At 45.7% G+C, this 243,793-nt stretch overlaps 2 protein-coding genes across 14 annotated transcripts; one reads left to right on the forward strand and one right to left on the reverse strand.

Annotated features, from left to right (window-relative positions):
- Nucleotides 1-1,863: 1,863 nt before the first annotated feature.
- On the reverse strand, nt 1,864-105,589 carry LOC140425084 (uncharacterized). Of its 5 annotated transcripts, XM_072508952.1 has the most exons (15): nt 105,415-105,584; nt 91,845-91,929; nt 87,860-87,928; nt 78,883-78,910; nt 78,399-78,503; nt 73,137-73,273; nt 54,892-55,014; nt 42,460-42,526; nt 41,656-41,796; nt 34,855-35,341; nt 28,224-28,251; nt 17,567-17,638; nt 14,622-14,723; nt 9,304-9,427; nt 1,864-5,847 (listed from the first exon to the last, which is right to left on the reverse strand). In XM_072508952.1, the coding sequence occupies exons 2-15, from the start codon at nt 91,917-91,919 to the stop codon at nt 5,639-5,641; spliced, it is 1,767 nt and encodes a 588-aa protein (XP_072365053.1). In that variant the 5' UTR covers nt 91,920-91,929; nt 105,415-105,584; the 3' UTR covers nt 1,864-5,638. The 5 variants fall into 5 exon arrangements, with proteins under 5 accessions (XP_072365053.1, XP_072365055.1, XP_072365054.1 ...); XM_072508954.1 differs by lacking the exon at nt 91,845-91,929 and having other exon boundaries at nt 105,415-105,589; XM_072508953.1 differs by lacking the exon at nt 54,892-55,014.
- A 45-nt stretch (nt 105,590-105,634) lies between these two features.
- Nucleotides 105,635-243,384, forward strand: LOC140425083 (uncharacterized). 9 transcript variants are annotated; one of them, XM_072508942.1, is made up of 20 exons: nt 105,635-105,766; nt 106,166-106,262; nt 108,260-108,328; nt 118,468-118,489; nt 119,132-119,164; nt 132,328-132,381; nt 139,061-139,159; nt 141,324-141,460; nt 167,029-167,151; nt 207,253-207,319; nt 213,939-214,046; nt 214,508-214,603; nt 214,724-214,834; nt 222,027-222,162; nt 222,497-222,557; nt 223,541-223,606; nt 233,678-233,785; nt 235,053-235,299; nt 235,942-236,175; nt 242,345-243,384. In XM_072508942.1, exons 2-20 carry the CDS (start codon nt 106,179-106,181, stop codon nt 242,410-242,412), a joined length of 1,923 nt encoding a protein of 640 aa, XP_072365043.1. In that variant the 5' UTR covers nt 105,635-105,766; nt 106,166-106,178; the 3' UTR covers nt 242,413-243,384. The 9 variants fall into 9 exon arrangements, with proteins under 9 accessions (XP_072365043.1, XP_072365046.1, XP_072365042.1 ...); XM_072508941.1 differs by lacking the exon at nt 105,635-105,766 and adding an exon at nt 105,849-105,946; XM_072508945.1 differs by lacking the exon at nt 108,260-108,328.
- The last annotated feature ends 409 nt before the right edge of the window (nt 243,385-243,793 follow it).

Raw genomic sequence — 243,793 nt, forward strand, 5'->3', positions numbered from 1 at the left:
GAGAGACCTGCACAACAATCATGCTTGGGCTGATAACATTTGTACCACTCAAGGACTATCTCCAACAAAAGAGAATCTAACCATTCCCCATATTGAACGGAGGGTTGAATGCTGGACAATTAAGATTGAAAAAAGTATGGTTGTGAATGATTTGGCCCTGGGGAAAAATTATTTATCCAAGGAGGAAGTATGATTATGGTTGATGACGGTTGTGAAGAAACTATGTGGCTAGGTTGAAGGGGGCAGTGTGCTCATTTGGAGGGAAAGATTTAGGAAGGGCACTGTATAACATTACCATGCAAGTAGGAAAAGCAGAGCTTATTAATTTTTAAAAAGCAGGCCAGGGATTATAATCTGCCAAACTTCTCATGCATACTCCCAAAGAATAAATTATACTATTTAGTCTAAGTCATAAAGATGTGGGATTACAAAATGTACATTTCATGACCACAGAAGTTGATTTTCTTTGTCATTAAAATTAGCCGTATTTATGTAACATTCCAGCTGATACTCGACTTTCCAAGCTTTTTACTGGAAACTGTGATGCTTATTCTTTCTTGACTATCAGAGAACATAAGGTTGCATTTGGCTGAAAAAGGAGGGTAGAAAATAGATACGAAGGGGAAAATATCCACTGGTTGGGGTTCTACTTAGCACAAAGCATGATGATTGTAGTAGCAAGGGGTTCAGTCCAATCGCTGGATGAGTTCCTCAGGTTAGTATCCTACCTAACATCCTAGGCACAAGCATTTAATTGCTTAATCAATTACCTTCATAAAGGTCCAAAGTGGGGTGTTTGCTGATGGTTTAACATGTTTCAGTACCATTTGTGACTCAGATACTGAAGCAGTCTCTGTCCATATGCAGCAAGACCTGGACAACATTCAGGCTTGGACTGAGAGGTGGCAGGTAGTATTCTTGCCATACAAGTGCAGGGCAATGACTATTTCCAACAAGAGACAATTAAACCATGTTCCCATGACATTCAATGACATTACCATCACTGAATACCCCCACTATCAACATCATGGAGCTCAGCACCAATGAGAAACTGAATTGGACGAGCCAGATAAATACTGTGCTGGGCAGAGGTTGAGAATTTGATGGAATGTAACTCACCTCTTGACTCTGTAAAATCTGTCCAGCATCTACAAGGCACAAGTCAGAAATGGATGGAATGCTCTCCACTTGCCTGGATGAGTGCAGCTCCAACAACTCAAGCTTGACACCGTCCAGGAAAACGTAGCGCATTTGAGTGGCATCATCTCACACTGCCAATAGTGTCTACCATCTAAAAGCTACATTGTAACTATCCAAGACTCCTTCAATAGCACCTTCCAAATCCATGAACTCTACCACAAAGGCAGCAGATACATGAAAATACCACTGCCACCAAGTTGTTCTCCAAGCCACACCATTCTGATATGGAACTATATTGCCATTCCTTTACTCTTGATCGGTCAAAATATTCAATTTCCTTTCTTACAGCACTGTGGGTGTACCTACACTACATAGACTGCAGTTCAAGAAAACAGTCCATCATCACCGTCAAATGCAATTAGGAATGGGCAGTAATTTTCTTCTAATATTCACTAATGGTATGTGGGTGCCACTGGCTATTCCAACATTTATTGTCCATTCCCAATTGTCCAGAGGAAGATGTGGTGGGCTGCGTTCTTCAAACCAGTACAGTTCATGTATTGTAGGAACTCCACTGTGCTATTAGGAACCAAGAGCCTAGTTAGCGACGTGAAAGAAAACATTTTAAAACAGTCTTTTCAGCCCCCCTGAAAGATGTAAAATACAAAATCTTTACTCAACTGCAGACAGAGTTGCGAAAAAGAAATTGTTCCAAACACAATGTTGAATTTTCAGTTTATTTTGGTTTCTTAGAAGCAAACACCACATTTAAACAGCGATGAAACATGAATGAACTTCACAAAATGTTAGAAATAAGTCAAAACATAGATCACTTTTCCTGCAGCTTTACATTTTGAGCATCACTGTTGCTTAGCATCAAAGAATAATGTACACTTTTCACAGAATGATATTCCTTCTTCTTCACTAAAAAGGGAACTTGACCATTTTCTTCAGCCATGTAACCAAAACTCAAAAGCAAAAATAATGTTTCAGCGACATTTTGATCATAAATTAACCTCCATACCAGTTGAAACAAAATATTTTACAGTTACATATTTTAAAACAAACCTGTTGCACTTCAGGTATTTTCTGTGCAAAGGTCAAATAATTAAAAATAAAGTCAATTACTTCAAAACTGCAAAGAAATGTTCCCAATAAGAGGGTGCAATGGTAGCACTGCAGTCTCACGGAGCCGAGGTCCCAGGTTCGATCCCGGCTCTGGGTCACTGTCCCTGTGGAGTTTGTACATTCTCCCCGTGTTTATGTGGGCTTCGCCCCCACAACCCAAAGACGTGCAAGGTAGGTGGATTGAACACGCTAAATTGCCCCTTAATTGGAAAAAATGAACTGGGTACTCTAAATTCATTTTAAAAAAATGTTCCCAACAAGAAAAGAAAATCCAACTTACTCAGGAACCAGATGTTCTTAAGATCTAATAGCCTCTAAATGAATTTTCCATGCATCAGCATTTACATCTCATGACCTTCAGGTACAGGCACATGACACAGTTGATGCTTGGCAACACAATATAATGTACATTATGTAGAATAATGCTTCACATATTGAAAAATGGCCTAGTTAGAAAACAGATCCACGCAATTTTGAATCTCTAATATTAGTTCTAATATTTTGTCTATCTACCAATGTAGAATACACCTATGAGGAAAGTAATTATGAAGGCGTATTATTTTTTATCATACAAGTATTGTCATTTATTAGCCATTTCAATTTGTAAGGAACTCAGGAGCTTGTACATTTCATACTGGACAAGTTTTCCTGCCCTTCCAACAGGCTACTCCATAACTCATAAAACAGCCAACCTTAATTTAGATCCCTAATATAAGCCATCAGAAGATTCAATGTTATGACCAAAGATATCTAATTTACCAATATTTTGGCTCCTCTGGCAAAGTATGCAGCCTCCATGCTGACCCATTCTCAACTAAGCTACACCACTAGAAATAATTCCCCTCCAACACAGCTCAAATTTAGAGCTGTGGTTAGTACTTAATAGAGATCTAATTGTCTGCATATTAAAGTTGGAAACACTTAAACTTCTCAACCGTATGGACAAATTTCTCCGGTTCTCTCCTTACTATGCATGGATGCTAGTTGCCAACACAACTAGTCATTATGCATGCATGTCCCAAAGTAATCATTAGCAAATACATCAACTGCACAAAGACATTCTCGTTGAGATTAGCATTAAGCTGAGTCAATGCTGACACCTAAACACGTTAGCAAGAATCCCTGAATCGTAATAAAATACAGAAACCCGAATTGATATTTCCCCTCTTCAACTGATGGGTGCTGCAACCAATTATAGCACCCTAATTAAAGACTGGGTAACTCAACACCGACTGGGAATTGAAACTGGAACTCAAAATGATGGAAGAACTGAATGCGTCGTTTCAATGTTGGAAACACTGTTGAATTGTAGTTCACAAGAGCAAGATGATTATTCCTTAAGGACATAATTTGCTTTCACATGTGAATTCACACATATACAACAAATGATTCAAAGTTAAAGTTTCACAGGTTTGAAACCACAGCTGCAAATCTGAGATTTTAACAATCTTTTGAAATACATATTAAAATAACCAAAAATGACAATACCTGTGAACAATCCAAATAAGGAAATTGTCTATGATCATGCATATTTCTCCAATTCTGCTTTCTAATATTAAACATTTTCTACAAAATGAATTTGCAGATATAACCAATGAAAAAGGTGCAATTTAAAAGCTACCAGGAAAATGCAATATTCAAACGATTAGTTAACAATCACTTGCATATAAAAATTGCTATCAGCTTCAGGACATTTCTAATGAGGTGTATAAGAACACCAAGGTTCTTGAAATTAAGAAGTGTTAATCTATAATCAAGACAATCAATGCAACACCAACAAAAACACTCAGGCTTGCACACTTTGGCTCCATGCCTAACAGAGAAACATCTTCAGTCGCCCGGTGTTTCTTCCATGTTATTTACATTACAGCAAAAAGTTCCTTAAGTCACCAAAATGTAGCCTTTAAACATGTCTGTCATTGCTGTTATCTAAATATTGACCAAAATCGTCACGCTACTTGCATCCAGATAAATAAGCATTTCTCCCACCATGTCATTCATATGGATGGTGGAGGGGGGGGGGGGGGGCAGAGAGTGTTCTTAGAATTGTCAACTAAGGCAAGTTGCCTAACTTGGCTACATTTTGCACGGCTTGATGTGAATTAAATTTGATGCCATAACTTGAAATTAACGTTTATTGTTGCATTAAACATATACCAGCCAAATCTCTTTGTGCATCAGTGGCCAGCTTTAGCTCATAACTTGATAGTGTCCATGCCAAAAAACTGTCCAAGTCAACTCTGCCAGGAGGGAATTTAGAAGCTCTTCTTTAAACCAGGTTAATAAACTGGTTTGCTCCTTTTTAGGCTTCCCACTAACAAACTAGTCTTCAGAGAACAGAACTGGGAGACTTTTTCCAATACCAGCTCCAATGGTTGCATCATGAATGTTTGCACCCCTCCACATGGCATTGTCAGTTGGCATCTGATGACAAAATTAATTTAAACTGCAATTGTGAGCTGAATATCCCAGTTAGAATGCCAGTATGGTAAATATCAGTGAACAAAAAATAGCAGATTCTAAAGCTGCCCCACGAAGATATTAAAAAGTTAACACTTTTATTTATGACTATTGTTTCTAAAATGTCTCACCACTTGAACTGAATTAAAGTTTAATTTCCAAATATTCACTTTAATTGGCTTTTATATGGGTATGACAGATCAATTGTTGATTGCATTGTGTGTACAAGCTTATACAGGGCATGAAAAACAACTCAACACGAGCCTTTGGTCTCTGCAGAATGGTTATCCCATTTCAGACAATAGTGGCAACATAAATCAGTATTCCCAAGAAAAAAGTTGTGGGGAAGATAGTGCTGGAAGCCAGAGTTCCTGATTGCAAATGCTTCCTGCTTACAAGTACACTTGTTGATGTTGGGAGGGGACAGGATGGGGCTTGTAATTGATGGCCACCATGGTCTGCCTGCCCATGGATAATATGAAAGTTTGAGTAACGGTAACCGATGCAAGTGCCTGTGGAGATAGAAATAACACTTCACAAATTAAACTAGTTATTTAAGCACATCAGGTTGTGTACATATAATGCTCAATGACAGGAGAAAAAATATAAACTATTTATAGCATTGCTTCTAGACATTACTGCTTGTTTTTCAACTGATGAAAAAAGGGTGGGAGAGAAATATACTATTTCATTGAACTTCAGTTTAATTGAGAGCTTGGGTTAGAGCAGAACTCATATGGAGATGCTAGCTACTTAAGAAACAAATACAAAATAGTACACCAATCGTAAAATGGATGGTCAGAGAGGTTACAGAATAAGAAATCAATTTGCGCTGTGCTGCAGTTGTGCCACATTCACAATGCACAGCCCCAACCATCCATTATTTTATGTATACACCCTTGCAATGAACTTAGCGACCAAAGTAGGCATTGGTCACGCTTTTATTCATGCCCCAGTTTACATCCGGAATACCAGATTTGTAATCTGCCGAATAGCCCCTGCCTGAAGCGGAATACAATGCAGAATCCCTGGCAGGAGTTGCAGAGGATAGGTATGATGAAGAGTCAAGTGATCGTCTCACGTTTGTTGCCAAATTATCCTGTTTCCAATCATAACCACCTAAAAGAAATGGAGCAAAATAGTACATAAATAAGACTTAACAATAAAAATGGACTGTGAAGTTGGGTCTGAAAGATTTTAGCAAGGCACTACCCAAATATCTCATTATACCACAAACAATGCAAGATAGCATTAGGTGCTACAAGTTGCATTTTCAAATCCTTAGGTGAAGTAGGCATTTAAATTTGACGTGGTGAAAATGATAAACCATTTCCAGAAATTCGTAGCCACAAACACCATAATGACATACCAAATCTGAAACATCGACACCAAACAATATTTTTTCAAAACCAGATTAGTAGAAACAAATTCTCAAATACTTTGTCAGAATTGTGTGATGGCTGTTCTCACCAGTTCACTGCCATGCAAAGTATGTCAGTAACAGACGTTCAATTACTGGCAGCGTAGAAATTTAAATATCAGAATCGTGGGTCCATTTATACGGAGGTCTTGAACCTCTGTGCACATCTTGGTTAACCAGTTTCTGAGTTATGTATGGGTATACATTCAACCCATGGAGATCTGAGCAGTGTTCATGTACTGGCAACATTTGTGGGCACTTGACGGCACAAATACTTGGCCATTTTTAGTTAGCATTATAAAGATCTATAACTGCAGACATAATCCCTCAGGATGCAGTGACTATCAGACCAGGGGTTCTCATACACTTTGTTTTAAAATATCTGTTTTGTTCTCCTTTGCTTGAGGATAGGTCTGAGTCTCTGTCCTTGGAAATTACCAGCAGCAGGTACAGGAATAACACTTGTAACTTTCCTGTCCTTGAAGCAGATCTACAGTTAAGGTGAAAGATGTTTCTATCTGTCACCCTTTGCCAACCACTGCCACACCAGAGCACAGAGGTGCAGAATGCTCACTTTATATCAGAGCAAGAAACTTAAATCTGACAAAATTGCAGGCATTTAATCACACCCCAAAAAATAATAGCGGGTCCAGGCTCCCCATTAGATCTTGGAGGCACAAACCATTGCAGAAGTAGTGTCCTGGAACCAATGACATGCATCATGTTCCATTTTTCATGACACAAATATTAGTTAATGTGAGGGTATAAAAAATGTTGGTGAATCTTTGGATCGTCTCTGAAGTCTTCCAGCTAATTACTTACCAAGTCTGACTCATACATTTGATAGATTCATAGGCACAAATGCAAGTGTAGGGGCAGCACGGTAGCACAGTGGTTAGCATTGCTGCCTCACAGCGCCAAGTTCCCAGGTTCGATCCCGGCTCTGGGTCACTGTCCGTGTGGAGTTTGCACATTCTCGGCATGTTTGCATGGGTTTTGCCCCCACAACCCAAAGTTGTGCAGGGTAGGTGGATTGGCCACGCTAAATTGCCCCTTAATTGGAAAAAATGAATTGGCTACATTAAATTTAAAAACAAAAAAACAAATGCAAGTGTAGGGAACCAGCCAAAAATGAGCAACTGAATTTCAATTTCAGTCATTGACTGCTGCCTTCAACTGCATTTTAATCAGTTTCACAAGTTCATGTAGGTGTCTGATGAGCCAGAACGAACAGTATGCACATAGCATTCATTAATTTTCCAGCTGGAAGGAAGAGGCATCAGGGAATATGTTCAGCAGCTGGCGATGCAAGCTTGAAATGGAACAAATTTACCAAGATGCATCAACTGGAAGCTAAAGATATCTGGAATATCCCAGAGTTCTCTCTTCTCAATGTGGATTGTACCTCATATATGAGGGTGAATTCTGCTGAAATAAACACCATTTGCACAGGCTCCCTCTAGCTATTACAGCCAACAATCAATGTCAAAACTCAAGATTGTTTGGAGGGGCTTTTTTTTTGGTTGATTTCATTCAGCGTCAATAGTCAAAGCACAAAGATAAACCTGCCTCAGCAAATAGAGAAGTCACAAGCACCAGTCAATGCAAACTGTCACAGACACAATGACCTTTTGCCAACTTGAATGTCGATATGTTAAAAGGTACTTTTGTGCTTTCATGAGGAGCTCCAAAAGGGTGCAACTCAAATGGATATGTGATCTCTCTGCATTGCTCAATCCTATTAAATTTAGGTGGTGCTAACACTTCTAAGCTGGGCCAGTAGGATAAAGTCCTGTGGTTCCTGTACTTTCAGGGACAGAATTTGACTCCACTCATTTAGGAGTCAAATGGATGAGTAGGGCTGCTCATGAGACCTTCAAACATGTCAGTTTCAGATTCCATTCAGTCCTTGACATTACAGAATGTGATCAACAACTTGACTAGCACAGAATGCTGTTTACAGCACTCTTTTCATGTAAACGTGCTATGAGGTTGAAGCCATTTATTCATTAAAGACAAAGAAATTTGATATGAACAGAGGTGGAGTTCAATTCAATGCTAAGAAAAAATGGTCTCCTTCCTTGATGTAGAAGAAAGCATTCTGCTAGGTTCTCTCATGAGTGGAGGTGAGGAGTTTCTTGGCTATTAGGACCAAGGTGAATTAAATTGCTGAGTGGTGGCAGTGGTGCCTCTCCAAAAGCTGGGACTGCCTGTAACTAAGGCTTAAATGATTCAGCCTTAAAGAACGACAAGGTTGAAATACACTCCAACCCAGTTTTGCAATGGGCAGATTTTGCAGCTGTGAATACAACTCCAAGTGCGCAACAGGAACTACCCAAAGGTACAAAAATGCAGGCATGCATAAAGGTGGACCTTCAGCAGCTGGTAATATACCCAAGGTTAGTTAAGCAAATAGTGCTGTTGATAGTTTCCTTGGATGTTGGAACCAAAGTGACTGCAACTGCCCATTGACTGTGGTGATGTCACGTATCATTGCTTGCAAGTAGGACTTCAATGTTTTAACCTTCAGGCTTTTGAATTAAAAAAAAAAAGGATTCATTCCAACCTGAGGTTGCAAAATACAATTTTGCAGTTGGAAACTCCACTCCAAATCCACTTAGGAGGAGTTATGCCCAAAGTACAATAAAGTTGGCATGGATGAATATGCATCTTGGGTAACTTATTATGCATCCAAGGTCAGCAAATCAACAAAAGCAACTGGCTGTTGTAGTCAATGTCAGCTGACTCTCATGCAATGTGGATCCCAGTGCTGGGTCCTTGACCTCCGAACCCAAACTAATATTGCAGAGGAATACATGTTTGGGTCCAGAATGATGCACTTCAGTCACCATTTCTGAAACTAATCCAAAGACTGGACTAGGCTGGTGTGCCAGATCAAGCCATAGCGGAATCTGAACTTTGGATCCAGAATATAAATTAGGATCTTAAATGGCTTTTGATCATAGCTTCAGGTGCTGAACTATTACAAATGCTGTCATTCCACTTACCTGAAGATTCAAGCTAAATTTCAGACAAAGTCCTCAATTGGTCAATTGAAGCCAATGCAAAGATACCAATGAGGCAAGAGGTAATTTGGTTTGCCTGACGGCACCTGTAAACAGAGATGTTGCTGATAATTTTCAAATCTGAATTACCTCTCGGGCTTTCTGAGCCTCGTACTGCTGAAGTTGGCACATCAGGATTATATCTGGAATAGTCATCTGGTATACCGGTGGATCTTGCGGTTCTTTGATCCAATGTTGGCCTCGTGGCTGGGTCCTTTGAGGTTGGGCAAGGGAAAAAAGTTTTGAAATGGTACACAGCTAGAACTACGAAGACACTGTTTAGTTAAAAAAAAACAACAAAGCATACGAACAAAGTGGGTTTTTTTCAAAGGAAGAAACCCAGTTCTAGTTTATTTACTCCAACTTAAGAAGCATTTTAGGCTGACAGTAAATAAAGATCACTGGGATTTTCTGTCAAGTACCTTTGGTAATCAATACAAGATCAGAGTATGATACTGGAGTTCAGTGAAACAAACAAATGCAGATCCCAAGCAGTATTGATTTTCAAGCTGCTTTATTCAATTTAGCTGTAATTTCATGGTAATAAAGCTATTCTGAAATTAGCAGCGAAGATGGAAAATTCTAGAGTGCAAATTTCAAGATGACGTCTTTAAAAGATCCGTTTTGTGATGTGAAGACAATACATTTGTGGGAGAAGAATAAGAAAATTTATGCAAGTTCCCTATTCCATTCAAAGACCGCCTGCTCTCTGCCTAGTAGAGAGATCAAGGCAGCAAGTAGCAGCAATTCTGCTGAAAAGGATCAACGATAGAGTAGAAGCAGCAATCACAATAAACTATTCTCCATCTGCACAGGTTGAATATATTCCTGAAAAATGATCTGCAAGTCCAATTTAGTTTTCCTGTGGCATGACTCAAGTCAAGTTCAACAACAAATACAAGAACAGAGAGTAGAGTGCATTAGTCTGTTCCAGTAAAATATTAGAGCTAATGCTAACTAACTTCAGCAATATTTTGTGTGGCAAACGTTTCCATGAACAATAAGAACGCTAAATGCATGAAGTTTCAAATAGTCATATGAAACTTTTCAGATTACAGTATTGCACGCAAGGCTTGATAGGCTGTCCCACTGTCAGGAGTGAAGGCTTCACCAGAATACTGAAAGTATCCAACACTCACAAGAGCATGACAGGTATGAGACAACCATTAGGTTATAAATCAAAACTGGAGCAAAAAACCTCACTTGCAAGCTGTGGAAAATATTTTTATTTCATGTCAAAGTTTAATTGGGGAAAAAATGAATTGAATCTGGAATACACGGAAGATCGATATGTTATACCCCAAGTCAGTTTGAAATTAAAAGCTCTGGGTGAACCATATCCCATATTAGCACACGATGGGACGTCTGGCTGTTAAAGTAAAGATGTAACTCTTGAATGCAGGAGATCAAAGTCAGCCAGTCATTTTGATGGAAGGGAAAATATATCAGCCGTCTCTGCAGCCATACAACATATGGGAATTCTATTTGGTAGTGGATAATTTTAACAGCAACATTGCGCATCCTAAACAATGTAAAAATGTAGAAAACGTCTACAAGCATTGACAGACTTGTTGCAGTGAGCATCCTACAGATCTGCTCATGATTTAAGTCAAATAGTTGCACTTCAAATTGCTTAGATGATGGTTCTTGAAATCCTTATTTGTGAAGACAACCTACTTCCAGATCAAGTAAAACTCATCTGACTGTATGGAAACATGTTTATACAAGTTTATATTCCTGAGCACAGGTAACAGTGCCAATCACCCAAAACTTGTTTTTAATGTGAAAAAAGATAACCAAAAGGTACATCAGGAACAATCTGCTTGATGCATTCTGGTTGTAGTAGAGGAAAATAAGTAACTCACATTTAAAGTTAGTGAGAAATAAAGATAGTAAAGGGACTCTGCTGAAGCCCTTAGCAGTAAGTATAGTCTGACAAGTACCACCACTGGAAGTCTCTTGGTGAGCAAAATTAAGTGATCAGAGACAGAAGGAAGTTCCTTCCCCAAAGAGCAGTTAAAAAGAGTTCAGAAACGCATTGGGTAATTTTCTAGCAGTTTCTGAACCAACTGCTGAAACTGGGTGCTAATGTCTGCTTAACATCAAGATTCTCCTCCAAACACCCATTCCAAAGCTCAGAATGATGAACTCCACTGCACACCTTCCAGCTGCCTTCTTATTTGTGAAGTCCTTGGATTAGTTGATGGCACTGTTGGAAGCTGGTCGTTTCAAACTTCACTCAGGAATTGAGCACATAATCCAGGTTGGCACCCCAGTGCACCAAGTAGTACAGGTGCTATTTATATGAACATACTTTAAGATCAATGTTCACGATTACATTGCACTATATGAAAAGCAGAGTTTGCAAAGTGTTCTAATCAATATTCTTTCAACCGACAGTTTGGCAAAATAAAGTGGACCCATCATTCATCTATTTTCCTCTAGTGAAATCTTGTTGCAAAAAAATGGCTGCCACACTTCAATTTGTAATGTCATTGCACTTCAAAATAATTACTTGATGTGAAGCATTTGTGACATTGAGTGTGGCAATATACAATATAAGCAAGCTCTCTTCCTTTACACATGAACAGTTGTCTGAAAATAGAGACTAAAATAGATTACTGTATTTTCCTCATTCACATCAAAGCTTAGCGATTACAATAAATGATGGGTCGGTTTAGCTAAGTTTGCTTGAAAGCTAGATCGTGATGCAGAGCGGGTTCAATTCCCGTACCACCTGAGGTAATTCATTAAGGCCAAGCTTCTCAATCTTGCCCCTCGTTGGAGGTGTGGTGATGCTCAGGTTAAATCACCACTAGTCAGCTCTCTCCCTCAAAGGAGAAAACAGCCTATTGTCATCTGGGACTATGGCGACTTTACTTACTTTAAGATGAAGACTTCGGTAACATCAACAGAAGACCCTCATTTGGAATTTATACATTTCCTGTTTGAACTTAGAACACACAAGTCATTTGTGCAATTCTGAAGAAGTCATGCAGACTTGAAATGTGGACTCTTTCACATTTAAAGTTGCTGCCAGACCTGCTGAGATTTTCCAGTATTCTGTTTTTATTTGCTTTCATTCCTGCAACTGCTGTGCTGAAAGAAAAAACACTACGGTCTACCTAGATTGGAGACCGAGAATGTTCTGAACAATTGTAATATGAAACCTACAAGTAGGCAATACCAAGCAACATTATTCTGCCCACATAGAACTGAACAAAAATCTGCTTCATTTCCATCTCTAAGTTCTCACAAATCACCGTCAGACTACCCTAGGAAAATGGCACAGCTCGAGGTGTCATAAGATAAAACAACCATGAATGGAACCTTAATTTTCCACATCTTAATAAATGTTAATGGCTAAAGCCATGCAAGTTATCTGTGCTGATGATTGTCAGTTGTAAAATAATCCAGTTGTTTGTGAAGGAAGAAGTCTGCTGCAGAAAAAAGAAGCATTTAACATTGTCTTGGTAAGTAATTTCACGGAGGTCAGAACGAGAAACAGAAGTCTGAGGCAGTTGATACCAAAACCTCAGCTGAGGAGAAATAACAGCCAATCACCTCGATGTAGAACTGAAATGTAGTACAAGGTCTTCATCCCAGCCAAAAAGTGAAGTGTTTACAAAACCTCTTCAAATGTTAAGTCCAGTTAGTACAGGACGATTCTTTCCATATGATAGGAGACCTTAATATGGTTTTGACACACTGGACAAGATGCACCTAAGCCCCTGTATCAAGCTGTTTTATAATGTAACTAATTAAAGACAATGTTTCAGTGCTGATAGATTTTGGTGAACACACAATTCTTTGAGTTGCAAATTGTCCTGCGTGCAAAAACTGCAGAGTGAGACCTCTGTTTGATATAGTGGATGCTTGTGTAAATAGTGGTGGCACAGATTATGCTTCTTGATTCACTTCCAATGGATCAAGTTTCGACATGGTTTTTCGTCTGTCAAGAGTGCAAGAGAGTGCAAAACAAACACACAAAACAAGAAAAGACACTGGTCGTTCTGCAAGAATAAACTTTAATGAAGTATCATCTACTCATTACATTGTATTAAGTAGCACAATCTTTTACTATGAATGACTACTTGGCAGATTTTATTCATAAAAGCAGGAAATCAGCTGCCCTGTATGCCTGCATAAGATTAGTAATTGCGTTCACTACTTCGGAGATATGAGTTAGTCATCCTAATTATGATCCAAAGTAGTTGATGACATTGTAACTCACTCTGGAAAGGGCACTGAGGAAACCTACACCGCTCTGGACTTTCCCAGTGCCAGTTCTGCTGTTGTCTCCTTCCAGATTCCAGGTAGTGATGGCAGAAAAAGACAGTACAGGTAAAAGTGAATGGGCATGTTAAAAACAAACTTCCTACCTTCTGGGTGGCAAAAATACCTAATTGAGATTGGAAACTGAACAATGCAAACATAGAACTATTAGTGTGCTTCAAAATTTTACTTTTTTTTTTCAATCCAAAAGGTAAAATAAATTATTGACTAGCAGACATTAACTATAATTCAATAGGCAGCACTGTGGCCTCACTGCGCTGAGATCCCAGGTTCGATCCCGGCTCTGGGTCACTGTCCGTGTGGAGTTTGCACATTCTCCCAGTGTTTGTGTGGGTTTTGCCCCCACAACCTAAAAATGTGCAAGTTAGGTGGATTGGCCATGCTAAATTGCCCCTTAATTGGAAAAAATGAATTGGGTACTCTAAATTTAAAAAAAAAACTATAATTCAATATACTAATAATGCTGGTGGAATTTAAGACAGCTGCTACACCAAATTAGAAAACCACCACGCAATTCCCATTAATCTGTGTAATTTGACTGCAAATGCATTGGCTGAAAATGCTGCATGGTGCAACAACCACCATTCAATGAAACAACCACCATTCAATGAGAAGAATTTAGATTACTGGTCTACAACCAGTGCTATCAATTAATAAAATAGACCTTTTGAGACAAATTGCAGATATAACACTATATTCGACAGCTGCCACACATCAGTGCAGCAATGTTACCTCTAACGTCAGTTTGCTGTGCATGGCCGTCTTGCTGCCACGCAGCTAAACATCTTAAAGGAAATGCTGTGCGTGTGCATGGCATGTTTGTTCCCTACATGGCATATTCAGATTGCTGTGAGGAAACACAGCATTTTGTTTTTGGATAGTGCGGAGCAGTGAACCAAGAGATACTTGCAACAATTGTGTCGAGCAAGAAAACTGAAAACAAAAACCTGAAATGAGAAATACAATCTTCTTAAGCTACAAAGCAGATCATATATTACGAGAACCAAAAAAAGCAATTGTTGTGAAAATGTAGAATTTTAAATGAGAACTCGGAACCATTCTCTACATATAGACACATGGTTCATCCATTGGAAGAATTTTAAAATACTCACAGTTTCTTTCTTTTGATAGTAACTGATCAATGCATCCTTGAAAGCCTTTGTGACCTTCAGAACAAAACTGGCATCGTCTTCACTTTTTATCTGAAAGCGTTGCTGTAAGTAAACACAAAGTTACATTGTCAAACCTCACTATAGAACATCAAATTATTCCAGTCAGAAACAGGTCCTGCATCCAGAACTAGCCACAATAATCTGAATGTGATGTGACCAGGTGACTTACTGCTGCTTGCATACTACATTATTTTTTCAAATATACCAATGTCATGTGTCATAAATCTGCCTAGCATCAGCAGTAAAACAAATCTAACAATACATAATAGGATGCAAGATGTCCAGCAATGGGTGGAAGTCTGTCTGGGCAGCAGTAGCCAGTATTCAAAAAGCCCCAATGAGATAAGTCGCTCTCCAGCAATGAGTTTAGAAGGCAGTTTAGATAGGAGTCAAATGTGATTGGCTTATGAGGAGAAACAGCTCATAGGCATTTGGGAAGATCAATGAGGTTTACATATGTTAATGTATGGTAAAGATTACTTGTGACAATTTCTTATCATGTTTCAGCCATGTATTTTGCACTGATGTGCTGGGCTTTCCCCGTCATTGGGGATGGGAATATTTGTGGAGCCTTCCCCTCCAGTTAGTTGTTTAATTGTCCACCAACATTCATATCTAATATGGCAGGACTTCAGACCTTAGATGTCCACATATCCACTTCATTCTTCTGTTCAGAACATTGGAGAGTAATCATACCATGACAATTTACATTTGCTTTCATCCTTATTCAACAAATGGCTACAAGGATTATAGTTTCCTGTCTGAATATTTCTTAGTTTCCAACATTTTTCTTCAGGCAATAATTTCCTGCTACCATTCTAGACCAGAAAGCCAGCTGATAAAGGATAGGACCGGTGCCAATCTACATTCATTTATATGAACATTTATTTACAGAGTTACACATTACAAACATACGCCGCCTCACTCAACAAGAGTTTAGTCTGTGTCTGAAGGACTACAAGCAAATCCCAGTTGATGCCTACGACTTGCTTGCAATTAGACACAATATACAATTTAAACACCTCTACTCACCATGATATTGACCTGCTCAAAAAGATTAAGTGGATTATTCAGACATGATTCATCACAAATCCAGGTAGACTCTTTGACTCACTCAACCAAGTGCTCAGTCGCTCTGTCTGATTTGCTGTCCGACTATAGATCCAATAATGTTAAATTGATATTGTCATGTGAGAGTACCTTTAAGAAATGGGTGTTTATAAATGGGTGTGTACATAAATATCTGTAATGAGAGTGCCTTTAAGAAATGGGTGTTTACTACTGCAGTGATGTCAGAGAGTGGGTGGAGCTGGGCTGTCTGTCAGCTTTTTACTTTTGTTTTAGGCTGTTTGCTGCAGGGTGTGTTTTAGTTTCATTTTCAGTGTTGAAGCTGAAGCCAGACAGAGCAGGTGTACTGCTGTTCTCTCTGCCATGAAAAGACTAGCTCTTGATCATTTGGTGAATTCAGAATTATAAATGTTCTCAGTAGTGAATGTAAACCTAATGTGCTTCTGTTAAAAGGTGTTTCTTTTGTCTTCTGGATGTTGTTTGGGAAGTTATTAAGGATTACTTCGTGTTGTATTCTTTGGGGGTTGTATTTTAATTGATGGTTGCTAAGATGTTCACTGTATGTTTTACAAGATTAACTTGAGTTCATAGAATAAACATTGTTTTGCTTTAAATAATACTTTTCCATTTCTGCTGTACCACACCTGTAGAGTGGGCCATGTGCTCCCCATACCACAATTTATTAAAAGTTGTGGGTCAGATGAACTCCATGCTACACTTTGGGGTTCTCTAACTCTGGCCCATAACAATATATCTGTAGTTAACTGGTCTTCCCTCTCCCACTTCCTAAATAACAAAAGTGCACTTGCAGTTTTCCAATAAAAAAAAGCAAAACACCTGAAGCAAGGATGCTTTGGAAAATTGTGAGCAATACACTTTTCCTTCAACACTGATGCGGAAATCATTAAATCCTCAAGATTTGACTACCTCGAGTCCCATTATTTTCTCAATCACCATCTCCCCCATTAATATTAAATCCATTAACTTCCACGGATCTCAGCATTCAAAATTTCGGAAGGAAGATTTATGAGTAAGATATATCAATTTTCTTGTTTTATACTGTCAGAGCCAGCAGTGAAGTTGTCTTCTTTAAAAAGGCTAGCCCTAATTTACTCATAGCTTCATCGTTTGAGTTAATGGACCATTATACGAGTCCTTCCAAACAGAACGAACATGAAAGCATAAGTAAGCTAAACATTGCAATTAGTTGTTTTTATTCCATCATGGGTTGCAGGTATCACTGGCAAGACCACAAGAAATAAGAACAGTTGTAGGCTGCTCCGACATTCAATAAGATCAGCCAGGTACATTTTCCTGCCTTCTCTCCGTAACCCTTAATTCCCCTACTGATAAGGTCAGCATTTGTTGCAGATCCTTAATTGCCTTTGAACCCGTTGGCTTGCTTGCCCATTTCAGGGCACATTGAGTCAACTATACTGCTGTGGGTCTGGAGTCACACGCAGGCCCGACCGAATAAGAATGGCAGATTTCCATTCTTAAAACACATTAATGAACAAGTTAGATTTTTCTGACAATGGTGACATGGTCACCCTAACGGGACAAATTTTCAATTTCAGATTTATTAACTGAATTAAAATTCTACTCGCCGCCACAGTGGTCCTTGTTCCCAGAGCCTTAATCTGGGGCTCTGGATTACTCGGCTAGTGACATTGCTACTACCCCACCGTCATTCCTATATACAGTATGGTACTTTGTTACGGCACTATTTAAAAAGTTCAAGTTCAGAATTAACCGGTGAGCTTTAGCTCATTACATTATACCTCTTACTGACCACAGACAAATGAATTTAGACTCACCAAATACTCATAGAGTTTCTTTCTTTTAAGATCAATCGCATCGGGAAAGCCCTGCGGCTTGGAATACTCACTCTAAGATGGAAGGAGAAAATTCATGAGGCAGTTTTGTTCAATGCTATAAATTTAATTTGCAGGTACATTTAAGTTCTATCACAATTTGTAAGATCATATATGAAAGTAAATCTGAAAACAGAGCATGGCTAAACCACAATACGGAAAGAAAAATGGGAATCATGGCTTGTTATCCAATACCATCGCATGTGTGTGTGGGGGAGGGCAGTAGTGGAGGGATTCTACCCGAGGTGGCAACCATTCATTTCCTATTTCAAAGAGTTAATCACCATCAGCTGTTAGTGGGGGGTAGTCATTATTATTGGGGGGTAAGTTGTGTGTGTCTTTTTTCAGGGTGGGATTTAGAACCTCAGTTGGGTGCCTTTCCTTTTCTTTTGTTAAATATTGTACTATATTCAAAGTCCCGATAGACATGCTTGTTAGGTGAATTGGACATTCTGAATTCTCCCTCAGTGTACCCAAACAGGCACCGTAGTGTGATGACGAGGGGATTTTCACAGTAACCTCATTGCAGTGTTAATGTAACCCTACTTGTGACACTAATAAAGATTATTTGATATTAGTTTGCTGGGCTGTTTGATGTTAATGTTGTGTTTATTTTCAATAAAAATATTTTTAAAACAACAAAAAAAATAAATGTATTCCTTTCCAAAATAGCGTAATCCATTTTCAGAAGTGAGCAAGCAGAACAAATAATACATTTTCCACATTTAGAACTACTAGCTTCCTCTCAATGTGGCTGCTACTTTTACAATGCTGCAATAAGTTATTCTAATACAAGATTACAAATGCTTATAAATATATGTATTAGACGTGCTGTCACTACGACAGTGAAAGAATATGAAACAACGGAAACATTGCAAGCAAGGAAGTGCCAAGTCTATCAGAAAGTAATTTCAACCGTGTCTGTGTGGGTCTCACCCCTCACAACCCAAAGTTGTGCAGGGTAGGTGGATTGGCCATGTTAAATTGCCCAAATGTAAAAAGAAATGCAGTTTCAAAGAAGATACATTTTTGAAAAAAATTCTGACTCAAGAGATCTTTTTGTTTTTAAATTTAGAGTACACAATTATTTTCTTTTCCAATTAAGGGGCAATTTAGCGTGGCTGATCCACCTAACCTACACATCTTTGGGTTGTGGGGATGAAACCCATGCAGACACGGGGAAAATGTGCAAATTCCACATGGACAGTGACCCAGGGCCGGGATACAAACCTGGGTCCTCAGCGCTGCAGTCCCAGTGCTATCCACTGCGCCACGTGCCGCTCCTGACCCAAGAGATCTTAATTCAGGCACTAAATAATTAATGAGAAAGTGTCCCACCTCCCAACAGATAAAATAAACAATAAACAGTTGCATGCAGAAATTGTATTTGATTTAGTCAGGTTCTGGCAGCAAATGGAAACAGAACAGAAGATTTTGTTTAATGTCAACATCGCTTAACAGGTCAAATCATTTTGTGAACTGCCTTTGGTTGAAATCAAGATTTCTGAGATGGTAATACCGAATCATGATCATAACAGCATGTCTCTTTGCGACATAGGCAAATAAACTGATACACCTCAGATTTAGGGCTTTCAGGGAGGCATTAAATGTATTTGGAAGGGGGAACCAGGATGAAGCAGAGTGGATAAACATGTTGCAAAGATGTCAGAGAAACAAATAGCATTAGATCAAAGAAATATGGGACAATTAGAACATAGAAAAATACAGCACAGAACAGGCCCTTCGGCCCACGATGTTGTGCCGAACCTTTGTCCTAGATTAATCATAGATTATCATAGAATTTACAGTGCAGAAGGAGGCCACCTGGCCCATCGAGTCTGCACCGGCTCCTGGAAAGAGCACCCTACCCAAGGTCAACACCTCCACCCTATCCCCACAACCCAGCAACCCCACCCAACACTAAGGGCAATTTATCACGGCCAATCCACCTAACCTGCACATCTTTGGACTGTGGGAGGAAACCCACGCACACGGGGAGGACGTGCAGACTCCGCACAGACAGTGACCCAAGCCAGGAATCGAACCTGGGACCCTGGAGCTGTGAAGCAATTGTGCTATCCACAATGCTACCGTGCTGCCCTTAAGAACAACTCAATCTACACTGTATCATTCTACCGTAATCCATGTACCTATCCAATAGCTGCTTGAAGGTCCCTAATGTTTCCGACTCAACTACTTCCACAGGCAGTGCATTCCATGCCCCCACTACTCTCTGGGTAAAGAACCTACCGCTGACATCCCCCTATATCTTCCACCATTCACCTTAAATTTATGTCCCCTTATGGTTTGTTCCACCCGGGGAAAACGTCTCTGACTGTCTACTCTATCTATTCCCCTGATCATCTTATAAACCTCTATCAAGTCGCCCCTCATCCTTCTCCGTTCTAAAGAGAAAAGGCCTAGCACCCTCAACCTTTCCTCGTAAGACCTACTCTCCATTCCAGGCAACTTCCTGGTAAATCTTCTTTGCACCTTTTCCAAAGCTTCCACATCCTTCCTAAAATGAGGCGACCAGAACTGTACACAGTAGTCCAAATGTGGCCGTACCAAAATTTTGTACAGCTGCATCATCACCTCACAGCTCTTAAATTCAATCCCTCTGCTAATGAACGCTAGCACACCATAGGCCTTCTTCACAGCTCTATCCACTTAAGTGGCAACTTTCAAAGATGTATGAACATAGACCCCAAGATCTCCCTGCTCCTCCACATTGCCAAGAACTCTACCGTTAACCCTGTATTCTGCATTCATATTTGTCCTTCCAAAATGGACAACCTCACACTTTTCAGGGTTAAACTCCATCTGCCACTTCCCAGCCCAGCTCTGCATCCTATCTATGTCTCTTTGCAGCCGACAACAGCACTCCTCACTATCTACAACTCCACCAATCTTCGTATCGTCTGCAAATTTACTGACCCATCCTTCAACTCCCTCATCCAAGTCATTAATGAAAATCATAAACAGCAGAGGACCCAGAACTGATCTGCAGTACGCCACTGGTAACTGTGATCCAGGCTGAATATTTGCCATCCACCACCACTCTCTGACTTTGATCGGTTAGCCAGTTCATTATCCAACTGGCCAAATTTCCCACTATCCCATGCCTCCTTACTTTCTGCATAAGCCTGCCATGGGGAATCTTATCAAATGCCTTACTAAAATCCATGTACACTACATCCACTGCTTTACCTTCATCCACATGCTTGGTCACCTCCTCAAAGAATTCAATAAGACTTGTAAGGCAAGTCGTACCCCTCACAAAGCCGTGCTGACTATCCCTAATCAAGCAGTGTCTTTCCAGATGCTCAGAAATCCTATCCGTCAGTACCCTTTCCATTACTTTGCCTACCACCGAAGTAAGATTAACTGGCCTGTAATTCCCAGTGTTATCCCTAGTCCCTTTTTTGAACAGGGGCACGACATTCACCACTCTCCAGTCCCCTGGTACCACCCCTGTTGACAGTAAGGACGAAAAGATCATTGCCAACGGCTCTGCAATTTCATCTCTTGCTTCCCATAGAATCCTTGGATATATCCCGTCAGGCCCGGGGGACTTGTCTATCCTCAAGTTTTTCAAAATGCCCAACACATCTCAAGACCATAAGACATAGGAGCGGAAGGCCATTCGGCCCATCGAGTCCACTCCACCATTCAACCATGGCTGATTTCAACTCCATTTACCCGCTCTCTCCATAGCCCTTAATTCCTCGAGAAATCAAGAATTTATCAACTTCTGTCTTAAAGACACTCAACGTCCCGGCCTCCACCGTCCTCTGTGGCAATGAATTCCACAGACCACCACTCCCTGGCTGAAGAAATTTCTCCTCATCTGTTCTAAAGTGACTCCCTTTTATTCTAAGGCTGTGCCCCCGGGTCCTAGTCTCCCCTGCTAATGGAAACAACTTCCCTACATCCACCCTATCTAAGCCATTCATTATCTTGTAAGTTTCTATTAGATCTCCCCTCAACCTCCTAAACTCCAATGAATATAATCCCAGGATCCTCAGACGTTCATCGTATGTTAGGCCTACCATTCCTGGGATCATCCGTGTGAATCTCCGCTGGACCCGCTCCAGTGCCAGTATGTCCTTCCTGAGGTGTGGGGCCCAAAATTGCTCACAGTATTCTAAATGGGGCCTAACTAATGCTTTATAAAGTTTCAGAAGTACATCCCTGCTTTTATATTCCAAGCCTCTTGAGATGAATGACAACGTTGTATTTGCTTTCTTAATTACGGACTCAACCTGCAAGTTAACCTTTAGAGAATCCTGGACTGGGACTCCCAAGTCCCTTTGCACTTCAGCATTATGAATTTTGTCACTGTTTAGAAAATAGTTCATGCCTCTCTTCTTTTTTCCAAAGTGCAAGACCTCGCACTTGCCCACGTTGAATTTCATCAGCCATTTCTTGGACCACTCTCCTAAACTGTCTAAATCTTTCTGCAGCCTCCCCACCTCCTCCATACTACCTGCCCCATCACCTATCTTTGTATCATCGGCAAACTTAGCCAGAATGCCCCCAGTACCGTCATCTAGATAGTTAATATACAAAGAGAACAGCTGTGGCCCCAACACTGAACCCTGCGGGACACCACTCGTCACCGGTTGCCATTCCGAAAAAGAACCTTTTACCCCAATTCTCTGCCTTCTGCCTGACAGCCAATCGTCAATCCATGTTAGTACCTTGCCTCGAATACCTTGGGCCCTTATTTTACTCAGCAGTCTCCAGTGAGGCACCTTCCTTCCTAACAAGTATTTCCTCGAGCTTACCAATCTGTTTCACTGTCCTCTCCAACAATATGGCCCCTCTCATTTGTAAATACAGAAGAAAAGTACTCAAGACCTCTCCTATATCTTCAGACTCAATACACAATCTCCCTCTACTGTCCTTGATCGGACCTACCCTCGCTCTAGTCATTCTCATATTTCTCACATGTGTAAAAGGCCTTAGGGTTTTCCTTGATCCTACCTGCCAAAGATTGTTCATGCCCTCTCTTAGCTCTCCTAATCCCTTTCTTCAGTTCCCTCTTGGCTATCTTGTATCCCTCCAGCGCCCTGTCTGAACCTCGTGTCCTCAGCCTTACACATGTCTGCTTCTTCCTCTTAACAAGACATTCAACCTCTCTCGTCAACCATGGTTCCCTCACTCGACCATCTCTTCCCTGCCTGACAGGGACATACATATCAAGGACACATAGTACCTGTTCCTTGAACAAGTTCCACATTTCATTTGTGTCCTTCCCTGACAGCCTATGTTCCCAACCTATGCACTTCAATTCTTGTCTGACAACATCTTATTTACCCTTCCCCCAATTGTAAACCTTGCCCTGTTGCACTCACCTATCCCTCTCCATTACTAAAGTGAAAGTCACAGAATTGTGGTCACTATCTCCAAAATGCTCCCCCACTAACAAATCTATCACTTGCCCTGGTTCATTACCAAGTACCAAATCCAATATGGCCTCCCCTCTGGTCAGACAATCTACATACTGTGTTAGAAAAGCTTCCTGGACACACTGCACAAACACCACCCCATCCAATCTCTTTGATCTAAAGAGTTTCCACTCAATGTTTGGGAAGTTGAAGTCACCCATGACTACTACCCTGTGACTTCTGCACCTTTCCAAAATCTGTTCCTCCACATCTCTGCTACTATTGGGGGGCCTATAGAAAACTCCTAACAAGGTGACTGCTCCTTTCCTATTTCTGACTTCAACCCATACTACCTCATTAGGCAGATACTCCTCGAACTGCCTTTCTGCAGCTGTTATACTATCTAATTAACAATGCCACCCCCCCACCTCTTTTACCACCCTCCCTAATTTAATTGAAATATCTATAACCAGGGACCTCCAACAACTATTTCTGCCCCTCTTCTATCCAGGTTTCCGTGATGGCCACCACATCGTAGTCCCAAGTACCGATCCATGCCTTAAGTTCACCCACCTTATTCCTGATGCTTCTTGCGTTGAAGTATACACACTTCAACCCATCTCCGTGCCTGCAAGTACTCTTTGCCAGTGTTCCCTTCCCCACTGCCTCAGTACACACTTTGGCGTCCTGAATATCGGCTACCTTAGTTGCTGGACTACAAATCTGGTTCCCATTCCTCTGCCAAATTAGTTTAAACCCTCCCGAAGAGTACTAGAAAACCTCCCTCCCAGGATATTGGTACCCCTCTGGTTCAGATGCAACCCGTCCTGCTTGTACAGGTCCAACCTTCCCCAGAATGCGCTCCAATTATCCAAATACCTGAAGCCCACCCTCCTACACCATTCCTGCAGCCACTGCACTCTCTCCCTATTCCTAGCCTCGCTATCACGTGGCACCAGCAACAAACCAGAGATGACAACTCTGTCTGTCCTGGCTTTTAACTTCCAGCCGAACTCCCTAAACTCGTTTATTACCTCCACACCCCTTTTCCGACCTACGTCGTTGGTACCAATGCGCACCACGACTTCTGGCTGCTCTCCCTCCCCCTTAAGGATCCTGAAGACACGATCCGAGACATCCCTGGCCCTGGCACCCGGGAGGCAACATACATTCCGAGAGTCTCGCTCGCGACCACAGAATCTCCAATCTATTCCCCATACCATTGAATCTCCTCCTACTATTGCTTTTCTATTCTCCCCCCTTCCCTTCTGAGCCCCAGAGCCAGACTCAGTGCTAGAGACCTGGCCGCTAGGGCCTTCCCCCGGTAGGTCATCCTCCCCAACAGCATCCAAAATGGTATACTTGTTTTGAAGGGGAGCGGCCACAAGGGATCGCTGCACTGTCTGCCTGTTTGTTTTCTTTCTCCTGACTGTAACCCAGCTACTCTTATCCTGTAGCTTGGGTGTGGTATCTCCCTGTAACTCCTCTCTATCACCCCCTCTGCCTCCCGGATGATCTGAAGTTAATCCAGCTGCAGCTCCCTAACACGGTCTCGGAGGAGCTGGAGTTGGGTGCACTTCCCGCAGGTATAGTCAGCGGGGACACCGGTGGTATCCCTCACCACCCACATCCTACAGGAGGAGCATGCAACTGGTCTAGCCTCCAACCCCTCTTGCCTTACGGAATATAACTGCCCTGTGGACCAACTGGACTTCCGCCCTCCGACTCTGCTCCCAGTCAGCTGCACTCTCTGTAAACTCCTGGCTCCCTTCTCGCTCTTTGCGGAAATGTAGGAAACAAAATGAAAGGAGCACCTTACTCCCTCAGTCACCAAACTCTCACTATAGCACTCAAATGCACCCAAATTCAGCACTCAGTGCACACTGCAGCTGGCTCACCTTTATACGGTAGCTCTAGCCTCTGAAAACTGGCCTAATCCAATGAACTAATTAACAAGCTCCAGCTGCAAATAGCACCTCTGTTTAAAGCTGATTGAAAACTCACCGTATCAACCCAAACAGCAACTTTTAAGTTAATTAACTAAATAAAAGACTAGACTTTAGATAAAAATGAACCCTTATACGCCCTCATTCACCAAACTCTCACGATCGCACTCAAATGCACCAAATTCAGCACTCAGTGCAAAACTTCTCTCAATTAGAGAGAAGAAATGCAGCACAGACTCAGGCAGGTCTGAACCACATGAGCACATGGCACGGTAGCACAGTGGTTAGCCCTGTCGCTTTACAGTTTCACGGTCCCAGGTTCGATTCCTGGCTTGAGTCACTGTGTGTGGAATCTGCACGTTCTCCCCATGTCTGTGTGGGTTTCCTCCAGGTGCTCCAGCTCCTCACACAGTCCAAAGATGTGCAGGTTAGTTGGATAGGCCATGCTAAATTGCCCTTATTATTACAAAAATGGTGAGGTGGGGTTCCTGGGATAGGGTGAAGGTGTGGTCTTAAATAGAGTACTCTTTCCAAGGGCTAGTGCATATTCAATGGGAAGAATGGCCTGCTTCTGCACTGGACATTCTATAAATGCACGAGAATGGCAAATCATAGAATCCACAGTGCTGGAGGCCATTCGGTGAGTCAGCACTGATTCTTTAAACAGCCACACTATCTAGGTCCAATCCCCCGTCCTATTACTGCAGCCCCATCCTAAGGGACAATTTATCATGGCCAATCCACCAATCTGCACATTTTTGGACTGTGGTTGGAAAACTGAGCACCTGGAGGAAACCCACGCAGACACGGGGAGAATGTGCAAACTCCACACAGACAGTTACCCGAGGTCGGAATCAAACTTGGGTCCCTGGTGCTGTGATGCAGTAGTGCTAACCACTGTGCCACCCCAATATAAATAAGGCGGAAGAATTCAGACACAGTTTGCCAAATGCAATGATGCTATCATAGCGATAACAAAGAGTTCACTCAACAAGGACTTACATTTTGGAGCTCCAATGTGTTCCATTAGAAATAGGGGTCTCAGTGATCAAAGATACTTGTATAGAAAGGGATAATGCCCTCTAGGATTCAAGAATTCTTTTTATTTGTTAAAGGAGTAAGTGAGGAAATGGGTGTGCAACAGGTCAGACTTTGTTTGGGAGGTGGGGTGACGGCAAACTTCCAGCATTCGCATCATTATCTCTACGAAACTAATCTCAATGCGGGATAATCGGGCATGCGCTGATGAGCACAGAAGTCCTGAAGTTGTGGTCTGTTCCTCAGAATTCTGGCACAGGTGGTGTTGTGGTCCTTCCCAGCTCAAGCCATCAGTGAAATCAGATATTCTTCAACTTTATTCCCCTCACAAAACCATTTGAAATCGCTTCAAAGGCAACACCTTACTCAATCAAAAGTAACTCTGTTTTTAACGGTTATGTGATTAATAAAATTTGAATGACAACAAAAATTCCCCGAAAAAAATGTTTTTGTATCTGGAGTGCTATTAAACAAAATAATTAGCCAATCTAAACAAGTTCTCACCTCTTTTTAAAAATGTGTTCCTTCAGAATAATTCAATGTCTTCCATCCCATGTGTATGTTGCAATCTTTCAATTTACTCTCTGCAACATTGATTTTTGAAGTTTTTTCATTTTAGTGCTTTTAAGGTTTCTGATTCAAAGGTGGGGGTTCTGTGAAATTCCTTTAATCTGAGTGGCTGCCCAGATGGCCTGATGGCATTTCAGTGGCCAGTAAATATTGTGAATGGCCAGCAAACACAGTAATCAGTTACAGTACCACTACAAGGCACTAGAACTGGAATTCTCACCCAAGAGATCGCACGACAAGCCTTACTTCAGGGTCAGTGGCTGTGTTCTTGCTTTACCACGGACCGCAAAATCCAGCCCAATATAAACCAAATAATGGAAAGATGGTTGAATTAATCTGCAAGCAAATTTCACAAAGTTGCCAAGTAGTATAGTGGGGAAATTATTCCAATACAAAACAAACGGAAAAACGTGGGGAGGGAATAAGAATGAAAAGGACAAATAAGTGGAAGAACTGAAATTTGTATGCAAACTTCTTTACCAGTATATTTTCAGCTCAACGAGAATTGGGGAATGAAGTGAGGCAGGTGGTGCATGTTTCAGTTGTAGCACATTTGGGAATAGAGATCACAACATCATTAGGTTTAGAGTAGTTATGGAAACTGACTGTGAACAACTGAAGTTAAGTTACTCAACTGCGAGAGGGATTAGCAGGTACAACAGTAAACAAGCAGAAAGATTCAAGACAACAATTCTGGTAGATTAAACACTGAGTGAAGGGAAAAGGAAGAACATTCTTTCCGGCTTTGAATCATTGATTCCCTGCAGAGCAGGAGGCTATTTGATCCATCAAGTATGCACCAACTCTCTGAAAGGACACCCGACCTAGGGCCACTCTCCCGCCTAATCGCTGTAACCCTACCTAACCGTTGGACACTAAGGTCTAATTTAGCATGGCCAATCCACCTAACCTGTACATCTGTGGACTGTGGGAGGAAATCGGAGCACATGGAGGAATTCCATGCAGACACGGGGAGAACATGCAAACGCCACACAGACAAGTCACCCAAGATCAGAATGGAACCCTGGTCCCTGGCGCGGTGGAGGCAGTTTCAAAAATTTGAAGGCACAAAGTTTAGAAATGTATCCAAGCGAGATGCATAGCAGCAGACTTCCATAAACTAAAGATACACAGGACTTAGGAGCAGGAGTCGGCCATTTTGCCCTTTGAGCCTGCTCTGCCATTCAGTAAAATCATGGCTGATCTGGCTTTAGTGTGTGTAAAGGGCAAGCATGATGCCCGAATAGCATCGTACAGGTGTTTTAATAGTAGTATTCAGAATTAGAAGAGTTTATAAAGAATAGATAATTGGCAAAAGAACCAGAGGGAAATTTCAATGAAGTAAATTACACAGCAAGTTATGATGTCATGCAATGCACTGGCTGAAAGGCTGGTGGAAGCAGATTCACTGGAAGCTTTTCAATAGAACTTCACTACATTTTGAAATGGAAACATTTCAGGGCTATGAGGAAGTGGAGGGAGGTAGCACTAATTTGGAAGCCCCTTAAGAGCCAACACATGCATAATGGGATGAATGGCTTCTTTCTGTGCCGTTTGATTCTATGAAGAGTACGATTTTAAAAAACAACGTAAATGATTCACCCGAATTCCAAAAAGGTGACAACTGTTAGGTCCATTTATACTGTGACTTACTTTTGGCTCCGTCCATTGATCACGCTTCCTGTAACACAAAAATTAAAAGTTTAGCATCCTTAATATATTTGAAACATTTCATTAATTTTGGCACAAAACAAAAGGTCAATATAGGAAGATTATTTGTCCCAACTTTCCAGAATCTTTTACGACTGACTTCACCCCATGTTCTCCCATACTACCAAATTTCTACCTCCAGAAAGGTCAGTTTTCCATTTTTAGAATCTCGAGTATTAAATACACCAGCTAATTGTAAAAAGAAATAGCAATCATTTCAGTTGTCTTCTGAAGAATTTGTTTTGTATAATTTTTGTTAGTCTTACAAACAGAAAACTAACCAATTACCAGCTGTCGGTAGAAATGCTCATTTTGTGTCACTTAATAGTGGAGTATCGGATTGAGGGCGTTAATCAGCTCGAGGACAGGAAATAGTACATGCAGTCAGCACAGCAAAATAATTTGCACATCCCAATGACGAATGTGGTTTGTTGATTTGTGGTATTAGAACCATGGTATTTAACTTTTTCCCCTATAGTTTTGAACGTAGAAAGAGTTAACACAATTCAAAATTTTAAAACAATGTTCACTTTTCTACTGCGTTTTGAACATTTGAATTTTTTGGAGAGCTATGACCTTCTTTGAACTTTAAGATTTTCCAATATTCTATCAGGAAACAAAATATAGAATTGAACGGTGTACAGGTGACATTGCACATCTATTTTAAAATGCCCCACAGCTCTATACTGATCAGTTAATTAAAGAGGAACAGGTTCAATACAGGAGATGTTTACAACATTTTTGGTAATTAGTAAGGTGGCTTCAGTTTCAAAGCACCGTCTTCACCTGGACACCTTCCTTACAATGCAACACAGTATCAGAAAGTTCTAAATTATGTGCCCAATTGAATCCACAAAACTGTCTGAAATTTATCTTACATTGAGAACACAAGTATCATTCTTGTCAACTTCCCAAGAACAGCTACTATATTTAAGGTCCTCTGTGACACCTCCATATGGGTTACAAGAACATTTCCACCAAGATATAATGACAAGCACAAGACACATTGAAATGCAAATCGCTTATTGTCACGAGTAGGCTTCAATGAAGTTACTGTGAAAAGCCCCTAGTCGCCACATTCCGGCACCTGTTCGGGGAGGCTGGAACGGGAATTGAACCGTGCTGCTGGCCTGCCTTGGTCTGCTTTAAAAGCCAGTGATTTAGCCCAGTGAGCTAAACCAGCCCCTTCGACCACGTTGGAACTAAATAGCGTCTTGTTATATCCTCCCACGGTTCATATAATTATACCATTCTTCGACTAACATAAAGCCATAATTTCCACTGTCCTTATGGTATTATAACCTCAATGTAATGGTAGCCAGAGTGAAACATGACAACATTGTACTAAAATGGGAATTTGGTGCAGAAGAAGCTGTTGCTTATTTCTTTAAATCTCCAATATATGAAGCAGAAGCTTGAAGTAGGAAGCATATAACATATTTTGTCTAATGTTCAGTGAAAGTTAGTATGTAGAGCTAAACTTACAAAACACTAATAAGTAGATATAAATAAGTTCGACTAAGATATGGAAGGGCAGAACATGTGCCAAGATTGCAATATGTGGAAGTTTGAAACAAGACCGTCCTGAAACAGACATCTGTCGTAGACATCTCTTGACTTAAATCTCTCCGACTCAGAGTCTTTAAACGAGGAACCACAGAAACTGATCCCATTCTTTTTCTTTTAAAACGTAAAGTACCCAATTAATTTTTTTTCCAATTAAGGGACAATTTTATCGTGACCATCCACCTACACTGCACATCTTTTGGGTTGTGGGGGTGAGACCCACGGGGAGAATGTGCAAACTCCACAAGGACAGTGACCCAGAGTTGGGCTCGAACCCAGGTCCTCGGCGCTGTGAGGCAGCAGTGCTAACCAGTCCGCCACTGTGCCGCCTGTAATGGATCCTGTTCAATAGGCACTATGAGCTTGATACCTAGGATAGAAAATGTTGGAAGGATAGTCAGAATGTGAAATACAGAACCTTGGAGCAGCAAGCTCCAAGAGAGGTGCAAGGAGGCGTAGGGAGGCCTTACAGCGTGGTTGTAGGATGGACAGGCAGCATCCTTTGTAAGCTGGATATGGTTTGTTGCCTATTTGGTGAGAGGATGAAGAACTTTGCAAACTCACTTTGAAGAGCAAGGGTAGGTTTGAGTTGCTGTGGTCCATGTTGAGACCAACAGTACAGGGAGAAAGTCAGCAACAAATCTTGTTCTGAGTACACCAGGATTGAAGAACTGAAGTAACAAGAGCTCAAGGCATCTAACCTCACAACTATTACGGGCAGCATGGTGGCGCAGTGGGTTACCCCTGTTGCCTCACGGCGCCGAGGTCCCAGGTTTGATCCCGCCTCTGGGTCACTGTCCGTGTGGGGCTTGCACATTCTCCCTGTGTTTGCGAGGGTTTCACCCCCACAACCCAAAGATGTGCAGGCTAGATGGTTTGGCCATGCTAAATTGCCTCTTAATTGGAAAAAATGAATTGGGCAGACTAAATTTATTTTAAATAAAAACCTCAACTATTATCAGAACCACATGCAAATTACTGAGGCTTAATCAGATTAATGAAGTGAACAGCTAAAGGCATGGCGTGGGATGGATGGGCTTCATGTTTCTACTTCTATATCAATATTTGGACAAGTATGAACTATAGCTTTGGGATATGCTCCTTCTGAATCGTGCGAGGAATCGAAGTCTACTGAAAAAAATAGGACAGTGAGAACTACGGGGAAGGGCACCAGTGGAAAACATACGATGGTTCAAAAACAAACAAAAAATTAAATTAAATTATACTTGTAGGCACTACAGCTAAAGGGCAAAGTGTTAAGTAATTAAACCAGGAGACAGAAGTGGGAAATATGTGAGGAAGCCCAAATATGCATTCTTGATACAAAGTACAACTGAGTACAAGGAACAAACGGATCAAATTTCAGGCACAAATTCAACTTGAGAGGCTATGACATGGGAGCCATTATTGAGACATGCTTGCAAGATGAGAACTAAACATACCAGATAAGGTTTACAAGAAATATATTGAGAGTGGTCGGGGCAGGGGATAGATTCAAACGATTCAGAATGAAATCATTTTCATGATGAGAGGAGCCATTAAGAAGTGGACAGGGGAGATTTTGCTGCTATGAAGATTAGACAAGCATAAAGCAAAGGCAGAGTGGCATTTTAACTTTCATGCACACTGGGATAAATGAAGTGAATTTATGGAGTCCGGCCTTGATAGTTGCCTGCTACACTGGGCCATAACTTCCTTGGAGTAGCAATCAGCGTTGAATTGTCACTCCATACCCACTTACCTGTGCTAAATTTTTTAAAATGGCTGTCTCTTTTGACCTTCCTCACTCAGGCCTGGTGGGATAGCGCAGCGTGTCCCAAGGTCCAGCCCTGGAGTCCAGAAGATGTGGAGCGAAAAATGATAGCATCTAGCCCATGGGGAGAAGCTATAAAGAAGGCAAATTTAACTGTCCTATTGAAAATAACAGGCCAGGAAGCAGGTCACGTGATGGGATTAGGGGTGGGGTGAGGGGAAAACAGAGCATTGGTGAGTCGAAAAATCTCCCCAACGTCCAGCCTAGTGCAACTGCCCAGGGGAAGGTAGAACAAGGAACGTATCTGGAAGCTTACGAGGAGGATTCCCCAGTGCATCTTTGGGGTACTTCCAATTCGAACACTGGGAAGCCAGGAAGTTACAGGTTATTATGTCCTAGAACCAATAAGTGAGCATGCTGTATTAGATTTAGTAATGAACGTTTATCAGTCATTTTAATATGGTTAGGTTCAATGCAGTGTTTGAAAGGGTGAAATGCAAAACAGCTACGAAGATTCTAGATTTTGGTATGACTGTCTCTAAAGATATACGACACGGTCTACAGCAAAATGTGCAAATCAGTTAATGGGCAAAACTATAATAGATCAATGGAAAAAATGCAACACAAAAAAATTGCACAGATTCTGGGCAAAGGAGAAGATATAAAGAACAGCAAGAGTGAGAACACCAATAGCAAATGATCCAAAAATGAAACAAAAAACGAATATCAGTGATGTTGTGAATGAAAATAGAGATATGGCAGACATGCTGATGTAATTATTCCATGTCAATATTCAGGGTAGAGAAGAGATCATCATTTCAGACATCCTAAGGAATATATTACTAAATCAAGATCAGGAACTAATCGATAGCAGTACTGGAGAAATTAGTGACACTGAAGAACAAAAAATGCCCAAGAATAGATATTTCCATCCCAGGTTTTTAAAAAAGTAGTAGATGAGAACATTGCAAATACCCCATGATAATCTTGTAAAGTTCTCTTGATTTGGGAACCATTCCTTAAGTTTGAAAAATTGCACGTTACTGTGGTATTTAAGAAAAGAGAGAGGGAAACTAAGGAATTAGAGGAGTTTGCCAAACATCTGGGGTGGGATTCTCCGACCTCCCGCCGGGTGGGATAATCACCGTGGCACCGCGCAAATCGCGCCACACCACCCCGACGAGATTCTCCCACCCCTGTGAAAACGGCCACGCGCGAATGACGCCGGGCCACACGGAGAATCACCGCAGACGGCTGTAGCGGCGATCCTCCGGCGGCGCCGCGATTCTCCGGCCCGAACGGCCGTCCTAAAAAATCTGAGTCCCGCTGGCGCCGTTCTAACATGCACTGGGTCGGCAGGATCCCGGGGTTGAAGGGTCCGGGGGCGGCCTGTGGGGGGTCCAACCCCAGGGAGGCCCTCCGTAGTGGCCTGGGCAGCGATCGGGGCCCATATCTGGCTGCGGACCTCTTTTCTTCTGCGCCGGCTCCTGGATCCTTGCGCCATTTGGCGTCGGGACTGGCGTGGGGATGACGGTCAATGCGCATGCGCTAGTTGAAGCCGGACCAACTGTGCATGCGCAGACCCTGCGGCGCCAGGACTGGCAGCTGGAGCGGCAGGGCCACTCTAGCGCCGTGCTGGCCCCCCCAGGACCCGAGAATTGGGTCTTGGAACCGGCGCCGGAGTAAAGTACTCCCATTTTGGCGCTGGGCCAGAGAATCGGGGCCCTGGTGTCAGGAAATTGCCGTAGCCTTTACAGATAGAGTGATCGAACACTTAATAATTTACAAATGGATGCTGACCCTGTAGAGCTGAGAATGTTTTATGATTGATGAACTGTTGGAATATATCAAGAGAAACAACAGAAGTAGTGGCCAGAAAATGTTTGGATGTTATTCACAAGGACTTCCAGAAGTCATTTCATAAAATCTCCCACATGAGACTGTTTGCTAAAGTTGAAGCTCTTGGAATTGAAGGCAAACTATTTGACTGATGAGGCAATTGTCTGAGTGGTAAGAGACAGAGATATTGGACAGATGCTCGAATTGACAATGTCGTGCCCCTCAACAAATGGTGTTGGCGGCCTCAATTATTCACAGTATAAAATAATGACTCAGAAGATAGGATAGAAAGCTGAACATCTACGTTTTCCGATAACAAAGATAGAATCACAGAATTTACACTGCAGAAGGAGGCCATTCGGCCCATCGAGTCTGCATCGGCCCTTGGAAAGAGCACCCTACTTAAGCCCACATCGCCACCCTTAACCGTAACCCAGTAACTCCACCTAACCTTTTTGGACACAAGGGCAATTTAACATGGCCAATCCACCTAACCTGTACATCTTTGGACTATGGGAGGAAACCGGAGCACCCGGAGGAAACCCATGCAGACACGGGGAGAACGTGCAAACTCCGCACAGACCATGACCCAAGCCGGGAATCAAACCTGGGACACTGGAGCTGCGAAGCAACTGTGCTAAGCACTGTGCTACCGTGCTGCCCTGGAAGGGACGGCAACGTAAATTTATTAGAATGATGCTTAGGCTTCAAAGATGAAGCCACAAAGGGAAATTTAACCAACTAACGATGCATTATTTCAAATGTGGACAACTAAGGGTCTAATTTATCAAGTCTAAGCTAGCAAGAGGAATAGATAGGAAGAAACTATTTTTGCAGGTTGGGGAATCTTGAGCCTCAGGGGAATAGTCTAAAAATTAGCAGATCTCTTCAGAGCAAAATTATGAAACATCTCTTTACACAAAGTGCAACAGAAATTTGGAACTCTTTCACAAATGGCAACTGATGCTCGGTTAACTGCTAATTAGTGATATATATTTTTGTGACCAAAGAGATATAGAGTCAAGAAAGGCTGGCATATGGATAAAAGTAGATCAGCCAAGACGTCGATGAATGGCGGAACAGGCTCAAGGAGTTAAGCAGACAACTCTTATTCCCATGATTTCTCATAATAAAGGAGAACATTTGAGCTTTGCAATTTGTCATCAAGATTTGGAGATGCCAATTGCCTTTGTACTTCCAAGGCAACTCAGTGAATGTTTAGGTCTTGCCAAAATTGCCTAGGACTACATAACAAACAAAAGGACACAATACTTAGAAACATCAAATTTGTGTTACGTTGAAATCAGTTCATCTGGTCCTTCAGAAACCAACCCAATCTGCTTTTGTACTACATTCATCTTATATTTTTTTCTGTCATGCCCATTCCAGCCTGCACCTCTATTGGCATTTACTTACTGTAGCAGATCATCTTTTCTTCTATCCGAATACCTATCTGAACTCCTGGTATCATTTTCAGGTTCCTCATGACGGACTTTTCTCCAATCAGCATATCCAGCAGAATCTTGTACACGATCTCCATACGGCCCCCCTCGTTGATCAGAGTATTGTTCATATATTACAGTGGAATCTGCAAATGGCTCTTTGTTATCTCTTTTCCAATCAGTATATCCACTTGAAATATTTTCTCTGTATTGTGTTCTGTTATCTTTCCTCGGGTCTGCAAATCTGTCTCCGGCACTCTCTTCATACTGGTCTTTACCGTCTTTTCTCCAATCAGAATACACGTCAGTGGATCTGTTATCAGCTCTATATTGTCCTTCTTCATTTCTAGGAGCTGAGTACATCATCCCGCTGGTCAGAGGCTGCTCTCGTGTGTTCATTATGCCTTCCATCAAATCCTGTTCCAGTTTAGAGGAATTTCTTCCCCATTCTTGCTGCCAACCTAAGGAAAAACAAGTCGGTCAATGCTGTGAAAACAATGGCAACTCTATAAAGTTATAAATATTAAAATAGGTTAAGTGCGGTAATTTGCAGTATGGCATTTAAACTATTTTTGAGATCTTTATAAATATTTAAACATGTGAAGTTCAGTACATAACCATTAAAAAAATGTTGTTCGTGGCTGAACAAATAGGGTACTCAGGAATTGGATTATCTTAAGACATTTCTGAAATAGGATATGAATTCCACAATTTAAGTTTCTTTTTTTTTTTAAAAGTTCTGATTCCGCTTTGTTTGAGACGAGTGTTTCCCAGTACATCATGAATGCCCAAGAATTTGAAGCACTACAGACTGTCTATTAAAAAGGGCCCAACCCCAGTTAAGAAAAGAAGGGAAGGTCCGGTGGCGGCTATGAAGGACTAAGTCGCACATTTGGTGACTCCCGCTCTAGTTGGACTTTTGGACCTTTCCCCGTTTTTTCTACCGGACTTGAATTGTAAAACGGATGTTAGTGGCAATTGTTTACTGAATTCCCACTTCGGTGCATGGAGAGAGGAACTAGAAGTGTTCATAAGGGCAGAAACAAAAAGATAGAGAAGGCTTGGGCTGTAGCTGCAACCGAAGACAGCATGGCGGAGGTTCGGACTTTTGGCTTGTTGACCCAACAGTCTATGGAGCAGCTGACGCAAGTCATTCAGGAAGGCATTGCTACGCAGAAACAGGACTGCTTGGACCCGATAAAAGAGTAGATTGAGCGATTGGATGCCCAGGATCGGGCGATCCAGAAGGTGGAGAAGGCGCTGGCTGAGCAGGAGAAACATCAGACTGCGGTGGAGCTGGAGGTGGGGATGCTGAGGGACCAGCAGAAGAAGCTCCTGGAGAAGGTGGAGGACCTAGAAAACAGGTCCCGCCGGCAGAACCTAAGAATCGTCAGGCTCCCGGAGGGGTCCGAAGGAACGGACGCTGGGGCATACATCGCAGACATGTTTGTGAAGCTGCTGGGGGATGGGGCATTCTCCCGGCCCTTGCAGGTGGATAGGGCTCACAGAGCACTCGCGAGGTAGCCGCGAATGGGAAAGCCCCCCCCCCCCCCTCCCACAAGGGTGATGGTGGTGAGATTCCACAGGTTCTCGGATAAGGAGCGCATTCTACAGTGAGCCAAGCAGACATAGAGCTGTAAATGGGTTTACCAGGACCCGAGTGTAGAGGTGGCCAGGAGGAGAGCAGGCTTCAACCAGAGATCAGGTCGATCCTTTTTAAGAAAAAGGTGAAGTTTGGACATACCCAGCCCGTCTCTGGGTCACGCAGGAGGATCAGCACTTCTACTTCGAGTTGCCTGAGGACGTGTTGGACTTTGCGAAAAAGAAAGGGCTGTGATGGAGTTTGAACTTTTGAACTTGGCTGCAACGTTCATGTATTTGTTTTTTCTTTCTGTTTTGCTGTTTTTGTAAAAGGTTTCTCATTTTGCATTTCATGGAAGATGTTTGTGATGCCGTCTGCATTGATTTGGAACCAGCGGTAGAGCTGAGTGAGTTAAGGTTATCATTTGCACTGTTGGGAGGATGGAGCTGTGCTTGTTTTGATCTTGGGTGTTTTTCTGTTGGGCAATTGTGTGGGGATTGTTTAATGTTGGAGTTTGTTTGCATGAGGGGGGTGGAGGGAACAATAGGTGGGAGACTATCTGGCACCGGGGATGGGGCCACCAAGCTAGGTGGGCGAGCTAGCTCTCGGAAGCACAGTGGGGGTGTGTGCATATGTTTGGTTTAGTAAAGGGGTTGGGTCTCAGGGTGTTGTTACAAAGGGGGGGGGGGGGGGTGAGTGAATGTTCTGCTGACGAGGGAGGGTCTTGGGCTGAGGGACAGAGAGGAGGTTGGGGGCTGCCTGGGGATGGACCGGTGGAGACGCGGAACACGGGCTGGAGGCTGGCCTAAAAAAGGGGATGGTGGATTGGCTGGAGGGGGGTGGGGTAATGAGCCCCCCAACTGGGCTGATCACCTGGAATGTTCGAGGGTTAAATGGGCTGGTCAAAAGGGCAAGTGCGCTTGCGCATTTTAGGAGATTGAAGGCGGGCGTGGTAATGTTGCAGGAGTCACACCTTCGAGTGACGGATTAGGTTGGACTAAGGAAAGGCTGGGTCAGTCAGGTCTTTCACTCGGGACTAGATTCAAAGACTAGAGGGGTCGCAATCCTGATCAATAAGGGGGTGGTGTTTGAGGCGGGTAGAATAGTCTCGGATGTGGGAGGTCGGTTTATTATGGTCAGTGGGAAGTTAGAGGGGGTGCAGGTGGGATTAGTAAATGTGTATGCGCCAAATTGGGATGATGTGGAGTTTATAAAGAGGATGCTGGGGAAGATACCCGACCTGGACGCGCACAGGTTGGTCATGGGAGGGGACTTCAACACAGTTATGGACCCTGGCTTGGACCGGTCAAGCTCGAAAACGGGCCAGCAATGGCAGAGGAACTAAGAGGGTTCATGGAGCTGATTGGGGGGGTGGGCGGATCCATGGAGATTTGGGCAGCCGAGGGTGGAGGAGTTCTCCTTATACTCACACGTGCATAAAGTGTATTCTCGGATTGATTTCTTTATTTTGAGCAGGGCCTTGCTGGCTGGGGTGGTGGACACGGGGATTACAATCTCAGACCATGCTCCGCACTGGGTTGACCTGCAAGTTAGTAAAGACAGTAACCAGCGCCCGCACTGGAGCTTGGATGTGGGACTTTTGGCAGATGAAGGGGTGTGCGAGCGGCTGAGGAAATGTATTCAGAGCTATCTGCAGGTCAATGACACGGCAGAAGTTTCAGCAGCGGTGGTGTGGGAAGCACTGAAGGCGGTGGTCAGGGGGAGCTGATCTCGATACGGGCCCATAGGGAGAAGGTGGACAGGGCAGAGACGGACCGACTGGTAAAGGAGATGCTACAGATTTATAGGAGGTATGCGGAGACCCCAGAGGAAGGGCTTTTAAGGAAATGGCGGAGGTTACAGGCGGAGTTTAGCTTGCTGACCACAGGGAGGGCAGTGGAGCAGCTGAGAAAGGCGAGGGGGGCAATCTATGAACATGGAGAGAAGGCCAGCAGAATGCTTGCACAGCAGCTTAGGAAGAGGGAGGCAGCTACGGAGATAGGGAAAGTAAAGGACGGAGATTGGAACCTGGTTGGTGATTCGGTCGGGGTGAATAAGGCTTTTAGGATTTCTACAGCAGGCTGTATTGGTCGGAACCCCCTACGGGGCTGGAGGGGATGAGGCACTTCTTGGAGGGGCTCAATTTCCCAAAGGTGGACGGGGAGCGGGTAGAAGGGATTAGTCCCCAATTGGGCAGGAAGACGTTCTCGGGGATGTTCAATGAGGCAAGAGAAAGAGGGGGACAAGAACCCGGAGCTGTGTGGGTCCTACAGGCCGATCTCCCTGTTGAATATAGATGCCAAGTTGCTGGCCAAAATCTTGTCCTCCAGGATCGAGGATTGTGTTTCGGATGTTATTGGGGAGGACCAGACGGGGTTTGTTAAGGGCAAGCAGTTGGTGGCCAATGTAAGAAGGCTGTTAAATGTGATCATGATGCCCCCGGAAGGTAGGGAGGTGAAGGTAGTGATCGCAGAAAAGGTTTTTGATTGGGTAGAATGGGACTATCCGTGGGAGATTCTGGGACGGTTCGGATTCGGGCAGGGCTTTATTGACTGGGTCAGGTTACTGTATCAGGCCCCTGTGGCAAGTGTACGGACGAATAGGACAACATCGGACTATTTTAGACTGCACCGGGGGACGAGACAGGGATGCCCCCTCTCCCCACTGTTGTTTGCGCTGGCTATAGAGCCGTTGGCAATTGCTCGGAGAGCCTCGAGGGGCGGGAGGACTGGTCGTGGGGGGGGGGGATGGAGCACAGGGTTTTGTTCCATGCGGATGGCCTGCTTCTGTACGTTTAGGACCCAATAGAGGGGATGGAAAAAATCATGAGGACTCTAGGGGAATTTGGCCGGTTTTTGGGGTCTGAGCTTAATCTGGGAAAGAGTGAGATGTTTGTGACCCAGGCGAGGGACAGGAGAGGCGACTGGGAGAGCTGCCGTTTAAGGTTAGTAGAGGGAAGCTTGGGATACCTAGGCATTCAAGTGACGCGGGAATGGGACCGGCTGCATAAATTGAATCTGGCCCGGCTGGTGGACCAAATGAAGGACAATATTCGGAGATGGGACGCGCTTCCGTCATCTCTGGCTGGGAGGATGCTAACGATGAAGATGACGGTCCTCACGAGATTCCTATTTGTATTTCAGTGTCTCCCCATCTTTATTCCGCAGTCCTTTTTTAAGCTGGTCAACTGAGTCTTCACGGGCTTCGTCTGGGCGGGCAAGACACCGCGAGTAAGGAAGGTAATGCTTGAGCGGAGTCGGGGAGAGGGCGGGCTGGTGCTGCCAAATTTTAGCAACTATTACTCGGCGGCTAATATAGCCATGATCAGGAAGTGGGTGGTGGGGAAGGGGTCGGCATGGGTGCGTTTGGAGGCACCTTCATGTAAGGGCACCAGTATGGGGGCATTGGTAACTGCGCCTCTGCCGTTCCAGCTGGCACAGTATTCCACCAGTCCAGTGGTGGTGGCGGCCCTGAGAGTTTGGGGCCAGTGGAGGCGGCATGTGGGAGCATTGGTCTGGGCCCCAATCTGTGATAATCACCGGTTTGCCCCGGGGAGTACGGACAGGGGGGTTCCGGTTATGGTGGAGAGCGCGGATTGAGAGGATGGGGGATATGTTGATAGAGGGGAGCTTTCAGAGTATGAGGGCGTTGGAGGAAAAGTTTGGGATGGCGAGGGGAAACAAATTCAGCTATCTGCAGGTGCGGGACTTCCTTCGTAAACGGGTGTTGACCTTCCCACTCCTACCGCTGGGGGGGGGGGGGGGGGGGGGGGGGCGGATTCAGGACAGGGTAGTTTCCAGAGGGTGGGTAGGAGAAAGGAGCATCTTGGACATTTATAAGGAGCGTATGGGGTCGGAGGAGACGCGGACCGAGGAGCTGAGGCGTGGGTGGGAGGAGGGATGGAGGACGGTCTGTGGGCAGGCGAGTTGAGTGGAGTCGGCGTTTCCGTGACATGTGTCAGACTGATGCAATTTAAGGTTGTTCGCCGGGCTCGCATGGCATTGGCCATGGATGAGCGGATTCTTTGGGGTGGAGGACAGGTGCGCAGGGTGTGCGAGGGGACTAGCGGGCCATGTCCACGCGTTTTGGGCATGTCCAGGGCTTGGGGTATTTTGGCAGGGGTTTGCAGACGTCATGTCCACTGTGTTAAAGGCAGGGGTGGCGCTGAGTCGAGAGGTGGCGATTTTCGGTGTGTCAGAAGACCTGGGAATCCAGGAGGAGAAAGAGGCAGACGTTCTGGCCTTTGCTTCCCTGGTAGCACGGAGACGGATACTATTAGCATGGAGGGACTTGGAGCCCCTGGGGTCGAGGACCTGGCTGTCGGACATGGCTTGCTTTCTCTGTTTGAAGAAAATCAAGTTCGCCTTGAGAGGTTCACTGTTAGGGTTCACCCGGAGGTGGCAACCGTTCGGCGACTTCTTTGCGGGAAATTAATCGTCGGCAGATGTTTATTAAAAAAAAAGGGCAGAATAAAAATCAAGTTGATTTCCTATTCCTGACTGTGATGCAAACATGCAGGGAGGTAAACTAGAAGACTATGGGCCAGGGTGGAGTTGGGAGGAGGCCATCAACATCTACGACCAGTATGCCTGTCTAACATCCAGTCTTGGATGAGCTACAATTTCCTGAGATTAAATGTTGAGAAAAATCAAAAGAGTCATCTTCATCTCATCTTCCTTCCCCCTCACCCCAATTTCATCCTCCTACTTTCAATTCCATCCCCTGTCGCATTCATGGTCTTGGTTTGAAGTTAACTTTGCACAACCTTGATGGCCTATTCAACATAAGCTAAGCTTCTGCCCCCAAAGACTACAACATCTACTTCTGTAATAATGCCTACACTTCCTGCCCACGCGTCAGCACAACTACAATGAAACCCTCATCTGTGTTTGTTACTTCTAGACTCAGCAAATACAATGCTCTCCAGGCCCTCCTTGAGATCTACTTTCTTAGTTAACCTCACAAAATGTTTTTCATTTTTGTAATAAATGCTGTATTTTGTACCTAAAAGCCACAATTAACTTAAATTTCAGAAGGGAACCCTTGCTCGACTTAGAACAGCATCAAGTGACTTTGAAAAAAAAAACGTATCCAAATGAAATAAGCATTCCATAAAAACTTGCAGCATATTAAGAACTGAACAAAACAAAGTTTTCTTCTATATTTAAAATGTTGCCAGGGAATAAAATATACCTTTGGATCCATATTCTTGGTAAGAATGGCGTGCATTGCTTTGTGAATTCATTCCCTCTTGCATGCTTCCACCCGGATTCCCTCTAATATCGGAGTTATATTGTGGTAACAGAGGCTGTGGAGTATTTGCAACTTGACCAGCTGAAACAAAATGTGTTAAGTTGGCTTAATATCGCTGCTATCTGTAAAACAACAAGTGTTTTCACAAAGAAATCCAAAAAGTTATAAAATTATTTACATACTGTTAACTACATTTGCATTTGAAACCATTTTTGATAAAATCAGTTCCCATTTAAATAAGAAAGTAATGTTATGAACCAAAGATGGAACTTTGTCCTCGTTTTTTAAAAAACAGTAAGAGGCAATTAAAGAATGGATTAAAAGCTTTAAGTGAAATATTTTTCAGTGCAAAATGGCATCGGTCATAACCCAAATTGTATTTCCAATTCACAGTTTATGATATAGTTAGTTCCTCAATATGTTTTTGCTATCATTAAAGCATCAAATTGATCGCTTCATCCCAAAGGAACAAGAATAAAGTCTGCAGCAGGTTCCTGGAAGTAAACACTGCTCTGTATGCATCTTACTAATTTTGTTCACTGTAAATAAAAAACAAAAATCACAAAATATCCACAGAATTGTGCAGAATTAAATCTGAAAGCATCTATTCAATTGCCTTGGGATATTTCAGCTTCCCAATTAATTAATCAAATTACAAGTGCAGATACACTCAAAATCTTTCATACCACCGGTTTGGTGTTGGATTGGGAACATAACAGAAACAATATGGTAATGCATACGTACGGGTGTTTGGAAGTGGAACCCTTTTGACTACACCAATTGTACTGGGTGGATCCTGCCCTCTGATCACCTATAATTCATAAATAACATTGAATTACAGTCAAACAAAACAGTTAACCTATTACATGTTCCCTTACATGTATTGTTTGTACATGCTGCAAATAAGAAAACTAGATGGTGGAATTTGTTTTTACAAAGTGCTATAAGTAAACGATTCATTCTGCAGTTGCATTCAGTTTGACCTTTAGTAAAATAAATGCACCCATATGCTAGCAAAACTGTTAACTGCTTCAGAATTATATTTATAATTTTTAAAAAGCAGTACCTGACTGATCACAGAAATCCATTTTTGCCAATTGTAATGCCCCTATTGTTTTGTCAAGAATGAGCTCAAAATAATCAAAGACAATGAGGGAAAGGGTAAGGACATTCGATGCGCACAATAGATTTTCAGTCGTGTATCCTCATCCACTACTGAATATTTTCTATATCTAGCATCTCTGTATTTCAAAAAATACAGCAAGATCACTTTTGAGAACGTTAATCATGTTTAAAATGTTAATATGATAGCCAATCAATTCAGTGTGTGAGGTCATCGATTCTTGGAACATGTTGAGGCAAGTATGCTGATTGGCACTCAATATGTGCGCTTTCCTTGTAAACAGGAATTCCCCCCAGAGTAGAGAATGAAATAATTAGAAAATCTAAGTGAAGGCTGGACAAATAACATCCAAGCTTACTGAGCTCATATTAAAAAATCAGGCCCACAACCGCAGATGATTGATCTTCAATTTTAGGCCCCTAGATAAAAATTTACAAAATAAAAACAAAACCGGTTTTTATACTGGACAAATCAATTTACCCAATAACTACACAAGTTGCAAAATTATTTTTTATTAACATAACAATTTTAAACTGATGTTTGAAACTTGACAGCAAATCATTTACCTCCACACAATCTCTTTAATTACTAACTCACTGGCTTGAGGGAGTAAAGAAAGACCGACGCCTCTGAACTGAAGCAAATGCAGACTGTATTATTTCAAATGTAGGGATTTTTATGCAAAAAAAGATTAGACAGAATAATCTTCAGATTAGATTTAGAATGAAGGATAACTTTTGATTTTGCCTGTACCAGAGAAGATTTTGATTTGTATACGAAAGTGGAGGGAGCACATCTTAATTTATGAAACAAATCTCTAACTAAATAGATCACGCACAAGAGGGCTTTAAATAGTGAGATGAGGGATCAAGTGAGGGAAGATGTGCTAAATTAAAGGCAGAGGGTAAGGGAAGACAGCAATAAGGGTAAGGATAATTAGAACATGGAAAGAAAGGACAGAGCAGACAAACTAAGGAGCGCACCAGCAAATAAGGCTAGAGGTTGCAAAAATTGTACAGTTAGAATTAAAAGTTCCCTTTCTTAATGTGCACAGTGTGAAGAAAATATTATTTTCAATGTTTTGGGGGTTTATAGTGTTATTTTATAAAGCAGGTTTATGGGGTATACGTGAACATAATTCAATTAAGCTGGGGGTTGGGGGTTTAAAGAATTGAGGATATTGAAATGCCTAGATGTGAAAGGCAGGCACGTGAAGTAAATATGGCCAAGTTGAATCTTCGATAAGCAAAAAGGACATTGGTATAAATTTGCATGAGGAGATAAAGCGGGTTTGTTGTGTTCAGTTGTTAAATTTCAACAGGAAGAAAAAGGGCTTATAAATAAGGCAGTTATTACATTTTATTATGAAGTGGTGACATTAGGGAAAACAAAATATTTTTATATTCTGGGAATCTAAATTTCCAAGAAAGGCAGGACAATGGAATAAAGACAAAAGAAAATAAAACTACTTAAGGTGAGAAGTGAGAGCAGCTATGTAAGACCTCCTGGAGTGTGTTCTGCGCTGGGACAGAACTGTAGGGCAGCAAACTGAGCTTCAGCCAACGCCAAAAAAGTGTGTTTTTTCAGAAAACAAGGTTTTGTTTTAAGGTTTTTTTGAATTTCAACAACAGAGTGGGAGAAAAAGGGAGTGAGATGCTCTGACACACCTCAGCCACAGAAACAGTGGGGTTGCTTTGTGGTAATATTACTGGAATGTTTAGTGGAGGGGGGTTTATTTGTGAGTCTAACCAAGTTGGACATTATTTTGGGCGAATGTTCTGTAAAACCAATTTTAAATGTGTAAGTGTAATCTTGTGTTTAAGTTTTGTTTTATTAATGCATATTTTAATTTAATGATTCAAACCTCCAAAAGTGTTACTCGGATTTGTAGCTTATGTATTCAGTACACGCATCTTCTTGTGGTGAAAACAAAAGGGAGAGTTGTGATAGCTTGACAAGTTCTCCTTTGGGGTTTGGTTTGCATGGCACTTACCATCTGCCAGTTCATAACAATAGCGTTTGTAACAAAATGGATAAATTGTCAGCTCAAATAGAAATAAATATCCATGATCTGATAGACATGACAGAGATATGGCTGCAAGATGAAAGCTGGTATCTGACATTTCATGTCATGATTACATGACATTTCAGAAAGACAGGAAACTGAAGATGCAGCAGGGTGCCTCTGTTAATCAAGGATGACATTAGTATACCGGTGAGGGTTGGCCATAGGTCTAAACATCAAGATGTAGAGTCAGTTTAAGTAGTGATAAGAAATAGCAATGGTAAGAAGCCACTTGTGGTAAAAGTTCATAGCTCCCCTAATAGTAACCACACTGTTGGATACAGAATGCAGGTACAAATAATGGAGGACTTATGAGAAAGGTACGGTGATAATGACGGGTGATTTTAATCTGCAAATGAATCAGATTTGCAAAGGTAGCGTGGAAGAGTGCTTTCAGTAGTTTCGTAGAGCAGCATGTTCTAGAGCCAACAAAATAGGTTATTGTACACCTTGTGTAATGCACAAAATAGATTATTGTATACCTAATGCAAATAAGCGTGAAGTTATCCACTTGGTAGAAAAACAGAAATTCACAATATTTCTTAAATGGTGAGAGGTCTGAAGTGTTGATGTCCAAAGGGATTTAATGTCCTTGTTAATGAGTCCCAAAAAGCTACCATGCAGATGCAGGAAGCATTTGTACAGAATATACAGAACAGAGAAAACTCTAGCTGGAAATATCAAAATGGATAGTATTGAACAGGTATTTTGCATTGGTCTTCACTATACAGAATACAAGCAAACTAGTTGGTGCATGAGTTGTAATTTTCCAAAGTTCCCTGAATTCAGGGAAGGTTCGATTCCATTGAAAAACAGCAACTGTAACTCTGTTATTCAAAAAGTGAGGGAGACAAAATGCAGGAAACTACAGATCTTAACATCTGTCATAGGGTAAATGATGGAAGCTATTATGCCAGGCACTTACAAAAGTTTCAGGTAATCAAGCAGAGTCAACGTAGTTTTGCGAAAGGGAAATGTAAATCAATTTATTACTAGTTTTTTTATTAAGGTTTTACATTTTGACAAAAAGCGCATCAAAACCACAAGAATGATACAGCACAGCAAACAAAAAAAAAGCTCAGCAAACAAGAATACAGAGGGGGACAGGAGAACAGCAGTACGAGTTTGATACAATCATTAGACATTATTTTGTTTTTCATTTTTAAAAATTTTACTTGTTTTTAAATTTGGAGCACCCAATTAGTTTTTTCCAATTAAGGGGCAATTTAGCGTGGCCAATCCACCTACCCTGCACATCTTTGTGTTGTGGGGGTGGAAACCACACAGACACGGGGAGAATGTGCAAACTCCAGGACAGTGACCCAGGGAACTCCAGGACAGTGACCCAGGGCCGGGATCGACACCGTGAGGCAACAATGCTAACCACTGCGCCACCATGCTGCCTTCTCACCAGACATAATTTGATGTCACTACAAGTCCAGAGAGAAGCAGGATACGGCCATGAAAACATGGTAAAATGGTGCACACCTTCCCACGCAGCAATTGCTCACAATTGCCACGAGAGTTCAGGATAAGTTTTTACGCACTACACGTGGGTGCACACCTATATGTCTCCCTCAGCTCCAGTAGTGCCAGAGATACTAATGACACACTGCAACCTCCTCTTCTTAGATACCAGGCATTGAGGAAGACTAGCACAAATTCTTCAATTCAAAATAACAAAATACAGAGACCCGATATGGTTAGCTCTAACTGGAAAGCTATCCTGGAAGGACTTAAATAACCCTATCACCCAACTCAACACCAATCAACTACCTATCACCCTGCCATGGCTCCACTCACCTTCATTATAAACGAGATAAGGGACAAATCACTAAGTATCTTTAAGAGTGTCTTTAAGACAGAGATAGATAGGTTCTTGATTAATAGGGGGATCAGGGGTTATGAGGAGAAGGCAAGAGAATGGGGATGAGAAACATAACAGCCATGATTGAATGGCAGAGCAGACCCGATGGGCCGAATGACCTAATTCTGCTTCTATGTCTTATGGTCTAAGGGGTGTCGAAAAAGCACTCCCTTGGAGGACTTCCGGTAGCGGCTATGGTGTGAGTGGTTGCGCATTTGGCAGCTCTCGCTCGAGGCTGTTTTTTTGGACCGTTTCCCCGTTTGTAGGGTGGCTGTGTTGCAGAAAAGAGGTGTAGGACCGGCTGGCAAAAAGTTTGACTCCACTGGTGGGGCTACTGGATGGATCCAAGAACCAGAAGTGGGCCGAGAAGAAGGGAGCAGTTGGAGCAAGTAAACCGTTGTGTGCTACAGGTCAAAATGATGGAGGATAAAGGATCTGCCTTGCCTGATGAGTGGGTGACAGATCAACAGGTGGACTTTTTAAAGGTTTGGCGACAGAGGAGGGAGGCTCAGCAGAACCTAGCCAAGGCGGCAGAGCCATTAAAAGCAGGAATTGACCATGTGGAGCAGAGGCTGAAGTCCCAGGGCCAGGCTATTCGGAAAGTGGAGGCAGTGGTGGGGGAGCACGAGTAGCAGCTCGCCTCGTTGGTAGCTGAAGTGGGTCTGATGCCAGACACACAGAATCGGTTAAAGGAGACGATGTAGGTCCTGGAGAACCGCTCCCGGAGCCAGAATTTAAGAATCGTAGGGATGCCTGAAGACATCAAGGGAGCGGAGGCTGGCACGTACATGGCCAAGGTGCTGGAAAAGCAGATAGGGGAGGGGGCATTTCAACGGCCCCTGGAGGTCGACCGAGCACACAGGGCGCTGATGAGAAAGCCGCAGGCGAATGAGCCGAAGGCGATGGTGGTACATCTTCACCGTTTCCTTATCAAGGAGAAGATACGGAGATTGACGAGGATGTGCACCTCGGAAGGGAGTGAGGTTCGGGTGTACCAGGACTTGGGCGCGGACCTGACGAAGAGGAAAGCCGAGTTTAATCGGGTGAAGGTTGCCCTCTTTAAAAAGTGGGTGAATTTTGGAATGTTGTAGCCGGCTCGCCTCTGGGTGATTTTTAATAGCTCAGAGCACTATTTTGGAACACCAGAGGAAGCGATGGAGTTTTTAAGAGACAATGGATTGACAGGAGGAGGAGGACATTGAACTTGAGGGGTTATGAGGAGATGGGTGCTTTCTCGGTCCGTTTTTTGCTGTATCTTTGTTTTTGTAAGTTGTTGGAAAACCTTTCTCCTTCGAGATATTTTGCACCTTTTTCTCTCTCGTTTCATTGTGTGCGAGCGGGTGAGGGGGGAGGAGAAGGATGCTTAGGTGCCTTGGGCGGGGGTGCCAGGCTAGCTGGGTGGGCTAGTTAACGGGAGCACGTTTGGGGGAGGTGATAAGTGGCTGGTGTAGTAGAGGGGGATGGGAAGGTTGCTTTGTTTAAGGGGAGGTGGGGGTTACTGACAAAGGTGTTGTTGCTGTGGCATAGCAGGGGAGGGAGTGGTGACAGTGGACATCTGTGGGTGGGCCTGGAGGGCCGTGTGGCACGGGCCGAGTTAAGAAGGGGTATGGTTGGTTGGCAGGAGAGGGGGAGGGGTGCCCTCCGACCAGCTGGTCACATGGAATGCGAGCGGGCTGAATGTGCCAGATAAACGGTCGCGTGTTTTCACACACCTGAGGAGCTTGAAGGCGATCATGGCCTTTTAACAAGAACACACTTGAAGATTGGGGATCAGACGAGGCTAAGGAAAGGGTGGGTAGAGAAAGTCTTCCATTTAGGATTAGACATGAAGACACGAGAGGGTGCGTGCTGGTGAATAAGCGGCTGCCGTTTGAGGTGGGGAATGTAGTAGTTGATTCCGGGGGGGGGGGGGGGGGGGTTCGTGATGGTGAGTGGGAAGCTGGAGGGGATGCTTGCGGTCTGCAGTGGAGGCTGGATAAAGGGTTGCTAGAGGATGAGAAGGTATGTGAGTGGAAGAGGGTCACCATTCGGGGGTATGTGGAACTCAATAACACTCAATCGATCTGGACGCAAAGGGAGAAGGAAGAGTGAGAAGAGATGGCAAGAATCGTAGGTGAGATTCTGCGGATGGACAGGAGGTATTCGGAGGCAGGTTTGTTGAATCAGAGGCAGAAGCTCCAGATGGAGTTTGGGCTGATGTTCATGGGGAAGGCAGTAGGGCAGTTGCGGAGGGCCAGAGGGCAGTGTATGAGTAGGGGGAGAAGGCTATTAGGATGCTGGCCCACCACCTTAGGAAGCAGGAGGCGGCAAGGGAGATTGGAAGGTGAAGGTCGGTAGGGATAGAGTGGTATTGGACCCGGTGGGGGTAAACGGGGTATTTGAGGAGGGGAGAGGAGAGTATGTGGCGAGTGGTGTTCCGCAGGGTTCAGTGTTGGGGCCACAGCTGTTTTCTTTATATATTAACGATCTAGATGACGGGACTGGGGGCATTCTGGCTAAGTTTGCCGATGATACAAAGATAGGTGGAGGGGCAGGTAGTATTGAGGAGGTGGGGAGGCTGCAGAAAGATTTAGACAGTTTAGGAGAGTGGTCCAAGAAATGGCTGATGAAATTCAACGTGGGCAAGTGCGAGGTCTTGCACTTTGGAAAAAAGGAGAGGCATGAACTATTTTCTAAACGCTGACAAAATTCATAATGCTGAAGTGCAAAGGGACTTGGGAGTCCCAGTCCAAGATTCTCTAAAAGTAAACTTGCAGGTTGAGTCCATAATTAAGAAAGCAAATGCAACGTTGTCATTCATCTCAAGAGGCTTGGAATATAAAAGCAGGGATGTACTTCTGAAACTTTATAAAGCATTAGTTAGGCCCCATTTAGAATACTGTGAGCAATTTTGGGCCCCACACCTCAGGAAGGACATACTGGCACTGGAGCGGGTCCAGCGGAGATTCACACGGATGATCCCAGGAATGGTAGGCCTAACATACGATGAACGTCTGAGGATCCTGGGATTATATTCATTGGAGTTTAGGAGGTTGAGGGGAGATCTAATAGAAACTTACAAGATAATGAATGGCTTAGATAGGGTGGACGTAGGGAAGTTGTTTCCATTAGCAGGGGAGACTAGGACCCGGGGGCACAGCCTTAGAATAAACTTTAGAACAGAGATGAGGAGAAATTTCTTCAGCCAGAGAGTGGTGGTCTGTGGAATTCATTGCCACAGAGGACGGTGGAGGCCGGGACGTTGAGTGTCTTTAAGACAGAAGTTGATAAATTCTTGATTTCTCGAGGAATTAAGGGCTATGGAGAGAGAGCGGGTAAATGGAGTTGAAATCAGCCATGATTGAATGGTGGAGTGGACTCGATGGGCCGAGTGGCCTTACTTCCGCTCCTATGTCTTATGGATTCCTGGACAGGTTGGAGTTCCCCAAGGTGGAGGAGGACCTGGTAGAGGGGTTGGGAGCACCCACTGGAGTGATGGGGGAGATGCAGGCAGGGAAGGCCCCGGGCCCCAATAGTTTTCCAGTAGAATTTTATAAAAGATTTTTGGGTGACCTGGGACCCCTGCTGGTAAGGACATTCAATGAGGCGATGGAGAAGGGAGAACTCCCCCTCATGTTATCACAGGTCTCAATATCTTTAATTTTGAAGAGGGATAAGGATCCAGAGTAGCATGGGTCTTACCGCCCGATATCACTGCTGAATGTGGACGCCAAGTTGTTGGCTAAGATCTTGGCCTTGCAGATTGAGGACTGTGTGCCGGGGGTGATAGAAGACCAGACAAGGTTTGTAAAGGGTAAGCATCCGTCAGCTAACGTTAGGCGTCTGTTGAATGTTAAAATGATGCCCTCGGAGGGACGCAATGTGGAGATGGCGGTCGCAATGGATGCGGAGGCATTTGATTGGGTAGAATGGAAATATTTGAGAGAGACACTGGGACGGTTTGGGTTCGGGCAGGGGTTTGTGGACTGGGTCCGCTTGTTGTATCAGGCGACGGTGATGTGTGTAAGGACAAACCAGGTGAGTTTGGGGTATTTTAGGCTGTATTGTGGGACGAGGCAGGGATGCCCACTCTCCCCAATGCTCTTTGCCTTGGCGATAGAGCCACTGGCAATGGTGGTTAGAGTGTCAAGGGGTTGGCAGAGGATAGTGTGTCATTGGCAAGGCGGGTGCAGTCCGTGAAGATGATGGTAGTCCCGATATTTTTTATTTGTGTTTCAGAACTTTCCGATTTTTATTTCAACGGCTTTTTTGAGGATGGTCAATACATTGACCTTGGGGTTTATGTGGGCGGGGAAAGCTCCTCGGGTGAAGAAGATGCTGCTGGAGTGGGGATGGGCTGGCCTTACCAAACTTAATGAACTATTACTGGCCAGCAAATATAGCCATGGTAAGGGGTAGTGGGGGAGGGGTCAATTGGGGAGTGGATCGAGGCAGCCTCGGGGTGGGGGGGGCAGGTAACAGCAGGGAAGGTGAGACACAGGGGTTTTGGTTATTTATTTGTGGTTACATTCCTGTTCGTTTTGGGTTTGGTTGTGTATATATGCCTCAACAAAAACATGCAATAAAAGAAAAAGCACTCCCATACCATTATCACAAGCATTACAGCACCCCAAAAAAAGTGTTAAACATTTCACATAATGGGCTCAATATGGCTTTTGCTAGAACAGGATAACAGGCAACTCCTGCCCTCGTGTTCACACCTCGCAGGAGAAAAGACAACAAATAATCAACAGCATAATCACAAGGGAGTAACGCCCAGGATTCTAACACTATCCATGTTGCTCAAAAACGGCCAAGCCATGACAGGATTATCAAACACTCCTCAGGATCTCTCGAGCATACCAACAGGGCACTTTCACCATGCCGCCATCCTGACACCCAAAACTGGCAGGGGAACATGACGAGACTCGATCAGCCACCTCCAACTCCTCATGACGAGCAAAGGACAGGATAATAAAAGGCCAGTGGTCGGGGGGCCCTAGAAGCCCGAGGCCTTGAAGACCACCACTGTGCTCCGTAGAACCTGATATCCCCAGCCTCCAGATCAGGATTACTAAAGCATGGCACCCAATTTTTAAACTCAAATCGGGAGCTCGTCTCCCACTTCTTGTCCGGCTCCTACCTCCCGAACCCGTCAGGATAGGCGACATACCATGCAGCAGGAATTCAACAAATCGATTGCTGGCCCTGACCAGGAAACGCGCTCCATCAAATATAAGGATTCTGCCCTGTGCCTCCACTATTCTCCCAAGGATACCTCGCGGTTCCTCAAACGTGAGCTCCAAAAACTTACACCATGGAGCACACATTCTCATCTGGAACAAAATTCAGCAGCAATGACGCCACTGCAAGCTGGGCCCCATCCCAACCAACTCTGATTGACAGTCAAATGAGGATTCAATACGATTTAACTCGGCTCATCGCAAAACTCCAATCAGGATCATCCAGGCACATGTGCAAGACATATATCCCAAAAAAAGATGATGAAATGTGCAATAATATACAAGATGAGCAGAGCCAAAACGCAGCTGCTCCTACGCTTTCATCACATAACCACCCCCACCCCATTCGAATTTTTTTGAAGGAGCTATGGATTAAGGGGAAATCAATGAATGTGTTGTAGTTAGATTTCCAGAAGGCATATAATAAGGTGTCACACCAAAGATTATTGCAGAAAATAAAAGCTCATGGAGTAGAGGGTAGCATATCGGCATGGACAAGATTGGCCAGCTAACAGACGAGAGCCCATAAACGGGCATTCCTCTGGTTGGTTGGATATACAGAGTGGTGCCCCACAGAGATCAGTGCTGGTGCCCCAGTTTTTACAGTTTACATAAATTACTTGAATGAAGGGACTAATGGGTGCTAAATATGCAGACTACTCAAAAGGTAGGTAAGAAAGTAAATTGTGAAGAGGATGGGAAGAGGCTACAAAGTGACACAGGTAGGTTAGGCAGGTGGGCAAATGGCGTATCATGTGGCCAAATGGAAATTGTCCATTTTGGCAGGAAGAATAAAAAAGATGAGTATAAAAATGAGGAGATTATAGACCTCTGAGATTCGGAGGGGTCTGGTTGCCCGAGTGCGTGATTGGCACGCATGTACAGCAAATAATATTGTAAAATTAATGGAATGTTATTGTTTATTGTAAGGGGAATTGATTACAAAAGTAAGGAGGTTATGTTTCAGTTGTACAGGGCACTGGTTAGACCACAGCTGGAGTACTAAATACAGTACCAGTCTCCTTACTTAAACAAGGATGTGAATGCATTAGAAGCAGTTCAGAGAAAGTGCACGAGACACATACTAGGAATGGGCAGGTTATCTCGAGGGACGGTTGGACAGTTCAGGTTTGTGTCCGTAACAGTTAGGGCAGCACGGTGGCGCAGTGGGTTAGCACTGCGGCCTCATGGCGCCGAGGTCCTAGGTTCGATCCCGGCTCTGGGTCACTGTCCGTGTGGCGTTTGCACATTCTCCCCGTGTTTGTGTGGGTTTCGCCCCCACAACCCAAATGATGTGCAGGGTAGGTGGATTGGCCACACTAAATTGCCCCTTAATTGGAAAAAAAATGAATTGGGTATTCGAAATTTATTTTAAAAAAGTATCCACACCAGTTCAGAAAACTAAGAGATTACTTGATTGAAAACTTTACAATCCTGAGGGGTCTTGAATGTGGGGAGGATGTTTTCTCTTGTAGGAGAATCTAGGACTAGGGGTCATGGTTTAAAAATAAGGGACAGCTCATTTAAGAGCAAGGTGAAGAGATTATGTTCCTTTCAGAGAATCATGAGTCTTTGGAACAAAAAGGCAGTGGAAGCAGAGTCCTTGAATACATTTTTAAGGCAGAGCAGTACGTTCTCCCCACGTCTGCGTGGGTTTCCTCCGAGTGCTCCGGTTTCCTCCCACAAGTCCCAAAAGACATTCTGTTAGTTTATTTGGACATTTTGAATTCTCCCTGTGTACCCGAACAGGCGCTGGAATGTGGCGATTAGGGACTTTTCACAGTAACTTCATTGCAGTTATTATTGTCATAAGCTTACTTGTGACAATAATAAAGATTATTATTATTAGATACATTCTTGAATAATAAAAGACGGCAAAAGGTAATCAGAGGTAGGCCCGAACATGGAGTGAGGGTTACAATCAGTTCAGCCACGATCTTATTGAATGGCGCAGCAGGCTTGAAGGACAGAGTAGCCTGCCCTGTTCCGAATTCATATTTTTGAACGTAATTAGGAGGGCAAATGGTATGTTGGCCTTCATCACAAGGGAATTTGAGTACAGGAGTAAAGGGGTCTTGCTGCAATTGTATAAAGCCTTGGTGAGACCATACCAGAGGTATTGTGCACAGTTTTGGTCTCCTCATCGAAGGAAGGGTATGGTTGTTGCGGAGGGAATGCGACAGAGGTTCACCAGACTAATCCCTGGGATGGTGTGCTTGCCTATGAGGAGAGATTGAAGAAACTTGACCTTTATTCTCTAGAGTTTAGAAGAATGAGGTGATCTTACTAAAACAGATAAGATTCCAAGGGATTTGACAGAATAAATGCTGAAATAATGTTTTCCTTTGTGGGAGAGACCAGAACTTGAGGCACTCAAATTAAAAAGGGATCTCCTATTTCAGACAGAAGTTAGGAGAATTTATGTCTCTCAGAGGGTCGTTAATCTATGGAATTTTCTTCACCAGAGAGCAGTGGAAGTAGAGCCATTGAATATTTTTAAGGCAGCGTTAAAAATAGTTTCTTCACTGACAAGGAAGTCAAAAGGTACAGGGGTAAACAGCAAAGTAGAGTTGAACCACAATGAGATTAGCCATGATGTTATCAAATGGTAGACAAGGTGCGCGGAACCGAATGGCCTAGTCCTGTTCCCAATTCATATTTCTATACTCATACAATGCAACCAAAACTGCAGCATTCAGAAGCATTTAAGGGTGCGTAGAAAAATGTACTCAAAATCCATAGATCAACTAGAGGCCAGTTAAGTTAGTTCTGGTATCTTTTGAGTAAACTTTACTTCATAATTCAGACAAAATAAAAGCACGGATGACATGCACTAAGCTAAACAAAATTAAATTCAGTTTGTCTGTCTTTCCCATTGAAATGTCCTGTGGTAAATTACCTTTATGCTCTTCCTTCCTTCCAATTTCTCAATAATAGCAGCTCTTTCTTTAATAATAAGGCACAAGTCCTCTTGCTTTAGTTTATTTGCATCCCATTTCATCATCTCAGGATATTCCCTTGACTAAAAAAAAATGACAGTTGAAGTGATTAATATAATACCGATAAAATTACCCTGGACATACAATTAAAATGTGTTTCAAAATATTCTGGGAACACTCAGCAATTAAGGCTGCAGCAGCAGAGAAAGCAACAATATTTCAGGTTAATGACCCTTCATTTATACATTTCTGACAAAGGGTCATCTAGCTGAAACATTAACTTTTTCTCTCTACAGGTGCTGCCTGATCTGTTGAGTATTTCTAGCATTTTTTTAAATTTACATGCAATTTTCAGCAGAGTATATTGCTTTTGAATTGAAATTTTTAATTAATCTAGACTGGTGATGGCAAACATCATTTTTGTGTGAAAATGTTGCAGTTCAGAAACATAGCAAATTAAATATAATAGTCTATTAAGGAGAGAGCTGACTACCCATTAAGGGCAAAAGATCCAATAATGCTCTCGCACCGGATCTTTCAGGAAAAGCATAGTGTCAGTCACAAATCAAGAATTGGCCAGCACTTCACAACTACTTATTTAGTTGGAAGCAGTCCCTCAATAGAGTTAGCACTCGTTCCTAAACTATTAGAAGTATTTTCTATATATAGAGCTCTATCTCACTATTCCTATGGAGCGGTTTTATGAACTGCCTTGTCAAAAATCAGATAGTAAAATTATGCACGAACAAGCTTACCCAGTTGCAGATTCACACCACAAAAAATGTTTCCACCTTCCCACCCAACTATTTTTTTCCATTCATTTCCTTCAGCAGCCTCCAAGTAACCCAAGGTGCTTCTGAACTTAAAACAACAGCATGATCATAGTAGACCCAACATTCATCGCCATGTCCAAGTACTCCAGCATGTATCACCAGATAGTAATCAGGAGTTGAGAATGTGGCCCAGTGGCTAATTCCAGTATCTCCACTGTTAACTCAAACAAGCTCAGTGTGCAACAGGGATCATAAAACTTTTGTCCAATTGGGAGATTTGATTGAATGGCTATAGAATTTTCCACGGCTATAGGCTTTTCCACAAGGAGTCATCTGTTCTTTAGCAAGTTCTTTCCAGCTTGTTTTTACTTGGCTGTAAAGCCTCAAATGATTCTCAGCGGCAGTTGGGCCAATTGTAATGCTGCTGCTGCTAACAATCCAACAGAAATCATAAAATCAACTCGACCTGGGGAAATAGAAACTTAAAAACATCAAACTCACTCACCAAGTTTGTGAAGATCTAACAAAAATCAGCTTCATTATGCAAAAGCAGCAAAGAAAGAAGTTGCATTTAAATAGCTTTTTCAGTTCCTCCTAGTGCTCCAAAGAACTTCACAACCAATACGTATTGCAGTATGGTCACTACTGTGTAGTCACACAGAAACCAAGGTAGGCCAAATGAAGTCGGAGCAAAACAAACCATCAATCTGTTTTGTACACAAATTAACCAGCAGACAAACCTGCCCCATAAAAACCCCACAATAATTTGCACCTGGTTGGACAGGAGGACATTGCTTTAATGCTTCATTTGAAAAATTCTTGTCAATGCAGCAAGTAGTTTATTTTTTATTTGTTTATAGGAGAGGATCAAGGCTTGGTCAGTATTTACTGCCCCATCCCTATTTGTTCTTATAATGCTTCTTGGAACTGTATTCCACATGCTGTAGGTACGCCCACAGTGCTCTTCAGGAGGGAGTTTCCAGATTTTGACCAGTGACAGTAAAGGAATAGCGTTATATAGTTGTTAGGATGGTTCAAGACTTGGAGAATAACTTTCAGGTAGATGGTGTTCTTCACACATTGCTGTCCTTGTTCTTCACACAATATAGTTTACAGATGGTGCTGTCGAAGGAGCTTTGATGAACTTCCGGGTGCGGCTATGCAGAGCTAGGTCGCATATTCGGCAGCTCCCGCTTGGAACGGACTTTTGGGTTCTTTTACAGGGCCCCCACGGCATTTGTTTGACATTTCCCGGTGTGGGAAGAAGGCTGCAGCATTGCCCTGACAGTGTCCCCCAGGAGTGTTGTGTCCTTTGGCTACCAGACCAGGCAGAAACAGTGAAAGATTTGGCTTGAGCTGCAGCAGTAGACGAGGGTCTCTTCCAGCATGCAGGCGGGGGAAGGGCAAGCTTAAAGCTGCAATCTGGCTTGACTCCATCAAAGGTGAATTCTAGCAGCAGAGGGGACAACTGTGAAAAGATCTACCAGGGCCATTGAAGAAGCAGGGACGAGGCATCTGGTGGCGGCCATGGGGGAGTAGGTCGCGCATTTGGCAGCTCCCGTCTGGAGCCGACTCTCAGACCTTTTTCAGGAGTTTCCATAGACTTTTTGGGGCAGACTGGTGAAGCAAACACTGCCAACTTCTATGAAACGGACCAGAAGTGTAACGGCCAAAGGAGCGGCATTGGAGCAACGGGAGAAGCGAGGGAAAGAAAACAAGATGGCGGCGGCCAGGGACAAAGGGGAGCTGCAGTTCATCAAGCGCTGCTTCGAGGAGCAGCGCGAGGAGATGCGCAAAGAGATGTTGACGCCTATGCTTTCAGCAATTGAAGGACTCGGGATCACGCAGAAGGCCCACGAAGCTAAGATCCAGGAGGTACAGAAAAGAGTCAGTCTGAACGAGGACACGCTCGTGGGCCTGGCGATGAGAGTGGAGCAGAACGAGGCGCTACACAAGAGGTGGGCGGGAAGACTCGAAGACCTGGAGAACAGGTCGAGGAGAAAGAATCTGCGAATTCTGGGTCTCCCTGAGGGAGTGGAGGGGACTGATGCCGGGGCATACGCGAGCACGATGCTCGAGGCGATGATGGGCATGAAGGCCCCTTCGAGGCCGCTGGAGTTGGACGGGGCACATCGGGTGCTGGCGAAGAAGCCCCAGGTAAATGAGCCGCCAAGGGCGATGCTGGTGAGGTTCCACCGCTTCATGGACAGAGAGTGGGTCCTGAGATGGGCCAAGAAGGAGCGGAGCAGTAAGTGGGACAATGCAGAGATCAGAATATACCTGGACTGGAGCACGGAGGTTGCAAAGCGGAGAGCGGGTTTCAACTGGGCCAAAGCGGCATTGTACCGGAAAGAAGTGAAATTCGGAATGCTGCAGCCAGCGCGACTGTGGGTCACATACAAGGGCCAACACTATTACTTCGAAACTCCTGAAGAGGCGTGGACCTTTGTACAAGCCGAAAAGTTGGACTCTAACTGAGGGTTTGTGAGGGTGGGGGTGATGTTTTGGGGTTTGATGTGTGATGGTTGTTGTATATAGGGGGTCAATCACGTGCAGGAAGTGTTACATGGGCTGGGGGAGAGAGACAAGGGCGCGACAGGAGCTGCGCCAGAGGGGGCGGAGCGGGCTTTGGAAAGGCGGGAAGGGGAACGAAGGAATGCATATGGATTGGGAGACTCCCACGCGGGGCGGTCAATGGGACAGCGGGGGAAGCCGGGGTCAGCAGGCGTCAGCTGACTTACGGGAGTGACATGGGGGAGCAAAAAAGCTAGACAGGGGTCTAGCCGGGGGGGGGGGGGTTGCTGCTGCACTGGCCGAAAGGGAATGGGACACAGAAGAGATGGTCGGGACGGGGGTCCCCCCTCTGGGGGACTGGAGGGTAAGGGAGGCGTGGGCACGGGACTGGCCCAGAAAAGGAGATGGCTAGTCGGCGGGGCGCGCGGGGGGGGGAAATTAAGATCCCCTCCAATCCGGCTGATAACGTGGAATGTGAGGGGCCTGAATGGGCCGGTGAAGAGGGCTCGAGTGTTCGCGCACTTAAAGGGACTGAAGGTGGACGTGGCCCTGCTCCAAGAGGCACACCTGAAGGTGGCGGACCAGGTCAGGTTAAGAAAGGGATGGGTGGGACAGGTATTCCACTCGGGACTGGACGCGAAGAAGAGGGGTGGCAATATTGGTGGGAAAGCGGGTGTCATTTGAGGCCAAGACTATTGTAGAGGACAATGGAGGGCGATATGTAATGGTGAGCGGTAGGCTGCAAGGGACGTGGGTGGTGTTGGTAAACGTATACGCCCCGAACTGGGATGATGCAGGATTCATGAAGCGCATGTTGGGGCGCATTCCGGACCTGGAGATAGGAGGCCTGATAATGGGAGGGGACTTCAATACAGTGTTGGATCCAGCACTGCACCGCTCCAAATCAAGGACTGGAAAGAGGCCGGCGGCGGCCAAGGTGCTTAAGGGGTTTATGGATCAGATGGGGGGAGTGGACCCATGGCGGTTTGCAAGGCCGCAGGCCAGGGAATTTTCTTTCTTCTTCCATGTACACAAAGCCTACTCCCAGATAGATTTCTTTGTTCTGGGTAGGGCGCTCATCCCGAGGGTGGAGGGGACAGAGTATTCAGCTATAGCCGTTTCGGACCATGCCCCGCACTGGGTGGAACTGGAGCTGGGAGAGGTGAGGGACCAACGCCCGTCGTGGCGGCTGGATGTGGGACTGCTGGCGGACGAGGTGGTGTGTGGCAAGGTGAGGGGGTGTATCGAAAGGTACTTGGAGGCCAACGACAACAGGGAGATGCGGGTGGGGGTGGTATGGGAGGCGTTGAAGGCGGTGACCAGGGGAGAGGTAATTTCCATTAGGGCTCATAGGGAGAAGACAGAGGGTATGGAAAGGGAAAGGTTAGTGGGGGAGATTTTGAGAGTGGACAGGAGATACGCAGAGGCCCCGGAGGAAAGATTACTTGGGGAAAGACGGCGGCTCCAGGCGGAGTTTGACCTGTTGACCACAGGGAAGGCGGAGGCACAGTGGAGGAAAGCGCAGGGGGCGACCTAAGAGTATGGAGAAAAGGCTAGTCGGATGCTGGCACACCAGCTCCGTAAGAGGATGGCAGCGAGGGAAATAGGGGGAGTCAAAGATGGAAGGGGAGCCACGGTTCGGAGTGCAACGAAAATAAACGAGGTATTCAAGGCCTTTTATGAAGAGCTGTACAGATCCCAGCCCCCAGCGGGGGAAGAGGGGATGAGACGATTCCTAGATCAGCTGAGATTCCCGAGGGTGGAGGAGCAAGAGGTGGCTGTTTTGGGGGCACCAATTGGGTTGGAGGAGCTGAGCAAGGGTTTGGGGAGCATGCAGGCGGGGAAGGCCCCGGGACAGGACAGATTCCCGGTGGAGTTCTACAGGAAGTACGCAGACCTGTTGGCCCCGCTACTGGTGAGGACCTTTAATGAGGCAAGAGAGGAGGGGACCTTGCCCCCGACAATGTCGGAAGCGACAATTTCTTTGATCCTAAAGCGGGACAAGGACCCACTGCAATGTGGATCGTACAGGCCGATCTCGCTCCTCAATGTGGATGCAAAGTTGCTGGCAAAAGTGCTAGCCACGAGGATCGAGGACTGTGTCCCGGGGGTAATCCACGAGGACCAGACGGGATTTGTAAAGGGCAGGCAACTAAACACCAATGTGCGGCGGCTCTTAAACGTGATAATGATGCCATCGGAGGAGGGAGAGGCGGAGATAGTGGCAGCTATGGACGCGGAGAAGGCCTTTGACCGAGTAGAGTGGGAGTACCTCTAGGAGGTGCTGCGTAGGTTTGGGTTCGGGATAGGGTTTATCAATTGGGTTAAGCTCCTTTACAGAGCCCCGATGGCGAGTGTAGTGACGAACCGGCGGAGGTCGGAGTACTTTCGACTGTACCGAGGGACGAGGCAGGGGTGCCCCCTGTCCCCCCTGTTGTTCGCATTGGCGATCGAACCATTGGCCATGTCATTGATGGAGTCTAATAAATGGAGGGGGGTGGTCCGAGGGGGAGAAGAGCATCGGGTGTCGCTATATGCGGATGACCTGTTGCTGTACGTGGCGGATCCAATGGAGGGGATGGTGGAGGTCATGCAGACTCTAAGGGAGTCTGTGGAGTTTTCGGGCTATAAGCTGAATGTAGCGAAGAGTGCGCTCTTTGCATTACAGGCAGGGGACCAAGAAAGAGGGATAGGGGACCTACCGCTGAGGAGGGCGGAGGGGCGCTTTCGGTATCTGGGGATCCAGATAGCCAGGAGTTGGGGGACCCTACATAAACTGAATGTGACAAGGTTGGTGGAGCAAATGGAGGAGGATTTCAAAAGATGGGACATGTACCGCTCTCGCTGGCGGGTAGAGTGCAGTCGGTCAAAATGGTGGTCCTTCCGAGGTTTCTGTTTGTGTTTCAGTGCCTTCCCATCGTGATCACTGAGGCCTTTTTTAAGAGAGTAGGCAGGAGTATTATGGGGTTTGTGTGGGCGAATAAGACCCCGAGAGTAAGGAGGGGGTTCCTGGAACGCAGTAGGAACCGAGGAGGGTTGGCGCTGCCAAACCTGGGGAGCTACTACTGGGCAGCAAATGTGGCGATGATCCGCAAGTGGGTTATGGAGGGAGAGGGGGCGGCATGGAAGAGGATGGAGATGGCGTCCTGTAAAGGAATGAGCCTTGGGGCGTTGGTGAGGGCACCGCTGCCGCTCTCGCCGACAAAGTATACCACGAGCCCGGTGGTGGCGGCAACGCTAAGGATCTGGGGCCAGTGGAGACGGCACCGGGGTGCAATGGGAGCATCAGTGTGGTCCCCGATCAGGGGTAACCACCGGTTTGTCCCGGGGAAGATGGACAGGGGGTTCCAGAGCTGGCATCGGGCGGGGATTGGAAGAATGGGGGACCTGTTCATCGACGTGACGTTTGCGAGCCGAGGGGCACTGGAGGAGAAGTTCGAGTTACCCCCGGGAAATGCCTTTAGATATATGCAGGTGAGAGCTTTTGTGAGGCGACCGGTGAGGGAATTCCCGTTGCTCCCGGCACAAGAAGTTCAAGATAGGGTGATCTCGGGTGTACGGGTCGGGGAGGGCAAGGTGTCGGAAATACACCAGGAGTTGAAAGAAGAGGGGGAAAGCGCTGGTAGAAGAGTTGAAGGGTAAATGGGAGGAGGAGCTAGGGGAGGAGATCGAGGAATGTCTGTGGGCTGATGCCCTAGGTAGGGTTAAGTCCTCCTCCTCGTGTGCCAGGCTCAGCCTGATACAATTTAAGGTGGTCCACAGCACGCACTTGACGGGGGCGAGGTTGAGTAGGTTCTTTGGGGTAGAGGACAGATGTGGAAGATGCTAAGGGAGCCCGGCGAACCATGTCCATATGTTTTGGTCATGCCCGGCACTGGAGGGGTTCTGGAGAGGAGTGGCGGGAGCAATATCTCAGGTGGTGAAAGTCCGGGTCAAGCCAAGCTGGTGGCTAGCAATATTTGGAGTAGTGGACGAACCGGGAGTGCAGGAGGCGAAAGAGGCCGGCATTCTGGCCTTTGCGTCCCTAGTAGCCCGGCGAAGGATCTTGCTAATGTGGAAGGAGGCAAAGCCCCCCAGCCTGGATAAATGATATGGTTGGGTTCATAAAGTTGGAGAGGATTAAGTTCGCCTTGAGAGGGTCTGCGCAGAGGTTCTACAGGCAGTGGCAACCATTCCTAGACTATCTCGCGGAGCGTTAGAGGAAGGTCGGTCAGCAGCAGCAGCAACCTTGGGGGGCGGTGGGGACGTCCTGGTTTGGGGGGGGGGGGGGGGGGAGGGGGTGGATGAGCAAGAGATAACATGAAGGGTTGGGGAAACTGGCACGTACGGGTGAGGGCCAGTGTACAAAGCTGTGTGAATATATCATTTTGCCATGTATATATCTTGCTCTGCGCGATTTCTTGGTTTTTTTTGTTACGAGGGGGTTATTGTTTGTAAGGGAGAAAAATTGTGTTAAAAAACTTTAATAAATATATTTTTTTTTAAAAAGGAGCTTTGATGAGTTATAGCAGTGCATCTTGATGATGGTAAATGTTGGCTCCACTGCACATCACTAGATCATTCTTTATCGTGGTGGACACGGTGCCAATAAAGTGGGCTGCTTTTTCCTGGATGGTATCAAGCTAGAGTGTTGTTAGAACTGCATTCATCCAGGCAAGTAGAGAGCATACAACCATAATCCAGCCTGTGCCTTGTTGATGGTGGACATGCTTTGGCGAGTCAGGTGAGTTACTTTCAAGAATTCCCAGCCTCTGACCTTCTCTTGCAGTCACAGTATTTATATGGCTGGTTTAATAAAATTTATGCTCAATGGTAACCTCCAGAGGATGGTGCGGATTCAGTGATAGTAATGCCATTGTATACTACGGGGAGGTGGTGAGATTCTTTCTTCTTGGAGATGGTCATTGTCTGACACTTGTGTGGCATGAATTTTACTGGAGCTCTTCAGCTTAATCATAAATATTGTCCTGGTCTTGCTTTATGTGAAGACAAACTGGTTAAGTTGCAAATGGGAATGAACACAGTGCAATCACCAGTGAACATCCTCACTTCTAACCTTATGAAGGGTTGATAAAGGAGCTCAAGATAGTGGACTTAGTACACTACCCTGAAGAGCTCCTGCTATGCTGACCCGGGGTTTAGATCATTGACCTGCAACAATCACAACTATTTCCTCTTGTGCTAGATTTGATTCCAATCAACTTTAATTTTTCTGGGCCCCTTTGATGCCACACTTGGTCACAAGAACTTCCCGTCTAAATTATGGGCTCAAACCAGGACTTGAGTCCACAACCATTTGACTCTGAAGTATTGAGTCTGCCACTGAGCTGAGTCAAGTAAATACCAGTGTTTGGATTCACACAATAGGACAGCAGGATCATGTTTGGAATTATAGCACAAAGCTTAGCCAGGGTAGGTGCACCTTAGGGAATACTAAAAGGTTACCAGCGTGTCTTTCCTCATGGTTTCAAAATTTAATGCAACATCCAATTGCAGGACAGACAAATGCTTGCATGTGCATATTAGTCAAGATATATAAATTTGGTTCCAATTTCTAATATCTTAATGGTTAACGCACATTTAAAATCCGTAGATTCTAGTTTTCACCAGTCAACTCTTTACAAGTGGCAAAGCATACAGGTTTACGGACAATCAATTAAATATTAGGCTGTTTAATTATCAAGGGACTTTGTTCGAAGAGAATTTAAAATATACATTGCTTAAAGCATCAAAATGTCCCTGGATAACAGCCAATAGTCAACACTTAGTCATTAATATGGACCGGAAACATCTCCTACAATTGTACATCTGAGCTTTTTATTCCTATGTATTTCATTAGACTTTCCTCAAGTTCTTCCTCCGATGCATTCAGGAAAACGTGTTTTAGCCAACACAAAGCAAACCCAATAAGTGGCAATTCTGTACATAATTTTAGGAAATAAAGCTAGTCAGATGGAAACCGTACTAGCATAAGGATATCAAACAATTTGGTGGTGGTGATGATAACTTACTTTGATTTTGCATAGTTGTGGAAAAAGATAAAGACAGACCAAGAATAAAAGTTAAAAATTGGGAAAAGTTGAAGTGTGATTTTGCAAAACTGGATAGAAACAGAGGGAGACAAAAAGATGTTGAACAAAGTTAAAAAGTTACTCTTTATATTTCAGATTTCGAGGATGCATAGTATTTTGCTTTTATTTTTAAAAAAGTTCACCTACAATAGGTGAAATTCCCAGATCCAGCCAGCCCTCATCCTCGGCGGTGGACCGATTATTTGAAAGTCATTTTTGGGATAGTATAAATCTAATTATGTTTTTCTGAATAACATCACATCCCGACTTAGAACTGGGTTTTCAGAGTCAGTTGACACCCTATTCTGGGATTCTTGGCCTCATTCCTGATGTCCCCAATTTTCACCAGCATGGGATAAGGATTTGCACTGGTGCAGGTCATGAACTTTCACCCTGCACACCTGATCTGCACAGCTCCATTGTGGGAATTGGCATCTCATAGTCCCCAGCAATTTTCGTGGAGTTGGGCCAGCTTTTCAAGGGGTCATGGGAGTCATGAACTATAGTGTCGATGAGGGAAGATCATGGCCATGCCCCCTTATCAAACTATGCCCCTCCATGGTCCTTCATGCCAACCTATACCCTCTCTCCATCCATCAGCCACAATTCCTGGTGATCTCCATGACATCTTATAGCACATCCATGTCCATTCACCCAGAATACGCTCTGTACACAACCAATCAACGCTATTATAACAAACATGATGCATTCTTGGCTGAGAGCCCAGAAATATGTTACAGTATTGAAACAGCTACACCCCAGGGAAAACAACTTGATTATGATTGGTCGGTGATTGGTTCTGTCAATGGCACAATGTCGATCTACACAAGTACTTGCATTTTCTGTTATTTAAAGAGTCTGGATGATCAACACTTTTATGGTGCAGTAGTAAGAGCAATTTTTAAGAAAATAGAAATTTATGAATGAATAACATTTTTTAAGAAGATTTTTTGATCAGCAAAGTTCAATACAACCTGATCCAAACAGACAAAAGAGCTGAAATCCAGACGTGAGGAGAGTGACCACCCTTCACATCACAGCAACATACGACTGAGTGAGGCAACAAGGAGCCCCAGCAAAACTGGAGTAATTGGAAATGAAGGGGGAAACTCTTGGAGTCATACCAAGCATAAAGAAAGATGCTTGTAGTTGTTGGAGGTCACAGTCCCAGGACATTGCTGCAGGAGTTCTTCAAAGTAGTGCCCAAAGCCCAAACATCTTCAGCTGCTACATCAACGGGCCAAAGACTGCTGTGATTATCTCATCGCCAAACCAACAAGGCTCCTTTGACGCCTGATGCCATTGCCCCAGCCCAATTCCCCATGCCAATCTTTGATCGACATATTCAGCTCTCTAATATTATGTATTACCCATTGCCAATTCTCTCTTGGCTCAAGTAGTAATTCAGAGATCATTGTGGTTCTACTTTTTAAAATTTAATCCCTAGCTGCTCATAATCCCCAAGTGGAAAACAGCGTGGAGAGTGTTGGACCCAGCAAGTTAAAACAATAAGAGACAGGAGAGCAGCTTCAGAGTGAGAAAGAGCACAGAAAGAGGTGGACCTGCCGAGTGAAAAAAGCAGGGGAAGGGAGAGCAGCTTCAGAGGGAGAAACAGCACAAAGAAAGGCAGTCTTGGCGAGTTAAAACAGTGGGGTGGGGGTGGGGGGAAAGAGAGAGAGAGAGAAGCAACTTCAAAGCGAGAAACAGCACGAGAGGTGCGTCTAACGAGTTAAACCAGCAGGGTACGGGAGAGCAGCTTCAGAGTGAGAAACGGCATGGCGAGAGGCAAACCTGGCGAGTGAAAGCAGCAGGGGAAGGGAGAGTAGCTTCAAAGTGGGAAACAGTGTGGAGAGGCAGACCTGGCGAGTTACAGCAGTGGGGGAAAGGACAGCAGTTTCAGAGCAAGAAACAGTATGGAGAGAGGAGAACCCAGCCAGTTAAAACAATGGGCGAAGGGAGCTGTGGGGGTGGAGCTCACGATAAACAAAGTGACAGCACAGGAAAACAGCAAGTTCATTGGCTGGTTAGCAACTGTTAATTTGAATGACATATTCCAAATTGCTTTCAGATTGAAAGGTAAATAAGAGAAATATTTTACAGATTCAAAAACAAAAGACCAGCTGGAAATTAAAAAATAAATTAAATAAAGTAGAGGTGCAAATCCAGGCCATGTTTTGCACGTGCATGGTGTGGGAGCTGGCGGATCTCACTGTGGTTTATAGTGACATTTGCAGCAAGTTGATGAGCTGGAGTCTGAGCTTCAGGCACTGCGACACACCAGGCAGGGGAAATTACCTGGACTCTGTGTTTCAGAGGACAGTCATACATCTTTGACTAACTACCTTGAATTCTCCCAGTGATCAGGGGCAGGAGGGTGCCACTATGATGAGGCAAGTAGAGGGTGCCAGGAGGTAGGGTTGCAGGGGCCACAGCCGTTGTCCAACAGGTTTGAGATCCTTGCTCCCCGTGTGGAGCAGAGTGGGGGGTGAGGGAGAGAGAGAGAGAAAAGAGATGAGCAAACTGACCATAACACTGTGGTACAGTGAGCCCTTCAAGTAGGGTGTGAAAGAGAAATGTATTTGTAATTGGGGATAGTACAGTTAGAGGCATAAATACTGTTCTCAGTAGCCAGAATCGAGTCCCGAAGGTTGTGTCAGTTGGTGGCAGCGTTCGGGATATTTCATCTGGGCTACAGAGGAATTTGAGAGTGGGAAGGGAAAGATCCAGTTGTCATGGTCCATGTAGGTACCAACAATATAGGCAGAACAAGGACAGCAAAAACTTCTATTAGTATATATAAACAGGTAGAGAGTAGCTGAACTGAATGTTGGTTCCTTGGAGGATGAGACTGGGGAGTTAATAATGGGGAACACAAATGACAGGGACACTAAATCAGTATTTTGCCTCAGTTTTTACAGTGGAGGGCACCAGTACCATCCAAAATAGGGTAATGCAGAGGCAATAGAAAGGGAGGAACTTAGAACAATCATCACCAATAGGGAAAAGGTACTGAGCAAACTATTGGGATTGCAGGCAGATTAATCCCCAGGGCCTGATGGCCTACATCCTCGGGTCTTAAAGGAAGTGGCCGTGGAGATAGTGGATCCATTTGTTCTAAAATTCCCCGAATATGGGAAGGGTTCCAGTGGATTGGAAAAATGCTAATCTAATGCCCTTATTCAAAAAGGAAGGAGAAAGTAGGGTATTATAGACCAGTTAGTTTAACATCTGTCTTCCAGAAATTGTTAGAATCCATTATTGAAGGAAGCAATAACAGGACATTTGGAAATCGGTCAGTGTCAGTATGATTTTATGAATGGTAAATTGTTGAGTGACTTCCGGGTGCGGCGATGACCAGCTGAGTCGCACGTTTCGGCAGCTCCCGGTGAAACGGACTTTTGGGCTCTTGATAGGAGCCCCAACGGCAATTTTGATGGCTAAAAACACTGTGCGGAAAACCAGAAGGGAATCCCCCCTGGATACGGATGGAAAAAGGAGGAGAAAGTGGCCGGATTGCAGTGGATCCTTTAGAACAGCGGCAAGGAAGGCAAGCAAAAACCAAGATGGCGTCGGAAGGTGGCAGTTTAACATGGGGCCCTGAACAACAAGACTTCTTGAAATGCTGTGTGGAAGAGCTCAAAAAGGAAATGAAGAACGAGCCGTTGGCCCCGATACTACAGGCGATCGAAGGGCTAAAGGAGGAACAAAAGACCCAGGAGCGGGAGCTTCGGGTCGTGAAGGCAAAGGCAGCCGAGAATGAGGACGACATACAGGGCCTGGTGGTGAAGACGGAGACGCATGAGGCACATCAGAAACAATGTGTGGAAAGGGTGGAGGCACTGGAGAACAACGCAAGGAGGAACAACCTGAGGATTCTTGGTCTTCCTGAAGGTGCGGAGGGAGCGGACGTCGGGGCATATGTGAGCACGATGCTGCACTCGTTAATGGGAGCGGAGGCCCCGGCGGGTCCGTAGAAGGTGGAGGGAGCATACCGAGTGATGGCGCGAGGACCGAGAGCAGGAGAAATTCCCAGAGCCATAGTAGTGAGATTCCTCCGTTTTAAGGATAGAGAAATGGTCCTTAGATGGGCAAAGAAAACTCGGAGCAGTAAATGGGAGAACGCGGTGATCCGCGTTTATCAAGACTGGAGTGCGGAGGTGGCGAGCTTTAATCGGGCCAAGGCGGTGCTTCATAAAAAGATAAAATTTGGAATGCTGCAACCGGCAAGACTGTGGGTCACATATCGAGGGAGGCACCACTACTTTGAGACGGCGGATGAAGCGTGGACTTTTATTGTGGAAGAAAAACTGGAATGAGCGGGTTATTAAAAAGAACATTTGAAAAAAGTGGTGGGGCGAAGAGGGGGGTTAAAAAGGGGGGGAAAGAGGAGTTTTATGTACTAATCCTGCGATGTGGTAACTTTTCTCTCTTCCACAGGTGGTGATGGGGGGAGGAGGGGAGGTGGAGGAGATGGGGCGTTGGCCATTGGGGACGGGGCCAAGGAAGAAGCGCGGGCTTGGTTCCCGCGCTATGATAATCATGGCGGGAACAGAGAAGCAGGAAGGAGGGGGCATCGCACGGTGCGAGCCGAGGTCACGGGGGGAAGCCGAGGTCGGCCAGAGTTTGCTGACTTCTGGGAGCAACATGGGGAAGTAATTACGCTAGCGGGGGATCTAGCGGGGGGGGGGGGGGGATATTACTGGGTTGCTGCTGCTGGGGAGAGGGGGGAGCTGGTATGGGAGGGGATGGGCGGGGGGGCACCGCCTTGGGGAGATACAGCTGCGTGGGAACCGGGTGAGGAGCTGGAAAAAGGGGATGGCTAATCGACAAGGAGGGGGGGGTAGGAAGACCCCCAACCCGGCTGATCACGTGGAACGTGAGAGGGCTGAACGGGCCGATAAAGAGGGCACGGGTACTCGCACACCTTAAGAAACTTAAGGCAGATGTGGTTATGTTACAGGAAACGCACCTGAAACTGATAGACCAGGTTAGGCTACGCAAAGGATGGGTGGGGCAGGTGTTCCATTCGGGGCTAGATGCGAAAAACAGGGGGGTGGCTATATTAGTGGGGAAGCGGATAATGTTCGAGGCAAAGGCTATAGTGGCGGATAACGGGGGCAGATACGTGATGGTGAGTGGCAAACTACAGGGGGAGACAGTGGTTTTGGTAAACGTATATGCCCCGAACTGGGATGATGCCAATTTTATGAGGCGGGTGCTAGGACGCATTCCGGACCTAGAGATGGGAAAGCTGATAATGGGGGGAGATTTTAATACGGTGTTGGAACCAGGACTGGATAGGTCGAAGTCCAGGACTGGAAGGAGGCCGGCAGCAGCCAAGGTACTTAAAGATTTTATGGAGCAGATGGGAGGTGTAGACCCGTGGAGATTTAGCAGACCTAGGAGTAAGGAGTTCTCGTTTTTCTCCTATGTCCATAAAGTCTACTCGCGAATAGACTTTTTTGTGCTGGGAAGGGCGTTGATCCCGAAGGTGAGGGGAACGGAGTATACGGCAATAGCCATTTCGGATCACGCTCCACGCTTGGTAGACTTGGAGATAGGGGAGGAAACAGGAGGGCGCCCACCCTGGAGAATGGACATGGGACTAATGGCATGAGGGGGTGTATCTAAGGGTGAGGGGGTGCATTGAAAAGTACTTGGAACTCAATGATAATGGGGAGGTCCAGGTGGGAGTGGTCTGGGAGGCGCTGACGGCAGTGGTTAGAGGAGAGCTAATATCAATAAGGGCACATAAAGGAAAGCAGGAGAGTAAGGAACGGGAGCGGTTGCTGCAAGAACTTTTGAGGGTGGACAGACAATACGCGGAAGCACCGGAGGAGGGACTGTACAGGGAAAGGCAAAGGCTACATGTAGAATTTGACTTGCTGACTACGGGCACTGCAGAGGCACAATGGAGGAAGGCACAGGGTGTACAGTACGAATATGGGGAGAAGGCGAGCAGGTTGCTGGCACACCAATTGAGGAAAAGGGGAGCAGCGAGGGAAATAGGGGGAGTGAGGGATGAGGAAGGAGAGATGGAGCGGGGAGCGGAGAGAGTGAATGGAGTGTTCAAGACATTTTATAAAAAATTATATGAAGCTCAACCCCCGGATGGGAGGGAGAGAATGATGGGCTTCTTGGATCGGCTGGAATTTCCCAAGGTGGAAGAGCAGGAAAGGGTGGGACTGGGAGCACAGATCGAGGTAGAAGAAGTGGTGAAAGGAATTAGGAGCATGCAGGCGGGAAAGGCCCCGGGACCGGATGGATTCCCAGTCGAATTCTATAGAAAATATGGGGACTTGCTCGCCCCGGTATTGACGAGGACCTTTAATGAGGCAAAGGAAAGGGGACAACTGCCCCCGACTATGTCTGAAGCAACGATATCGCTTCTCTTAAAGAAGGAAAAGGACCCGCTACAATGCGGGTCCTATAGACCTATTTCCCTCCTAAATGTAGATGCCAAGATCCTGGCCAAGGTAATGGCAATGAGAATAGAGGAATGTGTCCCGGGGGTGGTCCACGAGGACCAAACTGGGTTTGTGAAGGGGAGACAGCTGAACACGAATATACGGAGGCTGTTAGGGGTAATGATGATGGCCCCACCAGAGGGGGAAACGGAGATAGTAGTGGCGATGGATGCCGAGAAAGCATTTGATAGAGTGGAGTGGGATTATTTGTGGGAGGTGTTGAGGAGATTTGGTTTTGGAGAGGGGTATGTTAGATGGGTGCAGCTGTTGTATAGGGCCCCGATGGCGAGCGTGGTCACGAATGGACGGGGATCTGCATATTTTCGGCTCCATAGAGGGACAAGGCAGGGATGCCCTCTGTCCCCATTATTGTTTGCACTGGCGATTGAGCCCCTGGCGATAGCGTTGAGGGGTTCCAAGAAGTGGAGGGGCGTACTTAGAGGAGGAGAAGAACACCGGGTATCTTTGTATGCGGACGATTTGTTACTATATGTGGCAGACCCGGCGGAGGGGATGCCAGAAATAATGCGGATACTTGGGGAGTTTGGGGATTTTTCAGGGTATAAATTGAACATGGGGAAAAGTGAGTTGTTTGTGGTGCATCCAGGGGAGCAGAGTAGAGAAATAGAGGACCTACCGTTGAGGAAGGTAACAAGGGACTTTCGTTACCTGGGGATCCAGATAGCCAAGAATTGGGGCACATTGCATAGGTTAAATTTAACGCGGTTGGTGGAACAAATGGAGGGGGATTTCAAGAGATGGGATATGGTATCCCCGTCACTGGCAGGGAGGGTGCAGGCGGTTAAGATGGTGGTCCTCCCGAGATTCCTCTTTGTGTTTCAGTGCCTCCCGGTGGTGACCACGAAGGCTTTTTTTAAAAAGGATTGAAAAGAGCATCATGGGTTTTGTGTGGGCCGGGAAGACCCCGAGAGTGAGGAAGGGATTCTTACAGTGTAGCAGGGTTGGTGGTTGGGGGGGGGGGGGGGGGGGGGGAGAAGAAGAGGAGGAACCAGAAGGACTCTCAGGGTTGTTAATATATACTGTATAATATGTATAGGTCGTTGCGAAAGATAATTATATATTGGACTGTTAAATTATATTTTTGGAGCGTGTTACTTGTGATAAGGCAGTTGCCAATTAGGGTTAGTTTTCATTTTTGTTATTTATTATTTATTCATTTTTTGTTTATAAAATAGGTCATTGTTATTGGTGTTGTTATAATATTGTGTAAAGGATGCACAATGTACTGTGTTGGTTGACCAAAAATTTTCAATAAAATATTTATTTTAAAAAAAAAAATGAATGGTAAATTGTTTTTGACTAATTTGCTAAGAGTTCTTCGAAGATGTAACAAGCAAAGTGAGTAATGGGAATCCTGTAGATGTAGTATAGCTCGTCTTCCGGAAGGCAAGATCACATGCTGTTCCGACTAGCTTGCATAAAGGACTAGCTAACCGACAGAAATCAGAGTTGGGGTAAACCGGCCCTTTCTGGTTGGCAAGATGCAGCTCATGGGGTGCCACAGGATTTAATTGTTGGGGCACAACTATTTACAATCTATATTAATGTCTTGGATGCAATGATAGAAGGTACTATAGCCAAATTTGCAGATGACACTAAAATAGGTCGGTAGCAATTTGCAAAAGAAATCAGAAATTTAAAAATGGATCTGGATAAGTCAGGTGAGTGGGCCCAAATTTGGCAGATGGAGTTTAACACGGATAAGTGCGAGGTTCAGGCTTGATATGCTGAATTGCCGACTCCTGTTCTTAGTTCTTCTGTAAGCAGTACCTCTTTCCTCGTCCTATTCAGGTCACTGGTAACCCATGTGGATTATAAAAACTAGATTCTTCCCCTCCCACTGCACGTTTCTCTCTAGCCCGGAGCAGATGTTCTGAACCCCGGGAGCGAGAAGGCAAAACAGCCTTTTGGACTATTGCTCTTGACTGCACAAAACCATGTCTGTACTACCTCCTACTAACACTACATTTCAATTTACTCCCCACCAGTTGGATGGCTCCCTGCATCCGGTCACGGTCAGGTCACTCATTGACCCTACAGCATTTGCTCTCGTCCATACAAGCTGCAAGTACCTCAAATTGGTTGGACGGTTGTAAAGGCAAAGGCGCCTTTAGCTTTACATTCTCAATCCTCATACCTGACTCACTTTCAGTGAACCCTCTTGTCCCTGTCCAGAAACCAAGTCACAAACTTATCTCCATAACTTGGTTTATTTCTTGGTCACTTTTGGCCATCTTTGGTTAGCTTTCCCCAAAATCTTTTTCCGTTTCATTTACATTTTGGCTTATATCATAACACGTCAATCATTTCTCCATCTTCCAAGCATATACTTGTCACTTCACTTTATGCACATACTCACCATGTAATTCATTCTGTGCTTGATACCACCAAGGTGTGAGACAAATATGCGCAAGTAACCTGTAAAGTCACATAATGTGCATTCGTACATTGGGTCTCTTCCCCCATCCCGCTGGTATTCAATCACATAATTGAGCCCTGAATAGACATATCAAAAGTAACATTTCATTTGGCATTCACTGACGCAAACATCATTTCATCAAAATAAGACATATCACCACAATACTCATGCATTGCTGTATAACTGCTGCAGAGAATTCACATACAGCATGATTCCAGATTTAGGGTCAACTATGATGCACTTCACTTTACAATCTTGCAATGTAGTTGACTCTGAACAGCTTTCTAAAATGGTGTGGCAAGTCACTGAGTTCAACGGCAATTGGGGAAGGGCAACAACTGTTGACCATCCCATGGAAGAATGAGGATAAATAGAGCTGGAGCAAGATGAGAGAATCTTCATAAAACAACCAAAGGAAAAGTTGCTCATCAATTTTTTCTCTGTACTCAACAATCTATCTTCCATCTGTGTGACATGTGCAAATGCCTTGAGAAGTATGAACAACCTATTTCAGCAATGTGAATGTGGAAGCTTTGTCCCCTGAAGGAGATGAACAGGGATGAAAAAAACCAGCATAGGTCCACGATGCACAATGCAATGCATATGTAGCATGTCACTGTGCAATGGCTGTTGCGATTGCAAACACAGCATAAAATTCCTACAGTGCAGGAGGCCATTCAGCCCATCGAGTCTGAACCAACCCTCCGAAGAAGCACTCCCACTCCCCTGCCCTACCCCTTAATCCCATCAAATCTTTGGGCGCTAAGGGGCAAGTTAGCATAGCCAATCCACCTAACCTGCACAACTTTTGACTGTGAGAGGAAACCGAAGCACCCGGAGGAAACCTACGCAGACATGGAGAGAAAGCGCAAACTCCACACAGTCACCCAAGGCCGGAATTGAAACCGTGGCACTGTGAGGCAGCAGTGCTAACCACTGAACCACCATACTGCCAAATATCGTGAGTTTACCAGAAAAAATGGTGCAATTAAAAACTCTACACTCTAACAAAAGGGATTATGGCAGAGTGATATTAACAGAATCATGGCATAAAAAGTGAGAACCGTGTGCTTAATATTTATGGATGTTCAGAAAAGACCGGGAAGCAAAAAAATGGGAGGTGGGAAGGCGGTACTGAATATGAAAATGAAATGAAAATCGCTTATTGTCACAAGTAGGCTTCAAATGAAGTTACTGTGAAAAGCCCCTAGTCGCCACATTCCGGCGCCTGTTCGGGGAGGCTGTTACGGGAATCGAACCGTGCTGCTGGCCTGCCTTGGTCTGCTTTCAAAGCCAGCAATATAGCCCTGTGCTAAAATACATTACAGTCTTGGAAAAAGGTGATTAATGGGGGCAAAAGTAGAATCCATTTGGTTGAAGTTGAGAAGCAAGAAAAGTATGATCACACTGTTACGGGTGATCTTCAGACTTCAAAAAGTGGGAAATAGACGAGCAAATTCACAGACATGTAACAACTATTGGGGAGTTTAGCTGGGTTAACTTTGGAATAAAGCTAAAAGAGGGAGAGAAATTTCTGAAATATATTCTGTAAGATAACTTCCTTGACCAGTATTTTCTTGGTTCAACTAGAAAGGCCGCATTGCTGGGTCTGGTACTGGTGAATGAGGTAGGCACAGTGGAACAAACACCCGTGGAGGGACAGTTCAGCAAGAATGATTTCTGTCTCATATAGTTTAGATTGGTAACAGCAAGAGCGATCACAGTGGTTAGCACTGCTGCCTCATGGCGCCGAGGACCCGAGTTCGATCCCGGCTCACTGTGCATGAGGAGTTTGCTCATTCTCCCCGTGTCTGCGTGGGTCTCACCCCCATAACCCAAATTAAATTTAAAGTACCCAATTCATTTTTCCAATTAAGGGGCAATTTAGCGTGGCCAATCCACCTACCCTGCACATCTTTGGGCTGTGGGGGTGAAACCCACCCAACACGGGGAAAATGAGCAAACTCCACACGGGCAGTCACCCAGAGCTGGGATCAAATCTGGGACCTCGGGGCCGTGAGGCAGCAATGCTAACCACTGCGCCACCGTGTTGACCCTCCCACAACCCAAAATGATGTGCAGGGTAGGTGAATTGGCCACGCTAAATTGCCTCTTAGCTGGAAAAAAAAAAAATTGGGTATTCTAAAGTTTAAAAAGTAAAGTGAATTCTTCGAACACAAGCCAAGTCAAATTCAGTAAGTTGAGAGGTGAAGTGAAGAGGAAAATTAGGCCAGCGAAGAGAGAATACAAAACTATAATGATCTGTTAGAGGTGCAATGGGTCTTGAAAAGACTAAAGATTATTTTCTAGAAGCACAGGGCAAGGCCAAAATACTGAATGAGAAGCTTGCGGCAGCATTTACTAAAAAAGAGGGTGCTGACAAAATCTTTAAGAGCGGATGGTAGAGGTAATGGATGGGGTAAAAATTCAGTCAGAAACCTCTTGAAAGGCAAGACATGTTATGGGTGGATAAGTCACCTGGTTGGTATGGTTTCATCATAGGTTGCTGACGGAGGTGGGCTGGAGATGGCTGCAAGGCTGACCTGAATCTTTCTTTTTAAAAATAAATTTAGAATATCCAATTATTTTTTTTTCCCAATTAAGGGACAATTTAGCATGACCAAACCACCTACCCTGCACATCTCTTTGGGTTGCGGGCTGAGACCCAAGCTGACGTGGGGAAAATGTGCAAACTCCACACGGACAGTGACCCGGGGCCGGGTTCGAACCTGGGCCCTCGGCGCTGTGAGGCAGCAGTGCCACCCTCAACCGAATCGTTCAATCTCGAGACACAGTGAAGCTGCGAGATTAGCATATATTAGTTATGGGCTGTAGCCTCCAAGCTCCCCAATGTCAGATTCAATGGGTTTCCCCAAGGATGGTGTTGGGGGACATTTTCTGTTACTGGACTATGATATAAATTATAGATGGCTCTGTAACTACATTTTTGCTCCTATATTACTTTTGAATAGTTCTGCTGAGACAAAAGGTACTCATTGGCTTAGATGCCTGTTTAGAAGAAGCAATTTGTAGAAATAGATAGTGCATACACAATGCTTGTTAATGTCAGAAAGGACACAAAATAGCTGTTAGCTATTATAGCAATACTAAAGACACGAAATGGCTGAACTAGCCACATTCCTGAACAATAAGTTACAAACGGTGTAAACTACCTCATGAGAACCAGGCGTGGGTATGTATAGGGAGTAATTTAACAGCCGCTGATAACAGTTTCACAGAACAAGGAATGCAATGTATCCTTAATAACCTCAAGGTCCCCAGCTGCAGACAGGACATATCCTTATGTTAGTCTTGAGTGACTTTTGCATGAAGTTAGGGACGGGTAAGACAACACCCACTTTAACCATATATGTGATAACTGGGATGCTAAGAAAATTGATTGACTGCATGGAATGAATTGTGACGCGAATATAGTTGATTGAATGTAAATGAGAATACAACTAATTCCGCCCCTTGAAACTGTATATTAACCCACTGCGAACCTTAGCTCAAGTGAGAAAGAGTATTGCGAGACTGCGTAGTTTCCAAATCTTTCTCCCAGATCTAAAATAATAAACTGCTTCTTTACTTACTCAAACAAGCCTACCTGTGAATATTTTCACCTCTTAACAGATGGGATGGGGTACCAAGGAAGGTTGCGCTGGCTTGGAAAGGGCCCAAACGAGGTTCACAAGAATGATTCCTGGAAAGAAGAGCTCTTCATAGGAGGAGCGGTTGAGGACTCTGGGTCTCCACTTGTTGGGAGTTTAGAAGGATGAGGGGGAATCTTATGGAAACTGACAGAATGCGGAGGGGGCTAGACAGAGTGGACGCGAAAAGGATGTTTCCACTATTAGGACAAACTAGAACCCGAAGGCACAGCCTCAAACTGAAGGGACGATCCTTTAAAACTGAGATGAGGAGTTATTTCGACAGCCAAAGGGTGGTGAATCTGTGGAGCTCTTTGCCACAGAAAGCTGTGGAGGCCAAATCACCAAGTGTCTTTAAGACAGATAGGTAGATTCTTGATTATTAAGGGGATATGGGGTCATGGGGAGAAGGGGGATGAGAAAAATATCAGCCATGACTGAATGGCGGAACAGACTTGATGGGCCATATGCCTAATTCTGCTCCCATGTCGTATGGTCTTAATCCTTCTTGGATCTTTACAGGTAAGGGTTTGCACAGCAATTGCCATAAATGACAATTTCCTCTGGGCCACTATACTGGGAACCATCTGAAATTGTGATTTAAATCATTAATGTTGCAAGGTTCTGCCCAACCCCGCCCCAATGACCTCTGACCCGGTGACCACACCCATCAGCTCCACCCCCCACCCCCCCCCCCCCCCCCCCCCCCCCGCGGACCATGCCCATTGGCCAACCCCCAGCCCCTTCAACCTCCACGCTCACCCACCCAGCTGCTTCGACACCCCCCTGCAGTCAACCACTTCGACCTCCGCTACATCACCCCTCAACCCTTCGATCTCCGGTTTCCCCCACCACCATTTCAAGCTATCCTCTTCAGCATCGGTACCCCATCAACCAATCCCCCTCGGCCTTGGCGCACCCCCCAGCTACCCATTTCATTTCTGCTCACCCTCCCCAGCCACCCTCTTCGCCCTTGGCGCACACCCCCACCCAACCGCTTCGACGTCTGCTCATCCCCCAGTCACCCCATTTTACATCCATGCACCCCCCCAGCCACTCCCTTTGACCTCTGCGCGTGCTCTGCCACTCCCTTTGACCACCACGCACTCCCTGGCCACCCCTCTTTGACCTCCATGCACTCTCCAGCCACTCCCTTTGATCTCTGTGCACCCATCCCACCCCACTACCAGTCATGGCCACCCAACCCCACACACAACCAGGTATTCTTGTTGAATTGCTTTTTGTTAAAAACAGAATAAGAATCTGAACCAGAGTATTTGATTGGGAGAAAGCGGGATGAACTCTCTTTGTTTTATGCATCAATTTTCTTTTGTCACCCTTAATTGAAGGTGCCGACTACTTGATGGAAACAAAAATATTTGTATTTGCACAGCCTCTTTCAGAAATTCTGAATATCCCAAAGTGCATCAGTCAGTGAGCTACTGTTGAAATGAAGCCACAGGGTTATGTAGGAATGTATTTAATAGTTTTGCAATACAGTAATAACTTTTAATTACCAATTATTCCATAGCTCTTGTGGGTAAATACATACCAATTAAGGGTTCACTGGCATTCCAAGACAAAAGGTAATCGTCAAAGGTTCTTGTATCACAACCACTATTCATTTCAGAAGCTGTAGGCGTGTCCACTTTATTACCTGTCGTAACAAAAGCTCATGTAAATTGTAATGGCTATTTTGCATTTTAGAAATATATCAGGAAAGTCATATAACTTGCTACAAATTTACATTAAAGTAATTTATCTGCAATAAATTGTTCAGCAAAAACAAAACACTTGATTTGACGTTGTTACCAGAATCTGAAGGACAGTGGCCTAAAAGCACAACACGCTTTAAAATGCACTGTTTAATGATGTATTCTGCTTCTGATGCTTGACGATACGCTTATCTAGCCATTTCCTGAATGCAAGCAAGTTTAATGTGCTGAATCAGAGACAACACGCTGTTCAACTTTCTCTCACTGACAACGTAAACAAACCGACTGCATCTAATGCTCCAAGAGCTGAAATATACTCACCCAATGTTTCTTTTAAGATTTGTTCAACCTGTTATGTCACATGCCAAGAATGATCCAGGAGCAAGAAAGATAAAATAATTGTCAGTTGCTTTACTTTGCAAAGAAAACGGAATCATTTGCATCATCATTCACTTAAATGTAGGTGAGGTGGTAGGAAGAAAGTAAGAGGAGGGATGAATGCACAATTGGCCCCTATTCATAGAATCATAGAATTTACAGTGCAGAAGGAGGCCATTCGGCCCATCAAGTCTGCACCGGCTCTTTGAAAGAGCATCCTGCCCACACCTCCACCCTATTCCCATAACCCAGTAACCCCACCCAACACTAAGGGCAATTTTGGGCACTCAGGACAATTTAGCATGGCCAATCCACCTAATCTGCACATCTTTGGACTGTGGGAGGAAACCGGAGCACCCGGAGGAAACTCATGCACACACGGGGAGAACGTGCAGACTTCGCACAGACAGTGACCCAAGCCGGGAATCGAACCTGGGGCCCTGGAGCTGTGAAGCAATTATGCTAACCACTATGCTACCGTGTTAACCGAGACTTGGGCTGGAGAAGGTGGTAGAAGGAAGATGGTGTAAGACCAGCTCTCATCTTTCTGATTTCTCTCCCCCCCGCCCCCCAAAACCAACAATGCCGTTATGCTCCAAGAGAAGTTAACCATTTTCTTACTCCAAACTTTCCATCATCCTTCACCGCTATAATCCATCAACCTGTTTACAAGCTCCTATGATTCCAATTTTGATTTCCACATCGCTGATTTAATCATTCATTCCAGATCTACCCAGACCTTCTCATCTCACTCTTAATTTCCAAAGATAACTCTCACTGTCTTTCCCAAATCTCTTCTCCCAATCCTTCACTTACTTCTAATATCGACTGTAAGTAGCACAGTCTCCTTACCATTCAAAATTACTTTCCAAAAGATACCCACTTCAACATTTGAGGGCTTTTGGAAGGTCAAGAGATTGTGAGATAATTAGGAAATATGGAAACCTCAGTCACCCAAGCCCACGTTTATCTTCCCACCACTTTACATTTAAATTTTTTCAATTTGGTTTCACACATTCCCCAGCAGAGTATGCTAATTAAAATCATGGACATTGTCACAGAAACAAAGAAAGGTTATTCCTACTGGTCTGGGTCAATACTGGCAATTACTCCATCTTGTTTCACTATTATTCTTGGGACAAAAGGAACAGGGCATTTAGTCCTTTGATCCTGTTCCACCACTGAATTAGATCATGGCTAATCTGTATCTTAACTATCTACACATTTTAATTTTACAACCTTATCTAACAAAGTGTGTTGATATTTTCTATCGGTTTAGCCTCAGCAGCTTTTTAAGTGAATGCATTTCAGTTTTCTATTACTTTTGTGACATGCTTTTGGCATCAATCTTAAATAGTCTAGTTCTAATTTTATAGAGTTGTGCTATCTAGTTCAGGACCCTCCACCAGAGGAAATAGCTTCTCGCCCAATCAACTCCTTTAATCATCCTCAACACCAATTAGATTGCCTTAATCTTTCATATTCAACAGAAACAAATTCCTAGACTGTGCCACCTCAAAATGAAACCACTTTCACACCTGCATCGTTCTCATAAATGTGTGTGGCGCACATCCCCCCCAAAGAAAAATATACCCTTCCCGAGGTGTGGTGCTACAGATGGGATCTAGACATTCACTAGCATTACCATCACTGAATCATCCACTAGATACATCTTGGGGTTACCATTCACCAGATGGAACAGGGATGTAAATACTGTGGCTTCAAGAGCAGGTCAAGAGGCTGGAAGTTCTGCAGCGAGTATCTCACTTTCTGAATGGCAGAGCCTGTCCATCATTTAAAGGAACAAGTGTGATGGAATACCACTTCCCTGGATGAGTCCAGCTGCAACAACACTCAAGCAGCTCAAAACCATTCAGGACAAGCAACACCTTGTACATCACTCCCTCCCCCACCAGCGCAGCAGTTTGTATGATATGCACCGCAGCAACTCACCACACCAAGGCTACTTCAATATAAACTTCCAAACCTGCAAACCATATCACCTAGATTAGGGATTCCTTTTTCACAGATACATGGGAACACCATCATCTCCCCTCCCAGCCACTCATCATCATAACACATAATTTCTTCTTGGACTTTGGACTCTTGCCCTAACAGCATTACACCACGTAGGATGCAGCAGTTCAAAAAGGTGGCTCACCACCTTCTCAAGGGCAATTCGGGCTGGGAATAAATGCTGGCCTAGCCTTTGTTTGTCATATCCCAAAAAATAATTGTTAAAAATTTCTTATAACTAACATAATTACTACCCCACCATATTCCAGCTTCCTTGAGAAAAAGGCCAATGGTGTTCTATTTTCTTTCATACCTGAACTCATTTCTGTACTTGGTTCCCTAAATCTGTCAGTTCAGCCACAACTCCTGGCTTGTCACCATTTTAAACATACATTTATGTAAATTACTCCCAGCTCTAGGTTTCTACAAACGCACACACAATTTCATGACCAATATGGAGTTCAAAATCACAGAGTACACATACATACATTTGGAGTCCAATTATTTCGCTCCCTTTCACTGTAGTAGCATGGTGGTTAGCCTCAGTGCCAGGGACCCAGATTCGATACCGACCTTAGGTTACTGTGTGAAGGTTGCACCTTCTCCCAGTGTCTGCATGGGTTTCCTCTGGGTGCTCCGGTTTCCGCAGTCAGTCCAAAGATGTGCGCATTAGGTGGATTGGCCATGCTAAATTGCCCCTTAAGTGTCCAGAGATGTGTATGTTAAGAGGTTATTCGGATAGAGAGTGGGTTTGGGTGGAATGCTCTTTCAGAGGGTCGGTGCAGACTCTATGGGCCAAATGGCCTCCTTCTGCACTGTAGGGATATGGGCATTGCAGAATTACAACATATTGAATGAGGATTTATCATGTTATAATTGTGCAATATAGAACTGTTACTGTAGGACTTTTCATAACCAACTAAGTTGTTGTCTTAGAATACTCCATAAACCCATGTCATGTTAAAAGCCAGAGAAATGGACTTCCGGGTGCGGCGATGACCAGCTGAGTCGCACGTTTCGGCAGCTCCCGGTGGAACGGACTTTTGGGCTCTTAGTAAGAGCCCCAACGGCAATTTTAACGGCTAAAAGCACTGTGCGGTGAACCAGAAGGGAATCCCTCCTGGATACGGATGGAAAAAGGAGAGGAAAGTGGCCGGATTGCGGTGGATCCTTTAGAGCAGCGGCAAGGAAGGCAAGCAAAAACCAAGATGGCGTCGGAAGGTGGCAGTTTAATATGGGGCCCTGAACAACACGAGTTTTTGAAACGCTGCGTGGAAGAACTCAAAAAGGAAATGAAGAAGGAGCTGTTGGCCCCGATATTACAGGCGATCGAAGGGCTAAAGGAGGAGCAAAAGACCCAGGAGCGAGAGCTTCGGGTCGTGAAGGCAAAGGCTGCCGAGAATGAGGACGACATACAGGGCCTGGTGGTGAAGACGGAGATGCACGAGGCACACCATAAACGATGTGTGGAAAGGCTGGAGGCGCTGGAGAACAACGCGAGGAGGAACAACCTAAGGATTCTTGGTCTTCCTGAAGGTGCGGAGGGAGCGGACGTCGGGGCATATATGAGCACGATGCTGCACTCGTTAATGGGAGCGGAGGCCCCGGCGGGTCCGCTGGAGGTGGAGGGAGCATACCGAGTGATGGCGCGAGGACCGAGAGCAGGAGAAATTCCTAGAGCCATAGTGGTGAGATTCCTCCGTTTTAAGGACAAAGAGATGGTCCTTAGATGGGCAAAGAAAACTCGGAGCAGTAAGTGGGAGAACGCAGTGATCCGCGTATACCAAGACTGGAGTGCGGAGGTGGCGAGAAGGAGGGCGAGCTTTAATCGGGCCAAGGCGGTGCTTCACAAAAAGAAGATAAAATTCGGAATGCTGCAACCGGCAAGACCGTGGGTCACATATCAAGGGAGGCACCACTACTTTGAGACGGCGGAGGAGGCGTGGACTTTTATTGTGGAAGAAAAATTGGAATGAGCGGGTTTTTAAAAAAAAAACATTTGAAACAAAGTGGTGGGGCGAGTATGGGGGGCGAAGAGGGGGGGTAAAAAGGGGGGAAAAGAGGAGTTTTATGTTATTAATCCTGCGATGTGGTTACTTTTCTCTCTTCCACAGGAGGTGGTGGGGGGAGGAAAGGAGGTGGAGGAGATGGGGCGTTGACCATTGGGGGCGGGGCCAAGGGGGAAGCGCGGGCTCGGTTCCCGCGCTATGATAATCATGGCGGGAATAGGGAAGCAGGAAGGAGGGGGCGTCACACGGTGCGAGCCGAGGTCACGGGGGGAAGCAGAGGTCGGCCAGAGTTTGCTGACTTCTGGGAGCAACATGGGGGGTGTAACTACGCTAGTGGGGGATCTAGCGGGGGGGGGGGGGGGGGGGGGGGGGGGGGAAACTATTGGGCTGCTGCTGCTGGGGAGAGGGGGAGCTGGTATGGGGTGGGATGGGCGGGGGGGCACCGCCTGGGGGGGACACAGCTGCGTGGGAACCGGGTGAGGAGCTGGAAAAAGGGGATGGCTAATCGACAAGGGGGGGGGGGTAAAAAGCCCCCCAAGCCGGCTGATCACGTGGAACGTGAGAGGGCTGAACAGGCCGATAAAGAGGGCACGGGTACTCGCACACCTTAAGAAACTTAAGGCAGACGTGGTTATGTTACAGGAAACGCACTTGAAACTGATAGACCAGGTGAGACTACGCAAAGGTTGGGTGGGGCAGGTGTTCCATTCGGGGCTAGGTGCGAAAAACAGGGGGGTGGCTATATTAGTGCGGAAGCGGGTAATGTTCGAGGCAAAGGCTATAGTGGCGGATAGCGGGGGCAGATACGTGATGGTGAGTGGCAAACTACAGGGGGAGACGGTGGTTTTAGTAAACGTATATGCCCCGAACTGGGATGATGCCAATTTTATGAGGCATATGCTAGGACGCATCCCGGACCTAGAGGTGGGAAAGTTGGTAATGGGGGGAGATTTCAATTCGGTGTTGGAACCAGGGCTGGACAGGTCGAGGTCCAGGACTGGAAGGAGGCCGGCAGCAGCCAAGGTGCTTAAAGATTTTATGGAGCAGATGGGAGGAGTAGACCCGTGGAGATTTAGCAGACCTAGGAGCAAGGAGTTTTCGGTTTTCTCCTATGTCCACAAAGTCTATTCGCGAATAGACTTTTTTGTTTTGGGAAGGGCGTTGATCCCGAAGGTGAGAGGAACGGAGTATACACCTATAGCCATTTCGGATCACGCTCCACATTGGGTGGACTTGGAGATAGGGGAGGAAACAGAAGGGCGTCCACCCTGGAGAATGGACATGGGACTAATGGCAGATGAGGGTGTGTGTCTAAGGGTGAGGGGGTGCATTGAAAAGTACTTGGAACTCAATGATAATGGGGAGGTCCAGGTGGGAGTGGTCTGGGAGGCGCTGAAGGCAGTGGTTAGAGGGGAGCTGATATCAATAAGGGCACATAAAGGAAAGCAGGAGAGTAGGGAACGGGAGCGGTTGCTGCAAGAACTTCTGAGGGTGGACAGGCAATATGCGGAGGCACCGGAGGAGGGACTGTACAGGGAAAGGCAAAGGCTACACGTAGAATTTGACCTGCTGACAACGGGTACTGCAGAGGCACAGTGGAGGAAGGCACAGGGTGTACAGTACGAATATGGGGAGAAGGCGAGCAGGTTGCTGGCCCACCAATTGAGGAAAAGGGGAGCAGCGAGGGAAATAGGGGGAGTGAGGGATGAGGAAGGAGAGATGGAGCGGGGAGTGGAGAGAGTGAATGGAGTGTTCAAGGCATTTTATAAAAAATTATACGAAGCTCAACCCCCGGATGGGAGGGAGAGAATGATGGGCTTTCTGGACCGGCTGGAATTTCCCAAGGTGGAGGAGCAGGAAAGGGTGGGACTGGGAGCACAGGTTGAAATAGAGGAAGTAGTGAAAGGAATTAGGAGCATGCAGGCGGGGAAGGCTCCGGGACCGGATGGATTCCCAGTTGAATTTTACAGGAAATATGTGGACTTGCTCGCCCCGCTACTGATGAGGACCTTTAATGAGGCAAAGGAAAGGGGACAGCTGCCCCCGACTATGTCTGAGGCAACGATATCGCTTCTCCTAAAGAAGGAAAAGGACCCGCTGCAATGCGGGTCCTATAGACCTATTTCCCTCCTAAATGTAGACGCTAAGATTCTGGCCAAGGTAATGGCAATGAGGATAGAGGATTGTGTCCCGAGGGTGGTCCATGAGGACCAAACTGGGTTTGTGAAGGGGAGACAGCTGAATACGAATATACGGAGGCTGCTAGGGGTAATGATGATGCCCCCACCAGAGGGGGAAGCGGAGATAGTGGTGGCGATGGATGCCGAGAAAGCATTTGATAGAGTGGAGTGGGATTATCTGTGGGAGGTGCTGAGGAGATTTGGTTTTGGAGATGAATATGTTGGATGGGTGCAGCTGTTGTATAGGGCCCCAGTGGCGAGTGTGGTCACGAATGGACGGGGATCTGCATACTTTCGGCTCCATAGAGGGACAAGGCAGGGATGCCCTCTGTCCCCATTATTGTTTGCACTGGCGATTGAGCCCCTGGCAATAGCATTGAGGGGTTCCAAGAAGTGGAGGGGAGTACTTAGAGGAGGAGAAGAACACCGGGTATCTCTGTATGCGGATGATTTGTTGTTATATGTAGCGGACCCGGCGGAGGGGATGCCAGAGATAATGCGGACACTTCGGGAGTTTGGAGAATTCTCAGGATATAAACTGAACATGGGGAAAAGTGAGTTGTTGGTGGTGCATCCAGGGGAGCAGAGCAGAGAAATAGAGGACTTTCCGCTGAGGAAGGTAACAAGAGACTTTCGTTATTTGGGGATCCAGATAGCCAAGAATTGGGGTACATTGCATAGGTTAAATTTAACGCGATTGGTGGAACAAATGGAGGAGGACTTCAAGAGATGGGACATGGTATCCCTGTCACTGGCAGGGAGGGTGCAGGCGGTTAAAATGGTAGTCCTCCCGAGATTTCTCTTTGTGTTTCAGTGCCTCCCGGTGATGATCACGAAGGCTTTTTTCAAAAGGATCGAAAAGAGTATCATGAGTTTTGTGTGGGCCGGGAAGACCCCGAGAGTGAGGAAGGGATTCTTACAGCGCAGTAGAGATCGGGGGGGGGGGTTGGCACTACCGAGCCTAAGTGAGTACTACTGGGCCGCCAATATCTCAATGGTGAGTAAGTGGATGGGAGAAGAGGAGGGAGCGGCGTGGAAGAGATTGGAGAGGGCGTCCTGTAGGGGGACTAGCCTACAAGCTATGGTGATGGCCCCATTGCCGTTCTCACCGAAGAAATACACCACAAGCCCGGTGGTGGTGGCGACTTTGAAAATTTGGGGACAGTGGTGGAGACAGCATAGGGGAAAGACGGGAGCCTTGGTGGGGTCCCCGATAAGAAATAACCATAGGTTTGCGCCGGGGAGAATGGATGGGGGATTTGGAATATGGCAAAGAGCAGGAGTAATGCAACTGAAAGATCTGTTTGTGGATGGGAAGTTCGCGAGTCTGGGAGCGCTGACCGAGAAATATGGGTTGCCCCAAGGGAATGCATTCCGGTATATGCAACTGAGGGCTTTTGCGAGGCAACAGGTGAGGGAATTCCCGCAGCTCCCGACGAATGAGGTGCAGGACAGGGTGATCTCAAAGACATGGGTGGGGGACGGTAAGGTGTCAGATATATATAGGGAAATGAGGGACGAGGGGGAGATTATGGTAGATGAGCTGAAAGGGAAATGGGAAGAAGAGCTGGGGGAGGAGATTGAGGAGGGGCTGTGGGCGGATGCCCTAAGTAGGGTAAACTCATCGTCCTCGTGTGCCAGGCTAAGCCTGATTCAATTTAAGGTGTTACACAGGGCGCATATGACTGGAGCACGGCTCAGTAAATTTTTTTGGGTAGAGGATAGGTGTGCGAGATGCTCGAGAAGCCCAGCGAATCACACCCACATGTTCTGGTCATGTCCGGCACTACAGGGGTTCTGGGTGGGGGTGACAAAGGTGCTTTCGAAAGTAGTGGGGGTCCAGGTCGAACCAAGTTGGGGGTTGGCTATATTTGGGGTTGCACAAGAGCCGGGAGTACAGGAGGCGAGAGAGGCCGATGTTTTGGCCTTTGTGTCCCTAGTAGCCCGGCGCAGGATACTATTGATGTGGAAGGAAGCCAAGCCCCCGGGTGTGGAGACCTGGATAAATGACATGGCAGGGTTTATAAAGCTGGAACGGATTAAGTTCGTCCTAAGGGGATCGGCTCAAGGGTTCACCAGGCGGTGGCAACCGTTCGTCGAATACCTCACAGAAAGATAGAGGGAATGGAAAAGAAGGCAGCAGCAGCCCGGGGGGGGGGGGGGGGGGGGGGGGGGGGGGGGGGAAGAGACCAGAAGGACTCTCAGGGTTGTTCATATATATGTATAATATGTATAGGCCGTTGCTATAAATAATTGTATGTTGGACTGTTAAATCATATTTTTGGAGAGTGTTTATCTGAGACAAGGCAGTTGCCATTTAGTTTTAGTTATATATTATTTATTTTTTGTTGATAAAACAGGTCTTTGTTATTTATATGGTTATATTATTGTGTAAAGGATACACAATGTACTGTGATGGTTGACCAAAAATTTTCAATAAAATATTTTTTTTTTTTTTTAAAAAGCCAGAGAAATTTTCAATGCCCAAATTTGGGATTAATTCCGACCCAAACATTATATTATGATATGAACTTGTATTTGAAACTTTAATACCATGGCTGTAGTTGACAGGAATTGCAGTTTGCAATATACTGTGTGACCTCATGCCCAATACAACTAACCTACTTGCTTCATTTAGCTCAATCTAGTTTAAAATTAGATTTACAATCAGTCACGATCATATATGTAAAGTTGGATCATTGTAGCCAATCTTACCTTTCTGTGCTGATACCCCCGGATGTGTTCCTGAAGATTCAGAGCTGATACACAAGCTACTTTGCAGATCTAGACATAAATGTAAAGAGGGTTAATGTTGACTTCTCACATTTAAAGCAAAAAGTGTTTGCACACCTATCATGCATAAAATAGAATGGTTATGCAAGGCAACAGCTGCAGTTATAGTCATTAAGCCCATCAAGTTAATTCTGGTTCTCTACAGAGCAATCTAATCTGTCACTTTCCCTAAGTCACTGTAGTCCTGCAAGGTTATTTCCAATTTTTTTCATCACCTCCATTTCCACTACCTTGAGGTTATTTTGTTCAGTTGCACTGATCATTCATGTAAACTGCGTGACTTGAAGTTTAAAACATATTTTTGTGGCATTTGTAACTGTGATGACAAATAATATTTTTTTAAATTATAAATTTAGAGTACCCAATTCATTTTTTCCAATTAAGGGGCAATTTAGTGTGGCCAATCCACCTACCATGCACCTCTTTGGGTTGTGGGGGTGAGACCCACACAAACACAGGGAGAATATGCAAACTCCACACGGACAGTGACCCAGAGCCGGGATCGAACCTGGGACCTTGGCACAGTGAGGCAGCAGCTCTCAGCACTGTGCCACTGCGCTGCCTCTTCATGACAAATAATATACATTTCTTGATGTGCCTCTGATAAAGACAATACCTTTAAATCTTAGTACTGTTATTTTATTCTCCACATTTTTGCCCAGCAACACTCACTCAACTGCGTATATTTCTGCACACCTACTGTGTATAATTTCCATCGCTCCGAAATCATTTCAGTTTCAATATCATCCCGTTGATTTTAGTTTCATAACTAACGCCACTAAATTCAATACCCTTCACAATTTCTGTCTCTGGCTGAACCATACCATCTGCAACTTCCAACACGTTATCTGACCCGAAGCTCAATTTTCTACTTTCATAGTATTGTCAGCCTGAGCTCCTATCTCAGACCAACTGAAAATGAAGCTATCGCTCGTACAACTAAAATACTCGTTTGAGTCTTTATGTTAACTCCAAACTCTATAATCCTCATTCTCCAGGTAACCCTCCAATTGATTTCAGCTCATCCAAACCCTTGCTCCTCGGGAACTGCAGTCTAGAGCAAATTCACATGAGTCAAATGACTGCAAAGGACAGCATAATGAAGTATAGAAATGTAATTGTGATAAACAGATTTGATAGTCCAGGATAGATCAGTGTTTCTGCACCTACTGATGCAAGTTTTGAAGTGCAAAACCATAATAGAGAACACCAGGAAACAGATAACAAACAATCTGCAGGCAGAGATACTTAACTGGAAGTGGGAGAAAATATCAATGAGTTTTTAAAAAAAATGTTTAACCCAGAGTGGAAACAACGTTGTGAGCAAAGACTGTTTCTTGACCCATGTCAGAAATGAGTATGACCTCATTTTGAGATTCCTTGAGCAAATCTCTGGGCAACAGTGACTATAACATTATATGGTTGAGACTGGCTAGCAGAATCAAGCACAGAATTGATCAAGCACAAAACTGAAAATCAAAAACACTTCACAAGTTTTCAGAATGGCAAATTTGCGAAATTGCAGGTGGAGAATGGGAGTGTTGAATGTAGGAATTTTAGATATATTGCGTTATAGGTATTTGGTGTAGTACGTGTTAAAAGGTCTGTCTGTATGACTGCTGCAGTAGTGTTTTTAAGAATACTGATTTGAAAGGTTTGGGAGGTGTAATGAAGGCATCGTAATAAGTGCCGGCTAATAGAGTTTTGTTTTGATAAAGCGGGTTCCCTGTGGAGTTAATCAGATACATTGGGTTTCAGCTGGGTAAGATTATGCAATTAGAGTGAGGAGTTACGGTTCCAGGCATGTTGCAGAAAACGTTTAGTTGAGATTTAGATTGGAATGCGAGAAGTCAAGTGTCTACTCTCACTGCAGGTAAAGATATGTTTATAGACAGATTAGCAATTTCTTTCCAGCAGTTGAAAATTGTGTGGTAGAAGGTGAACTGAAACAAACTGAGGAGCAGCTTCTGAAGGAATAGAGCCAGAGTTTCTGCATGGTTCTGACAAGATTCAGGACTTTTCTTTAAAACAGTCTCAAAGAATATCTCTGTAAAGCATGTATGCCTGCCTGGGTCTGTTATTTTTATTTAAACGTGGATTAAGATTTGAGATGGTTCTGTTGTTTGAGTAGAAGTAAACATAGCAGTTGAGGGTTATTGTGTCACTGTATTGATGAGCATTATTTAAGGAGTAATTGTGAGCTATTTTTATTGTGTGATGTTAAACATAGTTCAATACTGTGTTAGTAATAAAGTTTATTTTAAGACACTACTTTGCATGAAATCACTCCTGGAGTGAAGTGCCCTTTTCTCAGTCTTACAAAATTAAAATATATATTAGTATCCTAGCCACCGTCAGGGTCTGGGATCGTAAGTTAATTGACTTAACTTACTGGGTGGTGATGAGATTGATGTCGAATATAAATAGAATATTTTTAAGAGCAAGGCAAAAACTGTGAAGACATGAGTATCCAGTCAAAAGAAGGAACTGTAGTTAGGAAAAACCCATGGAGGCTGACTGATTATTGCAATTCATGCACAATGCCAAAAGTTTCTCCAAGGGCGTTGATTCCTCACCTAAATCAGAAAGAACAAAGCACAAAAATGAAGGCAGCCACGATATCTGCAAAAAGGATACTGGAAAGAGGATCGCAGAAAATTGTGAAAGTAATGGGAAATGTTCCTCTTTAAAGGCCATCCATTGGTCAATTATTGTTTCAGTGACTGTTTTGGAGACAGTATTAGCTCAATCTACTGAGGCCAGATCTCCTCTTAATTCTTTAAAATTAGCCCTCCTCCACTTGAGCATCCTGATACTCAAAACCTTTTTGTTTTTCCCATATTTGAAACTTGATGATATTATGATCACTGTTGCCCAAATGTTCCCACTTTCAACTTGCCTCACTGATTTTCAAGTCAGATCCAAAACCTCTTAATTCACTGGTGGATTGAAAATTAGAAACAAAATTGAAGAGGGCTTTATACAGGCTTCAAGAATTAATTCCCCCTCTTACTTTGCGAACTCAGTTTATGTATCTCGCATCGTTCTTGCATCTTGCTCCATGTACCATTCTATTATTCAGTGACTAATTGTACAAACAAATAGCTGCACCATTGTTGCTTACTTCTGATTCAAAGTTCCGTCATCGACCCCCTCAACTATATTGTCTAGTTAAGTTTTACAATAGCCCTTTTGATCATTATGCGTTCGCATCCATCCTGAATACCCGGGAATCAGGAATATCAGGTTTCCAACTCCCTCCTTCATTGAGCCATGTCTATCGATTGTTACTCTATCCTTGTCCCATGTGGCAAATTGCGCCTGAACATCATAAGGTTATTTAATACAAGACATTCCCAAACCCTAAATAAACACAGTAAGAAGTCTTACAACACCAGGTTAAAGTCCAACAGGTTTGTTTCGATGTCACTAGCTTTCGGAGCACTGCTCCTTTCAAGCAGCGCTCCGAAAGCTAGTAACATCGAAACAAACCTGTTGGACTTTAACCTGGTGTTGTAAGACTTCTTACTGTTCTCACCCCAGTCCAACGCCGGCATCTCCACATCATAAATAAACACATCCTACCTCCCCTCTGTTCCCAACTGCAGCTTGTGCGCATCTTCACATCCTATTGTCTCAATATCAACAGCCATGTCTTTGGGTGCATCATCCCTACATTATGCAATTTATTTCCCAATTATATGCCCAAATTACCTGCCTCATCTTAAACTCCAAAAAACCCATAATTTTATCTTGGTTACCCCTCCAAATATTTTCTCCTTCGGTTTAGCATTTCTATTTTGTTTGCATTTTTGTGATAAAACCTGATACTGTTTCAATATTAGACATGTAATAAAATAAAGACAATTTACTACTGTAAACTTAATCCATTTGAAAAAAAACTTACGTCACACCAGTACTTGCTACAAGGAACATTTCTTGGAATCTCTTCAAACTGGGATCTCATGCCAGCAATATTCATTTTTTCAAATCTGAAGAAACAATGAAATGTCACTTCATTATTTCATCATAAGTAGAAAAAATAGCAGCAAATAGATTTTAGTTTTGGGATATCAATTCTTCATTTATTCTCACTAGTTCAAAGGATATTTAATCCAAAGGGCAGCACAGTAGCATTATGGATAGCATAATTGCTTCACAGCTCCAGGGTCCCAGGTTCGATTCCAGCTTTGGTCACTATCTGTGCGGAGTCTGCACATCCTCCCCGTGTGTGCGTGGGTTTCCTCCGGGTGCTCCGGTTTCCTCCCACAGTCCAAAAATGTGCAGGTTAGGTGGATTGGCCATGATAAATTGCCCTTAGTGTCCAAAATTGCCCTTAGTGTTGGGTGGGGTTACTGGGTTATGGGGATAGGGTGGAGGTGTTGACCTTGGGTAGGGTGCTCTTGCCAAGAGCCGGTGCAGACTCGATGGGCAGAATGGCCTCCTTCTATACTGTAAATTCTATGATAATCTATGAAACATAAATTTGCAGCTTTGTATTGTGCTTTGTTACCTATACACTTGGCAATTCTTACACAATACTGACCAACCTACCATTTCCACCCTGTAAACTGAGGTGGATTCAAAGGTCCACTGCCTGTATCCCAAATTGATCCAAGTCACATTCACCCATGTCCCCGAAGTTCACTGACCTACATGTAATCCCTGTTACACAATTCTCTTTTCAAAACTATCAAATCTACCAAAGATCTCGCCCCTCCCTCTGGAACTGTCTCTAGTCCTGAAACCAACCTCCAATCCTGGTCTGTTACGGATCTGATTTTAAATTGCAGCTATCACTTCCACTGTAGTGGCCCTAAGCTCTGGAATTCCTTCCTAGACCTCTCTACCCCACTTTCCTCCTTTAAGACACTTATTTTTACCAAGCTTCTGGTTGTTTGTTCTATTGTCTCTGCATGTAGCACTTAGTAAAATGCCCCAAGATGCTTCACAAAGAGCATTATCAAACAAACTTTTCCAAGGTTAAAGGTGTTATATAAAGCAAATTGGTACTGCAGAAATCAGTTTTGATGCTACTGTTAATAAATGAAGGAGCAACCCCACGTAAAACATAAATGCATTGATATTTGTCCTATTTAAAAATTGTATAGTGTTGTTTATCTGGCAGTATCTAAATATTTGTCTTTCAGAGGAATAGAAATTAGGGCAGAACTTATTACTCAAATATTTAATTTGTTAAAAACCATCCAACACATCAAGAACTATAAAATATATGAACACACAAATTAGAACAGTAGACCACTCGGCCCCTCCCCACAATCGAGCCTGCTCCACCATTGAATAAAATCATGGTTGGTCTGACTGCAATTCTGCATTCCCACCTACCCAAAGTAATCTATCTACCTCGGATTTAAAATATTCAAATTGATCCAAGTCACATTCCCCCATGTCCCCGAAGTTCACTGACCTACATGTAATCCCTGTTACACAATTTTCTTTTCAAAATTGTCTACTGTCTTCTACTGTCATTCGAGGAAGAGAGCTCCAAAGGCATTCAACCCTCAGGAAACATTCTCATCTCAATCGTAAACGGACAACCACTTATTTCTAAACAGTGATCTCTAGTTCTGATTCTCCCAGAGGAGGAAACATCCCCTCCATATTCACCATGTCAAGTCCCTTCAGGATCTTGGGTATTTTAAACAAGCTGATTCTTACTCTTCTGAACTAAAGCAGATACAAGCCTAATCTTCAAAAAATTTCCTGACAAGACAACCTACCCAATCCAGTTATTAGTCTATTAAATCTTCTTGGAACTGCTTCCAACAGTTACATCCCTCTTCAAATAAGGACACCAATATTGTAGAGTGCTCCAGATGTGGTATCACCAATGCCCTATATAATTGATTCACAACCTCTCTACTTCTGCTTTCAATTCCCCTTGCAGTAAACAATAACATTCTATTAGCTTCCCTAATTACTTGATATACCTGCATACTAATCAAATGTGATTCATGCACTAGGACACATAAATCCATCTGCATCTCAGCACTGCAATCTCTCAGCATTTAGATTAGATACATCTTTTATTCTTGCTGCCAAAACGGACAATTTCACATTTGCCAGATCTTTGCCCACTCACTTAGCTTCTTTATGTCCTGTTCACAATTACTTTCCCACCTATCTTTGTGTCGTCAGCAAATTTAGCACCCATAACTTCAGTTCCTTCATCAAAGTAATTTATATAAATTGTAAAATGTTGAGACCCCAGCACTGATCCCTGTGACACACCACTCACGACATTTTGCCAACCAGAAATTACCCATTAATGCCGACCCAGTTTCTGGTTAGCTATCTATACATGCCAATATGTTACCTCCATACCATGAGCTTTTATTTTACACAATAACCTTTGATGAGACACTTTATCAAATGTCTTCTGGAAATCTAAGTTCAGTACATCCATGCACAAGTTACTGTTTCAAAGAACTCCAATAAATTGTTTACACATTATTTCTTTTTCATATAAGCATGCTGATCATGATGGATTAATTATTTCAAGTGCCTGCTAGAACATCTTTAATAAAAGCTTCCAACATTTTCCCTCCAACAGATGTTAAGATCTGTAGTTTCCTGCTTTCTGTCTCCTCTATTTGAATAAAGGAGTTACATTTGTATTTTCTAATCCAATTGAACCCTCCTCAAATCTAGAGAATATTGGAAAATTAAAACCAAAACTTCAGCTATCTCACTAGCCACTGCCTGTTCCCTCGGATGAAGTCCACCAGAACCCAGAGACTTGTCAGCCCACAGTTCTGAAAATTTTCTCAGTACCAGTTCCCTGGTCACTGTAATTTACTGGAGTTCCTCCCTGCTTCCTTCCCTCCCAATTCCTGATTTACACCTATTTCTGGGATGTCCCTTGTATTCTCTGTAGTGAAGACCAAAGCAAATAACCGTTCAATTCATCTGCCATCTCCTATCTTCCAATGTTAAGTCCCCACTCACTTTCTATAGGATCTACACTCACTTGGTTAAATGGTTTCTTGTTAAAAATATCCATAGAAACTCTTACTGTCTTCATATTTCTCACTAACATTTGTACTGCATTCCTTTCTTATTAATCTTTTAGTCAATTGTTGCTGTGCCACTATCTTTGCATAATGATATACTTTTTCTTTAAGTTTGATACTATCTTTGACTGTTTTAGTTAAACATGGATGGTGATTAGTCTCCTTGGAATATAACCATTCTGCATATTATATATTCTTCCAAGTCTGCCACTGCATCTCTAGTGGCCTGTCCCTTGACCTAAATTTCCAGTTCACTTTAGCCAACTCTATTTTTATGCCCTCATAATTGTCCTTACTCATGGCTAAATACTTGTCTTCAACACACACTTCTCTCCTTAAAATTAAATGTAAAATTCAATCCGATTATGATGACTGTCACCTCGCGCCACCATCACCATGAGGTCAGTAATTGGTTCTATCGCATTGTACAATACCAGCTCTAGTATAGCCTGCTCTCTTGTTTGGCACCAGAACTTACTGTGCTAAGAAACTATCCTGAGAATCTATGATTTCCTCATCTAGGCTATCTTTTCCCAGATTTTTCCAGTCTATACGTAGATTAAAATCCCACGATCGGGAGTTTGCCAGAAAGGTGTGGCGACGTTGTTTCTTCCTTTATGTCTTGCCCTACCATGTGGTTAGTTAGGGGGCCCATACATCACTCCCACAAGTGACTTCCTGACTTCTTCATTCAATCTCTACTCAAACCACTTCTACATTCTTGTTTCCTAAACTTGGGTCACCCCTCTACTGTGCTGTTACTGTTATTAATTAACAATGCTACCCTTTCCTAGCTTACTGTCCTTTGTTATGCCACATTCACTATTCGGTTTCAATCTAGATCACCATGCAGCCATGTCTCTATAATGGTCATCAGATTGTCCTTATTTATTTCTATTTACACTATTAGTTCTTCTGCTTTGTTTTGAATGCAACATGGATTCAAATGCAGAGCTTTGTCCTTTTATTATTTTTATAACCTCTAGCCTTATCTGATTTACTCTTAGATTTGTATACTCTTTCCCTTCCTCCCACGGTCTGTTTTTTCCTTACCCTTATTAATACATTTCTCTCTTGCCTGGTCTCCTGATTTACAAAATCGTCCAAAATTTGACTCAATGCCCCCTAATATCTTGTTTAAAACCCCCTCTACCTTCCTAGTTTTGCGGCGCACTAGAACACTTGTCCCAGCAAAGTTCTGGTGTAGACCACCCAAAAGTACAACCCCCACGAACCAGAACCCACCTCCTGAGAGGGTGGTGGAAGGGTGTTTGACTGAGGTATTCAAAAGGGAACTGGATTGCTATCATGTGCAAGATTACATAGAAGGGAGTGGGACAAGGTAGAATGCTCTTTCAGAGAGCCAGGTATGGCTCAATGGGCTGAATGGCCTCCTCCTGCACTGTAACGATTCTGCGATTCTAGCTCCTCATACTCTGTGCAGAACCCCCTCGTCTTGCTTATGTTGTTGATACATAGATGGACCTCAAACATTGGATTTCACCCCCCCCCCCATCCACTGAAGGTTCCTCTGCAGCTCTGAGCAGATATCCCAGACCCTGGCACCAGGCAGACAACACAGTAGTCCAGACCCACCCTCTCAACTGCAGGGAACAGTATTCATCCCTGAAATATGCTGTTTCCTATCACTACATTTCTTTTTGTTCACTCCCCCCCCCCACCCAGTTGAATGGCATCCATCACCATGATCAGTCTGCTCATCCAATTTCAACAAGGATGAGAGTACTTCTCATCCACACATATCTGATGGATAAAATCAGGGGGTGAAACTCCTCCATCACAGCACGATGATTCCCCTTACCTGCTGCCTCGAAGTCACTGCCCTATCCCTGACTGTTAGCCAATTCTAAAGTTTGGCTCAACTTAAGGAGAGTGACTGCCACCTGGTAAAAAGTATCCAGGTAACCCTTCCCCTTCCCCTACCCCTCCTTTCCCTAAGACTCCAAATCAGCAACTCGGAGCAAAAGTAAAGATGGTTCTAAACAAAACAGAGGGAGAGAAGGGGTCAGGTGATGGAAGATTTGGAAATCCAAAGATAAAGTTTGAGGCAAGAAAATTATTCCAATGCGGCAAAGACAAGCTGAGTGGGACAGAGTTTAACCGTAATAGTGCATGTGCAAGGTCCATGCAGGTAAAATAGTGATAAAAAAATAAATAAAGTTGTGACATCTGAATGTGCTGAGCATCCACAATAATAAGATAAATGAACGAGAGGCACAAATAGAGATAAAAGGTTTTGATTAAATAGCCATTGCAGAGCCATGGTTACATGATTACCAAGATTGGAAAATTAACATTCCAAGGTACATAACATTTTGAGAAGATAGGCAGAAGGGAGAAGTGGGAAGGGTGGTCCTGAAAATAAAGAATGACACAAACAGATTAGTAAGAAAGAATCTTGGCTCTAACAATGTAAAATCAGAATGGGAGATTAATCAAACATCAGGAAACATCAGGTGGATACATAGTTTATAGCCACCACCCACAATGCCAAAGCCGTGGTTATACCACTGGATATGGCATGGAACAATAAAATACTCAGCGTGTAACAGAGGTGGCTTAATCTTTATAGAGACTTGACCAAACGAATGCGGTGATGTAATTGGTTTTGGAGACTTTAATCTTTATAGAGACTTGACCAAACGAATTGCAAAAGGTGGTCTAGATCTGACAGTTGGAGGTTTTCAGAGTTTTAGTTTGTGGCTGGAAGGCAAGCTGAGAGGTTTCTGAAGAGATGTAGCCAGAAATTCTGCATTGCCCTGACAGGGTTCAGGTCGATCTTTTCAAACAGTCTCAAAAGACATTGCTGTACAGCAGGTTTCTCGAGTGCTAACTGTATTTAAAAGTGGATTGATATCGGAGACGGTTCCGTTGTTTGAGTGGAAATAAAGATAGCAGTTAAGGATTATTGTGTCACTGTATTGATTAGCATTGTTCAAGGGGCAATTGTAAGCTATTTTCTTGTGGGATGATAAAGATATTTTAATACTATGTTAGTAATAACTTTTGTTTTAATATACCATATCCCTATTTTTCGTGAAATGACTTCAGGAGCGAGGCATCCTTTCCTCAGTTTTATAAAATTATAATAAAATACTGGGGTTTCTGTCCAGTACCCTAGCCACTGTTGGGGTCTGGTCCGGGATCGCAATACAGTAAATAAACAATGGAATACAATTAAAGAAACAATTCAAAATGTTCAACAAAAAATATATTCCACTGAAAAAAGCTCAATGAGAAAGAGCCATCTGTGGCTTATTAAGCAGGTTATGGGCAATATTAGATTTTAAAAGTTTTTTTTAAATTACAAAGAATTGAAATAACTGAGGATTTAAAGTTTTAGAAACCATCAAGGGGCAGCCAAAAAGTTCCTAAAAACAAAAAAAAGAGCAAAAACTAGCTACTTATGAAAACGCATTGTAAATGTTTTACAAGCCTATAAAAAGCAAGAGAGTAGCTAAGGTAAGCATTGATCCCGCAGAAGCAGAAACAAATGAAATTAGCATAGGGAATGCGGAAACAACAGAGCCATTTCACAATTATTGTGTGTCTGTCTTCATAGGAGAAGACACAAATTGCATACCAGAAATTGGAAGTAACCTTGGGGGCTAACAAGAGTAAGGATATTAAGGAAATTCATGTCCGCAGAGAAATAGTGGTGGAAAAACTCAAGGGATCAAAATTAGGCAAACCCCCAGGGCCTGGTGGCATACATCTAAAAGAGATAGCTAAAATTTTCCAGTATTCCTTTGATTCTGGAATGGTCTCGAATGTAATTTTGCATATTTTATACCACTATTCAAGAAAGGAGGGAGAGAGAAAGCTCCAGGCCAGTTAGCCAGATAGTCAAGAAAATCTTTGAATCTATTATGAACAAAAAGTCTTAATAAAACACTTTAACAAAAAAGCATGGTATCATTAGAAGACAGCAACATGGTTGTATAAAAGGGAAATCGTATTCTTTGAGGATGTAACTAGTAGGGTGGATAAAGGTGAACCAGTCATGCAGCAAGCATGGATTTCCAAAAGGCATTCATTCGATAAGGTTCCACACAAAAGGTTAAATGCACAAGATAACAGCTTGTGAAGTGGAGGGTGATACAAGAACAAAGAGAAAACTGGACTCTGTACATTTCCTTGACCGCAGAAAAATACTTTTTACTGTACTTCAGTACACGTGACAATAAATCAATCAATCAAATCATCAATGGACAGGAAATAGAAAGTACGGATAAATGGGGCATTTTCAAATTGGCAGGCTTTGGACTTGCAGAATTCTTAAAGGATCAGTACTGGAGTCTCAGTTTCATCAATTTATGTTCATTACTTAGATGAAGAGACAAAGTAACATATCCAAGTTTCCTGTTGATACAAAAAATAAGTGGGAATGCAAGCTATGAGGACATGCAGACTGTAAAGTGATAGACAGATCCAGTGAGTGGATAGAGTATAAAGTGGGAAGTGCAAGATTATTCACATTGGTGGTGAAAATAGAAAACAGAATAAGTTTAAGAAAATGCAAAAACTGTAAATACTGATGTTTCGGAATGTACAAGGGACACAGAGTTAGCATGCAGGTAGAGCAAGCAATTAAGAAAGCAAATGATCGTATATTCGCCTTTATTGTAAAATTGAAGTACAAGTTTTGCTACAATTGTATGGGACTTTGTTGAGACCACACATGGAATACAATATGCAATTTTGGTCTGTATCTTTAAAAGATACACTTGCATTGAAAACAGTGCAGTGAAGATTCATTAGATTGATTCCACGAGTGAGAGGACTGTCCTATGATGAGAAGTTGAGTAAATTGAGTCTGTAATTTACAAGAATGAGATGTGATCTCATTGAATCATTTAAGATTATGGAGGGCAAGGCAGCACAGTTCCTGAATAAAGAGCAAATTGTAACCAGACTAAGTTGAAAAGAGATTTCTTCACTCAAAGGGCTGTGAATCTTTGGAATCCTCTACCTCAGAGTATTGGATGCAATCTCATGGAATATATTTGAGGTTGAGAGTGCGATTTTGGTCTTTAGAGAACCAAGGAACATGAAGAGTGTGTAAGAAAGTGGAGTTAATGTACGATCATAAGCAACAATCTTTTTCAATGGCGCAGTAAGGTCAATGGGCCATATGATCATCTGCTCTTATTTCTTATGAGAAACTGGCACTTTTGGAATCTCCAATATCGATTTCAGCGGGAGCGGAGCAGGTTAGTCAATTTCAGCGGGAACAGTGCGCAAGTGATTGCTGGGAGGTAAGTTTCTCCTTTAAAAACACTTGTCTTTGCAGGAGCAGGCCAGTCGATTTCAGCTGGAGCGATGCGTTAGTGATTTCTGGGAGAACTTCACAGGAGCAGGCTAGTCAATTTCAGCGGTAAACACTTACCTGGTCCCGTTTTCGGTCCCTCTTTGCTGTTTTTAAAAAAAAATTTAGTGTTTAAGGCGGGAGCAGGAAGTTCGACCCGCGGACTTCTGGGAAGACCCTCACCAATAAATTCTGGTGGAGAGGAAACCCGAGACACGACACGTGTAGTGTCTCCCACACGCCCTCCTCCTCTAACCTAATAATAAAACCCATTGGTGTGAGGTAAGTACCATATTTTATTATTATTAATTTTTTAAAATTTAATTTAGTTGTTAGCCAGATCTTGGTAGAAAGTTAGAGGGATGGCAGGGAAGGGAGTGCAATGTTCCTCCTGCAGGATGTTTGAGGTGAGGGATGCCGTTAGTGTCCCTGCTGATTTTACCTGCAGGAAGTGCTGCCATCTCCAGCTCCTCCAAGACCGAGTTAGGGAACTGGAGCTGGAGTTGGAAGAACATCGGATCATTCGGGAGGCAGAGGGGGTCATAGATAGCAGCTTCAGGGAATTAGTTACACCAAAGATTGGAGATAGATGGGTAACTGTAAGAGGGACTGGGAAGAAGCAGTCAGTGCAGGGATCCCCTGCGGTCGATCCCCTGAGAAACAAGTATACCGCTTTGGATACTTGTGGTGGTGGGGGGGGGGGGGGGGGGGGGAGACTTACCAGGGGTAAGCCATGGGGTACGGGCCTCTGGCACGGAGGCTGTCCCTGTTGCTCAGAAGGGAAGGGGGGAGAGGAGCAGAGCATTAGTAATTGGGGACTCGATAGTCAGGGGCACAGATAGGAGATTTTGTGGGAGCGTGAGAGACTCACGTTTGGTATGTTGCCTCCCAGGTGCAAGGGTACGTGATGTCTCGGATCGTGTTTTCCGGGTCCTTAGGGCGGGAGGGGGAGCAGCCCCAAGTCGTGGTCCACATTGGCACTAACGACATAGGTAGGAAAGGGGACAAGGATGTCAGGCAGGCTTTCAGGGAGCTAGGATGGAAGCTCAGAACTAGAACAAACAGAGTTGTTATCTCTGGGTTGTTGCCCGTGCCACGTGATAGTGAGATGAGGAATAGGGAGAGGGAGCAATTAAACACGTGGCTACAGGGATGGTGCAGGCGGGAGGGATTCAGATTTCTGGATAACTGGGGCTCTTTCTGGGGAAGGTGGGACCTCTACAGACAGGATGGTCTACATCTGAACCTGAGGGGCACAAATATCCTGGGGGGGGGGCGGGGGGAGATTTGTTAGTGCTCTTTGGGGGGGTTTAAACTAATGCAGCAGAGGCATGGGAACCTGGATTGTAGTTTTAGGGTAAGGGAGAATGAGAGTATAGAGGTCAGGAGCATAGATTTGACGTCACAGGAGGGGGCCAGTGTTCAGGTAGGTGGTTTGAAGTGTGTCTACTTCAATGCCAGTATACAAAATAAGGTAGGGGAACTGGCAGCATGGGTTGGTACCTGGGACTTCGATGTTGTGGCCATTTCGGAGACATGGATAGAGCAGGGACAGGAATGGATGTTGCAGGTTCCGGGGTTTAGGTGTTTTAGTAAGCTCAGAGAAGGAGGCAAAAGAGGGGGAGGTGTGGCGCTGCTAGTCAAGAGCAGTATTACGGTGGCGGAGAGGATGCTAGATGGGGACTCATCTTCTGAGGTAGTATGGGCTGAGGTTAGAAACATGAAAGGAGAGGTCACCCTGTTGGGAGTCTTCTATAGGCCTCCAAATAGTTCTAGGGATGTAGAGGAAAGGATGGAGAGGATGATCCTGGATAAGAGCGAAAGTAACAGGGTAGTTATTATGGGAGACTTTAACTTTCCAAATATTGACTCGAAAAGATAATAGTTCTCGAGTACATTAGACGGGTCGTTTTTTGTACAGTGTGTGCAGGAGGGTTTCCTGACACAATATGTGGACAGGCCAACAAGAGGCGAGGCCACGTTGGATTTGGTTTTGGGTAATGAACCAGGCTAGGTGTTGGATTTGGAGGTAGGAGAGCACTTTGGGGACAGTGACCACAATTCGGTGATGTTTACGTTAATGATGGAAAGGGATAAGTATACACCGCAGGGCAAGAGTTATAGCTGGGGGAAGGGCAATTATGATGCCATTAGACGTGACTTGGGGGGGATAAGGTGGAGAAGTAGGCTGCAAGTGTTGGGCACACTGGATAAGTGGAGCTTGTTCAAGGATCAGCTACTGCGTGTTCTTGATAAGTATGTACCGGTCAGGCAGGGAGGAAGGCGTCGAGCAAGGGAACCGTGGTTTACCAAAGAAGTGGAATCTCTTGTTAAGAGGAAGAAGGAGGCCTATGTGAAGATGAGGTGTGAAGTTTCAGTTGGGGCGATGGATAGTTACAAGGTAGCGAGGAAGGATCGAAAGAGAGAGCTAAGACGAGAAAGGAGGGGACATGAGAAGTATTTGGCAGGTAGGATCAAGGAAAACCCAAAAGCTTTCTATAGGTATGTCAGGAATAAGCGAATGACTAGGGAAAGAGTAGGACCAGTCAAGGACAGGAATGGGAAGTTGTGAGTCTGAAGAGATAGGCGAGATACTAAATGAATATTTTTCGTCAGTATTCACTCAGGAAAAAGAGAATGTTGTGGAGGAGAATGCTGAGACCCAGGCTAATAGAATAGATGGCATTGAGGTACGTAGGGAAGAGGTGTTGGCAATTCTGGACAGGCTGAAAATAGATAAGTCCCCGGGTCCTGATGGGATTTATCCTAGGATTCTCTGGGAGGCCAGGGAAGAGATTGCTGGACCTTTGGCGTTGATTTTTATGTCATCATTGGCTACAGGAATAGTGCCAGAGGACTGGAGGATAGCAAATGTGGTCCCTTTGTTCAAAAAGGGGAGCAGAGACAACCCCGGCAACTATAGACCGGTCTGTAGTGGGTAAAGTCTTGGAGGGGATTATAAGAGACAAGATTTATAATCATCTAGATAGGAATAATATGATCAGGGATAGTCAGCATGGCTTTGTGAAGGGTAGGTCATGCCTCACAAACCTTATCGAGTTCTTTGAGAAGGTGGCGGAACAGGTAGATGCGGGTAGAGCAGTTGATGTGGTGTATATGGATTTCAGTAAAGCGTTTGATAAGGTTCCCCACGGTAGGCTATTGCAGAAAATACGGAGGCTGGGGATTGAGGGTGATTTAGAGATGTGGATCAGGAATTGGCTAGCTGAAAGACAGAGGGTGGTGGTTGATGGGAAATGTTCAGAATGGAGTTCAGTTACAAGTGGCATACCACAAGGATCAGTTCTGGGGCTGTTGCTGTTTGTCATTTTTATCAATGACCTAGAGGAAGGCGCAGAAGGGTGGGTGAGTAAATTTGCAGACGACACTAAAGTCGGTGGTGTTGTCGACAGTGTGGAAGGATGTAGCAGGTTACAGAGGGATATAGATAAGCTGCAGAGCTGGGCTGAGAGGTGGCAAATGGAGTTTAATGTAGAGAAGTGTGAGGTGATTCACTTTGGAAGGAATAACAGGAATGCGGAATATTTGGCTAATGGTAAAGTTCTTGGAAGTGTGGATGAGCAGAGGGGTCTAGGTGTCCATGTACATAGATCTCTGAAAGTTGCCACCCAGGTTGATAGGGTTGTGAAGAAGGCCTATGGAGTGTTGGCCTTTATTGGTAGAGGGATTGAGTTCCGGAATCGGGAGGTCATGTTGCAGCTGTACAAAACTCTGGTGCAGCCGCATTTGGAGTATTGCGTACAGTTTTGGTCACCGCATTATAGGAAGGACGTGGAGGCTTTGGAGTGGGTGTGGAGATTTACCAGGATGTTGCCTGGTATGGAGGGAAAATCTTATGAGGAAAGGCTGATGGACTTGAGGTTGTTTTCGTTGGAGAAGAAGGAGGTTAAGAGGAGACTTAATAGAGGCATACAAAATGATCAGGGTTAGATAGGGTGGACAGTGAGAGCCTTCTCCCGCGGATGGAAATGGCTGGCACGAGGGGACATAACTTTAAACTGAGGGGTAATAGATATAGGACAGAGGTAGGTTCTTTACGCAAAGAGTAGTGAGGCCGTGGAATGCCCTACCTGCAACAGTAGTGAACTCGCCAACATTGAGGGCATTTAAAAGTTTATTGGATAAACATATGGATGATAATGGCATAGTGTAGGTTAGATGGCTTTTGTTTCAGTGCAACATCGTGGGCCAAAGGGCCTGTACTGCGCTGTATCGTTCTATGTTCTATCTGTCCACAGCAAATTAGAACAGAATAATGTAGATTTAAGAGATCTGAAATAAAAACAAATGCTGGAAAAATGTACGCAGGTCCAGCAGTATCTGTTGAGAGAAACAGAGTTAACATTGAGTCCTAAGGACACTTCTGCAGAATGCTCTTCTCTCCTATATTTAAAAAAAAACATAATACTGCAGCTCAAACATTGATGTTGTTTTGTCATGTTCTTTCTAAGATCCAGTGCAGGTTATATACTAACCTAATAATACGCTGCCCAGTGTGATAATCTCACCACTTGGCATACTACTTGAAACTCATTCTTTGTTCAATTCTCAACAAGTAGAATGTCTTTCTTTCCTCACTGTTGCTTCATCCTACAAGCTTCAGGCTTTTAAAAAAACCTTTCAAACTGGAATTCCAAATTTGTTTCATCGCTGTTTATCTCAGTGGCATCCTTGACAATGGGTTTAACACTTCAACTTTGAAATATGTAATGTTCACATCTCTGCCACCCTAAGTGCTCCCGGGCCATTGCACTAATGGAAATATGCTTTGCATTGTGTATAGGTTATCAGGGATACGTGGAGCTAAAATCACAATCAGATCAGCCATGTTCTTATTGAATGGTGGAGCAGGCTCGAGGGTTCAAATGGCCTATACCTGTTTCTAATTCGTATTCAGCTACTAAATGATCAAATGCCAATACATAACTCCGAAATCATATGGAAGTTTTTATTATTTTACTTAAATACTTAATCAGACCTCGTTAACCTGAAGACAAAAATAGGATTATAACCTCATCATGATGGTCCGGGCCTAAATAAATACACTAACTCTCGGAGGGGTTTATCTAACATACGCATTCAAAAATACGTACATCGCCTTCAGTCAAGATCTTCACTGACCACTGCAGCTCCTCCGTGCGTGTTGGAAATTATTTGTAAAGCAACAGTGCGATCTTCCAAGCTCGATCTAAACGACGAGTGATGACCACGACGACCAGATAATCGTTTTTTCCGTGATCCGACCTTCCTCAGAGACGAAGGCTTCGTTTTCGTCAAACTGTGACTTCCGGTGGGCCTGCACGTCATTTCCCACACGAACGCCAATATCCCGGATGTCTGGTGACCGCCATTTCTTTTTGTTTCTGGAGGAGAATAAATCCAATCTTACTTTATAACCACAATTACTAATTAATGAAATGTTATCTCAGTCGGGCTGGGTTCGAGGCAAGTGTGACTTTTCTTGACGTGAATCCACTTTTCGAAGCCGAGTTTTCTGCATGAGGAGTAGGCGTGGGATCTTTCGTTTCTAAGGAAGTGACGTAATCACGCCGGAAGGTTGTGAGGGAGTGGGTGTCGGTTGCAATCGCTCTATTTGCGCGAGAGGATTTGATTATTATTTTCTCGGTAATTTAATGGATTATCTCTCAATTACGGTCCCTGGGAAGTGGATATAACGATTGTTATAGACACTTGTCACCTTTGTGTTGTGATTATCCACAATATTAAGATACCCAGGGAGTAATTAAAGATTCGCAAGATGACCCATTATTTTTCTTATCGCGAGTTTGTCACCTTGAAATCCTGGTTCGTATTACGAGTGTGTTTTCTTTAAATTTGCTGCAGCATTCGTCTCGGGATGATGGATGACATTCATCGGCGACAAGATCGGGCGAACCGTGAGATGAAAAATATGATTGCGGCCAATGTTTTTTATTGTAAGGTGCGTATGAATGCGGTGGAGCGCGAGGAGAGGTCGTCCGCCATTTTGAATCGGTTTCAGATCATGAGGGAAAATGGCGGCCAATGTGTTCCGTTGTGCACTGGTTACAGTTAGGATAGAATTTGGCTGTGAGTTCTACACCTGTACAGTCTGAGTTTTAATTATATTTTCCTTTTATATTATCTGAATTTCCATTGCAACGGCCACCCGGCGTCTTGGCTCTCCTGAGCCGTACCGTTTTAGGGACGCGCCGTTCCGTCATTTGCACTATATTCTGGACAAAGTGAAAACCGGGAGTTGTAGCACCCACTCAGCTGCTGTCCTGACTAATTTAACATCGACTGTTTTGGTCTATATTTAAATGCTTTCAGAATATTTTTTTTTTGCATTTCCCCATTTTGATTTAATCCGCTGAATAAGGTTAACATAGATGTCATTTAGGTAATCCCCTCTTGGCGCATTTTTCCCCCTTTATTCAATCATGGGATGTGGTTTGCCATTTCAGAGTACATTTAAGAATCAACCACATTGCTGTGGGTCTGGAGTGACATGTAGCCCAGACCAGGGAAGAACGGCACGTTTCCTTCCCTAAAGGACATTAGTGAATCAGATGAGTTTTTACGACAATCAACTGTGGTCATCATTAGACGTCTAATTCCATATTTTTATTGAATTCAAATTTCACTACAGCTGTGGTGGGATTCGAACCCAGGTCCCCAGAGAATTAATTACCCTGGGCCTCTGGATCACTATGTCACCGGAGAGACAGAGAAACCGTGTGACATGTTGCCACACCTGATTTTTTCCACCGGAATTTAAAAAATAAAAAAAATTTAAGTACCCAATTTTTCTTTCACAATTAAGGGGCAATTTAGAGTGGCCAATCCACCTACCCAGCACATCTTTGGGTTGTGGGGATGAGACAGACACAGAAATGGCTAGGTGGATTGGCCATGCTAAATTGCCCTTCATGTCCAAAAAGTTTAGGAGGGGTTATTGCGTTACGGGGATAGGGTGGAGGTGAGGGCTCAAGTGGGTTGGTGCAGACTCGATGGGCTGAATGGCCTCCTTCTGCACTATGTTCTAGGGGGAGAATGTGCTAACTCTACAAGAACAGTGACCCGAAAGCTGGGATCAACCCCAGGTCATCAGCGCCTTGAGGCAGCAGTTAGCCACTGCGCCACGGTGCTGCCCTATCCATCAGTATTTTGCTTGTGGCACAGTGGTTCGCACTGCTGCCTCACAGCACCAGTGACCCGGGTTCAGTTCCAGCTTTGGGTGGCAGTTTACTTTGAGTGTGTCTACGTTGGTTTCCTTCGAGTGCTCTGGTTTCTTCCTGCAGTCAAAAAAATGTGCAGGTTGGGTATATTTGACGTGATGATAAAATTACTCCTTAGTATCCAGGGATGTGGAGGTTCGGTGGGGATAGGGCGGGGAGTGGGCCGAGGTAGGGTGCTCTTTCAGAGGGTTGGTACAGACACGATGGACCAAATGGCCTTCTGCACTACAGGGATTCTGTCCTACCTAGTAAAATACTGCCTTAATGGCAAGAATATTCACGCTCATTTCGCCTCTGGTATTCAGTTTATGGTCCGTGTTCGTGCCAAGGCTGAAATGAGGTCTGGAGGTGTAATCTTCTGACAGATCCCAAACTGAGCATCATTAAGCTGGTTATCGATACGTAAATGATGCGAGTTGCACCGTCAACAATATCATCTATTACTTAGCTGATTATTTTGGAGTTGGCTGATTTGAGTGGTGTTTTGCCAGATGGTGTTTGTACTACTTTTTGTGGGTCTGGGGATATTCAACTTTTTTTGTGTATATTGTAACAAAAATTGTTGACCCGTAAAATATTTACAGTTTCATGACCTACGCTGTATAACAATTGATTTTTCAATAAATCATTAAACATTTGTGAACAGCTAGAATAATTGTGCATATGTAACATTTCATACTAAATTCCAAGCGCCCTCCATTTATATTTTTAATTTTAGATCTGCGATGTTCGTTGTACATCTGAGATGAATCTCAAAATGCATTTCCTTGGGTTGAAACACAAAAAGGTAAGAGCACCAAATGTAGAAACACCATTTGAATATGTGCAGATAATACTTGTGGCTGATGAGTTCTTTTGTATAACTAAATTGGCTGTCCGCAACTTGTTGTCTTGACTCAGAAAAGTGATATAGGGTTTATTAATGTGGTTCTTTCCTAGTTTTGCTGGGTATCCCATTTGACCGATTTTCAGAGACTTTTCTGGGCTTTTTTGCTCCCTTAATTGTACTAAAAACTGTTCTGGGATAGGAAATCAAAAATGTACCATTGTTGGCTTGAATGAATGCCTCCGCTCATGGGCAGTGCAATATTAGAATGGAACAGATGGGGGCCTTCAATTCATTGTGATGTTGTATTTTCCACACAACAGATTTCTGAATTGTGGTAAACAAGGTTCCATCGATGTTGAGCTACTTGCTACATAACGTTCAGCTCGTTCTCTGTATACTTTCATTTGTAAACATAAGTACAATTTTTGGTTTATTGTGGTTAGGTGCAATATTTGCTCTGCAGTATTTGGATCTTTCCGCCATCCAATTTTGCGCTCTGAACATGAACAAAACGAGCATTTGCTGTTTTAGAAAAAATCTATCTGGGTCACCATCTGAGTTATCCAATGAGGTGAGAACCACATGACAGATTTGGCATTGGTCTTCATGTGGTCACAGAGCTCTTAAAACACTTTCTTTTTCTCAGCTCTAATCCTTTCTACATCTGATATCAGATTGCTAGAGACTGAACAAAAATGACATGAGACTGTTAACTTCTGGCTGTCTACTCTTGGCAAACTTCTGGCTGTCTACTCTTGGCAGACTACGGGTGACGACTGTTGTTGAAAGTGTACACAATTCATTGGGGCTGATAAGCTAGTGCACATGATCAAAGTTTTTGTATGTTGTATTGGTAATCATGCTATTTTTGAAATTGTTTGGTAAAATACACATTTCCTTGTGGTAGCGTGTTATTGCAGTTTTTCAATGTTCTTCAACTAATCGTTGCATAAGTATGTTGCTGGACACGAGTATCATGGCCCCTGGTAGCAATAAACTTATTTTTTGATAGAATTCGATTGAAATCAGTCTGTCACTGGCATCAAGATAAATGGTTCATGGGAGAAAGTACGGTTTACAGTCTTGTTTGACAGCTGAAAGGAGCAAACGTGGGATGCTGAAGAAGCGGAGGTACAATATAAAGGTCGCAGAAGATTATTCTTCGGATCTGTTTGTCTTCCTTTTCAATGCAGCTCAACAGATGCAGGGATGTAGACCAGTTTGGTATAAATGAGAGCGGTTTTGGGAGGAGAATAATAACATTTGTAAGCTTTTAATGGAGAAATCAAAAATATTACAACACTGTAGCAGCAGCTCATTAATATTTTGTCAATGTGAAGCAACAAGCTTGCAAAATTAATTGTAACATTCTGAAAGTGGTGAATTTATCCATTACGGGTGATATCTTTACACAGCAGAAGCACACCAAGTTACATTTGAGTGGAAAACTGTGTCATCGCTGGAACTGCAAAGTTCACAGAAAAGGCTTTGTCACTTTGCCAGGGCAGATGGTATGGGTGCCCCCATCCTAAGAACAAATATTTTCAAACACTCATTTGAAATGGGACTTGGAAGTCAAAAGGAGCAGTATGGGCGGCACGTGGCACAGTGGTTAGCACTGCTGCCTACTCACTGAGGACCCAGGGTTCAAATCCTGGGCCTGGGTCACTGTCCGTGTTGAGTTTGCACATTCTGCTCGTGTACGCGTGGGTTTCACCCCCACAACCCCAAAAGTTGTGCAGGCTTGGCCACACTAAATTGCCCCTTAATTGGAAAAGAAAGTAATTGGGTGCTCTAAATTCATTTTTGAAAAAGGAGCAGTAGAACTTCTTTGTAATTCAGATAATCCTACATAATTTAGGAACTTGCTCAACTTAATTCTAATTATCTTTTTTCCATGAATGTCTTTGGGATGCACTTTTTTTTTAACAAACTATTTTAATGAGGTATTTTTGGCATTACAAACAGCAACAGTAGAAAAACAAACTATGTACAAAGAACAATAAACATAGTGCAAACACTGACTCCCATCTCTCCAAGACCCGCCTATTTAACCCCCTATTCTACGCTATCCCCCAGCTGACGATTAATTCTCCGCGAAGAAGTCTATGAATGGTTGCCAACTCCGGATGAACCCTAACAATGGCCCTCTCCAGGCAAATCTTCTCCAGGCTGAAAAACTCGCCATGTCGGTTAACCAGGTCTCTGACTTCGGGGGCTTTGAGTCCCTCCAAGCTAATAATATCCATCTCCGGGCTACCAGGGAGGCAAAGGCCAGAACATCTGCTTCTTTCTCCTCCTGGACCCCCGGGTCTTCCAACATCCTAAAAATTGCCACCTCTGGACTCATTGCCACCCTTGTTTTCAATACTCTGGACATGACGTCCGCAAACCCCTGCCAATATCCCCTAAGTTTTGGACATGCCCAAAACATGTGGACATGATTCGCTGGTCCGCCCGCACATTTTACACACCTGTCCTCTACCCCAAAGAATCTACTCATCCGGGCCACTGTCATGTGGGCCGGGTGGACCACCTTGAATTTGATCAAGCTGAGCCTTGCGCATGTAGCGGTCGCGTTGACTCTGCTCAACGTGTCCGTCCATAAGCCATCCTCCAACTCACCCCAAGCCCCTCCCACTTGCGCTTCAGCTCCTCTGTCTGCGTTTCTGTCCCCATAAGTTCTTTGTAGATGTCTGAGACTCTTCCCTCTCCCACCCATCCCCTAGACACTACCCTATCCTGGATCCCCCTTAATGGCAGGAGTGGGAAGGATGATACCTGCCTGTGCAGGAAGTCCCGCATCTGTAAATATCGGAATTTGTTTCCTCTTGCCAACCCAAACTTCTCCTCCAGCGCCCTCAAGCTAGGGAAGCTCCCTTCCAGAAACAGGTTCCCCCATCCTCTCAATTCCCGCCCTTCGCCATACTCTCAACCCCCCATCCAAGTTCCTGGGGCAAACTGGTGGTTATCACATATTGGGGAGTTGGGATGCATTTCTGTATATAGCCCACAACTTGCATCATAATTGTTCTATTCCCTCAATTTTGAAAAGTTTCTCTTGAGCTCTAATTTAACTTTTTTGAGAATTGTTGGAAGTGCATATTTTAAGTCCTACAAAAAACTATGAATGCTGGCAATCTGAAATAGAAGCACAATGGAATGGAACATATGACCAAGGAGCAGGAGTCAGCCATTCGGCCCCTCTCGCTTTCTCTGCCAATTCATAAGATCATGGTTGATCTAATAACCTCAAATCTGTATCCTGCCTACCCCGTAAAACCTATCGCCTCTTGCTTGCCAAGAATTTATCCACCCCAAATTTTCAAAGATTCAACTTCCACCACCTTTTCAGGAAGGAGTTCCAAAGGCTCACGAACCTCTGAGAAAAACATTTGATTCACCTCTGCTTTAAATGGATGACCTTTTATTTTTAAATAGTGGCCCCTAGTTCTAGATTCTCCCACAAGAGGAAACATTCGCTCCACATCCACCTGTTAAGATCCCGCCGGATCTTGAATGTTTCAACCAAGTAACCTCTTACTCTTCTAAACTCCACGGGTAGCAGGCTAGCCTGTTCAACCTTTCCTCTAATGACCTGCCCAATTGAGTTATTAGTTTAGTAAACCTCTGAACTGCTTAAATAAGGATGCCAATACTATTAACAGTACTCTAGTTGTCTCGCTAGTGCCCCCGTTACAACTGAAGTATAATCTCCATAGTTTTGTTTTCAATTCCCCTTCCAATGATAACATTCTAACATTAGCTTTCCTAATTACTTGCTGTATCTAAACTGTATACTAGTTTTTTGTGATTTATGCACTTGAGACACCCAGGTCTCTCTGCATCTCAGGAGCTCTAACATAGTATTTTCCAGAATTTTCAACTTTTAGACAAAATTAACTTTGGTTCGTTCCTAGAAGCGAGCTTCCCAGATCTTATTTGGATTTTGGGAGATCTGTTTGCTTTCAGTTATGTGTATGATTACTGACTTCTTAATCCTTCTCCCATAATGGTTACTTGTCGAGGACCCGGTTAGATCCCGAGTCACTGTCTGTGGGGAGTTTGCACATTCTCCCCATGTCAGTGTGGGTTTGACCCCCAAAACCTAAAAGATGTGCAGGGTAGGGGGATTGACCATGCTAAATTGCCCCTTAATTGGAAAAAAATAATAATTGGGTACTCTAAATTTATTAAAAATAATGATTACTTGTAATGGCTTATAAGTGGTTGGCTCTTGCTTGCGATAACTCCAGGATGATTTAAAAAACATTTGGCATAATTGCTTGCTTGGTGCATAAAGTCCACTGTATCCCAAATTACTTCATGTCCAGTCGATGTAAAGCAATAAATGCCTGAGTTTTTCTGCATCATTCTGTATCTCCAAATATCATATTATAAAAATAAATTCAACTCAACAATTGACTCAATTTCGTCTCTGCCTCTAGTTTTGGGGTGAGTTCCAAGTAGTTCAAAAATACAGTTTTTAGCAGTGGACTTTGGGTGTATCTTTTTTTAATTCTACAATTGTGGTTAAGGTGTTTGGGGGAATAGTTTGGATGGAGTTTTTTTGGTTCAGGCCCACCATTCTATATAGCCATCTAGGGACTTCCTTCTACCCTGATGATCTGGTTGCAGGATGTGTGCAAAATTTTTCCCGAGCCATTATAGTCATAGTAAATCAAGCTAAAGCTTACTTACATTACACAATGACCCAAGACTATTGGAAATTGTCAATGCTATGTGATGAAGAAACTGACTAGCTTGGAAGATTATGCTTTCCCCCTTGCTCCATTATATGCATCGTTCATCCTTGAGCTAGGGCTTTGAGGAAGAGAAATATGGCTATCTCTGTATATTGGCTATCTCTTGTATATTCTAACACTGTGGAGCTGTATAATAATTAGATCTGTTTTATATTGCTGATTGACATGGATTTTCAAATTATTTCAGCATTTCCATACAGACAGAGGACCGAATTAGTAAAATTGTTCAATTTGTTTTATTTATTCAAGACTTGTTGGTGCCACTGGCTAGGCCAGCGTTCATTGCTCATTCTAATTGCCCTCCAGAAGGTGGTGGTCAGCTGCCGCCTTATACCATTGGAGTCCATATGGTGCAGGCACATTGGGAGGGAGCTCTAGGATTTTGATCCAATGACAATGAAGGAATGGCAATATATTTCTAAATTGAATGGTGAGTGGCTTGGAGGGAACTTCCAGGTAGTGGTGTTCTCGTGTCTCTGTTGCGCCTGTGCTTCTAGATGGTAGAGGTCGTGGTTTGGAAGGTGCTGTCTTAGAAGCCTTGGTGAGTCCTTGTAGTGCCCTGTAGATGGTACACACTTCTGCCACTGTGCGTTAATTGTGGAGGGAGTGAGCGTTTGTGGATGGGGTGTCAAATCAAGTGGGCTTCTTTGTCCTGGATGGCGCCAAGCTTCCTGAGTATTGTTGGAGCTGCACCTGTAAGTGGAGAGTATTCCATCACACCCCTGACTTGTACCTTGTAGGTTGTGGACAGGCTTTGTGAACCGAGAGGTGAGCTACTTGAGTCAGGATTCCTAACCCTGGACCTGTTCTTGAAGCCACAGTATTTATATGGCTGGACCAGTTGAGTTTCTGGTCAATGGTAGCCCCCAGGGTGTTAATCGTGAGGAATTCCACAATGGTAATGTCTTTGAATGTCATGGGGTGATGGTTAGATCCTTTCTAGTTGGAGATTGTCTTCGCCCAGCACTTGTGTGGCATGCGTGTTACTTGCCACTTGTCAGCACAAGCCTGAATATTGTCCAGCTCTTGTTGCATTTGGGCACAGACTGCCTCAGTAGCTGAGGAGTCGCAAATGCTGCTTGAATATTGTGTAATCATCAACGAACATCCCCACTTCTGACCTTATAATGGCAGGAAGGTCATTGATGAAGCAACTGATGATGGTTGGGCCTAGGACTCTACCCTGAGGAATTACTGCAGTAATATCTTGGAGCGGAGATGACTGACCTCCAACAGCCACAGACAACCATCTTTCTTTGTGCTAGTTACTGCTCCAACCAACGGAGAGCTTCCCCTCCCTGATTCCCATTGACTACAGTTTTGCTTGGGCTCCTTGATGCCAACCTTGATCAAATGTGACCTTGATATTATTCTTTGTGCTGCATTCTTCTGGCCCAAGGCATCTTACTTTCTCCCACCAGCCTTGGAAGCAATTGAGATTTTGCAACATGCGCTATTGGATTGCTCTGGGTTGAACATTCAAAGATGTTGAGACATCTGCTCCAGGGCTATTGTGGACCGATAATGTTTAGTAATAGATAAATGCTCCAAGTACCTTCTGATCAGATCGGTTTCTTCCTCCACCCTCGGTTTTATCAGGGAACAATTGATCATCACGAGAGACCAAGTTTCAGTCTCTGATTAAAAACAAATTCAGGACGCTCTTATAAAAAAAATTGGTCTGCCTTTAAGACTACTTGCCTAACTATAATATAGTCAATCTATTAGATTTTGAGCAGCAAGTGCAGGCTGCAGAGGAAACATTTTACACACACTCGATTAGTCCATGTTTCATGCTTCTTTGTCTCTATTTTGTGGCCTTATTCTATCTTTCTACGATGTCCCACATTGATGAGCAACTGATCTCATGCCCATTTGATAGGAAAGGTGCTTTCGCTGTTTATGTGGTTCTAAATACAGAAGTTGTGCAGAATATTTGTGCTGAAGCACAAAATTGTGGAGTGTTTGTGATGCACTTTCTTATCTACGTACCAGTGCAAATCTCTGGCTTGCTGGCAACAATGTTTACAGGTTCCTCCTTCAAGCATCTTTCATGAAATCACAGGAGAAAGAGATGTGTTATTCAGGCTGGGAGATAATAATGTTGATCTTCATGCCAAATAATGCAATGGAATTGCATATCTGGACAATGTATGTGGCTCATCAGGCAGTGAAACTATTGTCGTTAACATTGTTTTTTAATCTAGGAAAATGAAGTCTAAATAATGAATTTGTAGTGACTCACAATGAGGAAGGGGGGTGCATAGTTCTCACATATTATGTTAGAATGCAGTAGGATACAGTACAATGGCTGCCAGGAGTGCAGAACAAAAGGGCAATGTTAATGGACAGCATAAAATCCTCTTCCCTTATTTTTGCTCCAGGGTAAAAGTCCCAGGAGTAAGTGATCGTGACAGGCGAAAAGTTGATTTCCGGAGCCAAACTCTGCTGTGTGCGACACATTCAATGGTTAATTTTTCCTTCGAGCTAATTTTAATTAATTTCTATCCAAACCCATATTTCTGAAATCAATTGAACTATTGCCTTTCAAGCGTAAAGTTAAATTTCTTCATGTAAACATCTCTCAAAAATGCTTAAGTAAAAGCAAAATATTGCAGATGCTGGAAAAATGAATTAAAAAGAGAAAATGGTGGAAAAACTCTGGTCTGGCAGCATCTGTTGAGAGACAAACCGTTAACATTTCGAGGCTTTATGACTTCAGAGCTAAAGAGAGGGCGAAATGTGATGATATTTATGCTGTTGAAGCATGTGAAGCAGATGGAGCAAAACAAGGTATAGGATGGATTGGCGCTTCAGGGATTTGACAAAGGTGTCATGGGCAAAGACAAAGCTCGTGTCGAAGGCTAAAGAAGGTGCTGATGGTGGCATAAAAGGTAAGCTGGCAGAATGTACTGATGGTAGAACAAGGCGTCAGCACTCGTGAAAGCAAAATCGAAGAGCAAGTGGCAGATGACTTTGTGGGGGAGAGGGTGGTGTTGGATCTCTTCGCCATCCATGGCCTGAAACACTCCTTTCAGATCAAGGAGTGTTTCATTTGCATCTCCTTGTATTATGGTCCACTGTATCTCTGCTCCCAATGTAATCTCCTCTACATGGGGGAGACTAGACGCAGGCCGTTCTGCTTTGCGGAACACCTTCGCTCAGCCCACAAGCATGGCTCCAACCTTCCTTTTGCTTGACATTTCAACTCGCCACCTTGCTCTCATGCCCACATGTCTGTCCTTGGCTTGCTGCAATATTCCAGTGACGCCCAACACAAACTGGAGGAACAGCACCTCATCTCACGATTCGGCATTCCACAGCATTCAGACTACCTTTAACACTCCATTTGTCTTGCGCCCATGGCATCTTTCTCAAATTTCTCCTGAACACTGCCCTAATTCTAATTTGGTTTATCTTAAACGTGTGTATTTTACAGTGTCTTGACATATTCATGGCTTAACTCCATAGTTAACTATTTTTTGGTCAGTTATTAAATCGTGGAAGTATTTTGGTAATTGGTAGGAGGCAAGATTGCTCATAGATTTTAGGTACTTATGTTGGTTAATGAAGCAAACATGAATACAGAGACAAGTTCCTTAACATTGGCTTCAATTTATAATACTGCTGCGACACTTGTACTATCAGATCAACTAGGATTGTATTGCTTGAGTACTTTTTGTGACTGTTTACATGCTCATCTGCGTTTAAAATAAAACCAAAGTCACTTTTTTTGTTTTGAATTAATTTTGGGGAGGCTTTTTAGCTTTATGATGACTACCTGCTATTGTTGACACTTAAATGAGTACGAGTACATGAATTACTAAGAAATCAAGGATTTAGCCAAATCTGACTGATATAAATGAAGTGGCAATGGTTGGTTCTGTCCTGCGAGTATGTGGCCTGTCCACTTGTTCAATAGCCAAAATGAAGTTGAACAAAAGATCATCTATCATTCTATGGTTCCTTTGTGAAATTTCGTTTCATAGAATTTACAGTGCAGAAGGAGGCCATTTGGCCCATCGAGTCTGCACCAGCCCTTGGAAAGGGCACCCTACCCAAGCCCACGCATCCATCCTATCCCCATAACACAACAATCCCACCCAACCTTTTTGAACACTAAGGGCAATTTATCATGGCCAATCCACTGCACATCTTTGGACTGTGGGAGGAAGCCGGTGCGCCCGGGGGAAACTCATGCACACACGGGGAGAACGTGCAGACTCTGCACAGACATTGACCCAAGCCGGGAATCGAACCTGGGACCCTGTAGCTGTGAAGCAACAGTGCTAACCACTGTGCTACCGTGCTGCCACAAAACTGATCTGCTCAGAGATCTGGATATATGTAAATATTCCCTTTTAAACATTGACTCTTCGATCTTTAATTTTTCACCAAATTTGATGGGGCTGCTTCAAAATTATTTTGATGCAACCTGTGCTGTTACCACCCAACTCTGGTTAAAAGAAAAACATTTTTTTACTGGCCAGAGTTGAACTGGAAGAAAGTGCATTAAACATGTACAGAGGAAGTAAGCATGGGAAAATTGCTAATTCTCTTAGTGCCCAGAGCTTGCAGTAACTTAAAAAAAAAGTTCCAGCCTCTTGATTCCAAAGCTCAGAGTCCTATGAAACATTTTTCAGATGTTCATTCGGACATTTGTATGTTTATGATGTGTACAGTGTACAAACATCTTTATTTGTGCAGTTGCACAGAGAAGGACTCAACTCTGAGGACATTTGTTCATATTACTGACTACCTCAAGAAAATGTCTTGGAACACACAGGCTCTGGTGCATCAAGCAAATGGAGTTTGCAATGCATCTTCAACAAAGTGGGGCAGAAAGTAAGTTTGCCCAACAAATCTGGTCATTTCTGGTCATTTAACACTAGACTGTTTTAAGCCCCAATGATGTAAGAAAGTCTTGCAGTATTCAATTATTCAACAACGTGTTTAACAAATCACAATCTTTTAAGTGTGTTTTAAATGTGTTTTTGAATATAGTAAAATTACTAATGAATGTAATTTTACTAAAGCAGCTTTCTAATATGCAAAAGCTATTTCTTTGGGCACTGTTTTTGAGTTAATCTTGTGAATTTTTTTCTGCATTGTCAGAAAAATATAAAGAGCTCAACTGAATTTTTGCAGAATATACCGAGAAGGGTTCCTTTTCTTGAATATAATGAAGGAAAAGATGACCTTCCGGGGAAGAAAGTCTGCAAAATATCATTGTTAATGAAAACTTTCAGTTTTATGTCCCAACAGAAGCAACTCTGCTAACTTTTTTTCTATTCAATTTCCTCGATGGTTCATCCGAACTTCATATGACAGAATGAGGAAACCTTTAAAAATGGTAAGTATTATAAGATTCTTTAAGGATCTTGTTATCTTTACAGACACTATAGAAAGTCTGACACTTCTAGATTTATTTGAAATGAATCGTGCACTGACTCAAACAAGTTTACTTCCAGTTGTAAACAAAGGGGTTTACCTTGTAAAATTTGTGGCCTAAACTAATAACTGAACATTTATGTTTCAGTTTGCACCTAAGCCACATGGTGGGCCTTGAGCTCCATTTATTCATTGCTTCATCCCAATCTATTGCCATTGCAATGTGCATTGGTACCAACTTCAAAAATTGAAAGATTGGCGGGATGAACTGGTCAGGACATTTTCTGGCTTTGAGTACTTTTACTCTGAAGCTTTATTTGCCAATTGTTCAGGATACTTGGCGTGAACTGTGGAAAGTTGAATGTAAACTATAGTCGCTTTTGACAAAACCACAACCAAATAATTTACAAGTATGCTGGTTTTTGGAGAAGATACCAGAAACATTTTGTATTTTTGCCCCCTTTCGCCTTTTTCTCCAACCTTTAACAATTCAATATTTTTTGCCCATTTTGTTCTCTGTTCTCTACATTGTTTTTTGATTTCACCAAGTAATTCAGTTTTTCCTTTGTGCATCTTTATTTTTCTTTTTGCCTTTTAATTTCAGTCACTTTTGGGACTGGGAAAGAAAGATTTGGAGGTAATCTTTTTTGACTTTCAACCCAAGATGCTCCTGGGTCCGTGTAAATTTGAAGTTGTGGTGTAAATAATACAACAAGCTCTGGTTTGAAAAAACCACTGCTAACAAGTGTTGCTGTTGTATACTTGTTTTAAAATGCACCGTTACTGTCACACTATTTGTGAACGTGAAACGAGGTTTGGTGATTAATCATTCCTCTCTGGACTTGATATCTAACTTTGAGTCAACAGAACTCCACTTCAAAGCTGATGTGTTTGGTACTCAGCATGTCACCAAAAGTGATGAGGAATGCTGTGACACACTTAACCCACATTGCTTAAAATATTACATGTTGATGTAACATGGTTCAGGGCTTGAAATTAATTGCATCCCAGTAGCAAAATAAAAAATCCACTTGTCTAGGTTGATGACTACAATTTGCATTGTCTATGCCAGTACCAATTCAGCTGGTGGTGCCTTTTGTTGGGAAAATAGTACAAATCCCAAGATGAGTAAGGTCATTGCCCTATTCACAATATGGTGGCCCACTTACAGCATTTTGGTGTACCATGAGTGGTAAAGTTTGGCAAGAACTGTCTTGCCGTCAAAATGTTGACTGAAAGTACTCATGCTGTGCTACTGGTTTATAGGCAAGTGGCAAAAGTTTGCTACTGGGTATTTAAAGAAAACATTTCTTGTCCTGTCTCAACTGGTAGTAATAATGGTACTGCATCTGAAATAAAGTGGAAAGTGCCCAATTCCTTGCATTGAAAGCTCCATTGTTCTGCCAACCCTGCTTTTGAATCCATGAATGCAGTGACTTGAGCATGTTTGTTTAAACGTGACAACAGACAACAATGAAGTCCAGGGTTTCTCCCATGAAGGACTCCAGCCAATGCAAGCACTGCAGCAGAAGACATTGCATCATTTCTTGTATAATTTTGCTGATGGATGCAACGCTTAAATTATTTTGGTCGTAAATATAGCATAACAAATCAAAATTCTGAGACACCATTGCAGCAGCACAATTTTCCATGATGTATTCGGACTAAAAGCTCATGGTTGACCTGTTTAATTGCTATCTGCTTAAACTGTACAATGTTCTGTTGGGTTGGGAATTTTGCTAGAACTTTTGGAGCTTCAGCAAAGTCTTTGATCAAGGCACTATGATGGTTCAGTCAGTTTGAGTAGCTGAGCCATACAGAAGGGCAAGACCCCAAGTTTGGTACTGAGTCTCTACTGAACGAATGGACTTCAGGAAGACAGTAAAATACTGCTGTTGTACTCAGTACCCCAGGGTTAAGAGTGTAAATCAGCTAAGGTTCCTTCCCTAATAATCATCCAGTGACCTCCTCGCTCCCAACATCTTGCTAAAAATGATCAGGTAGCTGTCTGGCAAGAACGGGATTGGGTTCAACTGTGATGCTGCGGTTGAGTAACCTGCTGACACACTCGTGGATCTGCTGTGAAAGATCATTTGGATGAAGTACCAAACGATGCACGTGAATACCAGTAGACATTCCACCATACCTTCAGAGAAGGAAGTGGAGATAAATAATAGCACTTGGGTGAGCTCATAATAGGCCACTTAGAAATAGAAGCAGTAAACCAGATGGCCTTTTGAGCCTGCTTCACCATTCAAGGTGATTGCGGTTGATCTACTTCAACTCCTCTTTCCCAACCAAATCTGATGCATGTTTATGCTCAAACAGTTTGATGGAAATTTTATTCAAATAAATTAAACTGGTTAAATATCCTTTTTTTAAAAAAAAAAGAAAACTGCCAATACCAAACAATTGCAATATCAATTTCAAAGTATTTTAAGAGTTAATGGATGTAGGACTTTAATATACCAATTTGTGATACTGTGAATGTAGTTCTGTAATGGATGGCAGACTAGTTTCGATGCTTTATTCTGAATTTCAAAGTCAAAATATATTGATTTTGCTCCCCAGCCCTATCTTCCTTCCTCTTTCCTGCATTCTGCAGTGACCAGTCATCAGCCCAAATATGAAGCATCGGTGGGCTGTTGATTGCTGGCAGCGGCGCCGCTGAAAACAGTTCGGAAGGTTCTTCAATTTTGTACAGTTCCACCAACCAAGTTACAATTATAATGAGATGTTGGGGGCATCAACATTTCAGCCAGCTTCAGGTAGATTTTGCAGCCATTTTCGCCTGTTTGGCAAAAACCCAACATAGTGAAGCTGCATACATGACTGGGAATTGCTGACATACTTAACCCTACACTTCTCATTAGAGCATTGCTCAGAATGAGCTGTCTCTGTTCCATGTATTCCCTAAAGAGGGCTGGCCATTGGGAACATAGTCATTTTTACTGAGCCTGTGTTGCCTTTGTGCCCGATCTTCCAGTTCCCTTCTCTTCTCTTCCCCCTTTCACTATAGTGGAAGGATTTAATTGGTGAATGATTAATTCCTCGGTGCAAGTGCACTTAGGTTCTCAGCCCAATTGTTGCATTAAGGGGTTGAAATCTAATGGGCCTACAGTATATCTGAAGGTTACTGCTTTCGTTGATAACCCTGAAGTAGCTTTACGGCAGTTAACGGGATCCAATTCTATAACATCTAAATAATTGTTAGCACTCTGGTATGTCCCAGAAGAACATAACCAGAAATAGGAGCAGAAGCAGCCCTTTGAACCTGCTCTGTCATTCAGTACGATCGTGGCTGGTTGGATCTTGGCATCAGCTTCACTTTCCTGTCTATTTTTGCCATAGCCCTTGATTTTCCTGTAATTCAAAAGCCTGCTGATTTCCACCTTGAATAGTCACCTTGAATATAGTCAATGACTTGACCATCACAGCTGTTTGGCATTGAGAATTCCGAAAATTGACAACCTTCAAAGAGAATAAATTCCTCCCCTTCTCCATGTTAAATGGGCAACCTTTTATTCTATGCTCCCTAGTTTAGCCATGATCCTATTAAGTGGTGAAGGCTCGAGGGCCAAATGGCCAACTCCAGTTCCTATTTCTTATGGTCTTGTGCAGAAAACATTCAGCATACACCCTGTCAAGCACCCTCAGATTTTTGCATGTTTCTATCAGATCATATCTCATTTTTCTCAACTCTAATGATGATCAGCCGAAAATACTCAATCTTTCTTCATTAGACAACCCATTTATCCCAGGGATGAAGCAAATGAACCTTCTTTGAACTGCTCACTATAAGTATACAACGGGTGGTAAATATATGGAACGCGCGCTGCCTGGGGAGGTGGTGGGAGCAGGTATGATAACGGCATTTAAGGGGCATGTAGACAAATATATGAATGGGGTGAGAATGGAAGGATATGGATTGCGTAAGTGCATACGGTTTAGTTTGGGCAGGTACCATGGTCGGCACAGGCTTGAAGGGCCTGTCCCTGTGCTGTATTCTTTGTTTGATATCCTTCCTGTGTGCAGTACTATTGCAGGTGTAATGTCGTCAATGTCCTCTACGGTTATCGCAAGATTTCCCTAATTTTGTACATCATCCTCTTTTCAAAAAGCCACGATTCCATTTGCTTTCCTAATTGCGTGCTGCACCGGCATACAAAATTTTGTGTTTCACCTAGACGTAGACCCAGGATTCTGTGGTCTCTTGGGTTAAATAATATTTTGCTTTTCTGTCCTTCCTACCCAAATGGATAATCTCATATTTTTCACATTGTAAGACTGTCCAATCTTTCCCTACTTTGTTAACTGTGCCCCACATTATCCATTTGCATACTCTTGTGTCCTCCTCAGGACTTACTTTGCCACCACTTTTGTATTGTTAGCAAATCTGTCGACAATACACTCGAGCCTTTCATCCAAGTTGTTCTGCTTCTCATCTTCACAAGCACTTTGCTTCCCTTTGGGAATAGTGAGAAAGTTGAATGATTACCAGGTTGAATGTCAACCTGTTTGAACCATGTTATGACTGCTCCTTCCATGGTCAACAAGTCCTGGAATGGGATTTGAGCCCACAGCTTCTGGGTCAGAGGCAGAGGTGTGACATACTGAGCCACAAGATCTCTCCTTCATCCAAGTCATTGATGTAGATTGTAAATAGTTGAAGACCTAACATTAATCCCTGTGGTATCCCGCTACTTTTGGTTAGCCAACCTGAAGCGGACCCATTTATCCCACTAGTTATCTGGCTAACTAACAAAAAAACAACCCTCTGTGCTAATATATTGCCCACAGCACAATGGGCTCTTGTGTAGTAATTTTTTTGGAACTCGATCAAATGTCTCTGGGAAATCCCAATGTGCTATGCCACATCGATTGTTTTTCCTTTATCCCCCTGCTTGTTACACACTCAAAAACTTAATAAAAGCAGCACTGTGGTGCCGGGTCAATTTCCGTGTGGAGTTTGCACATTATTCCCATGTCTCTTGTAGGTCTCACCCCCACAACCCAAAAAGATGTGCAGGGTAGGTGAATTGGCTACTCTAAATTTAGTTTAAAAACTTTTTAAAAAAAAAAAAAACTTTTGTCAAACAAAATCCTTCTTTCATAGTTGATTGTTTTCTATGTCTCTGCTACTAGCTTAATAATGAATTCCAACATTTTCTCAATGACCGATGTTAGGTGAACTAGCCTATTGATTCCTGTTTTGTCTCCCTACCCTCTTGAGTAACGTTTTATGGTTACATTCTCCCTCCTTGCTCCATCGGAAATGTCTGAAATTTTGACTTCAGCTCCTAAATTTGAGTTGAAGTTCGCCAAGTTCCAGACATGGGAGATGCGGCTGTTGTGAATCACACTGTCCACCAACTTTCACATGCTGCAGCTGTAACACATCACATGCTCTACCATTGCTGTTTAACTAATTAGGTTATCAAGTTTTGAACTTTCACTCAATTATTTACAGTTTTTAAAGTAGGTAATCTTGTTTCACTCATTATCAATAGTTATATCCTTTACTGTAACTTGGCCTACAGTGAAAATATAATGAAGCAGCTCTTACCCCCGCCTCGCCGAGTTCCCATACTTGCGTTAACAGTTTGAAAAAAAATAGAACGCGGTATAATCATTCTGAACAGGAGTCTCCCACTCTGATCTTACTCAACAGGTGCTCTCCTGGTCTCGGAGCTCCCCTGCCACTCTTCTTTAAATCCTCCTCCGGTCTTGTTGGCTCCTGCCTCTCCTGTTTCCTGCCTCCTTTGCCACTGCTTTTTATATCTTGCTCCAATTTCACTCGGCTCTCCGTTCACATTGAGATGCCAGACGTAGTCAAGATTTTAAAACTGGAAGACAGACACATAAGCAAGCTGTGTTCATGCATGTCTTCATGTAATGTCTGAACACAGGAACGCCAGAATAGTTATATAGACAGCCAAATGTGCACAGCAAACTCCCACAACTGGCACAAGTGTCCCATTAATCAACTTTTTATAATGGTGGTTAAAGGATTAAACATGGCTATATCATGACATTTGAAGAGGTAGGTGGTGTTCGTCGACTGTCAGGTATATTATTTCCACTTGAAAAATAAAATTGAATCTGTTTAATAACCCACATAATGAAAAGATACCTTCGACAAGCTTGCACCTAAAACTAGCCCAGTCAGCTTGCTTTCATGGTTAAGATGCAACAGAAACATTTTCTCTGTTTGCGATCCAATGTGTTAAAATTGTGGCGAAGGGAGGAAGCATTGGCAAAGAGGGCAGAGGACTTTGACCGACACCCATTTGTATATTGAGTCAGCTTCCCAGGAGTCCCTCACATGGGGCTCTGAAGTGGTGTTAGACGTCTAGATCAGTATTTTTCAAACTTTATTTCGTGCGATCCACTTTTGCCAACTGGCTGCTGACCTTCGCGACCCAGGCCTTCCAACCTTTGTGACCCGTGCCACGTTCTCTAGCCTTTCATGGAAAAGGGGAGTCTGCTTGGTCCTCATGATCTCACTCCAATCAGGTTCACAGGAGGACAGGGTAATGTGCAGAGTTCAGCCAGTTCCTTTGTGCAGTTTTCATCTTTTATATGAATGGAAAATCCAATCTTGCAAGTGCAGGTCGTCATGAAGGGCAATAGCAACAAAATGCTTGTTTTACTCAGCACTGGATAGTTCTGGGAGATGCTACTCCAGAATGTTGATTGCTTCATGGACTTCGGCATGTTTTAGTATGCTGTCACGGGTCAGGTACAGCAGCTTAGTCTTTTTGTTTAGAGTCAGCTATAAGTTAATAACTGACTCTGGGGTTTGAACCTCAAAAGGTATTTTTCACCCACCACTTCTCTTTCAAAATCTGAAACTTCTCTCGTTTGCCAATACTTATTTTTTTAATATAATTTTTTTTTCCAGTTAAGGGGCAATTTCGCTTGGCCAGTCCACCTACTCTACACGTCTTTTGGCGGGGGGGGGGGGGGGGGGGGAGGGGGGGGCGAGTTTCATTTCTTTGTAGGCTGTTAACCAGAGGCCCTGGAGCTCTATAGAACTACCATGAGCACTGCTCGGTCTTGCCATGGATTCCCCTGAGCAGACCTCACCAGCAGATTCAGAAGTGAGATCCTGGCCAGTCGGTGGTACACTACCTATTTGAGTCTCTGGCCATCTCTTCCTTGTAACAAAACAATCCATTTTTGCAGTCCTCGCTTGCTGGCAGCTAGAAAATGGAAGGATCTCTCCTCTGATTTGGCACCGAAAGCATATAGGTACAGGGCGCTTCACGTCAAGTGTACATGTAGGATGTGTGACCACTGCAATTTCTTGTGTCCAGAAGACAGCCTAATTTTGTTCTCATTTCATTTAAAAGCACGGGGCAGCACTGTGGTTAGCACTGCTGCCTCACGCGCTGAGGACCTGGGTTCGATCCCGCCCTCCGGTCACTGTCATGCGGAGTTCATTCTCCTCATGGCTGCGTGGGTCTCACCCCACACCCCAAAGATGTGCAGGGTAAGTGAGTTGGCAACACTAAGTTGTCCCTTAATTGGGGGAAAAAACAAATTGGGTACTTTATAAAAAAAAAAAAACTTTAAAGTCCGTAGTGGCCATCGTTCTCCGTTTAAATGCCCACAGTGGCCATTGGGATCTTCTCCCGTGATCAGGAACGCTAGGACCCTCCCGACACCTGCCTGCATGTCACGACCCAAACTCTGAAAAACCCTGGTCTAAATCATTGAGATGTCTGACATCACAAGCTGCTCTGTCCCTTCAAGCAAACTCGAGTTAGAAAGAAGTCATGTAATCAATGAGACCGAGATCTGCGGTAACCTGGAAGCCAGACTAATGCTCTGAAACTGGTAGAGCCATTATCCCCAGCTGTGATTCTAGGATGGTGGCAATGTACTAACATGCTTTATGCTTAGTTGTGATACTTAGTTGAAATGTAGAGTAGGTGATCATGACATCTTAAAATCAAAGGTAGAGGATCCAAACTGACCATTTGCTTCTTTTCACGGCCCACAAGACGTAGGAGCAGAATTAGGCCATTTGACCCATCAAGCCTGCTCTGCCATTCAATCATAGCTGATATGTTTCTCATCCCCATTCCCCTGCCTTCTCCTCATAACCCCATATCCCCTTTTTGATCAAAAATCTCTCTGTCTATGTCTTAAAGATACACAGTGACTTGGCGTCCACAGCCTTCTGCGGCAATAAGTTAATAGAATCATAGAATTTACTGTGCAGAAATTTGGCCCATCAAGTCTGCACCGGCCCTTGGAAAGCACCGTACTTAAACCCATGCCTCCACCCTATCCCAGTAACCCCACCTAACCTTTTCGACACTAAGGGACAATTTAGCATGGCTTATCCACCTAACCTAGGGCGACATAGTGGCTCAGTGGTTAGCAGTGCTGCCTACAGGCACTGAGGACCTGGGTTCGATCCCGGCCCTCAGTCACTGTCCGTGTGGAGTTTGCACATTCTCCCAGCGTCTGCGTGGGTTTCATCCCCAAAACCCAAAGATGTGCAGGTTAGTTGGATTGGCCACGCTAAAATTGCCCCTCAATTTAAAAAAATAATAATTGGGTACTCTAAATTTCTTTTTTGTTTTTAAATCCTGCAAATCTTTGGACTGTGGGGGGGGGGGGAAACCGAAGCACCCAGAGTAATCCCAAGCAGACATGGAGGAAGTGCAAATTCCAGACAGACAGTTGCCTGAGGCCAGAATTGAACCGGGGTCTCTGGAGCTGTCAAGACAGTAGTGCTAAACACCGTGCGGCCCCGACAGATTCACAACCCTCTGGTTGAATAAATTCCTGCTCATCTGTGTTTTAAAGGATCATCCCTTCAATCTGAGGCTATGTCCTCGGGTTCTAGTTTCTCCTGCTAGTGGAAGCATCCTCTCCATGTTATCTCTATTTAGGCCTCTCTTGGTTCCTGTACGAATTGTTTTATTGTCTCATCTGTCAAATCTCTACTTTTAATATCTGGGTGAACCTTCTTCAGCATTTATACTTGATTCTTTTGCACCCATGTCATCCAAAACCTTTTAAAAAATGTATTTTATGATAAACGTATCAAAACAGGTTACAGCAAATAAACACCCTGGGAAACATACTTCCCAGTAATCAACTATATAGTTAGTACATATCTTTTCCCTTTTTCGCCTCCCCTGTAACGGACAGCTCCTCAAACATGGTAACAAACACTCCCCACCTTTTCTCAAACCACCCCGCAGAGCCCCATAACTCATACTTTATCTTCTCCAACTGCAGGAAATCGTATAGGTCACCCAACCAAATCGCTACCCCCTGTGGTGATGCCAACTGCCACTCCAGTAAACTTTGACTTTGCTGCCGTGCAGTCAGAGGCGAAGGTCACGGCATCGCCTTCCTCCCCTCCTTGAGCTCCGGCTTCTCTGAAACACCAAATATCGCCACCAAAGGGTCTGGGTCCACCTCCTCCACTATCCTGGCTAAGACCGCGAACACTCCTGCCCAGAATCTTCCCATTTTTTCTCAACTCCAAAACGTGTGTGTGATTAGCTGGCATCCGCCCATACCTCTCAACACTCATCTGCTACCCCCGAAAGAAGCCACTCATTCTTGCCTGAGCCATATGCACCACCTTAAACTGTATCAGGCTCATCCTTGCACAAGAGGATGTTCCATTTACCCTTCGCAGTACCTCACTTCATACTCCCCAATTGATCTCCGCTTCCCATTTCTCCTTGATCTTCATCACCTGCTCACCTCCCTGCTCCCCCAGCCATTTGTATATATCCCCAATTCTTCCCTCCCCTTCCATGTCCGTAAGCAACAGTCGCTTCAGCAGGCTCTATCTCGGCAACCTAGGGAACCCCCTCCATACCTTTTGCGCAAAGTCCTCAAGCTGCAGATAGCTGAACTCACTCGACCACGGCAGTTCTACCCTCTCCTTTAGCTCCTGCAGACTGACAAACTCTTCCTCCAAATACAGATTCCTCACCTTCGCCAGCCCCACTTTCCTCCATCTCCCGGTTCAAACCTATGATTCTCGCACAGCGGCGTTAGCACCGACATCCTTTCCGTCCTAAAATCTAAAATGACTCCTCAACTGATTCCAGGGGCGAAATTCTCCCCCAACGGCGCGATGTCCGCCGACTGGCGCCAAAGACGGCGCCAATCAGACGGGCATCGCGCCGGCCCAAAGGTGCGGAATGCTCCGCATCTTTGGCGGCCTAGCCCCAACATTGAGGGGCTAGGCCGACGCCGGAGGGATTTCCGCCCCGCCAGCTGGCGGAAATGGCGTTTGTTGCCCCGCCTGCTGGCGCGGAAATGCGGCGCATGCGCGGGAGCGTCAGCGGCCGCTGACAGTTTCCCGGCGCATGCGCGGGAGCGTCAGCGGCCGCTGTCAGTTTCCCGCGCATACGCAGTGGGGAGAGTCTCTTCCGCCTCCGCCATGGTGGAGGCCGTAGCGGAGGCGGAAGGGAAAGAGTGCCCCCACGGCACAGGCCTGCCCGAGGATCGGTGGGCCCCGATCGCGGGCCAGGACACCGTGGGGGGGCTCCCCCCAGGGTCAGATCGCGCCCCCCCCCCCCCCCCCCCCCCCCCCCAGGACCCCGGAGCCCGCCCACGCCACCTGGTCCCGCCGGTAAATACCAGGTTTGATTTACGCCGGCGGGACAGGCAATTTCTGGGCGGGAGAATCCAGCGGGGGGTCCCGCCAACCGGCACGGCCCGATTCCCGCCCCTGCCCAATCTCTGGTACCAGAGACTACGGCGGGGGCGGGATTCACGACGGCCAACAGCCATTCTCCGACCCAGCGGGGGGGGGGGGTCGGAGAATGACGCCCCATATTTTCACCGTGGAATGCACCACCAGGCTCCCTGAATACCTACTCTGAGCCATTGGATACGCTGCTATCATCATAGCCCTCAAAATAGACCCCTTACAAGATTCCTCCTCCATCCTAGCCCACTCTACCCCTTTTACCACCACCGCCGCACATTGTCCACATTTGCCACCCAATAAGAATGAAGCAAGTTCGGTGTTGCCTCTTCCCTTCAAAACTTCTATCTGTGTACCAGCACAAATATCTTGGCCGCTGTGTCAGCTTATCAGATGCTTAAACTTTCATCTGTGACCTTGACATGATCACTGAACTATTCCAATACTCTCTTGGCCAGCCTCCTGTTATCTGCTGTCCATATACTAACTTGCACAAAGCTCCATATACGTATTGCCTGTGTTCGGTGAGTTGCATTGGCTCCCAGTTCACTGACATCTTGATACTTTGTTCAAATCCCTCATTGGGCTTCACTTGTTCATATCACCATTGGCAGCTGAATTTTTAGTGGTTTAGTTTCTAAGCTGTGAAACACATTGGTACTTTTCTAATGTTAAAAGTATAACGTAAATTCAAATTTCTTTTTGACCGTGAAATGATTGCAGTGAAACCTGTGAGTATGCATGGAGTTAGTTGAATTTCTCAACTGGTATTTTTTTCTACTTGATTATTTTCCATTGTCTCTGCACTGACAAAGTATACAACCTGTTCCTAACTTTTTACCACAATTGGAAAAAACACCTACCTGGAGATGGTCACGAGTGATGTGCTTTTTTCCTCCCCTCCTTTTTTTTGGTGAGAGCTTGACCTTTTTCCCTTCCCAAGATTGAAAATGAATAGGTGGTTATGGTCAGAAGCCACACTCTGCCATTATACATGTATATATTTGGTAATCCATTTGAGATTTGAGGAATTTATTTAATGGTTGATTTTAACCCTTGATCATAATCACACCAATAAATATTTGAAACATTAAGGACAACTACTAACCTTTCTTTTGATCCTTTAAGATCTTGGGCATCACACCTGAGCGCTTTGTTAACGTATATTTTGCCTGTGTAGCCAATTTGTACTTTTTTCTTCATTTGAGTAGAGATGTTGCAACCTAAATAGGATTGTGTTGAATTATTGTAGCATTTTGAGATTTTCATGCATTTGAAATGGATTTTGTTTTAATTTCTATTGAGGCTGCTATGAAATTGACTTTAGTTCAAGAGGTTTAATTCCCAAAGGTGCAGGTGATCAAGTGGTATTGTTCAGGATAAATTGGATAGAATGTGAGATGAATTATCTATCTTTTATTATATTATATGTATATTGTTTTGAGACAGTGAGTCACCCCAACACCTCCTAGAGCCGTTTGCACTGTTTAGTGTTAAAATGATTTTTTATTCAAAAGTATCTTGTTCCGGGGATAGGGTGGAGGTGTAGGCTTGAGTAGGGTGCTCTTTCCAAGAGCCGGTGCAGACTCGATGGGCCAAATGGCCTCCTGCACTGTAAATTCTATGATCTTGGTTGGCTTAATTTTCACACAGGTGCTGGAAGGAGTGAATTCTTATTCATGTTGGAAAGTGGCAGCCCACCAACATATTGACCTGTTGTTGGATCCAGTATTGGAAGCTGAAACAGTCAGAGTGAACATCGAGGAATTACTTTCTAAACTTTGTATAATTGACTAAGGAGGATGTTTATTTAAAAAATATATTAAATATGTATGAAAGAACAAAAATTAACAACTGAGATTTATACAGCATCTTAGTGTAACAAAATGTCCCAAGGGGCTTCACAGGAGCAAAATATGACACTGAGGAACATAAGGAAGTAATTGGTTAGATGACCAAGGCTTGGTCGAAGAGGTAAGTTTTTAAATATGCCCTGAAGGAGGAGAGTGAAGTCTGGAGGTGGAGTAGTGTAAGGAGTGAATTCTGGAGCTTGGGTTCTAAGCAGTTGAAAGCGTGGCCACTGATTATCCACCTGAAATGCTAACTCTGCTACTGTTGTGCATGCTGCGAGACCAAAGCATTTTCAGCATTTCAGTTGTTTATTTACACTTGGCTTCTACTCGTGTTTCTGTATGACTTTCACAATCTAAGATAGTGTTTCCAACCTGTCCAAGACCATGCTTTTCTGTGTGCACACACCATGAAGGGAGTTGGCACCATCCAACGGCTGTAACATTATTGCTTAGCTAAATATTGGGAATTAGGTGAACACTCGGTTCGTAGATGATGCAAAGTTTGCTTGCCGGACCAAGTGGCGACATGAGAATACTGGCAGGTCTGAAATTTGTAACAACTGGGAAGGGACATTTTGATAAATCTGGTCAGTCTCTGAATTCAAGAATATAATTTATAATTCACTAACAATGTTCCTCTGTTGATTTTTCTTGCCAATGTTTGTCCCTCTTACAAGTACTAAAATTAAATAATAGTTAATTACTTAATTTGTAACCAATTCCAAACCCCTCTGAACTGCTTTGCAAGTTAGTTAGATTTCTTCTATCGGAGCTGCAAATGGTTGTCCAGAATTTAGATTTGCTTTTTAATGGAATATTTAGGGAGAACTAACAATTTCATTTTTTTGTTGGCGAGCTATCTGAACATACCATTTGTCTGACCATGTGGAGCATAAATACAAGCATTACCTGTTTGGGTCAAATGTCATGCATTCCATGTAATCCTAACAGTATGGAGCAGTATTAAAATTAGCACGTGTTTTTGTGTAGAGGGTAGCATGGGTGAGAACATAAAACATGGCAACATGGTGCACTGTACCTAATCTTGAATTGATTTCGCAAGCATAATTTTCACGATGAAATACATTTGAAAATTAGATGTGCAATATGTTCCATATATTGGATGCACATAACTCAAGCCAGAGATGGAAGTTTTTCCCAAATTGCAGGAGATATTGTGACTTGAATACACCTCATGGTGATGTTAAATTCAGTTGTGTATTTTTCCTAATTTTGGATTATATTTCTCAGTTCCTGGACCAACGGGACACTTCAAAAGCACAGAGGCAAAGACCTTTAACTCTGGTGTGTATTTTTCTGTTCATTATTTGTTCTAAATGATGTGGTAAAACTCTTTGTTCCAAATTAATTTCATCATTGTTCCTCCAGCTTGATCAATGCTTGTCTTAACTTTGCATTCTCAAACATCGCCTAGCCTGTGGCACCCACATCCCAATCATTTTTAAAACCTTTTTAGGTTTTGTGGGCACATGTATGAAAAATGTACAGATTTCTCAGATAGATGATGCTTCTGTATCATACAAAGCATTTTTGTCAATTCATTTCTGATTAGAAGATCTTGCTTCTTGAGGAAGACATTTCCAAAGTTTGGAACACAGTACTTTTACTCCCTGATTGCAAGTCTTTTAGTTTTCTGTTTTTGTTTTGTTCTTCTAAGTTTCCCAGTACTGAAAACATCCAACACAATGGATCACGTAATGAAGGACCCTGGATTTACTTTATAATTAATTTTTAAAATAATTTTTATTATATTCAGTAGTAAGTTATATGCAGCTCTTAAATAATTGATACTACCACATAATTCAGTGATTGGGTGAGCATTGGAGGAATATATATTTAAAGTTAAAGAGATTAACTCGGGTGACACAGTGGTTAGCACTTCTGCCTACAGCGCTGAGGACCCGGGTTCGATCCCAGCCCTGGGTCACTGCCTGTGTGGAGTTTGCACATTCTCCCCGTCTGCATGGGTTTCACCCCCACAACCCAAAGATGTGCAGGTTAGATGGATTGGCCACGCTAAAATTGCCCTTAATTGGAAAAGAATAATTGGATACTCCTAACTCGTGTAGGACAGCTTGTGAATTCGTTTCCTTGATTATTCTTTTGCACTAATTGACATTAGGAACCAGTATCCGAACTTAATAAAGCAAGCTTTAAATAAATGTAAACTTCCCAGCCTCTGGTACCGGGCTGTTAAATGTCTAATACCAGTTGATGTACTGTTTCCTAGCTTTGGTTTCTTGCTCTTGTCCCAAGTAAATTATCCATGGGAAAAACTTGGGTTTTAGTTTTAGTTTTTTTAATCATATCACCACTTATTAATGCAATCCATTACAATGTTGAGAACACTCGTGTTTTTATTATGTAATGGATATATTCAATTTGCTTAAAGAGTTGTTTGATAATATGAAATAAAAACAGAAAATACTGGAAACATCCTGTATGTGTGGAGAGAACCATGTTGCTCTTTTGAGTTGAGCCCTTTTTTAAGAAAACGGTTCAATCAAAGTCTACAGCAGAAGCCTCAATTCCTCTGTTCTCTACACAGGTGCTGTTTGATTTGTTGAATGTTCCTATCATTTTCTGTTCTAATATTAAATTCACTTTTGCTCCTCTTGCATACCTTATTGGGTATCTGTCTGGCATTCGTGATTTTAGGTGCATGCTTTTAGCATTTCAGATTGGGGTCCTCAATCTCCAGAAACTAAATGTCTATACTTCTAACATCACCACTGATTGAGGGAAATGTTGCTTCAATTTGACATGCAGCTCACTGTATGTGAAGTGCTTTGAGATATTTCCAAAATAGGTGATCAGGAGTTAAATAATGTAAATTTATTTTCATTTTTGAGATGTGGAGACGAGCTTTGTCAACTAGCTCCAGTGTTTCTAATTTATGCACGTCATTCTGCTAAGATTCGGGAAAGAGGTAGTTTTTATGAATTGTATTACATGGAAAATAGGCGCAGGAGTAGACCATTCAGCCTTATGAGCCTGCTGCACCATTCATTATGATCATGGCTAATCCTATATCTCAGCACCATACCACAGCACTCTCCCCATATCCCTTGTCAAATTTTAAAGTCTCAAAATATATCTATTTCCTTGTTACATATATTCGATGACTTGACATCCACAAACTTCTGTGGTTGAGAATTCCTCAGGCTCACCACCTTGAGTAAAGAGGTTTCTCTTCATTTAAGTCCTGAATGGCCTAACCCGCATCCTGAGACTGTGACCCCTTGCTCTGGAGCCCCCAGCCAGAGGAAACAGCATCCAGCCCTATCAGAATTTTATGTTTCAATTAGATCACCTCCCATTCTTCTAAATTCCAGTGAATCCAGGCCCAATTGACCCAATGCCTCCTCGCATGACAATCCTGCCATCTCAGGAATCAGTCTGGTGAACCTTTGCTGCACTCACTCTATGTAAAGTATGATGTGGAGCTGCCGGCGTTGGACTGGGGTGAGCACAGTAAGAAGTCTTACGACACCAGGTTAAAGTCCAACAGATTTGTTTCAAACACTAGCTTTCGGAGCACTGCTCCTTCCTTGGGTGAGGAAGGAGCAGTGCTCCGAAAGCTAGTGTTTGAAACAAACCTGTTGGACTTTAATCTGGTGTTGTAAGACTTCTTACTATGGAAAGTATATCCTTTCTACAGTTAAGAGACAAAAACTGCACAGAATACTCCAGGTGTGGTCTCACCAAGGTCTTGTACAGTTGCAGTAAGGACATCCTTGCTTCTGTACTTCTTCCAATGGAGGCCATGCTATTTGTCTTCCTCGCTGCTTCCTGTGGCTGGATCCTTGCTTTCAGTGACCGGTGTACTCGGACACCCAGATCCCTTTGCACGTCAACATTTCCCAATCTATCATCATTTAAATAATACTTTGTTATCCTGTTTGTCTGAAGTTCACATTTTCCACGTTATACTGCATCTTCCATGTGGTTTACCCACTCACTCAACTTGCCTAAATCATGTTGAAGCCTCTTAACATCCTCTTCACCACTCACATTCCGACCAAGATTTGTGTCACCTGCAAACTTGGAAATATTCTTTTGGTTCCTTCATCCAAATCATCTATGTATATTGTGAATAGTTGCAGCCCAAGCATTGATCCCTGCAGGACCCCACTTGTCCCTGCCTGTCACTGAGAAAAATATCCCTTTCTTCCTACTCTGTTTCCTGTCTGCTAACCAATTTGTAATCCGTTCTACTATATTACCCCCAATCCCATGTGCTTTTGTGAGACTTTATTAAAAGCTTTCTGAAAATCCAAAAGCACCAGACCCGCTGATTCATCCTTATCCTACTAATTACATCCGCCAAAAATTCCAGCAGATTAGTCAAACGCGATTTCCCTTCCATAAATTCATGTTGACTTTGTCTAATCCTGTTGATGTTTTCTAAGTGTCCTGGTACCCCATCCTTTTATAATAGACTAGCATTTTCCCTACTACTGATGTTAGGCTAAACCGTTCTGTTACTTCCTGTTTTCTCCCTTTTTTAAATAGTGGAGTTACATTTGTCACCTCCAATCTGCTAGGACTGCTCCAGAATCTTGGAAGATGACAACCAACACACCCACTGTTTCCATGACCACATCCTTTAGTACCCTGGAATGTAGATTATCAGGCCTTAGGGAGTTATTGGCTTTGAGACCCATAGGTTTCTCCAGCACTATTTCTGTCATAAATCTGGACCACAACTTCTGGCTGTTCAACCTCTCTCAGAATGTCCTGCAGCTGCTCGGTGATATCCTTGACCAAGTGAGGCAATATACCATCTTGGTGTCACATCTGCAGCCCCAAAATATCCATCTGTTCCCCTTATGATAGAATCTCCTATCACTATTGCTCCACCCACCCAATGGCTCTTACTGCATTCCTTTGAGAAACCACCTCTCCCGACAGTATCTGAAACTTAAAACCTGTTACCTCTGAGTCTTGATCATTTTAATAATGTGCCTTTTCAATTTCTACATTATAACCATATGTCTTCATAAATGGCTTGTTTTCATTTTCACTTCAGGTCAAAACAAAACCGCATAATTGCATAAAGCTTTTTAACCATAGGAGTTGAAGATCTCTGGTAAAATCTTGTATATATGTGTAAAAAATACATCAATCAATGTAATAAAGCTGACGTTATAAGGCACAGCATGATAAATGTTCATGGGTAATAATGTAAAAAATCTGCCTAGCTAAAAAACTGATTGCAAAATTCAGCTCTTAAACTCACAGAACAAAAGCGTACACACATTTCTTAAACATTTTGAAAGCAAGTAGCTATTTCTTTCAGGCACTATAACGTTGTTCTAGCCTAGGGTCATGTGATGTATTTTTACCTGTCGGGTGGAAATACTTCTGCAGTTATGGCTCTTTATCATGTAATATTGTTCTACTTTGACCACAATTACACACAATATGACAATATAAAATATGATTGAAATAATAATATAATCTTTATTGTCACAAGTAGGCTCACATTAATACTGCAATGAAGTTACTGAGAAAAGTCCCTAGGCGCCTGTTCGGGTACACCGGGAGAATTCAGAATGTCCAAATTACGGAACTTGTGGAGGAAACCGGAGCACCCGGAGGAAACACACGCAGGCACATGAAGAACGTGCAGACTCTGTACAGGCAGTGACCCAAGCCGGAATCTAACCTGGGACCCTTGCATTATTATTACCTAATTATTAAGTGTGGCTAAACTAAAAACTTATTAAACATGATCTTCCCATAATGACCTTACTGGTAATGAATTCTGAAGCTGGATATTTCTCTTGGCTTTATGGGCTACCTCAAGAAACAGTAAAGTCACGTTTTTATCTGACATTGCTTACTTATCTTGCTTCTGCAGGATTTGTGCCATGTTTCTTTTGATGCCAAGTATATCTCTTCAAACTTGACCAGATAAAGGTTAACAATTCTCCAACTTCTACATTGCTATTTCTTCTGCATACACAGCAGAACATGTACATTTAACAAGATTCTTACATTGACCAAATTATTCATTGCTTCTTGGCCTTTTGTGGCCATTGTTTCTTGGTCTTTCATGGATTATAAGTGAAGCAAGAAACGAAAATCACATAAAACTACAATGCAATTTTCTGCCATTCAAGTTTTTTGCTTGCACTATTTTTTCAAGTGGTGCATTCCAGGTCATAAACTCTTGCTTTGTTTAAAAACCACACCTCTGGCTCTTACTAACAAGTCTATTGTTTAATAGATTATTAAATGCCTTTTGAAAGTCCGCATAAGCATCAACTACTACTCCCATCAATCCTCCACATTACTTAATGTCAAAGAGCTCGATCAAGGGAGTCAGATGATATCTACTTTTAACAAATTATTTGTTGGTTGATTATCGCATGTTTTTCAAGTGGCATTTAATTGTTTCCTGGATTATTGTCTCAATTTCCACAGGCTAACTGCACTGCAATTATCAGTTTATCCCTCTCGCCCTTTTTTCAACGCTGGGTTGATATTTGCAACCTTCCTGTCCTCTGGCACCACTCCTAAATCTATGGAGGATTGGAAGTTTCTACCCATATTCCCTTAACCTAGGATGTGACATTCAGACCGGAGGACTTCTCTATTATGAGTGCTGCTTCGCTTTCTCTTTGTTCTCCTCCTCTTAATGTTTATCCTGTCCAATATTTCTGTTACCTCTCCCTTTTATTGCTACATTTGCAGCATTCTCTTCACTGAAGAGTGATACAAAATAAGTACATAAGCAATGCCTTCTGCCTCCACAGACGATCTCCATTTTGCTCCACAATGAACTCCATCTTTCCTTTCAGCTATCAGCTTACTATTTGAGTGTTTATAAAAGATTGCCTAGCTTCACAGATTCTGGGGCAATAGTTTTGCCAGGTTTTGAGGGTTCATGTAAAATGCAGGATGAAGATGACCGAATCAGGTGCATAATCCTCCTTTTAGACTGAGACCAATTTGCAATGGAGAACAGGGTGCAGAGCAGAGGTGGGCAGGGCTGTAATTCTGTGCTGTCAGCCATTGTGCTATTTCCCCACCACAATGCTGACTCCAAGCCATTATCCAAGAGACTGGGTTGGGGTTTGATACGCTGCCCACAAGCAGCGGGTGGCCAAATGTCTGAGTTGAACATTTGGGATTTAAACCAGCATTGCAGGCACCCCACAAGCCATCATAGTGGGCTCTGACCAGGAAGAGGGTGACTGCAATTTTTCTCATGTCCAGTAGCGGCCACTGGGCAACACCTGTAGCTGCTGGCCATCTCTTGGAGGTGTTGCCCCCTCGGGTCATGTTCAAGCAGCTAAGTATGTTTATAAAAAGCAAAAAAACTTACTGGGTGTTCCCCTTTTCATCACCTTTTTCAGAATAGCTTCTGCCTCAGCAGATGGAGCTGCCAAGCTGAGTACTAAAAGGCCTTCCATTTCCGAATAGCACTGGTGGCCAGTCTATAATATACTATGCATAGTTGATAGCAAGAACTAGCCCCCGTGTGGGTTTCCCAATCAGGCAATGAAAATACAGCTGAGATGTCTGCTTTCGCTCATTGCAATTCCTTAGGTAAAAATATTTTAGTTTAGCAAATGCTGGAGGAGTCCCACATCACCTTGGTGTCCGCATGCCTCTTCTCTCTTTTCCCCCGCCCATTGCAATTGATTGTTTGTACAATTGTTGGCATGCCTCCTAAACTTAATTTCCAATGATCATAAATTAGTATTTATTCAACAAGAATAGGACATCATTCAAGTGTTTTGGCATTTCTAACTTTAGCAAGGTACCACCAGAAATAATATTATTGATGTGTCAAGATATTGCTTTCTTTGGAAAGTGAATTTGACAACAACAGTTTTTAGATCAATTTTTTTTAGTATATTTTAATAGTACAATTGCATGCAAGTGGCACTATGTTGTCAAGTTTTTCTTTGTAATTGTACATGTTTAATTTTGGGTTCTTCTGTTCTAGCTAAACGAAGGGTCCCAACAATTGATTCGCACCATAGCTATGGCTCATCGCTTTTGGAACAACACTTCAGACAGATTGGTGTACAAGATCCTTTAATTGGTATGTTTTTCCTCTCTGTTTCCAGTATGCTTATTTTATACTGTACCATGTACTATTCAATTAATTAATCTGTTATTGCAATTTTTTTTCAGTTGAGTATGTAAATAGGACAACTTTTCAGGATTATCGTAATGTCACATGTGCTTAGTAACTGATCACAAACTATCCGAGGAGTAAATGTAGATTTTCGTGAATTGTTTTCAATTTTTGGAACATTTTTGTCTCATGACGCCAGTACTAAACTGAATATTTCTGCATCCCATGTGGATTGACACTCGCATTCGCAGTCAGAAGTGATTTCACCTGGTAAGTAAGGGTGCACATAGTACTCTTGGTTCTGACTGTCCAGGGGCCTGCCATATTTTTGTTAGATAAAGATATCAAGCACGACATAGCTGAGGTGGGTATTGATCAGCCATTATCTAATTGAATGGTAGAATAGGCTCCAAGATGAAATGGCCAAACTTTTGTTAGTCAGGTGAGGAGGGGGAGAATGACTCCTTTATTTTCCCACTTCTTGTAACAGAATTGTTTTTGTTGCACTTAATACCTGATCTAAATGTTTTTTAAAATAAATAGAGTACCCAATTAATTTTTTCTAATTGAGGGGCAAATTAGCGTGGCCAATCTACCTCCCCTGCACATCTTTAGGTTGTGGGGGTGAAACCCACGCAGACACAGGGAGAATGTGCCAACTCCACACGGACAGAGACCCAGAGCCGGGATCGAACCTGGGATCTCAGCGCCGTGAGGCAGCAATGCTAACCACTGCGTCTCTTGCTGCCTTACCTGATCTAAATTAAAGTAATAAAGCTCCCCAATTTTCTCCCTCGTGCATTTGAGGGCGCACACGCACACACACGTGCAATTGATGACTTCATTGGTTTCGACTGGGCTCAGTAGCCCTTTGGATTCTCTGTTAACGCAATTTAAAGATGTTTGGTTTATCTTTTGTTTCAGAAATCGCAGCTACTGAGTTGATTCTTAAAGCACTTCTTGTGCTATTACGGTGGTCAAACAACAGGCAGGGCTCAAACTTGTAGGATGAATGGAGGGGTAGAGAGAGAAGCCACTCAGGTGCTGCTGTGTTCTGGCTGGCACGGAGAAAGGCAGTTTCTTGGAAGTGCAAGAGGATTAGTTGGCTCCATCACATGATCCCCAGTTGACCTGTAATCTAAACTTAATCATAGTAAGTTGGTTCCGGGACCATGATTTAGACATAATTAAATAATGGCAGAACACGTTCCTTTGTCAGCCAGGGTTTGTTAAGTGATTTTGCCCAATGGCTTATTCTTCACTCAGTTGAATACGCACAAGTAATTGTCTCAATGTTTTGTGAATGAGTTAGGAGGCGTAGTCATTCACATTCCTTTGAGCATATTGTCTTTTGTGGTTCTTCTGGACAGCTTGACTCCATTCCTTAATGACTTTGGAGTTCTGCAAATAGCAGCCATCTTCAAAAGGCGTTGAAATACTGTTGGTCAGTGTCTCAAAACTCGACTAGTGGTTTCAACCAGTAAATAAATAGTCCTTGTTGTTTATAATCACTTAGTCTCTTTGGACAGCTTTTTTTTTCTGCAGCGGGCTACAGTTGCATCCTTGATCGAAGTGGATTGTTTGCTATCCTGTAGGTCTTGAGTAAATAATCCTAATGTTTTTAATTACCTGCCCTTTTTAGATTGATTTTCCAATGAAATTAGAAGTTTCCTACAAGATGTCCAGGGTAACCTTTTTTTTTCTGGTTGTGCGATGTTGGGCTTCTGCCTGGTTTACTTTCCATTGACCTCAACCTCACTATTGGCCGTCATCATGCTACTCCATTGACGTTGTCTTGTTTTCTTTTGCCAAACCTTTCCATCACTAATATGTTGGAAACCCTTATGATTCTGTTTGCGAAACAAAAACTGAAACTAAAGTTCCAATGTTCACTGATTCACGGGTATGTTGGCTCATGCCCAGACAAGGAATAGAAATACAAGGATTTTCAAGTGTGGCGTCATATATCACGAATGTACAACATTAATTATTTATTTGGACAGATCTCTGTCTAAAATGTCATAAATTTTACTCATTTGGTTGAACTTATCTTGTGACTAATCAATTTCCGATGAACAGTCATCAGGAAAAATAAGATTGAATGCTTGAATATATTGTGTTTCTACAGGGCTGAACTATGTGATTGAATATCAGACTGAATGGGCACGAGATCCAGCATTCTTCTGTGAACTTTGCAACTGTCGAGGAGGATTTTCCTCCTTCATGTCACATTTACTTGGCTATAAGCACAGACTGAATTATATGGTAAGTACTTCTTACGTGGTGTCAGTTGTTAAATATTAAAATTTATAATACTTCCCACTTACAAAGAACAAAGAAAAATTACAGCACAGGAACAGGCCCCCCCCCCCCCCCCAAAGCCTGTGCCGATCCAGATCCTCTAACTAAAACTGTCGCTTATTTTCTAAGGATCTGTATCCCTCTGCTCCCTGCCCATTCATGTTCTTAAATTACGCTATCGTGCCCGCCTCTACCACCTCCGCCAGCAATGCGTTCCAGGCACCCACCACCCTCTGCGTAAAGAACTTTCCACACATATCTCCCTTAAACTTTTCGCCTCTCACCTTGAACTCGTGAGCCCAAGTAATTGAGTCCCCCACTCTGGGGGAAAAAGCTCCTTGCTATCCACCCTGTCTATATCCTCATGATTTTGTAGACCTCAATGAGGTCCCCCCTCAACCTCCGTCTTTCTAATGAAAATAATCCTAATCTACTCAACCTCTCTTCAGAGCTAGCGTCCTCCATACCAGGCAACATCCTGGTGAACCTCCTCTGCACCTTCTCCAAAGCATCCACATCCTTTTGGTCATGTGGCGACCAGAACTGTACGCAGTATTCCAAATGTGGCCGAACCAAAGTCTTATACAACTGTAACATGACCTGCCAGCTCTTGTACTGAATACCCCTTCTGATGAAGGAAAGGATGCCGTATGCCTTCTTGACCACTCTATTGACCTGCGCAGCCACCTTCAGGGTCCAATGGAACTGAACACCCAGATCTCTCTGTACATCAATTTTCCCCAGGGCTTTTTCATTTACTGTATAGTTCTCTCTTGAATTGGATCTTCCAAAATGCATCACCTTGCATTTGCCCGGATTGAACTGCCATTTCTCTGCCCAACTCTCCAATCTATCTATATTCTGCTGTTATCTCTGACCGTCCCCTTCACTATCTGCTACTCCACCAATCTTAGTGTCATCTGCAAACTTGCTAATCAGATCACCTATACCTTCCTTCAGATCATTTATGTATATCACAAACAACAGTGGTCCCAGCACTGATCCCTGTGGAACACCACTGGTCACAGTTCTCCATTTTGAGTAACACCCTTCCACTGCTACTCTCTGTCTCCTGTTGCCCAGCCAGTTCTTTATCCATCTAACTAGTACACCCTGGACCCCATGAGACTTCACTTTCTCCATCAGCCTACCATGGGGAACCTTGTCAAATGCCATCCTGAAGTTCATGTATATGACATCTACAGCCCTTCCCTGATCAATCAACTTCGTCACTTCCTCAAATAATTCTATTAAGTTGGTAAGACATGACCTACCCTGCACAAAACCATGTTGCCTATCACTGATAAGCCCATTTTCTTCCAAATGGGAATAGATCCTATCCCTCAGCTTCCCTACCACTGACGTCAGGCTCACCGGTCTAAATTCCCTGGATTATCCCTGCTACCCTTCTTAAACAAGGGGACAACATTAGCAATTCTCCAGTCCTCCGGTACCTCACCCGTGTTCAAGGATGCTGTAAAGATATCTGTTAAACCCCCAGCTATTTCCTCTCTCACTTCCCTCAGTAACCTGGGAACTTGTCCACCTTAATGCCTTTTAGAATACCCAACACATCCTCCATCCTTATGCCGACTTGACCTAGACTAATCAAACCTTGATGCACGATCAATTGCACAGAGACGAGAGTTGAATACAACTGAGGCTTTATTATTCTAAGATGTGTGGCCTCCTACAGCAGCTGGCGAAATGGCTGCTGTATAGGGAGCACACATATTTATACTGAGGGACCATCCCCGTACCTGTAGTACAGGGTCTTACCACACATCTTCTAATATGTACAACAGTGGTGATTACCACAAACCTCTATCCCTAACCTGAACATCCATCATGTCCCCCTCCTCTGAATACCGTGCAAAGTACTCGTTTAGAATCTCCCCCATTTTCTCTGACTCCACGCATAAGTTTCCTCCTTTGTCCTTGAGTGGGCCAACCTTTTCTTTAGTTGCCCTCTTGCTCCTTGTATATGAATAAAAGGCTTTGGGATTTTCCTTAACCCTGTTTGCTAAAGATTTTTCATGACCCCTTTTAGCCCCCTTGATTCCTCGTTTCAGATTGGTCCTACATTCCCGATATTCTTCCAAAGCTTTGTCTGTCTTCAGTCGCCTAGACCTTGTGTATGCTTCCTTTTTCATCTTAGCTAGTCTCACACTTTCACCTGTCATCCATGGTTCCCTAACCTTGCTATTTCTATCCCTCATTTTCACAGGGACATGTCTGTCCTGCACTCTAATCAACCTCTCTTTAAAAGCCTCCCACATATCAAATGTGGATTTACCTTCAAACAGCTGCTCCCAATCCACATTCCCCACCTCCTGCCGAATTTTGAAATAGTTGGCCTTCCCCAATTTAGCACTCTTTAGGACCACTCTCGTCTTTGTACATGAGTATTTTAAAACTTACGGAATTGTGATCATTATTCCCAAAGTAATCCCCGACTGAAACTTCAACCACCTGGCCGGGCCCATTCCCCAACACCAGGTCCAGTATGGCCCCTTCCCGAGTTGGACTACTTAAATACTGCTCTAGACAACCCTCCTGGATGCTCCTTACAAATTCTGCTCCATCTAGACCTCTGACACTAGGTGTATCCCAGTCAATGTTGGGAAAATTAAAATCTCCTATCACCACCACCATGTTGCTCTTACATCTTTCCATAAACTGTTTACATATTTGTCCCTCTATCTCATGATTACTGTTGGGAGGTCTGTAGTACAGCCTCAACATTGTTACTGCACCCTTCCTATTTCTGAGCTCTGCCCATATCGCCTCACTGTTCGAGTCCTCCACAGTGCCCTCCTTCAGCACAGCTGTGATATCCTCTCTGATCAGTATTGCAACTCCTCCATCCCTTTTACCTCACTCTCTATCCGGCCTGAAGCATCGATATCCTGGGATGTTTAGTTGCCAATCATGCCCTTCCCTCAACCAAGTCTCAGTAATAGCAATAACATCATACTGCTAGGTACTAATCCAAGCCCTAAGTTCATCTGCCTTACCTACTACATGTCTTGCATTAAAACAAATGCACCTCAGACCACCAGTCCCTTTGTGTTTATCATCTGCTCCCTGCCTACTCTTCCCCTTAGTCATGCTGACTTCATGATCTAGATCCTTACAGGCTTCAGTTACTACCTCCTTACTGTCCACTAACCTCATTTGGTTCCCAGCTCCCTACCGCATTAGTTTAAACCCTCCCCAATCTCTCAAGCCACACATTCATCCTGCCTATTCTTTCATTTCTACTCTGACTACCACATGGCACTGGTAGCAATCCTGAGATTACTACCTCTGAGGTCCGACTTTTTAACTTGGCTCCTAACTCCCTAAATTCTGCTTGGCGCCTAACTCCCTAAATTCCCGTTCTTTACCTATATCATTGGTGCCTATATGCACCACGACAACTGGCTGTTCACCCTCCCCCTTCAGAATGTTCTGCAGCCGATCTGAGACATCCCTGACCCGTGCACTTGGGAGGCAACATACCATTCGGGAGTCTCGTTTTCGACCACAGAACCGCCTATCGACTTCCCTTACAATTGAATCCCCTATGACTATAGCCCTTCCAATCTTTTTCCCACCCTCCTGTACAGCAGAGCCAGCCATGGTGCCATAAACCTGGCTACTGCTGCCTTCCCCTGGTGAGCCATCTCCCCCAACAGTATCCAAAACGGTATACCTGTTTTGGAGAGAGATGACCGTAGGGGACACCTGCACTGCGTTCCTGCTTTTTCTCTGCCTTTTGGTCATCCATTCCCTTTCTCCCTCAGCAATCCTAATCTGTAGTGTGACCAATTCGCTAAACGTGCTATCCATGACCTCCGCATCGCGGATGCTCCAAAGTGAGTCCATCCGCAGCTCCAGAGCCGTCATGCGGTCTAACAAGAGCTGCAGCTGGACACACTTCCCGCAAGTGAAGGAGCCAAGGACATCAGCCACGTCCCTGAGCTCCCGCATTGAGCAAGAGGAGCATAACACTGGTCTGAGATCTCCTGCCATTTTTAATCTTAAGCTTAACTTAGTCCAACTATAATATCAAATAATTAAATGAAAAAGGAAGAGAAAGAAAAATTGGTATCAATCACACGATTTTAAAAAAAAAAATAGAAATAGAAAAACCGTACCTTATCAAAACACCTCTGGGAAAAGAAAAACTACTTACCAGTCACCAGCCAATCACTTACCTGCTGGCTGTGAAGTCACGGTTTAACTTCTTTCTACTTCTACCTGCCCTCGAGTCTCCCTCTTGATCTTTACTCGGCTGGGATCCTTAGTGATTGTTTTTTTTTTTGGTTAGAGGAGGGGGTAGGGAGGGAAAGAGTGAAGAAGTCTTTGGGGTTTAACTGTCACTTGACAACAGCTCCTCCACAAACGGAGGCTGTCTTGCTCAGGTACACCTTCTTCTGGATACAGTGACCGCAATGCACTGATGTAAATTTTCCCCGCAACAGTCAATCAGCTGCTCCAAGTTACAATTTGAAACTTGGAGTGGGGTGGGCCAGTTACGAACTGGAAAAGGACAGACACAGAATTTGCATTCCGCTTTAGGGCAAATTCATATCAATTTGAGTAACTCCATCATGCTATGTCTTTGAACGATAGAAAGGAGAATTAATTATCAAGAGATGTTGATGGGGGTAGGGAAGAGATGAGAGAGATCTGGGAATGGGTGGAGTCAGTGCTTGCCATGGCGAGTCTTTCGAAGCAAGAATGAAACAAAGAATGCTGAGCTATACTGCCAAATCAGAATAATAGGCTGAGGCCATCATACTGAAGTGTGCAATGCCCCAATCAAGTACATTCAGAAGCAATATCGGGCGATACAACCCACAAGCTCCTGTATCTTTATCCTACTTTAAAGTAAGCAAAATTGATGCTTCTGCCAGTGTGGGTGGAAGCTCTCCCTCGTTAACCGAATCATTAAACATTTCGACTAGGAGAGGCCGTAGCGAACCTTTCATAAAATTCTGCTGGGACTCCATCTGTGGCCTTCCCAGAATTCTTTGGCCCAGTACACCTCCTCCAGCCCAACTGGAGCGTCCAGCCCCTGCACCTTCCTCTCCTCCACCACTGTGGAAACCCAAGCTGTCCCAAAGCCGCCTCATGTCCAAGGCCCTCCTCCCAGGGGCTCTGACCTGTACAGTCCTCGGTAGAAGGCCTTGAACACTCCATTCACTGTCCCTTGCTTAATGACCACCATGTCCCCACAAATCCCTTATCTTCCCAATCTCCTTTGCTGCCTCCTGGCCCCCTGGTAACACCCCAGCACATCTGCCCCACCACCTTCCCCATTGACAAAAGCTCAAACTCCATCTGGAGCTTCTTCCGCTCCTTCAATGGCCCGTCCTCAGTGGCCGGCGAGTACCTCCAATCCACTGCTAAAATGGCCTCCGCCACCCTTTGCATTTCCAGCCGCTCCACCTTATCTGTGTGCGCCTTTGTTGAAATGAGCTTCCCCCTAATTACCGCCTTCAAAGTCTCCCACAACACGGAGGCCTATAGCCACCCCTATCTTCTCGCAAGAAACCCCCCCCCATGTCGGCCAACAACCCCCATCCAGCCTCCACTGCGATAGCTGGGAACCCCCCCTTTGGCAACATCTTCTTTATGAAATCCATATTGTCCCAGTTGGGGGCGTAGACATTCACCAGCACCACGGGCGCTTCCTCTAATATCCCGCTCACCATAATCTACCTACACCCTGTATCCCGCACTATACCATTTGCTGAGAATGTCACCCTCATGGTAATTAACACCGCAGGTCCCCTTGTCTTCATATGCAACCCTGAATGAAACACTTGCCTCAAACAACCTTTCCTCAACCTTGTGTGACCCTTAACCCCGAGGTAAATAATAAACACATCTACCTTCAAGCTCTTTAAATAAACAAAAACACGGGACCTCGGTCGGCCCAGTTCAGTCCGCTAACATGCCATGAGACCAATCTGGGCGGGGGGGGGGCGCCAAAGACCCTCCCCACCCAATTGGCCATATCCAAGTTTCAGTTGACTGCCCCAGGCCCCTGTCTCAGGCACCACCTGGGTCCCCTCAAGATGGCCGCAGCTATCCCCCTCCAACCATCACCTCAAAAAGAAACCTTCAACATCCACAACTCTCCCCGCCCCTTACCCCATCCTAATCAGATCCTCCACCACCCCCAAACACACCATCACAACCCAAGTCAAAAGCAATGAAACACCCCACCAACCCCCCACAACTCATGCTTGCTAGCAGGGTGACCCCCCCCCCCCCAACAACTTGAGGCAAAGAACATACTGCCTTTATAACAAAGCCCCCCCTCTCCCTGCATCGCACCAAGCTTCTTGGTTCCCATCCCGTACCCAAAGTCTTCAAACACCCCCTTGTCCATTGTCCCGAAAAAGGTTACTCTCCTCCTCTGGCATATCTAAATAATAAACATTTCTCCCATGTGTGACCCACAGGTGGGCAGGATACATCATCCCAAACTGCGCCTTGTTCCTGAATAGGGCCACGGCCTTATTGAACCCGACCTTTCACTTGGTCAGCTCTGCTCCCAAGTCCTGGGAAATAAGGACCATGTGGTCTTCCCAGGATCATTCCCATGTCTTGTTTGTCCACCTCCGGACCCTTTCCATGTCCCAATGTAGCCTCACGATGAATGCCCGCAGCAGCTCCTTCCTCTCAGCTTCCTCTTCAATGACCAGTGTACCTGGTCCACCTCTGGAGGGCAGTTGAAGATCCCCTCCCCCACCAGCTTCTCAAACATCTTGGCAACATATTCAGTGGTCCTTGTTCCCTCATACCCTCAGGCAGTCCCACGATCCTCGGGTTCTGCCTCCTTGTGTGGTTCTCTCAGTCATCAACCTTCTCCCGCAGGTTTTTCTGATCATCCGGCATCATCAGCATTTCTGCCTCCACCAAGGCAAACTGATCTTTGTGATCAGTCGCTGCCCCTCCACCTTTTGGATCGATGCACTGTGCGCCTCCAGCCTCTGCTCCACTCTCTGCAGGGCATCCTGAATCAGCTCTGCCACCCTCACCAGGTCCTTCGAGGCTGCCTGTCTCTGTTTTTAAAATTTAGCTGCAAAATATTAAACCAACTGCTCCGTCGACCATTTTGCGGACAACAATGCCATAGGTCCCTCTGCCATAATTTTGTCGCTACGCCACACGTGTCCTGGTCTGAAGAGTGCCCCTAATTGACACACTCTTTGCCTCGTACCCATTCGACATTCTCCACCAAAGGAGAATACTTTACTTTAGTTATCCCACTTTTTCCACCTGTTACTGTCCTGCTAAGCGGGCAGAAGGTTCAAAGAATCTAACTCCAGGCAGGAGCCACCTTCTGTGCGATCGCTCACTCCATGGCTGCAACTGGTTCTGTGCGATCACTCACTCCATGGCTGCAACTGGAAGTCCTGTTTCCAACATTAAATGTGATCTGTGATTGGACAACATTTGCTAAGAACATGTATACATATTATAACTGTTTCAGCTGAACAAATTAAGCGATACGCATTTGCTGGTTCATTCCACAGGGCAATGCCATGACAAATCGGAGTCGAGCTGTCTGGTTGAAATTTCACAATGCTTGGCAAATAACTGGTATTCACTGTTTTTTAAAAAAAATATATTTTATTAAAGTTTTCAAACACAATTTTTTCCTTTACAAATCAAAAAAAAAAGGTAACATGACAACTGCAAAATAACATTGTTTAACTAACATGGTAAACTAACCAAATAACACAAAGTAATACTCTCTCTCTCCCCCTCCCCCCCCCCCCCCCCCCGCCCCCTGCTTCCTCTCCCCCCTCCAAAAACCCAAACAATTTGCGCCCCCCCCCCCCCCCCCCGGGGTTGCTGCTGCTGGCCATCTATCTTCCCCCTAATGTTCCGCTAGATAGTCGAGGAATGGTTGCCACCGTCTGGTGAACCCTTGTGCCTATCCTCTCAGCGCAAACTTCATCTGCGCTAGTTTTATGAACCCCGCCATATCGTTTATCCAGGCCTCCAGTCCGGGGGGTTTTGCTTCCTTCCACATGAGTAAAATCCTACGCCGGGCTACTAGGGACGCAAAGGCCACGACATCGGCCTCTTTCGCCCGGCTCATCCGCTACTCCAAATATAGCTAACCCCCAGCCTGGCTTGACCCGGACCTTCACCACCTTCGAGGTCACTCCCCTCCAATACCCCTCCAGTGCCGGACACAACCAAAACATGTGTGGTTCGCCGGGCTTCCCCCGCACCTCCCACACTTGTCCTCCACTCCGAAGAACCTGCTCAACCTTGCTCCCGTTATGTGTGCTCTATGCAGCACCTTAAATTGGATCAGGCTAAGCCTGGCACACGAGGAAGAGGAATTTACCCTGCTTAGGGCAACAGCCCACAAACTCTCCTCAATTTCCTCCCCGAGCTCCTCTTCCCATTTTCCCTTCAGTTCGCCCACCAGCTCCTCCCCCTCTTTCATCTCCCGGTATATCTCTGACACTTTGCCCTCCCCGACCCACACCCCGAAAGCACCCTGTCCTGGATCCCTTGTGTCGGGAGCAGTGGAAATTCCCTCACCAGTTGTTTTGTGAATGCTCTCACCTGCATATATCTAAAGAAATTTCCCCGGGGCAGCTCATACTTTTCCTCCAGCGCTCCCAAGCTCGCAAACGTCCCGTCTATAAATAAATCTCCCACTCTCCTGATTCCTACCCGATGCCAGCTCTGGAATCCTCCGTCCAGCCTCCCTGGGGCAAACCTATGGTTGTTCCTGATCGGGGACCACGCCAAGGCTCCCAGCACACCCCTCTGTCACCTCCATTGCCCCCAGATACTTAATGTTGCCGCCACCACTAGGTTTGTGGTAAAAAATTTTGGGGAGAGCGGTAGTGGCGCCGTCACCATCGCTTTTAAACTTGTCCCTTTGCAGGACTTCATCTCCAACCTTTTCCACGCCGCTCCCTCTCCCTCCATCATCCATTTACGAATCATCGCCACGTTGGCGGCCCAGTAGTAGTCGCCCAAATTCGGCAACGCCAGTCCCCCTCTGTCTCTGCTACGTTGTAGAAACCCCCTCCTTACCCTTGGGGCCTTCCCTGCCCACACGAAGCTCGTGATGCTCCCATCTATTTTTTTAAAGAAGGCCTCAGTGATCAGTATAGGGAGACATTGGAACACAAATAGGAACCTCGGGAGGACCATCATCTTAATTGCCTGCACTCTGCCCGCCAATGACAGCGGCTGCATGTCCCACCTTTTGAAATCCTCTTCCATTTGTTCCACCAACCGTGTCAGATTGAATCTGTGTAAGGTTCCCCAGCTCCTGGCTATCTGAATCCCCAGGTGTCGGAAGTTTCTTTCCACTCTCCTTAGTGGTAGGCCATCTATCCCTCTACTCTGATCCCCAGGGTGTATCACAAAAAGTACACTCTTTCCCATGTTAAGAGAAATCTCCAAACTCCCTCAATATCTGCATGACCTCTGTTATCCCCCCCACTGGGTCCGTCACATACAGCAGTAGGTCATCCGCGTAGAGTGACACTCGGTGTTCCTCTCCCCCTCTAATCACCCCTCTCCATTTTCTGGAGTCTCTCAGCGCTATGGCCAGTGGTTCAATTGCCAGCGCGAACAGTAATGGGGACAACGGGCATCCCTGTCTTGTTCCCCTGTGTAGTCGAAAATACTCCGACCTGTGACCACACTTGCCGTTGGGGCCCCATAGAAGAGTTTAACCCATCTGACAAACCCGTCCCCGAACCTCCTCAGCACCTACCATAGATACTCCCACTCCACCCTATCAAATGCCTTCTCTGCATCCATTGCCGCCACTATCTCTGCCTCCCCCTCTGCTGGGGGCATCATTATCACCCCTAATAGCCATCGCACATTGACATTTAGTTGTCTCCCCTTTACGAACCCTGTCTGGTCTTCGTGCACCACCCCCGGGACACAATCCTCTATCCTCGTTGCCAGCACCTTTGCTAGCAACTTGGCGTCCACATTTAGCAGTGAGATAGGCCTACAGGACCCGCATTGCAGCGGATCTTTATCCCGCTTCAAGATTAGCGATATCGTCACCTCCGACATTGTCGGGGGTAGGGTCCCCCCTTCTCTGGCCTCATTAAAGGTCCTTACCAGCAGCGGGGCCAACACGTCCACATATTTTCTATAAAATTCCACCGGGAACCCATCTGGTCCCGGGGCCTTCCCTGCCTGCATGTTCCCCAGCCCCTTGGTAACCTCGTCCACCCCAATCGGCTCCCCCAGGCCTTCCACCTCCTGCTCCTCCACCCTCGGGAACCTTAATTGGTCCAAAAACTGCCGCATCCCCTCGTTTCCCTCCGGGGGTTGGGACCTATATAGTCTCTCGTAGAAGGTCTTAAACACCTCATTTATCTGCCCTGCTCTCCGCACCGTGGCTCCCATTTCATCCCTAATTCCCCCTATCTCCCTCGCCGCTGTCCTCTTTCGCAGCTGATGGGCCAACAGGCGACTCGCCTTTTCCCCATATTCATATCTCATCCCCTGTGCCTTCCTCCACTGTGCCTCCGCCCTCCTTGTGGCCAACAGGTTGAACTCCGTCTGGAGTCGTCGCCTCTCCCTGTATAATCCTTCATCCGGGGTCTCCGCATGTTTTTTTTATCTACCCTCAAAATCTCCCCCAGTAGTCTTTCCCTTTCCTTGGCCTCTATTTTCCCCTTGTGGGCCCTGCTGGAGATCAGCTCTCCTCTGACCACCGCCTTTAGTGCTTCCCATACTACTCCCACTCGGACCTCCCCGTCGTCATTGGCCTCCAGGCACCTCTCGATACATCCCCGCACCCTTCCACAGACTCTCTCATCCGCCAGTAATCCCACATCCAGTCGCCAGAGTGAACGCTGCTCCCTCTCCTCTCCTAATTCCAGGTCCACCCAGTGTGGGGCATGATCTGAAACAGCTATAGCTGAGTACTCCGTTCCTTCCACCCTCGAGATCGGTGACCTTCCCAAAATAAATAAATCTATCCGGGAGTACACCTTGTGAACATGGGAGAAGAAGGAGAACTCCTTGGCCATCGGCCTAACAAATCGCCACGGATCCACTCCCCCCATTTGGTCCATAAACCCCCTAAGCACCTTGGCCGCCTCTGGCCTTTTTCCGGTCTTAGATCTGGATCTATCTAACCCTGGGTCCAACACGGTGTTGAAGTCGTCCTCCCCCCATTATCAGGTTTCCTACCTCCAGGTCCGGGATACGTCCCAGCATCTGCTTCATAAATCCCGCATCATCCCAATTTGGGGCATATACGTTAACCAACACGACCCCCATTCCCTGCAATCTGCCACTCACCATCACATATCTGCCTCCGCTGTCTGCTACAATGTTCCTAGCCTCGAATGTCACCTGTTTCCCCACCAGTATGGCCACCCCTCTGTTCTTTGCATCCAGGGCTGAGTGGAACACCTGTCCCACCCATCCTTTCCTTAACCTAACTTGGTCCGCCACCTTCAGGTGCGTCTCCTGAAGCCTGATGGCCACGTCTGCCCTCAGTCCTTTCAAGTGCGCGAACACTTGGGCCCTCTTAATCGGCCCATTTAGGCCTCTCACGTTCCACGTGATCAGCCGAACTGGGGGGCTGCCTGCCCCCCCTCCCCTGTCGACTAGCCATCACCCTCTCTGGGCCAGTCCCACGTCCCGGTTCCGCAAACCCACCCGTTCCCCAGGCGGCGCATTCCCGTCCCGACCACATTTTCTTTTACCAGCTCCTCTTCGATCTCTGCAGCAGCAACCCAGTTATTCTCCTCTTTCCCCCCCCCCCCCCCCCCCCCCCCCCCCCAAGATCCCCATCTAGCATGCTTACTCCCCCCATATTGCTTCCGAAAGTCAGCTGACTTCAACTGACCCTGGCTTCTCCCGCTCTCTCCTTGACCCCCCCCCCCCCCCCGTGTGGGAAACTCCCATCTACCTTGCGCCTATCTTCCCGCCATCATCTTTCTGGCACGGGAACAAGAACAATAAGGCTTGTGTTCTCTCGAGCCGTCCCGCCCCTCGTGGCGCAGCTCCCTCTGCCGCCCCACTCCCATTCCCCATCCCCCGCCTATGTCTCTTTCCCCCCCCCCCTGCCGGCGCCCACATTTCTCAGTGGTCCCCCCCTCCCCAATTTACATCTCTATATGCATCAGCATTGTCGTTTCCCCTCCAACATCAGTCCCTCAGTTCTGATCCAGTTTCTCGTTTTTAATGAAGATCCATGCTTCTTCCGCCGTTTCGAAGTAGTGATGCCTGTCCTGGTGCGTGACCCACAGTCGCGCCGGCTGCAACATCCCGAACTTCACCTTGTGTAGCACCTCCTTGGCTCGATTAAAACTCGTCCTCCTTCTCGCCACCTCCGCACTCCAATCCTGGTACACCCGTACCACCGCATTCTCCCATCTACTACTCCGTACCTTTTTGGCCCATCTCAGAACCACCTGTCTGTCATTGAAGCGATGAAATCACACGATCGTCGTCCTAGGTGGTTCTCCCGCCTTTGGTCTCCTCGCAGGGACCCGATGGGCCCCTTCCACTTCCAAGGGGCCCGAGGGGGCCTCTGCTCCCATTAGCGAGCGTAGCATCGTGCTCACGTAAGCCCCGCCGTCTGCTCCTTCCACTCCCTCGGGGAGACCCAGGATCCGAAGGTTCTTTCTCCGTGATCTGTTTTCTAGGACTTCAATCCTTTCAATGCACTTTTTGTGGAGCGCCTCCTGCGTCTGCATTTTGACCGCCAGGCCCAGGATCTCGTCCTCGTTGTCCGTCACCTTCTGCTCCACCACGCGGAGCTCCATCTCCTGGGTCCTTTGTGTCTCCTTCAGCCCCTCAATTGCTTGTAGCATCGGGGCCAACACCTCCTTCTTAAGCAGCTCCACACGCCGCCTCAAAAATTCGTCTTGGTCCGGCCACAATGTCGCCTGGGCTCCCTCCGCCGCCATCTTGCTCCTTTTTCCTACTGCCCCTGTCCTCGAGGATTCTTCGCGATCTGGCCGCCACCGCCGATATTTTTCTTTTTCGTTGGGGGGGACTCCCTGTTGTCTCACCCCACACCGGGTTTCGTCCCGAAAAAATTTCCCGTTGGGGCTCTTAAAAAGAGCCCGAAGGTCCGTTCAAGCTGGAGCCGCCGAAACGTGCGGCTTAGCTGGAGTACAGGTTCATAGCTCCTTGAAGGTGGAGTCGCAGGTGGACAGGGTGGTGAAGAAGGCATTCGGCATGCTTGGTTTCATTGGTCAGAACATTGAATATAGGAGTTGGGACGTCTTGTTGAAGTTGTACAAGACATTGGTACGGCCACACTTGGAATACTGTGTGCAGTTCTGGTCACCCTATTATAGAAAGGATATTATTAAACTAGAAAGAGTGCAGAAAAGATTTACTAGGATGTTGCCGGGACTTGATGGTTTGAGTTATAAGGAGAGGCTGGATAGACTGGGACTTTTTTCCCTGGAGCGTAGGAGGCTTAGGGGTGATCTTATAGAGGTCTATAAAATAATGAGGGGCATAGATAAGGTAGATAGTCAACATCTTTTCCCAAAGGTAGGGGAGTCTAAAACTAGAGGGCATAGGTTTAAGGTGAGAGGGGAGAGATTCAGAAGGGCCCAGAGGGGCAATTTCTTCACTCAGAGGGTAGTGAGTGTCTGGAATGGGCTGCCAGAGGTAGTAGTAGAAGCGGGTACAATTGTGTCTTTCAAAAAGCATTTAGATGGTTACATGGGTAAGATGGGTATAGAGGGTTATGGGCCAAGTGCGGGCAACTGGGACTAGCTTAATGGTAAAAAACTGGGCGGCATGGACTGGTTGGGCCGAAGGGCCTGTTTCCATGCTGTAAACTTCTATGATCTATGATTCTATGATTGCCGTAACCGGAAGTCTGGTATTCACTGTTAACTAGTGCATTCTCCATGGCAATGCTGCTGCTAGCCAGTATTCTTTCACAAACAGTACAACGCTGTTGTTTCCCCAACATTGGTATTCTTGTGATGGTCCTGATGAATGCAAGATGAAAAGCTTCGACAAAATGTCTTTCAGCAATGCTCAAGTTCTGTACTGCCAAGCAATTATTCATAACAATAGCTTAAATGAGTAGCTGAAACTGTGAAAGATGGATTTCAATGCAGGTAATTGGGGCCACCCATTTTGGATCAAAAATATGATCAATACGAGTTGTTAAATAGTGACGAACTAGGAACTGTAATGGTCCCCAAGAGATTTTGGGATCCATGTCCACTAATCACTAAAATGTTGTCATCTGTTACAAGACGATCAACAAGTTTAATGGAATGTTAACCGTTATATAGGGCAGCACAGTAGCATAGTGGTTAGCACAATTGCTTCACAGCTCCAGGGTCCCAGGTTCGATTCCCGGCTGGGTCACTGTGCTGAGTCTGCACGTTCACCCTGTGTGTGCGTGGGTTTCCTCCGGGTGCTCCGGTTTCCTCCCACAGTCCAAAGATGTGCAGGTTAGGTGGATTGGCCATGATAAATTGCCCTTAGTCTCCAAAATTGCCCTTAGTGTCCAAAATTGCCCCTAGTGTCCAAAAGTGTCCTGAGTGTTGGTTGAGTGGGGTTACTGGGTTATGGAGATAGGGTGGTGGTGTGGGCTTGGGTAGGGTGCTCTTTCCAAGAGTCGGTGCAACTCGATGGGCCGAATGGCCTCCTTCTGCTCTGTAAATTCTCTGATTCTATAACTAAGGAGAGAGAATATAAGGGAGGGGAACAGTTTTGCTTCAGCTGTGCAAAGCTCTATTTTGACCGCATCTGCAATATGTGCACTGTTCAGGGTATTACACCTTAAGAGAGGATATGCAAGGGAGGTGCAGTGTAAATTCACTAGAATGTTGCTGATGCTCCCAAGAGCTTAATTATGAGGAGCATTTATATAAATTCAATTTGTATTTCCTGGATTGAATGTTAGGGTGTGATTAAATACCAGTTTTTCGTCTTTTCGTTCATGGGAATTAATGAGTCAGATATGAACCATTTTAGCTGATGGGAGACTTTGGAATAAGGAGACATAACGTTGAAATCCGTGCTAAGCCATTCACGGGAAGTTAGAAAACACTTATTCATGGTCTTTCGGAGCGGCCATGGAGTGAGAAGTCGCTTATTTGGTAGTTCCCGCACGTGGTGGACTTTTGGGACCTTTTTCCCCAACGTTTGGGGGATTTGGTTAAATTGGAGGCGGGTGAAGAATTCCCTACCAGTTTATGGAGTCGTAGACCAGAAATGATCTGCAAAGAAGACATTGTTCGACAAAAAAAGGGAGTGGAGTCAGCGGCACAGGAAAACATGGCGGAGGCTCAGGGACTGGGATTGCCAGCCCAGTGGTCAACGGAGCAGCTGGTGAACTTCCTCCAGGAGAGCTTTGCCAAGCAAAGGCAAGAGTACCTGGACCCGATTATGATGGGAATTGACCAGGTGAAGCAAAGATTGGAAGCCGAGGGACAGGCTATTAAGAACGTGGAAGAGGCGGTAGCTGAGCACGATGACCAGCTAACCGCAATGGAGGCGGAGATGGGCTGATGAGGGACCTCCAGAAAAGGCTGCGAGAGAAGGTGGAGGATTTGGAGAACCGGTCGCGCAGGCAGTGCCTGAGGATCGTTGGTCTCCCGGATGGTATTGATCGGACGCAGGGGCATACGTGGCGCGTATGTTCGAGAAGCTGATGGGTGTAGGTGTGTTTACTCGGCCCTTGGGGATGGACAGGGCGCATGGAGCGTTTGCGAGGAAGCCGTGGATGAAAGCCACCGAGTGCGATGGTGGTGCGATTGCACCGGTTCCTGGACAAGGAACAGATCTGGAGGTGGGCCAGGCAGACGAGGAGCTGCAATTGGGAGGACAATGAGCTGCGCATTTACCAGGACTTGGGTGCGGAACTGGCTGAGAGAAGGGCAAGCTTCAACCAAGTAAAATCGGCCCTCTTTAGGAAGGCGGTCAAGTTCGGCGTGCTGTACCCAGCTCGTTTGTGGGTCACCTATGAAGGTCAAGAACTCTATATTTTGCATCGTCGGAGGAGGCGATGAACTTTGTGAACGACGGGGACTGGCAGGAGATGAAGGACATTAAACTTGGGGACAGGTAATTCTGTACTTGTGCTGCTAAATTTATTTTATTTTTGGATTTTGTATGTGTTGGTTTTGTACCAGGTTTTGGGCAGTTGCTCAATGTTGTATGTGGGATAACTTTGTTCTAATTGGGGGATGTTGGGTGGAATTTTCTTCTTTGTGTTTGTTGGGGATTGTAATTTGCATATGTTGTTCGAGCAGGGGGGTGGGGGAAGAGAGGTTGAGAAGTGGGGTGGGGTGAGAATGCTTGGCGGCATGAGCGAGGGCTACCAGGCTAGCTCACAGCAGCGCAGTGGGAGGGTGAGCATGTGACATTTGTTATGGGGGCTTGGGAGTGTTTTGTTTAGGGGAGGGAGTGAGCGGGGGGAACTGTTATTCTGATAGGGTAGGGATTGGCACTGAGAAACACGTGGGAGGTTGATGACAGTGGACACCCGAGGGCGGGCCTGTGGAGGAGCGGGACGCGGGCCGGCGGCGACCTAAGAAGGGTGATGGTTGATCGGCCGACCAGGCTGATTACATGGAAAGTGAGTGGGCTGAATGGTGAAGAGGGCTCCTGTGTTCGCGCATCTGAAGAGGCTGAAGGCAGTTGTGGCAATGTTACAAGAGACGCAACTGAGGGTAGTGGATCAGACTAGGCTGAGGAAGGGTTGGGTTGGGCAGGTATTTCATGGCTAGATTCGAAAACGGGGGGGTTGCAATATTGATTAATAAGTGGGTTTCATTTGCGGTAGGGAACATAGTGGCGGATTCGGGGGGGTAGGTATGTTATGGTAAGTGGGAAGTTGGAGGGGATGTCAGTGGTCTTAGTAAATATTTACGCATCAAACTGGGATGACACGGAGTTTATGATGCGGGTATTGGACAAGATCCTGGATCTGGATTCAATTAGGTTGATCAAGGGAGGGGACTTTTAATACGGTGGTTGAACAGAGGTTAGATCGGTCAAGTTCAAGGACAGGGAGGGTGCCAGCCGCGGGGCGGGGGGGGGATAGATCCGCGTCGGTTTGGACGGCCAAGAGCGAAGGAGTTTTCTTTTTTCTCCCAGGTTCACAAAAGTGTACTCCCGGATTGAATAATTTTGTTTGAACAAGCTTTGCTGGCGGGAGTGGTGGAGGCCGAGTATTCGTCAATTGTTGTGTCAGACCATGCCCCACACTGGGTGGACTTACGAGTGAGCAAGGAGGGGGTCAGCGCCCCCAATGGAGACTGGATGAAGGACTGTTAGCAGATGAGGGGGTGTGCGGACAGGTGGGGGAGGCCATCCAGAATTATTTGGAGATAAATGATATGGGGGAAGTTTCGGCAGCAACGGTGTGGGAAGCGCTGAAGACGGTGGTGAGGGGGCAGCTCATTTCAATACGGGCTCATAGGGAGAAGGTGGAATGGGCAGAGATGGATAGGTTCGTTGGGGAATTACTTTCGGTGGATGACAGGGTTGTTGGAGTGGCAGAAGCTGCAGATGGAGTTTGGGCTGTTATCGACAGGGAAGGCAGTGGAGCAGTTGAGGAAGGCGAGAGCGGCGATATACGAGTATGGTGAGAAGGACAGTAGGATGCTAGCACACCAGCTAAGGAAAAGGGAGGTGGCCAGAGTGAAGGTCAGAGGAGGAAACACTGTACTGGACCCAGCAGGGGCGAATGGGGTGTTCAAGGAATTTTACAGTCCGTTGTATGAGTCCGAGGCCCCAGCTGGAGTAGAGGGAATAAGGCAGCCTTTGGAAAGGTTGAAGTTTCCAAAGGTGGAGGAAGGGTTGGTGAAGGGTCTGGGAGCCCCGATCGAGATTGAGGAAATACTTGAGGGATTGGAGGCCATGCAGTTGGGTAAGGCCCTGGGATCGGACGGCTACCCAGTGGAATTTTACAAGACCTTCTCTGGGGTGCTAGGCCCGCTGCTGGTGAGGGCACTTAATGAGGCAAGGGAGCGTGGTGTTCTTCCCCCAACAATGTCACAGGCTTCGATTTCATTGATCCTGAAGCGGGAGAAGGACCCAGAGCAATGTGGGTCATGCAGACCAATCTCCCGATTAAATGTTGATGCCAAATTGTTGGCCAAAATCCTGGCCTTGAGGATAGAGGACTGTTCCGGGGGTGATAGGGGAAGCCAGACGTGATTTGTTAAGGGTAGGCAGTTAATGGCGAATGTTGGAAGGTTCCTGAATGTGATCATGATGCTCTCCGAGAGGAGGGACGCGGAGAAGGCCTTCGAACAGGTGGAATGGAAATATCTGTGGGAGGTCCTGGGACGGTTTGGGCAGGGCTTCATTGACTGGGTTTGGTTGATGTACCAGGCACTGGCGGCGAGCGTGCAGATGAACCGTGTGAGCTCAGACTATATTTTAGATTGCACCGGGGGATAAGGCAAGGATGTCCCCTCTCCCCACTCTGCCTTTGCTATAGAGACATTGGCGATGGAGCTGAGAGCGTCAAAGGACGGGAAGGGTCTAGTCCAGGGGGGAATCGAACGCAGGATCTCGCTATATGCAGACGACCTACTCCTACATATTTCCGACACGTTGGGGGGAATGGGGGAGATTATGCGGATCTTAGTGGAATATGGCCAGTTTTCTTTTCATAAACATTTTATTAAGGTATTTTCTTTGGCATTTTAACAGCAACAAAATCAACAATATAAATAACATGAGAAGTATATCCCCCCCCCCCCCATTCTGCTGACGATTAGTTCCCTGCGAGAAAGTTGACGAATGGTAGCCACCTCCGGGCGAACCCCAGCTGAAACCCTCTCACGGTGAACTTAATTTTCTCCAGGCAGAGGAAACCTGCCAGGTCTCCGATTTTGGGGGCTTTGAGTCTCTCCACACCAGCAATATACGCCTCCGGGCTACCAGGGAAGCAAAGGCCAGAACGTCTGCCTCTTTCTCCTCCTGGATTCACGGATCCGGCGACACCCCGGAAATCGACACCTCCGGACTCATTACCATCCTTGTATTCAATACCGCGGACGTGCTGTCGGCAAACCCCTGCCAAAATCCCCTCCGTTTTGGACATGCCCAGAACATGTGGACATGGTTCGCACATCTGTCCTCCACCCCAAAGAATCTACTCATCCGGGCCACTGTCATGTGAGCCCGGTGAACAACTCTAAATTGGATCAGGCTGAGCCTGGCACATGTTGGGGTAGCATTGACCCTTCCTAACGCGTCTGCCGAAAGGCCCTCCTCCATCTCTTCCCCCCCAGTTCCTCCTCCCACTTCCGTTTCAGCTCCTCTGTTTGCGTCTCCTCCGAACCCATAAGCTCTCTATATATGTCCGAGGCGCTCCCCTCCCCTATCCACCCTCTAGAGACCACCCTGTCCTGAATCCCCCTTAACGGCAGGAGTGGGAAGGTTGGTACCTGCCTCCGCAAAAAGTCGCGTACCTGTAAATATTGGAGTTCATACCGTCCAGCCAGTGCAAACTTCGCCTCCAGCGCCCTCATACTCTGGAAGCTACCTTCCAAGAACAAGTCCCCTATCCTCTCAATCCCCGCCCTCTGCCAAATACGGAACTCCCCATCCATCCTCCCCGGGGCTAACCTATGATTGTCGCAGATTGGGAACCATGCCGATGCCCCCTCTGCTCCCACATGCCTCCTCCATTGCTCCCAGACTCTCAGGGCCGCCGCCACCACCGGACTGGTGGAGTACCGCACCGGCCGGAACAGCAGGGGAGCCGTCACCAGTGCCCCTAAACCTGTGCCCTTACACGAAGCCGCCTCCATGCACACCCATGCCAGCTACCCCCCACCATCCACCTCCTCACCATGGCTATGTTAGCCGCCCAGTAGTAATTATTGAAAATTCGGCAGCGCCAGTCCACCATCTCCCCGATTCCGCTCGAGCCTTGCCCACTTCACCCGCAGGGGCTTACCCCCCACACACACACACAGCCCACAATAATCTTATTACTCCACTTAAAAAAGGACCGCGGGATGAAGATGGGGAGGCACTGGAAAACAAAAAGAAACCTCGGGAGGACTGTCATTTTTACTGACTGCACCCTACCCGCCAGAGACACCGGGAATGCGTCCCATCTCCGGAAATCCTCCTTCATCTGGGCCACCAACCGGGCCAGGTTCAATTTGTGTAGCCTGTCCCAATCCCTCGCCACCTGAAAACCCAAGTACCTAAAACTGTCCCCTATTACTCTGAATGGCAGTTCCCCAAATCGCCTCTCCTGACCTCTCGCCTGAACCACAAACAACTCGCTCTTCCCCATATTTAGCTTGTACCCCAAAAACCGGCCGAATTCCCCAAGGATTCCCATAATTTCCCCCATCCCCTCCATTGGGTCTGAGACATACAGCAGCAAGTCATCCGCATACAACGAGACTCTGTGCTTCTCCAACCCTTTCCAGCCCCTTAAGGCCCTCAGAGCAATTGCCAGCGGCTCTATCGCCAGCGCAAACAGCAGTGGGGAGAGGGCACATCCCTGTCTCGTACCCCAGTGTAGTCTGAAATATTCCGAAGTCTTATTTGTCCGTAAACTAGCTACTGGAGCCCTGTACAGCAGCCTAACCCAGTCAACAAAGCTCCTCCCAAACCCCGAATCGCTCCAGCACCTCCCATAAGTAATCCCACTGGACCCGGTCGAACGCTTTTTCCGTGTCCATTGCAACCCCCACTTCATCTTCCCTGCCTTCTGGGGGCATCATAATTACATTGAGCAACCTTCTTACATTGGCCCCCAGCTGCCTACCCTTAACAAACCCTGTCTGGTCTTTCCCTTTCATGTCCGGTACACAGTCCTCAATCCAAGAGGCCAGGAGTTTGGCATCCACGTTTAACAAGGATACCGGCCGAGAAGAACCGCACAACTCCGGGTCCTTGTCCCTTTTCAAAATGAGCGAGATCATGGCCTGTGACATCGTCTGGGGTAAAACCCCTCCTTTCCTTGGCCTCGTTAAAGACTTTCAGCAGTACCGACCCCAATATTCCGGAGAACTTTTTGTAGAACTCGACTGGGTACCTGTCCGGCCCCGGGACCTTCCCCCGACTGCATGGCCTTCAAGTCCTCCACTTAGTCCTCCAGCCCGACCGGGGCCCCCAGCCCTTCTACCAGCTCCCCATCCACCTTCGGGATAGTCAGCCCATCCAAGAAGTGCCCCATCCTCTCCGGCTCCCCAGGGGGTTCTGATCTGTACAACCTACTATAAAAGTCCCGAAAGGTCTTACTCACCCCCTCCACAAGTCCCCAACTAAGTTCCCATCCCCATCAACCACTTTCCCTATTTCCCTAGCTGCCTCCCTCTTTCTGAGCTGCTGTGCAAGCATCCTACTGGCCTTTTCCCCGTGCTGGTAGATCACTCCCTTCACCTTCCTGAGCTGCTCCACTGCCCTTCCTATAGGGCAAACCAAATTCCGCTTGCAGCCTCCGGTGTTGCCTCATTAGCCCTGCCTCTGGAGCCTCCGCATATCTCCTATCCACTCATAGAATCTCTCTTACCAGTCGGTCCGTTTCTGCCCTTCCGTCCTGTCCTGTCCCGGATCGAGATCGGCTCTCCTCTCACCACAGCCTTCCGTGTGTCCCAGACCACCACTGCTGAGACCTCCCCCGTATCGTGTACCTGCAGGTAGTTCTGCATGCACTTCCTCAACCCCTCTCTGACCGCTTCATCCGCCAACAGCCCCACATCCAATCTCCATTGCGGGCGCTGCTTACTATCCATACTGACCAGTGCGGAGCATGGTCTGAGATCATAATTGCCGAATAACCCGTGTCCACCACCCCCGCCAACAGGGCCCTGCCCACAATAAAGAAATCTATCCGGGAATACACCTTGTGAACGTGAGAGAAGAAAGAAAATTCCTTGGCTCTACACGGGACTCTTCCCCCCCCCCCCCCCCCCCCTTCCCACACACACACACACACACACACACACAATCTGCTCCATGAACCCTTTCCGCTCATTTGCCATTGCTGGCACCTTGCCCATTCTCGAACATGACCGGTCCAGGCCTGGATCAACAACCGTGTTGATCCCCTCCCCCAGCTCCTGTAAACAAGTTCCCTCATCCAACAATCCCCAAACAAACAGCCCGCAGCAAGAAAACACAAATAACAAGGGCACCACCCACCGAAACCCAGACAGGCACGTCTCCATCCCACCAAAGTGCACAACAGTATAAACACCCAAGATGAAACACAAAAGGAACGTTACCAACATCTACCCAAAAAAGAACCAAAAACAAAACGGAAAATAGACTCTTTCCCCCTCTCCCCTAAACAGAGCTCCAAAAAGAAGACATACAAAGCAATACGAGAAAACATAGCCAATTTTAACAACAGAAAGAGAAAAAAGAACCCCAACCGAAACCCCACCAACATTCCAAGGGGGAGAGAAGAAAAACAAATAAACAAAAAAACCCCAGAGAAAAACAGAAAAAGAAAAAGGGCCCAATATAGGCCAACATATTGTCACTGAGTCCAAAAGTTCTCAAGCTTCCACCAGTCTTTTTCTTTTTGCATAGTTCAACACCTCATCGGGCGACTCAAAATAATGATGTTGGTCTTCGTGCGTAACCCACCGCGCGCGCCGGATACAGCTGACCAAATATCACCTGCTTTTTAAAGAAAATCCTCTTGACTTGATTGAAGCCTGCCCTCTTCCTCGCCACCTCCACGCTCAGCTCATACTATCTCCCGTTACAGCTTCAACATCGCTCGCTACTGGCTTCTTGTTTCTACCCTTTTGCACACTTCTGATCCTTTTTTCCGTAAACCAATGCGAGGAAACAGTGCCCAGCTGCCTCAACCTACAAATCTTCCGATTAAAACCAGGAAAAAGTCTGAGGGAAAGGTCCAAAAGTCCAACCAGAGCGGGAGCCACCAAATGTGCGACATACTCCTCCGTAGCCGCCACCGGAAGTCGAATATGGCCAGTTCCTGGGGTACAAATTGAATCTAGTAAAAGTGAGGTTTGTATGGTCCAAGCAAGAGGGCAGGAGAGGAGACTGGTGGAGTTGCCATTTAAGGTGGTGGGAGGTAGTTTTCGTTACCTGGGAATTCAGGTGGCAAGGAGATGGGAGCAGCTACACAAATTAAATCTGGGCCGATTATTGGAACAAATGAATGAGGACTTTCGGAGATGGGACATGCACCTGTTGTCACTGGTGGGGACGGTACAAACCATGAAGATGACGGTTCCCCCAAGAATTTTGTTTCTTTTTCAATGTCTCCCTATTTTTATTCCAAAGGTTTTTATTAAGCGGGTGAACAGGGCGACATCTGGGTTTGTGTGCGCTGGTAAAACCCCGCGAGTAAAGAAAGTGTTGCTGGAGTGGAGCCGAGGGGAGGGAGGGCTGGCATTTCCGAACTTTTGCAACTACGACTGGACTGCAAATATAGCCATGATTAGGAAGTGGGTAATTGGGATGGGGTCGGTGTGGGAGCAGGTGGAGGCGGCATCTTGTAAGGGCACAAATTTGTGGGCATTGGTAATAGCGCCTCTGCCGTCCTTGCCAGCCCGGTACTCCACAAGCCCAGTGGTAGTGGCGGCCCTGAGAATCTGGGGGCAATGGCGGAAGCATATTATGGGAGCAGTCTGTGTGGGCTCCAATCTGTGGTAATCACCGGGTTGTAACGGGGAAGATGGATGGGGATTTCGGAAGTGGCAGAGAGCGGGTATTGAGAGGCTGGGGGATCTGTTTATTGATGAGAACTTTCCCGGTCTGGAGGATCTGGAAGTGAAATTTGAATTGCCGTGAGGGAATGGGTTCTGATATCTCCAGGTAAGGGATTTTGTGCGAAGTCAGATTTTTACCTTTCCGCTCCTTCAGCCAGGACAAGATAGTTTCTAGAACCGGGGTTGGGGAGGGGAAGGCATCGAAAATTTACAAAGAACTTATGGAGTGGGCGGAAACCCAGATCGGGGAGACAAAAGGTAAATGGGAAGATGAGTTGGGAAAGGAATTGGAGGCGGGTCTGTGGGAGGATGCCCTGAGCAAAGTCAATACGTCCTCATCATGTGCCAGGCTCAGCCTGATACAATTCAAGATGGTTCACTGGGCACACATGACGGTGGCCCAGGTGAGCAGGCTTTTGGGGATAAAGTTCAGGTGTGGGCGATGTGCAGGAGGGCCCGCAAATCATGTCCACATATTTTGGGCATGTCCAAAGCTCGGTTGATTCTGGCAGGGATTTACAGATGTCATGTCCAGGATGTTAACGGTGAGGATGGCACCGAAAGACCTGGGAGTCCAGGAGGCAGGAGAGGCTGATGTTTTGGCCTTTGCCTCCTTGCTAGCCCGGAGACGGATCTTACTACCGTGGAGGGACTCTAAGCCCCCGAAAACAGGGGTATGGGTTAGTGACATGGCTGGGTTTCTCAGGCTTGAGAAAATCAAGTTCGCCCTGAGAGGTTCATCATGAGGGTTTGTTCGTTTATTGACTTCTTCGAAGAAAATTGAATCGTCAGCTGATTCAATTAGGGAGTTGGGGGGTGGGGGGGTTAGACTGTGTCGGTGTAGCTTAGGCGAGATCTGTGGGAGATTGGGGGGGGGGGGGGGTTTACGCATTGAACTACGTTTATATCTGTATTGTGTCTTGTTATTATAAAACTATGAATGCCTGAATAAAATGTGATTTTCACTTATTCATGCAAAAGAGGAAGGTTTGGTAGCCTAGTCTACAAAATACAATAAATTACAAATAATTTTTAATTCTAGATTTGCTGGTCTAGAGTAGAAAAGGATAGGACCAAGGCAGGTGAATGGCATTCAGATATACATTACCATGCCCATATTCAATTACAGGTTCAAAGGGCTGAATGATCTCCTTGCTCCTTTGTTTAAAATTTACAGTGCAGAAGGAGGCTATTTGTCCCATCGAGTCTGCACCGGCTCTTGGAAAGAGCACCCTACTTAAGTCCACACCTCCACCCTATCCCCAGTAACCCCATCTAACCTTTTGGACACTAAAGGGCAATTTAATATGGCCAATCCACTTAACCTGCACATCTTTGGTCTGTGGGAGGAAACCGAAGCACCAGGAGGTAACGCACGCAGACACGCGGAGAAAGTGCAGACTCCACACAGGCAGTCACCCGAGGCTGGAATTGAACCTGGGACCCTGGAGCTATGAGGCAGCAGTGCTAGCCACTGTGTCACCATGTCGCCTTCCAGAATATGGTTTGCCTTCCTGATTTTTGTTAATACATACAAATTTTAAAAAGCTGTTTTGTTATGTGACATGCTATAGAATGCCAACTGAGCTTGACCAAAATGTGTGTTTTGCTTTAGCTTTAAACTTGCATTTTAGCCCAGTTAAACTAAACCAAAATGTTTTAATCCGAAATAGAAGTGCTTCCGAAAGATGGACTGCTGAATTACTCCCTTTCCCGTATTAAATGATGCACCAGAAAATAATATTTGAGAAAATTATTCAAATGCCTAATTTATTGTGCCTAAATTCTTAGGGAATTGTTATAAGGACATGTGACATTCCATCAACATAAGACCATTTAACTTTTCAGGGAAAAGTATATCCAGATGCACTACAACTTGATGGAGCAAAACTAAAGCAGTCAGAATTGAATGCACTGGTGAAAGAAAAGGCAGAATTTATTGAAAAGATCGACGGAAGGGGGAAAGTCAAGGTAAATATGCAAATATTTTTGAAATTTGGTTCTGTGCCTTAATCTCACTTGGCAAGGTATATATCAAACAGTTTGTGAATATCATTGAGGAGTTGATATACAGAGAATTCTGATGGGGTATTGGTTATCGGCCCGTCACAGTAGTTATACCATTGCACAGAACATTAAACAATAAATTATTGGAACTTGTACCAATGCAATGTAAGAATTGTGGGGGATTTTTAATCTTCATGTCGAATGGACCAATCAAATTGGCAATGGTGGTCTGGAAAGTGAGTTTGTGGCATGCTTTCATGACAATTTCCTGGAATAGTAGGTTTCTGGAACCAACTAAGGGTGAAGCTATTTTAGATCTAGTATTGTGCATTGAGGCAGGGTGAACTCGTATTTTCGTTATAAAAGAATCTCTGCGATAAAATGGTAATGATACAGTTCAATTTGACATTCAAGTTTAGAAGAGGCATACTGTAGTTCCAAACAAGAACCTTAAAGCCAGTTGCTTAGCTATGAGAGGAGAACTGGCTACGGTTGCTCGGGTAAATGGAGTAAAAGGTATGGCAATAAATAAATAATGGGAAACAATTGAACGTTTAGACTTTTTTTTTCAAACAACAATACATTCCAATTCAAAAAACTAAAGATCATCCGAGGTTTACCAAAGAATTGTGGATAGTATAAAAATTTTAATGTTAAAAAGAATAGTAGGAAACCAGAGGGTTGAAAGTGGTTTAGAAACCAGTGAAGAATGACCAAAAAGTTAATAAAAAGGAAAAAATAGAATACAAGACTAAATTTACCAAGAATGTAAAACCAGATTCAACAGCTCTTACAAATATATAAAAACTAGATAAATAGTGAAAGGACCCGTTGGTCGCTCAGATCCAGAGACAGGAGAAATTATCATGAGAAATAAAGAAATATCAGATATATTGAACAAATAATTTGCCTGCTTTCACAGCAGAAGACGCAAATTACATACCAGAAATAATAGTGAGATAATTAGTACTGGCAGATTTTTTTTTAAATTTGAAACCTGAAGTGATTAAAACCTGACAAATCCCCAAGTCCCAATTGCCTACGTTGTAGGGTGCTAAATAATGTAGATATAGTTGGATGCACTGGTTATGATTTGCCAAAAGTTCCTAGATTATACAGTGGATTACAAGTTTGCAAATGTAACACATCTATTCAGGAAAGGAAGGAGACAGATAACGGAACAACAGATCAGTTAGCCTGACGGGTATTTGACATGGTGCGACACAGGACGTTAATATGCAAGGTAACTTTTGAAGTTTTGTACAATATATTGGCATGGATTGTAGATTGGTAAAAGGACATCAAGCAAAGAGCATTTTCAACTTGGCAGACTGACTAGTGGAGTGCTACAAGGATTTGTGCTCAGTTCCAGTTATATAAGAATAACATTTAATAGCGAGACAAAAAGACAGATTTTTGTATCTGGGTTTGCTGGCGGCGAAACGCTCGGTGGGGTTGTAAGCTGTGAGGAGGAAACAAACCGGTTGCAAGACAGGCTAAGTGTGATTTCAACAAGATGGCAGATGGAATAGAATATGGGGATATGTGACGTTGTTCCGAAAAAAAATTTTTAAGGCTTGAAACTTGTCAATGTTGATGTACAACGAGACTTTGATGTACTCATGCAAGGAACATGCAAGTACAGCGAACAATTAGAAAAGCAATGGGGCCTTCCGGTTGCAGCATATAAGTGGAGGTCTCGTGTTTGGTGGCTCTTGCCAGAGCTGTCTTTTTAGTCTCGTTTAGTTTTTGATGAAGATTTGTTCTTGGGTAGGTTTGGGCCATTTATAGAATATCAAAAGCCGGAAAGCAAACTCCAGCGAAGAAGGGAGCATGCAAAATCCGCCATCGAACATGGTGAGGGGTGCAGCAGGAGGAAAGATGGAGGGTGGGGCTGCACCATCACGGTGGAGAAGATGACGGAGGTGATGGCTATTTTGAAAAGCATCAGATGGTGATGATGGCCTCGCTTAATGCGTGGGTGGGTGAGACCTTTGCCCTGGTGAGGGAGTAGTTGGGGAGAACTTCCAACGGTATGGGAGCAGTGGGAGAAAATTAAAGGGTTCAAGGGGGGCCTTCCAGCACAGTGACCCACTTCACCTTGATGGATCTGGTGGCAGAGATTAACAGAGGGCTGTGAGCTAAGATAGGAAACCTGGAGAACGGGTCGCGAAGGCATAACCTGAGGATCATGGGTATGCCTGAGGCCTACAGAATACTTTGCCAATATGAAAGGAAAGTTGATGGGGGAGGCGGGCCCTCCCAGTACGAGTTCGACAGGGCCACCGATCGCTCCGTCCAAGGATGAATGAGCCACCGAAGGCGGTGATAGCCTGTTTCTATACTTTTTCAGGTGTTTCTATACTTTTAAGGTGAAGGAGAGAGTACGCATATACCCTTGTTGGAGAGGGTTTAAACTCTTATGGCAGGGGGATGGGAACCAATGCAGGAATTCGGAAGGTAGTAAAGAGGGGACAGAAACAAAAACTGGTCAGGAGAAAAGTGGAAGACTGAGAAACCGATTGAACTGCTGAGTCTGGCAGAGGGGTGGGAACCAGAACAGTAGGTCTGCGGGAGAAATAACTGAGGGAGAGCTACAAACTAAGAGCAGTAAGATTAAGAGGAAGAGCAGGTAGCGAGCGGTTGGTTATTGCAGCAGGGCTGGTGGGCTGAAGTGCATCAGTTTCAATGCGAGGAGTATTTCAGGTGCACTTAGAGCTTGGATTAGTACGTGGAATTATGATGTTGCTATTACAGAAACTTGGTTGAAGGAGGGACAAGATTGGCAACTAAACATTTCAGGATTTAGATGCTTCAAGCAGAATAGAGGGGGATTCAAAAGGGGTGGGGGAGTTGAATTATTGGTTAAGGAGAATATCACAGCTGTGCTGAGGTAGGACACCTTGGAGGGTTCAGGCAGCGAGGCAATATGGGTAGAGCTGAGGAATAGAAAGGGTGCTGTCACAGTATTGGGGGTTTACTACAGACTTCCTAACAGCCAGCGGGAGATAGAGGAGCAGGTATGCAGATAGATCTTGGAAAGATGCATAAACAATAGGGTTGTTGTGGTGGGTGATTTAAACTTTCCCTGTATTGACTGGGACACACTTACTGCTAGAGGCATGGCTGGAGCAGAATTTGTAAGGAGCGTCCAGGAGGGTTAAATAGCCCAACTCAGGAGGGGGCCAAATTAGACCTAGTGCTGGGGAATGAGCACGGCCAGGTGATCAAAGTTTCAGTAGGGGATCATTTCAGGAACAGTGATCGTAATTCTGTACGTTTTAAGCTGCTTATAGAAAAGGACAAGAGTGGTCCTCAGGTGACGGTGTTAGACTGGGGAAAGGCTAATTACAACAGCATTAGGCAGGATCTGGAGCGTGTTGACTGGGTGACTTTGTTTGAGGGAAAATCAACATCTGGCATGTGGGAGGCTTTCAAATGTCAGTTGATTAGTATTCAGGACTGGCATGTACCTGTGAGGATGAAAGATATGGGTGACAAGTATAGGGAACCCTGGATAACGAGGGATATTATGAACCTTGTCAAAAGAAAAAGGAAGCATTCGTAAGGTCTAAAAGGCTTAGGCCAGCTGAAGCCCTTGAAGAATATAAAGCAAGTAGGAAGGAACTTAAGGTAGGAGTTAGGAAGGCTAAAAGGGGTCATGAAATGTCGTTTAAACAGGATTAAGGAAAATCCTACAGCATTTTATACATATGTAAAGAGCAAAAGGGTAGCCAGAGAAAGGGTTGGTCCATTCAAGGATATTGGAGTGAATCTATGTATGGAACCAGAGGAAATGGGAGAGATACTAAATGAATACGTTGCCTCCGTATTCATCAAAGAGAAGGACTTGGTGGATGAGTATAGGGTAGAGTGTGTAGCTATTCTTGAGTCATGTTGATATTAATAAAAAGGTGTTGGGCATCTTAAAAAGCATTAAAGAAGATAAGTCCCCAGGGTCTGATGGGATCTACCCTAAAATACTGAAGGAGGCAAGAGGGGAAATTGCTGGGGCATTGCTTGAATTCTCATTGGCTACAGGTAAAGTTCCAGAGGACTGGAGAGTAGCCAATGTTGTTCCATTGTTTAAGAAGGGCAGCAGGGATGATCCAGGAAATTATAGGCCGGTGAGCATTACGTCAATGGTAGGGAAATTATTGGAAAAAATTCTTAAGAGATAGGATTTACTCACATTTGCAAAGGGGAGGTCGTGCCTCGCTAATTTGATTTGAGTTTTTCGAGGAAGTGACAAAGATGATAGATGAGGGAAAGACTGTAGATGCTGTATACATGGACTTCAGTAAAGTCTTTGACATGGTACCTCATGGTAGACTGGTACAAAAGTGAAATCTGAGGAGAGCTGGCAAATTGGATATAGAACTGGCTTGGCACAGAAGCAGAGGTTAGCAGTAGACTGGTGCTTTTCTGAATGGAAGGCTGTGACTAGCGGCGTTCCACAACGATCAGTTCTGGGGCCTTTGTTGTTCTTAGTGTACATAAATGATTTGGAAAAAAATGTAGCTGGTCTGATAGTAAGTTCGCAGAAGGCACAAAAATTGTTGGAGTTGCGGATAGTGAAGAGGATTGTCAGAGGATGCAGCAGGATATAAACTGGTTGGAGTCTTGGGAGGAGAAATGGCAGATGGAGTTTTGTGTGAGAAAATGCACTTTGGATTTAATTTGATTTGATTTATTGTCACATGTATTAGTATACAGTGAAAAGTATAATTTCTTGCATGCTATACAGACAACGCATACCGTACATAGGGAAGGAAGGAGAGACTGCAGAATGTAATGTTACAATCATAGCTAGGGTGTAGAGAAAAGATCAACTTAATAAATGGTAGATCCATTCAAAAGTCTGATGGCAGCAGGGAAGAAGCTGTTCTTGAGTCAGTTGGTACGTGACCTCAAACTTTTGTATCTTTTTCCTGACAGAAGAAGGTGGAAGCGAGTATGTCTGGGGTGCATGGGGTCCTGAATTATGCTGGCTGCCTTTCCGAGGCAGCGGGAATTGTAGACAGAGTCGATGGATGGGAGGCTGGTTTGCTTGATGGATTGGGCTGCATTCACAACCTTTTGTAGTTCCCTGCGATCTTGGGCAGAGCAGGATCCATACCATCTGTGAAACAACCAGAAAGAATGCTTTCTATGGTGCATCTGTAAAAGTTGCTGACAGTCAAAAATCCTTAGTCTTCTGAGAAAGCAGAGTCGTTGGTGTTTTCTTTATAACTGTAGTGTTGGCGTACTTCCGGTTGCGGCTATGCTGAGCTAAGTCACACGTTCGGCAGCTCCTGCCAGAAACGGACATTTAGGCTCTTTTTAGGGGCCCCAGCAGCATTTGTTCGACGGTTCCCAGTGTGGGATGGTGACAGTACTATTTCCCCGGCACTATGGATTGGACCAGGAGTGGAGCGGTGAAAAAAGTAATTCTGGTGCAGTGAAAAGTGTGAGGGAGGTAAACCAAGATGGCAGCCGGTGGAGGCCAGGCAGCGTGGGCGCCGTGATCGCAAGAGCAGCAGGAGTTCCTCAAGCGCTGCTTCACGGAATTGAAAGCAGAGCTGCTGGAGCCGATGAAGGCTTCGATCGACAAGCTGGTCGAGACCCAGAAGGCCCAAGGGGCGGCGATCCGAGAGGTGTGGCAGAAGACCTCGGAAAATGAGGGCGAGATATTGGGCCTGGCGGTGAAGGTGGGTATAAGCTCAACATGGGGAAGTGTGAGCTATTCGTGATACACCCAGGGGACCAGGGAAGGGGGATAGACGAGCTTCCACTGAAGAGGGCGGAAGGGAGTTTTCGGTACCTCGGGATCCAGGTGGCCAGGAGCTGGGGGGCCCTACACAAACTCAACTTGACGAGGCTGGTGGAGCAGATGGAGGAGGAGTTTAAAAGGTGGGATATGCTGCCACTCTCCCTGGCGGGTAGGGTACAATCGGTGAAGATGACAGTGCTCCCGAGGTTCCTTTTTATATTCCAGTGCCTCCCTACCCTGATCCCTAAGGCCTTTGTTAAGCGGGTCAGTTGGAGCATCATGGGATTTGTGTGGGCGAAAAAGACCCCGAGGGTGAGAAGGGTGTTTCTGGAGCGGAGTAGGGACAGAGGAGGGTTAGCGTTACCTAATCGGTGTGTGTATTACTGGGCTGCCAATGTGGCGATGATACGCAAGTGGGTAATGGAGGGGGAGGGGGCGGCGTGGAAGAGGCTGGAGATAGCGTCCTGTGTGGGCACAAGTCTGGGATCGCTGGTGACAGCACCGCTGCCGCTCCCGCTGACTAGGTACACCACGAGTCCCGTTTTGGGGCAGTGGGTCTTGTTGGGGTGGAGGTCAGCCACATACACACACACACACACACACACACACACCACCCCAAGTGACTCGGCGTGGCTGGGGGACAGGTTGGAGTTTTTGTTCTTGGAAAAGGTCAAATTTGGCCTCAGGAACGGATGAGGGGTTCCACCAGAGATGGGATTGTTAATTGTACGTTTTGAAGACCTAATTGCTGCCAAAGTTTGGGGTGGGGGCAGTGCGCACGCACCGGGTACTGTTGGTGTTAAAATGTTGAATATAAATATTTTTCAAATAATTAAATTTGAATTGTTTCTTGGAGCAGCCCGGCCAGGTGGTAGATGTTTCAGTAGGGGAGCATTTCGGTAACAGTGACCACAATTCAGTAAGTTTTAAAGTACTGGTGGACAAGGATAAGAGTGGTCCTAGGATGAATGTGCTAAATTGGGGGAAGGCTAATTATAACAATATTAGGCGTGAACTGAAGAACATAGATTGGGGGCGGATGTTTGAGGGCAAATCAACATCTGACATGTGGGAGGCTTTCAAGTGGCAGTTGAAAGGAATTCAGGACCGGCATGTTCCTGTGAGGAAGAAGGATAAATATGGCAATTTTCGGGAACCTTGGATGACGAGAGATATTGTAGGCCTCGTCAAAAAGAAAAAGGAGGCATTTGTCAGGGCTAAAAGGCTGGGAACAGACGAAGCCTGCGTGGAATATAAGGAAAGTAGGAAGGAACTTAAGCAAGGAGTCAGGAGGGCTAGAAGGGGTCACAAAAAGGCATTGGCAAATAGGGTTAAGGAAAATCCCAAGGCTTTTTACACGTACATAAAAAGCAAAAGGGTAGCCAGGGAAAGGGTTGGCCCACTGAAGGATAGGCAAGGGAATCTATGTGTGGAGCCAGAGGAAATGGGCGAGGTACTAAATGAATACTTTGCATCAGTATTCACCAAAGAGAAGGAATTGGTAGATGTTCAGTCTGGAGAAGGGTGTGTAGATAGCCTGGGTCACATTGAGATCCACAAAGAAGAGGTGTTGGGTGTCTTAAAAAATATTAAGGTAGATAAGTCCCCAGGGCCTGATGGGATCTACCCCAGAATACTGAAGGAGGCTGGAGAGGAAATTGCTGAGGCCTTGACAGAAATCTTTGGATCCTCGCTGTCTTCAGGGGATGTCCCGGAGGACTGGAGAATAGCCAATGTTGTTCCTCTGTTTAAGAAGGGTAGCAAGGATAATCCCGGGAACTACAGGCCGGTGAGCCTTGCTTCAGTGGTAGGGAAATTACTGGAGAGAATTCTTCGAGACAGGATCTACTCCCATTTGGAAGCAAATGGACGTATTAGTGAGAGGCAGCACGGTTTTGTGAAGGGGAGGTCGTGTCTCACTAACTTGATAAGAGTTTTTCGAGGAGGTCACTAAGATGATTGATGCAGGTAGGGCAGTGGATGTTGTCTATATGGACTTCAGTAAGGCCTTTGACAAGGTCCCTCATGGTAGACTAGTACAAAAGGTGAAGTCACACGGGATCAGGGGTGAGCTGGCAAGGTGGATACAGAACTGGTTAGGCCATAGAAGGCAGAGAGTAGCAATGGAAGGATGCTTTTCTAATTGGGGGGCTGTGACCAGTGGTGTTCCGCAGGGATCAGTGCTGGGACCTTTGCTCTTTGTAGTATATATAAATGATTTGGAGGAAAATGTAACTGGTCTGATTAGTAAGTTTGCAGACGACACAAAGGTTGGTGGAATTGCGGATAGCGATGAGGACTGTCGGAGGATACAGCAGGATTTAGATTGTTTGGAGACTTGGGCGGAGAGATGGCAGATGGAGTTTAATCCGGACAAATGTGAGGTAATGCATTTTGGAAGGTCTAATGCAGGTAGGGAATATACGGTGAATGGTAGAACCCTCAAGAGTATTGAAAGTCAAAGAGATCTAGGAGTACAGGTCCACAGGTCATTGAAAGGGGCAACACAGGTGGAGAAGGTAGTCAAGAAGGCATACGGCATGCTTGCCTTCATTGGCCGGGGCATTGAGTATAAGAATTGGTAAGTCATGTTGCAGCTGTATAGAACCTTAGTTAGGCCACACTTTGGAGTATAGTGTTCAATTCTGGTTGCCACACTACCAGAAGGATGTGGAGGCTTTAGAGAGGGTGCAGAAGAGATTTACCAGAATGTTGCCTGGTATGGAGGGCATTAGCTATGAGGAGCGGTTGAATAAACTTGGTTTGTTCTCACTGGAACGAAGGAGGTTGAGGGGAGACCTGATAGAGGTATACAAAATTATGAGGGGCATAGACAGAGTGGATAGTCAGAGGCTTTTCCCCAGGGTAGAGGGGTCAATTACCAGGGGGCATGGGTTTAAGGTGAGAGGGGCAAGGTTTAGAGTAGATGTACGAGGCAAGTTTTTTACGCAGAGGGTAGTGGGTGCCTGGAACTCGCCACCGGAGGAGGTGGTGGAAGCAGGGACGATAGTGACATTTAAGGGGCATCTTGACAAATACATGAATAGGATGGGAATAGAGGGATACGGACCCAGGAAGTGTAGAAGATTGTAGTTTAGTCGGGCAGCATGGTCGGCACGGGCTTGGAGGGCCGAAGGGCCTGTTCCTGTGCTGTATTTTTCTTTGTTCTTTGTTCAGGCAAGGAGCTGGATTAGGGGTTCGCCCCTGTCTGCACTCTGAGCCCTGGCTTTGTAACTCAGAAAAAGTAATAAAGAAAGGCAAATGGCATGATGATCTTTATTGCAAGGGGCTTGTTAAGGAATAAGGTAGTCTTCTTGCAATTGTACAAGGCTTTGATGAGAGCATACCTGGATGCATTGAGTGATCTGATGGTGCATAGTCCATGCACTGTCAGCAATTTTGGCCTCCCTATGTCAGGAAGGATAAACTTACGTTGGAGGTGGGTACAGCAAGGTTTCACCAAATTAGTACCTGGGATGAGGGTTATCCTGTGATGAGAGGCTGAGTAAATTGGGCCCATACTCTGGAGTTTGCAACATTGAGAGGTAACCTCATTGATTCTGAAGGGCTTAACAGGGTAGACGCTATGATGTTGCTTCTCCTGACTTGGGAATCTAGAACATAAGGACAGCCTCAGGAGAAGGGGCGATCATGTAGGATTGAGATGAGGATAAATTTCTTCATTCAAGGGTGGATAGGGAGAGAGCAGCTGAGAAATGCGAGGGGGGACGATCTATGAACATGGAGAGAAGACCAGCAGAATGCTTGCACAGCAGCTTAGAAAGAGGGAGGCAGCCAGGGAGGTAGGGAAAGTAAATGACTGAGATGGGAACCTGGTTGGAGATTCAGCAGGAATCAATAAGGCGTTTCGGGATTTCTACAGTAGGCTGTATAGGTCGGAACCCCCTACGGGGCCGGAGGGGATGAGGCACTTCTTGTGGGGGGCTAAATTTCCCAACGGTGGACGGGAAGCTGGTAGAAGAGCTGGGGGTCCTGATCGGGTTGAAGAGATAGTGGAGGGTCTGAAGGTCATGCAGACGGGTGAAGCCCCGGGGTCGGACGGGTACCTCGTGAAGTTTTATAAAAAGTTCTCTGGGATATTGGGGCTGGTGTTGATGAGGATGCTCAATGAGGCAAGGGAAAGAGGGGTATTGTCCCCGACGATGTCACAGGCCACGATTTCGCTGATTCTGAAGCGGGACAAGAACCTGGAGCTGTGTGGGTCCGACAGGCTGATATCCCTGTTGAATGTGGACGCTAAACTGCTGGACAAAGTTTTGTCCTCCAGGATTGAGGATTGTGTTGCGGACGTTATTGGGGAGGACCAGACAGGGTTTGTTAAGAGTAAGCAGTTGGTGGCCAATGTAAGAAGGCTGTTAAATGTGATCATGATGCCCCTGGAAGGTAGGGAGGTGGAGGTCATGATCGCAATGGATGCAGAAAAGGCTTTTGATCGGGTAGAATGGGATTATCTTGGGAGGTACTGGGACGGTTCGGATTTGGGCGAGTCTTTATTGACTGGGTCAGGTTGCTGTATCAGGCTCCTGTGGCAAGTATACGGACGAATCGGACAACATCGGACTATTTTAGACTGCACCGGGGGACGAGACAGGGATGCCCCCTCTCCCCTCTGTTGTTCACGCTAGCTATAGAGCCGTTGGCAATTGCTCTGAGAGCCTCAAGAGTCTGAAAGCGGCTGGTCCGGGGGGGTGGAGCACAGAGTCTTGCTCTGTGCAGACAACCTGCTTCTGTTTGTATCTGACCCATTAGAGGAGATGGAAGAAATAATGAGGATTGTAGGGTAATTTTGCTGGTTTTCGGGGTATAAGCTAAATATGGGGGGAAAGTAAGATGTTTGCGATCCAGACAAGGGGACAGGAGAGGCGATTGGGGGAGCTGCCGTTTAGATCAGTAGGGGGAAGCTTTAGGTACCTAGGCATTCAAGTGGCGCGGGAAGGGACCGGCTGCATAAATTAAATCTGGCCCGGCTAGTAGACCAAATGAAGGACGATTTTCGGAGATGGGACGCGCTCCCGTTGTCAATAGCTGGGAGGGTGCAGGCGGTGAAGATGACGGTCCCCCGAAATTCCTGTTCGTGTTTCAATGTCTCCCTTTCTTTATTCTGAGGTCCTTTTTTAAATGGGTCAACAAAGTGATCTCTGGCTTTGTTTACGAGGGCAAGACCCCGCGGGTAAGGAAGGTAATGCTTGAGCGGAGTCGGGGAGAGGGTGGGCTGGCGCTGCCAAATTTTAGTAACTATTACTGGGCGGCGAATATAGCCATGGTCATGAAGTGAGTGGTGGGGAGGGGTCGGCATGGGAGCGTATGGAGGTGGCTTCATGCCCAGTTTGGGGGCATTGGGAACTGCGCCTCTGCTGTTCCCGCCGGCACGGTACTCCACCAGCCCCGTGGTGGTGGCGGCCCTGAGATTCTGGGGGCAATGGAGGAGACGTGTGGGAGCAGAGGGAGCATCGGTCTGGTCCCCAATCTAATATTCACCGGTTTGCCCCGGGAAGTATGGATGGGGGGTTCCCGTTATGGCGGAGAGCAGGGATTGAGAGGGTGTGGGGGGGGGGGTTTATAGAGGGGAGCTTTCCGAGTATGAGGGCGCTGGAGGAGAAGTTTGGGTTGGCGAGGGGAAACAAATTCAAGTATCTGCAGGTGCGGGACTTCCTATGTAAACAGGTGTCAACCTTCCCTCTCCTACCGCTAAGGGGGACTCAGGACAGGGTAGTTTCCAGAGGGTGGGTAGGAGAAGTGAGCGTCTCAGACATTTACAAGGAACTTATGGGGTCAGAGGAGACGTAGACCGAGGAACTGAAGCGCAAGTGGGAGGAGGAGCTGAGAGGAGAGATAGAGGATGGTCTGTGGGCGGAGTAAAGTCAACATGTCTGCAACATGTGCCAGGCTCAGCCTGATACAATTTAAGGTCGTTTGCCGGGCTAACATGACAGTGGCCCGGATGAGCAGATTCTTTGGGGTGGAAGACAGGTGTGCAAAATGTGCGGGAGGACCAACGAACCATGTCCACGTGTTCTGGACATGTCCGAATCTTAGGAGATTTTGACAGGGGTTTTGCCGATGTCATGTCCACGGTGTTAAAAACAAGGGTGGCGCTGAGTCCAGAGGTGGCGATTTTCGCGGTGTCGGAAGACCCGGGAATCCAGGAGGAGAAAGAGGCAGATGTTCTGGCCTTTGCTTCCCTGGTAGCCCGGAGACAGATACTATTAGCTTGGAGGGACTCAAAGCCCCCGAAGTCGGAGACCTGGCTACCAGACACGGCTAGCTTTCTCTGTTTGGAGAAAATCAAGTTCGCCAGGGGTGGGAGGTTTCTGGGGATTTGAGGAAAAGCTTTTTTACCCAGAGAGTGGTGACGTTCTGGAATGCACTGTTTGGGAGGGTGGTAGAGGCAGGATGCCTCACATCCTTTTAAAAGTACCTGGATGCGTACTTTGCACGCCATAACATTCAAGGCTATGGGCCAAGTGCTGGCAAGTGGAATTCGGTGGGCAGGTTGGAGCCTTTCATGCGTCAGTGCAGACTCGATGGGCTGAAGGGCTACTTCTGCACTGTAGTGTTCTGTGAATGCATTGTGAACCTTGGAATTCTCTAGCCCCAGAGACCTGTGTGCTCCCTAATAAGCAGAAACTTACAGCCAAGTTCCGCACACATGAGTACGGCCTCAATCGGGAAAAAACTGAAGGCTACAGAATGTGTGCAGGAAAGTGGAGCTGAGGCTGAGAATAGGCCTTGATTGTGTTGAATAGAAGAGCACACTCTGGCCCATATGGTCATCTCATGTTTAAGTTTCCCTGATGTCAACCAAATTAGCTGCTAGTGGTTAAAAGTGTGTGTGAAAAATATTCCTTTAACCTCAGTAATGGTGTTCTTGCTTATTGCTCGGGAAAACGTGTCGTCAGTTCAATTAAATTATATAAAGCCTAATTTGTTGGTTGCTAACAACTGTGCTGCATGTCCTGCCCCATGGTTAAAGCCTTGAACAAAATTCCCATTTTTATACTGCAAACGATTTTGGACATCTTTAAAGGTATTTGGTATTCTACCTCGGCCCTGCTGCACTTCCAAAACTGGAATGTGTGAAACCCTGTGTTAAATAGCTTGCACGCCCATCTTGACTTTGTTCAACAGTGATGTGGAGATGCCAGTGTTGGACTGGGGTGAGCACAGGAAGAAGTCTTACAACGCCAGATTAAAGTCCAACAGGTTTGTTTTGAATCACTAGCTTTCGGAGCACTGCTCCTTTCTCGGGTGAATGAAGAGATGGGTTGCAGAAACCTACATAAAGACAAAGTCATAGATGCAAGATGATACTTTGAATGCAAGTCTTTGCAGGTAATTAAGTCTCCAGGTCTAGGCGGAACAACTGGAGAGAGGAATAATCACAGGTTAAAGAGGTGTGAATTGCCTCAAGCCAGTACAGTTGGTAGGATTTCGCAAGCCCAGGCCAGATGGTGGGGGGGGTGAATGTAATGCGACATGATTCCAAGGTCCCGATTGAGGCCGTACTCATGTGTGCGGAACTTGGCTGTAAGTTTCTGCTCGGCGATTCTGCGTTATCGCGCGTCCTGAATGCCGCCTTGGAGAACGCTTACCCGAAGATCAGAGATTGAATGTTGACTGCTGAAGTGTTCCCTGATTGGAAGGGAACATTTCTGCCTGCCGCTTGTCGTGTGATGTCCGTTCATCCATTGTCAATTTTTCTGGGGAATACAGCATTCCAGCACACTGCTCTGGTGTCTCTAAACCTATCTTGTAGTTAAAATTCTAGGTTAAATGTATGCATTAAATATTGTATAGCATCACAATGTACAGCACCTTGGTGACCCATCCTTCCAACAAAAGCTGTAAACATTGCAACACATTTTTACCATCTGTTCTCGCTTTGCTAATCTCAATTTTTGAGCGATTACTTGGGTTCCATTAGCCTGTGCTGAACAACATGAATTCCCATAAGATGCTGCTTAGTAGCAGTTGAGTCCAGGCTGCATTTTCTTATCATAGATTATCATAGAATTTACAGTGCAGAAAGAGGCCATTCAACCCATCGAGGCTCTTGGAAAGAGCACCCTACCCAAGGTCAACACCCCCACCCAACACTAAGGGCAATTTTGGACACTAAGGGCAATTTAGCATGGCCACTCCACCTAACCTGCACATCTTTGGACTGGGAGGAAACCGGAGCACCCGGAGGAAACCCACGCGCACACTGGGCGGATGTGCAGACTCCGCACAGACAGTGACCCAAGCCGGAATCGAACCTGGGACCCTGGAGCTGTGAAGCAATTGTGCTATCCACAAGGCCACCGTGCTTTCTTGTGTATAATAGACTGGCAAATTGTTCAGTGATTCGTTATTCTTGAAATGGAGCTCCTGCTTAGTATTTCTCTCTCTTTCCCCCCCCCCCCCCTTTTTTTTTATTCACTGTTTTAAGAGTAATGAACCCATTCCTGATGAAGTCCATAACCCTCTACTGACCTGCTATACATCTGTTCCACTGGTAACTTTGTGGCTGTTCTTACCCCTTTGATTTCATTATTGTAAACCAGAAGGTTAATCCTAGTCCATTTAATGGGTGTTTCAGTTGTACTTGTGTATTACATGCCTTTCAAGCAGGGATCAGCAAAAATCTCTTCACAGTAGATCAACCAAAGTAAATGTGACTCTGGACACCCAGGCTTTAAACTGCCTCAAGCATCTCTCCAGAACCATTGCTTTCTACTAAATTGAGAGACTCACGAGCTGTAGTGCACAACTGTTGAAGTATGTGTAATCCTAAACCAGTGGAACTTCTAGCTCAATTGCTTTTATTAAGGGTTACTGTAGAATGATAGGAGTTTTTCTAATACCTTAAAAGTAGAACGGCTTTGGAAGTAAAAGTGAAGGTACTGTTGGAATACTAAATGTTAGAAGAATCTTTGGTTATTCTGAGTTTATATATTCAATCATGTTTCAGTCTGACATTGTAGCATTTCAACCAGAAAGAACAGTATATGTGCCCCCTTTGTGCCTTGGACCAGAGTTTTGCATCAGTACGCTGCTTCAGACCAGGGTTCAAAATACATAGGGGAAGCGGATGAATTTGCCCTCAAATCTTCTTAAGTAGGGACTTGTAGTGGTGGCTATGAGGTGAGCGGCCGCACACAACATGGCTTCCGCATAGGTCCACCTTAGGCGGTCATCATCTGCCTCTATAGATATCTATACAAGGGGCGAAGGCCACGTGAGAGAGTAAATGGGAGGGCCATCCCATCGAATTTATCAAGACCTCAGGGCAGAACTAGTAAAACGACGAGCTGGTTTCAACAAGGCCAAGGTGGCACTCTACATAAGCACGGTGTGATTCGGAGTGGTGTATCTGGCTTGGTTGTTGGTCACGTTCAAGGACAAGGGACCATTATTTTAATACGCCGGAGAAGGCGCATTGCATTGTGAGGAAAAATGAACTGGGAGAGAACTGATTGTGGTTGTTGAATGTTACGGAGTTTTGAATTTTGAATTTTACAGATTCATGTTCCAGTTTCTTGCCTTTTTCTGTGTTTTTGCTCTTGATTTTTAGTTCTCTCCCTCCCAGGGTAGTATGGGGGTGCTTGGGGTAGCTTGTTTAATTGATGGGTAGTGTGGGTTCGTTCTTCCCAGTATGTACGATACTTGATGAGGGATTGGGAAAAGGGGGTCTTTTGTTTTTTCTTGTTCCAAAAGGGGTGGGGGGTTGTCACCCTGCTAGCAGGTATGCTAGTTAATGGGAGCGAAGTGAGGGAGAGGGCTGAGGCTGGTTATCTGGTGCGGTGGGGGTTGTTTGTGGTGTGCGGTAGGTAGCGAGCCTAGGTTGGCTGGATTTTCTTTATTTGGGGAGGTGGGAAGGGTGCTTTTGGAGCTGGTTATTTGAAGTTCGGGGGGGTGGGGATTGGGGAGGCTATTGGGTAGGAGGTCAGGATGGGCGCATGTGGCAGGGGGAAGAGGGTAGAGTGCTGGCAATGAAGGTCTATTTGTTTATGGGTTTGTGTGAGGATGGTGATGGTGGCAATTTTGGGTGGGCCTGGAACCAGTAGATTTGGGCCCTGTTGGACTCCTCACACAGGTGAGGTATGGCTGATTCTTGTAGGGCGGTGCCCAGAGACCCCCACCCCCAGTTAGGATGGTTACATGGAATGTGAGGGGGTTAAATGTCCAGTTAAAAGGTCATGAGTGTTTTGCCGGTTTGAAGGTGAGTGTAGTCTTTTTTGGACGAGATAGATTTGAGGTTCAGGGTCAGAAGAGGCTAAGGAAGGGATGGGTGGGGAGGTGTTCCACTCTGATTTTGATGTGAGGACGTAAGGGGAGGCGGTGTAGATGAACAGGAGAATGGCATTTAGCAGCCAGTATTTTGGCAGACCTTGTGGGGATAATACGTGACCATGAGTGCGGTATTGGCGGGCGTTCCGGTTCTTTTAGTGAACGTATAGCACCAAATTGGTACGACGCAGACTTTTTAAATTTTTAAAAACTATTTTTATTCTCCTTTTCCACATTTTCTCCCAAATTTACACCCAACAATAAACAATCAGTAAAAAATGCAATGTCAATCCCCATATCAAAAACGATCCCATCCCCCCACTAAGCCCCAAATATTAGCCCGCATGTTAACATAAACAAATGACAAAAAGGAATCTGGAATCACCCACAGTCACCATTAACACACATTCCCCCTTCTCCTCCCCCCCCCCCCCCCCCCCCCCATGTTTGATGTAATACAATTCTCGAAAGTGCATAATGAGTAACGCCAATGAAATGAAAATCGCTTATTGTCACAAGTAGACTTCAAATGAAGTTACTGTGAAAAGCCCCTAATTGTAGAACCCATCCATCTTTCCCCTCAGTTCAAATTTGACCTTCTCAAGAGTCAAGAATTCCAGCAGGTCCCTCACCACGCCAGGGCACAGGGTGAAGAGGTTGATCTCCACCCTAACAAGATCCGCCTTCGGGCGATCAACGAGGCGAAGGCTACAACATCTGTCTCTGCACCCGTTTCCAACCCTGGCTGGTCCGACACCCCGGATATGGCCTCCCGAGAGCCTGGATCCAGTTTTGTGAGCCGGGTCACCCTCGCCCTTGTAAGGTATGCTCTTCAGCTGTATCAGCCTCCCCTCGCACACGAGGTGGAGGCGCTCACCCTCCAGAGCACCTCACACCCGAACCCCTCCCCATACCCTCTCCCAACTCTTCCTCCCACTTTGCCTGGATCCCTTCCAGCGGTGCCTTCTCCTCTTCCAAAATAGCCCCTAAACCGTGGATACTACCCCCCCCCTTCTCCAGTCCCCCTGGCGTCAGCACCTCCTCCCGCAATGTGGAAGCCGGCTCTACTGGGAAGCTTTGTATCTCCTTTCTGGCAAAGTCTCGAACCTGTATGTATCTAAATATTTCCCCCTGCTTCTGCCCATACTTCGCTCCCAGCTCCTTCAATCCTGCAAACCGACCCCAAGAAACAAATCTTTTAGTGTCCTAATCCCTTTCTCCTCCCGTCTCCGAAAATGTCATCCCACTTCCCTGGCTCAAATCTATGGATCTATGGTTCCCCCGAATCGACATTTCCCTTGACCCTGCCCCAACCCAAAGTGCTGGCGAAACTGCCTCCAAATTCTCAATAAAGCTATTACTACCGGACTCCCTGAATATCTCCCCGGGGCCATCGGGAGCGACCCTGTTGCTAACGCCTTCAATCCCGACCCCCTGCACAAACTCTCCTCCATTCTGACCCGTTGGGAGTCTGACCCAGCTCCATATCTTCTCCACATTCGCCGCCCAGTAATAATACATCAGGTTCGGAAGACCCAAACCCCCTGCCTGCTTTCCTCTCTTTAGTAGCACCTTTCTAATTCTGGCCACCTTCCCTCTCCATATGAACGAGGTAATGAAGTTCTTCGAGAGGTTGGTCATGAAGCGCATCACCTCCATACTCCCAGAACGCCTTGATCCACGACAATTCGCATACCGCCGCAACCGGTCCACAGCAGACGCCATCTCCCTGGCCCTGCACTCATGCCTAGAGCATCACGACAACATGGGATCCTACAGCAGACTCCTATTTATTGACTGCAACTCCGCCTTCAACTCCATAATCCCAGCCAAGCTCTTATCAAAGCTCCAAAACGTTGGACTTGGCTCCTCACTCTGCAACTGGATCTTCGCTTTTCTAACCCACAGACCACAATCAATAAGAATAAACAACAACACCTCCTCCACAATAGTCCTCAATACCGGGGCCCAGCAAGGCTGCGTACAGCAGGGGGGGACATAGGACATCCCTGCCTAGTCCCATGGTGGAGAGGAAAGTATTCCGAGCTGATGTTATTTGTGCGGACACTCGCCCGTGGCTCCTTGTATAGTAGATTTACCCAGTCCACAAATCTTGGTCCAATCCCAAACCGCTCCAGAACTGCAATCAAGTACCCCCATTCTACCCAGTCAAAAGCTTTCTCGGCGTCCAATGCCACAACCACCTCCGTTTCCTTCCCCTCCGTCGCTGCATAACCACGTTCAATACCCTCCTAATGTTCAAAAAGAGCTGCCTCCCTCTCTCAAACCCCGTCTGATCTTCACCTATCACCTTCCTCTAGTCTACCTGCCAATATCTTTGCGTCCACGTTTAAAAGTGATATGGGCTTTTACGACCCACACTCCGTCGGATCCTTATCTTTCTTAAGTAACAGGGAAATCGATGCCTGCCGCAAAGTTCCCCCCCTTCCCTATCGCTTCCTCAAACATCCCCACCATCAGTGGAACCAGCTTATCTTTGAATTTGCAGACTTTATTAATAAGGTTTGGCGGCCATACCCGAGCTAGATTCGCACCAATTGACCCTGGGGGGAGATTTCAATTGTGTATTGGATCCAAGGATGGATAGGTCGTGTCCCAAGTCTTTTGGAACTTCGAAGATGGTGAAGGAGCTGGCGGTGTTCATGGAGCAGATGGGAGGGGGGTGAATCTGTGGAGGTTTGAAGAGAGATTTTTCCTTCTCTCATGTTCACCGGTTCTACTCCCAAATACATATTTTTGTGGTGGGGTAATCGTTATTCCCAGCGGTGGTTGGGGCTGGGTACTTGCCGAATGTAATATCTGACCACGCCCCACCTTATGTGGATATACGTCTGGAACTCAGCTGATCCCAGTGCTCCCCGTGGAGGTTGGATACAACGCTCTTTGCAGATAAGAAGTTTTGTGAAAGAGTAGATTTTAACAAGAATGGGGAGGTTCACCTTCCATGTTGTGAAAAGCGCTGACGGTGGTGGTCATGGTGGGAGGGATAATTTTGTATAAGGCCCATATGGATACAGTTGGAAGGCAGAAGTTGGTTGACTCCATTCTGGAGATGGACCGGCATTGCTCCATGGCCCCGACGGAGTTGTTAGCGGAAAGGAAGAGACTATAGGTGGAGTTCGGGCTGGAGTCGACGGGGATGACGGTGAGCCAGCTCTGTTGCTTGCGAGAGGCATTTTATGAGTATGAGAAGGCCAGCGGTTATTGGCTCACCAGTTGAGGTGGCAGGCGACTACATGAGAGAGAACCCAGGTCAAGAACAAGTGGGGGGGTTGGTAACTGCTCTGGATAAGATTAATGGGGCATTTGAGGCTTTCTACCAAGGGCTATACAGATCTGAGGTTCTGGAGGATAACTTGGGGATGGATCAGTTTTTGGATGGGTTGGACTTACCGGTAGTTGAAAGAGAGAAGAGGGAGGGGTTGCGGGCACCGCTGGAGTTGGAGGAGATAATGGACTCTATTCTATGCAGTCGGAAAAGGCACCGAGGCCGGATGGCTTCCTGCTGAAAATCTAAAAACAGTTTATGGCCTTGTTGGCACCACACTTATTGGGGATGTTTAATGATTTTCTGTCACAGCGTGGGAGTGTGCTGCTGGCCACATTGGCACAGGCATCGATCTCTTTGATCCCCAAAAGGATAAGGATCCCATGCCTGTTGAATGCCAGCGGAAAGGTATTAGCTAAGGTGCTGGCGACTTGTCTAGAGAGTTGCTTGTCTCGAGAGTTGCTTGCCGGAGGTGATCTCTGAGGACCAGATAGGGTTTGTCGAAGGCCGACTGTTGTCGGCTAACATCAGGAGACTTTTAAATGTGATTCTGTCACCCTCCTTGGGGACAGTTCCAGAGGTCGTCATCTCCATGGATGCAGAGAAGGCATTTTGATCAGATGGAGAGGAGGTATCTCGTCGAGACTTTCGGGTAATTAGGGTTTGCGCTAAAATTTAACTACTGGGTGAGACTGCTGTATAGTGCTCCCTAGGCTAGTGTCTGGACCAACGCGGTGAGTTCAGGCTACTTCCGGTTGTACAGGGGCACAAGGCAAGGATGCCCATTGTTGTTTGCACTAGTGATTGAGCCATTGGCCATTGCACTTCGATCGTCATGAGGGTGGAAGGGTGTATAGAGTGGGCAAGGAGCATAGGATGTCCCTTAATGCGGACATGCTTTGGATCCACTGTAGTGTGGGGAGGAGAATGGAGTTTTTGAGGAGGTTTGGGTCCTTCTCTGGGTACAAATTGAATGTAATAAGAGAGATCTTCTCGGTAAATCCCCTGGGGAAGGAGGCATATTTGGGGAGGCTGCCATTTAAGCTGGCCAGTGTACGGTTTGGGTATTTAGTGTTTCAGGTGACTCGTGACTGGGCCTTGCTGCATAAATTGAACCTGGCCAGTCTGGTGGAGGGGGTCAGGGGGAATTTGATGAGGTGGGATGCCCCCTCCCGTTGTCCTTGGTGGGAAGAATGCAGGTGATCAAAATGAACATTCTGCCGGGGTTCTTGTGTGTGTTCCAGTGTCTCTTGATCTATCTTCTGTTATGGGCCAGGGTTTAGAAAACTCCAAAGTATATCATGGAGTTCACCTGACCTACAACTGTTTATTGATTTTGGTTACAATGAGCACAAGGGCCTGCCCATCAGGTGTTATTCAACAGAGGCCTTAAGCACTTTTAATCAAAAACAAGCTTTATTCTACGAAAACACACACAGTAAGCATTTTTATCAACTACAAACATAAAATACCCCACACAGCCACAGTAATCTAAGTATCACTCTTAATAAATTCCCCCCTTAACTGTTCCAATTTAGTAACAAGATCCCATAACCCAGAAATACCTTTTCATAAGTGTGGCCCAACACATGGCACTCTTACTATCTTTAAGACTTGGTATAGATACACCTGTTTCCTTTCCAAAACAGCATGTTTGAATTATTTCCAGAAAACAGTTATCACTTTTAAGTTATCAAGTAATCTGGAAACAGCTTTTAAACTAAAGGTAGAGAAGACACTTCTTTCCAACCTGTGCAATGCAAATCCAGGTCAAACTGAAGCGAAAGTAAAACTCAGTGCCACAGCCCAGCTCCACCCACACAATGACATCACTGAAGCCGTGAGATAAGACAAAAACATTTCTTAAAGGGACACTCCCATGACACTTCCTAAATCTTTTTAGTTAGGCTTGTTAAGTTAATCTCAGCCTTTGTCTGGACGGGAAAGACCCCAGGATTCAAAGAACCTTCCTGAAGAGAGGGTGACAATCCAGAGGGTAGGCGCTACCGAATCTGATGCTCTATTTCATCGAGAAAATGCGAGGGTGAATGGAGGACGCAAGTTGGGGGCGGATGGGGAAGGCTTCCTGTGTAGGTTTGTGTCTAAGTGCGCTGGTTATGGCCCCTCTTCCATTCTCTCTGGCCAAGTTCTCTATGAGCCCAGTTGTGGTGGGGGTGTTGTAAAATTTGGAACCAATTTAAGCAGCATTTTAAATTGGGTGGCAATGCCATTATTGTTATCAATTTGTGAGAACCATAGATTTGCGCTATCCGGGATTGATGCAAGATTTGGAAGAGGGAGGGGGTTAAGAGGTTCAGAGATTTGTTTGTGGAGGGCAGGTTTGTGGGACTGGAGGAGATAGTGGAGAAATTCCAACTCCCGAGGGGGAATTTGTTTAGTTATACGCAGGTGTGAAACCTTGTTTGTAAGGAACTGTCTTTGTCCCCTCGGTTACCGGGATCGACACAATTGGACAGGGTGCTATCTTGAGATGAGATTGGGTCAGGAAAGATATCCAATATATATGGGGTGGTTGTTGGAGACAGGGAAAGCATTGTTAAAGGATGCAAGTGGGAAGTGGGTGGGTGAACTGGGGCTGGAGGGAGGGGTGGGGAGTAAGATTTTGCACACGTTTATTGAAGAGTTTCATTTGTAACAAACAAATAACATATATAATCAAAACACACAACAGTAACATGAAAATCCTTTTAATTACAAAGTACAGCAGCAGAGTTAGAAAAAAAGGACGGAATTCATCAATTCGCAGCGCAAATTCACAGTAATACTGCTTGTAGGCTACAGCCAGCCAGTCTGAAGACTTGGGTGGTGCTGGCGATCTCAATCCGAGCAGGAGTCGTCGTCGGGTATTCGGGATGTGAAGGCCAGGGCGTTGGTCCCCTCTTCGAGCAGCTCTGGCTGCTCTGATAACCGAAGACTGCCACTAATGGGCATGGCTCCACCCTAACCCCCACTATCTCGGACATGGGCTCCACCTTCCTCCCTCACCCTCCTCCTGTGACCATAATCTCTTCTCTTACACCCCCCCCCCCCCAACTTACACGCTCCTCCCTTACCGACCCCCCCCCCCCCCCCCCCCCCCCCCCCCCCCCCCCCCCCCCCCCCTTTTTGGGGCTTTAATCACGTTCACCAGATCATCCACTAGTGCGGTGCCAATGGGGGAGTGCTAATTGCCACCTCGCCACATTGGCCTGACCCTGCCCCATGATTCTACCCCCCACCAGTGTTTCTTGAGCCCTATGCGCGAGTCCACAGTGAACTGTATCTGTGGTGTTTACCCCCTCCACCATCACGAAGCATAGCTGCATTACCCGCCCACTGGGGGGCATAGGGTTACCGGGATGGACATGTCCCAGCTGCTACACGGGGGCACAGCACCAAGGACCTGAGTTCGAATCAGATCTTAGTGTGAAGTTTGTACGTTCTCCGTGTCTGCGTGGGTTTCCTCCAGATACTCTGGTTTCCTCCCACAGTTCAAGATAATAATAATTGTATTGTCACAAGTAGGCTTACATTAACACTGCAATGAAGTTACTGTGACAAGCCTCTAGTCTCCACAGTCCGGTGCCTGTTCGGGTGCACAGGTTAGATTGGTCAAGCTAAATTGCTCTTCATTGTTAGGTGTGGTTCAGGACATTGGGCCAGAGAATGGGCCTGGGTGGGATGCTCTTTTAGAGGGTCGGTGCAGACTCGATGGGCCAAATGGTCTCCTGCACTGTCAAAATTCTAGGATATGGGCGAGTTGAGGCCCAAAAACATGACCAGGCAAGACGCCAAACCAACACCAAATCAAACCTCAGACAGCAAACGTTTCCTTATGCAGTGTACAACATCCAGCTCCTTAAGCCCCCCACCGTTTATAGAAGTCAATAGTTTTGTGCGTTCCCAATTATTTCTTCCCAAGTGCATTCTTCTGCACAAAAGCATCTGTTTCTTCTGACGTATTAAAGACATGGTCCCTGTCTTTTAGTGACCCAAAATCTCGCCGGGCAAAGAATGCCAAAACACACTTTGTTTCTAAAGAGTGCAGCTTTGGCCCCATTGAACTCTGCCCGTGATTGGCCAGGTCAGCTCCAATGTCCTGATGAATCCGGATAGTGTATCATAGAATCATAGAATTTACAGTGCAGAAGGGGGCCATTCGGCTCATTGGGTCTGCACCGGCCCTTGAAAGGAGCACTCCACATAAACCCCTTTGGACACTAAGGGCAATTTAGCATGGCCAATCCACCTAATCTGCACATTTTTGGACTGTGGGAGGAAACCGGAGCACCCGGAGGAAACCCACACAGACATGGGGAGAACATGCAGATTCCACACAGACAGTTACCCAAGTGGGAATCAGACCTGTGAAGAAACAGTGCTAACCACTGTGCTATCGTGCCACCCCACAAAATAAGTAGCATAGTCTCCATAGTCCCAGGTGGCCATCGGCTGCTTTCTCCTTTTGAGGGGGGTCAGCTGAGTGGTGATGATTTGACTTGATTTAACCTGAGGATCACCCCACCTCAGGCGAGGGGCAAGGTTGAGATGGCTCGGCCTTCATGAATAACCTCAGCTGGTACCGGAATTGAACCCGCGCTGTTGGCCTTGTTCTGCATCATAAACCAGCTGTCCAGCTAACTGAGCTAAACCCGTCCTATCCTTCCCACTTACACGACTGTGTGTTCCCATTTGGGTTGCGGTCAACTTAGTTATCTGAGGAGCAGCACGGTGGCGCAGTGGGTTAGCCCTGCTGCCTCACGGCGTCGAGGTCCCAGGTTCGATCCTGGTTCTGGGTCACTGTCCGTGTGGAGTATGCACATTCTCCCTGTGTTTGCAAGGGTTTCGCCCCCCACAACCCAAAGATGTGCAGGGTAGGTGGATTAGCCACGCTAAATTGCCCCTTAATTGGAAAAAATGAATTGGGTATTCTAAATTTTTAATTTTTTTTTTTTTTAACTTTGTTATCTGAAGCAATCCACTCGTCCTGCTCGATGGACACATTTTCCAGGTCCCGGATCGTCACTTCTTGGGCCCCGGTTGTCACTCCACCGTATCCATCATTCCCTTACGAGGGCCAGCGTGGTCTCAATTGCCAAACTCATCGGCGATATAAGGTCCTCCTTTACCACCTCCCTAAGCTTTTGGAGTTCATGCCATATGAACTCCATCAGTTTCTCTGTTGATGACTCGTTCGACATTGATGAGTCTGCTGGGTCCGCCATGTTCAAGTTAGCCTCACAATACGGGACTCTCGACTCTGAGGTTGGGGTTTTTCTTTCTCTGCTGTTAATTGCCTTGAGGTTTTCCTGACTGTTTGCTGGCATTCAAAATCTGGTGGGTTGTTGATGGGGGCAGGGGGTCAGTTGGTCTGGCATGCTGCTAATTTGGTGCCTGTTCCTCTGGTGGTCAGAAAGGTCCAACACGTTTTCATGCGAGAGCCACCTTTCGTGCGACCGCTCAGCTCATGGCCACTATTGGAAGTGGTATATCTTTACATATATATTTATAACTATTGCCAGGACTCTACATCGTTCATAATTTATAAATTCCCTTTCATTAGTTTTGTTGGGGAGTGAGATCCTGTTTCGCCCCTCGGGTTCTCCCGGGAGGTGGTTGGTTGGACAGGTCCACTCTCACTGTTTGGACCGTGTGGGAGAGATCTATGTCCCCTCCTGCGAATGGCCTTCCTCCCCGCTCCTTCTCCATCTGCAGGCTTATCAACCAGTTGGTTGCTGGTTGCAAACAGATTTGTAAAGAGGTCCATGTGTCGTGGAATCTCTGCTCTGATCCCCTTATCGAGAAATCCCCTTCTCGAGATTTTTATTTTCTAGCTGCAGGAATTCGGCCAGGTCTGAGAGCCACTCTTGAGGCCCTGGGTGGCGCTGCTGACTTCCATCCTAACAGAAGTGTCCGCCTGACGATCAGTGAGACGGAGGCCAGTGCGTCCGCCCCCTTCCCTGTCCAAAGTTCTGGATGCTGTGACACCCCGAAGACCACCACAGATGGGCACGGCTCCATCTCGATTCCCAACACCCTGGACATGGCCTCAAAAAAGGACGTCCAGAACTCCGAGTCTGGGAGAGAACCAGAACATGTGGCTGTGGTTGGCTGGGCCCTCCAGACACCTCCTGGAAGAATCCACTTGTGTGTCTTGGTAGGGTGTTCTCTGTAAGCCATCTTGACCTGCATCAGGCTTAGCCTGGCACAGGAGTTGGAGTTGATCCTGTGCAGCGCCTTGATCCGGGGTACTCCCCCTATCTCAATGCCCAGCTCCCCCCATTCCCGTCTGGTCTCGTTCAGTGGGATCCTAACCGTTTCCATGAGTCGTCCATAGACGTCGCCACATTTGACATCGCCTAACCAGTCCAGCCCTACCATTGTGTCCAGAAATGTGTGTCCGGATCTCTGACGGAATGTTTTTGTTGCATTGAAAGTTGCGTAGTTGCTCATTTCCTTTTGGGAGTTGGAATCTCACTTGAGAGTTCCCCCAGGGTCCCATCTATCGTCTACGTACATGTTCGTCACTGTGTCCCTCTGTCCTCAGTCCAAGTCCCAAATGTGGCATCTATTCTTGCTGTTGTGAACCTATGGTTGTTGCAGATGGGGGCCTCTATGACTATCTCGCCAAGATTGAAGTGGCACCTGAACTGGTTCCATGTCAGTAGTGTGTCCACTACCACCGGCTCCTGAAGTGAGCTTGTGGGGGCTTGGGAGTGGTGCGGTGGCCAGCGCTTGGAGAGACATTCCCCATGTAGGAGGCCTCCTCCATCTGGACCCAGTCCATCTCTGGTTCCTTTAGTCATCCCCTGACCCTCTCTGCGTGTCGCCCACTTGTTGATCCTGGTGAAGAAGGATTTGGGGATGAAGTTCGGGAGGGACCTGAATACGGAGGAACCTAGGCAGCAAGTTCATTTTGACCTTCTGTACCATTCCCCAAGTACCTGAAGCTGTTGAATACATCCCACAAGTGCGTGGCCAATGCTGCTGAAATGTTTTGTAAAAGCCTACTGGGAACCTGTCTGGTCCTGGCTTTTTACCTGGCTGCATGGAATTAATGCATTCCACAATTTCGCCCAGCTCTCGCAGTGCTTCCAGCCTCTGTTTCCTGTCCTCTCCCACCACCGATATGTCCAGTCCATCAAGGAACTGTTCCATCCCTGAGCCCCAGGCAGCCCTTGGTAGAAGTTTGCAATGGCCTCGTTAACCTCTTTTTGGTCTGCTACTATCCTACCATATCTGTCTCTAAACTGCGCTATCTCTTTTGCGGCTGCCTATTTTCTCAGCTGGTGTGCCAGCCCCCCCGCGGCTGGCGGAGCAGGCGGACTGCCTTCCTTGTGGAAAGCTAGTCAAATTCCATTTGCAGCTGTTTCATCTCCAACAGCAATTCCACAGTTGGGGCCATGGAGTACCGCTGATCCACCTCCACTATGGAGTCGATCAACTGCTGCTTGGCTTGTCGGCCCGATTAAACTATGATTTTGCCCCTAATCACCGCTTTCAGTGCCTCCCAGAACGTGGAGGGGGAGAGCGCCCCGTTCTGGTTGCAGGTTACACAACGGTCGATAGCTTGGGATATCTTTGTGCAGAATTCCTTATTGGCAAGTAGAGCTAGGGCGTTGGGTCCTGCCCTTCTCGCACCTCGCGTCTATGTAGTATGGCATGTGGTCGGAGATTGCAGTTGCTGGTATTCTGCCATTTGTTACCCCTGGAAGCGCCATCTTCCCTAAAACAAAGAAGTTTATGCGCATGAGGCTTGTGCATGTGGGAGACAAAGGAGAATTCTTTATCGGGTTGGTGAATCTCCAAGCATCCACCAAACCCCCCCCCGGCCAATCTGGTCCATAAAGGTATATAATTCTCATGCCATACCTGACATGGTTCCCACCTGGGGTTTGATCTTTCCATTGTTGGATCCCATAAACAGTTCAAGTCGTCATGATAAGTCAGTGGTGTCTAGTTCCGGGGACGCTCCCACCCCGGGTCAGTTACTGTGCTCGTCACCATGAATGAAACCGTCCTGTTGATTAATGTGGTCACCTTCCCTCGCCCTGGTGTCGAAACATGAATGAAACGTTTGTTCACCCAGCCTTTCCTTAGCAGCAGTCGGTCTCTCTCTCTTGTGGGTTTCCTGTAGGAAGGCTACATCCACCTTCAGAATCTTTGGATGGTCGAGGATAAATCTGGATCTCTTCACCGATCCGTTGATGCTACTCGTGTTCCATCTGGATGGTGGGGTGTTGTCTCGTCTCTCGCTCGCTCGCCCTCGCTCTCTCTCTTCCTCTCACGCTCGCTGTCTCTTTCCTCCTCTCTCTTTCCTCCTCCCTCCCCCCACCTGTTTGGGCGGGCCTGCCCTTGCTCACGAGGCACTCAAGATGGCCACTGAATACCTCCTCATTCGTTGTCGCCATGTACGACCTGTTGCAACCAGCACTCTGCAACCCCCTTCCCTGACTCTCCCGCCTTCGCCTGCCTGTTCCCCCGAAGGTCTGTTTCCCCTCCCCCCTCTGCCAGGAGCTCCCTCCCTCCCTACCTGAAGGCGTACCGCAGGCTCCTCCTTTCCTATACTCCCTTACACCAGCCTGTTGGCTAGAGTAGCAGCTCCCCATGTGGTTGGTTCCCTGTTTAACCCCCTCTCTTCTCTCCCCCCCCCCCCCCCCCAATGCCTCGGCTTGCGAGGTGCGAGCACTGTTTGAGGGGGTTGTTGAACGATTCACAGGGTCTCCTTTGGGTCTCCTTTTTTGAGACTATGTCAGAAATTGTGGGGGCCAGGCAGGAGCCAAGGTTGCATTTGTTGCAACCTTTGAGATGTCGGACTCGCTGGCATTCCTGGGGGGAGGGGGGCTGATGTCCTTGCCTTCGCCTCTCTAACTGCCCCGAGACGAGTCGTGCTAGGATGGAGGTCGTTGGCGCCACCCAAGACCTGAACGTGGTTGGAGGACTTGGCAGAGTTTCTGAGATTAGAAGAGATTAAACATGTCATTAGAATATCAGAAGAACACTGCTTCCTCGCGGCGCCGAAGACCCGGGTTCCATCCGGGTCACTGTCCGCATGGAGTTTACACATTCTCACTGTCAGAATAACAGAATACTACAGTGCAGAAGAGGTCCTTTGGCCCATCGAGACTGCACCGACGCATGAAAGGCCCTGACCTGTCCACAGCATTTACTTTTATTTTAAATTGAGTATGTTTGTATATATCCGTCTCCGGGCTACCAGGGAGGCAAAGGCAAAACATAGGCCTCACTGGACTCCCGAATCTTCTGACACTCCAAAGATCGTCACTTCTGGACTCCGGACCACCTTCACCTTCAGAATCTCCAACATAATGTCGGCAAACACCTGCACAACGCCCACACCTATCTTTCACCCCTTCAAAAAACTTTCTCGTCCTGGCCGCTGTCATGTGCACCCAGTGGACCACCATAAACTGAATTAAGGCTAAGCCTAGCGCACGAAGAGGATGCTTTCACTCTCCTCAGAGCCACCTCCCATGGCCCAGCCTCCAATTCCCGACTCAACTCCTCCTCCCACTTGTGCTTCACTGCCCCTATCGGGGCTCCCTCCCAATCCATCAACTCCTTGTAAATGTCTGACACTTTACCCTCCCCTACCCCTATTCTTGACACCATCTTGTCCTGTAGCCCCTACAGCAGGTGAGGAAAGGACGGTACCTGCTTCCGGACAAAATACCTCACCTGCAAACACCGGAACCCATTCCCGACAGGCAGTTCAATTTCCTCCACCAACCCCATCAGCTCGAGAATCTGCCCCCAACAAATAGATTCCCAAACCGCTAATCCCCGCCTGTTGCTACCCCCGAAACCCCCCCGGGACAAACTGGTGATTCCCACAGATCGGTGCCGAAACCGAGGCCCCTTCCAGCCTCCGGTGCTGCCGCCACTGTCCCCACACCCTCCGAGCCGCCACCACCACTTGGCTTGTGGAGTGCCTAGCCGGCGAGAACAGCAAAGGCGCCGTCAACAGTGCCCCCAAATTTGTGTCTTTGCAAGAGGCTGCTTCCATCTGCTCCCATACTGATCCCTCCCCCACAACCCATTTCCTCACCGTTTAAATTGAGTATGTTTCTCGAGAAATGGAATTCACACTTCTAGGATCAGGATCCTGACATTGGACACATGGTTCAAGCTGAACATTGGCCAGTGGACAGCAAGGCTGTAGGACCATGCCCTCATTGTGGAGGGGAAGCCCTATGACCGTTTCTCTGTCATGGTTGTGATGGAGGAGGGTGAGGTTAAAAAACAAAATGAAGCTCTAGCTCCAGTGTATGTTGATGGGATGCTGCATCCTTTCATCAGGCATCTTTTGACTTCAAGAGGGCTCGCGTGCCAACTGGAGAGGGGCCTGAATCCCTTTAAGTGTCCTAATTGACTACTTTCAGCCTGCCACCCTCCCGAAGCACTCTGTTCAAAAATTGCCCAGAGGCAGAACCATAGTGGCAAACAAGCATGCTGGCCATCAGCAAAATTTTGTGGGCATGCTAGCCTCCAGCCCATCTCCCCAGCCATTCAAACATGTGGTTGTCAATCTGTTCCACTTAAATGGTTATTGACCCATACCTAGATTTTTCTGTTGCTGTGATTTGCAAAGCAGGCGAACCTCTTGTTCTACCTGCTTTCTCATCAAGCTGAAGAAAATGAATATTCAAAAATTGTATGCTTGTGGAGGTTTTGCCACACTACTGATCTTTACTGAGTCTCCCTGCCAAGCATGACCGCTGCTTGTCTTCCATCTTTCTTCGTCCTCTCTCTTTGCATGCTTGTAAGCTATTAAGTTTCCAATCACTGATGAGCAGGCAGAGATAATCTGGTTCATCCAGCCTTTCCCGCATAATTTGAGACCTTGTACATTACAAATATAATATTGTGGAGGCCTTTCTGTAGCAGCTTGCACATGCTTGCTATTCATTTCTAAAATATGTGGGACAATCCATCCACCAAACATAGCTACATTTATTGAAGATCATTAATACTTTTGGATGACCTGTCCTGATGACTGAGGATTCTTCCTCTCTTCTCTCTCCTCTTCTCTCCCCCCCCCCCCCCCCCCCAAGACATGCATTATCCTGCAGCTTCTCATGCCAAGTTAATTGTCTGGTCCATGGAAGGTGTTTTTTCCACAATAGGCATTTTTACAATTCTTTCTAAACTGCCTTTTTAATCCCAGTTGTATTTGAGTATTCTACATTGCAATGGTTCAGACATGACCAACATCATCCCTGGCTATGTCCTGTCCCACCAAGCACAGAGCTGGCGGCAGTGGTATATAGTCAGGAGTTGTCTTGAAGTTTTTTTTTTTTAATAATATTTTATTGAAAATTTTTGGTCAACCAACACAGTACATTGTGCATCCTTTACACAACATTGTAACAATACAGATAATAATGACCTTTTTAAATTTAAACAAAAACAACAACAAATAAATAAATATTAAATAACAAAAAATAAAAACTAGCCCTAATTAGCAACTGCCTTGTCTCAGGCGGGGGCCCCCATCCCCCCCCCCCCCCCATCCCTCTCTCTTCCCCCCCCCCCCCCCCAAAAGTCCTGGGCCGCTGCTGCTGCCTTCTTTGTTCTCCCCTATCTATCTTTCCGCAAGATATTCGACGAACGGTTGCCACCGCCTAGTAAACCCTTGAGCCGACCCCCTTAGGACAAACTTAATTCGCTCTAACTTTATGAACCCCGCCATATCATTTATCCAGGTCTCCACCCCCGGGGGCTTGGCTTCTTTCCACATTAGCAATATTCTGCGCCGGGCTACTAGGGACGCAAAGGCCAAAACATCGGCCTCTTTCGCCTCCTGCACTCCCGGCTCTTGTGCAACCCCAAATATAGCCAACCCCCAGCTTGGTTCGACCCGGACTCCTACTACTTTCGAAAGCACCTTTGTCACCCCCATCCAAAACCCCTGTAGTGCCGGGCATGACCAAAACATATGGGTATGATTCGCTGGGCTTCTCGAGCACCTCGCACACCTATCCTCCACCCCAAAAAATTTACTGAGCCGTGTTCCAGTCATATGTGCCCTGTGTAATACCTTAAACTGAATCAGGCTTAGCCTGGCGCACGAGGACGACGAGTTTACCCTGTTTAGGGCATCTGCCCACATCCCCTCCTCAATCTCCTCCCCTAGCTCTTCTTCCCATTTCCCTTTTAGTTCGTCCATCATAGTCTCCCCTTCGTCTCTCATTTCCCTATATATATCCGACACCTTACCGTCCCCCACCTATTTCTTTGAGATGAATCTGTCCTGCACCTCTTGTGTCGGGAGCTGCGGGAATTCCCTCACCTGTTGCCTCGCAAAAGCCCTCAATTGCATGTACCTGAATGCATTCCCTTGGGGCAACCCATATTTCTCGGTCAGCGCTCCCAGACTCGCAAACTTCCCATCCACAAATAGATCTTTCAATTGCGTTATACCTGCTCTTTGCCACATTCCATATCCCCCATCCATTCCCCCCGGGGCAAACCTATGGTTGTTTCTTATCGGGGACCCCCCCAGTGCTCCGGTCTTTCCCCTATGTCGTCTCCACTGTCCCCAAATCTTCAGTGTAGCTACCACCACCGGACTCGTGGTATAGTTCCTTGGTGAGAACGGCAATGGGGCTGTCACCATAGCCTGCAGGCTGGTCCCCCTACAGGACGCCCTCTCTAATCTCTTCCACGCCGCTCCTTCCTCCTCTCCCATCCACTTACTCACCATTGAAATATTAGCGGCCCAATAATACTCACTTAGGCTCGGTAGTGCCAGCCCCCCCCCTATCCCTACTACGCTGTAAGAATCCCTTCCTCACTCTCGGAGCCTTCCCGGCCCAAACAACACCCATGATACTCTTTTCTATCCTTTTGAAAAAAGCCTTCGTGATCACCACCGGGAGACACTGAAACACAAAGAGGAATCTCGGGAGGACCACCATCTTAACCGCCTGCACCCTCCCTGCCATTGACAATGCTACCATATCCCATCTCTTGAAATCTTCCTCCATCTGTTCCACCAACCGCGTCAAATTTAGCCTGTGCAATGTGCCCCAATTCTTAGCTATCTGGATCCCCAGGTAACGAAAGTCTCTTGTTACCTTCCTCAACGGTAGGTTTTCTATTTCTCTACTCTGCTCCCCTGGATGCACCACAAACAGCTCACTCTTCCCCATGTTCAATTTATACCCTGAAAAATCCCCAAACTCCCCAAGTATCCGCATTATTTCTGGCATCCCCTCCGCTGGATCCGCCACATATAGTAGCAGATCATCCGCATATAAAGATACCCGGTGTTCTTCTCCTCCCCTAAGTATTCCCCTCCATCCCTAGGAACCTCTCAGCACTATCGCCAGGGGCTCAATCGCCAGTGCAAACAGTAATGGGGACAGAGGACATCCCTGCCTTGTCCCTCTATGGAGCCGAAAATATGCCGATCCCCGTCCATTCGTGACCACACTCGCCACTGGGGCCCTATACAACAGCTGCACCCATCTAACATACCCCTCTCCGAACCCAAATCTCCTCAACACCTCCCACAGATAATCCCACTCCACTCTATCAAATGCTTTCTCGGCATCCATCGCCACTACTATCTCCGTTTCACCCTCTGGTGGGGCCATCATCATTACCCCTAACAACCTCCGTATGTTCGTGTTCAGCTGTCTCCCCTTCACAAACCCAGTTTGGTCCTCATGAACCACCCCCGGGACACATTCCTCTATTCTCATTGCCATTACCTTGGCCAAGACCTTGGCATCTACATTGAGGAGGGAGATTGGTCTGTAGGACCCGCATTGTAGCGGATCCTTTTCCTTCTTTAAAAGAAGCGATATCGTTGCTTCTGACATAGTCGGGGGCAGTTGTCCCCTTTCCTTTGCCTCGTTAAAGGTCCTCGTCAGTAGCGGGGCGAGCAAGTCCAAATATTTTCTGTAAAATTCAACTGTGAATCCGTCCGGTCCCGGGGCCTTTCCCGTCTGCATGTTCCTAATTCCTTTCACCACTTCTTCTACCGTGATCTGTGCTCCCAATCCCATCCTTTCCTGCTCTTCCACCGTGGGAATTTCCAGCCGATCCAAAAACTCCATCATTCTCTCCCTCCCATCCGGGGGTTGAGCTTCATACAATTTTTTATAAAATGTCTTAAACACTTCATTCACTCTCTCCGCTCCCCGCTCCGTCTCTCCATCTTCGTCTCTCACCCCCCCCTATTTCCCTCGCTGCTCCCCTTTTCCTCAATTGGTGTGCCAGCAATCTGCTCGCCTTCTCTCCATATTCATACTGTACACCCTGCGCCTTCCTCCATTGTGCCTCTGCAGTGCCTGTGGTTAGCAAGTCAAATTCCACATGCAGCCTTTGCCTTTCCCTATACAGTCCCTCCTCCGGTGCTTCCGCATACTGTCTGTCCACCCTCAAAAGTTCTTGCAACAACCGCTCCCGTTCCTTACTCTCCTGCTTCCCTTTATGTGTCCTTATTGATATCAGCTCCCCCCTAACCACCGCCTTCAACGCCTCCCAGACCACTCCCACCTGAACCTCCCCATTGTCATTGAGTTCCAAGTACTTTTCAATGCATCCCCTCACCCTTAAGCACACCCCCTCATCCGCCATTAGTCCCATGTCCATTCTCCAGGGTGGACGCCCTCTTGTTTCCTCCCCTATCTCCAAGTCTACCCAGTGTGGGGCATGATCCGAAATGGCTATAGCCGTATATTCCGTTCCCCTCGCCCTCGTGATCAATGCCCTACCCAACACAAAAAAGTCTATGCGTGAATAGACTTTATGGACATAGGAGAAAAACGAGAACTCCTTACTCCTAGGTCTACTGAATCTCCACGGGTCCACCCCTCCCATCTGCTCCATAAAATCCTTAAGCACCTTGGCTGCTGCCGGCCTCCTACCAGTCCTGGACTTCGACCTATCCAGCCTTGGTTCCAACACCGTGTTAAAGTCTCCCCCCATTATCAGCTTTCCGGTCTCTAGGTCTGGGATGCGTCCTAGCATTCGCCTCATAAAATTGGCATCGTCCCAATTCGGGGCATACACGTTTACCAACACCACCATCTCTCCCTGTAATTTGCCACTCACCATCACGTATCTGCCCCCGTTATCCGCCACTATAGTCTTTGCCTCGAACATTACCCGCTTCCCCACTAATATAGCCACCCCCCTGTTTTTCGCATCCAGCCCCGAATGGAACACCTGCCCTACCCATCCTTTGCGCAACCTGGGCAGCACGGTAGCACAAGTGATTAGCACTGTGGCTTCACAGCGCCAGGGTCCCAGGTTCGATTCCCCGCTGGGTCACTGTCTGTGCGGAGTTTGCACGTTCTCCCCGTGTCCGCGTGGGTTTCCTCCGGGTGCTCCGGTTTCCTCCCACAGTCCAAAGACGTGCAGGTTAGGTGGATTGGCCATGCTAAATTACCCGTAGTGTCCATAAGGGTTGGGAGGGGTTATTGGGTTGCGGGGATGGGGTGGAAGTGAGGGATTAATGTGGGTCGGTGCAGACTCGATGGGCCGAATGGCCTCCTTCTGCACTGTATGTTCTATGTAATCTATGTAATCTATGTAACCTAACCTGATCTATCAGTTTCAGGTGCGTTTCCTGTAACATGGCCACATCTGCTTTAAGTTTCTTAAGGTGTGCGAGTACTCGTGCCCTCTTTATCGGCCCGTTAAGCCCCCTCACGTTCCACGTGATCAGCCGAGTTGGGGGGCTTCCCACCCCCCCCCCCCCCCCCCCCCTTGCCGGTTAGCCATTATCTTTTTCCAGCTTCTCGCCCAGTTCCCACGCAGCTGTATTTCTCCCCGACGGTGCCCCCCCCGCCCATCCTTTCCCGTACCCACTCCCCCCTTTCCCCAGCAGCAGCAACCCAGTAATTCTCCCCCCCCCCCCCCCCCCCGCTAGCGTAATTACTCCCCCCATATTGCTCCCAGAAGTCAGCAAACTCTGGCTGACCTCGGCTTCCCCCCATGATCACGGCTCGCCCCGTGCGGCGCCCCCTCCTTCCTGCTTCTCTATTCCCGCCATGATTATCATAGCGCGGGAACCAAGCCCGCGCCTCTCCCTCGGCCCCGCCTCCCATGGCCAACGCCCCATCTCCTCTCCCTCCCCACCTCCCCCCATCACCACCTGTGGGAGAAAGAAAAGTTACCATACCGCAGGATTAATCATACAATCCCTCTTCGCCCCCCCCCCCCCCCCCCCACTTTGTCCAAACGTTCATTTTCGTAGTCCAATCATTCCAATTTTTCTTCTACAATAAAAGTCCACGCTTCATCCGCCGTCTCAAAGTAGTGGTGCCTCCCTTGATATGTGACCCACAGTCTTGCCGGTTGCAGCATTCCAAACTTTATCTTTTTTTTGTGAAGTACCGCTTTGGCCCGATTAAAGCTCGCCCTCCTTCTCGCCACCTCCGCACTCCAATCTTGATAGACGCGGATCACCGCGTTCTCCCATTTACTACACCGAGTTTTCTTCGCCCATCTAAGGACCATTTCTCTATCCTTAAAACGGAGAAATCTCACCACTATGGCTCTGGGAGCTTCTCCTGCTCTCGATCCTCGCACCATAACTCGGTATGCTCCCTCCACCTCCAACGGACCCGTCGGGGCCTCCACTCCCATTAACGAGTGCAGCATCGTGCTCACATATGCCCCGACGTCCGCCCCCTCCACACCTTCAGGAAGGCCAAGAATCCTCAAGTTGTTCCTCCTTGCGTTATTTTCCAGTGCCTCCAACCTCTCCACAGATCGTTTCTGGTGTGCCTCCTGTATCTCCGACTTCACCACCAGGCCCTGTATATCGTTTTCATTCTCTGCTGCTTTCGCCTTCACGACCCGAAGCTCCTGCTCCTGGGTCTTTTGTTCCTCTTTCAGCCCTTCAATCGCCTGTAATATCGGGGCCAACAACTCTTTCTTCATTTCCTTTTTTTATCTCCTCCACGCAGCGTTTCAAAAACTCTTGTTGTTCAGGGCCCCATATGAAACTGCCACCTTCCGACGCCATCTTGGTTTCTGCTTGCCTTCCTTGCCGTTGTTCCAAAGGATCCGCTGCAATCCGGCCACTTTCCTCTCCTTTTTCCATCCGTGTCCAGGGGGAACACCCTTCTGGTTTACCGCACGGTGTTTTCAGCCGTTAAAATTGCCGTTGGGGCTCCTATCAAGAGCCCAAAAGTCCGTTTCACAGGGAGCTGCCGAAACGTGCGACTCAGCTGGTCATCGCCGCACCCGGAAGTCTTGTCTTGAAGTATTAACATTGACTCTGGATCCCATGAAGCCTCGCAGCATCAGGTTAAACATGGGCAAGGAAACGTCCTACTGCCCCACCCCTTCAACTGATGAATCAGTACTCCTCCATGTTGAACAGCACCTGGGAGAAGCACGGAGAGTGACGAGGGTGAAAATGTTTACTAGGTGGGGGACTTCAATATCTATCACCTAACGTGCCACCACGACTGACCGAGCTGGCCAAGTTGTAAAGGACACGGCTACCAACCTGGATCTGCGGCAGATGAAGAGGGGAAAACCTTACTTGACCTCATACATACCAATCTATCTGTCCTGGTACTGGTAGAGGTGACCACTCATGGTTCTTATGGAGACAAAATCCCACCTTCACATTCAAGGTACCCTCCAACTCACAACTAGGCATCCATGAGACACCTAACATCGGTAGTGGGGAAAATGCTTGAATCCATTATCAAGGACTTTATAGCGGAGGATTTAGAAAGCAGTGGCAGGATCAGTCAGTCAGCATGGATTTATGAAGGGAAAATCTTCCTTGACCAATTTGTTGGAATTCTTTGAAGAGGAAACCAGTACAGTCGACAAGGGGGAGCCAGTCGATGTGGTATATTTGGACTTTCAGAAGGCGTTTGACAAAGTCCCGCATAACAGATTATTGTGCAAAATTAAAGTGCATGGGATTGGGGGAAATGTATTGAGGTGGATAAAAAACTGGTTGGCAGAGAGGAAACAAAGAGTAGGGATTAATGGGTCCTTTTCAAATTGGTAACTAGTGGGGTACCACAGGGATCGGTGCTGGGACCCCAGCTATTCACAATGTATATTAATGATTTGGATGAGGGAACAAAATATAACATCTCAAAGTTTGCAGATGATACCAAATTAGGTGGGAGGGTGAATTGTGACGAGGATGCAGGGATCTTATAGCAAGATCTGGACAGGTTGGGCGAGTGGGCAAACCAATGCCAGATGCCGTATAATTTGGTTAAGTGTGGGGTTATGCATTTTGGAAGCAAAAACAGGAAGGTAGATTACTACCTGAATGGTTGTAAATTGGGAGAGGGGAGTGTGCAGAGGGACCTGGGTGTCCTTGTGCACCATTCGCTGGAGGTAAGCATGCAGGTGCAGCAGGCGGTAAAGAAGGCTAATGGTATGTTGGCCTTCCTTGCGAGAGGTTTTGAGTGTGGAAGCAGGGATGTGTTGCTGCAATTGTACAGGGCCTTGGTGAGGCCACACTTGGAGTATTGTGCGGTTTTGGTCTCCTTCTCTGAGGAAGGATGTTCTTGCTCTCAATGAAGTGTAGCGAAGGTTTACCAGACTGATTCCAGGGATGGCGAGACTGTCATATGAGGAGAGATTGACTAAGTTGGGATTGTTCTCGCTGGAGTTCAGAAGAATGAGGGGGGATCTCATCGAGACGTATAAAATTTCCAGCAGGTGTATGGGAACACCACTACCTGCAAGTTTCCCTCCAAGCCACACACCATCCTGACTTGGGACTATATTGCCGCTTTTCATCGTCGCTGGGTCAAGATCCTGAAACTCCCTTCCTAACAGCGTTGCGAATATACCTGCACCACATGGGCTGCAGTGGGTCAAGTAGGTTGCTCAAAACCACTTCCACCAGGCAGTTCGCGTAAGGCGATAAATGCTGACCTGATCATCGATGCCTATATCTCACCAACAAATCAATAAAAAGGATACTTGGGACTTTTGCAAAATGGGATTTTGTAAACCATATATGACGGGACTATTTAATGTTAATGGTGTGATTTTCACCATTTATTTCAGCAACATATTGTCTGAAGTACATTCAAACAAAAAATGAATGCTGAGCTAAAGATGTTAGGCAGGGAGATTTGAAGCTTGATCGGGGAGGTGAATTTTCAAACAAAGTATGGACATGAACATTGTCATGGAAGTGTCCCTTTAAGAAAGGTTTTTGTCTTATTTCATGGCTTAAGTGATGTCATTGTGTGGGTGGGGCTGTGCTGTCTTTGGTTTCGCTTTCAGATTTGACTGCTGTGGACTCGGAGAAAGAAGTGTTTTGTTCCTGTCTTTCTATTTTCATTTTAAATATCTGTTCCAGTAAAAAAAATCCATTAATTATAGCTACCTGCTGTTTTGGTAACTTAAAATATATAGTTTGCTTTCTGGAAGGATTTAAACCTGCTGGGTCAGAATCTCAGGAAAAGCCAGTCTTATTCAAGTGAGAATACAGAGTGCTGTGCCATGCCCTTAAAAGGGGTTTTTGGTTTCTGGGATTTTGTTTTTGAGTTGGAACAGTTAAGGGGGAATTCATTATGTGTTATACATAGATTATTGTGGGGTGTCTTTATGTTTGTAATTGATAAAAATTCTTGCTGTTCGTATATAAATGTTAACTCAGTTCTTAGAATAAAGCTTATTTTGATTAAAATGTCTGGGAAGACTGTTGAATAACACCTGAAGTGTAGGCTCTTGTGCTCATCCTAGCCAAATTCAACAAAAAGTTATACGTCAGGTGAACTCCATAATACACTTTGGAGTTTTTAAAAACCCTGGCCCATAACAATAGCAGAGAAATCCAAGGTTGGAATTCCAATACATAGGGGCTGGACAGCTGAAAGCAGCATAGTTGCCATTGGTGGGACGAAAGAAATGGGATCGCAGTATTACATTAGCAACAGGGATATGGCAATAGGTAGTGCTGAGGGTTTTAGCCAAGGGTGGTATCGTGACCGGTACAGGCTTGGAGAGCCGAAGGGTCTTTCCTGTGCTGCATTGTTCTTTGGTCTCTTTTCTAGGTCTTTAAGCAAGGAGCGGTGAGTAGAAGGAGAAACCTGAAAGCAGAAGGATGTTACAGGAATGGGGTGGGCTTGACATGAAGGTATTTATATGTGACCAGCAGAATTTTAGAAAGAAAAGGAGTGGTAGAAGCTTGAGGACAGGAAACTATTTAAAATGCCAGCGTGCATGCATCGTAATGGAAGTTGGGTGGTCAGAAGTTCTATTGAAATTGGATGAAGGGAACTGGAGTTGGGCCACATGGACAAGGTGAGCTCAGAGAGCGCATGAGGGGTGATTGAAGAATAATTAGGCAAATGCATGTGTTTCAGGCTAGGACATGGACAAAGGGAAGCAAGAGAGCAACTCCGTGACCAAAAAGCATGTGAACCTCTCATACCTGATTGAAAGAACAGGAATGGTTGGTTTGAGGAGACAGTCGGTTGTGCAGAAAATAAACCATGTTATTATTGGCCTCCAGATAAGCAACTTTGGTAGAGGAGAGTGAGATCTGCATGTGTTTGTTGTAGCCAGGTCAGATGGTGGATGGCTAATCCATTTGAGTGCCATTTAGATCTGTGCTTCTGCGATTTGTAGTTTTGACAGTCCTTGCTTGACCCAGCTCCAGTGGTGTGTAAATGCTTTATTGTTTGACCTGCAGATTTTTTTAATGATAAGCTGCTCCTTAACTTTAAAAAAGAAATGATGTGATTTTCAGGTTATCCTGGATGATGCCCGCATTGATCTTCCTGGAGGGAGCATTGGAAAACGAGCTACAGATAACTGTAAGTTTCTTGTACTCTGCTTAAGTAGCTGGGGAGATTCCGGATTTCATCCAGTACCACCACCACTTCCATTTCCTTACCCATTGCCGGAGACGAGGTCACATTTAACAACCTCCTCCCATTCAAAACAGCTGCATTCCCTCCGGAACCGCATCACTTTCAGGAGACACCCTTCCAACCTTGCTGTCAAAGCCTTTGCCAATATCTTGGCAACTACATTTAATAGAGATATTGGCATATATGACCCTTCACTCCACCGGGTCATAGATTTCATAGAATTTACTGTGCAGAAGGAGGCCATTTGGCCCATCGAGTCTGCACCGGCTCTTGGAAAGAGCACCCTACCCAAGGTCAACATCTCCACCCTATCCCCATAACCCAGTAACCCCACCCAACACTAACGGCAATTTTGGACACTTATCATGGCCAATCCACCTAACCTGCACATCTTTGGACTGTGGGAGGAAACCGGAGCACCCGGAGGAAACCCACGCACACACCGGGGGGGGGGGGGGGGTCCGGACCTCTTGGTAAGGAAGAAGGAGCTTCAGATGAAGTTTCACCAGTTGCCCATGGGGAATTTGATGCGCCAGTTGAGAAAGGGGAGGGGGGAGGCCTATGAGCATGGGGAAAAGGCAGGGCATCTTGGCCAGCCAGTTCAGGAGGGAGGCGACGGTGAGAGAGAGAGTTCGGGTGTGGGATAAGATGAGAAAGCTGGTGGGGGCCCCGGAGCAGATCAACAAAGTATTTGAAAACCGGGAGCAAAGTGGCGCAGCGGAAGCATGCTGGGCCCATAACCCAGAGGCCGATGGATCGAAACCATTCTCTGCTAGTTACTTTCCGTTACAGTAAAAAGAAACATTTGACAAAGTATTTGAAGAATTCTAGAAGAAGTTGCATAGGTCGGGGCCACCGGGAGAGGAGCGAGTTCCTGGATGGGTTGAAGTACCCGAGGTTGGGTGATGAGGATAGGGCAGGGTTGCAGGGGCCTGTGGGGGAGGAGGTGAAGGAGACAATTGAGAGGATGCAGCCAGGGAAGACAGTGGGACCCAATGGGTTCCCAGTGGAATTCTGGAAGAAATTTAATGATAAGCTGGCTCCGCTGATGGTGGGAGTGTTTGAGGATGAGATGGTTAGGGGGGTCTTGCCACAGACGTTGGGACAGGTTTCGATTTCCCGGCTGTTAAACAAGGATAAGGGCAGCACGGTAGAATTGTGGATAGCACAATTGCTTCACAGCTCCAGGGTCCCAGTTTCGATTCCGGCTTGGGTCACTGTCTGTGCAGAGTCTGCACATCCTCCCCGTGTGTGCGTGTTATTGAACCCCCAAATGGAAAACCTGACTCACGCAACCCTTCCTAAGCCTTACCTGATCTTTTATCCTCAGATGGGTCTCCTGCAGCATCACCACGTCGGCCTTTAGGCTCTTTAAATATGTAACGATCCTCGTCCTCTTCACCGGTCCCCAAATCCCCCTCCATGTTACTATTATGACCGGGGGCCTCTCGCCACACACACAGACGCCTGATCCCTTTGTTGCCATCAACGCCTCCCCCTCTCAGAATCCCCCACTCCACTTGCTCTTGAAAACATCTCTCCCAGTATCGATCCCATCCCCGCATCTTTCACACCTCTCAGGCCCATCGAAACCTGGTCGACTAGGTTCCAATCACCGTGGCCCCTCCCCCCACTACACTCCCATTCATTAGCCAATCTTTGCTTGCTAGTGTTGAGGCCCCTGCCCTTGCACCCCCCCCTTCTCCCAGGCCCCCCTCCCCTTAACCCAGTCCCTGAAAACAAAGACACTCGAACATAAGCAGTGCGCAAAGACTGTGCACCAGAAAGCTACCATAACCCCCAAAGCCCAATATGCTTGTACTCACTGGAGCCCATAGCAGTGGGTGCACTAACCTGTCCCATCAACCAACCAAAAACCAAACCCCCAACTATTCCCCCCCCCACAAATACAAAACAAATACACATCCTGAAACAAGAGATAAGGCTGTACACAGCATTTCACCCCCTCCCTTCAGTTTGAAGCCAAACTCCAGTCCCAACTCTCATTTCAACCCCAATCCTTCGGCCTTCACAAACACCTCTGCCAAACACTTCTTGACATGGAATTTGTGGAAACAAATTATGACCGCCCTTGGCAGCTCATTTGCCTTCGGCTTGGGCCTGAGTGACCAATGAGCCCTGTACCTCCCCAACATCTTCACAAAGTACTCAGTCAGCCTCGGACCCTCCACCCCTCGGGCAATCCCACATTTCTCAAATTCAGCTGCCTCTACCTATTCTCCAGGTCCTCCATCTTGGCTCTAAGTCCTTTGTTGGCCTCCACCACCCTCCGCAGCTCCTCCCCCATCGAGGTGAACTGGTCACTATGTTGTGACCGAGCTTCTTCCACCCCCTTCAACTTCTCTCCTTGCTCCTGTACTTCGGCCGATGTCTTCCACCGGGGCCATCGCCTCCTCCACCAGCTCCTTCATCGCAGCCATCATCTCCTTGCGCAGCACTTGCATGTGTTTGGCGAACTGCCTCTCAAACTCTCTGGTCATCACCTCAGTCAGAGTCTCTACTGTGAAGGGTATGATCCTAGCAACCCAACCTCCGCCACCTTTCCTGCTGCCGGGCTGACCTGTTCTCTCGACAGCATACTTTCGCTCGCCCCCTTCTTCCCAGCGGCTTTTTTTCTACGTATTCGACATTATCCACCTTCCTTCTGTCTTAGTGCACCAGCTTATTCAAAAACTGCCCCTGGAACCGGGCATTAAACTCCAAAAACCAAAACCTTGAGCAGGAGCCACCCAACGTGTGACTTCCACCTACATGCCGCACTGGAAGTCCAACTATGAGGACGGCTGAGCTTTACGCCTCTTTATTGTGGGATATGTTGAAGGCGGTGATCAGAGGGGAGTCACGATCTCGGCGCATAGGGAGAAGGGGAGTGGCTAGAAAGGTAAAGATATGTGGAGGCCATTCTGGAGATGGATCGGAACTTGTCGGCGATTCCTGAGGAGGCGCTGTTAAAGAAAGGGAAAAGATCCAGGTGGCATTTGAGCTTGTGTCTACGGGGAAGGCGGTGGGGCAGCTGCGTCGGGTCAGGACGGGGGATATATGAACATGGGGGGGGGGCGGGGGGGCGGGGGAAAGCCAGCAAGGTACGAGCGCATCGGTTAAGGCGACAGGTGGCGAGGAAGATTGATCGGATGAAAGATTTGGGGAATGAATGTGGTGGTATCCACTCTATATTCAAAACTGATCAGAACTGACTTTATATTAAATCATGGATTAACTCTATATTAAAGACTGATGAAGTCATGTATCTCTTGTAAAACATTACTTATCGCAATAATGTTTTTTAACAATTACTACAAACATTATCTTTGCAAAAGCCCAGCTGCAAGTGAGCTCATTAAGTCTAGTGGCCTTGTCTAGAAATAAGCCTTGCCAACTAAGGGAGGCTACTGCTTGTCTAGTGGCCTTGCCAACTAAGGGAGGCTACTGTTTGTCTAGAAATAACTATTGGGAGTTGATCAGAAGCAGGTGCGCTGCTAAAACTCCCTTTGACTCCCTAAGTAAGAAAAGCTTATAAATGTTTAAGCAAAGGCTGCAAAAAGCTTTTTCGCTTCGAGAGCTGTTTAGGAGATTGCTGAGTGTTTACCTGACCAAGCCGCTGCCTTTATCTCGACTCGTAGAGTTCTGCTCTTGATTGAGTATTGAACTCCGAGGCTACTAGCCGTTGTAAGTATGAAATGTTTATAGTTTAAGCAATTATGTAGTTAGGGAGTTTAAAGGCTAACTCATCACATATCCTGTATTTGCCAAACTGTATCATTTATTAAAAACTTGTATTACCCTTATTCTTTAAATAAATTGCGTATATATTTTACCATACAGATCCGTGTCTATTTTCATAAATAAGTGTGACATTTAACAAAGGCTCATCATATTCTCACCTCTGAGGCTACTGGAGGATGACTTACCCATACCCGGCTCTCAGAATAAGAAAGATTTAGCTGCAGTTAAGGATACGATAGCCCCCTAAGTGATCGTCTATCTCGTATACCGAAGGTAGTGAAAGCAAGGAACATTGTTGATACTATAATTAGACATCCCAAACAGCGGGTCTTACTTTAGATATTGACAAGACCTTGTCTGGTAGCTTGCAACCTCAACTAATCGGGAAGATCTTGGGTAGAATACTGCTCGACTGTCACATGAGGTGGTCACTGAGTCAGGGGAGGTAAACGTGGGTATTTGAGACCTTTTACCGCAGGCTGTACAGCTCAGAGCTTCCAGTGGGGGATGAAGGCATGAGGCGGTTTTTGGATGGACTAGATTTCCCAGTGGTCAAGTAGAGGTTTGGGGCCCCGATCAGGTTGTTGGAAGAAATGGGGTGCGTGGGTTCAATGCAGGTCTGGGCGAGTTTCGGCAGAGTTTTCGAAAATGTTTGGCGTCAAATTGGGACCCCTACTAGTGGAAATGTATAATGAAGTGGTCAGGAAGGGGGAGCTCCCGCCCACACTGTTTGAGGTTTCGATTTTGGTTATTTTAAACAAGGATAAGGATCCACAGGAATGTGGATTGTACCGTCGATATCACTGCTAAATGTGGATGCGAAGCTGTTGCCGAAGGTGCTGGCAACCTGTCTAGAGGACTGTGTGCCGAGGGTGATAGGCGAGGACCAAATTAGGTTCGTGAAGAGGCAGCAGCTGTCAGCGAATATTAGAAAGCTGTTGAATTTGGTCATGATGTCCCGGGGTGCTAGGAAATGGAGGTAATAGTGTCTATGGATGCAGAGAAAGTGTTTGACCGGGTTAAGTGCGCGTATTTGTTTGAGGTGTTGGGCTGGTTTGGGCAGGGTTTCATAGATTGGGTTAGGTTGTTGTATTGGGCCCCCATGTACAGGTGTTCGTATGAAAATTGTTAGTTCAGGGGTTTTTGGTTTGCACTGGGAAACGAGGCACAGGTGTCCGTTGCTTTTCGCGGGATTGGGCCTCTGGCAATGACACTGAGAGCTTCGGTGGGGGGTGTGGCTTGTGTGTGTGGAGTGGAGCATCCGGGCCCCCTGTACACAGACAACCTCTTGATGTATATTACAAACCCGGTGTAGAGCTTTGACAGGATCATGGGAATATTGGCGGAGTTTGGCTCATTCTCTTCGTATAAGCTTAACATGGGGAAGAGTGGGACATTCCAGGTCAACGTGCAGGGGAAAGACTTGGAAAGTTGTGTTTCAACTGACTAGGGTGAGTTTCTGATACTTGAGGATACAAGTGGCACACTGTTGGGCCCAGTTACACAAACCGAATTTGACAAATCTGCTGGAGGGGGTGAAAGAGGGGGAGCGAGAATGTTTTTTGGGGGGAGGGGGGGTTCCTTTGTTTCTTATAGTTGGAAAACGGCAGAGGAAGTGGGTTGGGATGGAGGGGTTTGGGTATCTGGAGTGTGGTTTCAGAGGGATGTTTACTATAAGACCATAAAACAAAGGAGAAAATTTTGAGCAGCACGGTAGCACTTTGATTAGCATAGTTGCTTCACAGCTCCAGGGTCCCAGGTTCGATTCCCGGCTTGGGTCACTGTGCAGAGTCTGCACGTTCTCCCGTGCCTGCATGGGTTTCCTCCAGGTACTCTGGTTTCCTTCCACAGTCCAAAGATGTGCAGGTTAGGTGGATTGGCCATGATAAATTGCCCTTGTGTTCAAAAAGGTTAGGTTGGATTACTGGGTTATGGGGTAAGGGTGGAGGCGTGGCCCTGGGGGGGAGGGGGGGAGCTCTTTCCAAAGGTCGGTGCAGACTTCATGGGCCGAGTGGCATGCTTCTGCACTGTGGATTCTAATTAGGCCACTCGGCCTATCGAGTCTGCTCCGTCATTCAATCATGGCTGATATTTTTCTCATCCCCATTCTCCTATCATTTCCCCATAACCCCTGATCCCCTTATTAATCAAGAGCCTATCTATCTTGATTTGGCCTCCGCAGCCTTCTACGGCAAAAAGTTCCACAGATTCACCACCCTCTGGCTGAAGAAATTCCGCCTCATCTCTGTTTTAATGGATTGTCCCTTTAGTCTGAGATTGTATCCTGTGGTTCTAGTTTTCCTCGAAGTATCCTGTACATTTCAATAAGATTTCCCCCCCCCCATATCCTTCTAAACTCCAACGAGTACAAACCCAAATTCCTTAACCGTTCCTCACACGACAAGCTCTTCATTCCAAGGATCATTCTTGTGAACCACCTCTGGACCCTTTCCAAGGCCAGCACATCCTTCCTTAGATATGGGGCCCAAAACTACTCACAATACTCCAAATGGGGTCTGACCAGAGCCTTATACAGCCTCAGAAGTACATCCCTGGTCTTGTATTCCAGCCCTCTCGACATGAATGCTAACATTGCATTTGCCTTCCTAACTGCTGACTGATCCTGCACGTTCACCTTTACTGGTGCTGTTTGTCTCTTTTTCTTGACATAATTGCAATTGCCCGAATAAAAATATTTTTAAAAGAGTATATCCTTAAATCTTCACAACCTGTAACTACAGTAAAAGGAAATTAGATGTGAAAAATATATTTGCAATGTACCTGCCTATTGAGAACTACTTTGCTTTGGATATTTCAGGTGGTCAGTTAGATTCCAGATCTTCACGCCGTGAAAACTTTAGTTTTGGTCAGAATATGAATGCTGCAAGTTCCATTTCGCACGAACCAAGAATGGCACGATCACAAGGTAGGGTGAGCCTAAGAGCATAAGAAACAGGAGGAGTAGACCACAAGACCCATCAAGCCTACTCCATCCTTCAATATGACCATGGCTAATCTTGGTTTCAACTCTTCTGCTCCCCAGAATTCTTCATTCCTTGAGAAACCAGAAATCTGTTATCACAGCCTTGCATGTATTAAGCAATGTAGCATCCAGAACCCTCGGTAGAGAATTCCAATGATTTTTAAATTCCACGAGCTGCATGGCCAGATTTGTACCCCTGTCCCAGGGACATTTGTGCCCAGGGAATTAGATTTGGCGTCTGCTTGACTGGCCAAGAGACTAAGCAATCATTTTCCCTGGAAGTTGTAGTGAATTAATTTTCATCACATAAATGTATAGGGAACCTCCCTTATTGCATCTAATTAATAACATTAGCTGAGTGAAGTATGTCATCCTTTCACAGTTCCATTTTTTTGACGTTTTAGATAGTCAGTCACGACGAGAGAACTTTGGAAGCAGTTTTGATCGTGTTAATATGGAAAGTTCCAGTGCCTATGATCCAATAAGGCTACGGTCACAAGGTAAGTTACTTAATTAGGTTTGAACACCAATTTGCCAAAAAAAAACCTGATGACATTTGGTTGGTCCAAGAAATTGAAATATATTTGTTTGCCATAACTTTTATGCTTTTGGTATTTCAGATGGACAGTCGGGCAACTTTTCAAGATATGAGAACTTTGGGAGTAGTTTTGGTCAGCATGTTAACATGGGAAATTCCAGTTCATATGAATCAAGAATGCCACATTCTCAAGGTAGAGTATTTAAAATTTAATGCAGAGATACTTCCTAAACGTGTACTGCCATTCAATTCAACTTTCCTTGTGACTTCTCTAGTCCTAATTCTGAGTCTGCATCTGTCTGTAGTTTCTCTTTTATTTCCCCTAATGTCAGTTTGGAGGTCATCTTATCCATGCAACCAGCTGCCCACTTCCTTGATCCATTCGCATTAATTCTTTTTTCCCGGTACAAATTATTTTTCTCCTTGGGATTAATATCCTTGTGTTTCTTTAAAATTGCCTTTATCAACCCATTCTGGAGTAAAACCAACTTCAACCTAATAAAATTCTACTTTGTGACCTTGCTTATACTTATAATCTTGTTTGTCTTTGTCTTTTCCATCTGCACTCCTGTTTTAGCATCTTTTTGAAAGAACCTCCTCTTCAAAGTGTTCTTCATTTCCCTGCTTTTGCTTAAACATACAGCTTCGCATTTCTCTGAATTGAAATGAAATGAAAATCGCTTATTGTCACAAGTAGGCTTCAAATGAAGTTACTGTGAAAAGCCCCTAGTCGCCACATTCCGGCGCATGTTCGGGGAGGCTGTTCGGGAATCGAACCGTGCTGCTGGCCTCCCTTGGTCTCCTTTCAAAGCCAGCGATTTAGCCCTGTGCTAAACAGTGCCTGTTTACTGCTTCTACCAACTACACCATTAGGGGCTGGTTTAGCACACTGGGCTAAATCGCTGTCTTTGAAAGCAGACCCAGGCAGGCCAGCAGCATGGTTCAATTCCCGTACCAGCCTCCCCGAACAGGTGCCGGAACGTGGCAACTAGGGGCTTTTCACAGTAACTTCATTGAAGCCTACTTGTGACAATAAGCGATTTTCATTTCATTTTCACCAGCCTGTCACTGTTGCATTTTCATTTACAGATTCCCATCTTGCTCATTTGCCACAATTAATAAATTATGACCTATTTCCTTTCTAGCTTGTGTGCAAATAACTTAAATAAATGGATGAGAAGTGATCCTACCATAGATTGTTGAGGCACACACCCATAGCCAGAGCCTGCTATTACAAAAAGCCTCCATATTCTCAGCCACCTCTTTATTATTGTTGCATTTCATTTCATATAATGTGTTGTCGTTTTGGTTCCAAGTCTTGTCTGGCATCCTATGAAACACCTTCTAAAAATATATATACATGTAATCTGCCACATTTCTTTATACACTCTTGTGATTTCCCTGATAAATGTAAATTAATTAATGAAACGTGAAAGCATAGTTTAACTGGAAGTGGCTGAAGTAATGTGCAGCAGGAGTATTGTCCCTTTCTTAAGGATATAGTGCTGTAACTGGTTCATTGTCTTCATGATGGCAGGAAGCACTTGCATTATTCATGCACAGCTTCCACTAGCTCAGATTCACACACCTTGGTTGGGCCTCCACGGCTGATAGATTGGTTGTCACTTGGTGTGCCATACACTAGCAAATAAACAGATACTGGAGACAGGACAACAGTGGAGCATCCCCGTTGGAAGCCACAAGACACCAGCTCTGTCCAGCTAAATTCAGACACTGAACCTTGGGATGGGAGTGCCACGATATCTTAGGCCTTTGTGCTATTGTTCACCTCTGCGGAAGGAGTGACCACCTAGATGGAGATTTCGATGCCGCAGCAGCCAAGTGCATATTGGTCATCATGGGCAAGCCCGCACACTCAATTCTGCCAGTTGAATAAGGTGGAAATCAGATAAAACCTGACCTTGGCTGTCCAGTTTCACTGAAGTACAACAAATTACTCTTCAGTTTGTGGCTAGCAATGAATTGCAGGTGGTCCTTGAGAAGGATAATGGAGAAACGATGCGTAGAAGTGGATACTGATCAGGGCTCTCCTGTTCACCCCCATTTTCTCCCAAGGCCGCCACACACTACACTAGTCAGAGGCCATAGGCTATCTGAGGCTATCTTTGTCTGGACACTTGTAGGCTCATAAGCCCATAGAATGTTGGCCACGAGCACCTCAGCAGTTAGAGCAGGAAAGCAAACCGTGTTTCTCTATCTGCTGAAACCACCAGGGTAATACCATGTCGTCAGAGGAAAGGAGAAAGAAAAAATTTATAACTTCATGGTTGACCCTCATGACACCAACCCTCACCCCCATCCCAAATATTTTTTAAAATACATTTAGAGTAGGCAATTATTTTTTTCAGTTAAGGGGCAATTTAGCGTGGCCAATCCATCCACCCTGCACATCTTGGGTCGTGGGTGTGAAACCCACGCAGATACGGGGAGAAAGTGCAAACTCCACACAGACAGTGACTCAGGGCCGGGATTCGAACCCGGGTCCTCAACGCCACAATCCCAGTGCTAACCATTGCACCACATGCCGCCCTCCACCCCATCCCAAATATGACATGAGTAGAAGACAGATAATGGATGTTAGTCAAATTGTTTTTTTGATTTTGCAATACAAAACAACCCTCTCCTCCCAACAAATAATGGTAACCAATTCCCGAAAGTGCATGATGAACAAACTCCAACAATTGTAGAACCCCTCAGTGCTAACTTCACCTTTTCTAGGGTCAAAAACTCCAGGTCCCCCGCCACGCCGAGGCACAAGGTGGAGAAGCTGACCTCCCCTCAACAGGATCTTGTGAGCAATTAGCGAGGCAAAGGCCAAAAATCTGCTCCCTCACCCACCTGCAGCTCTGGTTGGTCCGACACCCCAAATATGGCTTCCAGGGGACTGGGCTCCACATCTGCATGCACAACCCTTGAGATTGTACTGAATGCCTTCCTCCAAAATCTTTCCAGCTTCGGGCAGGATCAAAACATATGAACATAATTTGCAGGGCCCCTCCCACATTGCTCACAGACATCCTCCATTCCCTTGAACTCAAGCTGGCTCATACTTGACTTTGTTAAGATGTGTGCCCTGTACACTAGTCAGCTGTGTCAGCCCAACCTCCCATACGAAGTCGAGGCATTAACCCTTCGCAGCATCTCACACCACAATCCTTCCAGCACCGCTCCCAGCCCTCCCTCCCACTTTGTCTTAATCCCCTCCATAGACACCCTAACTTCCTCCTGAATCCTCCCATAAATCACCGAGACGACCCCCAACTCACTGACAGCATCGCTTCCAGAAACGAGGAGGCAGGCATTATCGGGAAGGTTGGGGAAACCTTCCTCGCAAAGTCCGCACCTGCATATACCTAAAACATTGCCGCACCCCAAGCCCATACTTCTCATCCAACTCCTCCAAGCTCGCAAATTGCACCCCCCAGGAACAAATCCTTGATTTCCTTAATCCCCCTCTCGTCCCATCCCCGAAACCACGCATCCATACCCCGGCTTGAACCCATGATTCCCCCTAATCGGCATCCCACCTGACTTGGCCCCTAGCTTAAAGTGCAGTCTAAATTGCCTCTAAATCCTCAACGTGGCTGCCACCACTAGATTCGCCAAATACTTCCCTAGGACCATCAGGAGCGACGCCAGCACTCCCAACCTCTCCAAGAGCCCACCTCTGACTTTACCTACAGAGCCCCCTCCTCTCCTTGCTCCAGCCACACCTTCTCGTATACCAACGTCTTCCCATCGCACCTCTTGTCTCTGCTTTGCCCAATTCAAGATGTTCTCCTTCACGTGAAACTTATGAAAGCAGATTATGACTGCCCTTGGTGGCTCATTTGCTTTCGGCTTCAGCTTGAGCAACCGATGTGCCCTGTCCAACTCATAGCGGGGAGGGTTCTTCCACCTCCCCCATCAACTCCGCCAGATCTTGGCAAAGCATCGGTCAACCTCGGGCCTCCACTGCCTGGCAGCATGGCCAGCAGATTTTGCCTCCTTGACCTGTTCTCCAAGTCCTCCACCGTAGCTCTGAACTCTTTATTGGCCTCCACCACCTCCCCAGCTCCTCACCAATCGAGATGAACTGGTTGCTGTGTTGAGACGATGCCTCCTCCACCCCCTTCAACTTCTCTCCTTGCTCCCACATCTCGACCGCCATCTTCATCACTGCCGTCTTTACCGGGGCAATTGCCTCCTCCACCCATTCTTTCATCGCACCCATCATCTCTTTCCGCAGCACCTCCATATGCTTGGCAAACTGCCTCTCAAATTCCCTGGCCAAAGGTGCAGCAATGGTTAGCATTGCTGTCTCACGGTGCCGAGGTCCCAGGTTCGATCCCGGTTCTGGGTCACTGTCCGTGTGGAGTTTGCACATTCTCCCCGTGTTTGCGTGGGTTTCGCCCCCACAACCCAAAGATGTGCAGGGTAGGTGGATTGACCATGCTAAATTGCCCCCTAATTAGAAAAATTGAATTGGGTACTCTAAATTTATTTTTTAAAAGATTCCCTGGCCATCACTCAGTCAGATTTTCCATTGTGGGGGGAGCAGCCCCACTCAGTGACCCAGCCTCGGCCATCTTTTTCCTGCCGGACTTAATGGCAGACCTTCGTTCGGCCATTCTTTCCAGTGTCCTCCTTCTGGGTCTTCCACATCTCACACCTTCCTTATAACTTCCCACACCAACTCATTCACAAAATAATCCAGAAACTGGGCATAAAAGTCCAAAAGCCAGAGACTCTAGCAGGTGCCACCTAACTTACGACCTCCACCGCCAGAAGTCCGGGTGTTAGTGAAATTAAAGAATTGTTGACTGAAAATGCTTTTTGTTGGCAGTTGGGGGTGGCAGTGGGTTGAGCATTGATGAGTCACATGGCTGCAAACCCTTGTGTTAATTGAACTGTGCATGGAAGAGGCTGTCCTGAGCATCTCTCCTGCTGATGGCTGCAAATGTCAGGAGGCTGCTTTCGCTATTTCCTTCCTTTTTCTGTAGCTGAAAGAAGGACAATTTTTTAAAAATATACCTGGAACACCAGGCTTAAGGGGATGTATGAGTCCAGAAGGAAATCCAGTTTGAAGCAGGAAGACGCTGCTGGGCCTGGTGTGCGACATTGATCCAAATGAGCCACCTGATGACATTGCTGAAGAAATGTTTTTACAGTTTGCTGATGCTTTTGTGGCTGGAGTGGCGAGCGCAGCATGTAACTAGCACATCATGCGGGTTAAACACACACAGTCCAGGATGATCAATTGCACCTTGAGCGGCAGTGGAATATGTGGAAGTCAGGATTTGGTTCCGGTGAGATTGGGCCGTGTCAGAGCTGCGGCTTGATGCTCTGTTTCGGTCCCAACAGCGTCGCCAATACTGTGGGTATTTCTATTTTTCTTAGTGAACCACAAGCTTTCCCTTATATCGATCAAATTACCACACAATCAGTTAGTTAGCCCAAAAGATGGTTTATTTACATACACAATAGTTATCTCAACATGCAAACACAATATCTACTATGAGTTAAACTACACCTATCAGCTGCAATAACTACTTAACTTCAGGGTGACCAGCACTGTGCAAATGGATAAGGCCTTTATCTGGATTTCACTTGACTGGTTCGAAGAAAGTGGCTCTGTCTCTGCTGGGCTCATCCGTCAGGTAGCGATTGTTGTTCTTGAACTTAGCTGGCTGTTCCTGCTGCAATTGGGCTGGCACAGGCCGGATCCAAAAGAGATAGCACACATGGCTGTGCTCTCTTTTATCCCTCTGGGATTTCGCGCACTTTGGGGCGGTCCTTAACCTTGGACCCAATAGTTCAACGGGGCTCTGATCACTCTCTTCGATTTCGGCCAATGAAGGGGCGGATGCCTTGGTAGCTGGGTGGGTCCTTCGTGGTCATTGACCTTGGCAGTTGTGCTTTCTGACTAAGGGGAGTGGAGCCGATCAGTCTGTGGCTGTACTGGTTGCTTGATTGGAGTTCTATTGTCCTGGGAAAATGGGCCATTAAAATGCAAACGAGCGGGGGTTTCGATCAGGTCTGGTTACCTGTGTTTTAGATAAACATAGGCTGTGTATCTGTCTGAGTCCTGGGTTGGCCATAATTCCCATGGTCCTTTGAAGGTGGCCATCTTAGATGGCTACAGGCTCCTGGACAGAGAATGGCACTGATACGTGGAACAAGTCGCACATTGATTGACAGATCATTTCTATGACAAAGGTCTAGACATGATAACACATTCTCAGGCTTATCCTCCATTTCTGTTGACCAACGTGCGGGAGGTGATACCGCGTGTTTGTTTTTGGTGTGAAAATGAGCTGATACAGCTTTGTATTGGTACCAATATGGAACGGTGACGTTTCCTTGTTGTTTAATGGTTATTGTGATATGTGGAATGTTACGTAGTTGATTTTCAAATCTTTGTTACTGTTGACTGTTTAATAAACAAAATATTCTCTGGCAGCTAGGTAGCCATAAGGATCCTGGTTAAATTAGTCTGCTCCTGCACCCTTTCAAACACTACATCGAACTTGATCATATTGTGATTGCTATTAGATTATTTTCAACACTGTTCAGCTGTTAATCTGCCTCATTACTAAACCTTTTTAGTTGTATGTTTTATCTTTTTCAACACACTAACTTGCACATAACACTGAACAAGTGTTACTTGCCTCAAGCCACTAAGCCGCATCTCCTCCCTGCTTCCCAACCGTTGCACTCTATATTGTACTCCATTTATGGTTTCTCTTTGCAACTACTCACATTGACAAATGAAATAATTTGATATGGTACTTGTGGAGAAGATGTTTACGTTTTTTGCAGAGACCAAAACTAAATGTCTTAAATATAGTGAGTCATTAATAAATCCAATAGGGAATTTGGGAGCAAGTTCTTTCCCCAATAAGTGACAAAATGTCCACGTTTTGAACTTACTACTAACAGCGCAGATGCATTAAAGGGGAGCTTGATAAGCCATGACAGGGGAAGAAATTGGAAGGATATGCTTACAGGGTTAGATGAAGGGATGTGGAGTAAGAACATCATCCATGAATTCATTTGGGGTGAATGGCCTGTTTCTGTGCAGTTGACCTAATGTAACTTGAGTACACCATTTCATCCTCATTTGTAGTCATATCTATCTTTGACTATCCTTCAAAAAAACCGTACTTTATCCCTTTAATGTTGACTGAAAATTGAGAAAATGTCCTACTGTACCCACTACTTCATCTCAGTGCGAAAATCATTTCAAATGTTTGCGTAGAATAATAAAACCTTTCCGTTTTTCTCTTGTTCTGTCGCCCTATTCTCATTTTTCCATGTACAGAAACTCTTTATTTTCCACGCTATCTCTAAATAAAGTTAATAATGTATATTGCTTTCTGAAGATTACAGATCATCTGGAGAGGTTATGCACGATGACTGGAGAAAAAAAATAAAATCTGAAGAAACCTTTAATATGGGTTGGAGTGGAGACAACACACGAGACACTGGGGATGATTACAGGAGAGGAGAACCAATGAGGTGATCAAAATTTGAGGAGTATAAGTATTTCTATTGAAGGAAAATTAAAATCAAACACTGCAGCCTTTGGGTCACCCTCTTAATTTCTTCCTCCCGGTTGGACACAAGTGTTCTAGTATTCAGTGAAATATTTTGAGGTATTTTTCGTATCAATGTTGCTTTATAAATACAAGTTGAATTCAAATTTTTATTTCCATTGGCTTCTGTGTAGAAATTATGCGCTATGGCAGGAAGTTATTTATGAGTTGGTTCAAGTTGAGAGCAGAAAATCTTTTTCAACAGTTTTTCTCTCAACTTGGGTTCCGATTAAATTAAAGATTTTCCTCTTCCTTAGGAGCTATCGTAATGATTACACCAAAGGATCTGATGTTGATGATCGTTGGATGCAAAATGAGGTAAGTTGTGAAATGGTGTGGTTTCCTGAGTATGGCTTATTTTAGTGTATGTACAGAGCAATTGTTCATTAAATCAAGTGAAAACCTTTCAGCTACAAATAATTTTCCAAAGCCTGTCCCCTCCCCCAAATTCCTGGAGGCAGTGAATTATGCTGGATGTGGATCTGTAGATAGTGATAACACTTCAGTGTTGAATGAAATATCTAACCTTTGTACTGGAGTCCAGACACTATTTTCACATGAGCGTTTTTGCTGTGCATTGGTGTGCCATGAACATGAGATTTGTTCCTGAATTAGCAAAGTATAATTTTAAATATGTGTCATCCACTGAGTTTGGACACATTGGTAGTAGGCCTGCTAAATGATCAGGCAAAGTTGGGGGCCCACTCCATTGCTAACAATATAAAAAACAAATGGGCAAAATGAAAAAGATCAGCTGATCTATCAGTCAAATAAATTTGGCTTGCCAGTGTTTCTTCTCACTCACAACCTTGTAATCTTGGGGACGGACAGACTTAAAAGAAAAATCCTCAGTCATCTGGGAAATCCTTAACAAACAACCCCCATAGCAATCAAAATAATTTCGGGAAATGAGTAGCCATGAGCACACATGCCAACATCCCACCCAAATTTGTAGGGAGTCAGTTGAACCACAACAAAAGATTTGCCAATTCCTTTCAGAACTGCTGTAGCAAATGTGCACTTACTACGAACTGTTAATTCATTTCAAGTATCGATAACACTCCGATATCCAACCCAATTCAATGATTGCGTAGCTTAATGCATAACTCCTTGTTTTCTCCAGCCTACCGAGTCTAATAATCTGCCCACATGGACACCATCCAGTAACAATTAATAAATGAACATATTCTGTTTTAAAATAACATGATTTTACATCATTTTATATTTTTGTCAGTCATCTTGGCATCCATTTTGTTTCAAGTGCATTTCATCAGCCTTTTTCATTTGTGTTGGGTTTTTAGTTGGAACCACACAGATCAGGTGATTCCAAAACAACCTACACAAACGAAGAGCTTTTTGAATATTTGGTGAGTATGAAATTATAACGGTAGTAAGTTTATGACAAATGACAAAGCTATGTTAAATGGAAAAAAATCAAAACTCCAAAATATTTTATGAAAGAAAACATAGCTGGCTTTTAAATTTGGTTCTGCAACCAAATACTTTTTTTGTATATATTTGCAAATGAGCGAGGAAGTTGCATTGAAAACTGCCATATTCAGACTGAAACGTGGATGCAAGCTATTGGGAATCAGTGAGATTGAATTGTGCATTTGCCATATATGTATCTACGGAATTATGGTTGATCGATAGATCCTATTTGAACTTTTGGCTAAAGCGGCAAAGTATAAATGGGAGAGGAAGGTTGAAGATGTGATCAATGTAACTTGTATGGACGTCCAAATACCTGGAGTGCTTAAATTGTTGCATTAAAAAATCTCAGAAAAGGACTTCCGGTTGCGGCGATGCACTGCTAAGCCGCACGTTTCGGCAGCTCCCGTTCTAACGGACTTTTGGGCTCTTTTTGGGAGCCCCAACAGAATTTTTTTTTGACCAAACCCAGTGTGGGGTGACGAAGGAAGGAGCGGGTGTGTATGGAAGCGATCGGTGGTAGTGGCCAGATTGCGAAGGATCCTTTGGAGCAGCGGCAGAGAAGAGAAGGAATAAGCAAGATGGCGACGGATGGAGCCCAGACGACATGGGGCCTGGACCAGCAGGAATTCCTCCGACGGTGTGGAGGAATTAAAGAAGGAAGTGCTGGCGCCGATGTTATTGGCAATCGAAGTGCTAAAAGAAACGCAAAAGGCCCAGGCGATAGAGCTTACGTGGGGTGAAGGCGAAGGCATCTGAGTACGAGGATGAGGTTCTGGGCCTAGCGGTAAAAATGGAGACACACAAGGCGCTACATAAGAGATGTATCGAAAGGCTCGAAGTCCTGGAGAACAGCTCGAGGAGGAAGAACCTCCGGATTCTAGGTCTCCCCGAGGGAGTGGAGGGAGCTGACGTTGGGGCTTATGTGAGCACGATGCTCCATTCGCTTATGGGAGCAGAGGCCCCCTCGGGCCCCCTGGAGGTGGAAGTGTGGGGGGGGGGCCCAATCCGGCTGATCATGTGGAATGTGAGGCCTAAATGGGCCGATCAAGAGGGCCTGAGTGTTTGCGCACTTAAAAGGACTGAAGGCAGACGTGGTCATGCTTCAGGAGATGCATTTAAAGGTGGCGGATCAGGTTAGGTTAAGGAAAGGATGGGTGGGACAGGTGTTCCACTCAGGGTTGGACGCGAAAAATAGAGGGGTGGCGATATTGGTGGGGAAACGGGTGTCGTTCGAGGCTAGGATTATAGTGGTGGACAACGGTGGTAGATATGTGATGGTGAGTGGTAGATTGCAGGGAAAGGAGGTCGTGCTGGTAAATGTATATGCCCCGAACTGGGATGACGGGGGATTTATGAAGCGGATGCTGGGACGTATCCCGGACCTGGAGGTGGGAAGCCTGGTAATGGGGGGCGGATTTCAATACTGTGCTGGATCCAGGGTTAGATCGGTCTAGATCCAGGACCGGAAGAAGGCTGGCAGCGGCCAAGGTCCTCAGGGGGTTTATGGAGCAAATGGGGGGAGTGGATCCGTGGAGATTTGCCAGGCCATTGGCCAAAGAGTTCTCCTTTTTCTCCCATGTCCATAAGGTATACTCCCAGATAGATTTCTTTGTTTTGAGCAGGGCACTGATTTCGAGGGTGGCAGGAACGGAGTATTCGGCCATAGCTGTTTCAGACCGTGCCCCGCACTGGGTGGATCTGGAACTAGGAGACGAGAGGGAACAGCGCCCACTCTGGCGACTGGATGTGGGACTATTGGCGGATGAGGGGGTCTGTGGAAGGGTGCGGGGATGTATTGAGAGGTACCTGGAGGCCAATGATGACGGTGAGATCCAGGTGGGGGTAGTATGGGAAGCGCTGAAGGCAGTGGTTAGCGGAGAGTTGATCTCCATTAGGGCTTACAAGGAGAAAAAAGAGGGCAAAGAAAGGGAGAGATTAGTGGGGGAGATTTTGAGTGTGGATAAAAGATATGCGGAGGCCCCGGACGAAGGACTAAATAGAGAGAGGCGAAGACTTCAGACGGAGTTTGACCTGCTGACCACCGGGAAGGCAGAGGCACAGTGGAGGAAGGCACAGGGGATGAGATACGAATATGGGGAAAAGGCGAGTCGGCTGCTGGCCCACCAGCTCCGTAAGAGGATAGCGGCGAGGGAAATAGGGGGAGTTAGGGATGACACGGGAACTACGGAGCGGAGAGCAGGGAAGGTAAATGAGGTGTTTAAGACCTTTTATGAGAGGCTACATAGGTCCCAACCCCCGGGGGGAAAAGAGTGGATGCAACAGTTTCTGGATCAACTAAGGTTCCCGAGGGTGGAGGAGCAGGAGGTGGCAGGCCTGGGGGCGCCAATTGGGGTGGATGAGGTGACGAAAGGGCTGGGGAACATGCAGGCAGGAAAGGCCAGGGACCAGACGGGTTCCCGGTGGAATTTTACAGGAAATATGTGGACTTGTTGGCCCCGCTGCTGGCGAGAATCTTTAACGAGGCCAGAGAAGGGGGGAACCTACACCCGACAATGTCGGAGGCGACGATATCACTAATCCTGAAGCGTGATAAAGATCCGCTGCAATGCGGATCATATAGGCCAATCTCGCTCCTGAATGTAGACGCCAAGCTGCTGGCAAAAGTGCTAGCGACGAGGATCGAGGATTGTGTCACGGGGGTGGTACATGAAGACCAGACAGGGCTTGTAAAGGGGAGACAATTGAATGTCAACGTGCGACGGCTGTTGGGGGTGATAATGATGCCCCCAACGGAGGGGGAGGCAGAGATAGTGGTGGCGATGGATGCAGAGAAGGCATTCGATAGGGTAGAGTGGGAGTATTTATGGGAGGTGTTGAGGAGGTTTGGGTTCGGGGAGGGGTTTGTCAGTTGGATCAAGCTCCTCTATGGGGCCCCGGTGGCAAGTGTAGTCACAAATCGGCAGAGATCGGAGTATTTTCGGTTACATAGGGGAACAAGGCAGGGGTGCCCCCTGTCCCCATTACTGTTCACGCTGGCAATTGAACCACTGGCCATAGCATTGAGAGACTCTAGGAAATGGAGGGGGGTGGTTAGAGGGGAGAGGAACATCGAGTGTCACTCTACGCAGATGACCTACTGCTGTATGTGGCGGATCCTGTGGAGGGGATGACCGAGGTTATGCAGATATTGAGGGAGTTTGGAGATTTTTCGGGATATAGGCTTAATATGGGGAAGAGTGAGCTCTTTGTAGTACACCCCGGGGATCAGGGAAGAGGGATAGACTCCCTGCCGTTAAGGAGAGTGGAAAGGAGCTTCTGATATCTGGGGATTCAGGTAGCCAAGAGCTGGGGAACTCTACACAAGCTCAATCTGACGTGGCTGGTGGAGCAGATGGAGGAGGATTTCAAGAGGTGGGATATGCTGCCACTCTCACTGGCGGGCAGAGTGCAGGCGGTAAAGATGATGGTCCTCCCAAGGTTTCTTTTTGTTTCAATGTCTCCCCATTTTGATCACTAAGGCCTTTTTTAAGAAAATAGATAGGAGTGTTATGAGTTTCGTGTGGGCAGGGAAGACCCCGAGGGTAAGGAGGGGGTTCCTGCAGTGCAGCAGGGACAGAGGGGGACTGGCGTTGCCGAATCTGGACGACTATTACTGGGCCGTCAATGTGGCGATGGTTTGCAAGTGGATGAGGGAGGGAGACGGGGCGGCGTGGAAGAGGCTGGAGATGGCGTCCTGTAAAGGAACGAGCCTAGAGGCGCTGGTGACGGCGCCGCTACCGCTCTCCCCGAAAAGGTATACCACGAACCCAGTGGTGGTGGCAACCCTAAGGATCTGGGGGCAATGGAGGCGACATAGGGGGGTGACTGGTGCCTCGGTGTGGTCCCCGATCAGGAATAACCATCGGTTTGTCCCAGGAAGGATGGACGGAGGGTTCCAGAGCTGGCATCGGGCAGGAATTAGGAGATTGAGAGACTTGTTTATTGACGGGGAGTTTGCGAGCCTGGGAGCGCTGGAAGAAAAGTATGAGTTGCGCCCGGGGAATATCTTTAGATATATGCAAGTGAGGGCGTTTACGAGGCAGCAGGTGAGGGAATTTCCGCTGCTCCCGACACGGGATCCAGGATAGAGTGATTTCGGGGGTATGGGTCGGGGAGGGCAAAGTGTCCGAAATATATCAGGAGATGAGAAACGAGGGGGAGGCGCTGGTAGAGGAGCTGAAAGGAAAATGGGAAGAAGAGCTGGGGTAGAGGGAGGGGTAAATTCCTCTTCCTCGTGTGCCAGGCTTAGCCTGATACAATTCAAGTTTCTACACAGAGCACACATGACGGGAGCAAGACTGAGCAAGTTCTTCGGAGTGGAGGACAGGCGCAGGAGGTGCTTGGGAAGCCCGGCGAACCACACACTTGTTTTGGTCGTGTCCGGCACTGGATGAGTACTGGAGGGGAGTGGCAAGAGTGATTTCAAAGGTGGTGAAGGTCCGGGTCAAGCCAGGCTGGGGGTTAGCTATATTTGGGGTAGCGGAAGAGCCAGGAGTGCAGGAGGCGAAAGATGCCGATATTCTGGCCTTTGCGTCCCTGGTAGCCCGGCGAAGGATCTTATTTATGTGGAAGGAAGCGAAACCCCCGCCCCCGGCGTGGAGGCCTGGATAAACGACATGGCAGGGTTCATAAAACTGGAACGGATGAAGTTTGCGTTGAAAGGATCGGTTCAGGGGTTCTCCAGGCGGTGGCAACCGTTCCTTGACTATCTCGCGGAATGTTAAGGGGAAAATAGATAGTCAGCAGCAGCAGCCCGGGTGGGGGGGGGGGGGGGAGCACTATTTTTTGTTACTTTGCTGGAGCACTATTTTATTTAAATGATGTTATTTATTAGTTATTGTGTTCTCTTTTATGTTGATTTGTAAAGTGGAAAAATTATGTTTTGAAAATCCTGAATAAAATATATATTTTTTAAAAAATCTCAGAAAAGTTTGGTCAATAGCTTAAAAGGAAAAATGATCATATGGTGAAGAGGAAGGTTAAACGGCACACTGGTATTGAAGTAAATGGCTGTTAGACTGGCAACAGGTGACTCAGGTTCAATGTTGAGAACATATGCGTGCATATATGGGGCGAGATTCTCCACTCCCGCGCCGGTTGGGAGAATCGCCTGGGCCGCCAAGATTTCCCGGGACACCAGTCCGACGCCCTCCCGCGATTCTCCCAAGCGGTGCGAACTGCCCCGTCGAGTTCCGCGGGCGGCAGGCCGGAGAATCGCCGGAGACACCCAAAATGGCGATTCTCCGGCACCCCTGCTATTCTCAGGCCCGGATGGGCCGAGCAGCCAGGCCAAAACGGCGGGTTCCCCCCGGCGCCGTCCACACCTGGTCGCTGCCGTCGGGAACAGCGCGGGAACGCTGTGGGGGGCGGCCTGCGGGGAGGGGGGATCCTGCACCGGGGGTTACCTCAAATGTGGCATGGCCCGCGATCGGTGCCCACCGATCGTCGGGTCGTCCTCTGAAGGAGGACCTCCTTCCTTCCGCGGCCCCGCAAGATCCGTCAGCCATCTTCTTGCAGGGCGGACTGAGAGAGGATGGCAACCACACATGCGTGGGTTGGCGCCGGCCAACCCGCGCTTGCGTGGGAGACGCCAGTTATGCGGCGCCGGCCACGTCATCTATGCGGCGCCGCCTTTAGGCGGCGACAAGGCCTGGCGCGTGTAGATGACGCGGCCCCGATCCTAGCCCGTTGTCGGGGCCTGAATCGGTCGGGATCGGGGCCGTTTCGCGCCGTCGTGAACCTCGACGGCGTGGGTACTTCGGCGCGGGAGTGGAGAATCCCGCCCATGATGTGTATATGTATACTAATAATTCTCCTGAGGCTTCGATGATACTCGTCTGTCAACGTTATGTTGACTTTGTTTTTCTATTCAGTGGTCCTTTTTTTTTCTCTTGCCTACCTGTTCATCCTCTTCCCCACCTGTTCATCCTCGTTGAAGCAGCATTAGTAAGTTTGACGAGGCAGTGGAAATACTTGGATTCAATCTCCCTCCCTCCCTCTCGCCCACGCCCCTCCCTCCCTCTCGCCCACGCCCCTCTCGCCCACGCCCCTCTCCCCCAGCCTCTCCCTCCCTGTCTCCCCCCTCCCTCCCCCTCCCTCCCTCCCTCCCCCTCCCTCCCTCCCTCCCCCTCCCTCCCTCCCTCCCCCTCCCTCCCTCCCTCTCCCTCCCTCCCTCCCTCTCCCTCCCTCCCTCCCTCTCCGCCCCTCCCTACCTCTCTCCCCACGCTCCTCCCTCCCTCCCTCTCCCCCACGCCCCTCCCTCCCTCTCCCCACGCCCCTCCCTCCCTCTCCCCCACGCCCCTCCCTCCCTCTCCCCCACGCCCCTCCCTCCCTCTCCCCCACGCCCCTCCCTCCCTCTCCCCCACGCCCCTCCCTCCCTCTCCCCCACGCCCCTCCCTCCCTCTCCCCCACACCCCTCCCTCCCTCTCGCCCACGCCCCTCCCTCCCACTCGCCCACGCCCCTCCCTCGCCCACGCCCCTCCCTCCCTCTCGCCCACGCCCCTCCCTCGCCCACGCCCCTCTCTCTCTCTCTCTCTCTCTCCCTCTCCCTCTCCCACTCCCACTCCCTCCCTCCCTCTCCCACTCCCTCCCTCTCCCACTCACTCCCTCCCATTCACTCCCCCTCTCCCATTCACTCCCCCTCTCCCATTCACTCCCCCTCTCCCATTCACTCCCCCTCTCCCATTCACTCCCCCTCTCCCATTCTCTCCCCCTCCCCCTCTCCCACTCCCCCTCTCCCACTCCCCCTCTCCCACTCCCCCTCTCCCACTCCCCCTCTCCCACTCCCCCTCTCCCACTCCCCCTCTCCCACTCCCCCTCTCCCACTCCCCCTCTCCCACTCCCCCTCTCCCACTCCCCCTCTCCCCCTCTCCCACTCCCCCCCCTCCCACTCCCCCCCCCCTCCCACTCCCCCCCCCTCCCACTCCCCCCCCCCCCCCTCCCACTCCCCCCCCTCCCACTCCCCCTCTCCCACTCCCCCACTCCCTCTCCCACTCCCCCACTCCCACTCCCTCCCTCCCTCTCTGTCTCTCTCTCTCTCTCGCCCACTCCCTCCCTCTCCCCTCCCACTCTCCTCCTCCCTCCCTCCCCCTCTCTCTCTCTCTCTCTCTCTCTTCCCCCCCCCCCACTCACTCCCTCCCTCTCTCTCCCTCCCTCTCTCTCTCTCCCCCACACCCTCTCTCTCTCTCTCCCTCTCTCTCTCTCTCTGTCTCCCACTTCCTTCTCTCTCTCTCTCTCTCTCCCTCTCCCTCCCTCTCTCTCCCTCTCTCTCTCTCTCCCTCCCTCCCTCCCTCTCCCTCTCTCTCTCTCTCTCTCTCTCTCCCTCCCTCCCTCCCTCCCTCCCTCCCTCCCCTCCCTCCCTCCTCTCTCTCTCTCTCTCTCTCACACTCCCTCTCTCTCTCTCTCTCCCTCTCTCTCCCTCTCTCTCTCTCTCTCTCTCTCTCTCTCCCTCTCCCCCCTCCCTCCCTCCCTCTCTCTCCCACTCTCTCTCCCTCCCTCCCTCTCCCTCCCTCCCTCTCTCTCCCTCCCTCCCTCTCTCTCCCTCCCACTCCCTCTCCCTCTCCCTCTCCCCCTCCCCCTCTCCCTCTCCCCCTCTCCCTCTCCCTCTCTCTCCTCTCCCTCCCTCCATAATTCAAAGTTTATTTAAAAACTAAAGCAAAAATCTAGCTTGAGAAATGGGGGAGATTAAATTTAATTTTCATTTCAGTATATAACTAAGAAAAGGAAGGAGGTTTTAAGGAGTGGTGAAGGGAAGAATTAACCAATATTGGTTGAAAATCAGTGCAGGAGGTAGAGCAAATGCTGAAAATCAGGGTATTTTTATAAGCTTGATCAGTGGGCAAAGGAAAGATTGTTGCAGTTTAATATAGGATCTTGCAAGATTGAGATTTGGTGGAGAGATGTTTGTGGATGATGTCCTAAATAGGAATGCTCTTCAGATATCGGAGCATGTACAAGATCTTAGAGGTTTTAGTGCACAGGTCACCATTAACACAGCTCCTGGTTGTATTTAATCAAGCAAAAAGAATGTTGGGTTGCATTAGAACTGCTATAACATAATTCTAGAGATTTTAAAATTGTTTTTCATCTCGAGAGCATTGCATGTAATTTTGATTCCCCTTATTGCAAAGAAGGGCATTCAGTTATTGGAAGGCATACAGAAAAGGACGGTTGTTTCCACAATTTAAGGGAATGAGATACAAGAAAAGATTGACTGTTTTTGGCCTTAGTGGTGACCCACAGTAAAAGTGCTTAAAATAGCAAGATTTGGACACGTTGGATCTAAGTAATCTTTGCCGCCATATAACCAAATTAAACACGTGGGGCCATGCTTACAAATTATGGATCGGCGGGGGGAGAAAAGGAAAAAATGTGCATCTCTTACTGGAAGGGAGGTAAGAATGCAGAATAAATTACTGGCACAGATGGTGGAATATAAAACTTTAATGGGTTTCAACAAGGAGAGCACCCAGGTTCTTGTTTAGCCCAGCTACGAGGCGGCACAATGGCTCCATGGTTTGCACGGTAGCATAGGGGTCCTGGCGCTGTGAAGCCGTAGTACTAACTACCATGCTACCGTGCTGCCCTATTTCCTATTGGTAACAATTAATATATAAGAAAACAAATATAAGTTAATCATTTCACTGTCTGTGTGGAGTTTGGACGTTCTCCCCGTGTCTGCGTGCGTTTCACCCCCACAACCCAAAGATGTGCAGCTTAGGTAAATTGGCCACGCTAAATTGCCCCTTAATTGGAAAAAATATAATTGGGTGCTCGAAATTTTATTTTTTTTAAGTTTAGCCCCACTATCTGCAGTTATTCCCTTGGTTCCTTTCTAATCACACTGCATTACATTCCTGTTTTTTTTTAAAGCACCCCATTTACCTAATTCAAATAACCAATGAGTTTATGAGGAGAGATTACTTTCACCTTGAGCAAATGTTTTAAGTTATAGTATTCAGTATATTGTGATGCACTTTCTTTGAGCATCCAGAGTCATTCAGATGCAGTAAAAATTGCTGCATTGGATAATTGTCTTTTTTAACCTGAAATTGACTATTCATGAGCGAGGCCATAGACGAACTGAAGATCCAGTAACATTTTGAATAATTTGCAGCACAGAGTTGTTGAGATTTTCCAGAGAAGGAAAACTCAAAGGATGAATCAACAAGCTTGCAATTTTTTAGGCATGTTTCTCCCCATATAACCAACCCAGGTTCTCCCAGTGATATAACTTGACTTTGTCCAACATTTAAAAAATATAACTCTGATGGGTATTTTGTAAACTTTCACTTGTGGATGAGTATTGCACAGCCCAGTGCTGACTGATTTAATATTGCTATATGAAAATGAAATGAAATGAAAATCGCTTATTGTCACAAGTAGGCTTCAAATGAAGTTACTGTGAAAAGCCCCTAGTCGCCACATTCCGGCGCCTGTTCGGGGAGGCTAGTACGGGAATTGAACTGTGCTGCTGGCCTGCCTTGGTCTGCTTTAAAAGCCAGCAATTTAGCCCAGTGTGCTAAACCAGCCGCTATACTTGTGTCTATTTATGTTATACTAAATAAAATTAAGTTTTGTTTTATATTCCTAAGTTTTGAATGCTCTACATTTTCAGAAAACATATTTAATAATAATGATCTTTATTGTCACAAGTAGGCTTACATTAACACTGCAATGAAGTTACTGTGAAAAGCCCCTAGTTGCCACATTCCAGTGCCTGTTCGGGTACATAGAGGGAGAATTCAGAATATCCAAATTACCTAACAGCACGTCTTTCGGGACTTGTGGGAGGAAACCAGAGCACCCGGAGGAAACCCACACAGACACTGGGAGAATGTGCCGACTCTGCACAGACAGTGACCCAAGCTGGGAATCAAACCTGGGGTCCTGGCGCTGTGAAGCCGTAGTACTAACCACTATTCTACTGTGCTGTCCTATTTCCTATTGGTAACAATTAATATATAAGAAAACAAATATAAGTTAATCATTGCATTGTCTTACAGCAACACTTTCAAATCACTAGCGATAGTGATGCAAGTTTTGCTCTGAAGGTTACACAAAGTCTCACAGATGGACTGATGGAATATCGTCTCAAGACAATGACTGGATTAGTAAGTATTTGAAATATTTTTATTTGGGCTCTGTTTTTCCATCCTGAAAGGGGTATTTGTGTCAGTTTGGTCTGAGTTTATGAATGCTTCAGCACTAATTTTGAGCAAAAAGGATACTCGGGTCCTCTAACTTGAATGGCTCGCATTTCAAAAACTTGTTCTCAGACTGGGGAAAGGAGCCCAGTGAGATGGCAGCTCTTAAAGATTTGTCATTTGCCATTGAAGAAAACTGGACTATTTCTTAGAATCATAGAATCAGTGCAGAAGGAGATCATTCGGCCCATTGAGTCTGCACCGCCCCCCTTGAAAGAGCACCCTATCTAGGCCTCCTCCCCCGCCCTATCCCTGTAACCCCACCTAACCTACGTGTCAATTTTTGTAATGGCCAATCCACCTAACCTGCACAACTTTGTACTGTGGAAAGAAACCAGAACACACGTAGACACTGGAGGGAAAGTTGCAAACTTCACACGGACAGTTACCCAAGGCCGGAATTGAACCCGGGTCTCTGGCGCTGTGATGCAGCAGTGCTAACCAACATGCCGCCCTGATACATTCTTCCCAATGATAGAATAGAGACATGGGTATACCTGCAAATTCTCGGTGCAATTTCTGCTGCAGGGACTTCAGCTCCAAAGGAAGATTCTTGAGCCTCTTGGTCCGTCCCCCCTTCAGCAAAAGTCCAGATGCAGACTACATAGAGGGAAGTTAGCAACTTAAATTAATCTGTTCATCGGGGGGCCTCAAACCTCCATCCAAATTAAGAAAAAGTTAACCAGATGAATGTAACTGCTCAAATTTACAGATATCTCTGGTGAGAATTTATGCGTTGCTACTGTGATGCTTAATTAGTTGACGGTAGTCTCCACCTGAAATCAGTTGACATATGAAGAGATGGATGTATTTTACTCGTGATACAGCGAATGGTAACCTGTTTTTATTTTACCTGAGACATTGTGTTATATTGTTTCATGGAATTATATTTTTAAGATGTGGTGGTGAAAGTTTGGAGATTGGCAGATGTCTGTAAATTTCAGGCTCCCAACATGAATTTTTGGAATAGCTGTCTCTTCATGTTGTAAAGATAAGGTTTGAAAAAAAAACATGTTCAATTTTTGGTGGAAAGGTATTAAAACATTTGGGGTGATTCTGCTCAAATAGCTAATTTTCTAAATCAAGTGTGAAATATTTACACTGTTGATTATTTTTAATCATAGTCTTCGATGCACCCAGGAGGTTTTTATAACTCGTGCTTTCCTTTTACCAGAACCATGGTAAAAGGTCTCAATTGGATGAGGAATTGAGACCACTCCCTGGCATGCCAGATGAACGTTCGAGATATGAATCTCACATGCCGCGACCAGGTATGCCACGTCCAGGTTTGCAACGTCCAGGTTTGCAACCTCCACGCTTGCCTCGTCCAGCTTTGCCTCGTCCAGCTTTGCCTCATCCAGGACCAGGAAGCTCGCCAAGATACACTGGTGGTCCAGCTAATTTCAGACCTAAATATAAAGGTAATTTGAGCAAAAAATTCAGAATAACCTTGTATCAAACCTCACAAGATGTAGACTGAAACATTTGGAGAGTTAAATCAGCCATGTAACTGGAAAAACAAATGGAAAGTGAAATTGACCACTGATTCATGTGAAGTTTTACCTATTGGTCAGAAATGTATACAATTAATAGAATTAATTAAGCCCAAGGTGGAAAAGGAACTGATAATGAACATGCTACTTAAGTTGAGGCATTTTAGCAATAACTTTAATCAGATCACACTACTTACTATGCTAATTTTCAGTCACCACACTACAAAAAATTAGCACATTCTTTAGAATTATCCCAAGTATAAATTGATGAACTATAACAAAATATTAGAGAATTGCAGGCTTGTATAGATTTGAGAGAATATTAAGGAGAAACATCACTGAAGTAAAATTCTTGGCTTACCATTTGTACTTTTATTGGTATGTAGACCTGAACTTGAGCAGGTTAAATTCAAGTAAAACTTTATTTAAATCTTGACTCTTGGGGATTGTATAAAACTTGAAACCATAAAACAGTACACATTGAAATGTTTTTTTATATCTTTGAGATTTTCTATAGTTGTACAGTAAGAACAATATTAATGTGTTAGGGCACCTTGTTGTGTTTTGCAGTTGGTGGTGGCTGGAAGAAAGCAGTTACATTGCAGTCTAAAGCAAATAACAAAAAACCAGTTTTTCAATCAAATCGAAGACCGCTTAAACCTGGAACTCTTAACCCTGCTCTGTCAAAATCAAAACGTAGTGGTATTTTGACCCCACACCTGCTCAAGGCTGTCCGTGGAATGGATATTAGCAGAGCCACCAAAACTCTGGCTAAACTATCAAAAACCAATCCAGCATTGAAAGGTGAGAATTGACTGACCTCGTAATTTGTCAATTTACATTAATTGAGTAAAGATTAGTTGAGTATTTCAAGTCCAATACAGAAGTATACTAAGTTACATCCATATATAAATATTTTTTTAAAAATAATTTAAGAGTACCCAATTATTTTTTTTCCAATTAAGGGGCAATTTAGTGTGGCCAATCCACCTAACCTGCACATCTTTGGGTTGTGGGGGTGAAACCCACGCAGACATGGGGAGAATGTGCAAACTCCACACAGACAGTGATCCGTGACTGGGATCGAACGAAGGTCCTCAGCGCTGTATGCAGCAGTGCTAACCACTGTGTCACCGTGCCGTCCATATATAAATATTATTGTTATAATAATCAAATCCACCACTTCACACTTTTGATTTTGTTAAAATATTTGATCCTTCAGTGCTTGTATTTTTAGATGTCATCTTACTGGGTGCTTAGCATACTGTTGTCCAATACATTACATTAACCACTAGATACATGCCGCACATCCATTGTTGATTGATCTGTAGTGCTCTAACTATTCTCATCTCCATTGTCTTTTACCCTGTTTGGTTTATTCATCTGTTCTGTGGCAATACTTGCTAATGATCACAGGCTACTTTACAAAAATGAACAGAACTCTAATACCTCTGTGGGCATGCTATCCTGAAAACCCAATTTCTTCTTCGCTAAACAAATGCATATCAGTTGAATCCACGGACCAACGTCAAAACAGGAGGTGCACTAGTATGGTTGGGGAGGATTTAAATGAAATGAGCTTGGGAATTGGAAGCAGAATATAGAAGTGGAGAAGAGATATAAGATGCATTGTGTGTGTTCGATGGTACAAGAGAAGAAGTAGGGACAGTTGAGATGGCAGCAGAGGATAGAAGAAATACGAAGACAGTTTCAAATGCAAGTATGTAAACACACAAAAAGATGATGAATAAGCTTGGTGAGCTGCAAGTATAAATAGCTGTGTGGGAATGTGATGTAGCAGCAATAATGGAAACATCATTTAAAATGGTGAGACCAAGTGCTCAATACTCAAGGATACAAAGTGTTCAGAGAAGGCGTGGAAGGGAAAAAAAGGTGGAGTAGCAGTCCTGATTGGGGATGCCATTGTGTTGGAAAGCGGGGGGGGGGGGCGTTAGAATCCATTTGATTGAAGTTGAAAAGGAAAAAATGCATAACTAGGCTATTTGGGTATTCTATTGGCTTCCAGATAGTGAAAGAGAAGAGGAGCAAATCTGTAGGAAAATCTCAGATATGCAAAAACTATAGTGGTGATATGGGAGGGACTAACCCAAATATTGATTGGGATAATGTTGAGAGTAAAGAGAAGACGGGTGGAGTTTCTGAAATATGTTCAGGAGAATTTCCTAGACCAGATTCTTCTCAGTCCAAATAGGAAGGAGGCATTGCTGGATCTGGGGCTGGGGAATATGATATGCCAAGTGGACCGACTGTCTGTGCGGAGACACTTGGGTAAACCTGATCATAAGACTATATGATAAAGGAGCAGTATTAGGCTATTTGGCCCATCATTCTGCTGCGTCATTCGATTATGCCTGCTATGTTTCTCATCCCCATTTTCCTGCCTTCTCCACGTAACCCCGTTAGGAGGGGTGATTGGGTTACAGGGATAGGGTGAAGTGAGGGCTTAAGTGGGTCGGTGCAGACTCGATGGACCGAATGGCCTCCTTCGGCACTGTATGTTCTCTGTAACCCCTGATCCTCTTATTAATCAAGAACTTGTCTGTCTCTGCCTTAAAGACACTCAGTGACTTGGCCTCCACAACCTGTGTCAGTGTACCGTAAGGATTTGTAATGGAGAAGGGAACAATTTAAATGGAACTTCTAAATTAGATAGGGGGCTCATTGCAATGGAATGAGAGGGATCTACCCAGGGTAAAATGGAGCCAAAGACCGACTTTGGCTAAATGGAATTATAGGTGCTCTTTAAGGAGGAGATACTTCAGATACAGCTTTAGGTACAGTTCAAGAGTGAAAGGTAGGGAATGCAAAGCCAGGGTCTCCCAGGCATTGGCGTCTTGTGTTGCATTTCTTGAGGTCCGCCTTCAGGGTGTCTTTGAAGCGCTTCCTTTATTCTCCTCTTGTTCGAGATTCTTTCTTGAGTTGGGCAAAGAAGATCCTTTCTTGAGTTGAGCAAAGAAGATTTACTTTAGCAGTCGGAACTCCTAACATTTTAAGCTCTTGGCCATCCCAGCGGAATTGGTTTCAGATGATCATGGCCTCGATGCTGGTGTTCTTGGCTCTTTCAAGGATACCAGTGTTAATACTCCTGTCCTTCCAGTTTATATGGAGAATCCGCCTCCGCCAGTGTTGATAGAACCTCTCCAGGGCCTTGAGCGGGCATCTGTACGTAGTCCACATTTTTTAGCCGTCTAGAAGAGTTGAAAGAATGACTACCTTGTACACAAGGACCTTGGTGTCAGCACGGATGTTGCAATTGTCAAAGACTATCGTCCTAAGGAGGCACTTGCAAATTGGATACGATGTTGGATCGCCGCATAAACGGTCAGCCTCCGATTGCTGCTGCTGCTGACATTTTACCGCTCCCCTAGAAAGTCAAGGAAAGGTTGCCACCGCTGGGAAAACCCCATCAAGGACCCTCTCAAGGCAAACTTTATTCACTCCAGGCTGAGGAACCCAGCCATGTCACTAACCCAGGTCTCCACACTCAGGGGTTTCGAGTCTCTCCACATTAACAAGATCCGTTTCCGGGCTACCAGGGAGGCAAGGGCCAACACATCGGCTTCTTTTACTTCCTGCACTCCCGGATCCTCTGCCACCCCAAAGATCGCTATTGTTGGACTCTGCTTCACCCGCATGTCCAAAATCCTGCACATAGCCCTCGCAAAGCCCTGCCAGAATTCTTTGAGCGCCGGGCATGCCCAGAACATATGGACATGGTTCATCGGACTTTCTGAGCACCTCGCGCACCTGTACTCTACCCCAAAGAACCTGCTCATTCTCGCCATCGTCATGTGAGCCCGGTGTACCACCTTAAACTGAATTAAGCTGAGCATGACACATGATGAGGAAGAATTCACCCTGCCCAGGGCATCAGCCCACAGGCCCTCAACCAGCTCCTCACCTAGCTCCTCCTCCCACTTGCCCTTCAGTTCCTCCACTGAGGCTTTCTCCGCCTCCTGCAGCTCTTGGTAGATGTCCGACACCTTCCCCTCTCCTATCCAGATTCCAGACACCACCCTGTCCTGTATCCTTCGAGGGGGTAGCAACGAAAATGTCCCCACCTGTTTTTTGAGAAAGTCGCGGACTTGGAGGTATCTGAAGGCATTTCTCAGTTGTATCTTGATGGAGGGAGAGACCGGATCTTGCCCTGGGGTGTGATGGTGAAGGACTTTTTTTTCTTTTTAATTTGAAGTACCCAATTCTTTTTCTTCTAATTAAGGGGAAATTTTAGCATGGCCAATCCACCTACCCGGCTCATCTTTGGGTTGTAGCGGTGAGACCCACACAGACACGGGGCGAATAGTTTCGATAAAAGCAAATTACCGTGGATGCTGGAAACTGAAATAAAAACAGAAAATACTGGACAGTCTCAGGTCTGACAGCATCTGTGGAGAGAAAAGGGAGCTAATGTCTCCAGTCTGGATGATTTTTTGTCAAAGATGCTGTCAGACCTGCTGAGGTCGTCCAGTTTGAACAGTTTAGACCTCTACTCATTGGAGTTTAAAAGAATGAGGTATGATCTTATTAAAACATATCAAATTCTGAGGTGGCTTGACAGGTAGATTCTGAGAGACTGTTTCTGTCATTAATTATACACTCCTGCACTCAGCCCATGGCCCCTTCTAGTATTTATTCAATTCCATTTTGAAAGTTACTATTAAATCATCTTGCACCTCCATTTCACTCAGTGTATTCCAATTTATAACTTGTTGCATAAAAAGAAAAATTACAGGGCAGCACGGTGGTGCAGTGGGTTAGCACTGTGGCCTCACGGCACCGAGGTCCCAGGTTCAATCCCGGCTCTGGGCCTCTGTCCATGTGGAGTTTGCACATTCTCTCCGTGTTTGCGTGGGTTTTGCCCCCACAACCCAAAAATGTGCAAGCTAGGTGGATTGGCCACGCTAAATTGCCCCTTAATTGGAAAAAAATGAATTGGGTACTCTAAATTTTTTTTTTTTTTAAAGAAAAATCACAATGTTGCCTCTTGATTCTTTACCTTAAAGCTGTATCCTCTAATCACCAACTGTCTTATCACTGGAAACGGCTTCTCTCTATTTACTATATCAAAACCCATGACCGTCCAATCTCCCTTTAATATTTTTTTCGCTAAAAAGAACTTGGCTTCTCTCACCTCTCCACATAACTGGTACCCCTCAGCCCTGGTCCCATTGCATCCTCTAAAAATGTTTGACTTCATCCTTCTTATTCTATGGGCCAGATCATCTAGGAAGGTAATTACAGCCCCGTCCTTGCAACCGGGTATTCCTGTCCCTGCCACAACAGCAATTGCTCAGTTCAGCCAATCACAGAGAGAGCTGAGGAAGAGGGGCAACAGAGAACCCACACTCCTTTATTACACCATCAGCTGCTGTATTCCGGAAGGTGTGAAGAGTTTAGTGGGTTAGTGAGGTGAGGGGGAGTGATTTGGGATGGAGGCAAGTCGGGTTAGGGAGTGGTGGGGGTAGGGTGGGATGGGCTTTACTGTTAATCACTGACCTACACCAAAATTAACAGTGGAACAACACTAGGGCAAGTATCTGGGTAAACATCGCACAACAAGCCCAGATCTCCAAATCTGTGGTCAGTATTGAAGGCATTTTTGATGGTCCTGGGTGGTGCAAATCTGCCCATTGGAAGTTTAAACTTCCTGGGCAATTAACACCCATTTCCACAGGTCAGGACTGATGAAGGATCCCAATGCACAACAACGGTGAAGGTCCCTCACATCAAAAGATCGGATCCTTCACCTCCATTGTAAAGCGAAGGATCCCATATGCTTTTTAAAATTTAGCCTCTCCCATCTTCAAAGATTTGTGTATGGAAAGTCAAAGATCCCTCCATTCAGCACCCCATTTAAGACCGCATTATTTAGTTCATATTGTCCCTCATTCTTTCTTCCAAATATTACTTCACAGTTCCCTGGATTGAATTTCATCTGCGTTTGGCTGCCCATTTCATCAGCCTCTTCATATCCTCCTGAAGGTTTCTGCTAACCTCTTCACTTTCTATTATATTGGAGTTTTAGGTCATCTTCAAATTTTGAACCTTTTCTTTATGTACCCATTTCCAAGTTATTAATATATGTGAAAGTCTTCGGTCTGAAAAATAGCTGTTTACCACTGGTTTCTGCTTTGAATACTTTAGTCAGTTTTAGATCCACCGTACCACCGCTCTTCAATCCATGGGCTTCAGTCTATTGGGTGCTTCTTTATGAAATGCCTTTTGAAAGTCCATCATTATTTCATCAAAGAACTTGGAAAAACATGAACAAATTGCATCTGACAGCTAATTCTGTCCTGCATTATAGTCTCTTGAACGTCTGCTACCATCAGTGTCAAACTGACTGGTTCATAGTTTGGCCCCTGAATGAAAAGGATTGTCCTTCGATGAAAGGATGAGTACATTGAAAAGATAGTCTCGAGTTAAGAAGAATGAGAGATGATCCCATTGAAATATTCATAATTATGAAGGGGCTTGACAGGGTGGATACTGAGATGTTGTTTTCCTCGGCTGGGAAACCTACAAGGGGGCAGTCATTTCGGACTGAGATGATAAATTTCCTTACTTATTAAAGGGTTATGAGTCTTTTGAACTGTTAACCCCAGAGGGTTGTGGATGCTCTGTTATTAAATATATTTTAAGGCCGAGGTGGGCAGATTTGTGATGTCTCTGAATCGAAGGTTTAACCATGAGAAGAAGCCCAAGATTAGCCATGATCATTTGAAAGGTGGAGCAGGCGTGATGGGCCGTATGGTCTATTTCTGCCCTTGTTTTCTATGTTCTTACATATCATGCTTATCACTCCTTTTTTGAACAGAGATATAAAATTGCAATGCTTCAGTCTTGTGCAACTTAATTTGCTCTTTCTAATGTAAGAGCTTTATCTTGGTTCTCATACTTGGTAAATCTCTTTTAAATTGCTCTGCGCTTCATGTGTTTCCTTTTTTTCCAGGTGTAAAGGTGTCTGTCTTGGTTAATGTGCTGGTGGAGGCTGGTGTGTTGAAGAATGTTCATACTTAAGGTCAGCACCAGTTGAATAAATGGAGTTAGTGTTCATAGAAGAACACAAGCATTGTAAAGATCTTATTGTGACCCTTTGAGCTTTATTCATACTGCAGTCCACTGATGAAATTTCAAAATTTACTACAAACCTAGACGAAATTATAAGAAATAAACATTTTTTCATTTTTGGGTAGGGGTGGTAAAACATGGCCAATGTCAGTTGTTCTATTGTTCTTTTTCTTAATGTTGAGATGTTCTGCTAATAATGCTTTGTTTGACTTGTTCTACATGTGGTGTACACACTGTACAATGGAACTTCAAAACTTTAGTACATTTGTAACCTAATACCTTTGTATTTTGTGAAGTATAGTGACATCTGTTTGAGTAGCCTGTGTTGACAGTCACATTATTCTAGGTATATACATTTTTTAAAATTCCATTGTCTTTCTATAATCTCATTAAAAATTTAAAATTCAAAGTTGAAGAAATGTCAAGAGCAGTGTATTACTGTGTTCTAGGACATAAATTATCATTTGAAATTTAGTGTTGTAATTCTACTTTGTTCAGAAGAGTTAATTAAATGTGTGTAGAGTTTCAGCATCCTTGTAACAACCCTGTACGTCTGCAGTTTACTGTTTCATTCATTTTACTGGCATAAGATGGCTAATGTAGATACATCTGAAATTTACAAGTCATTTATTTGTAAGCGATTTCAAAAGTTACCAGAATACTGGGATTGAAGAATTGATGTGATGTAGCTTCAGTAAACTTGGCAACGTATAATATAAAATGTATTTTAAAGTTGCTTTGCTTGTTTAGCTTTTAAATAGCCTTGCCTCAACTGAGGTTAGATTTTTTTCCTGTTATGTAACTTAGTAAAGCAACTGTTTTTGTCATATTCTTTTTGTGATTGCATGACATGGCCAGGGGTCAATGTTCTTAACCGCCACCCCTGCATTGAACCAAAAATAAAGATTTATTCAACCCCCATGTGAATTTTAGCTTGTATTGCCAATTACAGAATGTGACAAAATACCAATGAATGTTTGTTTGTATGTAAGTATACTTGTTTGTATACACAATGATGATAAAGGGTCTGCACCCTGCACCGTTCAGCAATTCTTCCCTCACTCCTCCAAACTTGCTAAGTTCCAATCTGCTTGTCTTTAATGCCCCATTTATCACAGTACCTCTTGTCATGAATCTGCTTCATCACCCCATCCCACTTTTGTTTCCTGTAAATCTGTCACTAACTCTCACCCCTGACACACGCAAGCTATGTCAGGGGACTTGAGGAAACCTGGCACACAATTGAAATAGTTGTTATTTGCTAGGTCACATTGAGCAACAATCACAAAACATGCTTTACCGTCTGCTCCCAGTCAAAACCACATACTGC

This window comes from Scyliorhinus torazame, chromosome 6, assembly GCF_047496885.1.
Source record: "Scyliorhinus torazame isolate Kashiwa2021f chromosome 6, sScyTor2.1, whole genome shotgun sequence".
Classification (NCBI taxonomy): Eukaryota; Metazoa; Chordata; class Chondrichthyes; order Carcharhiniformes; family Scyliorhinidae; genus Scyliorhinus; species Scyliorhinus torazame.

Excerpts from the sequence above, each read along its gene's own strand:
- LOC140425084 (XM_072508952.1), bottom strand. The coding sequence starts at position 91,919 with ATGAATATTGCTGGCATGAGATCCCAGTTTGAAGAGATTCCAAGAAAT. Across the intron at positions 73,274-78,398 it reads TGCCAGTGAACCCTTAATTG|GGCTCAATTATGTGATTGAA; the intron begins GTATGTATTTAC and ends ATGTCTATTCAG. Across the intron at positions 14,724-17,566 it reads AGAAACTCTATGAGTATTTG|CAACGCTTTCAGATAAAAAG; the intron begins GTGAGTCTAAAT and ends GTTTACTTACAG.
- LOC140425083 (XM_072508942.1), top strand. The coding sequence starts at position 106,179 with ATGATGGATGACATTCATCGGCGACAAGATCGGGCGAACCGTGAGATG. Across the intron at positions 106,263-108,259 it reads CCAATGTTTTTTATTGTAAG|ATCTGCGATGTTCGTTGTAC; the intron begins GTGCGTATGAAT and ends TTTTAATTTTAG. Across the intron at positions 233,786-235,052 it reads TCAAGACAATGACTGGATTA|AACCATGGTAAAAGGTCTCA; the intron begins GTAAGTATTTGA and ends TCCTTTTACCAG.